Genomic DNA, 238,341 nt, shown 5'->3' with positions numbered 1-238,341 from the left:
AGAGGCGCAATCTCGGCTCACTACAACTTCTGCCTCCCAGGTTCAAGCGATTCTCCTGCCTCAGCCTCCCAAGTAGCAGGGGCTACAGGCGCGCGCCACCACGCCCGGCTAATTTTTAGTAGAGATGGGGTTTCACCATGTTGGCCAGGATGGTTCTCGATCTCTTGACTTGGTGGTCCACCCAACTCGTCCTCCCAAAGTGCTGGGATTACAGGCGCAAGCCACCGCACCCAGCTTAGACTGTCTGTTTTGAGGCAGAGGAGGAAATCCGAGGTCCCTTGCCCCGAGGCCTTTCCCAGCTGTCTCCACGAGGACTACTGGACTCCCGCCTGGACCCCCGCCCTGTGAGTGTCCCCTGCTCTTCCCGTCTCTCCACAGATTCCTCGGGCCCATGGATGTGGCGCCCACTCCCTTGGAGGGCCCTGGGGAGGGAGGCAGCCGACTCCGCTCACCTCCTGCCTGTGCTAGGCAGGCGAGCAGCGTCAGGCGCGGCTGCTGTCCTAGGGCTCAGCCTTAGGCTGACTCCCGCGTGTAGGGCAGAGATGGGACAGGGCCCTTAGCGCAGGGGGCTTTGGGCCCTAAGGACAAGGCGGCACGGAAATGGGGCGGAGATCTCCCCGGCAGCGACGACCCTCGGGACTCTAGAAGTTAGGCCCACTTAGGCCGCCAGAAACGACCCCACGGCCTCTAGGAGGCCTTCCCGCAAGGGGCCGCGAGAGAGCCAGAGGAAGGAGGACTGCGCTGGCCGCCAGCCAATCAGCACCAAGGAATGTCTATGAGGCTGGCTCGCGGGAGAAACCGCCAGTGAGGCGAGGGCCCAGGAGGTGTGGGCGGGGCTTTCCTCCGCGGAAGTGGTCCCGACCCCCTTCGCGTGGATTGGCTGCTCCCACTCACCTGCAAGTCCCTGCTCTACCGCGCGTGCGCAGTCGTTTTCCGTGTAACGCGCGTCTCGGGTTACTTCTTTGCTTGAGTCTCAGTCTATTTGTTTACCCATATGTGCTGCGCTATGTCGTGATGGTGGCGGTCTTCGGTAACGGGGACCTTGGAGGCTGGGAGGGATAACTGGACGTGAAGGGCCAGCACTGGGGGCGAGCTCAGGGCGGTCAGGGCGGAGGGATGGGCGCGAAGAGTGAGGCCTGCAACCCTGCAGGGGGCCCGGGACCCTGGGGAGTTTCCTGCTGGGGTGAGACAGTTGTTAGGTTTGCATTTCAGAACGTTCTGGTAGGAGCTGTGTAGCAGGGTGAGAATGAAGACCTGTGCAAGAAGAGAAGCCGAAAGGGTTCAAGATGGTAGGCAAAGTCATTTGTCTTCAACCTTTGCTCGTTCCGCACCTGGGAGAACGCGAGTGCTTTCCTCCTACTGCACAGGTCACCTCTTAGCCCCCTGTTGCAGCTCCTACTCATGCTTCTATACCAGACTTCTTAGCTCTTGGGCACCTCCCTTTCATTTCCTGCAGGCACTTCACAGTCAACAACTGTTAAACTTTTCCATTCCCCCACCATCTCTGACCTTTCAGAATTTCCCATCTCAGGTCGGTCTCTTTCCCACGTGGTCCCACAGGCCACCACTAAACACAGTCATATGGAGATATCTGCTGAAATGTGTGCCAGCTCCTCAGGATATGACCCCCTCAAGGACATGGACAGTGGTCCAAAGTCACAGCGCTCAGCATACAGTCTGACTCCACCAAAGGGAAGTTAGGCAACTCGGTTCCCTGTCCCCCCCGCCCCCCCAGTGAGAGCCCATCCTTCTAGTTCTTCCATATCTCACTTATTCAATCTTTTCTCTCCATCCTAATTCTCATCCTCTTCCAAGGACCACTGTGAGCCATTTCCACTCTGTCCAATTCAACAATTGCCTCACCTGGGAAGCCACCTTTCCTGTTCACCTGCCTCCCCTGTGGGAGGCCCACCTTTCCCAAACCCCACATCACAGGTATGGATGTATCTGTCTTGACCACTCACCTCCCTTTTCTCCCAGGGCTGTGATTTCAGGTCACTCAGCTTCCTGTCCCAGAGACCTTGGCACATGGATGGAATTCATTGTGGGAACTGGATGGATGTGTGAATTAACTATTGAGTAAAATGATTGATAAATCACTTGAGTAGAAAGGGCGCCATGGCTCACGCCTGTAATCCCAGCACTGGGAGGCCTAGGCAGGTGGATCCCTTGAACCCAGGACTTCGAGACCAGCCTGGGCAAAATGACAAGACCCCGTCTCAATAAAAATAAATAAATTGGCCGGGCGCGGTGGCTCACGCCTGCAATCCCAGCACTTTGGGAGGCTGAGGCTGGTGGATCATGAGGTCAAGAGACCGAGACCATCCTGGCCAACATGGTGAAACCCCGTCTCTACTAAAAATACAAAAACTAGCTGGGCGTGGTGGCGCACCTGTAATCCCAGCTCCTCAGGAGGCTGAGGCAGGAGAATTGCTTGAACCCGGGAGGCGGAGGTCGCAGTTAGCTGAGATCGCGCCACTGCACTCCAGCCTGGCGACAGAGCGAGATTCTGTCTCAAAAATAAATAAAATAACTGAGTAATATTTGGGTGGATGGATACACTTTTGGATGGATAATTAGGTCTTAACCCCCTCAGCAGGCTCTGAGATTTGGCTGCTCCCTCCTGGAAACTCACCTCTCTGACCTCTCTCCTTAGCTGGAGACCACCAGGCCCACTGCCTGCCTCCTGTCTCCACATGCATGTCTCATAGTTTGCTGAAACTTGACATTTCCTGAAATAAATACTTGGTTTCTTCTTTAAACCACCCCGCCTACTCTCTGTGCTCCATCCAAGTGGTAAAGCCGAAGGCCTGAGCATCATCCTAGACTTTATTTGCCTCCAAATCCCCATAACCAATCAAACGATTCTTGTCCATTCTGCCTCCTAAACAGCTCTGTGACTCACCCCTTTCTGTCCTCCTGTGACACACGTAAAGTGCAGTACAAGCTTTGGCATTCTAGGCCCCGCTTCAATCCCTTCTTGGGCAGTCTCCCTCAGCCCTCTCTTGCTGAACCCTAGAAGCTCCTGCTATTTCGTTTCTGGGCCACTCTTCTATTCCCGTATTTATGTAATAGAGTAGTCTTTGAATGTTTGCTGTCATTTCTGAAAAACCACATATCCATTCCACAGTTTTATGTTGCTAAAGTTTCTCATCATAAGCGCAAATAGTTGCAAAAGATACAATTTCTGGTATGTTTTAATATTTATATTTTAAAGTAAAATGGCTACATGAGTTGTAATATATCTAGTGGAATCTGAACACCATACATACCATTTTTTTTTTGAGATGGAGTTTCGCTCTTGTTGCACCATACTATTTTTATTCCAAATCTCCATTTGAAGATTTACTTAACTCTTGTTTAATATTAGTTACTCCATATTGCTGCCTCCTTTTTTTTTTTTTTTTTGGCCTGAGTTGAGTCTATTTCCTTCCTCTGTCACCCACCGAACTTAACCTAAGTGATATATTTTTATTCTTGGAAGTCTTCTATTTTTGAGACTGAGTCTTGCTCTGTCGCCCAGGCTGGAGTACAGTGGTGCGATCTTGGCTGACTACAACCTCCACCTCCCTGGCTCAAGCAATTCCCCTGCCTTGCTTCAGCCTCCTGAATAGCCGAACATCACCATGTCCGGCTAATTTTTTTGTATTTTTAGTAGAGACGGGGTTTCACGATGTTGGCCAGACTGGTCTCAAACTCCTGACTTCAGCCAATGTGCCCATCTGGGCCTCCCAAAGTGCTGGGATTACAGGCGTGAGCCACCGCACCCGGCCATTCTTGGAAGTCTTTTACTGGCCACATGTTGAAACACTCCTCTTCCTTTCTGTGTCTCCCTGGCACATCACCTGTTGCCTGCAGTCACTGAGAGCCTGTTCCCTGGCACCTTGTTTTCCACATACAGGTTGAGCATACCTAATCCAAAAATCCAAAATTTGTCTGGGTGTAGTGGCTCACACCTGTAATCCCAGCACTTTGGGAGGTCAAGGTGGGTGGATCCCTTCAGGTCAGGAGTTTGAGACCAGCCTGGGCAACATGGTGAAACCCCATCTCTACAAAAAATATAAAAATTAGCCAGGTGTGTTGATGCACACCTGTGGTCCCAGCTAGTCGAAAGGCTGAGGTGAGAGGATCCCTTGAACCCAGCAGATCAGGCTTCATTGAGCTGTAATTGTGCTACTGCACTCCAGCCTAGGTAACAGAGTGAGACCCTGTCTCAAAAAAAAAAAAAAAAAAAAAATCTGAAATCCAAAAATGCTCCAAAATCCAAAACTTTTTGAGCACCAGCATGACGCCACAGGTAGAAAATTCCACACCTGGCCTCATGTGACAGGCTATATTAAAAAGTCAAAACTTTGTTTCATACACAAAATTATTTGAAATATATAAGATCTGCTGGATGCGGTGGCTCACGCCTATAATCCCAGCACTTTGGGAGGCCGAGGAGGGCAGATCACGAGGTCAGGAGATCGAGACCATCCTAGCTAACACGGTGAAACCCCGTCTCTACTAAAAATGCAAAAACAAAATTAGCCGGGCATGGTGGTGGGCCCCTGTAGTCCCAGCTACTCGGGAGGCTGAAGCAGGAGATCAGCATGAACCCGGGAGGTGGAGCTTGCAGTAAGCCGAGATTGCGCCACTGCACTCCTCCTGGGCGACAGAAGGAGTCTCCGTCTCAAAAAAAAAAAAAAAAAAAAGAAATATATAAAATCATCTTCAGGCTATGTGTATAAGGTGTATATGGAACATAAATTATTTAGACGTGGGTCCCATTCCCAAGATATCTCATTATGTATATGCAAATATTCCAAAATCCAAAAAATTCCACAATCAGAAATATCTCTGGTCCCAAGCATTATTTTTTTTTTTTTTGGGACAGAGTCTTGCTGTGTTGCCCAGGCTGGAGTACAGTGGCACGATCTCAGTTCAGTGTAAACTCTTCTTCCTAGGTTCAAGTGATTATCCTGCCTCAGCCTCCCTTATCTTGGAATTACAGGAGTCCACCACCACGCCTGGCTAATTTTTGTATTTTTAGTAGAGATGGGGTTTCACTGTGTTGGCCAGGCTGCTGGTCTTGAACTCCTGACCTCAAGTGCTCGGCCAGCCTTAGCCTCCCAAAGTGCTGGGATTACAGGCATGAACCACTGCGGTGGGCCCATTTTCTTTCTTTTTTTCTTTTTTTTTTTTGAGACGGAGTTTTGCTCAGTTGCCCAGGCTGGAGTGCAATGGCGTTATCTCGGCTCACCACAACCACAACCTCCGCCTCCTGGTTCAAGCGATTCTCCTGCCTCAGCCTCCCGAGTAGCTGGGACTACAGGCGCCCGCCACTGTGCCCGGCTAAGTTTTTGTATTTTTAGGAGAGACGGGGTTTCACCGTGGTCTCGATCTCCTGACCTCGTGATCCACCCATCTCAGCCTCCCAAAGTGCTGAGATTACAGGCGTGAGCCACCATGCCCAGCTAATTGTGTATTTTTAGTAGAGATGGGGTTTCTCCATGTTGGTCAGGCTGGTCTCAAACTCCTGACCTCAGGTGGATCTCCTGTCTCGGCCTCCCAAAATGCTGGAATTACAGGCATGAGCCACCGCACCTGGCCCCATTTTCTTTTTTTAATACAGAATCTCACTCTGTCACCCAGGCTGGAGTACAGTGGTGCAGTCTCAGCTCACTGCAACTTCTGCCTTTGGAACTCATCCTCCCACCTTAGTCTCCCGAGTAGCTGGGACTACAGGTATGTACCACCACACCCAGCTAATTTTTTTTTTTTTTTTTTTGAGACGGAGTCTCGCTCTGTCGCCCAGGCTGGAGTGCAGTGGCACAATCTCGGCTCACTGCAACCTCCGCCTCCCAGGTTCACGCCATTCTCCTGCCTCAGCCTCCTGAGTAGCTGGGACTACAGGCACCTACCTCCATGCCTGGCTAATTTTGTTTTTGTGTTGGGTTTCACTGTGTTAGCCAGGATGGTCTTGATGTCCTGATCTCGTGATCCGCCCGCCTCAGCCTCCCAGAGTGCTGGGATTACAGGCATGAGCCACCACACCCAGCCAGCTAATTTTTTTTTTGAGATGGAGTTTTGCTTAGTCGCCCAGGTTGGAGTGCAATGGTGCGATCTCGACTCACTGCAACCTCCACCTCCTGGGTTCAATCAGTTCTCCCACCTCAGCCTCCCGAGTAGCTGGGATTACTGGCGCCTGCCATCATGCCAGGCTAATTTGTATTTTTAGTAAAGGGGGTCTCACCATGTTGGCCAGGCTGGTCTTGAACTCCTGACCTCAGGTGATCCACTTTGGTCCTCGGCCTCCCAAAGTGCTGGGATTACAGGTGTAAGCCACTGTGCCCAGCCTAATTTTTGCATTTTTAGTAGAGATGGGGTTTCACCATGTTGAAACTGCCTAGGCAAAATTATGACTGAGACAGTGAAAGAGATCTAACTTAACCGACTACTTCTTGCTTCTAACTGCCAAGCTGCCTTTGTTCATTCCTGGATGTGGGCTGAACTAACTTTGGGAAAAACTTAGTTTGTAGTTTGTTTGTTTGTTTATTTATTTATTGAGATGAAGTTTCGCTCTTTTGCCCAGGCTGGAGTTCAGTGGCAGGACCTAGGTGAGATCTCAGCTCACCACAACCTCTGCCTCCTGGGCTCAAGGGATTCTCCTGCCTTAACTTCCGGAGCAGATGGGATTACAGGCGCCCACCACCACACCCAGCTAATTTTTTTGTATTTTTAGTAGAGACGGGGGGTTTCACCATGTTGGTCAGGCTGGTCTCGAACTCATGACCTCAGGTAATCCACCTGCCCCCTAAAGTGCTGGGAGGTGAGCCACCTCGCCAGGATTGTTTGCCGTTTATAGTTTAAACAAAGATGGTAACAGCCCTTTCTCAAAGCAGACTTCCTTCTTGCCTGGGGACTAGGCTAACATTAGCCACAGAATTAGAAATCATGGTTTAGGAGTCATGCAGCTGGAGGCTACAAGATTCTGACCCTCCCTAAACTGCTGCTAAGATCAGTGCTTGAGATATTTTACAGACCTGCACTTGTGGAGCAGCTGGCACCACCCAGATCAATAAACTGGCTTGTCTGACATTGTGTTCCACACCCAGGAACTGACTCAGTGCTAGAAGACAGCTTCTACTCCCTATGATTTCATCTCTGACCAATCAGCACTCCTGGCTCACTGGCTCCCCCTCTACCCACCAAGTTATCCTTAAAAACTCTGATCCCCGAATGCTCAGGGAGACTGATTTGAGTAATGATAAAACTCCAGCCACCCACACAGCTGGCTTTGCATGAATTACTTTTTCTCTATTGCAGTTCCCTGTCTTGATGAATTGGCTCTGTCTACGCAGCGGGCAAGGTGAACCCCTTGGGCAGTTACAGTGTTGGCCCAGATTACTTGAGGTCAGGAGTGCAAGACCAGCCTGGCCAACAGGGTGTGTGTGTGACTATGTCCGGTTAATTTTGGTATTTTTAGTGGAGACTGGGCCACCTGCCTCAGCCTCCCAAAGTGCTGGGATTACAGGCATCAGCCACTGTGCCTGGCTCCTTTTTTTTTTTTGAGAAGGAGTTTCGCTCTTGTTGCTTAGGCTGGAGTGCAGTGATGTGATCTCAGCTCACTGCAACCTCCACCTCCTGGGTTTAAGCTATTCTCCTGCCTCAGCCTCCTGAGTAGCTGGGATGACAGGCATGTGCCACCACACCTGGCTAATTTTGTATTTTTAGTAAAGACGGGTTTTCTCCATATTTGTCAGGCTGGCCTTGAACTCCCGACCTCAGGTGATGCACCCGCCTTGGTCTCCCAAAGTGCTGGGATTACAGGAGTGAGCCACTGTGCCTGGCCCATTTAAAAATTCTTAATTGGCTTTGTGATTCTCAAATAAGGCAACACTTCTTTCATAAAATGGATTAAATGTTCCAGGGAACTGAGCAGAGGAGGTTGGTTTTATAGACCAAAAGGGCTAAAGAAAGCAGAAACAAAAAAGAAAAAGTGAATTGGTCATTTTAAGGTTGCTTTCCTCCTAAGGCAAGAATGAGACAGAACAATAGAAAAAAGAACTGATTGACTAACCTCGGGTCCCTTTTTGTTGTAAGGATTAAAGGCAGAGGGAACTTCATTATCATGCCACTGAAGCTGGCCTGTTTGGGAAGTTGGACTGTTATCTCTCTCCTGATGGAAGGCCAGAGGTGACTCTGTTTTGGAGTAATTGTATTAGAATGAAAATGCTTTGAAAGTTATGTTAGATAAAAATTATAGGAGACCCCTGTGTTTTTTTTTGTTTGTTTCTTTTTCTTTTTCTTTTTTTTTTTTTTTGAGGCGGAGTTTCAAGTTTTGCTTTTGTTGCCCAGGCTGGAGTGCAACCTCTGCCTCCCGGGTTCAAGCGATTCTCCTGCCTCAGCCTCCTGAGTAGCTGGGATTACAGGCATGTGCCACCACGCCTGGCTAATTCTTTTTGTATTTTTAGTAGAGACAGGGTTTCTCCATGTTGGTCAGGCTGGTCTCGAACTCAGGTGATCCACCCAGGAGACCCTTGTTTAGGACTAAGCTGATCCTAGGCAGGAGCTTAGTCCAAAACAAGGGTCTCCTATAATTTTTATTTATAGAATTACTTGGTATTTATGGATTGACTCAATACACACAGCTCACTGCAGTTCCAGGGGCTGCAAAGGGACAGCGCAGAGCTCCTGCCTCCAATGGATGACGTCACAGTGGGCTTAGAGTGGGAGGAAGAAATAGATGTGTTATCTTCCCAGTGTTGACTGACGGGTGTAGTGAAGTTCATAAAGCAGGCTGTGAGGCAGAGTGCTGGGGCAGAGAGACAGCTTTCTCAGAGGTCAGAGTCAGTCAGTGAGAGAAACAGGTTTTCTTTTTTTTTTTTCTCAGTAATCCTTGATCACTGTTTCTGAAGAAACAGGTTTTAAATATTTATAAGCCATAGTCATAAATTTCTCTTTGCTATTTCCTCCAGTTAAACTGAGCCAATGAAGTAAAATACTTACCCAGATTTTTGATTAAGGCATAATTTATGAAAAGGGTTTCTTATCTCAAACCAGTGGTTCATTCCAATAAATGTCTCTCCACTGAACTCCTTTATCTAAATCTTTATAAAAATAAGTTAGTTATGATGAGATTAAGCATCTGATAAGGGGAATTGAAAAGAGCCAGGCACATTCCTCAGCCCCGGGCTCAAAACAAACAAGCCCAGTACAAACACATCCCATCCTCCCATCCCACCACATATCACCATATATCTCTTAAACTTCCCCCGGGCTCAAAACAAACAAGCCCAGTACAAACACCACCAGGAAAGTCTCCGATAAGGGGACAGATGAGGGGACAGCCGTTCAAAGTTTTACTGAAAGAGCGGGAACCAAAAGAATTCCTTTGTTCCCCTGTAACTTTCAGGCTATAAAAAAGCAAACACTCGCATTGTTCGGGGCCCTCTTGTATGCGGTGGAATGGAGGGACCAGGTTCGAACTTGTAGTAAAGATCCTTGCCGCTTGGCTTTGACTCTGGACTCTGGTGGTCTTCTTTGGGGAACAAACGGTCTGGGCATAACATCTGGGGGCCCGTCCGGGATTCCCCAAGCCCACCAGACCCCTGGTCAACGGATCTGCTAGGATCGATCTACTGATAGGTGAGCTGGCTCGTCTTCGTTTGTCTGTCTGTGTCTGTTCTGAATCCGAATCTGTGACTCGCGAGGTCTGAAACTGGAGCTGGCACAGTCCTGGCGGACGCGCTATAGGACGGCCAGCGGAGACCGGTGGGAGATGTCCCCTGGCTCTCATGTGATCTATATTGCGATCTGAGCTGCCCCGGTTTGGCGGGCAGCAGCCGTATCTGAGCTGCCCGGTTGGGCGGGCAGCAGCTGTCTCTGATCTAAGCTGCCCCGGTTTGGCAGGCAGCAGCCGTATCTGAGCTGCCCGGTTGATCGGGCAGCATCTGTCTCTGATCTGAGCTGCCCCGGTTTGGCGGGCAGCAGCCGTATCTGAGCTGCCCGGTTGATCGGGCAGCAGCCGTATCTGAGCTGCCCGGTTGATCGGGCAGCATCTGTCTCTGATCTGAGCTGCCCCGGTTTGGCGGGCAGCAGCCGTATCTGAGCTGCCCGGTTGGGCGGGCAGCAGCTGTCTCTGATCTGAGCTGCCCCGGTTTGGTGGGCAGCAGCTGTCTCTGATCTGAGCTGCCCCAGTTTGGCGGGCAGCAGCCGTATCTGAGCTGCCAGGTTGGGTGGGCAGTATCTGTCTCTGATCTGAGCTGCCCCGGTTTGACGGGCAGCAGCTGCCTCTGACCAGGGCTGCCAAAGTGCGCCTGCGATTAGATATCATTAATAAGTCAGATCAGATTTCCTTTACAGGGATTCAAACCCACATTCCTTTACAGGAAGAGACTACAAATTATTACAGGATGGGTAATACTCAGAGCACTTCTCTATCTCTCCTTACGAGTAATTTCAAAGAAGTTAGAGCAAGGGGCCGTGATCTTGGTATAGAAATCAGGAAAGGAAAGCTAATTACTCTGTTGCTCCGAATGGCCTGCCTTTGATGTGGGGTGGCCGCCCGAAGGGACCTTCCGACTTGCTGTCATCACTAGGGTAAAGTCCAAGATTTTCCTACCTGGGCGTGCGGGCCACTTAGATCAAATCCCATATAGCCTCATATGGCAGGACCTTGTTGAGAACCCGCCTCCTTGGCTGTCCCCTTTCCAATTGGCCTCTGAACCCTGTAAGGCACTGGTTGCTCGACCACTAAAATCCAAGCAACCAACTGCCCCCCGCATCCTGTTCTACCTGACAGCGGGGACCCACTGTTCACAGAACCCCCTCCGTACCCCTCCGGGCCCCAGGCCCCAGCCCCCCTGGCTGAGCTGCGGGAGGGAGCAGGCGGACGGGAGGCGGCCGGCACACACGGGCCCGCTGAAAGGGAAAGTAACTTTGAAGGGCCGGCGGGGAGGACGCGAGGGTGCACTTCGCGGACTAGCCCCCCTCAGCCGCCTGACTCCACGGTGGCTTTACCCCTTCGGGAAATAGGACCCCCAGATGACACAGGAATCCCCAGGCTCCAGTACTGGCCATTCTCCACCAGTGATCTGTATAACTGGAAAACTCAGAGTGCTCGGTTTTCAGACAACCCCAAAGATTTACTGGCTTTACTAGATAGTGTCATGTTCACCCACCAGCCCACTTGGGATGATTGTCAGCAGCTCCTCCGAATTTTGTTCACCACGGAAGAGCGAGAGAGAATACAGATAGAAGCTAGAAAGCTGGTCCCGGGGGACGACGGTCAACCGACTGCCAACCCCGACCTCATAAACGCAACCTTTCCTCTGACCAGGCCGGCGTGGGACTACAACATGGCAGAAGGTAGGGGACGGCTACACCTTTATCGCCAGACTCTAATGGCAGGTCTCCGGGCAGCTGCTCGCAAGCCCACTAATTTGGCTAAAGTATATTCTATTCTGCAGGGAAAGACAGAGAGCCCAGCTACCTACTTAGAAAGATTAATGGAAGCTTTTAGACAGTACACCCCCATAGATCCAGAGGCTCCAGGAAGTCAGGCAGCTGTTGTAATGTCTTTCGTAAATCAGGCAGCCCCAGATATTAAGAGAAAACTCCAGAAATTAGAAGACTTGGAGGGAAAGCGGATTCAGGACCTCCTTCAGATAGCCCAGCGGGTTTACAATAACAGAGATACTCCAGAGGAAAAGCAATTTAAGGCCACTAAAAAAAAAAAAAAAAAATGACCAAGGTCCTGGCAGCAGTGGTACAGAAAGAGCATCTACAGCCAGAGGTAACATATCTAGGGTACCTGCTTAAGGGAGGGCAGCGCTGGCTAACAGACGCCCGGAAACAAACTGTTCTGCAGATCCCCAGGCCACAATCCACCCGACAAGTGAGAGAATTCCTGGGGTCGGCGGGATTTTGCAGACTATGGATACCTGGGTTCGCAGAACTGGCTAAACCCTTGTATCAGGCAACACGGGGGCAACAGCCATTTAATTGGACAGACGAAGCCGAGTTGGCCTTCCAACAGATTAAAACCGCCCTACTCTCCGCGCCTGCACTAGGACTACCTGATGTTACCAAGCCCTTCCACTTATACGTGGATGGGAATAAGGGTGTCGCCAAGGCGGTAATAACTCAGAACTTAGGCCCCTGGCAGAGGCCAGTTGCCTACCTGTCAAAGAAGTTAGACCCAGTAGCTGCCGGGTGGCCCCCTTGTCTCCGAATGATTGCGGCCACGGCTCTGATGGTGCAAGATGCTCATAAACTTGTCATGGGGCAAGAATTGCGGGTCGTTACTCCGCATGCCATCGAAGGTGTACTCAAACAGCCACCTAATCGATGGATGAGTAACGCCTGGCTCACCCACTACAAAGGACTACTACTAAATCCTCTCAGGATAATTTTCCTGCCCCCAACGACCTTAAACCCTGCCTCGCTGCTGCCCAACCCGGACCTGGACGCCCCACTCCATGACTGCACCAAGATACTAGCTCAGGTGCACGGAGTTCGAGAAGACCTGCAGGACCGCCCACTTCCTGACGCCGACCTCGTCTGGTTCACTGATGGGAGCAGCTTCATGCATCAAGGCCAGAGGTACGCTGGGGCGGCAGTAACTTCAGAGACTGAGGTAATCTGGGCGGAACCCCTGCCCCCGGGGACATCGGCCCAGAAGGCCGAACTGATAGCGCTCACCCAAGCTCTTACCTTAGGGGCGGGGAAAAAGCTGACAGTATATACAGACAGCCGATATGCTTTTGCAACGGCGCATATACATGGGGCCATTTACAGGGAGCGAGGGTTACTGACGGCTGAAGGAAAAGAGATAAAAAAACAAGCAAGAGATCCTAGCCCTGCTAACAGCCCTATGGAGGCCAGAAAAATTAGCCATTGTACATTGCCCAGGGCATCAGAAACTAACTACTCCAACTGCTCAAGGCAACTTTCTGGCAGACCAAACTGCAAGAAATGTGGCGAAGGCTCCCAGCCAACTCCTTGCACTCCAGCTCCCTGACCCGGGCCCCCGGGACTTGCCATATTTCCCTGAATATTCAGAACAAGATCTCCAGTGGATTGACAAACTTCCCCTGAAACAAATCCAGAATGGGTGGTGGACTGATACTAATGACCAAACCATCCTACCAGAAAAATTAGGACAACAGGTGTTAGAACACATCCACCGAACCACCCACCTGGGGGCCCGGCGGATGATAGACCTGATCAGACGCTCCAAGCTCAAAATCAGACATATAGCTGAGACGGCCAGCAGTATCGTGACAAGTTGCAAAGTCTGCCAGCTTAACAACGCATACCCCAAATCTCAAGCTGCAACAGGAACAAGGCTCAGGGGAACCAGGCCCGGTATCTACTGGGAAGTAGATTTTACTGAAATAAAGCCAGGAAAGTACGGGTACCGGTACTTACTTGTCTTTGTAGATACTTTTTCAGGGTGGACTGAAGCATTCCCAACCAAAAGAGAAACTGCTCAGGTCGTAGCAAAGAAAATTCTGGAAGATATCCTTCCCAGGTATGGCTTCCCCATCCAGATAGGGTCAGATAATGGGCCCGCTTTCGTCGCTAAGGTAAGTCAGGACTTGGCTTCCATCCTTGGGGCAAATTGGAAACTACATTGCGCTTACAGGCCCCAGAGTTCAGGACAGGTAGAAAGGATGAATCGGAACTTAAAATAGATCTTAACTAAATTGACTATAGAGACTGGCGCTAATTGGGTAGTCCTCCCCTATGCTCTGTTCCGGGCCCGTAATACCCCTTACAAACTGGGCCTCACCCCTTACGAAATCATGTATGGCAGACCTCCACCCCTGGTTCCTAGCTTAAAAGATGACCTGCTTAAGTCTGAAACAGAAAATGTCTCTGAATTCTTATTTTCCTTACAAGCCTTACAGAAAATTCACCAAGAAATCTGGCCCAAGCTGAGAGAGCTACATGAGACCAGTCCCCCACCGGCACCCCATCCGTACCAGCCGGGAGACTGGGTCCTGGTTAAGCGACACCGACAAGAGACCCTAGAGCCCAGGTGGAAAGGACCACTCCAAGTACTCCTGACCACACCCACCGCCCTGAAGGTAGAAGGCAGTGCGTCGTGGATCCACTACACCCACGTCAAGCCAGTGGACCCAACCTCCGACCTTCTGGGGCCAATCACGGCAGCGGCGGCTGAAGCACCGGACACGTGGACTGTGGACAGAGCTAAGAACAACCCCTTAAAACTCACCCTGCGCCGGCAGCATAACTCACTGCAAACATGCAGTTAGGTAGTCTAACTCTAACATTAGTCGCCCTAGTGGCCGCTGGGGAAAACATAAAGCCAGCTCCTAATCCCTTTGTCTGGAGATTCTGGCTTTATGAAAACCAAACCCACCCTGGGCAACCTCATAAGCCCGGGAAATTAGTGGCCAGTGCAGATTGCCCCTCCTCAGGGTGCAATAGCCCAATTTTACTAAATTTTACCGATTTCCCAGTAGCCAAACCAGTGGCACCAATAATATGCTTCGAGTATGATCAGACTGAATACAATTGTAAGCACTATTGGTGGCACCAAAGTGCCGGCTGCCCTTATAACTATTGTAACATCCATAAATACCAATGGTGGGGTGGAGAAGAACAGATAGATCCCAGATGGCCCTTCCATCGCAGACGAGATAGAGACCTTTCATATACATGGATAGTTAGAGACCCCTGGAACTCCCGCTGGACCACGCCTCAACACGGGGCTGTATACTACTCCTCCGCCTCCACATGGCCTAGCAGTCACCTCTATCTGTGGCGGGGTCTAGTGCAGGTACGGCCCCTGGTCCATGGAAATATCCAGCGACAAGAAAACCGCCTGACACAAGATTTACGTCCTTTTTCCTGGTTAAAATTATTGCAAGAAGGATTAGAACTTGCCAACCTTACAGGACTTCACAGCCTGTCTGGCTGCTTTCTATGTGCCACTCTAGGGCGTCCACCGCTAACCGCTGTCCCCCTGCCATGGGGATCATCCACCTCTGCCCAAGCTAACAACCACCAAAACCTCTCATATGCCCCTATCCCTAACGTGCCACTATACCTAAACCCCAGTCAAGAGAAGTTTCCCTACTGTTTCTCAGGAACTAATTCCAGCCTCTGCAACATCACTGCAATGCCCCCTAACATCACCTTAAGGGCTCCGTCAGGCATATTCTTCTGGTGTAATGGAACATTATCTAAAAACCTATCAAGTCCCTCTGTTACCAACCTACTGTGTCTTCCTGTCACATTAGTTCCCCGGTTAACTCTACTTACTGCCGACGAGTTCCTAGGGTATACCAGTAACTGGACTAGTGCTGTTATTCACCCAGACCCTAGACCGAGACCTGCACGAGCCATATTTCTCCCCCTCATTGCAGGAATCTCCCTCACCGCATCCTTCATGGCGGCCGGACTGGCTGGGGGAGCCCTAGGTCACACCCTTATAGAAAGTAACAAGCTGTACCAACAATTTGCCGTTGCTATGGAGGAGTCAGCTGAGTCCCTTGCCTCCCTCCAGCGGCAGCTCACGTCCCTAGCACAGGTAACCTTGCAGAACTGGAGGGCCTTAGATCTACTCACTGCTGAAAAAGGGGGAACGTGTATGTTTCTAAAGGAAGACTGTTGTTTCTACATAAATGAATCAGGACTCGTGGAAGACCGAGTCCAACAGTTACGCAAGTTAAGCACAGAAGTAAGAACACGGCAGTTTGCTTCAGCTGCAGACCAATGGTGGAACTCATCTATGTTTTCTCTGTTAGCTCCCTTCCTTGGACCCCTGCTGAGTCTACTATTTCTGCTTACCGTAGGACCTTGTGTTGTTAACAGAATTTTGCGGTTCGTTAAAGAAAGGTTTAACACTGTACAACTCATGGTCCTCAGAGCCCAATACCAACCTGTAAACGCTGAAACAGAATCAGACTTATAAGACCCAAGATTGGCTCTAAAAAAATACCTGAAAAGGGGGGGAATGAAAAGAGCCAGGCACATTCCTCAGTCCCGGGCTCAAAACAAACAAGCCCAGTACAAACACATCCCATCCTCCCATCCCACCACATATCACCATATATCTCTTAAACTTCCCCCGGGCTCAAAACAAACAAGCCCAGTACAAACACCACCAGGAAAGTCTCCGATAAGGGGACAGATGAGGGGACAGCCGTTCAAAGTTTTACTGAAAGAGCGGGAACCAAAAGAATTCCTTTGTTCCCCTGTAACTTTCAGGCTATAAAAAAGCAAACACTCGCATTGTTCGGGGCCCTCTTGTATGCGGTGGAATGGAGGGACCAGGTTCGAACTTGTAGTAAAGATCCTTGCCGCTTGGCTTTGACTCTGGACTCTGGTGGTCTTCTTTGGGGAACAAACGGTCTGGGCATAACAGAATCACTTATTTACTTGGTAGGAGTAGAATAAAAGAATGTTTTTACAGGCACTGAATGTTGAAAGAATCCCACGACACTACGATTTGGAAAGGTCTTGGTTCTGTGTTTGTTGGCATAGAATGTGACCATGAATGTCAGTAGTTTGTAGAGGCTTGTCTGTTAAATAAGTTAAAGAAATTATTGAATTTGTGGCCACCTGAAACCTAGATTCAAATGCAATCAGAGCTCCACATGTATTTGTTGTCTCCACAGCAGTAGCTAATATAAAATACCAACCATTTGTTATTCGGCCTCCCCAGTAAACAAAGGGAGCTGGTAGTGTGCTCTCCTCTGATCAGACTACAAAAGAGAAGGAGAAGTGACTCAGAGCAATGTTTACCAAACCAGAAAGAACTATTGAAGAAGTCGAAATTTAGTAAACAATGGGGAAAAAAATCCAATCATGTTTTTAAAAATAGAGCACCAGGTTTTTTCTATAATGTAAAATTAAAATGTCTTGTGGTTTCATGTATAAATTCTTGAGAGCTATTATTTGCCTCTAAGTTCTTAATAAACTGGTAAAATATTTTAATATATTAACTTCTAATGATCAACATTGGGATTTTCCACACTGAGGGTCTGAATTTATAGCCTGCACCACAGAGGAATTGGAGAACCCATTTTGCTCTGAGGGATGGGTAGAGTTTGCTATTTTCCACCTTTTCACTGACACAGGTGATTAGGACCCCTCTAGGTTCCTGGGTTTGGGCAGACTGGGGGTGCATGGGACTCATTTCCAGTCCTAAATTGGCACACCTGCCTTAGAAAACAATCAGCATTGTCTCTGAAAGCTAAAGTTGTGCACATGTGGTGCTCAGCAGGGATGCCCCAGGTGTGTCCCTCAGAGGACCAGACACACCTGCCCCTAGAGGAGGAGGGCAGATCTGAAAGTGGGAGCTGAAGTTGGCACCATAGGTAGAGTTATCTCTAAGAAAAGAACACAAGATTAGGCCGGGCGGGCACAGTAGCTCACGCCTGTAATCCCAGCACTTTGGGAGGCCATAGGCGGGCGGATCACCTGAGGTCAGGAGTTCAAGACCAGCCTGGCCAACATGGTGAAACCCCGTCTGTACTAAAAATACAAAAATTAGCCGGGCAGCACGCGGCTGTAATCCCAGTTACTCAGGAGGCTGAGGCAGGAGAACTGCTTGAACCCGGGAGGCAGAGGTTGCAGTGAGCCGAGATTGCACCACTGCAATCTCGGCTCAAAAGATGGACAGAGACTCCATCTCGAAAAAAAAAAAAAAAATTAACCGGACATGGTGGCGCACACCTGCAAGCAGGAGGCTGAGGCACAAGAATCGCTTGAACCCAGGAGGCAGAGGTTGCAGCGAGCCGAGATGGCGCCACTGCACTACAGCCTGGGCTACAGAGTGAGACTCTATCTCAAAAGAAAAAAGAAAAGAGCACAAAATTCTGAATATAATCAGTTTGTCTCAAAGTTTGTATTTATTTATAATGATAAAAGAATGATTTTAGAATGACAAAAGCAAAACAACTGCAAATTTTCAAAAGCATAGCATAACAAAATTCCAAAAGAAAAATTTTAAAATTAATTCCCTCATAATTACATTTTGCTGCTACCAGTAACTGCATAATCATGATCACTGCTTCATATGATAATGATTTAGAATATTAGAACAATTTCTTTGAGAAAGAATGAAGGATAAACGGGTCTTCTGGTGTGATTGACCCCCTCTCTTTTTTTTTTTGAAGTGGAGTTTCACTTTTGTTGCCCAGGGTAGAGTGCAATGGTGCAATCTCGGCTCACTGCAGCCTCCGCCTCCTGGGTTCAAGCAGTTCTCCTACCTCAGCCTCCCGAGTAGCTGGGATTACAAGCGCCTGCCACCACGCCCAGCTGATTTTTTTTTTTTGTATTTTTAGTAGAGACAGGGTTTCACTATGTTGGCCAGGCTGGTCTGGAACTCCAGACCTCAGGTGATCCACCCGCCTTGGCCTCCCAAAGTGCTGTGATTTCAGGCATGAGCCACCATGCCCAGCCGACCCCCTCTCTTAAATTTTTTTTACTAATAGCTTAGAAAATGTGCATTCCAGTTCACCACTTATTATTGCTAACATTTCCCCCCATACCAGTTGCCCTGAATATATGCTCCCCATTGCTAATGTGAAAGTTTTGGACATTGTCAAATTTGGGAAAACCTCTTTCAAGTGTTTTTCACATAGGAGCAGCAAGATTTCAGGGCTCTCACGTTCTCCAGTGCAGTGCAGTCTTGAACATTCTTTGAATTGAGGATGCTTATTAACTACATTGCTGCCACCAAACCCCCAAGAGCCTTGGCAGAGCCCCTGGGTGTGTGTGGGTAGGGGAGGTTTGGGGGGTGTGGAGGGGGCCTGGAACCTAGGGTGGGCCCAGCGCCGGGCAGGGGTCTGGGCGTGGGAAGGTGACCAAAGTGTGACAGGGACAGCTGTGAGGGGGGCCCTGGGCGTGGGAGAGTCAGACATGGGGTGGGGCTGGGACGTGGGGGACGATGGCTAGAGGGTGTGGGGGTCTGGAATGCAGGGGGCCGGGATACTGGGGGATCGGGCATTGCAGAAGTTGCTGGGCACGGGGAAAGCCGGGTGTGGGAGGAGACTCAGGCCATGGGGTGCGGGCTTAGGCGGCCTTGAGGAGCGGTTTTGAGTGTGGGGCGGGCGTGGGGTGCAGATCGTGGGCCGGGATCTGAGCTAAGTGGCTGGTTGTGGGTGGGTCGGGCGGGGGGACGGGGGCCCGGGTGTGGGTGGGCCTGGTGCGTGGGGTTGAAGCTTCAGAAACTCCAGTAGTGCAGAAATGTTCCCACCAAGCACTGTCTTTAATAGAAAAAAACAAGGAAAGACATATATTTGCACTGACACAAGAAACGTCTCCAGTGACAGGAGAGACCGTCGCGGTGCCGGAGCGGGTTGGGATGGAATTCGCGGTGACCCAGGCACTGACTGGCACCCGCGGCTGCGTGCGGGCACCGAGGAGCCGATGGAACTAGCGCGTAGAGCGCTGTTCACGCGGAGCTCCAAACTCTACAAGGAAGCCCCGAGATGGAGACAATGAAAAACAAGCACACGGTTCACGCTGGGGTCCCTTCGAGCCGCAGGAAAGGGAGAGGCGGCTCGCGGGGCGTCCTGCCGCGAGTTGAGATGCGCTGAGCACCGGGCACAGCGGCCGTTTGGAGAAGCAGACGTGCGGCTCATTCGGGGAGGGCGCAGAGGTGTCTCATGGGGGAGGCGCAGCCAGCTTCTGAAGTGGGAATAGAGGGATTGTTTCCAGGATTAGCAGCCATGGAGGGGGTGAGGGTGCAGGCTGGATAAGGGGCCGTTCTTGCGGATTGGCAGCCAGTTTGGGCAGCTCGGTTGGAGGGGTTGTTCTCCAGTATTACTGGCCATGGTTCGGGCAGCCTGGACTTTATGGGGGAATGCAGGGATTGTTTGGAGCAATCAGCACCCATAGGCTGGGCAGGCTCGATTCTTTATTGGGGGGTGTCTTGCTATGTTACCCAGGCTGGACTCAAATTCCTTGGCTCAAGTGATCCTCCCACCTCCTCAGCCTCCCAAAGTGCTGGAATTACAGGCGTGAGTTGCTGCACCCAGCCTGCTCAGTGACGTTGATGTTAGCCAGATTCCATCTTATCTATGGAAAACGGAAGCACAACAGGTGAAGTTGCCTGCCAAGTCAGCCAGCTGGTAAGTGGTGGGACTAGAATTAGATCCGGGCGGTCAGGTTCCAGCATCTGGGTCTCTGGGCACAGGCAACAGAGTGTTTGTTGAAGAATGCTGAATGTGGCCTACGGGTGGGGGAAGATAAGAGGAAGATTGCAGGTAAATGTCATCTCCTGACTGAGGAGGAGTTCACATCTCCTCCTTCCCCAGGCCTTCGACTGATGGACTTCCCAGCCATCTTCAGGAGGCTGCACTCATGAGGAGGCAGTCCTGGTTCTGACAATAAAGCCTTGGCCACTGGGTGGGGGCCAGATGAGGCCCCAGGGCTGGTCCAGGCAGGTTGGGACAGGTTCTGTTCCTCAGCCAGGAAGGGGTCTTTATCAAAGCCCAGGAAGAGTCACTGGCATCTCCAAGTCACAGTTCTTTAATTTGTATTTTTACAGAGACAGGGTCTCACTTTGTTGCCCAACCTGGCCTCAAACTTTTGGCCTCAAGTGATCTCCCTATCTCAGCCTCTCAGTGTTGGGATTAGGGGTGTGAGCCATCATGCCCAGCAAAGTTCACAGTTTTTTGTTTTTGTTTTTGTTTGAGACAGTCTCGCTCTGTCACCCAGGCTGGAGTGCAGTGGCGCCATCTCAGCTCACTGCAACCTCTGCCTCCCGGTTTCAAGCGATTCTTCTGCCTCAGCCTCCAGAGTAGCTGGGACTACAGGTGCGAGCCACCACACCCGGCTATTTTTTGTATTTTTAGTAGAAACGGGGTTTCACCATGTTGGCCAGGCTGGTCTCGAACTCCTGATCTCAAGTGATCCACCCACCTCAGCCTCCCAAAGTGCTGGAATTACAGGAGTGAGCCACCATGCCCAGCCAGGTTCACAATTCTTTATCAGCCTCAGTGGGACAGAGCTGGTTGGGAGGAAACCTCCATTTTTTGTGTGAAAAGGCAAGCATACTCACCAGGAGAATGAGACAGGCAAAGAGACATGGCAGTGGAATTTAGGAAGCTGGGAAACTGGGCCTGCTGCCACAGACAGAGTCCTAGCCCATCCTGGGGAAAGACCCACAGCAAGCCCATTTGTACCAACAAATCCCAGAGGACTAGGATGCAGAGCTCCTGGGAGCTTCTGAAATCGGGTGTTGGGCTGGGGCGGGAAGCCTGTCTAGACGCCACAGGATGGGGAAGGGAAGAGCTCTTCCTGCTAGGGGCTCCCTGCCTGTCTCAGCTCAGGTCAGAGAAGATGCTTCCTTTTCCACCATGTCTTGGGGTGCAGGGCCGGGGCGGGGGCGGCTTCTGTGTATCTCAGTCCTTCCGCATCTCTCTGGCTTGGTTGGTATCGTCTGGGAGAATCTCTCTATCTCTCTCTGGGTGTCTCTCTCCCTGTCCTTGCTCCGTCTCTCTCTCTCCCTCTGCTGAACTGTTGTTTCCTTCTTTATCTCTGCATCTTTGCAGTGTCCAGGTGTCTCCCAGTGACCCTGCATTTGCTTGTTTCTGAAATTTCTGTGGCTTCAGATGTGTCCCTTTGTGTCCCCTCTCCAGGCCAAGCCAGCAACGCCCCACCCTGGCCACAGCCCCACTAGGCACGAAGCGAGTGGTTAGTGCATCTTGTCACACACACACAGGGCCCTTATTGAGGACTGGCCTCTGCCTCTAGCCAAGAGAGGGCGGTTTTTGTTCATGGAGACAGCTGAGCCCACCTCCTCTGGCCAGAAGGGGGCGGTCTAGGACAGTTCGGCATCAGTTCCACCCTCCCCACTGCTCTCCCTGGTGCAGACTCTCAGGATACAGGAAGTAGATTTTGGGTGTCTGCAAGTTTGCTCAAGCCTGAAGTTTTCTTTAAAAATCCGGACTAGTCCACTAATTGTCATAACATTTTACTTTTTATTTGTTTTTATTTTTGCAGAGACACTTCCAGGTTAGGGAGAGTAGATTTTGGGTGTCTGCAAATTTGCTCAAACTTGAAGTTTTCTTTAAAAATCTGGACTAGCCCACAAATTCTCACATCATTGTAAAGGTTTATAAAGTTGCTGGTGTGGCAGCTTTTCTTTGTTGGGCCCTGGATTCCTCTACTATAACTTGGGGATGATGGTATCATCCATCTCAGGGTAGAGAAGATGAGATGAATAATGCCCCTGCAGGGCTTAGGCCAGCCCTTCGTACACAGCGTGCTCAGTGCACCTCGAATACCATAAACTTCACATTCCTGTATATCCCTTCCCTTCTCCTCACTGGCTGTGCTGCCTCCTGGGTGCCTGCCTCAACAGGCACTCAGTTTCCCCACTGGCATCTTGATACAGGACTCGACAGGACCGGACAGGACCATCTGGAGCTTTTGGTGGGAAAACATGTTTTCCTGGTGTCCAGGTGCCTTAACTAAGCTTCCCTAACCATTAAGTATCTGGATATACATTTATTGAATAACTTTATGTATCTTATCTATCAAGAAATGTGTGGCTGGGTACGGTTGCTCACGCCTGTAATCCCAGCACTTTGGGAGGCTGAGGCGGGTGGATCACCTGAGGTCCAGAGTTCGAGACCAGCCTGGCCAACATGGTGAAACCCCGTCTCTACTAAAAATACAGAAATTAGCTGGGCTTGGTGGTGGGCACCTGCAATCCCAGCTACTTGGGAGACTGAGGCAGGGGAATCGCTTGAACTCGGGAGGTGGAGGTTGCAGTGAGCCAAGATCATGCCACTGCACTCCAGCCTGGGTGACAGAGTGAGACTCTGTCTCAAAAAAAAAAAAAAAAAAAGTGAATATATGGTATTTTTTACCTTTTTCTTTTATTTCTTTTCTTTTCTTTTTTTTTTTTTTTTGAGACGGAGTCTCGCTCTGTCACCCAGGCTGGAGTACAGTGGCACAGTCTCAGCTCACTGCAAGCTCCGCCTCCCGGGCTCACGCCATTCTCCTGCCTCAGCCTCTCCGAGTAGCTGGGACTACAGGCGCCTGCCACCACGCCCGGCTAATTTTTTTGTGTTTTTAGTAGAGACGGGGTTTCACCGTGGTCTCGATCTCCTGACCTCATGATCCACCCGCCTCGGCCTCCCAAAGTGCTGGGATTACAAGCGTGAGCCACCGCGCCCGGCCTTTCTTTTTTTTCTTGAGACAAGTTCTTGTTATGTTGCCCAGGCTGGTCTCAAACTCCTAGGCTCAAGCGATCCTCCCAGGTTGGCTTCCCAAGTCTGGGACTACAGTGCAGGCCACTGTGCCCCATGCTTTATAGTATTTCTATAAATAGTGTCCCTTTAAACATTATATTTATCCAACTCCTATATATATATATGCAAATGTATAACTTTACCAATTTACAGAGAGACATATGTGTGTATATTTGCATATCTATATCTATATCATTTCTCCACTTAGAATTAATTTTAGCACTATTCTACATTTTTTCATCATTCTTTCAATATTTATGTAACCACTATAGTTATCCATTCTATGTATTTATGCATGGTGATTACTAAACTACTCTACATTTCTACGTGTAGGAAGATAGATGTGTAATACCTTTCTTGCATAGATAGCATGTAAATCCCCTCCATGTTGTATAAATATATTGTATCCTATATGCTTTATATCACTGATGTGTGTACCTTGCCCTGCTCTTTGTGAGGCTCTCAGCCTTGCATATGTGGGCACTGAACTCTTGTGTTGGGAAGTGGCATTAGGAGCCCTCATCTTCTGGCAGGACCTCATGGCTGATACTATACATGTACATATATGTGTGTGTGTGTGTTTGTATGAGTGTGTGTGTGTATATATATATACACACCATACTTTTAACTTTTTTATTTTTATTTTATTATTATTATTTTGAGACAGAGTTCTGCTCTTGTTGCCCAGGCTGGAGTGCAATGGCGCGATCTCGGCTCACTGCAACCTCTACCTCCTGGGTTCAAGCAATTCTCCTGCTTCAGCCTCCTGAGTAGCTGGGATTACAGGTGCCTACCACTATGCCCAGCTAATTTTTTTTTTGTATTTTTAGTAGAGACGAGGTTTCATCATGTTGGCCAGGCTGGTCTCAAACTCCTGACCTCAGGTGATCTACCCGCCTCGGCCTCCCAAAATGCTGGGATTACAGGCGTGAGCCACTGCACCCAGCCAAAGTCTTGCTCTGTCACCCAGGCTGGAGTGCAATGGCGCACTCTTGGCTCACTGCAATCTCCGCCTCCCAGGTTCAAGCAATTCTCCTGCCTCAGCTTCCTGAGTAACTGGGATTACAGGCAACTGCCACCATGCCTGGCTAATTTTTGTATTTTTAGTAGAGATAGGGTTTCACCATGTTAGCCAGTCTGGTCTTGAACTCCTGATCTCTGGTGATCCGCCTGCCTACGACTTCCCAAAGTGCTAGGATTACAGGAGTGAGCCACTGTGCCCGGCATTTAACTTTTTTATTTTGAGACAAGGTCTCATTCTGTCACTCAGGCTGGAGTGCAGTAGTGTGATCATGGCTTACTGCAGCTTCAACCTCCCAGGGTCAAGTGATCCTCCCACCTCAGCCTCTTGAGTAGATGGAACCATAGGTGTGAGCCACCACACCCAACCTTATTTATTTATTTAGCACTTTAATTTCTTTCAACAATGTTTTGTATTTTTCAGACTACACATTTTGCAATTATTTTGTTAAATTTACTCCTAAGACTCCTCTTTTTTTTTTTTGAGATGCAGTTTTACTCTTATCCCCCAAGCTGGAGTGCAATGGCGTGATCTCCGCTCACTACAACCTCTGCTTCCTGGGTTCAAGTGATTCTCCTGCCTCAGCCCCCTGAGTAGCTGGGACTACAGACACCCACCACCATGCCCGGCTAATTTTTGTATTTTTAGTAGAGACAAGGTTTCACTATGTTGGCTAGGTTGGTCTCGAACTCCTGACCTCAGGTGATCTGCCTGCCTCAGCCTCCCAAAATGCTGGGATTACAGGCTTGAGCTGCTGTGCCCGGCTGAGACTATTATTCTTCTTAATGCTACTATTAATGTTTTCTTGTTTATTTTTGGATTTTTTTTTTTTTTTTGAGATGGAGCCTTGCTCTGTCCTACAGGCTGGAGTGCATTGGCGTGATCTCACCTCACTGCAACCTCAGCCTCCCAGGTTCAAGTGATTTTCCTGCCTCAGCCTCCTGAGTAGCTGGGATTACAGATGTGTGCCACCACACCTGGCTAATTTTTGTATTTTTAGTAGTGACAGGGTTTCACCATGTTGATCAGGCTGGTCTCGTGCTCCTGACTTCATGATCCGCCTGCCTTGGCCTACCAAAGTGCTGGGATTACAGGCGTGAGCCACCACGCCTGGCCAACACTCTTTTTTTCTTTTTTCTTTTTTTTTTTGAGACTGTCACCCAGGCTGGAGTGCAGTGGCACGATCTCGGCTCACTGCAAGCTCCGCCTCCCGGGTTCACGCTATTCTCCTGCCTCAGCCTCCTGAATAGCTGGGACTACAGGTGCCTGCCACATGCCTGGCTAATTTTTTTGTAATTTTATTAGAGACAGGGTTTCACCGTGTTGGCCAGGATGGTCTCGATCTCCTGACCTTGTGATCTGCCTGCCTCGGCCTCCCAAAGTGCTGGGATTACAGGCATGAGCCACCGTGCCCGGCCAGCTTTTCTTGAATAAAGAAAAGAGAGTGATGAGACAGAGAAGCAAATGCCAGCTCAGCTTCAAAGCAGGAGGAGCGAGGAGGCAGGGACAGAGGGGATGCTGGGGGAGTCCAGGGGGGATTTTGGCAGTGCCCATACCTTTTACCATCCCGCATCAGAAGTTCCATGTCTTCTCCAGAGCCCAGGGCCAATTTTCCCTTCTCAGGAAAGCCTCCTGACTGCTGGGATCTCACACTCCTCAGCTGTTTGTCTATACCTTTCTGTAATTTTTTTTGAGACAGGGTCTTTGTTCTGTCACCCAGGCTGGAGTGCAGTGGTGTGATCACAGCTCACTGGAGCCTAAAACTCCTGGGCTCAAGAGATCCTTCTGCTTCAGCCTGCCCAGTTGCTGCACAATAGGCATGCACCACCATGCCTGGCTAAGGTAAAAAAAAAATTTTTTTGCAGTGACAGGGTCTCACTATGGTGCCCAGGCTGGTCTTGAATTCCTGACTTCAGGTGATTTTCCTGCCTTAGCCTCCCAAAGTGCTGGGATTATAGGCATGAGCCACTGTGCCTGGACACACTTTTCTCTTAACTTTACTACTCTGTCTTCTGTGACAGGTGGCTGCTTCCTCTGTACACCTCACCCCAAATCTGAAAGCTCTTGGAAGGAGCAGTGCCTCACACACACCACAGCCATTCTGGTGCCGGGTTGAAGCAGCTGCACATTTATAAACGCCTGCCCATTGCCTGATCTCAGGGTGCCACTGAGGACGAGGGGCCTGTGCACAGCACGCGTGTGATGTGCACTTCTGGGTCACAAGAGTCCTGGGGAGACTCCAGAGGAAAAACCACCCATAGGCACTATGCCATGACCACACCCATGGGGAACAGGACAGTTGTGACTCAGTCACCAGGAAGAACGCTGGCCAGAGATGAGAGATTCTGAGGGTGATTTTCTTTCCCTGACCTGATGAGCCAGAGTTCGGGCCACTGCGCTGTCTCCCGGGGCCAGCTGAGAGAACTCCACCTCCAGAGGCCCAGAGCCTTGGAATGGAAGGCTGCAGCTTGCAGGGGCTTCTATTAGGGACACAGAGGGCCAGACACCAATAAACTGCCCTCTGCTTGCTGCCATTAGGGTCAACAGAATCAGCGCTGCGGGGACCAACTCGGCCTGACCCACTGTGGACAGTGCCCTGCTCACGGTGCTGGGAAGATACCAACATTTGTGAAATATGAGGCACATTGTTTTCTATACATTTGGGGGAAAATGGCAACTGTAAAAATGACATAATAGGCCGGATTTGGTGGCTCACGCCTGTAATCCCAGTACTTTGGAGGCCGAGAAGGGCGCATTGCTTGAGCCCAGGGTTTAAGACCAGGGTTTAAGACTGGGCAATATCTCGGAACCCTATCTCTAGAAAGAATACAAAAATTAGTTAGACAGCGGTGCCTGCCTGTGGTCCCAGCTACTTAGAAGGCTGAGGCGGAAGGATCGCTTGAGCCTGGGAGGTGGAGGTTGCAGTGAACTGAGATCCCACCACTGCACTCCAGCCTCGGGGACAGAGCCAGACCGTGTCTCAAAAAAAAAAAAAAAAAAAAAAAAATAGCAGAGGGTGGAGCTGGACAGACCTGCTGTCCTGTGTTGGTTCTTATTACTGGTATTATTACCAGTGCCCACCTGCTGATTCGGACTCTTAGCGACCCCTCCACAGCACTGTCCTGAGGGTGAAATGAGATCGGGGACAAAGTGCCACCAACTGGAAAAGGTTAACTCAGAACCATCTGGCACCCACCAGAACTTCCTACGCCGGGAGTGCGTCAGAACCAAACGAGGGTGTGAAAGCGGACACTGTCACACTGTGGTAGGATTCTAAATCATTCACTATTTACATGAGCACAGAAATAAACTAGAATAAGATGTGTTAATTTTCTGTGTTAATTATCACAGACCGCACTCTATCCCCGGGCGGTTCTGCAGGTCGGAGCCGGGTATTCGCTCCTCCTGAAGCGGGCTCACGGGCCTGGCGGGCCCAGGACAAGGGGTGGGGGTAGGAGAAGGGAGGCCTGGGGGCAAAGCAGCCTTTCCCCGGCCTCGCCCCGGGCCCACCAAGCCTGGTGACCCACCCCGCCACCGTCTCCATGGTGACGATAAACAGGCCTCCTCCTTCGCCTTGCCGGCGCCCCCACGTACCCAGTCTCTGGTGGAAACTAGGGAGATGGAACCCTGGGGTGAGGAGCAGGCCCTGGGGTGGAGGGTGGAGGGCCGGAGGGCCTGGCAGGGCACGGGCGGCCTGGGCCCAGCGCAGCAGGCACTGGGGGGACAGGGGGGGAGCCCCCGAGCTTAGCCTGGCAGGGCCGGACCAGCCTGGGCTCCGTTGCTCTCACCGCCTGCACCCCCTTAACCCTGGGCGCGACACCACTCCATGGGCCAAGCCCCAGGACTCCACCCTGCGCAGCACCCGAGCGCATGGCAGCCCGCACACGCTGTCCCCGACACCCTCTGCTGGCTTGCGTCAGCCACTCTCTCAAGGCGTCTTCCTGCCCGACTCTGCACACTCGGCCTTGGTTTCTCCTGAGAGCAGCTATCAGGAGCGCTCCTACTGGCCCGCTGCAGCCTCTGCCCACCTTCCTGCCTCTGGCTCCGGCCCAGCCCGTCGTCCTGTGCACCACGCGGTGAGCTTCTCGCGCCACCCTCCGCGCAGCCTCCCTCCCTCCCTGCCCTCCACTCCTTCAGGTCTCCCCAGTCTCCTCACTCCAGGATGTCCTTCCTGCGCGTCTCCCGGGGGTACGGAGACGGTGCCCCCCGCGTGGAAACATGCTGATTTTTTCTCTTTCTCTTTTTTAATTTTTAGTTTTTAAAAGATTTAAAGGCTGGGCGCTATGGCTCACGCCTGTAATCCCAGCACTTTGGGAGACCAAGGCGGACGGATCACTTGAGGTCAGGAGTTCGAGATTGGCCTGGCCAAAATGGTGAAACCTTGTCTCTACTAAAAATACAAAAATTAGCCAGACTTGGTGGCGGACGCCTGCAATCCCAGCTACTCAGGAGGCCGAGGCAGGAGAATCGCTTGAACCTGGGAGGCGGAGGTTGCAGTGAGCTGAGATGGGGCCACTGCACTGGGATTGTCAGGGTTGGAAATTGTCTCTAAAACATCCACTCCCATTGGTGACCTCATCCCTTCTTCCTGAAGGCACACGGTTCCCAAATGCTCCTCATATAAAAAAAAAAAAAAAAAAAAAAAAAAGATTTAAAAAACGAGGGTTAGATGCCAGAAGTAGGTGGGAGCACCTTAACCCTGTGTGTGTTGTCAGGCCTGAGGGCCTCTTCCATCCCTGTCAAGGGGAATGCCAACCTTCTTTCCCTCCATACAGCACGGTTCTCTCCTAAAACCCTCTCTTGACCCCACTTCCATTTGCAACGACCACCTCAGTGCTTTGTGCCCCTTAACAGCAAAGTCACGCTGAGTTGTCCACCTTCATTGTTTCCACTTTCTCTCCTCCCACCCTAAGTCACTCTCCCTCCTTTCCCTCCAACTCCACCTGCCTTTTCCACCCGGCCATATCATGGTTGATCATTTCTTTCTGAAATTGTTTGTTTTTTGAGATGGAGTCTTGCTCTGTCATGCAGGCTGGGGTGCAGTGGCGTGATCTCGGCTCATTGCAACCTCCGCCTCCCGGGTTCAAGTGATTCTCCTGCCTCAACCTCCTGAGTAACTGGGATTATAGGCGTGTGCCACCACACCCAGCTGATTTTTTGTATTTTTAGTAGAGACGGGGTTTCACCATGTTGGCCAGGCTGGTCTGGAACTCCTGACCTCAAGTGATTCGCCCACCTTGGCCTCCCAAAGTGCTGGAATTACAGGCATGAGCCACTGCCGTTGGCCTGAAATATTTTTTTATTGGCCTCCAGCACCTCTGTCCCATGGTTCTCTTAACTCGCTGACCAGCCCTTGGTCTCTTCACTAGTTCCTCATCACTGTCCCAATCTTTTAATGTTGAAATGCCCCCCGGGATTGTCAGGGTTGGAACTTTTCTCTAAAACATCCACTGCCATTGGTGACCTCATCCCTTCTTCCTGAAGGCACACAGTTCCCAAATGCTCCTCATATCCTGGGCCTTTCTCCTCAACCCCAGGCTCTAATGCATTTGTTCCCCCAACATATCCACTTGGACATCTCCTAGACACCTTGAGCTGAATGTACAGCCACTGAACTCCTTCAAACCAGTCATCCCATTCACCTAGCCAGGATTCTTGCGAACGCCTCATCTCTCACACCCAGCACACCACCCACAAGCAAATACTTCTTGTCAAGGCTGCAGGTACTTCCAGAAATATGAGTCACAGTCCGTGCTTCCTGCATTCCCACTGGTTCCTGCCGTAGCCTCCTGACCGGACTCCCTGCATGCGCACTTGCTCTCCTCATTCACTTGTCAGCCAAGTCAACAGCAGCTCAGTCATCCCCACCCGTGTCCCTCCTCAGCTGCAAACCTTCTGAGGGCACCAACTTGCCTCAGAATCCAACCCGGAGTCTGCACAGTATTTCCCACGACCCTGTGTGAAGTTTGTTGTCCCCTCTCTGCCTTCACTTCTTCCTCTCGCCCTTGTCCACTCTGTTCCAGCTGCACTTGCTTTTCCAGCCATAGCACCAGGCACCAAGAGCACCAGACCTCTCCTGCCTGTAGAGTGTTGACACTGGTTCCCACCCTTGATAGCTCAGCACCTTCACATCTTCCTCTAATATCGCCTGTGAAACCTTCCCTAACTATCCTGTTTTAGAATGGAATTCTGCCACACTCCTCTTCCTTCCCGCCTAATTCTACCCGTAGCATTTTCACTGCCCCACACAATGCCCCAGGCCAGCCTCTCCCATGGCCGGGGCTCCTGTCTACTGCCTCCTACCCCAGCACTTAAAAAAACTCTAATTGTAGGCTGGGCGTGGTGGCTTACGCCTGTAATCCTAGTACTTTTCGGGACAGAGGCAGGCAGATTGCCTGAGCTCAGGAGTTTGAGACCAGGCTGGACAACATGGTGAAACCCTGTCTCTACTAAAAAAACAAAAAATTAGCTGGGCATGGTGGTGGGTGCCTGTAAATCCCAGCTACTCAGGAGGCTGAGGCAGGAGAATCACTTGAACCTGGGAGGCGGAGGTTGCAGTGAGACGAGATCATGCCACTGCACTCCAGCCTGAGCGACAGAGCAAGACTGTCTCAAAAAAACTACAACAACAACAACAACAAAACCACTCTAATCGTTTCTACCCCAAAGCAGAAAGGAGTCCTCCCTCTCTCCCTGACCCTCTCCTACCCCACCCTGAATGAATTTCCCGTCTTATTTCTCCGTGGGGCTCCTCCCCTTGGCTTTCTTCCTGTCTTTATGACTCTCCTCCATACACACAAGGCCCCTCTGGAGCCCATTGTCCTCCCCTGCCCCAGCAGCCCCTCTGGCGTGGACTCTCTCCCCACTTCTGTAACAAGCCCCGTCGGACACTGCCAGCCCCTCAGGCTGCCGCGTGCATTCTTCTTTCCTTCTTGACACATTTCCGTCCTGAGTGTCTGTTCCCAGCGTGCATCTCCCCTTCTGTCCTCTTGCAGCAGTGTGGTTCCCAGCCCTGGCATCTCTGTGGGCCGTTTTGTCAAGGCTGCTTCTTGGTGCTCCTCGTTCCTGACCTCCTGACCACCTCAATGTGGGCAGTGTGGACTGGTGGTTAAGGAGGTGGTTCTAGTGCCGACTCAGGTGCAGGTCCTGACCCCACCGCTGCATGGCTGCGTGGCTTTGGGCCAGTCTCCTCCTCCTGGAGAGTCACATTCCCTTCCTGACAGTTGGCGATGAGGCCAACGCCTCCCCACTGGACAGCCCTCGGGCAGGGCCCCCTGGACACACTAGCCAGGAAGCCCTGCAGGTCCCCTCCACGTGGCCCTGCCTCGGACCTCAGCTAGCTGGCACTTGGCCTCGTACAGGCCTTTCTGCCTCTTGTGTGCCTGTGTCGCTCTCTTGACACTCCTGGAGGTTGGAGCGGTTTTTTGCCCCCACTGGTACAGCCAAAGCTCAGGGAATGCAGAATTATCCCCTCTTAACATCCATTATGTTGGGTGGAATTTTCTCAAGCACTGCTCTAGCCATGTCTGGTCCCCACCAGAAAACCTCCCCCATGGCCTCCTCTTCCCCTCATAATGTCCAGCACCTCAGCTCCAGCCATAGCATCCCCCTGACCCCTCCCTGTCTCATCCACCCCACCTCCCGCCCATGCAACAGTTCAAATCCACCGTGTGCTCAGTCAGCTTCACTCTTTGTTCTCTCCACACCAGATGCTGTCTGCCCGGCTGGCCCCCCAGTATTTGGAACTGCTGGCACATCCAAAGCAATACACAGTTTAGGGTGGAGCCCTGGAGCTGCTCAGGGTTAGGCACAGAGGAGTCGTGCTCAGAGGGACTTTCCAAGGTCTCTGGCGCTCTGTGCCCACGGGCAAGATCCTCTCAGGACTGAGGCACTCGGTCCCACAGCCACTGGGAAGAGTGGCTACTGGTGGCTCTCAGCTGAGTCCCCTGCAGGAATTACCCGCGGCCCGTGGCCATGCCCCTCTTTTTGGTATCTTGGCACCTTCAGTAGCCTGGAAGGGCAGAGTTCCCTTGCCTCAAGGCAGGATGTCCCTGACCAGCCATCCCAGCACCAGAGCTCCCCCAGGGATCGGGCGAGGCCTCCGTTGTGGCATCCTGTCTCCTTCACTCTACCATGGGGGTGGCTCCTCCCTGCACAGGACCAGTTCGAGTTTTCCAGAGAACCTGACCTAGGGGCTTGGTTCCAGGGCAGGTGGAGGAAGCAGGCTCCACGTGGGATGTGCGAGCTGCTTCACATCACTGCTGGCGCTAACCCTGGTGGGTGGCAGGTTGACGCCCCTGGCATGCTGAAGTAGGCGAAATTGTTAGAACTTAGAACCTCCACAATTGGTGAATTAGAATGGGAGAATGTGCACTGGGGATGCCATGTAGGGGTGGGTTGCCCCTCCACACCTGTGGGTGTTTCTCGTAAGGTGGAACGAGAGACTTAGGAAAGAAAAAGACACAGAGACAAAGTATAGAGAAAGAAATAAGGGGACCCAGGGAACCAGCGTTCAGCATATGGAGGATCCCGCCAGCCTCTGAGTTCCCTTAGTATTTATTGATCATTTGTGGGTGTTTCTCCAAGAGGGGGATGTGTCAGGGTCACAAGACAATTGTGGGGAGAGGGTCAGCAGACAAACACGTGAACAAAGGTCTTTGCATCATAGACAATGTAAAGGATTAAGTGCTGTGCTTTTAGATATGCATACACATAAACATCTCAATGCTTTACAAAGCAGTATTGCTGCCCGCAGGTCCCACCTCCAGCCCTAAGGCGGTTTTTCCCTATCTCAGTAGATGGAGCATACAATCGGGTTTTATACCGAGACATTCCATTGCCCAGGGACAGGCAGGAGACAGATGCCTTCCTCTTGTCTCAACTGCAAGAGGCATTCCTTCCTCTTTTACTAATCCTCCTCAGCACAGACCCTTTACGGGTGTCGGGCTGGGGGACAGTCAGGTCTTTCCCTTCCCACGAGGCCATATTTCAGACTATCACATGGGGAGAAACCTTGGACAATACCTGGCTTTCCTAGGCAGAGGTCCCTGCAGCCTTCCGCAGTTTTTGTGTCCCTGGGTACTTGAGATTAGGGAGTGGTGATGACTCTTAAGGAGCATGCTGCCTTCAAGCATCTGTTTAACAAAGCACATCTTGCACCGCCCTTAATCCATTTAACTCTGAGTTGACACAGCACATGTTTCAGAGAGCACGGGGTTGGGGGTAAGGTTATAGATTAACAGAATCTCAAGGCAGAAGAATTTTTCTTAGTACAGAACAAAATGGAGTCTCCTATGTCTACTTCTTTCTACACAGACACAGTAACAATCTGATCTCTCTTGCTTTTCCCCACATGCCATAGCTCAGTTTTCTGAGAGGTCCTGGGGATGGACGTCAATAAGGCCTGGAGTTGGATGGGTGCTGCTGAGACCATTGGTTAGAGAAAGACAGTGAAAGGCTAAGCATGATTCACCACCAATCACACCATAGCACAGTGTTGGTCACGGGGCCTTGAGGCTGCAGCTAAAGAGACTATTTCCTGCTACTGGAGGGCTAAAAATGCTGAGAATTGAGCCCAGGGCATAATTAGAGAAAATTATGAACTCTCAGTCCTGGTCAGTTTAGCTCCCTCTGTGGGGACAGAAGATCCCTGAAGCTTGGAATGGGGTCGTCTGAAGGGAAGCACCCAGGTGCCCAGCCGCCACTGACTTGCAAGGCAATGGCCACCCTCAGGGCCAGCCACCTGCTCCTGGTCACACCCGAACTTGAGACTACACTTGGCTGGGGAGGCATTGGGCTTAGTAAGAAAGGGCAGGGACCAAATTCTAAAGAAGCTGCAGGACTTGGCCAAGGTGACTAGGAAGAGCGAGTCAGAGAGAGTTGTGCATGTGCATGTGTGTGTGGCAGGCCTGAGGGTCCTGGGACAAGGTAGGGAGGGGGTAGAACATAAAGTTGGATAAGGTAGAGTTTATTTTTATTTATTTATTTACTTATTTATTTGAGACAGGGTCTTGCTCTGTTGCCCAGGCTGGAGTGCAGTGGTGCGATCATGGCTCACTGCCGCCTTGACTTCAAAGCAGTCCTTCCACCTCAGCCTCCTGAGTTGCTGGGGCTACAGGCATGTGCCAGCATCACGGGCTAACTTTTTCTATTTTTTGTAGAGATGGGGGTCTCACTATGTTGCCCAGGCTGCTATGAGAACACTCTTCTAAGATACAGGATATAACATCCTAGAAAGAGCCCAGGAGGTGGGGCCAACATGCTGCCTGTGTAGCCCCTGGAGGCTTGGAGAAAGCATGGCCCTCTCTAAGCAGAGGTGCCAACATTGCTGTGGCAGCCAGGGACATCCGACCTTCCCAGAACTGTGGAGGTGGCGAATTGAGCAGGTTATTCCTGTGGCCAAGGAGGAGAACAGCCCACAAAGTCATTGCTTAATCTACACAACCAAAAGAAATCCAAGATGGGAGATGGAGGCTGAGGGCAGCTACCCCAGTGAAAAACTTCAGACCAGACCCCAGTGCCTGAAGGAGAGGCTGGGTTTCCAGGAGGAACAACTCCTTCACGGCAGTGAGTGAGTGGTCATGATTCCTCAGTTCTTCCCCCATGGCACTTATGGCTATTTACTAGAGTTGCCACATACTAGGTAAAGAGGAATTTAAACATTTCAAGTGCTGGTAGACACAGAATCCATCTTGGCATTGATACCCAGGGACCCAAAGCCTTATTGTGGTCCCCTGGTAGTGTTGGGGCTATATGAGAGTTAGGCAATAGAGTTTTGACCCAGGCCCAACTCACTGTAGGTCCACTGCATTCAGGAATCCACCCAGAGGTCCCTTTCCCAGGTTCTATGCATGATTCAATAGACGTATCTGGTGTTTTGAGAGCAGCCACGTTGATTTCTTTTTTTTCTTTTCTTTTTTTTTTTAGACGGAGTTTTATACTTGTTGCCCAGGCTGGAGTGCAATGGCACAATCTTGGCTCACCACAAACTCTGCCTCCCAGATTCAAGTGAGCTCTGTCACCCAAACTAGAGTGCAGTGGCATGATCATAGCGTACTGCAACCTCCACCTCCTGGGCTCAAGAAATGCTCCCATCTCAGCCTCCTGAGTAGCTGGTACTACAGGTGTGCACCACCACGCCCGGCTACTTTTTTTAAACAATTTTTTCCACAGATGGGGGTCTCACTGTATTGCCCAGGCTGGTCTTGAATTCCTGGGCTCAAGGAGTCCTCTTGCCTCAGGCTACCAAAGTGCTGGGATTATAGGTGACAGCCACCGCACTCGGCCAAAATTGGAAGAATATATATATATATATATATATACCCGTGAAATAATCACCACAATCAAAAAAATGTCTACATCCATCACTGAAAACTTTCCTTATGCCCTTCTGTGATCCTTTTCTCCCTCCCCCAAAGACCCCTTGGAGAGGCAAGGCAACGCCACAGGCAAGCACTGATCTGCTTTCTGTTTGATTCATTTGCGATTTCTAGAATTTTATATAGATGGAATCATACAATGTGTACTCTTTTGTCTGGCTTCTTTCCATTAGCATAATTATTTTGAGATTTATCTGTAGTGATGTGAATATCAATAGTTTATTATTCTTTTTTCTTTTTTTCTTTTTTAGACAGGGTCTTGCTCTGTCACCCAGGTTGGAGTGCAGTTCATTCTTTTAAAATTGCTAAACAGTATTCCATAGCATGGATGTGCCATAATTTATGCATTCTTCTGTTTTTGTTTTTTTTTTTTTTTGCCCCTGAGATGGAGTCTCGCTCTGTTGCCCAGGCTGGAGTGCAGTGGCTGTATCTCAGCTCACTGCAACCTCCGCCTCCCGGGTTTAATCGATACTCCTGCCTCAGCCTCCCGAGTAGCTGGGATTACAGGCACATGCCACCACGTGCCGCTAATTTTTGTATTTTTAGTAGAGGTGGAGTTTCACCATGTTGGCCAGACTGGTCTTGAACTCCTGACCTCATGATCCGCCCACCTCAGCCTCCCAAAGTGCTGGGACTACAGGGATGAGCCACTGTGCCTGGCTGCATTCTTCTGTTGATGGACACTTGGGTTGTTTCCAGTTTCTAACTATTACCAATAAAGTGTCTATACATATTACTGTGCAGGTCTTGTGTGGACTATGTTTTCATGAAACCTGGGTAAATCCCTACGAGTGAAGTGACTGAGTCATATGGCAGGTTTAACTTTTTTATTTTTGGAAACAGGGTCTTGCAGGCCGGGCGTGTGGCTCACGCCTGTAATCCCAGCACTTTGGGAGGCTGAGGTGGGTGGATCACCTGAGGTCAGGAGTTCAAGACTAGCCTGCCAACATGGTGAAACCCCATCTCTACTAAAATACAAAAATTAGCACATTGTGGTGGCACGTGCCTGTAATCCTAGTTACTCGGGAGGCTGAGGCAGGAGAATCGCTTGAACCTGGGAGGTGGAGGTTGCAGTGAGTGGAGATTGTGCCACTGCACTCCAGCCTGGGTGACAGAGCCTGGGTGACATGGCAAAACAGGGTCTCGCCATGTTACCCAGGCTGGTCTCTAACTCCCGGGCTGGGCTCAAGCCATCCACCCTCCTCCACCTCCCAAAGCCCAAAGTATTAGGTGTGAGCCACCATCCCTGGCTGTATGCTTAACTTCATAAGAACCTGCCAAACTGTCTTCCGAAATGGTTGTGCCATTTCACATTCCCACCAGCAGTGCATGAATGTCCCAGTTTCTTCACACCCTCACTACCACTTGCCATGGTGAGTCTCTTTGGTTGTAGCCATCCTAGTGGGTGTGTTGCAGTGTCTCTTCATGGTTTCAATGAGTGTTTCCCTAATGACTAATGATGTTGAGCATCTTTTCCTGTGCTTATTTGCCATCAGCTTATCTTCTTTGCTGAGGTGATTCTCCAAATCTTTTATCCATTTTATTTATTTATTTATTTATTTTTGAGACAGAGTTTTGCTTTGTCACCCAGGCTGGAGTGCATCGTCGCAATCTCAGCTCACTGCAACCTCTGCCTCCCGGGTTCAAGCAATTCTCCTGCCTCAGCTTCCCAAGTAGCTGGGATCACAGTTGCGTGCTACCACACCCGGTTAATTTTTGTATTTTTAGTAGAGATGGGGTTTCACCATGTTGGTCAGGCTGGTCTCAAACTCCTGACCTTGTGATCTGCCTGCCTTGGCATCCCAAAGTGCTGGGATTACAGGCGTGAGCCACCGTGTCCGTCCTACCCACTTTTTAAAAATAAAAACAGAAACAAAAACGCTACAGCGCAAGTGGCTGTTCACAGCCTTCCCTTTCCTTTGTGTCATGAGGAGGTGCGAGTGTTTGGCTGCTCCTTATGGGGCCTTTGCTGTGGGAGTGGGCAGAGATGGGAAGAGCCCAGGCTGATCCATGTTAGAACAGACCTGGGAGTTTTTGCCGGAAATCCAGCAGTCCTGTTGGAGGGGATGGGAGGGGAGAGGAAGAGAAGGCTGGAAGCTTAGGGGGAGAGAAGCAGATGGGGAGAGGGGAGGAGATACTGGAGGATCTGCTTTAAAGCGCAGCTTTGGTCGGGGGTGGGAAGGACGACATCAGGAAATTTTGCTTTGCATCATGAGATGGGAGCCTCCTCTCCACAGTCCTCCCAAGAAAACTTGAAGCAAAGCTCTCCATGACTGCTCAGGGTTTTGGACCTGCGTTACTTTTGGCTATGTCACTACATTGAGATGACATGGAGAAGGGTGGGGGTGGTTTTATCTGGGTGTTACATAAACACTGAGCAGTTGTAGCTTTATTTGTGGTGCTGGCCTTCATGGACCACTGCCTGAGATAGCAACAGAAGTACAGCGGTGGAGAGGAGTGGGTGGAGAAGCATTTTAAAAATAATATATGTTAAGAATTTTAAAATTTGGGCCAGGTGCAGTGGCTCATGCCTGTAATCCCAGCACTTTGGTAGGTCAAGGCTCTCGGATCACTTGAGGTCAGGAGTTCAAGACTGGCCTGGCCAACATGTTGAAACCCCATCTCTACTAAAAATACAAAAATTAGCCGGGTGTGGTGGTGCGTGCCTGTAATCCCAGCTACATGGGATGCTGAGACAGAAGAATTGCTTGAACCTGGGAGGGAGAGGTTGCAGTAAGCCGAGATCAGGCTATTGCACTCCAACCTGGGTGACAGAGTGAGACTCTGTCTCAAAAAAAAAAAAGAGGTTAAATTTCGAAATGATTATAGACCCACAGGAAGTTGCAAAAAAAAAAAAAAAGTTCGAGGAAGTTTTGTGTACGTTTCACCCAGTTTCTCCCAATGATAACATCTTCTCTAACTATGGTTTAATATCAAAGCCAGGACGCTGATGTTGATACAGTCCTCAGAGCTTGTTTGTACTTCATCAGTGTCACATGCACTCACTTGTGTGTGTTGTATGTATGCGTGTGAATAGTTCAATGCAATTTTATCACATGTATAGGTTCGTGTAACCAGCACCACAATCAAGATACAGAATAATTATCACCACAGAAGTCCTTCATGCTAACCCTTTACCTATGTCCGCCCCCTCCTCCTCTGCCCCTAAACCCTGGCAACTGCTAATCTGATTTTCATCTGTCTATTTTGTCATTTCAAAAATGTTATATAAATGGAATCACACAGTATATGGCCTTTTGAACTGGCTCTTTTTCACTGAGCATAATTTGCTTGAGATCCATCCAAGTTGTTGAATGTATCAATTGTCGGTTCCTTTTTATTGCTGAGTAGTATTACATGGTATGGGGGTATCAAAGTTTCTTTAACCATTCACCCATTGAAGAGCATTTGTGTTTTTTCCAGTTTTTGGCAATTGTGAATAATGCTGCTGTGGACATTTGTGGCCAGGTGTTGGTGTGAACAGTTTTCATTTCTCTGTGATAAATGTGAGTGTGGTTTCTGGGTTTTATGGCCAGTATATATTTAGTTTTATAAGAGACTACCGGCCGGGCATGGTGGCTCACACCTGTAATCCCAGCACTTTGGGAGGCTGAAGCAGGAGGATCACCTGAATTCAGGAGTTCAAGACCAGCCTGGCTAACATGGTAAAACCCCGTTTCTACTAAAAATACAAAAAATTAGCCAGGCATGATGGTGCGCACCTGTAATCCCAGCTACTCAGGAGGCTGAGGCAGGAGAATTGCTTGAATCCAGGAGGCGGAGGTTGCAGTGAGCCGAGATCTCACCATTGCACTCCAGCCTGGGCAACAAGAGCAAAACTCCATCTTAAAAAAAAAAAAAGAAAGAAAAAAAGAAAGAAACTACCAAGCTATTTTCCAGGGTGCCTGTACCATTTTACATTATTTTTTTTGTGAGATGGAGTCTTGCTCTGTTGCCCAGGATGGAGTGCAGTGGCCTGATCTTGGCTCACTGCAACCACCACCTCCCAGGTTCAAGCCATTCTCCTGCCTCAGACTCCTGAGTAGCTGGGATTACAGGTGCCCGCCACCACTCCTGGCTAATTTTTAAATATTTTTAGTAGAGATAGGGTTTCATCATGTTGGCCAGGCTGGTCTCAAACTCCTGACCTCAAGTAATCCACCTGCCTCTGTCTCCCAAAATGCTGGGATTACAGGCATGAGCTACCGTGCCTGGCCACATTCCTAACAGTAATGTGTGGTCTAGTTTTTCTGCATCCTCACTATTATTTGGTGTTATCACTATTTTTTTTTCTTTCTTTTTTTTTTTTGAGGCAGGGTTTTGCTGTGTCACCCAGGCTGGAGTGCAGTGGCATAATCTCGGCTCAATGCAGCCTCGATCTCCTGGGCTCAAGCGATCCTCCCACCTCAGTCTCCCAAATACCTGGGACTACAGGTGTGAGCCATCATGCCCAGCTAATTATTTTTTGTAGAGATTGGGTCTCACTATGTTGCCCAGGCTGGTCTTGAACTCCTGGGCTCAGGCAGTCTTTCCCCCTCAGCCTTCCAAAGTGCTGAAACTGCAGGTGTGGGACACTACACCAAGCCACTGTTCTCTCTTTTTTTTTTTTTTTTTTTTAGTATTTATTGATCATTCTTGGGTGTTTCTCAGAGAGGGGAATGTGGCAGGGTCATAGGATAATAGTGGAGAGAAGGTCAGCAGATAAACATGAGAACAAAGGTCTCTGGTTTTCCTAGGCAGAGGTCCCTGCGGCCTTCGGCCGTGTTTGTGTCCCTGGGTACTTGAGATTAGGGAGTGGTGATGACTCTTAACGAGCATGCTGCCTTCAAGGATCTGTTTAACAAAGCACATCTTGCACCACCCTTAATCCATTTAACCCTGAGTTGACACAGCACATGTTTCAGAGAGCAGGGGGTTGGGGGTAAGGTTATAGATTAACAGCATCCCAAGGCAGAAGAATTTTTCTTAGTACAGAACAAAATGGAGTCTTCTATGTCTACTTCTTTCTACACAGACACAGTAACAATCTGATCTCTCTTTCTTTTCCCCACATTTCCCCCTTTTCTTTACGACAAAACCACCATCATCATCATGGCCCGTTCTCGATGGTCGCTGTCTCTTCGGAGCTGTTGGGTACACTTCCCAGACGGGGCGGCCGGGCAGAGGTGCTCCTCACCTCCCAGATGGGGCGGCCGGGCATAGACGCCCCTCACCTCCCAGATGGGGCAGCCGGGCAGAGGCACCCACTTCCCAGATGGGGCAGCCGGGCAGAGGCGCTCCCCACCTCCCAGACGAAGAGCGGCCGGGCAGAGGCGCTCCTCACTTCCCAGGCGGGGCGGCCGGGCAGAGGCGCTCCTCACCTCCCAGATGGGGTGGCCGGGCAGATACCCCTCACCTCCCAGATGGGGTGGCAGCCGGGCAGAGGTGCCCCTCACTTCCCAGACGGGGTGGCGGCCAGGCAGAGACGCCTCTCACCTCCCAGACGGGGCGGCCGGTCAGAGGCGCCCCTCACCTCCCAGACGGGGCGGCCGGGCAGAGGCGCCCCTCATCTCCCAGATGGGGCGGCCAGGCAGAGGCGCCCCTCACCTCCCAGATGGGGCGGCTGGGCAGAGGCGCCCACTTCCTAGATGGGGTGGCTGGGCAGAGGTGCTCCCCACCTCCCAGACAAAGGGCGACTGGGCAGAGACGCCCCTCACCTCCCAGATGGGGCAGCCAGGCAGAGGCGCCCCTCACCTCCCAGACAGGGTGGTGGCCGGGCAGAGGCGCTCCTCACTTCCCAGACTGGGCGGCCGGGCATAGGTGCTCCTCACATCCCAGATGGGGCGGCCGGACAGACGCGCTCCTCACATCCCAGACGATGGGTGGCCAGGCAGAGACGCTCCTCACTTCCCAGACGGGGCGGCCGGGCAGAGGCGATCCTCACTTCCCAGATGATGGGCGGCCGGGCAGAGGTGCTCCTCGCTTCCCAGACGGGGCGGCTGGGCAGAGGCACTCCTCGCTTCCCAGACGGGGCAGCCGGGCATAGGTGCTCCTCACTTCCCAGACAGGGCGGTCAGGTAGAGGCACTCCTCGCTTCCCAGATGGGGCAGCCGGGCACAGGTGCTCCTCACATCCCAGACAGGGTGGTGGCCTGGCAGAGACACTCCTCACCTCCCAGATGGGGTGGCAGCCGGGCAGAGGTGCTCCTCACTTCCCAGATGGGGCGGTCAGGTAGAGGCGCTCCTGACTTCCCAGACGGGGCAGCCGGGCAGAGGCGCTCCTCACTTCACAGACGGGGTAGCCGGGCATAGGCGCTCCTCACATCTCAGAGGAGGCCGGCAGGCAGAGGCGCTCCTCACATCCCAAACGATGGGCGGCCAGGCAGAGACGCTCCTCAGTTCCCAGATGGGGTGGCGGCCAGGCAGAGGCACTCCTCACTTCCCAAACGGGGCGGCCGGGCAGAGGCTCTCCTCACTTCCCAGACTGGGTGGCCAGGCAGAGGGGCTCCCCACATCCCAGACGATGGGCAGCCAGGCAGAGACGCTTCCCACTTCCCAGATGGGATGGCGGCCGGGCAGAGGCAGTAATTGTAGCACTTTGGGAGGCCAAGGCAGGCAGCTGGAAGGTGGAGGTTGCAGCGAGCCGAGATCACATCACTGCACTCCAGCCTGGGCAACACTGAGCATTGAGTAAGCGAGACTCCGTCTGCAATCCCAGCACCCTGGGAGGCCGAGGCAGGCAGACCACTCGAGGTCAGGAGCCGGAGACCAGCCCGCTCAACAGGGGAAACCCCGTCTCCTCCAAAAATACAAAAACCAGTCAGGCGCGGCGGTGTGCGCCCGCAATCCCAGGCACTCGGCAGGCCGAGGCAGGAGAACCACGGGAGCCCGGGGCAGGGAGGCTGCAGCGAGCCGAGACCACGGCAGTACAGTCCAGCCTCAGCAGCAGAGGGAGACCAGAGGGAGAGGGAGAGGGAGAGGCCACTGTTCTTTATTTTAGTCACTGTGATAGGTGTATAGTGATTGTGGGTTTATTTGAGTTTCTCTAATAGCTAATCATGTTGAGCATCATTTAATAAGCTTATTTGCCAATGTATACCCTTTTTGGTGAAATATATATTTATGTCTTTTGCTCACATATGAATTGGATTTTTAAAAATTGAGTTGTTTGTCTTCTTATTATTGAGTTATGGGAGTTCTTTATGTATTCCAGATTCATGTTTTTTGTTGGATATATATTTCGCAAATACTTTTCACAGTATATAGCTCCCTTTTTCTTTCTAACAGAGTCTTTTGTAGAGCCAAAGTTTTAATTTTGAGAAAGTTCAATTTATTGATTTGTTGCCTTCATGGATTATGCTGTTTGTGTCTTATCTAAGTAATCTTTGCCAAACCAAAGGTTGTTAAGATGTTCTCCTATGCCTTCTTTAAGGAATTTGTGTGAATTGCACATTAATCACCCTAAGAGTTCAGTTGCTGAAAGGACGTGCAGGGCTCAGTTTATACTTGTGCTTTTTTATAGGCACAGTAGCAAAAGCAGAAGGCTATGCACTAAAGGGACTTTGAGATCTAGGTATTTTTAACACTGGGACACATAGGATGCACTTTGATTTCAGATCTTGCCCTTGAACACTGTGTGTGGAAGCACCTCGGTCCCAAGAAGCCTGAAGTCGGCTCATGGTGGGAGTGGAGGGTCTTAGAGTGAGCTGATCACATAGGTATGTTCCGACTTTGTGACCAGCTTTAGCTTTCAAAATTTTCCAGACCCCTCTAAAACCAGGTACAAATAATGAGTTCAATTATTATTGAACAATGCTGACAGGCTGGTAGTCCTGCCCTGAAGCAACTCACAGACTCATAGTTATAGAACATCTTTATCTTTAGTTAATCCATTGCACAGCATTGGCCAAGGGTCAATACCTTGTAATAAGCATGTGTGTATTGGTCAGGGTTCTACAGAGAGACAGATCAATAGGAGCTATCGATAGATATAGACATATGAGAGGGGGTTTATTAGGGGAATTAGCTCACTTGATTACAGAGGTTGAGAAGTCCCACAACAAGCTGTCTACAAGCTGGCAACTCTGAGATGCCGGTAGCATGGCCCAGTCCAAGTCAAGTCCAGAGACCTTAGAAACAGGGAAACCAATTATGTAAGTCTCTGTCTGAGGCTGAAGTCATGAGAACCAGGGGGCAGGAAGAGGAGAGTGTCCCAGTTCCAGGAGAGAAAGGGGAAATCCTTTTCCTTCCTTTTTTGTTCTCTCTGGGCCCCCAGCCAATTGAATGGTGGCTGCCCACATTGAGGAACATCTTCCCAACTCAGTGCAGCAACTCACACATCAGTCTCCTTGAAACACCCTCACAGACACATCCAGAAGTACTGTTTTGCCAGTTTTGTAGGTATTTCTTAATCCAGTCATGTCAACACCTAAAATTAACCGTCACAATGTGGTTAATCCAGATCAGCTGAGATTAACCCATGATAGCATGGGTAAAACTATAAGGCTTATAGTTTTAGCTAACACAAAAACTATGTTTAGGTGTATGATCCATTTTGAGTTAATTTAATTTTTTTTTAAGAGATAGGGTCTTTCTCTGTCACCCAGGTTGGAGTGCAGTGGTATGATCATAGCTCACTGTAACCTTCAACTCCTGGGCTCAAGGGATTTTTCTGCCTCAACCTCTCAAGTAGCTAGAACTACAGGTTTCTCAGGAGGTTGAGGTGAGAGGAGCCACCACACATGGCTAATTTTAAAACTTTTTGTAGAGATGGGATCTCACTATGTTGCCCAAGCTGGTCTCGAACGCTTGGTCTCAAGAAATCCTCCTTGCTTGGCCTCTGAATGCACTTTATTTTTGTATACCTAATTAATTGATATATATATTGACCTTGTATCTTCCAGCCTGCTAAACACATTTGTGAAGACTTCAGGGATCCAGTGGTTTGGGACATGCTTGGACATTCCTTTCAAAGTAAAAGACAAATGATTGCATCTCATACTTCCCACCAACAAGAATAAAGCACGATGCTTAGTAGGCTCCCTTGGGTTTAAAGGTAGCAAACCCCATAGGTGGGCATGCTGCTTTGGCCCCCTTATTGAGCTATATGAAGGCTCTGGGCCCAGAGCTGGAAAGGGCTCTGTAGCAAGTTCAGGATGTGGGTCAGCAGCCCTGCTCCTTGCATCATAAGATCCAGCAGACCTTATTGTATACGAGGTATCTATGGTAGAAAAAGAGGGCATTTGGAGTTTACGACAGGTTCCCATGGGAGAATCACAATACAGACAATTAGGGTTCTGGATCAAGACCACACCATCTGTAACTGATAATTATACATATACCACCCAAAAAACCAAGCCCAACCAGAACAGCTCCCAGCATGCCACCGGGCCCTGATGGAGGCAGAGCACCCAGCAACAGACATCAAGCGACTCTGCAGCCAGAACTGCCCATCCTGAGCTGGGTTCGGCTAGAACCCAAGTTATAAAGTCAGTGGTGGGCCCAACAGCCCCATTCACAGTATGATGGTGATGGTGCATTCCATTCTGGGCCAGAGCAGGGCCATGTGGCAGCCAGGAGCTGCACAAGCAGGTGGCCCAGGCCCCGTATTGTCTGCAAAGGTTGTATCGGGCCCCTGTCTCACTCAGCTCAGAACCGGGGTAGAGGTGGGAGTAAAGGGGCCAAACTTGGGTCATGGCTTGATAGGTGGATGTAAGCCCCAAATGCTGCTGTGCTATAGCCTGCCATGGGACAGCCCTGAAAAACAGTGGTGGGGGAAAGTCCTCCCAATAGGCAGAAATTCTGACGAAGCAACCGTCATTCACTATGTGGAAAGAAGCGGACTGAGGTTAGAGTAAACATGAAACTGATGGACAGTGGCTGATGGCTGGGCTGGTGATCAGGGGCCTAGAAGGAGAAAGACTGGGAGGTGTGGTGGGCTGAAAAATGCCACCCCAGCAAAGTGTGTCCATGTTCTCTTCCTGAAATCTGTGAATGTGACCTTATTTGGAAAAAGGGTCTTTGCACGTGTGATTCATTTAAGCATCCTCAGGTGAGGGTCATCCTGGGTTATCTGGGTGGGCCCTGAATGCCATCATAAGTGTCCTTGTGAGAGAGAGGTAGTGCGAGATTAGACACACACAGTTGGAAGGCCACGTGATGGTGGGAGCAGACATTGGGGTGTACAGCCACAAGTCCAGGAACACCCGCAGCCACCATAGGCAAGGCATGGGTTCTACCCTAGAGGCTCTGGAGGAAGTGCAGCTTTGCTGACACCTTAACTTCAGAGTTCTGGACTCCAGGACCTGTGAGAAAAAACTAGGCTGTTCTTTTAAGTCACTAAGTTCGTTGTAATTTGTTACAGCAGCCCAGGAAACTAATAAGAGAAGGCGGGGCAAGAGGAGGTCTTTGCAGAGGCCTGTGATGGAGCTGTGGAGTGGGCATGTGAGGGTCCATGCAGCCCATGCAGACACCACACGTCCATGTGCAGTCTGCCTCTGTTGCAGTGCCCTGGCCTGTGGCTGATGGGGTCATGGAGGCTCCCGGCAAGGACTTGCATTCATTCTCACATCTTGCCTCTGCCTTGTGCAGTGTGTTGTGATCTTGCCCACCACCCATGGCTCACACTGCATGGGAACTTGCCGCCTCCTTTTTCAACCCTTGTTAAGAAAGAATTTGTCTGGGTGACATCTGTCCTCTCTCTCCTCTGATGTTTTATCTTCTCTTTCTGGTGTTGGGCCAAGTTTTTGCTGCCTACAGCTGAAACTGCTCACAATTTCACATCATCCACTCTGTAAGGCAGGGCTTCTAGAACAGACAGTCCAGGGAGTTCTCACTCAGGGGGCTGCTCCCACTGGCATGGAGCTTCCTGTTGTAACTGCTCTGGCATCTTCCACCGGGCACTGTTTTCTTTGAGCCGATGGAGTTCAGCTTTGTACCTGTCTGCACTTTGTTTAGCTTCCTCAGGAGGGTCTTTTAACCTCTACATTTTTGACCTATAAAAATTTTAATAAAATCTTGCAACTGGGGCCAAGCATGGTGGCTCGTACCTGTAATCCCAGCACTTTGGGAGGCCAAGGTGGGAGGATCGCTTGAACCCAGGAGCTCCAGACCAGCCTGGGCAACATAATGAGACCCCCATCTCTACAAAAATAAAAATAAAAAATAAAATTAGCCAGGTGTGGTGGTGTGCGCCTGTGGTCCCAGCTACTCAGGAGGCTGAGGTGGAAGGATTGCTTAAGCCTGGGAGGTTGAGACTGCAGTGAGCTATGATTGTACCACTGCACTCCATCCTGGGCGACAGAGTGACACTCTGTCTTTAAAAAAAAAAAAAAAAAAATCTTGCCATCAGCTCATAGATAACCAGCTTTCAAGTATATTTTAAAAATTCGGCTGGGAGCAGTGGTTCACGCCTGTAATCCCATCACTTTGGGAGGCTGAGGCAGATGGATCACTTGAGGCCAGGAGTTCAAGACCAACTTGGTCAACATGGAGAAACTTCGTCTCTACTAAAAATACAAAAATTAGCTGGGCGCGGTGGCACATGCCTGTAATCTCATCTACTTGGGAGGCTGAGGCACTAGAATTACTTGAACCTGGGAACTGGAGGTTGCAGTGAGCCAGAATCGAGCCACTACACTCCAGCCTGGGCAATAGAGCAAGACTCTGTGTTAAGAAAAAAAAGTCCGGGTGCGGTGGCTCACACCTGCAATCCCAGCACTTTGGAAGGCCAAGGCGGGTGGATCACGAGGTCAGGAGATCAAGACCATCCTGGCTAACATGTGAAACCCCGTCTCTACTAAAAATACAAAAAATTAGCCGGGCGTGGTGGCGAGCGCCTGTAGTTCCAGCTACTCGGGCGGCTGAGGCAGGACAATGGCTTGAACCCGGGAAACGGAGCTTGCAGTGAGCCGAGATTGCGCCACTGCACTCCAGCCTGGGCGACAGAGCGAGACTCCGTCTCAAAAAACAAACAAAAAAAAATCTGTTCTCTTTTGGTCCCCAAAAAGCAAGCCGATTTTCCACTCATCTTTAAGCTTTGATACTTCCTCCAAGAGATTTTTTATTGTGTACCTTACTTCCTTGAAAAGGTTTCATTGTTTTGGGTTTCTCTTCATTGTCTGATTAAACACTTAAACAATTTTCTTTTATAATTTATCTTCATCTGTCGTTCAGTTATGTGTTGTCTTCCTCCGCCGCCCCGCACAGGAAAGTGAACTCCCTAGAAGAAAATGGCTCCCCAAAATTATATGCTCCGAACTCCTCCTGACTAACAGACAGGTTTTCAGGCAGAGGGACCACTAGACCTCCGTGAAGCAGGAAGCGGGGGGGCCCTGCCGCTTTGCCCGGAGGGAACCTGGTGGGCGGCCTGCATCACACCCCCATCCCACGCCAGCCCCTTGGGGGCTTCCCATTCTAGACACCCTAGTGCCAGAGCGTTAGAGTCGCCAGGTCCTGCTGGGCCTTGATCCTCTCTGTCGTCTATTATCCTGGCTATCTTTTGGGCTCCATTTCTAGCTGTTTCGTGGGTTTCACAGAGAAAGTTTCTTGGTAGGAAGGATGGGAGCCCAGGAGTGTCCAGTGGGAGGCATGACTTTGGCATTAGTGACATTGCCCGGAAACAGTGCGTTTGAAGCCGCTGTCCCTGCTCTCTGCAGGCTCCCCGCTCTCTGTGGTGCCCCCGGGGAGTGGCAAGAAGCGGCATCCATCATCTCCCTCGGCCCAGCCCGGGCCTACGGCCTTCACCGGAGCCTCAGCCCCGCCCCCTCCAACTGACTCAGCCCGCCCCGCGCCCAGATGGCCAATCACTGGCTTAGCTCCGAATGCGCCACAAAGGCACTGGCAGTCTGGCCCCGCCCCAGCCCAGGACGCGCTGTTGCCATGGTGACGGTAAACCGGCTTGGTCTGAGTAGCCGAGCTCGCGTGTGAGACCCCTGCACAGACACTCAAGGGGCAGGTGAGGGGCGGAGGGGCCACGGTTGAGAGAAAAGAGGCCCTCCAAAGCCCCCGCAGCCCTCCTTGTTGGTTAGTGAAGATTTTGGCCCCACCTCGCGTCTCTTCACCGCTTCTGTCATCTTCCCGGATTCCTTCAGCATCTACCTTGGTCTCTTGGGGCCTTCGCTCCTTGACCGCGAAAACAAAGTCGCTTCTTTCCTAAAAGTCTTCCTTTATTCCTCAAAGTAATCATTCTTCAGGCATCTTGAGCAAAGTGCACAGAGAGCCGAGCCTCCCGAAGGCCGCTCCCTTTGTCAGGGATTGGAGTAGAGTTGGGCCAACTTGGCAGTTCCGCCCAATTCTGACTGGCAGGACCAGAAACCAAGGACTCTCTGTCTGTGGTATGGGCAAGTGGCCTTGGTAAATGACGTGCGGAGCTGCGGAGGCATCCATGACTTTCTTCCTTTTTTTCCTTTCTTTCCTTTCCTTCCTTCCCTCCCTCCCTCTCTCTTTCTTTTTCTTCATTTCTTTCTTTTCTTTTTTTTTGATACGGAGTTTTGCTCTGTCGTCCAGGCTGGAGTGCAATGGTGCGATCTCGGCTCACTGCAACTTTTGCCTCCCGGGTTCAAATCATTCTCCTGCCTCAGCCTCCTAAGTAGTTGGGATTACAGGTGCGTGCCACCAAGCCCAGCTAATTTTTGTATTTTTTAGTAGAGATGGGGTTTTGCCGCATTGGCCAGACTGGTCTTGAACTCCTGACCTCAGGTGATCTGCCCGCCTTGGCCTCCCAAAGTGCTGGGATTACAGGCATGAGCCACCATGCCTGGCCAACACCCTGTTGTTTAAGCCACTTTGGCCAGGATTTCCTGTACTTGAACCTGGAAGCATCCTTTATAATATGCCATCCTTATGATAACACCTCTGTCCCACTGTGAACACCCATGAGACTCTAGACCTCAGTATTACCAGTCACTGCACCCTCTCCGAATCTCCAGGTCAGCCATCTCCCTCCCATACCCTGCCCAGCTTTCCGGTGCACCTCACCATCTCTTTGAAGGCCTTTCCTCACTTGGCTTGAGACAGCATTCCCTGGTCTTCAGCCTTTCTCAGGGGGCCTCCCTGGGTCTCACTTTCTCACCTTTGTGGTGGCAGTGGTGCAGCCTCCATCCAGCCTTGGACCCTTCTTTTGATCTCTTCACCCTCCTTAAATGAAGGTATCGAGCCATGATTTTTAAATTTCATCTGCATGCTGACTCCCCAAGCCACTGTCTCCAGCTTGTTTTTATAGACACAGGCTCAAGCAGCCAACTGCCTCACACACATCATGCTTGGATGCTGTATTAGTCCATTCTCACACTGCTGAAGAAAGGCCCGAGACGGGGTAATTTATAAACAAAAGAGGTTTAATTGGCTCACAGTTCTGCAGGCTGTACAGGAAGCATGGCAGCATCTGCTTCTGGGGAGGCCTCAGGGAGCTTTCACTCATGGCAGAAGGCAGAGCGGGAGCAGGTGTCTCACATGGCAGGACCAGGAGCAAGACAGGGAATGGGGAGATGCCCCACACTTTCAAACAGTCGGATCCCTCCAGAACTCACTCACTAAGAGGAGAACAGCGCCGAGGGGATGGTGCTGACCCATTCATGAGAACTCCGCCCCCATGATCAAATTACCTCCCACCAGGCCCCACCTTCAACACTGGGGATTACAATTGAACAGGAGATTTGGGTGGCGACACAGATCCAAACCATATCAGATATCTAATGCCCATTTCAAATTGAGCATGTTCGAAATAGAATTACTGATGTCTCATGTGTCCGTGTGAAGAGACCACCAAACAGGCTTTGTGTGAGCAACAAGGCTGTTTATTTCACCTGTGTGCAGGCGGGCTGAGTCTGAAAAGAGTCAGCAAAGGGTGGTGGGATTATCATTAGTTCTTATAAGTTTGGGGATAGACAGTGGAGTTAGAAGCAATGTTTTGTGGGCAGGGGGTGGATCTCGAAAAGTACGTTCTCAAGGGTGAGGAGAATTACAAAAAACCTTCTTAAGGGTGGGGGAGATTATAAAGAACCTTCTTAAGGGTGGGGGAGATTACAAAGTACATTGATCAGTTAGGGTGGGGCAGAAACAAATTACAATGGTGGAATGTCATCAGTTAAGGCTATTTTCACTTTTGTGGATCTTCAGTTGCTTCAGGCCATCTGGATGTATACGTGCAGGTCACAGGGGATATGACGGCTTAGCTTGGGCTCAGAGGCCTGACAACTGATACACACCCAACCCCCCTGCAAGAAAAACAAAAACAAAAACAAAAACAAAAAAAAACCACCCTGCTCCTGGGAGCAGAGATTCTATGTTGAAGAACTGGAGGCAAAAACAGAGGCAGGAATGTTAGGTTCTCCAGTAGGGGTGGTGGGGAGGTGTCCAGACAGGCACCGGCTCCAGCAGGAGCTTGGAACTGCACTGCGGCAATAAGGGGATGTTGTTCCAGAGACACATTCTAGCGAGTGGTCTTGGCAAAGCACTTACCCATGATCTTAGCTGACCTCCAGGACAGAGCTGAGATGGATGGATGTTGGTCACCAAATTTCAAAGGGACCCTCTTCCTCAAGGTCTCCAGTGGCACTAAATGAAAATAAGGGGCCAGAGCATGAGCTCACTCATGACGCTGCACTGTTTGATGCTCTTTGCAATTTTTTTTTTTGAGACGGAGTCTCACTCTGTCACCCAGGCTGGAGTGCAGTGGCGTGATCTCGGCTTACTGCAACCTCCATCTCCCGGGTTCAAGTGATTCTCCTGCCTCAGCCTCCTGAATAGCTGGGATTACAGGCTTGTGCCACCACACCCAGCTAATTTTTGTATTTTTAGTAGAGACGGGTTTTCACCATGTTGGTCAGGCTGGTCTTGAAGTCCTGACCTCCATGCCCGTCCCTTTGCACATATTAACTCATTGAAAATACATGACCCACCAGTGGGGAGGCTCTCTTATCATTATTCTATAGAAAGGCAAATTGGAAATGCAGAGAAGCCACAGCCAGCTTGCGACTCTCTCCACCCCCTTGGCCAGGATCCCAGCTGGCTCCTGCATCCACCTCACTGTTTTCAGCCTGGCTCTCAAACTCCTCCTCAGCATCCTGCCTTGCTGTGGGCAAAGAAGCAGTCTTGTCTTGGCTGACCACCACAGGGACTTCTTAAAAACATGAGGTTTCTCCTTGGCGATGATGATCAGGCCTGAAGCGAGGACGAGCAGGCAGGGGTGTCCCTAGGGAAGCTGGACTGCCGTGCGTCCTGAGCCGGACCCCAGGCATCTCCCCTGTGGGGTAGGAGGCTGGGGCAGCAGGCACACTCGGACATTACTCACTCAGTGCATTCTCTTCTTCACCATGCACTTCCCATGAGCGGGGGAAGCCACATCACTGTTTATCTGTGGAGTCTGTCAGTCAGCGTAAGGGCCTATTGCTAGAAAAGGTGTGATTTTGCTCACCTCACACTGAGGGCACCGCAGTGCTAAGGCACAAAGTGACAAGTCGCTCCCCTCTGTGGCTTCCCGAATGTGAGCTTGTGCCCCAGCCAGCCATGGAGTCATGGGGAGTTGCTTCCTTCTGCTCTCTCCTGAGAGTCCTAGAAACCTCACTCGGCTCCTGGGCGCAGTCTCACATGTAACGTTGTCTGGTGTGAAGATGCCTGCACCACCAGCCATGTCCTCATGGTGTCATTTGCTGAGTATCCAATCCGGCTCTTTCCACCCTGGCTTTGAGACAGTCCTCTGTTGGAGATACAGTTTCTAGCTTTTAGCTTAAACTGAGTCTCCAGGCAAGCATGGCAGAAAAGCAGAAACCATCTATCCCGAGGTGACCTGACAGCCTGGTTAAATAATGACACTAGCTGGCAACAGAAGAGTCGAGAGGAGAAGTAACCCCTCATGAGGTTCGACCCAGAGTGATTTGGTAGGGATTTCCCCAGGGGCACGCAGCACAGCACAGCCAGGACATGGATGCGGCCCCAGGCCTTCCCATTCCCTCTGGAAAGAGTACGAATTCTAGGGCATTTTATTAATATAACACTTTATTCATATCTTGTACATTTTGCATATACAAAATTAGCCTCTGAGCTTCACTTTTAGATTTTAGAACTTTTTCCGCCCTGTGGGCTGCATAAACAGGTCAGCAGGTCAGCTCTTCGGTGAGTAGCAAATAGAAAATGTGGAGCTAATTAAAGGTCAAGGACACCACGGTACCTGTTATTTCCAGGGCCTGTCTCATGTGGCTGCCATCTCGGGCAGTGAGGTGAGGGATCTGGCTGTCATGAAGCACCAAGATGGTTTGGGTGTAAAGCCATGCCGCCAGTCTTGGTGCCTTCCTGAGTTTAGTGTCTGATCATAGGGAAGATGACATCACAAAGGCAGGTCTGCAGAGGCTGGCCCCTTGGCCGAGGGTGAGGCAGGGACAAGACCAGGCACAGAGGAAGGGGAGGGCACATGAAACCCCCTGGTGTGTTCTTTCAGGGCACAACACAAAATAAAACCACAACAAGCAGCAAGGAAACAATTCACACCAAGGACAAGAGTGGAGCCTGGGGTGGGTCAGGGGATGCGCTCACCTCCAAGGCCAGCGGTCGCACCCTTGAGAGGCTGACTCAGGCTCAAGCACACAGAGGCCACCTGAGGACATGGCATGTCCTGCTTTCTATGCGGAGTCTTTCTATTTATTATTTATACCTTACCTTTATAACCTCTCTCACACATGATATCTTGTTTATTCGTTTTTTTTTCTCTTTGAGACAGCGTCTCACTCTATCATCCAGGCTGGAGTGCAGTGGTACCATCCCAACTCTCTGCAGCCTTGACTTCTTGAGCCCAAGCGATCCTCCCACCTCAGCCTCCAAAAGTGCTGGGATTACAGGCTTGAGCCACTACACCCAGCCTCATTTATTCCTTTAAAATGAGGAAAATGATGACACACCAAACTGGATTGTAACAAAGCCTGCACAAGCCTAGAACACAGCCCTTGATCCCCCCAGCACAAACGTCCTGCAAAAACCTGGTTTGGGAAAAACTCACCTTTGGAGATAACTTAGGGACAAGGAACCAGCAAAGGATCATCCTGAAGACCTGGCCCACAGAAGAATAACTGACAGGCAGGTGAGTCAGAGCACTGACCAGAAGGTGTGGCCACGTGCTGCATGAATAGCAGGTGACATTGGCGGAGGGAGCAGCCATCACTGCAAACCAGAGGCATGCATGAGAGTGCAGGGAGGCGGCAGGGCTGCTGGGGAGAGGGGATGCGGCCTGGCCAAGCTCGAGGTTGGAAAAGCCCAGCTCGGAAATAATTTCCTTGGGAGTAGGCTGCAGGGAACCTAGTGCCAGATATCTACTGAAAGATATCTTCCAAGCTCCTTACGTGCAGAATCAGAACTGGAAGTCCTCACTTATTACCATTTTATTCTTGGAGCTCCATGCTCCTTAAGACATCAAATGAATCAGCAACGAACTGAACCAAAGTTTAAAACTCTGCACAGAAATGCCACGTTGCTGAATACTGCCACATTGCGGCCTTCTGGCCAAAGCAGCAAAGTTACCTTCTGAAAACCTGCAAGGCTAGGAATGGGCCTCACCCAGGGAATCATCCAAGGCCTCTGGAAGCCAGGCCAGGTGCACAGCGACAATCTGAGAGGAAGTTCCAGCCACAGGGAAGGAAGGTAGTTCAGGTGTACAGCCACAAGGCTGCACTTGCTGGGGCTCTGGCCTGCAGAGGCTCCCAGGGCAGGGAAGGCAGGAAGCACAGTGCTGTGGTGAGTGGCAGAGAAGGCCTTCGATCCACAGAAAGGAAGAAAGAAAAGAAAAGGATTAGCCAGGCCAGGCTCGGTGGCTCACACCTGTAATCCCAGCACTTTGGGAGGCTGAGGCCGGAGGATCGCTTGAGCCCAGCAGTTCCAGACCCACCTGGGCAACATAGTGAGACCCCATCTCTACCAAAAAAAACTCAAACAAACAAATTAGACAGGTGTGGTGGTGTGCACCTGTGGTCCCAGCTACGCAGGAGGCTGAGGTGGGAGGATCGCTTGAGCCAGGGAGGTGGAGGCTGCAGTGAGCTGATTGCTTCACTGCACTCCAGCCTGGGTGACAAAGCAAAACCCTATCTTGGAAAAAAAAAAAAAAAAGAAAAGAGAAAACAAGAACTGCAGAAATAGAAAGGAATAAGCAAAAAAATCATCTAAACAAGAAGAGGAGACAAAAAGTGCAGGGAAAAATGACAGAAAACTGTCCACTCATCCGAAACCCAGGTGGTGTCCCTGTACCAAGTCAGACTGTGACCTCCATGCTCCAGGGCCGGCTGTAGGCAGGCTCTGAATGAGGAGGAGTTTTCAGAGAAGAACATCTCAAAATGGAAATATTTCAAAGACCAAACAGTGTAAATGCATCTCCAGGAAGACCTGGGCTTCAGACCCCTACTGAAGGGGTCCCAGGCCCAGGCTTCCCCTGGTGGGGGGTGGGTCTCTGAGGCAGCACTTTGTCTCCTTTTCATGGAAATATTATGGTCCTAGAATAGAATCTGGGCCTGAAGAGGGGCCTCCCCTGGCCTCCAGGGGATGGAGCACTTTAGTGTAAATGTAATTTTTTCAAGAATAGTTTTGTTTTATGTTATTTTAACACTCCCCAGGGCAATCTGCTGCACACTCCAGTGTGGGCAGCATTCATCCTAGCAGTTCTACCAAAGGGATCCGGGTCTGAGGACTCGTAGTTCATTATGGCCCTCCTGCTGGGGCCTGACAAAGGCGCAGCACCAGCATCCCAGGCGGCCTCAGGATGGAGCTTTGAGGACGCGGGATCCCCAAAGGTTAATGAAGTTCTCTCACAACCTCTGCAGCGAGGACATTCTCTGTCAGGAGAACCAGCCCTGGATAACTCCTTGTGCTTGTCCTAGTTCTGAGCACTTGGTACTTTAACTCATTCAATGCCTACAACCACCAGTTTTGAAAAAGTGAGAGGAAGCCCAGGGACGTGGAGTCACTTGTCCAAGATTGCACAGCTAGCGTGTGGCCAACCCAGTGTCTGAAATCAGGCGCTGTGAGTCAAAGTCCAGCCCCACCCTCTGGCTCCCGGGACTTCTGTCACCTGTGCTCTCTGGGGTCCACTTCCTCATGCTGCCACCTCCGCCGGTCTCCCCAGGTGACGGGCAGGATCAGCATAGCCAGTGCTCAGCCTGAACCCAGGCTCTTCTCTACCAAAGCAGATTGAGGGGGGGTGGGGGCAGCGAGCGAGTTGATGCCAGATGTTTGTTCATGGTGGCGCAGGGGGTTTAGCTCAGGCGCTGCTGGGTGGGCAGCAGACGCAGGCTCATCCCTATCTGCCTCGCAGAGGGCAGCACTGCCCCCGAGGTCACAGAGGTGGTCCTGCCTTCCGACACCATGCCGTTCTTGCTGTTTCCATGAACTCTCCTTGGCTTTCTCTGGCTGGCTCTGCTTTCACGCTGTTCTTTCCAGAACGCTTGGCTGACGATCGGCAGGGCAGGAGGTGAGGAGTACTCAGGGCCAGTGCAGCTGCCAGTGAAGCCCAGCTTCTTCTGTCCTGAGACACCTCCAGCCCCAGGCCATCCCCTGCCTCCCTGGCCCAGAGCCCCCAGCCCCTCCTCAGCCCCCTCCCGCCTGCCCCCGGAGGTGCACACGCCTGTCCTCCTGTTGTCTCAATGCCCTGGGATGCCCTGGCTAAGGCAGGTTTTCTGTCCTCCTTCCAGAGCACTTCCAGGCTAGCAAAATGGCAGGGACATCCTTTCCCCAGGCTGAGCCTGTCCTGTGCACCATCGGCCTAACCCCTGCTGAAAGCTGGGCTGTCCAGCACGTGGCCCAGCTGCCCTGAGTGTTGTCATCATGATGAGTAGATATCCTCATCACCGGGACCTGGGCTGTCTGACAGTGAACTGATTCCATGTCCAAGCCCCTGACTGTCTCCCCATTGGACCTGGCCAGCAGCTCGTGGCTGAGTAAAAACCTCCTCCCCACCAGTTGCCAGGCCACCGGCCGCCAGTCTGATCGTGGGAGGCACCAGGTCTGATCTGCGCTGCCTCCTCTAGGGTCTGAGGGGCCCATTAACAGTCCTCAGAAGCAAGTCTACCTCGAGGACCAGTCCGTACTTGAGGCCCATGGAGCCTAGTTTGTGAAATCGCGTTCATGCTGGTGTGCAGGATAGGTGTATTCAGAATTGTGTGTGTAGGTGACAAAGTGCATTTTCTGAGACAGCCAATTTGTTCAGCTCTCCAAGGGTCCATGACCCCTGGTGGGATAAGAGGCACCTATTGGAGGAGACCCATCCTGCTCTGGAAGGCCTAAGACAGACTCTTTCTGGGTCCCATTTTGCTCCCATTCCCAAAGGGGCAGCATCTGTGGGGAGCCTCAGGCCTGGGCTGGGGACGAGGGTGTGGGAGGCAGGCCAGGGCCCCATGGTCTTCTGGGGCTCACTTACGGACCTGCATGAATCACTGAATGCCCCCTACCATAGCTTCAAGGCTCCGTGAGGGGCACTGCTGTGGGTCGGGGTGGGGGCGCTGTCAGTGAAGGGCCAGGTCTGTGCCCGCTGTGGTCCTGGGATAGCCAAGACAGCGTGGTCTGGGGCTGGTCCTGTGTGTGATTTACCCTCAAAGTGGCAGACGCAGGGAAGCATGCTGGCCAGAGCGCCTGTCCCTTGTTCAGTTTTCTTTGGAACTCACCCAGGTTCGCTTCATTGCAATCTCTTGTTCCTGGGCAACTGGACTCAACCATTAGGTGATTTTTTTTGGAGCAGAAACCACAACAGACCAGGCATCTGAAATGGAAGCCTTTCTGTCTTGATGTTCCTAACAGTGCCGGGGCTCTGGCAGGAGCTGCTGTTTGCACTGGGCTGTCACTGAGCTAGAGCCTAGAAGGTGGCAGGGAGCTGGTGGAGCCCAGGTGCAGGCAGCCTCACTCTCACAGGCCTTACAGGACCCTACCGCTTTCTTTTGCTTTAGACCTACCTGATGACTGGGATGCTGCAGATGAGCTGGGGTGGTGGCATCCCTGTAGTCCAAGCTACTCAGGAGGCTGAGGTGGGAGGGTCACTTGAATCCAGGAGTTTGAGGTTGCAGTGAGCTAGAGTTGTGCATAAGTTTTTTGAAGAGACAGGTTCTTGCTGTGTTGCCCAGGCTGGTCTGGAACTTCTGGCCTCCAGCTCAGCCTCCCAAAGCACTGGGATTATAGGCGTGAGACACCATGCCCAGCCCAGTGTTTGATTTTTTTTTTTTTTTTTTTTTTTTGAGAGAGAGTCTCGCTCTGTCATCCAGGCTGGAGTGCTGTGACTCAATCTCGGCTCACTGCAACCTCCACCTCCCAGGTTCAAGTGATTTTCATCTCGTGCCTCAGCCTCGTGAATAGCTGGGAGTATAGGTGTGCGTCACCATGCCTGGCTAATGTTTGTATTTTAGTAGAGGTGGACTTTCACCATGTTGGCCAGGCTGGTCTCGAACTCCTGACCTCAAGTGATCTGCCTGCCTCGACCTCCCAAAGTTCTGGGATTACAGGCGTAAGCCACCGCGCCTGGCTCAGTGTTTGAGTCAAAATGCTGCTGTGCAGGTGCTGCCCTACAAATGATCCCAAAATGATCATCCAGCAAGGGAAGCAGGGGAACTGCACGGGGGCTGAAACACCCATCCGGGATGGCACTCAGCTGTGGGGAACTGCATGGATCGTCCCCTCACTGGCGGTGTCCTCTGACCACGGGGGGCGCCAAGGCCGAGCCCACGGCTTAGCGTCCGCACCAGTGGCCATAGCTTTGGGGCTGCCTTCCCAGCACAGTCCTGCTTTCTAGGAGACAACTTCATCATTCATTCCAGCAACTTCCAGAAAGGCCCATTAACTCTTCGGTAGAAAGCAGAAACAAGTTTACTCCTAGGGCTCTCTGAACCCTCACCTTGCTGTGTTTGCCACTTCTAAATTGCTGTGTTGTGACCCTTACCCTAATCCTAACCAGCCCCACATTGAAAGACCCTAAACCAGACTTCATAGTCTCCCAGACATCTCGGCCCTGCCCTTCTGCCACCATGCGGCGGAGGAGCGTCTGCCCTCTCAGGTCCATCCTACAGAGAAAGAAGGAGAGCAGGGGAGAGAGGGAGGGGCAAGGAGAAAGAAAGAAGAAAAAGGGAATAAAAGGAAGAGAAAGAAGGAAACAAAAATAAACAGCAGTAGATCTTTCTTTCTTTTTTTTTTTTGAGACAGTCTCGCTCTATCATCCAGGTTGGAGTGCAGTGGCACAATCTTGGCTCCCTGCAACCTCTGCCTCCCAGGTTCAAGCAATTCTTCTGCCTCAGCCTCCCCAGTAGCTGGGATTACAGGTGCCCACCACCATGCCCAGCTAATTTTTTTTTTTTTTTTTTTTTTGAGACGTAGTCTTGCTTTGTCTCCCAGGCTGGAGTGCAGTGGCGTGATCTCGGCTCACTGCAAGCTCCGCCTCCCAGGTTCACGCCATTCTCCTGCCTCAGCCTCCCGAGTAGCTGGGACTACAGGCGCCCACAACCACGTCCGGCTAATTTTTTTTTGTATTTTTGGTAGAGACAGGGTTTCACTGTGTTAGCCAGGATGGTCTCAATCTCCTGACCTCATGATCCACACGCCTCGGCCTCCCAGAGTGCTGGGATTACAGGTGTGAGCCACTGCGCCAGGCCCATGCCCAGCTAAATTTTGTATTTAGAAACTTGGTTTCACAATGTTGGCCAGGCTGGTCTTGAACTCCTGAACTCAGGTGATTCTCCCACCTCGGCCTCCCAAAGTGCTGGGATTACAGGCTTGAGCCACCGCGCCCAGCCAATAGTGATATTTCTTTTTCCATTTTAGAGACAGAGTTTTGCTGTGTCACTCAGGCAGAAGTGCAGTGGCGGGATCGTAGCTCACTGCAGCCTCGAACTCAAGTGATTCTCCCACCTCAGCTCCCAAGCAGGAGTAGCTGGGACCACAGGTGCAAGCCACCACACCTGGCAAATTTTTGTATTTTTTGTAGAGACCAGGTCTCACTATGTTGTCCAGGCTGGTCTCAAACCCCTGGCCTCAAGTGATCCTCCCACCTCTGCCTCCCAAAGTGCTGGGATTACAGGTATGAGCCACTGCGCCCCGTTGACAGTAGGTATTTCAGATGAGTTCTATGATTGTTTTTCTATGTATGATGTAAGCAAATTAAAGAAGTAAAAAATAATCGCCTAATATAAAACCGTTTGGAGGAATTAAAATTTATTTTTTCTTATCCTTTCCGGTGTCTGTTAACACAACAAATAATTTTAAATAATCTAAGAGCTCATAAGCAAATCTTTATGTTTCTCAAACATTAAAAAGAAATAAAGACAGGAAAATCCTGAAACTACATCCAGCAGAGGAGAATGGACTGTAGTCGTGTCTGTGCTGGTTTGGAAGGGATCATGTCGTCCCTAAGGGTAATTTGAGAACAAAATCAAGATTTCAATGAAAGCTGTTCCTCTACTCTGAATGTCTCTTTCCATGTCAACATTGGAGCACTGGGGTTTATGTAAGGAGCATTTCCTAAAGTTAATACCTGAAGGAAATTTACGAGGTCATCTCAATGTCTGAACATGTAGCATCACCATTTACAGTGTGGCAATTTCCACATCAGGTCTATGTGGTGAACATCTGAGAGAAACCTGAAAGGCCACAGAGTGAAACATGTAATGTGGCTCTATGTTGGGAATTTAGGCAACTGCCACTTTTTTCGACCTTTTAGTTTCTTTGTTTTTTCTAATTTCTACAATCAACAAGTATTACGTAACAGACACTAAAAAGGAAAATGAGAAGGAATTGGCAAAGGCCATCAACAGACAGCTCAGAGCTAGAAATGTGCATTTAGGCCTGGCGAGGGCTCAGCCTGTGATCCCAGCACCTTGGGAGGCTGAGGCGAGAGGATTGCCTGAGCCCAGGAGTTCAAGATCAGCCTGGGCAATATAGTGAGACCCTATCTCTACAAAAATATTGAAAAATTAGCCAAGCATGGTGGTGCATGCCTCTGGTCCCGGCTACTTGGGAGGCTGAGGCAGGAGGATCACTTGAGCCCTGGAGGGAGAGGTTACAGTGAGTTGAGATCGCACCACTGGACTCCAGCCTGGGCATCAGAGCGAGACCCATTCTCAAAAAAAAAGGCCAGGGGCGGTGGCAGGTGCCTATAATTCCAGCTACTCAGGAGGCTGAGGCAGGAGAATTGCTTGAACTTGGGAGATGGAGGTTGCAGTGAGCCACGATCACGCCACTGCACTCCAGCATGGGTGACAGAGCGAGACTCTGTCTCAAAAAAAAAAAAAAGAAAAAACCAAAATACTGAAATTCTCTTTCTTCATTCTCAGAGGAATGGGTGTCTCTTTACATAATACCCAGGCTAAGAGACAGCACTGTGAGCCTGCTCATCATAAGTATACATGAAACCTTCCCAGTGAGGCAGAGCACATACAGGGGTGAGAGACAAAGGGAGGGGCTTGAGAATTTGTAAAATTCTTTTTGTGGCAGAAAAGAAATAGACAACTGTTAAATTTATGAAACAAATACAAGTAAATAAATGTAAGTGTGGATCTTAAGGACAACCGCCATAAAAATAAACATAGTGCCTTGCTGCTGGGCGCAGTGGCTCACACCTGTAATCCCAGCACTTTGGGAGGCTGAGGCAGGCGGATCACGTGAGGTCAAGAGTTCGAGACCAGCCCGGCCAACATGGCAAAACCCTGTCTCTACTGAAAATATAAAAATTAGTGGGGTATGATGGCTCATGCCTGTAATCCCAGCTACTCAGGTGGCTGAGGCACGAGAATCACTTGAACCCAGGAGGTGGAGGTGGCAGTGAGCCAAGATCGTGCCACTGCACTCCAGCCTGGGTGACAGAGCAAGGCTCTGTCTCAAAAAAACCTACAAAAAAACCCAAAAAACCAGAGTACAGTGCTTTTAAAGTACCACAAAAAAGCCCTCAAAGCATGATCTATCTGGTGGATGCACGAAAGAAAAACAAAGAGACAAAACCTCTTTGCAAACTACATTTATAAGGGAACTTCCTTTTCTTGTTAAAGGTTATCTACCAAGACCTGCAACTGCCACATTTAAGACTTTAGGAGCATCCCCTTTAAAATCAAGCACGGGATCAGATGTGCACGTCACTGTGCCATAGTTAGCCGCAGTTTGCAGGTGTTGTAATCATGTATGGAGAACACCTACCAAATGAAACAGCTGTCTCCTGCGTTTTGCTCTGGCATACCATGAGGCTCCCCCTTCATCGGGGACCCCTGCCCCTGTGGGCATGCCCAGGCTGGCTTTAGGAAAGGAGGTGGGACAGACTCAACACCGTGGTTGTTCCCACAGCAGGAAAGTGTTTGTTTCCACCTCCGTACCCTAGGGGAATCCTAGAGGCAGCACGAGAGGCAGAAAGATGAGCTCCAAACATCAGCTTTTCTATAGTTAATATGTGTTTAATACCCTTGGTGTCAGTACATAAATAGCATACGTGTGTGTATCACACATTCTCCCTCTTTCTATGCATGCGCAAACACACTCCTTGACCAAAAAAGGGCAAAACAGAATTGGAAAAGTGTCCACTCAGGACACTGCATGTTGTGGGCCGTTCCCTCTCTCAGGTTTTGCATCACAGAGATTACTGGGAAACCACGTGCGCTGCTTGGGTTGGGAGGATGGGACCTTTGGATTCCATCCCATCCATGCAGTGAGCACACAGCCATGTGAAAGAAGCCTATTGTCAGTGAGCATATTGCTAAGAAAGAAGTGTTAACAGGCTAATTTATCATCCAAGCACAATTATTTGAGTAAACAAAATGTTAATCCATCAGGCCAATTGTGAGACTGAGATGTACAATTGCCAAAGAATTATTAAATAAGCCACATGTGACACATAAACACGAAAAAATGATTGGAGTAGAACTTGGGAATGTCATAATTTCTAACTCAAAGATTAGTTCTCAATTGAAAAAATAAGAGGGAATGTAAGAGTTAAGCAGAAAGCAGAGTTTCCATTGTCAACTCTGTCCACCATGGGCATTTTAAACACGCAGATGCCCAGGGCCACACCTGGAGATGTCAGTGCAGGACAAGGGACTGGGCTGGGGAGCAGATGTCTCATGGTCTTTCCATTGAAAATACTGACACAGAGCTGATATTTCCTCTCCTCTCCAGAATCAGATCTGAAGAGTATGACGATCTCCAGGTGCACAAGGGGAGGTGTGCTGACCAGGGCAGGGGAGGGCAGGTTCAGAATGGGCTGCAGGAAGAGGGGCATTCTGCCCCCCAAATTAAAACACCTCTTTTGCAAGTTCAGGAATGGGTGCAGCTGCCTTCTCTGAGAGGAAGAAATCAGTTGCAATTAAAAAAATATGCCACAGCATGGACACCCCTTTAAAAGGTCATGCTAAGTGAGAGAAGCCAAACGCAAAAGGCCACATATGATCTGATTCCATTTGCCTCAAGTGCTGAGAGAAGGACATCCACAGAGACGGAAAGTGGTGTCGCGATGGGGTCAGGGGCTGATGGAAGTGCCTGAAAACTGGATTGTAGTGAGCGTTGCTCAACTGCATGCATTAGCTAAAAATTATTGATTTACACCTAAAATGGATGAATTTTTTTTTTTGAGACAGAGTTTCACTCTTGTTGCCCAGGCTGGAGTGCAATGGTCCTATCTCGGCTCACTACAACCTCCGCCTCCTGGGTTCAAGTGATTCTCCTGCCTCAGCCTCCCGAGTAGCTGGGATTACAGGCATGTGCCACCACGCCTGGCTAATTTTGTATTTTTAGTAGAGATGAGGTTTCTCCATGTTGGACAGGCTGGTCTCGAACTCCCAACCTCAGGTGATCCACCCGCCTTGGCTTCCCAAAGTGCTGGGATTACAGGCATGAGCCACCGTGCCCGGCCCAGTTTCTTTTCTTTTCTTTTTGAGATGGAGTTTCACTCTCATTGCCCAGGCTGGAGTGCAATGGCATGATTATTTGCTCACTGCAACCTCCGCCTCCCAGGTTCAAGCGATTCTCCTGCCTCAGTCTCCCAAGTGGCTGGGATTACAGGCATGCGCCACCACACCCAGCTAATTTTGTATTTTCAGTAGAGATGGGGTTTCACCATATTGGCCAGGCTGGTCTCGAACTCCTAACCTCAGGTAATCCACCCGCCTCGGCCTCCCAAAGTACTGGGATTACAGGCGTGAGCCACCATGCCTGGCCAAAACTGGCGGAATTTTATGCGGGAGGGAGGTGAAGAAGCCCCCTCCCAGGAGCAGGTCAGGCGCAGGTGAGAAGTCCCAGCGTGGCTGGCAGGGCCAGTGGGGAGGCTCCGTGGCCCAGCAGCTGGGTCTGCGGGGGGTTCTGCTGCCCCTTGACAGACCTTTCAGGAGCCTCAGCCTCGTCATCACCATAAGCTAGGGTGATGGCACTGCAGGCTGGCAGGCTACACTAGAGATGCAGCCCTCCTGGTGGGGAATGGGGTGACACCCTGCCCTCAACCAGGAGCAGAGGGCCCTGTCTGGGGGCTCCTAGTGTGGCCCCAGAGTGCCTAGGGGCCACAGAGTCCAGCAGCGTGTGGAGCCCATATGCACACTCAGCTTTCCTGGTGACAGGTGAAGCCAGCTGGACTTTCTGGGTCCAGCAGGTACTTGGATAACTTTTCTGTCTAGCTAGAGGATTGCAAACGCACCAATGAGCACTCTGTAAAAACGCACCAATCAGCGCTCTGTGTCTAGCTAAAAGATTGTAAATGCACTAATCAGCACTCTGTAAAATGGACCAATCAGCACTCTGTAAAATGGACCATCAGCAGGATGTGGGCGGGGACAAATAAGGGAATACAAGCTGGCCACCCCTCCCAAACCTCTGCCTCAGCCTCCAGAGTAGCTGGGATCACAGGCATGTGCCACCATACCTGGCTAATATTTTTGTTGCTGTTGTAGAAATGGACTCTCCCTTTGTTGCCCAGACTGGTCTCAAACCCCTGGTCTCAAGTGATCCTCCCACCTCAGCCTCCCAAAGTGCTGAGATTACAGGTGTGAGCCACTGCGCCCAGCCATATAACAGTTATTAACCAGAAATTTCACATCCTTTTTTTTCTTACAAAGCATTCAAAATGCAGTGTGTATTTTACCCTCCAGCACATTTCCATTTGGGCCAGCCACGTTTCAAATGTCCATCAGCTGCCTGTGTCTCTTGGTCATGGTAGTGGACAGTTGTGGTGGTTCAGTCAGGCTGGTGGGAAAAATTTTAGTTATAATAGCTACAAACCCTCTTGGAAGGCCTCAGAGTTCGCATAACTTCAGTAATAAATCTGACTGAAGGCAGCCTAGTCCCCTTACCTTTAGTTAAATAAATTAGGGTAGAAACAAAGGAGTGTAGGGAGTTTATCTAACTAACTTGTTTAATCATGTGGTCTTAAGACTAACCTTTGTTATACTGAGGGTGCTTAATTGCTTTCTACTTGGGAGGTCCGCAATGTCAATTACCCTCTAGTGGTGTTGACTCAAGCCTTTGTCAATTAATCTTTACTGAATAAATGCGAGTCTCACTAGCTGTTCCGGCCGCAGTGGCAACTGTTTGCGGCACTCTGCATGGAGTCTGTAAGCTGCCCAGACGCTCAGCTGGACTGGCAAAGCAGAATATCTGTGTATCAGTGTACTTTATTCATCCATCCTTGGGTCAGGGTCTGCAGGACAGACCCCCACAGCCGGTGCCCCCACGTGATGAACACTGGGAAGGAAGCAGAAGGGACCCCGAGAAAGGAAGGTGAAAAAGGAAACACGTGGTCAGTGAGTAATCAGTAAGTCATTGGTGCCCACTTGGGATTTCCAAGTTCAGGGGAGATTGTTCATGCTGAGATTTCATCATGGGACAACAGTTATCAGCTCAACAGAAACAGTATATAAAAGTGTTGAAACAGTTGCTAAAGGCTAGCAGGCCATCAGTTTTGCAGGCTCAATTAAAGGACTTAATGCAAACTGTTGAATCCCAAAGCCCATGGTTCCCTGAAAAAGGCACACTAAACATGAAGCTCTGAGAACAAGTGGGGAGAAATATTTATTTATTTATTTATTTATTTGAGATGGAGTTTCACTCTTGTTGCCCAGGCGGGAGTGCAATGGCACAATCTCGGCTCACCACAACCTCCGCCTCCCACGTTCAAGCGATTCTCCTGCGTCAGCCTCCCGAGTAGCTGGGATTACAGGCATGTGCCACCACGCCCAGCTAATTTTGTATTTTTAGCAGAGACGGGGTTGCTCCATATTGGTCAGGCTGGTCTCGAACTCCCGACCTCAGGTGATCCGCCCACCTCAGCCTCCCAAGGTGCTGGGATTATAGCCACCGCGCCCCGCCTGTGGGGAGAAATCTTAAACAACATTATGCACAAGGGAAACAGGTCCCAGTAACAGCTTTAACGCTATGGGCTTTAATTAGAGCAGCCCTGCTTCCATTATACATGCAAGAGTCTAAAAAGGGGAAGGAGGAGGAACTGTCACCCACCTTATCGCCTTGTGTTCCCTCAGCCCCAGTATCACTGGGGCAAAATAACAAAGAGGAAAGGGAGGTTTCACCTGAGCCCCCTCCTCCAATAAGTAGGAAAAAAGACAAGAAACATGCTCCAGCTATGGGACCTTGTCTTAGGCAAGCGGCATTAGAAGGGCCCTTAGCCTGCCCGTAATGCAAGATCGGCAAGGCAATCAGCTACATAAGGTGTTAAGAAAAGGCATTAGAGGCCCGATCCCGGGGGCGGGGCGGGGGGGAGCGGTGCGGCCGAGCTAGCAAGCATTAAGTAGAAGGGAAAGCTCCGCGGCCAGGAAGTTCGCGAAACCGAAGCCAGCAAGTGCTCCCGGGAACTCTGCACCGAGGGCGGCAGCTGCAGCAAAGAGCCAGGCCTGGCGCGGAAAAGTTAGCCTGTTAGGGCGGGGCAGGAGGCACGCGGGAAAGTCTGACTAGCCAGCGGCGCCCGGGGGAGGAAGTCTCACAGGCGAAAATCAGCACAGAAAAAAGGGGCGCCTTTGCAAGCGTAACTCTACCGCTGCCCCAGGACCCGCCTCCTCCGCTCTCCAGGTCCGCAGGCGGCCCACGGCAAAACTTCGAGTGCTCCTTGTAGAGGAGCGACATCCCAAAGTATAATTCTATGCTAAGATTTAAGTAAAATTTAAGAATTTGAAAAATCTCTTTCTGATAATGGCCACTGTTCTCTTTCTCTTACCCCTAGCGTGACTCTCCAAATCCAATTTAAGCAAAACTAACCTCTAAAGGGGAGAAATTACAAAAGTCCCATGAGTTAGTTAAGGAGCAATTAAAATCAAGCTCTGCTCCCTAGTGAAAAAAAATTTCCTGATTGCAAGATTATTCATTTTATGGATAATATTCTAACAGCCCTTAAAATTCACCCATTTTCGTCATTCCCAAAAAGTCTAGTAAATATTTTACCTACAAAAATAGTTCATTCCCCCCTACCTGATGCTTTAACACTGTTTACTGATAGGTCTAGTAAACAGAAAAGTGGCAGTCTAGTACAGATCAAATTCAATCACTCAATCTGTTTGCTAGCAGAGAGCTGAGATTAGGGCTCTGATACTGGCCTTAGAAACTTTTTCAACTCAGCCCATCAATATAGTTAGTAATTCTGCTTACTCTGTGTATTTACTACAGAACCTTGAGACAGCACTAATTAAGTCTACTCTGGAGCCAGCCCTGTGTGCTCTTTTTCTTCGACTTCAGCAATTGCTAGATCAACATATACATACTATTTTTATTACACACATTCAAGCCCACAGCTCACTGCCTGACCCATTGGCTTATGGCAATGAACAAGCAGACCTTCAGGTTATGACATCACTGCTTGACCAAGCCACCCAATCACATCAATTTTGCCACCAAAATTGGACAAACTTATCTAAACAATTTCAACTTACACAGAGACTGGCTAAACAAATTATCCTACAATGCCCAGATGGCCAGCTCACAGGCATGGCCCCTCCTTCAACAGGTGTTAACCCTAGAGAACTAGAACCTAATCAGTTATAGCAAACAGATGTTACCTACATCCCTAAATTTAAAAAACTAAGATATGTGCGTGTATCCATTGATACCAACACTCATTTAATTAGTGCACATGCTCTGCTTAGAGAGTCCACTCGATATGTCATTAAACATCTTTTAACTGTTACATTTATAAGACAACCCGCAAAAATTAAGACTGATAATGGTCCGGCTTATGCCACCTCACAATTTCAACAATTTTGTCACACGTGGAATATCCAACATTCCACAGGCATCCCATATAATCCCCAAAGACAAGCAATAGTAGAATGTGCCCACTCCACTGTTAAAAATATGCTCAAAAAACAAAAAAGGAGGAGTATGGGTAGACCCTGCAACACTATTGGCACAAGCCTTATTTACCCTTAATTTTAAAAATTTAGATGACAAATTTCATTCAATCAGCTGTAGAAAAGCACTTTGATAAAACCTCTCAAGGCATAAAACCAGCAGTTTTATGGAAAGATGTGAACAGTAATGAATGGTGTGGTCCAAATGAATTATTAACATGGGGAAGAGGGTATGCTTGTGTCCACACCCCCTCAAGTCCTCTTTGGATTCCAGCATGATGCATCAAACCATACCATGGTGTAACTAGGACCGAATCCAGTACCAGAAATAAAAGAGTTAACCCTGCAAGACCCACAGCCCTGGACAATGTGGCTTCCGCGGATGACGTGAGTCCTGGATGTTACCTGGGGGATGCTGAAGAGGACAATTCAGGAGGCTGAATGAATCCTGCTCCAGACACAAACACCATTTACTCCAGATAATTTATTTCTTGCTATGCTTTCTGTTGTACATTGCATCTCATATAGGGTATTAATCCTTTTTATGCTCTCACTTTGTCTGCAACCTGTACCTGCTACTACACTGTATTGGACTCATATCTTAGACCCACCTTTCTTTTGCCCTGTCACCTGGGCAGACGCTCCCTTCCCAGCCTATAATAACGTGACTGCTTAGTTAGGAGGAATAGATTTACCGCCAGTGAGGTCCCGCAATAATGGCACACATTGGACTAAGATGCCAGATAACATTACATATCACTCCACTATCCTCCCACTGGGTGTAAGTTATAAAGGCTCTAACCCTTACTGTGTACCTGCCCCAAAACAAGTATGGCTACATCACTGTGAAGGAAATGCCTTAGCATTCTTAGCTGCAGGAAGCCTCAAACTGGGCAATGCAATCAACACCGCTTTCCCAAACATTCCTTCCTGTGCTAAAGAACAAAGCCAGGAAAGTAATGGATTCCACTTTAGCTGGGAGGTCTGTCACAGGAGACAAGCCCATAGCCTCCAGTTAGGCAATTATAACATCTTAGACTGGTGCCCCCATGGCCGATTGTAGGGCAGCCTTACTAATGTCTTCATCCATCACAGCATCTATCACAGTTTCAAAGCCACGTCTCGTTCCCCTATAATTTGGGCTGATGGGGGGATGAGATATCCCAGACCCTAAGTAAAGTCCATGCCACCCCAGTGAAACTTATGGCACCTGGGACATCTTAGCACCTCCCTTAACACCTGGCATGGGACATGTCATAAATCCAGTCGCAACTATACCATAACCTTTATTCATAATCACACTGATCAGTGCCTGATTTGCTCTACCCACCCATATGTTTTCCTTATGGGAACTAACATTTCCATTACACCTCAAAACTCCACGTTTGTGACCCGGGTGCAGGGACAGGCTTGGTTTGCCTCATGTATCACCACAATATATCTAATTTAAAAATTACTAGTGTCGTGATATTAAGGAGACAATCTGAGGCATTCCTACCAGTCAATCTGACTCATGATTGGCAAGGTTCCTCTGTCCTTGTCACCTTAGAATGTAGAACGTACCCTATCCCACGTCAGACACAAAAGATTCATAGTTACACTTATGGCTTTTGTAGTCTCAGCCATAGTCATCCTGGCAACTGCTCGCGTTGCTCTCGCATCTATTACTGAGTCAGTACAAACAGCTGCCTTTGTAGATAATCTGGCCAAAAATGTGTCTAATGAACTCTTACAGCAAGGTATAGATCAAAAAATTCTTGCACGTCTGCAAGCCCACAAGGCAGCTTTAGAATACGTGGGGGAGCGACAAGATGCACTGGCATTCCGACAGCAATTAAACTGTGACTGGGAGCATAAACATATCTGTGTCACTTCTCTACCATAGAATCAATCTATACATAGTTGAGATGAGGTGAAACAACACCTCTGGGGAACCTTTCATGACAATTTAACAGCAGACATAAAGCAACTTAAAACAAAAATTTTAGAATCCCTTCACACCATAGATCTACACACCCAACAAACAGCCATATGGAAAGGTGTGCAAAATCATCTCTCCTGGTTAGACCCCCACTCCTGGAGGTCACTCTGACTGGAACTGAATGTTGCAAATTGTACTCATGATTGTTTTATGTTATTTGCTAATTCTAGGATGCAAAGCTGGAATAAGAGCAATGACTGCCATGCCCGACAAACCTGTTGCTGCACACATCTGCAGTCTCCAATGCAAAAGACCTGATGCAGAAAACAAAAAAGGGAGAGATGTGGGGGTTCAGTCAGGCTGGTGGGAAAAATTTTAGTTATAATAGCCACAAACCCTCTTGGAAGGCCTTAGAGTTTGCATAACTTCGGTAATAAATCTGGCTGAAGGCAGCCTAGTCTCTTTACCTTTAGTTAAATAAATTAGGGTAGAAACAAAGGAGTGTAGGGAGTTTATCTAACTAACTTGCTTAATCACGTGGTCTTAAGACTAACCTTTGTTCTACCGCTGGTGCTTAATTGCTTTCTACTTGGGAGGTCCACAATGTCAATTACACAATGTCAAGTGTAGAAAAATTGGATGTTTCAAAAAAGAACACCGCCAGACCTCTGGGCGGAAGGGATCTTAAAACACGGTTCCCCTCTCCACAGAAAAAACACGAGGACTTTGCCCTCGTTGCAATAAAGGAAATCATTGGGCTAATCAATGCCACTCAAAATTTCATCAAAATGGCACGGGAAGCGAAAAGGGGACCTGGACCCAGGCACTTCAAACTATGAGGGCATTCCCCGTCCAGGCCACAACTCCGTTTCAGGGGTGGGTTTCCAGAGGCATATTGATTCCCTCTCCTCAGGAACACCTGGAAATGCAGGATTAGCTCTCCTAGAGAAAAAATTATGTTAATTGAAAGAAACAAACTCACTAAGATTCCCGTTGGTATTTGGGGACCTTTGCCAACAATATACATGGGACTGATTTTGGTAAAAGCTATCTTAACTTAGAGGTCCAGGAGTTGTTGATTTTGATTGTGGAGGAGAAATTCAGGTAGTGGTAATGTCACAAGATCTTTGGGTTTTTGAACCAGGAGAGCGTATTGCTCAGTTGTTGCTTATTTCCTGTAAATTGTACCCTTCTCTAAGTAAGAAGTAAGGAGATCAGGGATTGGGGAGGTATAATTAGGAGATAAATTTATCTATCACAACCCATAGCATCTCATAGACCCAATTGTGCAGTGTACATTGAAGAAAATAAGTTTTGTGGGCTTATGGATACAGGAGCAAGAGACTGGTCTCTTGTGGTAATAGATCTTGAGGATTGTTTATGAGAAGGATAAGCCTCGATTTGCTTTTTCCGTGTCTTCTGTTAATCAGAAAGAGCCTGTCTTTCATTATCAGTGGAAAGTTTTACCCCATGGCAATTGACTAAAGAGGCAGAAGCTGAGTTACAATTGCTTCAGCAGTGGCATGCCTCCTGGCTACAGCCACAAAAACCTTTGCTTTTACAGATTTACTAATGTGGGGTCGAGGGTATGCTTGTGTTTTTGCAGGAGATGAACAAACCATGTGGGTGCCGTCAAGATGTGTGCAACCATGGAAAGGGAGACTGTAGGGACCCATGGATTCCAACTACAGGCCTGGTTCCCCCAGTATGAGCAATGAGCCAGTTGAATCTGAATGCGAAAACAGAACGAGGACCAACCAGAGTCACGCTGACACCAACCCCCGTGACATGGGGACAGATCAAGAAAACCACACAGGAAGCTGAGAAACTGCTGGAGTGCCAGGGTTTTACCTTGTGCTGGAACTCAGAGGTACAATCCATCGATTGTACCTTAATGGACCAATGCTTTCTGACTGAGCTCCTCTCTACCCTGAATACAAGAGAACCTAATAGGCAAGAATATCTTCACCCCTGTTCAGCATGAAGAAGTTGCAGAAGAGAGACCTTCATCTTTCTGCAACCCTTAGGATTAAGGGTCCTCTTGTTAAAGGGAAGGGGGAAACATGTAAGAAGCATTCAAACCAGAGCAACTCCATTTTGAATAAGGGCTAAGAAAAATGAAGCTGGATCACCAACTCGCAATTAAGGGCTGCACAGCCTGCAATTGCCTTGCTCAATTAATTTAAAAACAAAAAGGAGGAGATGTTGGAAGCCGCACAAATGTTTCTTATGATTAGATATAATTGAAGCCTGTTAGTAACAATATGAACCTGTGATCAATTAAGCATCTGACCAATCATTACCTCCTCCTCCTTGCTGTTGTTACCCAATAAATACGAAGGGCTGTAGAAGCTCAGACGGCTGCCTTTGCTTACTACAAGCAGAGAGCCCTTTTCTTCTCTTCTCTCTTCTTCTTCCCCATGCTAGCCTTTCCTTAAAATAGTTACTTTTGTCTTTTATCATTTCTACGTTCGTCTTGTAATGACAGTCTCAAGCAGTAACAGTAGTAACTACTGTAATGACAGTCTTAGGCAGTAACAGTAGTAATTGTTGTAGTGACAGTCTCAAGTAGTAGCAGTGGCAGTCGGCCACAGATCATCACCCAAAGGTGGCTGGGATTCTGGTTCCAGCCAGCGAGGCCCAGGTTGGACGTATGAGTCTGGACCTGATAGCACCCACACTGTGTCTGCAGTGCCAGAGAGGGACAGATCACAGAGTAGGTAGATGCAGAGAGAGGCACGGAGCCGAGGACTGAGTCTTGGGCACGCCAGTGGGAGGTGGGGGAACCAGGAAAGGGGGTTGAGGGGAGGGAACAGGGCAGGGGTGTCCTGGGACAGGTTAGGAGGCCGAGGAGGGGCTGTGGAGGAGGAGGACATAGGGGAAGGAGGGGCTTAGGAAGGCAGGGGTGAGCCCATACAGATAGGTCATGATAGGCTACGTCATCATAGAAAACTAAAGATTAGTTTCTAGAATTGGCTGCTGTGGGCTGGGTAATCCCACAGGCTGTGGGATCACGCCTGTAATCCCAGCACTTTGGGAGGCCAAGGTGGGTGGATCACCTGAGGTCAGAAGTTCGAGACCAGCCTGGCCAACGTGGTGAATCCCTGTCTCTACTAAAAATACAAAAATTAGCCAGGTGTAGTGGTGCATGCCTGTAGCCCCAGCTACTCGGGAGGCTGAGGCAAGAGAATCACTCGAATATGGGAGGCAGAGGTTTCAGTGAGGCAAGATTGCAACACTGCACTCCAGCCTAGGTGAAAACAGCGAAACTCCGTCTCAAAAAAAAAAAAAAAAAAAAAGAATTGGCTGTCATGGAGGCCACTGAAGCCTTACAAGACCAGTTTTGGTTGAAGAAATGATTTGGAATAGATTCAAGAGTGATGGGATGGGAGTGAGTATAGACCATGAAAGTAGATGAATTTTTGAGCATATTTTCCTGGAAATGGGAGCAAAAAGAGGCACAAGAAAAATAGAGTTGAGAGAGTATTTTAAAGGATTTTTTTGTTTGTTTGTTTTTAGAGACAGGGTCTTGATCACGGCGCACTGCAGCCTCCGTCTCTCAGGCTCAAGCGATCCTCCCACCTCAGCCTCCCCAGTAGCTGAGACTACAGGCACATACCACCATGCCCAACTAATTTATTATTAGCAGAGATGAGGTTTCTCTATGTTACCCAGGCTGGTCTTGAACTTCTGGGTTCAAGTGATCCTCCCGCCTCAGAGGGTGTTTGCATCACTATCTCTGGCAGAGTCTCCATGTGGCCTCCCCAGCATGGTGGCCTCAGGGCAGCCAGGCTTCACACCTGCAGTTGATCCCAAGGTGCCTGCCCCAAGAGAGGCCCACGACAAAGCTGTGTGGCCTTGTGTCTCAGAAGCCATACGCTATGAGTTAAGGCAGTTATTGAGGGCCACCCAGGTCAAGGGGTGGGGACTTGGACTCCACCTCTCGATGGAGGTGTATCCAGGTCATACCGTGGAAAGAGCATACGTGACCACCTTTGGAAATGCAATCAAGAGCTCCTAGATCAACGTGCAGCCTAAATCACAGTCTATTCAAAACCATGTAGCCCATCCTGCTGACAAGTTCTTACTTATGTCCTCCCCAAATGCCTCTTTCCCTAACTCCCATCTTCAGTCCAATGTGGCTGTTGAGGAGGGGTGGAATTATTCCCACCTGCAAAGGCAGATTTCAACTTTTGGGGTCTGAGCGATCTGAATTCCCACTCCTGTTCTGCCACCTATGCACTGAATGGCCTTGGGCAAACATCCTACTCTCCCAAGCCTCAATTTCATCATTCTAAAAGTGTGGATGATCATGATATTCCTTTTTAAAACATAAACGTTTATTGAGCACCTACTATTATAGGTTTTTTTGTTTGTTTGTTTTTGAGACAGGATTGCATTCTGTCACCCAGGCTGGAGTGCAGTGGCGTGATCACAACTCACTGTATGTAGCCTCAACCTCCTTGGCTCAAGTAATCCTCCTGCCTCAGTGTTCTGAGTGGCTGGGATTACAGGTGCGTGCCACCCACTCAACTAATTTTTTGTATTTTTTGCAGAAATAGGGTTTCACCATGTTGCCCAGGCTGGTCTTCTCCTGGGCTCAACCCATCTACCCACCTCAGCCTCCCAAAGTGCTGGAATTACAGGTGTGAGCCACCACACCCAGCCAGGAGAGGCAAAATAAACATGTTCCCACAATGATGCCCATGAATCTCTAAGACAGGGAACTTGAGTTAAAAGCAAGAGTTCAAATCTTTGGGACAAAGAAAGAGAAGGTTTGGCTGGGGAAGAAGAGTAAGAAGTGTTTCCAGTGCACTGTCACCAGTGCCACAATCACGTAAGGACGGTTAAGTCAAGCATGAAATTAACAGGAGCAGAAATCTGTGTTCCTTCCACTCAAATCTCTGTGGCTGGGCTTCACGTTTGTTGAGATAATTGTCCCCCATGAGATTACCCTGTGCCTCCAAGGAGACACTATTCTCATTAACGCTAGGTGGAGTGCAGGCTTCCCCAGCAGTACCAGCCCAACAGTCTCTCACCAGCTGGTGGTCTCCCTCCTCCAGGGTAAGGCCACGAAGATGTCTCTACCTCTCCTCGTAAAAAGCCCAGCCTGACTCTTACCAACCTGCCCATTGCTGGGACACCTGTGGAGGAGCCTGGGGCAGGAGTGGGGACACAGGACTTCTCTATGTGGCTGCGCCCTCCCCCCAGTAGGCTCCACCTACTTCACCCACTCCTGACCAGTGCACCCAGCCTATGATCCCTCGGCCATGCCGTCTACCTCTACATGCCTTAGGCCTGTACTAGCTGGCATGGCCTCTGCCTGCATATCTAAGATGGGATCCTTGACCTCATCAAATGAGGCACCTGCAAAAGTTCATCATTCTGGAGAGATTTGAAAGATATGTAATGATATTATTTTGCATTGAAACACAGGCCTGGCATGGTGGCTCACACCTATAATCTTAGCACTTCGGGAGGCTGAGGTGGGAGGATTGTTTGACACCGGGAGATCTAGACCAGCCTGGGCAACACAGTGAGACCCGGCTCTACACAAAATACTAGTTAGCTGGGTGTATTGATGTGCTCCTGTAGTCCTAGCTATTTGAGAGGCTGAGGGCAAGAGGATTGCTTGAGGCCAGGGTTCAAGGCTGCAGTGAGCCATGTTCATATCACTGCACTCCAGCCTGGGTAACAGAGCAAGATCCTGTCTCAAAAAAACTCCAAAAACAAAATCCCCAAAACAGAAAATAAAAAAGAAACACAGCCAGGAATGCAATGTTACTTGGTTTCTCTGGGTCTCCGGATGTATGGATTAACACCTTCCTGTGAGGGGTGAGAGGAGGCGGAGGGGTGCGGCCTGCTGGACACTGGCACAGCTCCCAGCCTCATGACCGCCCCCTCCACTGCCCGCCCCTTTCCATTCGGTGGCTCCCAGCCACTGCCCTCGGCCCGGCCATCCCTTGCCCTTCCCTGCTCTCCTCTTGAGGGACTGCTCTTTCTTACTCACTTTGCTGGCACAAGGCCCTCTTCATCCCTGAAGGGGAGATGGTGAGGGGCCCACACTTACCGCCACTCGCTGTGTCTGACACCAGCCCACTCAGGCTAAGACGTGCTGCTGTGACAAAGGGGCCCAGATCTCAGAGACTGTGACCCAGAGGACTATTTCTTACCCACATGGACCGTCTACTGCAAGTCCCCTCAGCCGGGGCCTTAGGATGCAGAAGCCACAAATGGGACCTGCAAGGCTTGTGGGAGGCGAGGAGTGAAGGGAGCCCAAAATCCGGCCCCTCAGCTCTTCCTGGGGGTGCCCAGGCCATGGCCACTCAGACCTCCTTGCCAAAGCTCATCCCATCCCCAGCCTGCTGTCAACAGGGGAGGCAGGCCCCCAATAGCCGGGAGGGATGGCAGGGACTCCCAGCAAGTGGCACCCTCCATGGCTGGCTGTCCACTCGCCTTTTAGGTCCCTCCTCAGAGCCCTGTGAGGAGAGGAGCGGCTCCACAGAGATGTGGGGCCAGGCAAGCAGCGACTCAGGGTTGCTGCAGTCCTCCGGGGGTATCTCAGGGCTGAGCCCAGCAGGGGATGAAGCCAGAGTGCCCTGGAGTCCAGCTCTAGCTATAGATACGGGGATTCGGGGTGCTCAGGGGACCACACAGAGGCTGCGGGCTTGAGAGGTCAGTGAAAGTGGCAAGGAGGGCCAAAGGAGGGGGTGGGTGACCCCAGGAGGGGGTGAGGTGTTCAGAGGAGATGAGATGTTCCCAGGAGGGGGTGGGTGACCACAGGGGGGTGAGATGTTTCCAGGAGGGGGTGAGATGACCCTAGGAGGGGGTGGGGAGACCATGACCCCAGGAGGGGGTGGGTGACCACAGGGGGTGAGATGTCCCCAGGAGGGGGTGAGATGACCCCAGGAGGGGGTGAGAGGATCCCAGGAGGGGGTAAGATGTCCCCAGGAGCGGATGAGATGTCCCCAGGAGGATGTGGTGTGTCCACAGGAGGAGCTGGGTGGATGCAGGAAGGGGTGGAGTCACCACAGGAGGTAGGGGGACCACAGGTCGGGTGGGTGGGGTAACCACAGGACCTCAGGTGATCTATCCATTCTCGCCCCACCAGAAGCAGTTTCTCGACCCTGGGAAGTCCCCTCTGCGCTCACCCCCTGAGCCTGTCTCCAGGATCAAGAAGGAGGTGCCTATCCTGGTTGCTGGACAGACCCAGACCTCCCCATTTCTGTCTCTCCCTCTAGGATCGGGGACTTTGGGGGAGTGGGCCAGCCGTCCACATGAGGGGCAGGATCGGCTGTCCAAGCCCAGAGGCTGTTGCTCACAGGTGTTCCTTGGATCCAGAGGACTGTAGGGCATGTCCCCGAATCGGGCAGTGTTATTTCAGGAAACCTCAGTGGCACAGCCTTTTGCTAGGCATGAAGTCCAGGGTCCTCAGGCTGGACGAGGCGCATCCTGAGTCCAGATGCAGAGAAGTGAAGCCGCACTTCACAGTTTTTTTCTGGAGTTTCTTAGTCATGGAGCCGTGGTGCTCGGGGGCTCTCAGATACCCTAGAGTACAGCATGATCTTTTCATAGATGGGGCTGCTCTGGTCCAGGGAAGGGAAGGCCCAGAGCAAGACCCTGGGGGGTCTCAGCTGTGGCAGGCCTTTTGCTCCTGGTCACCCTGTGATTCACAGGGGTTGACACACGCAGCCTCAAGCCCTCCAGAAATGCCCTCTTGGTCATGTAGTGTAGACAGGGCACTATTCAGAACCACAGTCTCGACTTCAAGTCCTGTCTTTGCCGTTTATGGCTGTGTGCCCTGGGGAATTGATTTAACCTCTCGGAGCATCTAAAATTGGGTTGCAGCTGCCCCATCACATCGAAGGGTGACTAGAAGACTGGACTGCCCTTTTCTGTTATCACTGGGTGTGTGGAGTTGATGGGAGAGAAGCAGTGCCTTTCATCTGTTCTGAAGCTGTGTTCACTCTCAGCACTTCAGAGTCAGGAGCTGGGCGGGCAGCAGGTGATTCTGCACACTTTCACCTGGAACCTGACTGGACGACCCCAGCCCTCAGTGTTTCCCACAAACCACTGAAGGACCACGAGGAAGAAGCCAGCATCTGGGATGGTGTCCAGAACATTCTGCTGTCACCTGCTGGTATGATCAAGGAAGCACCAGCTTTGACCTCGCAGAAGGGCACAGAATGGAATCTGGAGAAAGACAGCAGACGTTCTATCAGAAGTGCCATGCCACCCAGTCCTGCTGGCAAAGTGGACGGCATGGTGTGCAAAACCTGGGCATTACTGTCTCAGAATCAGAAAGGGACTCCGGCGCCTCCCTCTTGCTCAGTCTCTCTCTCCCTGCTCCCCCCCACCCCGTGATATTAGTAAGGAAGAGAAACATGTTTTTAGGGACAGAAGAGGGCAGCTCTTTCTTCTGCCTTAGGGACAAGTTACTCCCAATGATTGGCAGAGCATTTGAGTCCTCGCCTCTTCCTTATGTCTCCCTGGGATTCTGTGACCTGAGAAGACAGGACAGGAATCCGTTGTATGCACAATACACACACCTGTTCTGTCAATTAAAGCAGGAAGATCATTCAAATGCAGTAGCAGTCCTCGTGAGGCCACCTGCTCTCCGCTACCAAGCCTGGGACCCTCCCAGGAGATGACAGGGCAACCCTCCAGTGTCCCTCCTGAGGGCTTCTGCTTAATTCACTTTTGTGTAATTTGAGCTTCATCTGTGAGTTAACACAAATGGATGACATGAAAAGTGTCCCATGGATTCAAGCTTCTGTGACATGCTTTTTCCACTTAGCAATGTAATCCATATTAATGCATATAGGACGACCTCATTTCTAAACTGCCGAATAGGGATCATTTATTTACACTTTTCCATGTTGCTAGACACTGGGGACATTAGTAGCTATGGACGAATTGCCCTCCAGAAATGCTGCACCTATTTACACCCCACCAATGCTAAACATTTTCATAATTCACAGTTTTTGCCAAACTGACGAGTGAAAAATGTGTCTTGTGTCTTGAGATTATGCATGTTTTCATGGATCCCAGTTGCCTGTGCTTCCTCTTCTTTGATTTGCTTGTTTATGTCCTCTCCCTACTTAGTTGTTGAATTTTCCTTAATCGTGTATCAGGGATTGTTTTTCCTGGTATAGCTGTGGCCAATGTTTCCTCTACACTGTAACTTGCCTTTTAGGTTTGCAATTAGTGTCTTTGTATGTTTGTTTTTGAGACAGGGACTCTCTCCGTCATCCAGGCTGGAGTGCAGTGGTGCCATCATAGTTCACTGCTGCCTCAACCCCCTGGGCTCAATCTATCTTCTCACCTTAGCCTCCTGAGTAGCTGGGACTATAGTCACATGCCACTATGCCCAGCTATTTTTTGCTAGTTTTTGTAGAGATGGTATATTGCCCAGGCTGATCTTGAACTCCTGGACTCAAACAATCTGCCTGCCTCAACCTCCCTAAATGCTGGGATTACAGGTGTGAGCTATCCTGCTTTGCCTAGTGTCTTTTATTCTATAGAACATTTTTGTTTTAAATTTGATGTGGTCAAATGTATTAATCTTTCATTTGTAGCTTTTATAATTCATGTCTTAAGAATGACTTTTCTACCGGCCAGGTGTGGTGGTTCACGCCTGTAATTCCAGCAGTTTGGGAAACCAAGGTGGGTGGATCACTTGAGGTCAGGATTTCGAGACCAGCCTGGCCAACGTAGTGAAACCCTGTCTCTACTAAAAATGCAAAAATTAGCCGGGGGTGGTGGCATACACCTGTAGTCCCAGCTACTCGAGAGGCTGAGGCAGGAGAATCGCTTGCACCCGGGAAGGGGAGGTTTCAGTGAGCTGAGATTGCGCCACTGGACTCCAGCTTGGGCGACAGAGTAAGACTCCATCTCAAAAAAGAAATGACTTTTCTACCTCAATATATATCCTTTTATATTTTCTTCACTTATATTTTTGCATATTTTCTTTAAGTTTTATAATTTTCTTTTTTTATGAGTTGAAGGTTTTATAATTTTCTTACAATGGTTTAGATTAATACATCATCTGGATTGTTTGAGTGTTGTGAGATAGCTCTCTATCTTATGTTACAAATACAGTGAGTCAACCCAGAACCATTTTTTGAATAGCCTATATTTTCACATTCTTTTAGTTTATAGGAAGTTACTAAATGCATGGGCCTATTTCAGGACACTGTTCTTTTTTAAAGTGAGTATTTTATATATTTATTCTTTTTTAAAATGTTATTTATTATTTTTTTTTAAATTTTTTTAGAGGTGGTCTCACTCTGTTGCCCAGGCTGGAGTGTGGTGGCATGATCATAGCTTACTGTAGCCTCAAAATCCTGGGCTCAAACGATCCACCTGTCTCAGCCTCCTGAGTAGCTCGGACTACAGGTGTGCACACCACCACACCTAGATGATTTCTATTATTGTTATTATTTTAGGCTGAGATGGGGTCTTCCAATGTTGTCCAGGCTGGCTATATGTTTATTTTTATATATTGTTTCAATTAAAATCATTTATTGCATATTTTGTGTATCACAGAGAATCTCTGCTGCATTCTTCTCTTTTTCACACTTGTCTTTTTTTGTACATTTTCTATTTCTAATTGGCTTGTCAGTTTTATAGGGGAAATCCTGTTTGATTGTAATTGATGCCATATTTAAATTCTACACTAATTTAGGGGAAAACTGACATTTGTACCATGTTCAATCTTCCATTGAGGAAAACAGTATATCTGTATTCGTGCAATACATGCTACACTTTATAGTCTTCTCCACATTGGTACTGCTCATTTTTTGTTGGGCTTCCCCTCTATGTGCTGTAACAGTGTTGCTATCATGAATGACGTTTTTCTTTTCTATGTTATAATTCATTATTGCTGATCGCTAGGAGGGCTTTGTGTAGATCTTGCCACATAGTTGAATTTGTCCTAATTATTCTTATAGTTTGTTAGTTCAATTTTCTAGACAGTGTAGAAAGTCACATTGCCTGAAAAAATGACACTGCATTTTACGATAAACCTTGTGTTCTCTTGTTCATTTCCTTCCCTGTAGTTCTTAAGTCTACTGGGGTTTTCTCACTCATTTTGATAATTTGTATTTTTTCCATACATTTTTCCATGATGCCTATGATTTCAAAGCTTTCCTCATACATATTGGGCCACGAAGACTAATTTCCTTCACCCACTTCATCTTTCCCCACATCATCTGTCTGTGTTTTCTCTCTTCTCCTGACCGTCTGCCCAAGTTGCACTACCCAGGTTGGGAACGCTCATGCAAAGCCCTGAGCCTCACCTGCTTCCATCGAAACTCACAGCATCACTCCATTCTGAGGGTGAGTTTTTTTCCTATTGAATTTCTATTTTCCCATTTATTTCTATTTCATGACTTTCTACTTTTTTCTCTGTTTTTTCATTTTTTTTGTTTGTTTGTTTGTTTGTTTGTTTTTTGAGGTAGGGTCTTGGTCTGTTGCCCAAGCTGAAGTGCGGTGGCACGATCTTGGCTCACTGCAGCTTCTGCTTCCTAGTTTCAAGCCATTCTCCCACCTCAGCCTCCCAAATAGCAGGTATTAGAGGTGCCCGCCACCACGACTGGCTAATTTTTGTATTTTAGTAGAGACAGGGCTTCACCATGTTGTCCAGGTTGGTCTCAAACTCCTGGGCTCAAGTGATCCATCCACCTCCTCACAGGTGAGGGGTAGGGGGATTCCAGGCATAAGCCACCGCACCCAGCCTTGCTTTTTTCTCTATCAATCACTTTATTCAACTTTATTGGGTTATTTTAATGTTAGTGTTCCTGTTTTTGAACTAAGATAGTAGTTCATTTATTTTTAATCTCCCTTTTCTCTAATAAACGTATTAAGGCTTCTACATTTTCTGTGGATATTGCTTTGAAACATTTCACAAGTTTAAAAAGTGGAATATTCTGTTCTGTCACCCATTTCTAAGTTGTTGGTAATTTCTATTTGGGTTTTGTTTGTTTGTTTGTTTTAGACAAGGTCTCTCTGTGTTGTCTAGGCTGGAGTGCAGTGGCTATTGTCACACGTGTGATCATTGCATACGACTCCTCCAACTCCTGGGCTCAAGTGATCTTCCTGCCTCAGCCTGCTGTGTAGTTGGGACTATGGTCATGTACTACCAAGCCTGGCTTGTTTTGGTGTTCTTTTAAAAGTTATTTTATTTTATTTTATTTATTTTTTTGAGACAGGGTCTTGCTCTGTCACTCAGGCTGGAGTGCAGTGGCACTGGATTACAGCTCACTGCAGCTTCGACCTCCCTGGCTGAGGCGATCCTCCTTCTTCAGCCTACCAAGTAGCTGGGACCACAGGTGCACACCACCACACTTGGCTACTTTTTAAATTAGTTTTAGTGACAGGGTCTCCCTATATTGACCAGGCTGGTCTTGAACTCCTGGACTCAAGTGATCCTCCCGCCTCGGCCTCCCAAAGTGCTGGGATTGTAGCTGTGAGCCACTACACCTGGTGATTATTGTAGCTTTGTAGTAAGTTTTCAAATCAGGAATTGCGAGTCATCCAACTTTGTTCTTCTTTTTGAAGATTTTTTTAACTATCCTGGGTTCCTTGAATTTTCATATGAATTTTCAGAACAGCTTGTAACTTTCTGCAGAGAATTCACCTGGGATTCTGATATGGATTCTGTGAACCCAGAGATCTTTAAGAAGTATTGCCGTCTTAACCATATTAAGTCTCCCAATCCATGAATGTGGATGTCTTTCCATTTATTTAAGTGTTCTTTAATTTCTCCCAACTGTGTTTATAGTTTTCAGTGTACAAGTTTTGCACTTCTTTTGTTAAATTTATTCATAAATTTTCAGTCTTTTAATTTTTTTGAGGCAGGGTCTTTCTGTGTTGCCCAGGCTGGAGTGCAGTGGTGCCAACACGGATCACTGCAGCCTTAACCTCCTGGGCTTAAGTGAGCCTCCTGCTTCAGCCTCCTGAGAAGCTAATTATGTATATATTTTTTGTAGAGATAGAGTCTTGCTATATTGCCCAGGCTGGTCTCAAACTCCTGGCCTCAAGCCATCCTCCTGCCTTGGCCTCCCAAAGTGCTGGGAGTCACAGTGCCCGGTCAATATTTTATTCTTTCTGATGGCCTTGTGAACAGAATTTGTTATGGGTTGAACTATATCTCCCCAAAATTCATATGTTGAAGTCTTACCTCCTAGTACTTTAGAATGTGACCCTATTTGGAAATAGGGTAACTACAGATGCAAATAATTGACTTAGAATGAGGTCACCCTGGAACAAGGTGGGCCCTAATCCAATGTAACTGGTGTCCTTATTAAAAGGGAAATTTGGACACAGACACAGGCGCAGGCACACAGGGAGAACTGCATGTGGAGCCTGGGGTTTTGCTGCCGCAAGCCAAGGAGCTATCAGAAATAAGGATAGAGGCTTGGGACAGAGCTTTCCCCTACGGCCTTCTGTGAGGGAACCAACCCTGCATCACCTTGGTTTTGGACCTCTGGCCTCCAGAGCTATGAGACAATATATTTGTAAGCTACCCATAAGCTACCCAATTGGTGGCATTTTGTTATGGTGTCCCTCCAAATTAGTATTGTTTTCTTAATTTGATTTTCAGTTTGTTCATTGCTAGTATATAGAATATGACTGATTTTTGCATATTCACCTTGCACCTTACAGCCTTGCTGAAGTTGCTATTAGCTGTGCGTGTGTGTGTGTGTGTGTGTGTGTGTTCCTTAGTACTTTTTATATTCAAGATTTCATCATCTGCAAACAGAGAGTTTTATCTCTTCCTTTCCAATCTGGATGCTGTCAAGATTTGCAGTGGAATATGTTCTGGCTTCCTATTTACGCACATCTCTCTGTGGATATTAATTATACTTATTCTAAAGTCTTATTCTGTTTGTTGTATTAGCTCTGGGTCCCCGAATGTGTTTTCCATGAGATGTGTTGGTTTCCTCTTTTGTGCTACTTGTCTGCCTTGGGTGTTTAAATTACAGTGACTCACGACTGGGCTCCTCCTCTCCCTTCCACTTCCTTTTTACCGGTGTGACTGTTCTGTTTCTTCTGCCCAAGGCACATGGGGGCAGGGCAAGCCTTGTGGTCAGTTGTGGGCTCACCTGGAGGAGTTTCCTGGAGTGGGGCCACTCTGCTGCCTGGGGTTGCTCCAGACTCCGCCTGGCCTCTGAAGCCCAAATGCCTACACTTCCACCCTGTCCTGGAACAAGTGAAGGAGGAGGACAGGGGTTGACAACCAGGTCCTGTCCAGGGTCTCAAAGCTCTTGGAGCCCAGGCCCCTCTGCTGCTTCCTCCCAGAGCCTGCAGCACAGCCCAGGAGTCTCTTTTCGTTGTTGCTGTTTTTGTTTGGAGACAGGGTCTCGCTCTGTCACCCAGGCTGAAGTGCAGTGGTGTGAACACAGCTCACTACAGCCTCGACTCCCCGAGCTCAAGTGATCCTCCTGTCTCAGTTTCCTGTGTAGCTGGGACTACAGCTATGCACCATCACACCAGGCTACTTTTTAATTTTTTGTAGAGACGGAGTCTCCCTATGTTGCCCAGGCTGGTTTCGAACCTCTGGGCTCAAGGGATCCTCCTGGCTCAGCCTCCCATTTGTGGCAATACGGGACTAGAAAACTGACCTCACTGGTTTCCCCCTGTCCTCTGTAAAATGGGTAGAACATTCCTCTCTGAAAGGCCAACATGGGAATGAACACAGGGCATGCTTGGGAGGCACCTGTGCACTGAGGTGCATTCAGGTGTCACAGGGTCTCATCAACTCCCTGTGGCCTGTGCCTGTGCCACAGGCCTGTAGGGTCTGTGGGGACTCACCGGAGCAAAGAAGGCCAAGCACCTCCCCACTCTGGGTTCCAGAGATTCCAACAAGCTCTGCTGTCTTGCGGGGGGTGCCCGAGTGCGCCTGAGTATGCCACCTTTGCACTCTGGGTACACACGCCAGACACCGACAGGTGCCCTCGCAGACACGTGCACAGACATGCACCCTGTGGAGCAGCCCATAGCACCCCACAGTCCTCGGTGGGGCGGGATTATTCTTTCTCCACATCCGCTTCTGTTTCCTCTTTCCCTGTCCCGCTCCCACTCCCTCTGAAAGAATCCTTTTCTGTCTCCTGTGCCCTCTCCCCAGCTTGACCAGGCCTCAGTTTGCGCTCTTGGCTTCATCACGCGGTGTCAGCTATGCTGCAAGTAGAGTTGGGAGTTTGCTTCAGCATCCACGGCCCCTTTGTGCGGTCCCCTCCACCAAATCAGCCCCAGAGCATGGGGGAGAGGCTCAGCTGCCCCACTGCCCTCAAGGAGGGCTGGCGAGGGTGGGGTCACACAAGGCGTGAAAATTAGGAGCAGTAGCCCAGCTGCAGGATGCTCCCTGAGCAAAGCCACCCTCTGCACTGGGATGAGGCAGAAGCTTACTCTCCCATCCCTTAGCCCAGGCAGGGGTTTAGGGGCCACCCCCAGGGCCAGCTGTGGCTCCTTTCCTGGGGTCACCATAGGAAGCCTCCCCCAACCCCAGTTCTCTTGGCAGAATGGCTGGGGGCCTGACAATGACCCATCCAAGCCCAGGCAGAAGGCTGGGCTCTGGCCTGTCCCTGCCATGGGCTGCAGCCAGCCTCCCAACCCCTCAGGCTGTCTCTTCTGCGAAATGGCTGCCTGTCCTCCCCAGTGAGGAGCGTGTTCTGGGACCTGAGGGTCATCTTGCCTGGCTAAACTAATGTGAGTCTTCTCTGCATTTCCCATGTCCGCTCCTGCTTCCTCCCTCCATTCATTAATTCACCCCCCTCATTTGTTCAGCAAGTGTGTGCTGAGAGCCTGCCCTGTGCTGCACACCGCATGTGCATGGGGTATGGTAACACAGTCTGACCTGGCCCTGGAAACCCTCTTGCGGCTTCTCTAGGGGCCTTTGCTTTAAGCCTCCCCCGCAACCTGGCATCCACTGGCTGCTTCCGGGAAGCATTGGAAGTGTGGAGAACCCTTCCTGATCAGTTATGATCCGTTTAGTTGAAAAACAATGCCATTCACAGTGGCACCCACGCAGGAGCTTTCCATCCCAATTAGAAATGAGTGATTTAATCTGTGAGCAGGGACAGAAGTTGGATTCTGACAAACGCATCAACCTCTAGAAAGAAGAGAGTGCCCAAGCCTCCCCCTCCATTAGCAGGAAGGCAGTGCATCCTCTTCCCTCTGTCTTCTTTCTAGAAGAGAGAGGAGGAGGGAAAGAGGGGAGATGGGAAGGGAGTCCCCACAGACTCTCCTGACCAGTGCCAGTTTGGGCCCAGGAGATGAGGGAAGCAGATGGCAGGGTCCACAGGGCCACATGTTCCTCTTCAGGGACCCACCATCCGCACTGTCTTAAGGAGGCTCAATGTGCCCCATACGAGAGGGACACAGACTGTACCTCCTGAGGAATGCCGTTAGCCTCCGGGGGCTCACCACTCTCAGACCACTATTTTTACCATTCAAAACCCAGTCTGTGAGGGCTCGCACTGCTGGGCTAATTAAGAGTATTTTTTGGGGGGGGGGCTGTGCATGCGCGTGTGTGCATGTGTTCGTGTGCTCTGTTGGCATTGCCAGGCACTTTCCTGGTGTTCCCTCCTCCTTTATCCAAAGAGGTGCCCTCAGTTTACTCCCCTGTTACTGACATGGAAACTGCTTCTGAGGTGCACAAGGGACTTGGCCCAGTTCACACAGACAGTTAAGTGGCAGTGCTAGGACTGAAGTTAGCTCACAGCACCCCCATCTCTCTCTGCCTCTGGTTCATGTGCCCCTGGACCCCCTCACCTTTTAGTTTGGGATGCCAGCCCCATGTGGCCAGGGAGGCCCCCATGCTCAACCTTCACAGCCCCTGGCTGGAGACCTGCTGGTGACTCAGTGTCCAAAAAACCAGGCTGAGTTCCTGGGTCTCCAACATGTAGCCAGAAAGGAGGTCATGTTTCTGAAGTATGTACCTTGGACCAGATACTTCTCAGTGGGATCCTTGCTCAGTACCCTGGACAGGGCTATGGGAGAGGCACAACTGTCAGTCATGCCCTTCACAGACCAGGTGAGACACTGGAGGCTGGGAGGGGCTGGCCTTGTGTGAGTATGTGGGCATTAATACGGGCCTTCCTCCAGGGACTCTCAGCTTCAGGGCACAGGAACCTTGTAAGCCTAGCACCGAGCATGGCCATTTGGGTCTGACCTCCAAATCTATTTTTTGTTTTGTTTTGTTTTTGAGATGGAGTCTCACTCTGTCACCCAGGCTGGAGTGCAGTGGCGTGATCTTGGCTCACTGCAACCTCCACCTCCTGGGTTCAAGTGATTGTCCTGCCTCAGCCTCCCAAGTAGCTGGGACTACAGTTGCGCACCACCATGCCCGACTAATTTTTGTATTTTCTGTAGAGACGGGGTTTCACCATATTGGCCAGGCTGGTCTCAAACTCCTGACCTCAGGTGATCCGCCTGCCTCGGCCTCCCAAAGTGCTGGGATTACAGGCGTGAGCCACTGTGCCCAGCTCCAAATCTAAATGGCCTCTGGCTACCTAGAAAGGAAGGCCCTGGAGCTCAGCTGTGGTGTGAACCTTACCACAGAACCCTTGGAGCCATGCAGCACAACACAAGGATGCTAGCAGCAAACAGAGCTGGGTTAGAGTCCCAGCTCCACCACTCACTGTCGCTTGTCCTCTCTGTCTTTCCTGCCTGCAAAATGGGAACAACAGTAGCACCCACCCCACAGGGTGCTGTGAGGATCAGAGACGATGCAGGGAAAAGATTAGTGGGTGGGGGACAGGAAGTGGTCAGCAGAGGGCAGCCCTTTGAGGGGCAAAGAGGGAGTGTCCCACCACTTGATAACGCTGGGAACAGAGAGCTTTGCTTTGAATGGAGCTCTACCCCAGTGCAGCAGCCGTGCTGGCACCTGCGGCAGGACTGGGCAGCCTCATCCCAGTGGGGCCTTCTCTCTCTTGCATTGGCCCCTGCTGCTCTCACGATTTCTCCACATAAAGGTGGATGAGTAAAGGCATTTCCATTCCACACCAAGGGCCCTTGGAAAGCACAGCACCCCAAGGTCAAGAGTGTGAGCAGGCAGGCCAGAGAGAGAAGGTGTGTCCTGGGCCGGGAGGTAGAGCCACAGAGCTGGTCTGTGCTGGTTGGGCAGGGCTTGCCATTCTGGGGAACATATCGCATCTCTCTGTCCAGGGAGGTCATCTGGCCCCCCAACCCTCCCTTGGCTTCCACTCATGTCTTTGGCCTCCTAGCCCCTAGGGTGCAGTTAGATAATCCTAACCCTGGCTGATGACGAGAAGGGGCTCGTCAGCTGCCTATGACATTTGCAGGGTACCTGGGCACACTACTACCCTCAGCCTGATCCTTCCTGCTGTCGGGAAGAAGGTCCTTCTGTCCTGGTATTCGTCACCCAGGAATTCCCCGGAGCACCGCCCCCAAGTGCTGTCCTCGGTGCTGACCAACAGCGCACGTCTTTGTGGCCGGCAGCCAAGGACCCTCAGACAGAGAGAGGTTCCAACTTTCGCAGAAAGCTGGATTAGGCTGCAGAGTTGCAGGATCCTGAGCCTTAACGACAGCAGATGTCTGACACTGCCTGGCTGTCCTCAGCCTCAGAAGCGGGTGCTGAGAGCCCTATGTGGACTCGTTCCTTGCAGAGCTGCTGCTGGGGCGCATTCCGCACTTCAGAGGCGGAAGCTCTCGAGGGTGGAGAGACATCAGTCTTGCCCATAGCCCTAAATAAGCGTTGCTTTGATGTTGCTGTCTTTCACTTTCCATGTAATAGAAACATCCCCATTTCTTCTGTGAAATGAGAGACATTGGATCTCCTTAAGGAGGCGAAGTGTACCTTACCCTCAGGTACAGAGAGGACAGGACTCCCCACCACCTCTTGTGACAGGGTCCTTCCAGGTCTGATAGGACTTCCTGGCTCCTGGCTCAGGAATTCCTGACTTAGGTCGAGGACTGAAACCCAGGAGCCCCTGCTCCCTTCCCACTCTGGAATGGTGCCCCTGGCTCAGTCCTGCTTACATCATCTGTAAATGTCCAACCAGGATTTGGACCATGTTCCTAGCATAGATCTTCTCACGAAGCTGCTTGGGTGAAGTGGAAAAAATGGGGGATGCTGGAGTCTCATACTTAGTCTCTTCCCACTCCTCAGGGGCTCACAGAGCTCACACTGAAAACCTTAACCCTAGAAAGAGCCTTGTAAACAGCAGCCTTTGAATAGGTCCGGGTGGGGTGAACTGAAAAGTGCATCCTGGGAACATTTTGAAGATCCTGCCTTCCTCTACCTTCCAGCTCCTCCTGCCTCCACTAATTTGACAGAAATACACTCTAGACAATAGTTTCAGCTACAAGCCATTAGCCCAGATGAGACAAATAATGCCTCAGTTCAGAAAATTTGCCCATGATCACATTCTAGAGGCAAAAAGAACATTTAGCTTTTGTACTTGATGCAAGAGACTTCCAGATAAAATGGCTACATTTGCATGCACCTCTAAGTTATTTCCAAATTTCCATTGAAATAGCCAAGAACAGAACACAGAAATAGAAAAAGCGTGCATCGATGCCAGAAATTGGAGAGGTGTGACATTGACAAATCAGAAACTTGGATATTCAAGATATTCTTCCAGAAAAGGATGGGACAACACCAAATAGAAAGAAATCCTGACCCAACTACTGGCAGAGCCCCATGACCATTGCTTATTGTGAAGATCCAAGAACTAGAGGCAAGACAGCTGGGGCATCTCTGGATTTTACCTTCCCTCTGAGAAGGGACTGGAGCCTTGGGTCACTGAGAAGGTGGGGCATAAGGTCGCACTTGATTTATGTCCAATAAGAAGAGTGACTGCACTAAGCAAAGAACGGGGATGCTGCCCCAGCTATGGCTGCCATGATATCTATATCTGCATATATCTATCTATATATATTTTTTTGAGATGGAGTCTTGCTCTGTTACCTAGGCTGGAGTGCAGTTGTGCAATCTCTGCTCACTGCAACCTGCACCTCCTCGGTTCAAGTGATTTCTTGCCTCAGCCTCCCGAGTAGCTGTGATTACAGGCTCCCGCTACCATGCCTGTGTTGTATTTTTAGTAGAGAGAGGGTTTCACCACGTTGGCCAGGTTGGTCTTGAACTCCTGACCTCAGTGATCTGCTCGCCTCGGCCTCCCAAAGTGCTGGGATTACAGGTATGAGCCACCGCGCCCAGCCACCAGTTTCATTCATAAATGAGTGGTATCTTAGAATCCACTTCATATAGTTGTGATAATTAAATAAAGTAATTCATGTTACAAACTCAGCACTGGGCTGGTATTTGGTGACTATTTGTTCCCAAATATAGCAGCGGTTTCCAGTGTTGGGTAAGCAGGATGATCCATTTATATCTATTTATTTAAAATACAGAAATTCAGCTTTACTAATAACTAATTTGCAGACTGACCCCGGCACCTGCCTTGATCCAATGTCAGGTGGATTCTGTTTTTTTCTGGTAAAGGCCACCCACTGGATCAGAGCAGGAGACCCCACTGCAGAGAGAGAACAGTGGTCCCCCACATGTTTCTTGCTTTCAGAATTTTGCACTTATTGTAGTTTCCATGAACCCAGCTAAGGGTATGTATAGATTATATTTTCTTAAATAGTTGAATCTTTTTTTTGTAATGTCTTTGTCTGATTTTGGTATTAGGGTAACTCTGGCCTCATAGAATGAGTTAGGAAATGTTCCTTCTGCTTCTATCTTGTGAAAGAGACTATATAATTTCTTGCTTAAATGTTTGGTAGAATTCACCAGGAAACCCATCTAAACCTGGTACTTTCTGATTTGGATGGTCGTTAATTACAGATTCAATTTCTATAGTAAATATAGGCCTATTCAGATTGTTTATTTCTTCTTGTGTGGTTTTTGTTAAATTGCGTCTTTCAAGCAATTGGTTCATTTTGGCCGGGCAAGGTGGCTTGCGCCTGTAATCCCAGCACTTTGGGAGGCTGAGGCAGGTGGATCACGAGGCCAAGAGATCAAGACCATCATGGCCAACATAGTGAAACCCCATCTCTACTAAAAATACAAAAATTAGCGTGGTGTGGTGGCATGCGCCTGTAGTCCCAGCTACTTGGGAGGCTGATGCAGGAGAATTGCTTGAACCAGGGAGGCGGAGGTTGTAGTGAGCCAAGATCACGCCACTGCACTCCAGCCTGGCAACAGAGTGAGACTCTGTCTCAAAAAAAAAAAATTAATTAATTTAGCGACTCCTTCTTTCTTTTGATGAGTGCCAGCATGGTATGTCTTTCTCCATCTCTTTTAATCTATATGTGTTTTTATATTTGAAGTGAATTTTTTATAGACAACATATAGTTGAGTATTGTTTTTTGATTTACTCTGACAGTCTCTGTCTTTTAGTTAGTATTTAGACCATTGACATTTCAAGTAACTATTGATATAGTTGGATTAATATCTACCATACTTGCTGCTGTTTTCTATACATTGTCCTTGTCCTTTTTTCCTACTTTTGCCTACTACACTTTTTCTGCCTTTTGTGGTTTTAATTGAGCAATGTATTTTCTCTCTTTTCTTAGTATATCAGTTATGCTGATAAGTATACTTAGTATATCAGTTATACTTCTTTTTTTAAACATTTTTTTAGTGGTTGCCCTAGAGTTTGCACTAAATATTTACAGCTAGTCCAAGACCACTTTCAAATAATACTGTATTAGCCAGGTGCAGTGGCTCATGCCTGTAATCCCAGCACTTTGGGAGGCCAAGGCAGGAGGATTTTTGAGCCCAGAAGTTTGAGACCAGTCTGGGCAACATAGTGAGATCTCATCTCTACAAAAAATAAAAAATTAGCCAGCTGGGCATGGTGGCTGAAGTGAGCCATGATTGTGCCACTGCCCTCCAGCCTGGGCAGCAGAGTGAGACCCTATCTCAAACAAAACAAAACAAAACAAAACAAAACAAAAACGCTACATCATTTCATGGGGAGTTCAAGTACCTTATAAAAATAAAATAGTCCTGGCTGGGCGCGGTGGCTTACGCCTGTAATCCCAGCACTTTGGGAAGCCAAGGCGGGCAGATCACGAGGTCAGGAGATCAAGACCATCCTGGCTAACACGGTGAAACACTGTCTCTACTAAAAATACAAAAAATTAGTGGGACTTGGTGGCGGGCGCCTGTAGTCCCAGCTACTCGGGAGGCTGAGGCAGGAGAATGGCATGAACCCGGGTGGCAGAGCTTGCAGTGAGCCGAGATCGTGCCACTGCACTCCAGCCTGGGCGACAGAGCGAGACTCCATCTCAAAATAAAAAAAATAAAATAAAATAAAATAAAATAGTCCTAATTTTTTCCCCCATCCCTTGTATCATTGCTGTCATTCGTTTCACTTTTTTTTTTTTTTAACATTTTTTCATCCTTTTATTTTATAGATAAACACAAGCATGGAAACAGAAGTGGTAATTGAAGTTGCTACAAACACATACACAAAATAATAACACACATCGTTTCACTTTTTATTTTACCTTCATTTACCTCCAGTTTTTATTTTACCTTCATTTATTCATTTTCTGATGCTCTTCTTTTCTTTCTTTCTTTCTTTTTTTTTTTTTTTTGAGACAGGGTCTCACTCTGTCACCCAGGCTGGAATGCAGTGGTATGATCTCAGCTCACTGCAGCCTCCGCCTCTTGGGTTCAAGCAAGTCTCGTGCCTCAGCCTCCCAAGTAGCTGGGATTACAGTCACACGTCACCACAGCTGGTTAATTTTTGTATTTTTAGTAGAGATGGGGGTTTCACCATGTTGGCCAGGCTGGTCTCGAACTCCTGACCTCAGGTGATCCACCTGCCTCAGCCTCCCAAAGTGTTGGGATTACAGGCATGAGCCACCATTCCTGGCTCTAAAGGGGTACTTTATATTCTGCTTTTAGAGCTTCTCTTGAGCTTGCTGTTTCTCAAGGTAATGAGCTCAAAGAGATCCTCACGCCAAAGAAGCATATTTTGGGGTGTGTGAAGTAAAATAATTCAAACTTAAAGCTGTTGGAACTTTAAATTATTCTGAGCCTTGAGAGGAATGTGGCTATGCAGGCTGAGTCACATAGCCTGCAGCTGCAACTTCTGCTTCTTCTTGTAAGTGATTAGGAAAGGCTTTGCTGCGCCAGAGATGAGACCCCTGCAGATCATCACCCCTCCTCACAGAATATTCAAGCAATCTTCCTTGGCATGCAGCAAGCTGTAACCAGTCAAATTGCTGTATGTATATATTGGCCTTTATGGAAAATGTCACAATCCTGGCCAGGTGTGGTGGATTACTCCTGTAATCTGAGCTACTCCAGAGGCTGAGATGGGAGAATCACTTGAACAGGGGAGGCAGAGGTTGCAGTGAACTGAGATCATGCCACTGAACTCCAGCCTGGGCAATAGAGCAAGACCATATCTCAATAAATAAATAAGTAATAAAATAATTACCCCTTTATAAGGGACATTTATTTTTTAAAAGTGTCAATTTGTAAGGGTGTCTCTATACCAGTAAGAAAAGGATGGCTCTAAATCATAAGAGACTCTTATCAATGGAGGAGGCACTGAATTAAATTTGCATACCAAACCTTACGCTTGCTACTGTGCTTTTACTGGTCACATCCCTATAACTAGCCTCCCTGACACCCTTCTTCCTTTGTTTTAGCTGAAGATGGTATTTAAGCCCAAGTTCTAGCCACCTCTGTGAGTTTACTCATCCCTGAGTTTCTCCAATGTATATAAGTGTGTGTGTGTATATATATATATATATACACAAACACACAATAAGTGTATATATCTATACAATGCATATATGTATATATATATCTCCAATGTATATATGAGATGTACATGTTAATCAGCCTCTGTCTGTTTTTCTCTTGTCAATCTGCCTTTTGTAATAGGGGCCCCAGCTGAGAACCTAAAAGGGTAGAGGAAAAATATTTTTCCCTCTCCTAGAAAGATATATTTAATGGCACAATATTAAAGAGGATGGGGTGGTGGGGATGGTACCCAGGGCAGAGGGAGAGAGGGTGACCTATAGAGAAAAAAGAGACCATGTGCATCTTTATGATGGGAAGGAAGAAGGGAGGTATGCAGGTAAGTGTATAAACTTGGGGGTAAGAGTTGAGACGGTTCCTAACAGTGGTTTCAAATTTCCCTAGGATGTAAAAGAGGGAGAGTCATTCTTTGACAGGCAGGGGAATAGAGAGAAGGCTGGGAGAAGGCTGGAGGATTTGAAATTGTTGGGAATGTTTTGAGAATTCAGAGAAGAGGAGGCTGAAAAGCTCATGCCATAAAGGAAGAGAGTCGCACGGGGGACTTTATTATACAAGTTAAGACATTCTTGCATCGAAAGACAGCACAAAGAGAGTAAAATATAAGCTACAAGGGGGGAGAAGATATTTTTAACACATTTAACTCTCATTGTACTAGCACCTAGAATATATAGAAATCTTTCAAATCAATGAGAAGAATAAACAATAGAAAACTGAGCAAAGATCCAGCAATCCCACTACCTTGTATATATCCAAAGGGAATGAAATCAGTGTGCTGAGGAGGTGTCTGCACCCATGTTATTTTCAGCACGATTTACAAAGCCAAGATGTGGAAGCAAACTAAGTGTCCATCGACAGATGAATTGATAAAGAAAATGTGGCACCTATACACAATAGAATACTATTCAGCCTTAGAAAAGAAGGAAATCCTTCATTTGGACAATATGGATGGAAGTGGAAGACTTATAGTAAGTAAACTAAGCCAGTGACAGGCGGATGAAGCTGCATGATCTCACTCATATGTGGAATCTAAAAAGGTTGATCTCATAGGAGCAGGGAGTAGAACAGTGGTCGCCAGGGTCTGGGGGCGGGTGGGGCTGGGGAGATGTTGGTCAAAGGATGCAAAATTTCAGTTCGACAGGAGGAATAAGTTCAGGAGATCTATTGTATAACATGATGACTATAGTTGATAACCATGTATTCATTCTTGAAAGTTGCTAAGAGACTACTGGGGAGGCTGAGGGAGGAGGATCACTTGAACTCAGTCATTAGAGACCAGCCTGGGGCAACATAATAAGAAGGTGTCTGTAAAAATAAATAAATAGGCCAGGCGCAGTGGCTCATGCCTGTAATCCCAGCACTTTGGGAGGCCAAGGCGGGCGGATCACAAGGTCAGGAGATTGAGACCATCCTGGCTAAGACAGTGAAGCCCCGTCTCTACTAAAAATAAAAAAAATTAGCCAGGCTTGGTGGTGGGTGCCTGTAATCCCAGCTACTCGGGAGGCTGAGGCAGGAGAATGGCGTGAACCCGGGAGGCCGAGTTTGCAGTGAGCCGAGATCGTGCCACTGCACTTCAGCCGGGGTAACAGAGCAAGACTCCATCTCAAAAAAAAAAATAAATAAAAATAAAAAATAAATATTAAACAAACAAAAAAGAAAATTGCTAAGACAGTAGATTTTAAGTGTTCTCATTACACAAAAATGACATGTATGTGAGGTAGTGCCTGTCAATTAGATTTAGCCATTCCACAATACACATATACTGCAAAACAATATGTTGTACACAATACATGTATACAACTTAAATTTGTCAGTTTAAAAAAAGTGAAAATCATCATTATACAAGATGAAAGAAGCCAGACACAAAAGGCCACATGTTATATGGTTCTTATTTACATGAGCTGTCGAGAATAGGCAAATCTATAAAGACAAAGTAGATCAATGGTTGCAAAGGACTGGGAGGGGGTGGAAGGGTGGGAAGAGCAGCTAGATGGTTTGGGGTTTCCTCTTGGGGTGATAGAATTGTTCTAAAATTGACTGTTGTGATGGCTACACAATTCTGTATACATGCTAAAAACCATGGGGGAAAAAACCTGAGCAAAAATCTTGAGCAGGCACTTTGCTAAAGCGTAAACCCAAATGACTAATAGATATCTGCAAAGATGCTTAATATCATTCATCATCAGGAAAGTAAAAATGAAATCCACAATGAGACAACACAATTTAATCAACAGACTGGCCAAAGTAGGGAAGTCATCACTTAGAGGGGTGGGCAAAGATTGTGTATTAGTTTCCTACCGCTGTAACGAATTACCACGATCTTGTGGCTTAAACAACAAAAACCCACAGTCTTATGCTTCTAGAGGTCAGAAGTCCAAAATCAGTCTCACTGGGACAAAACCCAGGTGTCAGCAGGGCTGGTTGCTTCTGGAGGCTGGAGGGGAAGCTGTCTCTGTGGCTCTTCTACCTTCCACAGGCTGCAGGCATTCCTTGGCTTTAGTCCTTTCCTCCATCCTCAAAGCCAGCAGTGGAGCATCTTCAAACATTTTCTCTCTTTCTTCTTTTATTTTTTGAGACAGGGTCTTGCTCTGTCACCCAGGCTGGAGTACAGTGATGCAATCATGGCTCACTAAAGCCTCAACCTCCCCAGCTCTAGTGATCCTCCCACCTCACCTCTGGAGTAGCTGGGACCACAGGTGCACACCACCAAGCCCAGCTAAGTTTTGTATTTTTTTGTAGAGACAGGGTCTCACTATGTTGCCCAGGCTGGTCTTGAACTTCCACAAGCGATATGCCCACCTTGGCCTCCCAAAGTGCTGGGATTACAGGTGTGAGCCACTGTGCCCAGTCTCACTCTTTCTGGCCTCTGCTTCTGTCATCACGTCTCCTTCCATGACTCAAACCCCTTTGTATCCCTCTTGTAAGGACCCTTGAGATGAGATGACCCATCTGAATAATCTCAAGATCCTCCACTAATCACATCTGTAATGTCCCTGCTATCATGTAAGGAAACATACTCACAGATTCCAGGGATTCAGACACAGACATTTGGGGGGTCGTTATTCTATAGAAAACAATGGGACATTTCCCAAGAGTTGAACATGTGTATTGCGTACGACCCAGGAGTTGCAAATTCCAGCCTACGTTTGGGGAACTCTTGCACCTGGGCACCAGGAGACAGGTACCCAGTACTCCCTGGGTCTATTCCTCATAACCCTCTGATCTTGCCTCCTTTTATTCTTGGCCACACTTACTCTTCTCCAGCCACACAGGCTGCTCTGGAATGAGGAATTGGGCCAGCTTTTGTCCTGGTTTCTGGAAGGGAGCCTCTAAATCCTTGGAATTTCCCCAGTGACAGGAATGTCTTTGTTATTTCTGGTGGGCACCTCAGACCACATCTGAATTTATGCCAAGATGGCTCAGAGTGGGGCTGGTCAGGCCTGAAAGACCAACCCCGTGATTAGAGGGTGGGCCTTGGAGCCACATGCTATCATCCCAACTTCTGGGAAGAGGAGCTGCAGCGCAAAGCACATGGTGCTGGTGGCTCAGTCATGCCTGTGCAATGAAGCCCTGGACACAGAAACCCAACTCTAGACACACAAGCTGAGGTGAACCTCTCTCATCAGCAATGGCTTTTGCATGTTTTTACCCACGGATGTGTCAGGATGGTGATGTCCTTGACTCCCTGGGAGAGGCCATGGAAGCTTTGCATCTGGGACCCTCCCAGACCTCGTCCTTTGAGACTTCTTCATTTTTTTTTGAGACTCTTCTTGTGGCTTGTCCTGACTCGGCCCTTTCTGCTATGGTGAAGCTGCCGTCATGAGCAGAGCGCTGCCTGAGTTCCAAGCGTGTTCCAGTGAATTCCACTTGAGGGGGACCCGCTAAATTTGTACCCAGTTGGTCAAAAGTGCAGGTGGCCTGGGGCCTCCAAATTTGTGGTGTGTCTCTCAGTGAGGGCACTCTTAACCTGTGAGGTCTGGCCTCGGCCTGGGGAGTCAGGCTGCCCTGCATTGCCCAGGCCCTTCTCCACTGGTCTCAGTGTGGACCCACCCACCGCCCCCTTGCACAGGCCCCTCCCTCTGCTGGAGCTATCACTGGACAGCTGCACAGCACTGTCCTCACCCCAAGTCTCCACCTACATATCAACTCAGGGCTGTGTAGCCTCTACCCTGGTACTTTTCACCTTCTCTGTTTTTCATTCCCAGTGAGTGCTTACCACCCTCTAACATAAAACACAATTTCCCTGTTTTTTCCTGCTCATTGTAGTCAGCCACCTCTAGAATACCCCTGTGGGAAGGAATTTTCATCTGTCTTGATCACTGCTGTATCCCCATGCCTAAAATAGTGGCCAGTTCACAGTAGATACTCAAGAAACATTTGTTCAGTGAATGGATGAATATTCATAACAGCTTTGTTCATAATAGCAAAAATATGTCAATGCCCCAAATGTCTATTAGCAGTAGATTGGATAAATGTATTACAGTGTGCCTTTAAAAGTTAATTAGTTATTTAAATGGACAAATAAGCGTTGTATGTATTTATAGTGTACAATGTGTTATATTAAAATATGTATACATTGTGAAATGGTGAAATCAAGGTGGTTAACATATGCATTACCTCATATACAACTTTTTTGATGGTGGGATACTACAGAATACAGTAGTCTCTCCTTAGCTGTCCCCTCCAAGACCCCCAGCAGATGCATGAAATTGCAAATAGTACCAAAGCCTATATATACTATTTTTTCCTATACATATATATCTATGATAAATTTTAATTTATAAATGAGACATAGTAAGAGATTAACAACAATCACCAATAATAAACAAAACAATTATAACAATATACCATAATAGAAATTACGTGAATGTGGTCTCCCTCTCTCAAAATATCTTAACTGTATTATACTCACCTATCTTTAGGCTCCAGTTGACTGCCAGTGACTAAAACATGGAAAGTGAAACCCTGCATATAGGGGCAGGGGGAGGTGCTGTATTTCCATTGAGTACCAAACAATAGTTGGCATAAATGAACAAGAGCTACACCCATCAACATGGGTGGATTTCACAAACATAATATTGATGACACAAACAAGTGACAGTAGAAAGAGCTTGAAACCGTTCCCAAAAGTTCAAAACCCGGCATACCTATCTAGGGGTGGAAGTTTAAGGGGTTAGGGAAATAAACATCGGGATAGTGGTTACCTCTGGGAGGAGGTGGTGGGGAGGGCTTGTGCCCCACTGCTTCACCCCAGTCATGGGTTTGCTCCTGAGACTGCACATCTACATTTCACAGTTCTTCAGTATGTAGGACATATTTCACAATTAAAAAAAAAAGAGAGAGAGACAGGAACATAGCAGGATGACAGAGTAGTGTTGAGTTCTCTGTTCCACAGAAGAATTTATCGTGAATTTGGCATAATAGCAGGACCCTATGATATCCTCTACAGCAGGAGTCCCCCCACCCCAAGGCCACAGACTGGCACTGGTCTGTGGTCTCTTAGGAATGGGGCCGCAGAGTGGGAGGTGAGTGGGTAGGCAAGGGAGCATTCCCGCCTGAGCTCTGCCCCCTGGCAGATCAGTGGGGACATTAGATTCTCATAGGAGTGTGAGCCCTATTGTGAGTTTTGCATGTGAGTGATCAAGGTTGTGTGCTTCTTATGAGAATCTCATGCCTGATGATCTGAGTTGGAAAGATTTCATCCTGAAACCACCCCCCAAACCAACTCCCCTGCCACACACTGCCCTGTCTGGAAAAATTGCCTTCCATGAAACTGGTCCTTGGTGCCAAAAAGTTGGGGACCACTGCTCTACAGTGCTGAAAACCTAATGGGAGACCTGGAGAAGGCAGAGTTGGATTCCTCTGTCACAGGAATTCTGCCAGGTGGGAGACATGAAGGTAAAAGGAACAGGGAAATGTAGGGTATTGGTATGGAATAACTGAAAATCCATTCTGTGGAAACAAAGCTGAATGAACTGGCATGTGGAATCAGGAGGGGGAAAGCTGAAATCCTGGGAAGAGCTGGTCTGTGGGGGCTCAGCGATCTAGAGGACCTGGTACAGTCAATGATCCATGCTGCCAACCAGTGCCATGGTGGTGATGGGTCTACCTTGGAGAGATCTTGAAGGGGGAGCACATTTTGGGCAGGACAATATCTGTGTCACAGTAAACAGTGGGTGTCTGAAGTGTCATTGATGTACAGGTTTTAGCTTCCATAGCCAGCAGAAGTTCCTCTACCTCAAAGCCCCAAAGGAAGCAACACTCAAAGTACTGCTGCGTCCTGCTGTGCAGATATCCTTGGAGATGTGCCTCCCATCCCCCCTTTCCCTGGATCTGGTGGCCAGAACACCATCCTGCAGAAGAGTGCCTGCCAGGTAAAAACAGAGGTGGTAAAAGGAGGTTGAAAACCAAAAACTCATAGGCAACACCTGAATGAAAAGCGATGAGAAAGTATTCACAAAAGCCCCCTAATTATATTGGAGGTTAAAAATTATTTTTTGGCTGGGCATGGTGGCTCACGCCTGTAATCCCAGCATTTTGGGAGGCCAAGGTGGGTGGATCACTTGAGGTCAGGAGTTTGAGACCAGCCTGGGCAACATGGTGAAACCCCATCTCTACTAAAAATACAAAAAATTAGCTGGGTGTGGTGGCTCGCACCTGTAATCCCAGCTGCTAGGGAGGTTGAGGCATGAGAATCGCTTGAACCCAGGAGGCGGAGGTTGCAGTGAGCCGAGATTGCACCACTGCACCCCAGCCTGGGCAATAGAGCGAGACTCCATCTCAAAAAAAAAATTAGTTTTCAATTTACATACAGTAAAATTCACTCTTGTTGCTGTGCAGCTACTTTAAATCTTGACAAATGCATAGTCATGTGACTGCCACTACAAATCAAGAAACAGGGACACTCTTCATGGTGCCTAAACATTTCCCAATGCTCTAGCCAACACTTTCCCCTACTACTTGTTCCTCGCAGCCACTGAGCTGTTCTCTATCTCCACAGTTTTGCCTTTCTAGAATGTCATATAAAAGTTCAATGGGCTGGGGGTGGTGGCTCATGCCTGTAATCCCAGCACTTTGGGAGGCTGAGGCAGGTGAATCACGAGGTCAGGAGTTCAAGACCAGCCTGGTCAAGATAGTGAAACCCCATCTCTACTAGATATAAAAAAAATTAGCCAGGTGTGGTGGCAGGAGCCTGTAATCCCAGCTACTCGGGAGGCTGAGGCAGGAGAATCACTTAAACCCGGGAGGTGGAGGTTACAGTGAGCTAAGATTGCACCACTGTCCTCCAGCCTGGGAGACAGTGCAAGACTCTGTCTCAAAAAAAAAAAAAAAAAAAAGTCCAATGGATCATTTGAAGTCTGACTTATTTCACTTAACGCATCTGAGAGTTATTCAAGTTGTTGTATTGAATAATGGCTTGCTCCTTTTTACTGCTGAGTAGTTGTCCATTGTATGGATATACCACACACAGTTAGTTTATCCAGTCAGCCACTTTTGGGTTGTTTCCAGTTTGGGACCATACTGGAGATTTTCAGACACCTCTCTCAGGAACTGATAGAATATGAGATCCAATTAATTAACAATATAGAAGATTTGGCTTTGATTAACCAACCTGACTTAACTGAAATATACAGAATATTCACTCTTTTTCAAGGGCATATGCGGCATTTATCAAAACAGAACATATTTTGGGCCATAAAGAATGTATCAACAGATTTCAGAAAATCTCTGCCTGATGTGTGATTAAATTGGAACTCAGCAGCAGGAGTGTAGCTAGAAAATCCCCTAATATTTGGAACTAAGCAATGTCCTTCCAAATAAGTCATGGGCCAAAAGAGAAGTCAAAATGGAAATTTAAAAGTCTCTTGAGCAAAATGATAGTGAGAAAAAAACACCAATTGTGAGAGAGAGTAAAGCAGTGCTTAACAAGCAGATATATAGCTTTAAGTCCATAGAGTAGGAACGAAAGCTGAAAACCAATGAACCTACCCTCCAACTTCAGAAACTAAAAAGGAAGAAGGAAGGAATGATAGAAAGACAGTTAATACTCCCCCAAAGGAGAGCTACAAACACAATGAAACTAAGAGCAGAGATTCATGAAATAGAAAGTACAACAGAGAAAGCTGAACAAAGTCAAGAGTTGTTTCTTTAAAAAAAATTATAAAACTGACAAAACCCTAACAAGACTGATCAAAAAAAGAGAGTGAAAAACACAGATGTCCCCAATATCAGAAGCCAAGTGGGACATAGCTACAGATTCTACAAACATCTGCGGGATAATATAAAAGATGTTATAAACAACAATATGAGGATGTCAGAAAATCTGAAAATTTAGAGAAAATGGGCAAAATCCATAAAAAACACATTTTGCAAAAGTTACATAGGAAGAAGCAAATAATCTACATGGTCCTATATATTAAAGAAAATGAACCTGTCATTAAAAACCTTTCTACAGTGAAAATCCAGGTGCAGAGAGCTATTAATATTCTCACTGAATGGGTGTATTCTTATTGAAAATTCATGGAGCACAACTTTATGATTTTTGTCTATGCAAGTTATACTTACAAAAAATTATCCTTGGGAGGCTGAGGCGGGAGGATTGCTTGAGCCCAGGAGTTCGAGGCTACAATGAGCTATGATTGTGCCACTGCACTCTAGCCTGGGGGACAGAATGAGACCCTGTCTCAAAAAAAAAAAAAAAGCTATAAAAGTTTACTTAAAATGAGTAAACAAATAAATAATACGGGGAGTGGTAGGTGGGCATACAGATGAAACAGAATTGGCCATGTATTGATAATTGTTGAAGTTGGGCCATTGAGTTTATTGTATATACCTTTTTAGCTGTTACTATTATAAGCGTTTAAAATCTTACATAATAAAATATTGTTTGTAAAAAATAGTAAGATCATATTACTTTGTGCAAAACCCTCCACCTCCCTCTGAGTCAAAGCCACAGAGGGCTGATGGCTGGCCAGGCTCTTCGCGATATGGTCCACCTGGCAGCTCCTGCAGGCTCCTCTCTACCACACTCACTCATCTCCACTTGGCCTCCTTCTAAGGCATCCTCCACCTCAGCGCCTTTGCATGTACTGTTCTCTTTGCTGAAAATGTTCATTCCTCGGATTCAGCATAGCTTGCCTCAGTTAGGTCTTAGCTCAGATATGATCCTTTCAGCCAAGATTTCCCTGATCACCCAAAATAAAATCCCCAACCCAGCAGGGAAGGGTGGTGGTGAGAAACTACAGTTCTAGCTACTCATGAGGCTGAGGCAGGAGGCTCACTAGAGTCAGGAAGTTCCAGGCTGTAGAGCATAGTGATTGCACCTGTGAATAGCCACTGCACTCCAGCCTGGGCCACACAGTGACACCTCCCCTTAAAAAATAAAAAAGAATCCCCCACCCTACAAGCTCCCCTCCCCCTCTCTTCGCTGGCTCCCTCTCCCTGCTGGGCCTCTCTCTGGGATCTGCAGCATCTGACACATGAACTATTTATGTGTATTTTTATTCACTGCCTACTTCCCACAAGAATGCAAACTCCAACCAGACAGAGACATTCACAGCCGAATCCCAGTGCCCCATCTTACACCTGGCATACAGGTGTTCAAGACACAAGGACTAAGTGCGTAAGCAAGGTCCTCAGCCTCTTCAAGGGGTGCTGTGGGGCTCCTCCCCATTTTTTCACACAGACCCCTCCACCTGGGGACTTCGTCGCCCCAGACCTGTTTCTCACTGGCCCTCGTCTGACTGCCTGCAAGAGTCACTCCGGGCCACCCTGGGGTCAGGCCACAGGGTGTCCGTTCAAGAGAAGGTGACCCTTCAGAGCGACAGGAAGTTCCAGTGGACGCCAGAAGACCTGTGTCCTGCTTTAGTGGTTCTGAAATCTTTCAAGGTGGCTTTGGAGCCTTGCTCTGCCACTTACCGGCTCTGAGACCCTGCAGGGTAACCGCAATCCCTGTGCATCAGTTTACTAACCTGTCCAATGGGAACAAATCCACCACCGACCTTACAGGGCGATTAAGATGGTTAAGGGGAGTGACCCAAGGGGCCAGGACTTGCCCACAGAAGGGCTTTCACCGTCTGATTCCACTGACAAAAATTTTGCCAGCTCTGCGGGAGTCCCCAGAGGGCCTTTTAAATGCGGTGGCCGCATCGCCTCCTAGCTTGTCTGCTGCCTGATCCTTTTTTTTTTTTTTTTTTTTTTTGAGACGGAGTCTCACTCTGTTACCCAGGCTGGAGATCTCGGCTCACTGCAAGCTCCATCTCCCGAGTTTACGCCATTCTCCTCCCTCAGCCTCCCGAGTAGCTGGGACTACAGGCGCCCGCCACCACGCCCGGCGAATTTTTTTTTTTTTTGTATTTTTAGTAGAGATGGGGTTTCACCGTGTTAGCCGGGATGGTCTCGATCTCCTGACCTCGTGATCCGCCCGTCTCGGCCTCCCAAAGTGCTGGGATTACAGGCGTGATGCCTTATCCTTTTTAAATGAAAGCCTGGCCGCCCTCTCCCGGCGCCCGCCCTGTCCCAGTGCCCTCTGCTCGAGCCCCGTCCCGCGCCCTACCTCCCCCTGCACCTTTGCCCCGCACCCTCCTCCCTCCGCGTCCCGCGCCCGCCCGCTCCCCCGCTCCCCGCGCTCTCGCGCCCGCTCCGTGCCCGCTCGGCGCTCGCTCCGCGCTCGCTCGCTCGCTCGCTCGCGCTCCCCGGCGCCGGCTGCGGAGGGAGCTGCTCTGCCCGCAGCTGGCGCAGCGCGGGGGCGGCCGCGGGTGGGCGGGTGCCGCGGGCCCGGGCGCCGAGCATGAGCCGCCGCCGGCGCCGGCCGCGCGCTGCTCGGGGCCCGACTGCGGCGCGAGGGCGGCGCGGGAGCGACGCTGGCCCGGACCGAGGTAGGCAGCGGCCGCGGACCCTCAGTGCCTCGGGACCCCCGCCCGCGCCTGGGGCCGTGCCCTCCGGTCGCCGGCGCGGGCAGGGCGCGGCGTGCGCGGGCCCGGGGTCCCTCCCGGCGCGGCCGTCGTGGGGCCGGGGCGCGGGGCGGGGTACGCGCGCGGGGAGGGCGGCCGGGATCCCGGCGCGCGGAGTTGCTGAGAACTCCGCCCCGGGCTGGACGGCGCCAGGACCCCCTGCACCCTCCGCCCCTTCAGGGCACCTGGCGGGCCGGGCCGGGCCGGGCCGGGCGTGGCAGGAGCGCACGCGGCGGGCGGGCGTGGGCACTGCGGGCAGGTTCGCTGCCCGGGGCCTGGCGTGGGGGTGGGGGCTGGGGAATCGGAGGAGCTCAGGGCTGCGCAGTTGGAAGTTTCCATTTGCTCTTCTGCATTCTGGGCCCCGCCGTGGTATCTCACGCCCTTGCTGTTTGGCGAGGAATTGGGGCTTGAGCTCTGCATTTAGGGGAGAGGGCCAGGGCCATGCCAGGTGTCTCCCTCTCCCTGCTGGGCAAGGGTCGTTTGAAGGACCACGCTCTCTTTGCCCCAGGCCTTGCCGGCCCCAGGGACGGGGCAGGTGCAGCTGGTTCTGGTCCGAGGGTCGGTGAGTGAGAGGTGGGGGCGGGAGTCTCCTGCTGTGTGTGGAGGGACGCGCTGGCAGGTTCCTGTGCCCTGCATTTCTGGCTGCCTCTGGGTGCTGGACCTGGTGGATATTTACAGAGAGGCCGCTGCCTGCCTCTTGGGAGCCACCTGGGGGCAGAGACCTGGTGGTGGCCGGGGCTCCCTCCCTCCCTGCTCAGAGCAGTGAGCTTCTCCCTGGTTCACCCTCCCCACCACTGCTACTCTTCTCCCACTGTCCTGCGCAGGAAGGGCCCCGATGGCCGTCGGCCGCAGGATCCCGAAACACAGGAGTCAGGCTGGGTGCAGGGGAGCCTCCCAGAGGCCTTGGTTCCCTCTGTCCCCCCAGGGTTCTCCCGCCCCCTCCGGATGCAGTCTTGCCAGCCCAGCCTGTCCACCTCGGTGCCCTGGACTCTAAGCGGCTCTAGGGGGCCTCCAGCCGAAAGGCTACAGGTCTTGATTCGTGAACTACGGGCAGGCTGCAGGCTTCTGAGACTCAGTTTCCCCATCTGTAGACTGACACGGTTTTGATGACCTCTGAGGACATTTCCACCCTGATGTCCAGTGACACTTTGCTTTGGAACCTCAGGACCCCAGCCCAGGAAGGGGAGATCCGGAGCAGGGGGACATGGAGGACCTTGGCTGGATGGCCAGGGACACGTGGGTGGGTTCTCTGCCCCTCCAGCCAGTGTGTGTCCTTAGGGCTGTGGGTGGTAGTGACCCAGCGAGGCGGGTGCAGCAGGCCCACACGCCCTGCTCCTGAGAAGGGCATGAGCTGTGTGGATCTCCCAGGCTCTCAGGTGAAGTAGAGAAGCTGTGTCCTCCTGCACATGCCCCTGGGTTTGCGAACCAAGCAGGTATCCCAGGTGTGCCTTGGCCTGAAGGCCAGCCAGTGAGTTTGTTTTTCTCTGGGAGGCATCTTCGAGCTGCCAGCCGGATGGCTCCCTTCCACCTGGCAAATCGTGGAAATGGAACAGTTCACACAGAGCAGAGGGGTTTTTTGGTGTAACTTAGCAACTGCAGGCAGGGGAGGAGGAGGAGGAGGGAGAAATGGCATTTGTGCTGGACAGTGGCTGCGGTGGGGAGAGCCACGCACACAGTGGCCCCCAGCGGTGGGAGGGGCTGGCCAGGGAGGAGAGTGAGTGGGCACTGGGACAGTGTGGCCAGGAGCCCCTGAGCACGCTGGTCCCCACCTGTAGAATGATGCCAGGGGCAGGATGGGACAGCTTTGGTTGGCCTTTGGTTTTTGGCAATAGAACCGTGGGTTTCACAGAAGCCCTATTTGTCAAATAGGTCAAGTGAAGGTGCTGTGCCAAGGCAGGGATGGGGGCAGGGGGTTTGGCCCCCCCACTGTCCTCAGGAGAGGGGCTGGTGGAGGGATGCTCTTCTCTGCATGGCCCACCCCAGGGGAGGGGCGCTGGGCTGCTGGGGGTAGGTGCCAGGGACATAGCAGATAGCAGATGGGGAGGAGACTCAAGGCATTCTCCCCCACCCCTCCCTGCTGCCCCTTGACGGACCCTCCCTCCCCTTCCCCCTTTTTCTCCTGAGGCCATCTGCTTGGGTCCGGCACTCTGGCTGCTTTTCTCTTGGAGCTTCCAATCTGCCTCCTGTAACTCCCACCCACTCCAGCCTGCCTCCCGGCTCCTCTGCCCTCCCCTGCCCACTCCCTGCTGGGGAGGATGAGTGTTTACCTAGCAAGGGTGTGATGTGCGGAGGGAGGGGACTGAAGTGGCACTGGTGGGCTGACAGCCATATAGGAGGGCCTCTGATACCCACTGGTGGATTGCTGGGGGTGTCAGAGGCCCTCCCCTATGGCTGTCAGCCTGACCTGTGGGGGTCCAGAGAGGGCTCACTGCCCACTTTTTTGGTGTATCCCTGTCGCCACTTTTTGGGCACAGAGCCTGGGGCTGTGGGTATGTTAGAGTGGGCTCTGGGCCGGCCCAGAGTGGCGAGCTGCCAGGAACCCATGCACAATGTCCCTGCGCGCTGGGACACCAGGAATTCCCCAGCTAGCAGCCCGGGAGCAGGGTTTGGGAAGGTCAGCTGGTATGGCCAGCAGTGGCTTGGCGGGCACTGTGTGAAGGGAAGCCCGAAAGCCCCTCGGGGTCCTGGCCTGCTCAGAGTGGGAGAGGGGCTCTGGCCTCAGGGCTCACCACCTGGGACAGGCTGGTAGAGGCTGCTCCAGGCACCATGACAGAGGGCTATGAGGGGTGACCGGCCAGGAGTGGACAGGTGTGAGGACTCAAGCGGGGCCTGTACTGTGATGGACGGGGTGGGGGTGTGACTGCTGCTGTGGCCACCCCTGCCCGGTGGACCATGGAGAGGGAAGCCAGGCAGGGAGAGTAGTCAGGTTGTCCCGGCTCTGCTGCAGCGCCTCCCAGGAAGCACATGGGTGCCTTTGGGCACAACTCAGGACGACACCCAGTGATCCTGTTCTGGGAAGCTTCTCCCCACCTGTGGTTGCCCGCCCTGCCCTGGGCACTGCCCGGGCTGGGGTAGGGGCTGAGCTGCCGGCCTGTGCTGCCCAGGGCAGCCAGCAGGGGCTCCGAGACCTGCTTGTCTCTTGTGAGCTGGCTGTGGGGTTCTTTGTGAATTCAGGGAGCAGAGGCCAGCACCAGCTTGAAGAAGAGAGGCCTGGGCTGGGACTCTAGACAGAACAGCCCAGGGTGGGCACTTCATACGTGGGTTGCAAAGATGTGGCTGTCCGGTTGACAGGTGCTTTTCCTTTTTTAAAAACAACGAAACTTGCTCAGCCGTCCCCACCCTGGTCGCCTGTGCGGGCTGACTTTGAAGACATGTTCTCTGCTCACTCTGAATCCTCACTTCCCACTCACTCCCACCCACGCCAATCTGCACACACCTCCTTCAGTCCAGGGATGTCTTCTTGAGAGGCCGTGGATGTCCACTGCCTTGTTCCCAGACACCCATTTCCTGGGCTTGGCCGGCCCCTGGTTCTCCTCCTCCCATCCTGGGACACTCAAAGTCCCTGTTCCTCAAGACCTGGGCTCAAACCCTCTACCCAGCCACAGCATCTGTTCCCTCCTCCGTGCTGATCCGGTTCCAGCTCTCATCAGCCCCCACCTGTCCTCTGGGTTCTGTCAGTGTGTGAGCCTGCTGGACGCCTCCCTGGTGACGATGCACATCATCATGCCCCTGAACCTTGCCTGCCCCAGGTTCCCCATCTGAGCAGGTAGGCAGCTGGCTCTCCCTCACCCCCTCTGCCAGCTTCCCTTTGCCTGGAGTTGTCAGCCAGTCTGGCACACCCCACTCTAGACCTCTCTTCTGCCCCTTCTGCCTCTCCCTGCTCACTGCCACCTCTGTGGGCCGGGCCACCATCCCCTGGCCAGGACATTTGCAGTGGCCTCCTTACCCAGCAGTCTGTTCCCCTACTCAGGGCATGGCCTCTGCTGGGTCTCCCTCCTGCCAGGAGGCTCCCAGCCTTCCTTGGGTGCCTTCCTGAACTTTCCTGCTGTGCAGGGGGCCCGGGGCTGCTCTGCAGCAGCCGCCTTGGGTGTACTTGTCTATGATCCCCTGGGGTCTAGTCTGCACCAGGCCTGTTGGAGCCCAGCCACGAGACAGTGGCTATGCTGGCAGATTCAGCGAACATCCGTGGGAGGTGCATGGAAGTGCCTGAGCCACCGTGCATGGTGGGGCAGAGGTACCTGGCCTGGGCCACGTTGCTGCACCCACGCCAGGGAGAGGAGAGGAGAGGGAAGCAGACCTGAGAGCTCTGGGACAGTCTGGGGGGCTGGTGTCTGGGGTCCTGGACCAGGAAGGAATCCTGGGGGGTGGGGCTGGGAGGCCAGCACCCTGTTTGTTGTCACCACCACTTCTGTTTCTCCAAGTGTCACCCTCAGACTCTACCTTGAAGAGAGAGTTCTCCCTGGATCTGGTTGCCATGGCAACGCTGTTAACAAAGAGTAGCTTCCGTGGAGGAGGCTGGCGGGAGCTGGGAGAGGAGAGGGGGCACGTTCTGATGGTTTATCAGCAGGGCTTGTTTCCCCACCCCCACCAAGGCTGCCCAAATCTGGTGGACCCTCCCCCACTCTCTCTGCCCATGGGGCTCTCCAGGTCTCTGGTACCCAGACCTGCCAAATGTGAATGTCAGGCGGCCTTGAGTGCGTCCGGGTGTGTCCTGGACCCCAGCCACAGCTGGGGCACTGGGGCAGGCCTCCTCCTTGGGGCCTGGGGAGACATGCCCAGCCACAGCACCAGGTACTTCCCAGGATGAGGATCTGCATTTTGTCCCTGTACAGACGCAGACTCCAAGGTCTAGATTTCTCCTGCCTGGACTTCTCTGTAGGCTAGTTCTGTGCCCAGCTTTTTCTGGCCGGTGCTCTGAGCATGCCCTGTGAGCCCTGCTTCTCCCAGGGCTGTGGTCTGGATGAAGGTAATGTGCAGCCCCGAGCCAGGCTCTGGGTGAGAGCTGGGCAGCCCCGGCTTTGCTGGCTGAGGAGAGGAGGGTTGGCCCCAGTTGCTAGGACCCAAGCCTCTGCCCTCAGAGCTGGGGGAGGAAGGGTGGGCTGGAGGCAGGGTGAGTGGACCAGCTGGGAGGATGGGGCTTGGATGAGGTTGGGAGTTCTGGGGGTGCCCTGATGCTTTCATGAGTTAATTACTCAGAGCAGGCAGGGGGCTGCATCAATTATTCATTTTATTATTGCTGTTAGCAGTGGGTGGCTGGATGAGAAGTGGAGTCCCCCACTGGCCAGGCCAGGCCAGGTGAGCATTGGTGGCACCTGGGAGAGCCCAAGTCCTGCCCACACTGTCCATTGCAGGCAGGGCCCTTCCTGCTCAGCCCCGCTAGGGGGACAGGGCCTTCTATGCCCCGTGCCCCTCCCTCCTCTGGCCTGGGTGTCTCTGGGAGCTGGGCTTACCTTGACCAAGCTGGAGTGAGTTAGACCTGCTGTGAGGTGACCTGCAGGTACCTGGGCCAGATCAACTGCCCTACGGGGAGTTGTGGTGGTGGAGAGGGCTGATAGTAAACTGTGCTGGCAAGTATGGCCAGGGGTCCCAGCTGTTCTTCATGGAAAGGCCACGGCAGCCAGAACCACTTCCCAGAGGGGGCGGGGCCGAGGGGGAGGGCGCTCCCACATGGGTGGGGCCTGGAGGGGAGACCCACAGCTGCGGTCACCAGGCACAGGCTGAGCAGTCAGTGCTGGCTCGGAGATGCCCGCACAAATGTCAAAGAAGCTGCTATTCGGGCCAAGTGTTCCGACTACAGTGCAATTAAGAGAGAAAGTGATAACAAAATAGATAACTCTAAAAGAGTCGTATATTTAGAAAATTTGAAACGCATGTTTGAATGATGGGTCAAAGAAACAATGGAATAGAAAGTTTGGGGTTAAATGATAAAAATAGAATGCTGTGCGCTGTGGATCATGGCCGTCGAGGGCTACATGCCCTGCTGCCTGCTGACGTCTGGAGAGCCCAGTTGTACAGGAGAAGTCCACGCCCAGGTGCCTTCCTTGGCTCCCGCAGTGGGAAAGGTGGGAGGGGGCGGGACAGTGGCCAGGCCTCCTATGGGCACGGGAGTCTGCCTGCTGGGGTCCTGAGAGGGGGGCGGACCCTAGCTTCTCCGTGGGGTCTGGGTCTGGGGAGCCACTTGGCCCTGCCCGTGGGGACCAGGGTTCCACAGTGGCTCTCTGGCCTGCCATAGCACCCAGGGTTGGACTCCAGGGCAGCACAGTGTTCTCAGCCCTGGGCAGGACGCCAGATGCATCCGGTGGTACACCGAGTGCAGAGCTGTCTTATGTGAGGCGACTGGGGACGCTGTCAGGGGAAGACACAGGAGGGGATCTCCAGGACAGCACCAGTGCCAGGCAGGGCCCAGGTTGCAGAGTGGAGAGGAAGGAGCAGCAGGTGTGGGGAGGCTGGTGCCCTCGGTCCACCCTGCCGGTGCCCAGGCCTGGGTGTGGTGTACAGTCATGTGCCTGGGGGCTCTGGGTGTACACATTCATTCTGGGTGTGTGCATTTATACCCAGGTGCTGGGAGGGCCCCTGACCAGCCTACTGTCCAAGGGCTCTGCTGGGCGTTTCACTGACATGTGACTTAATGTGCCTCTTTTTGATGCCAGCATCATTACACTGATTTTGCCAATGAGCCTCTGGGGTCTGCAGAGAGGGGCAGAGGCAGAGGTTGAGGCCAGGTTGCTCCCATGCTCTAGGGAGCATGTTAGCAGGTAGTGTGGTTCTCTGGTGCCTCCCTTCATCTCTCCGAGCCTTCCTGCCGTCCCCGCCCTGCCCCTCCGTCCAGCTCCTGAGCTGGCCATCCCCCTTCCTGCCTTTGTGAGTGGTTTCCCCTGCCTGTGTGCCTCCTGAATGCACACTCCCACCTTGGGGCTCGGCTGGATGGCCCCAGTGGGGAGCACCTCCACCTCCTGGAGGTGAGGACGCCCCCCTCCTCTGGCCTATTGAGCCCCTGAACGTGCAGCGGTGGCACCTGGCTTCTGAGTGCTTGTTCTGTGTCCTCTCATCTCGTTCCTGCCTGTGAGGGCTATGACTTAGTGCTTGGGCTGGGGATTCTGATAGAAGGGGTTTAGAGAGGGTATGCTCTCAGGAGACATCTGTGTGGGAAGGACAAGCACCATGCAGGGAGGGGAGGAGGCTGGATAGAAGTGCAGTTGCAGCGGAAGTCTAGCCTGATTCCATGGGGACTCTGGAGTGTCAACTGACCCCACAGCTAGCCTCCCTCTGAGGCAGGGGAGTTGGAGTCAGGCCCCTGCACTGCTCAGCCCTTGGATGCTGGCACTCCAGTCTTCTGCAGAAGGCTGCAAGTGTGGATGGCTGCTGCACAGCCCTGGGGGAATCTGGGTAGGGCCCAGCTGCAAGTCCCAGGGGGAGCTGCTACTACCCCCAGACAAGAGGCTACCCGCTGTGCTTGCAGGCCCTCAGCTGGTCCCTGGGGCGCTCAGAATGCAACCTCAGGTCCAGCCTGCTCCTGCATCCCACAGCACTGCCACACTGCATGGATATCTGTCTTCCTGGGGTCACTGTGAGTGTCTGTGGGTTCTTCTCTGTGCTCCTGGCTGCCAGCCCTGGGACCAAGTGTTGTGCTGGCATGAGGAGCTTTGTCTGTTTGTCCAGTGAAGGACTGACTGATGGTCATGTTGTCAACCCTGGGCTCAGGCTGCATTGGCCAGAGATGGGGGAACCAGAGACCAGGGCCAGCCCCAGGCCAGTGAAGGCAGTGCAGGGTGGGGAGCACTGGCCGGGGAGTCTGGGGCCTGCACATCAGCCCCTGCTGCAGCCTTCTCTCCACTCTGGCCCCCAGCTGTCCTTCCCAGGCCTGGTGGTCAGGAGGCCCATGTGCCCAGTGAGCTCTTCCAGCTTGCCAGGAGGGCCAGCCCAGGTGGCAGCACATGAGCTGCCCTGAGAGCCCACCAGGCATGAAGAGGCTGTGCTGAGTGGGTGGATGGTGGGTGTGGGTGGCACAAAGAGGAGACAGAGGCAGTCCTGCTCCTAGGGGCTGGCCTGTGGGGCATCCATCCAGCAAGCCTGCAGCTCAGCAGCTCACCCAAGCCTGCTAGGCTCTCTGAGGCTCCCTGCTGGTGGTGCCCCTCGGCCCACCAAAACTGAGCTGCTCTCCTCGTCCCAAGGGACCAGCCGCCTGCTGTGGCCTGCAGCTTTGCCCCAAGGAAATGCACTTGTCCTCTGGCGTCAAGCGCAGAGTGGCAGATGGCCCTGAGGTAGGTGGGGCACTGGGTTGGCCATGAAAGAGGAGGGCAGGTGGCATGGGGCAGGGGAAGTGGTGACCGAGGCTGGACTTCACCCTCCTGCTGCCATATTAGGAGGGGCGACTTCACCTTCCACAGCCCCCTCACCTCAGCCTCCTGAGAGGCCAGGCCAGCCATGGGGTCCTCCCGCTCACAGAATCTGTCACCTCAAGATGAGACACTCCATACCCACCCACTCAGATGATGCAGGCTGCAAAATTGACTTAAACGAAACTGCGCCTCCCTATCTTTCAATGAAGAGTTGACTGGCGCAGGGTTCTGGGGGCTCCAGCAGGCAGACCTCCATGAGGGTACCCCTCCCCGAAGCTGTGAGCCACCTAGTATAGAGGCAGCTTTCGCCTGAGATCCTGAATGGGGAAGGAGTTCACCCCAGATGCCCACTGGAAACCTGCCCAGCCTAGTTGTTTTCTGAGCTTCCTGTAAATGTAACACTGGAGGCCCTCATGTCCTGGCCCAGGCAGCTGCCTTCCCCTGCCTCGCCCTGTCTGTCCTCTCCAGGCTGCAGCTGTCTGCCTCGGCCAGAGCACTGGCTGCCTGGATGGTGGGAGGAGTGTCTGTCAGTCCTAGGGGACACACCTTTCCCCGGCTAGTGGGGACAGCCATGCACCCCTGTGGGAGCCCAGGGGAGAACCCCTGGCCTCAACCAGACAATATACAGCACATGTGAAAATGGTCAGTGCAGCGTAATGCAGGGCCAGGGCTGGCTCTGGAGAATGTGAGTCCCAGGCCTGCTTTCGAATGGGGAGGGCACTGCTGACGGGACCCTGGACCCTGTTGTTGCCCATCGCTGTGTGCAGTCACTACCCCCTGGGGAGGCCCGGGGGAAGCGCAGGGCACTACAGGGTCTGAGAACATCCCCACCCTCCTAGGAAGGAGAATGTAGCTTGGTGGAACCTGCCTGCAGGCCAGATGGGACTGAGGTGTGGAGGAGAGGCCCCCGGGCGGCAGAGGCAGAACCAGTCCCAGAATCCTGCCTCCTGGGCGGGACCTGTGCTCCTCCTTCCCCACCAAACACTGCATGGGTGGGACTCGCTGGGCAAGGCCCCATGTGGCTGATGAGCTGCCCACCTGGTGAGGGGTGTCTAGACACAAGTGGGCCCAGGGTGGGCATGCAAATCATCACCAGTGTGTCAGCGAGGCTTGGAGGGGTCAAGAGTCCTGCTGGTGCTGATAACGAGAAGTGGCCAGTCCAGGGTGTGAACCCAGGCCTCATGGCTCCTCCCCCTTGCTGTGACCTCTGGAGCCATGTGAGGGACTCTGCAAGGTGCTGCTCACCCTCACCCCCACCTGAGAGATGGACTCAGGCAGAACCACTGGAGAGTGGAAAGTTGACCTGGGGAGAGATGTCGGATCACAATCTCACCCACTGCAGGCCATGCACGCCAGGCATGGCCCAGACTCTGGGAGTGCAGACACAACCTAAAAATAGACAGAAATGAGCCTAATGATTCTGGAAGGAGGGAGAGGTGCCAGGAGGGAGCGATGAAGGCAGTCACCCTGGGAAGGCCAGGTTTGGGCAAAACCATGAAGGGAGGAAGGGGGTTTCCGGTTGTAGAGGAAACAGCTGGGCCCCAAGATGGACTCATGCCGGCAACCAGGGAATGGCAAGAAAGTCGGGGGACAGAGGCCTGGGGTTTCATGCCACCTTCACGGCTCATCTGTGTCTGTGTGCAGATGGCACGAGTGGGGGCACTGCTCTGTGGCTGTGGTGTGCGCTGGTCCACACCAGACACATCCTCAGCCCCAACGTGGAGAGAACCAGGGACGGGAGACTGTGTGGGGGAAGCGGCTGAGGTCCAGAGTCGCACTGAGTGTGCAGTGCCCTGGAAGCCGAGAGAGGTAGCCCATGCATTACAATGTGGGCAGGGATCCTGGAGAGGCCACTCTGGTCTGCGTATTTGACCTGCTGCACCTCACTTTCTTCACCCACCTCCCTTGGCTATTGATTCACCACCCCCTCCACCCCCAACCAGCCCTTTCTTTCGCTGAGGTTCCTGTTCCTGTTCTTCTTTCTGCCTGTGACAAGCCGCTCAGCCCTTGTCCCATCTCTGAGCACATGGTCCAGGGAGGACACAGCCAGTCACAGCCGGATCAAGAACCAAGCTCCGCACTGGCTGCCTGGATGCAGGCTGCTGTGTGTTCTGGGTAGGGGTTGAGGGACTCCAGCAGCACCTGCCGCACCTGCCCCCGCCTGACTTGTCTTGTCCTGGCTCCAGGCCCCCTCAGCATCCTCACTCCACCTGTGGCTTGTGGGGCACAGTGTGGCCAGGACAGTCATTAGCATGGGCTCCCTGAAGTCAGTTCACTCTGGGTCCCCTGGGGGCCTCCTGCTGCACAGTGCTCCCCCTAGGCTGGGGATGGCCTCTGTCTAAACACTATGGTAGCTCTAGGGGGCAGGAGAGAGCAGTCAAGCTGAGAGGGCCTCCCTGATCACAGGCGTGCAGCTTTAGCATTGTTGGCAACCAGGGGAGGAAGGAGGGCATTGGAGAAGCCCAGACCACACTGCACCCCCACTCTAGACTGGTGCTCCTCTGGGGGAGTGGGGTGCCAGTGGGCAGACAGCGCCAGGAGCCAGCCCAGAGAAGCCAAGGGTGACAGGTGCCCAGGAATGGCCACACACCCACCACCTGGTGGTCCTGAGCCAACACTCGTGCCTACTCCCACCCCAGCACCCCCAGCCCTGGCTCCAGGGTTCCCCTGACATGGGAGTCTGGGTTTTGGTTTTAACTCTGGCCCTGACCAGTGTCCTGTGTCCTTGGACAGACACTTCCGGTTTCTGGCCTCAGTCTGTGCTGCTATGAAATGCCAGTGACACTCCTCACCTCCTCAGAGCGGTGGCTGCAGAGGGTACATGGCAGAGCTGTGATGTTCCTGTCCTGCTCCAGGTGCAGGCTCTGGGCAGGGCTGTGAGACAAGGAGTGAGGAGTGTGCCTGCCCCCAGAGCTTGCAGCCTAAGAGGAGGTGGGGGCAGCTGTCCCCAGCCTTTGGATGAGGGTGTAGCCCTGGGGCTGGGTCAGGACAGTGGTCAGCTCTCTCACCTCAGCCTGCCCCACTGTCCAGGATATCCTGGAGCCGTCCAGGCCCAGATGGCAGTGGGTGGGGCAGGAAGGAGCGATGCTGAGTGGGCAGCCTAGGCGGGCAGGGCTGGGCGGCTTGGCCTAGGTGGTGTGAGGGGCCTGGAGGGCGCTGGGGCCTGGGTGGGGCCGTGCAGCATAGTGACTTTGGGAGATTTCCTGGATCCTGCTGTCCTTCCTGCTGGGCATTCCCACTGCACCCAAGCCCGACACCGGCTGGAGGGGCTGGGCTGGTGGGGCTGGACTCTGCCAGGCAGTGACCAGGTGGTGGCTGGGGCTTCCCGGAGGTGCTGGAAACCCCACACTTCCCGGTTTCCTCTCCAGATGCCTGGGAATGGGAAGCCTCTGCCCGGGAGGAAACTCCCCAGTGTTCCCAGCCGAGTGTGTCAGGAGTGCGGGGATAGAGGAGCCTCCAGTGGGCCCTGGGGCCACCAGCTACACAAGGAGGTCCCAATGTCAGACCCAATGGAGTCACTGGTGTCATTGCTTGTGTGCCATAAAGGGACTGTCTCCTTTGTTCCCTCCCTTTAGTCAGGGATTATTCTGGGGACCCTAGGAGGAGCCCCTGCTTGGACCCCTGCTTGGAGCTCATCCCACAGAGACCCGTTTTACCTCTGAGCTACAGCAGCGGTTTCCATCCTTGCCTGTGAGCACAGACACTTGCTCAGGGAGCACAGCCTTATGGACTCCCAGCCCCCACCTAGCCCCCACCCAGCCTTCTGCCAGCAGCTGAGGCCCAGAGGCCGGGTGTCACTGCGCTGTGACCTGGGTGTGAAGGTGTCAGTTCCGGGCCCTGCAACAGTAGACCAGGTCCGGGGGCGGGGGTTAGCGGTGCAGCAGTGAGGCCCGAGGTGGAGAGGGCAGGCAGGACCAGCAGGAAGAGCACAGCCCACAGGGCGGGAAGGTCTGGGCCAGGCCCAAGGAACTTGAAGGATAGGTGCCTGTTAGGAAACCCGTGCCCTCAGCAGGAGGGCCAGTGCCCCACCACACAGATCTAAGGGGGCAACAAGTAGAGGCCGCCAGCACTGGGGGGTCTACCTACATGGCCCCTTGCAGCCCTCCATGGCCCCACAGCTGTCCTGGTGCCACTGGCACATTGCAGTTCCCAAGAGGACGCTGAAGGCCCCCTCTGTTTGTCTCCCACCCTCCCTGAAGTGTCCTGGCTCCAGGGTTTCCTGCAGGGGATATTTTCCTGCAGCCCACTTCCTTGCACAGCTGGGGTCACAGAGCACAGCCCTGGTGGGAGGCCATCCACCGAGCACTGGGCCTGGCATGTGAGTCTCCGTCTGCCCTCTGTGGGCCTGAGGGTGGGGAGGATGGTGCCAGACCCCATGGGGAGGCAGGCCTGCCCCAGGCCCAGCTTAGGGGCACTGCCGGGTGAGCCCTAGAGGGGTCCTGCCCCTGTGGTCTGTGCCTGTGGCCAGCCGGCTGGTGCTCAGAGCAGGGTGGGCTGCCCCTGCCTCTTATTACTGCTGCAAAAAAGTCCCACAGATGGAGCTGCTTCAGCACCACATGCTGCTTATCTCGGCCAGTAGGTCAGAGGCTGGGTCGGGTCTTAGGGGCTGAGGTCAAGGCGCTGGCCAGCCTGCCTCTTCGGAGGCTCCAGGCAGAATCGTGGTCACACAGGTGTCTGTTGGTAGAATCTCATTCCGTGAGGTCCCCGTCCCCTGTGGGATGTTGGCCCCTGAGGGCCCCTAGAGCCTCCCTCTGGGCCTTGTGTGAGGCTCGCTACATCTTCGAGCCAGCCACAGGTGTTGGGTCCCCTGACGCCACCATCTCCCTGACCCTGCCTTGTCCTCACACTTTCTCTGGCTGCAGCGGGGAAAGGTTCTTCAACTTTAAGGACTTGTGAATACAATGGGCCCACCCAGGAGAATCTCCCAGCAGCCTCAAGAGCCTCTGCCTAATTACACCTACAGAGTCCCTTTGGCGGGAACATTCCCAGGTTCTGGAGATCAGGCTGTGGGCATATTTGGGGGCCATACCCACTCTTGAGAGCCTAATCCCTCACATGAGGTGAGCAAGGCAGCCCTCCCCTGGGATTTGGGAGTTTACAGTCTGGAGAGCTACAAGGACCCCAAATCCACACACAGGGTAGTTTGGAGGTTGTGGCACCCGCTGAACACATCAGGATGAGGTGGTGGGGGGTGTGGGGTGGGTGTCAGGAAGGCTGGACCTGGCCAGGCCCCTCCTGCAGGTGGCCTTGCTACGGTGGGCGTGGAAGTGTGTGGGGGCACCCCCGCCTGTGGGCCCTCCCTGGGCTGGGTGTGCACAGCCCCTTTGTCTGGGGCATGGACAGAGGAGACCATGGGGGTTTGCCCACGATGGGCTCCTTTGAACTCGCTGGTCCTGAAGGCGTGGGGTGCGGTGCTCTGTGAGGAGAGCTGGGGTTGTTGGCAGCAGATTGTGGGTTCCAGTGGGGTGCGGACAATGAGTGCCAGGGTGCAGGGGAGCGGTTAGTCCCAGTGGGTCTGTGTCGAGGGTGAGCAGGAGGCACAGGGGCCTCTCTCGGGTGCTGCCTCCCGCCGCGAGCCAATCACTGGGTGTGCAGCAGAGGGAGCCTGCAAGCCTCTGTGGAGGGGCTCTGTTGCCAGTGGGAGTCAGGTGAGTTTGGCAGCCGAGCCCTGAAACTGGGTCCTCTGTCTGTGCTAAAAAGCCCCTGAGCTTAGGACATGTGAGGGGAAATCAGACCTTCAGAAAAGAAAGTGCACTGCGTCTGCCTCACATTCAGGTCCCCTCCCTTCCTGGGAGTCCATGGCTAAGCAGAAGTCAAGGGCCTGGCCAGGCAGTTGGGTTTGGAAGACAGAGTCACTGACTACCCATTAATGCCCTGCCCTTCCTTCCCAGGCAGGCCTGCCTACTAGAAAGAGCTGCTGGATGCCGAGCCCCGGCCTGTCCCGCAGCCCCGTAGCCCACCCCTTCCTCCCTGCCTTCCAACTCCAAGTGCCTGGCCAGGCCCTTGACTCCTGGCCTGGTTCCCCTGCCCACCTAGTCCTGGCTGTGGAGAGGTGGGTCTGCTGGTCTGTCTGCTCCTTCTGGGGTGCACTGCTCTGTGTCCCACCTGCTGACACCCTTGAAACTAAAGATGTGTCCACAATGTGGAGTGTGCCTGTGTATGCACACCCGTGTGGGTGGGTGGCAGTACCGTGCACACACAGGAGTGCCTGGGTCAGCCCTCTATTCCCCCAAGCCCCCTCTGCTTCTGGGGGCCTGCCCCAGGCACTGTCCTTGGTCATCCCAGCATCAATGGCGACAGGTGCCCTCTGCGTCCTCACCCTCTGACAACACTCCTCATGGCCAGGGCCAGGTGGGAGCTCGACACCACCCTGTGTGTCCTCAGGGTGCCGCTACCATCCAGCAGGGCCTCCCTGTCTGCCTGCTCCTGCATCACCAGGGGTCCGTCTTGTTGGGGAGACTCCCTGTGGCACAGCACCTTCACCTGTCCCCTCCGAACCTGACAACAGCAAGGAGAGAACTGGTACTTGTGAGGGTCAGGGGTCTGGTCCACACCAGTGCTGGGCCAGACGAAGGCCTGGTCCCCCTCACAGTCCTGGAGGGGTGGCTGTGCACAGGGAGGCAGAAGCAGAGGTGTCCCGTGAGCCAGAGAGTGTGGATTCCCAACCGTCTGGACAGGGTGAGCTCCCCAGGTAGCGCTCAACAAGCACGTTTCGCAGTCTGCTCAGGGCTCGCAATTAACAGGACTGTGCCGCCGCTGACTGCGTCTGGAGGTGAGGTGGTGTGGGCTGTGGGCTCTGGGCTGACGTCTCAATTTTCTCAGCGGCCGGCATCCATCACGCACACTGACACCTTGTGCTCAGTGGCAAAGCAGAAGCAGTAAATCAATCTGTGTGGCTTTTTCTTTCCTGGGCATGCGTGAGTGTGTTCTGGAAGCCACACTGTTCCTGCTCCAGCCTTTGTGCCTCCTAGGGGACTCCAGCTGAGGTGCAAATCCTAGGACGGTGAGGGGCCCCACAAGACGCTTCAGGCAGCAGCGGGGTGCAGATGGGAAGCACACAGTCCTCATATTGGGGGGATATTAGGGACCTGGTGCCGAACCTACAGGGTGCTTTTCATGAGGGCCCCAGGCGGCTGCCGCTGGCTGATCAGTGCTGCATGCTGGGACTGCGGCAGGAAGGAAAACTGAGTCTCAGAGGTTGGGTTGCAGAAGAGTGCCATCGGGGCCCAGCCAGCAGAGCGGGCCTCTTCCTGCAGCCCTTCCTGTTGGATTTCTGGGTTTCTGGCACCTTCCCGGCCTCCATCAGGGAATAGGCACTTCCTTCCACGCCCTGCAGCCTCAGAGGTGCTCCCTAGAGCAAGGCCCAGGCCCCTCCTCACACATTCCCTTCAGCTGTGAGGCTCGCTGCTGGAGCCTCTGCCTGGCCCTGGGCAGCTCCTGCCTGCACGTCTCCACCTCCACCCAGGTGTCTCTGGCTTCAGCAGGGTTGCGGGTCAGTGCCTGGGTCCATTGAGCCTTGTTCCCCAGGACCACCACTCCCAAGCCTCCAGCCCTCTCTGCCCCTTCCAGCTGGGAAGCCGCCATTGACCAGGTGACAGGTGGGAAAACAGCGGAGCCACAATGCCCCTCATGTGCTTTTGACATTTGACCTGACCTTGGGGCTAGGTGAGGGGCAGATGTAAGCAAGGAGCCTCTGTGGAATGGAGCATGGAAGGAACCCTCTAGGGTGCGACCCCCCCTTCCCCTTCGGCACACCCCACACTTGGGGCTTCTCAAGTCTGGCTGTGTGCTGGGGTCTCCCACTGAGCTGGCAGAAGATTCCAACCTCAGAGCCACACCCCCAGACTCTGATTCACTCGGCCTGGGGGCGGAGCCCGGGAATCTGTTTCTAGCAGTCTTCTTGGGTGGGGTGGGGCACTTTCTGAGAGTGACTTATGTCAAGCAACAGGCGGAATTGGCACTGTCCTGGGTCAGCTGGGACGACTGTGTCCTATGGCTGGTGATGGCATATGGACCTGGGAGGTGGTCTCTGCGTCCCCCGACAGGGAAACCATCATAGCTGCTCAGGTGTGTCCATGACAGGTGCTCTCCCCATTCCCCCATTCCAGGTGGCCCTCCTCTCCCCAGCTGTAGTGAAACCAGTGTCTGGGCAGCTGGCTCCCAGGCAGCGCTCCTCCATAGCTCCGAGACTGCGCATTGGCCAAGGGTACACAGTGCCAGAGAAGGTGCCTCGCAGGGAGCTGCACCGGTCCTTCAGGCGCATGGCATTCACCACATTTTCTAGAAGTGGAAACTGAAGTTCAGAAAGGTGAAGGGCTTTTGCCAGCTCCCTCGGTGGGAGACACAGAGGTGGTGTGCTTGTCCTGGCCACTGGACCCTGCTGTGAGCACTGTGCCCTCTCCCCAGGGGACTTTCCCCAGGGAGAGCACTGAATAATCTTGCTTTTAAATCTTGCTTTTAAACACACGTGAAAGTCCCTGCAGGAGCACCTTCCCTGATTAGGCAGCATCAGACCCTGGTGGCTGCAGCAGCTTCCTGGCGTGGGGGCCAGTGGTGGGGGCAGGAACATCCTCTGTTTTGGACTCTGAGGATCGGGGGACACTCTGGGGCCCACCTCCTTCTGACCACAGGCCTTCCCAGCTGGCTCCTTCTGAGGGACACAGAGTTGGCCCTGCTTGGCAGGCAAGGGGAACAGGAAGCCCCAGGGCCAGCCAGGGTCCAGGATGCCTTGCTGGCCCGAGCTGTGTGCAGACACTGACATTTCAGTCCCATCTTGGCAGTGATGTCAGCTGACCTGGGCAGGACCCTGCACCGGTGTGTGCCTGGGGGAGCAGAGCCAGCCGACAGCAATGGGGAGAGAGGGTGAGGCTGGGCCTTGCTGGCCAAATCACCAGCACTGTCTTCCTTCTTGGAGCCACGGAAGTGCTTTCAGAAGCTGAGGACAACAGAACCCCCTTCCCCCAGGACCTTGACTCAGAAGAGCATGGTTAGCTGGGGTGGAGTGGGGGCCCTGCAACCCTGCATTGGAGAGTGGATGGCCACTTGGATGAGGGCTTACCAGGGAGGATGGACATACAGATGGTCAGACGTGGGAAGTGGGTAGCACAGCAGCAGGTGGGAGCTGGCAGTGGTGTGGGTGTGGGGCAGTGAGGAGATGGCTACAGGTCTTGGCTACTGTTCTTAGAGTCTGGTTGATTCTCAGCCATGGCGTCCTGCTCCTCAGATGGACACAGGTGCCCAGGTCTCTCTCCCTTACAATTGCTTTTTATGCTTTCCTCTGTTGCCTGGAGTGTCTGTTTCCTCTGGGGTCAGTTCTTCCCTACATGGATTGCTTCATGTGGGTGAGAAGTCATCTCATCTGAGGAGCCTTCTCCAGCTGGCCCATATTATCACCAACGGAGCCCTGCCCCCATCCACTCCTGGCTCTCCCCACCTGCTCTAGTTTTTTCCACAGCACTTGTTGCCGGCTGGTGTGTGTTTCCCTGTTTAGTATTTGTGTCTCCCCTTGACCATTTATGTTTCATGAGGCCCAGGACTCTGTGGGTCATGTTTATGACCATATTCCACTGCCTAGAACAGGGCGAGGCAACCCTAAGCCCTCAAGATACAGTTATTGGATGAATGAATACCATTACCTAGCCTTAAACTCAGGCCAAAGAAAAATGAATAAGAAAAAAAATCTACAGACTAGTTGAATAAAGGGGAAACCCCAAACACACCATTCAAGAAAAAAAAATGCCTTATTAGCTCACTGTCATTCATAATGAACAAAATACAAATTAAGCCTGCAGTGAGACCATTCTCACCTGTTAGATTGTGGTGCCTGTGAGGGTCATCAAGTGCTGTCCTGGTAGTGGGATGTTGGTCATCGTCATCTTTTCTTCTAAGAAATTGGAATATATAATTCACATAACTTAAATTTTACCCTTTTAAAGTGCACGATTTAGTGGGTTTTAGTGTATTCACAAATGGAACCATCATCTCTAATTCCAGAACCTCTTTTTTTTTTTTTTAAAGACCGAGTCTCATAGTCTCATTCTGTTGCCCAGGCTGGAGCGCAGTAGTGCCATCTCGGCTCACTGCAACCTCTGTCACCCAGGTTCAAGCGAGTCTCTGGGCTCAGCCTCCCGAGTAGCTGGGATTACAGGCATGTGCCACCATGCCCAGCTAATTTTTGTATTTTTAGTAGAGACGGGGTTTCACCATGTTGGTCAGGCTGGTCTCGAACTCCTCACCTCAAGTGATCCACCCACCTCAGCCTCCCAAAGTGCTGGGATTATAGGCATGAGCTACCACACTCGGCCACGTTTTGTTTTTTTTTTTTAATCTTATTTTTTATAAATAGAAATGGGGGTCTTACTATATTGCTCAGGCTGGTCTCAAACTCCTGAGCTCAAGTGATCCTCCCACCTCAGCCTCCCAAAGTGCTGGGATTACAGGTGTGTGCCACCATGGCTGGCTAATTTTTTTGTAGTTTTAGTAGAGACGGGGTTTCACCATGTTGGCCAGACTGGTCTTGAACTCCTGACCTCAGGTGATCTGTCTGCCTAGGCCTCCCAAAGTGCTGGGATTATAGGTGTGAGCCACCACGCCCAGCCCAGAACTTCTTAATTATCCCTCAAACTGCCCCTTCCCCAACCCACCAGCCTCTGGTAACCACTAATCTATTTTATGACTCTATGAATTTGCCTATTCTGGATATTTGAATAAGTGGAATCATGCAACATGGTCTTTTTTGTCAGATTTCCTTCTCTTAGCATACTGTTCTCAAGTTCTTCAGTGTTGTAGCATGTTGGTATTTCATTCCTTCTTATTGCTGTGTAATATTCCATCGTATGGATAAACCACACTCATTAGTTAATGGATATTTGGGTTGTTTCCACTTTGTGGCTAATATGAAGAATGCTGCTGTGAACATTTGTGCACAAGTTTTTGTGTGGACAGAGGTTTTTAAATATTTTGTGGAATACAAGGAGTGGAATTGTTGGGTCCTATGATAACTCTGTTTAACAATTTAAGGAACTATACCAGATCATTTTCTGAATAGATTGCACAATTTTACATCCTTACCAGCAAAGTATGAGAGTTTCAGTTTCTCAGCATCCTCAGTAACACTTGTTATTACTGTCTTTTCTATTATATCCACCCCAGTAGATAGTGTCTCCTTGTGGTTTTGATTTGCATTTGAAATCCTAATAACTAATAATTTTGAGAAATTTTAATGTGCCTATTGGCCATTTGTACATCTTCTTTAGAGAAATGTCCATGAGGGCCTTTGCCCATTTTTAATTGGGCTATCTTTTTATCATTGAATTGTAAGAGTTCTTCATATATTCTGGATACTAGACCCTATAACATATATGGCATGCAAATATTTTCTCCCATTCTGAGGGTAGTGTTTTCCATTTCTTCTTGATAGTGTCCTTTGAAGCACAAGTTTTTCAAATTGGATCAAGTCCAATTTATCTCTTTTAAAATTTGACTGCACATGGTTTTGGTGTCATATTTAAGAAACTATTGCCTAATGCAAGGTCACAAAGATTTACACTTGTTTTCTTCTAAGAGTTTTATAGTTTTAGGTCTTGCATTTATGTCTTTGATCCATTGGAATTCATTTTTATATGTGGTACGAGGTACAAATCCAAATGTGTTCCTTTGTTTGAGGCTATCTGCTTGTCCTAGCACTATTTGTTGAAGAGAGTATTCTTTCCCCATTAGATTATTATGACACTCTGGACAAAAATTGAGTGACCATGGAGGTGTGGGTTTATTTCTGGACTCTCACCTTTATTCTGTTGATTTATAGGTCTATTTTTATGCCATTACCACACAGTCTTAGTTACTGTAGCTTTGTAGTAAGTTTTGAAGTCAGGAAATGTGAGTCCTCCAACTTTGTACTTCTTTTTCAAGACTGTTTTGGTTGTTCCAGGTCCCTTTCATTTTCACACGAATTTTAGGAACAGCTTGTCAATTTGTGCAACAACAACAACAAAAGCCAGCTAGAATTTTGATAGGGATTGCATTGAATCTGTAGGTCAGTTTGGGGAGTATTGCCATCTGAAGAATATTGTCTTACAATCCATGAACATGGGATGTCCTTCCACTTATTTAAGTCTACATTAATTTCTCCCAACTATGTTTTGTAGTTTTTAGTGTACAAGTCTTATACTTTTGTTAAATTTATAATTATTTTATTCTCTTTGATGCTATTACGAATTGAATTGTTTTCTTAATTTTATTTTCAGATTGTTCATTACTACCATATAGAATTACAATTGATTTTCATATATTGATCTTGTATCCTGTAGCCTTGCTGAATTTATTTATTAGTTCTAATAGTGTGTGTGTCTGTGTGTGTATGTGTATTTCTTAGGACTTCCTATATACGAGATCATCTGCAAATAGAGATAGTTTTACTTCTTCTTTTCAATATGGGTGTCTTTTATATCTTTTTCTTATCCAATTGCCCAGGCCAGAACCTCCAGAGCAATGTTAAATAGAAGAGGCAAGAGCAGACATATTTGTTTTGTTTTTGATCTTAGGAGGAAAGCTTTTGGTCTTCTACAATTAACTGTGATGTTCTGGATTTTTCACAGATATCCTTTATTGGATTGATGAAGTTCCCTTCAGTTGCTTGTTTGTTGAGCATTTTTTTAAATCTTCAAAGGATGTTGGATTTTATTAAATGATTTTTCTGCATCTATTGTGATGATTATGTGGTCTATGGATATGGTATATTACATTGATCTTTGTATGTTGATCTAACCTTACATTCCTTGAATATGTACAGCTTAGTCATGATGAATACTTACAAAATATGCTGCTGGATCTGATTTGCTAATATTTTGTTGAGGAGTTTTGCATCTACATTTATGGATGGTTTATATTGGTTTATAGTTTTTTTCCTTGTGATTTTGTTTCCTAGTTTGAGTATTAAGGCAATAGTGACCTCATGGAATGAATTGGTTAGTGCTTTGTATTCTATTTTTTGAAGGACATTGTAAGGGATTGGTGTTAATTCTTTAAGTGTTTGGCAGAATTCACCAGTGACTTTGGCCCTGGGCTTTTCTTTGTGGGCGAGAAGTTTTTTGATTACTAATTCAATATCTTCTTATAGGTTTATTCTGACCTAAGTTTCAGTCTGAGAGTTTGTGTTTCTCTAGGAATTTTCCCATTTCATCTAGTTTATCTAATTTCTTGGCAAACAGCTGTTCATAGTATTCCCTTATAGTGCTTTTTATTTCTGTAAAGCTGGTGGTAATATCCTCTCTGATTTTACTAATTTGAGTCTTCTCTCTATTTTTTTCTTGTTCAGTGTAGTTAGAAGTTTGTCAGTTTTATTTTTCAAAGAACCCAATTTTGGTTTTTCATTAACTTTCTCAATTTTTTTTTACTCTCTATTTCATTTACTTTCACTCTATAGTATTTTCTTCTTCTGTTATTTGTTAATTTAATTTGCTTCTCTTTTCCTAGTTTCTCAAGGTGGAATGTTAGGTTGTTGATTTGAGAACTTTCTGTTTTTTAATGTGGACATTTATAGTTTTATATATATATTTTTAAACTCAGCACTGCTTTTGCTGCATTCCGTAAGTTTGGCATGTTATGTTTTCATGTCCATTTATTTCATAGTATTTTTACTTAAGTAAATTTGAGAATTCCCTTGTGGTTTCTTCTTTTTCCATTGGTTATTTAAGAATATGTTGTGTAATTTCCACATATTTGTAAATTTCCCAGATTGTTTTTGCCATTGACTTCTGTTATTTTATTGTGGTCACAGAACATACTTTGTATAATTTCAGTCCTTTTAAATTTATTGAGATTTGCTTTATGGCCTAACATAAGGTCTATTCTGGAGAATATTTCCTGTGCACTTGAGAAGAGTATGTGTTCTGTTGTTGTTAAGTGGAGTGTTCTGTCGATGTCTGTTAGGTCTAGTTGGCTTAAAGTGTTGTTCAAGTCTTCTGATTTTTTTTTTAATTTTTTTATTTTTAGTATTTATTGATCATTCTTGGGTGTTTCTCAGAGAGGGGGATGTGGCAGGGTCATAGGATAATAGTGGAGAGAAGGTTAGCAGATAAACATGAGAACAAAGGTCTCTGGTTTTCCTAGGCAGAGGTCCCTGCGGCCTTCGGCCGTGTTTGTGTCCCTGGGTACTTGAGATTAGGGAACGGTGATGACTCTTAACGAGCATGCTGTCTTCAAGCATCTGTTTAACAAAGCACATCTTGCACCACCCTTAATCCATTTAACCCTGAGTTGACACAGCACATGTTTCAGAGAGCAGGGGGTTGGGGGTAAGGTTATAGATTAACAGCATCCCAAGGCAGAAGAACTTTTCTTAGTACAGAACAAAATGGAGTCTCCTATGTCTACTTCTTTCTACACAGACACAGTAACAATCTGATCTCTCTTTCTTTTCCCCACATTTCCCCCTTTTCTTTTCAACAAAACCGCCATCGTCATCATGGCCCATTCTTGATGGTCGCTGTCTCTTCGGAGCTGTTGGGTACACTTCCCAGACAGGGCGGCCTGGCAGAGGCGCTCCTCACTTCCCAGGCTGGGCGGCCGGGCAGAGGTGCTCCTCACCTCCCAGACTGGGCGGCCGGGCAGAGGTGCTCCTCACCTCCCAGACTGGGCGGCCGGGCAGAGACGCCCCTCACCTCCCAGATGGGGCGGCCGGGCAGAGGCGCCCACTTCCCAGATGGGGCGGCTGGGCAGAGGTGCTCCCCACCTCCCAGACGAAGAGCGGCCGGGCAGAGACGCTCCTCACTTCCCAGGTGGGGCAGCCAGGCAGAGACGCCCCCTCACCTCCCAGATGGGGCAGCGGCCAGGCAGAGGCACCCCTCACCTCCCAGATGGGGCGGCCGGGCAGAGGTGCTCCTCACCTCCCAGGCGGGGCGGCCAGGCAGAGACGCCCCTCACCTCCCAGATGGGGCAGCCGGGCAGAGGTGTTCCTCACCTCCCAGACGGGGCGGCCGGGCAGAGGCACCCACTTCCCAGACGGGGTGGCCGGGCAGAGGTGCTCCTCACTTCCCAGATGGGGTGGCAGCCGGGTGAAGACGCCCCTCACTTCCCAGGCGGGGTGGCCGGGCAGAGACGCCCCTCACTTCCCAGGCAGGGTGGCCAGGCAGAGACTCCCCTCACCTCCCAGACGGGGCAGCTGGGCAGAGGCGCCCACTTCCCAGATGGGGCGGCCGGGCAGAGGCGCTTCTCACTTCCCAGACGGGGCGGCCAGGCAGAGGGGCTCCTCATATCCCAGACGATGGGCAGCCAGGCAGAGACACTTCTCACTTCCTAGACAGGGTGGCGGCCGGGCAGAGGCACTCCTCACTTCCCAGACGGGGGCGGCCAGGCAGAGACGCTCCTCACTTTCTAGACGGGGTGGCGGCCGGGCAGAGGCACTCCTCACTTCCCAGATGGGGTGGGCGGGCAGAGGGGCTCCTCACATCCCAGACGATGGGCGGCCAGGCAGAGACGCTGCTCACTTCCTAGATGGGGTGGCGGGCGGGCAGAGGCTGTAATCTTAGCACTTTGGGAGGCCGAGGCAGGCGGCTGGGAGGTGGAGGTTGTAGCGAGCCGAGATCATGCCACTGCACTGCAGCCTGGGCAACATTGAGCAATGAGTGAGCGAGACTCCATCTGCAATCCCAGCACCTCGGGAGGCCGAGGTGGGCAGATCACCCGAGGCCAGGAGCTGGAAACCAGCCCGGTCAACACAGCGAAATCCTGTCTGCACCAAAAATACAAAAACCAGTCAAGAGTGGCGGCGCGTGCCTGGAATCCCAGGCACTTGGCAGGCCGAGGCAGGAGAATCACCGGAGCCCGAGGCAGGGAGGTTGCAGCAAGCCGAGATCATGGCAGTACAGTCCAGGCTCCGCAAGAGAGGGAGGCGGTAGAAAGAGGGAGACGGAGAGCGAGAGCGAGAGGGAGAGAGAGGGAGAGGGAGCGATTTTTTTTTAACTGACCTACTGTCTAGTGTTTTTGTTCATTATTGAAAGTGGGGCTATTGAATTCCGCAACTATTTTTGTTGAATTGTCTTATTTCTTCCTTCAATTCTATCAGTTTTTGCTTCTTGAATTTTGGGACTCTGTTGTTAGGTATATATTTGTTTGTAATTGTTATATCTTGTTGATTAGCCCTTTAATCATTATAAAATATCCTTCTTTGTCTCTAGTAACAATTTTTGTCCTAAAGTCTATTTTCTCTAATATTAATATAGCCATTCTGGCTCTCTTTTGATTACTTTTTGCTTGGAATGTCTTTTTTCATATTTTCACTTTCTTATTTATTTATTTTTTTGAGATGGAGTCTCGTTCTGTCGTCTAGGCTGGAGTGCAGTGGCGCAGTCTTGGCTCACTGCAAGCTCCACCTCCCGGGTTCACGCCATTCTCCTGCCTCAGCCTCCTGAGTAGCTGGGACTACAGGTGCCCACCACCATGCCTGGCTAATTTTTTTGTATTTTTAGTAGAGATGGGGTTTCACTGTGTTAGCCAGCATGGTCTCAATCTCCTGACCTCGTGATCCACCCACCTTAGCCTCCCAAAGTGCTGGGATTACAGGCGTGAGCCTCTGCGCCCGGCCATATTTTCACTTTCAACTTATTTGTGTTCTTCTCTCTAAAGTGGGTCTATTTTAGAAAGCCATGTAGTTGGATCATGTTTTTTTTTTAACTCTGATAATCTCTGACTCTTAACTGGAGTGTTTAATTCATTTACATTTAATGTAAATACTGATAAGGTAGGATTTGCTATTTGTTTTTTATGTCTTATGCCATTTTTGTTCCTCTACTCCTTCATTATTTTCTTCTTTTGCGTTAAATAGATATTTAGATATTATCTAGTGTACCATTTTAATTTCTGTCTTTTCCTTTATTGTATATTTTTGAGTTATTTTCTTACCTGTTGCCTGTAGGGTTATAATTAATATCTTAACAAATAACTATGTATATGTTATATGTACATGTCAATGTTCAGATTAATACAAACTCAATTGCAACAGTATTCAAAAACTTTGCTCCTCTGTAGTTCTGTTGCCTCTCCTCTCCTTTGTGCTGTTACTGTCATAAAATTTACATTTTTATACCTTGTGTGCTCATCAATCTATACTTATAATTATTGTTTCATGCAGTTGTCTTTTAATTCAGGCACATTCAGGGTAGTATGGTCATAGACCAGTTGTCTTTTAATTCAAATAGGAGAAAAATAGAGTTAAGTGCATAAAATGTGTTTATACTATCTTTTATATTTACTAATATATAGCAATAAATATAAAACCAGTAAAGTTACCTTTAATGGTCCTCTTTATTTTTTCACATGATTTCAAGTTGCTGCTTATTGTCCTACTATTTCAGCCTGAAGGACTCTCTTTAGTAGTTCTTATAAGGCAGGTCTTCTTCTGACGAGTTCTCTATTTTATTTGTCAGGTAATTTCCCTTTCATATTTGAATGACAATTTTGCTGCATAAAGAATTCATGGTTGACACCTCTTTTCTTTCAGTATTTTGAACATGTCAGCTCAACTGCTTCCTGCCCTTCATGGTTTCTGATAAGAAATCTACCTGGAGTTTGTTGAACTTTTAGGATATGGAGATGAATATTTTCATCTAACTTAGAAAGTTTTAGCCATTATTGCTTCTAATATTTTTTTCTGCCTTATTTCTCACTCTCCTCTTTTTCTGAGACTCTTCTTATACATATGATAGTGTCCATTATGGTGTCTGTGGCTCTATTTATTTGTTCCTTTCTTTTTTCTTTCTGTGCCTCAGACTGGATAATCTCAATGGACGTTTTCTCAAGTCACTGATTCTTTCTTCTCTCTGTTCAAACCTGTTGTTGAGCCCCTCTTGCTATGTTTCATTTCATTTACTTAGTTTTCAACACCAGAATTTCTGCTTGGTTCTTTTTTATAATTTGTATTCCTTTATTGATATTCTCTGTTTGATATATTGCTTCTATACTTTCCTTTAGTTCTTTAAACATCAGTTCCTTCAGTCTTTAAAAAATATACTTAAAGTAGCTGATTGAAAGTTTTTGTTTAGTAAGTCAATTCTGGAAATCAGATTCTCCCCACTCTTTGGGGTTTGTTGCTGCTGCTGTTTATTGTAGTAATGGTTGTTTGTTTTGTGACATTTCCAGATTACTTCTGCAAATCTGTATTCTTTTGTGTGTGGCACTGAAATCTCTGCTCAGTTATCTTAGCGGTCAAATAATGATTGGAAAGAAATTTTCATAAGTGCCTGGAGTCAATAAAGTTCTCAGTCTTCGCTAAGGGGCTCTGTGTCTTTGGGTATGCTTTCAGCTCTCAGCTAAGCAGCTGATAACTCTGCCTTAGTCTTCTCTTCCTGCTTGCACAGAGACTCAAAGTCAGCCAGAAGTGAGTGCTTAGGGTTTCCCAAGTACTTTTCTGAGCATGTGCACAGCCCTGAGCATGCACTTGACCTTCTAGATTCTCAGGAATGCACTGCAGTTTTTCAAAACCCCTATGATCATGTCATTACTGAAACTTTCCTTTTAAGCTTTCTGGTTAGTCTATTGCTTGCTTCACTGTTATCTACTGCTTCAGGCATTTGTGAAATTAAATACCAGTAATTGTTTTTGACAATGAACCTTGGGGAATATGATTTTTGTACTTGAGACCTCTGAGTCAGGTCAAATACAGACATCCTTGTAAGTGGGGTCTCCATGGGAACTACTGGACAGGTCAAATAATGACAGTTTTCTGAGAATGAAGCTTTGAAAGAGTTCCATTGCTGTTTTCCCTCCAGGGGCTGCTACGCCAGTGGTTTTCATGATGAATGTGGGGTCCTACTTTTCAAGGCACTTGGGATAGAGAGTCAGGGATGGGACTAGGGCAAGTTCAAGTGCTATAAAATTTGCAGTTCTTACTGAGATTCAGTTATGTTTTTTGAATAAATCCTCCTAAGATTTCTGCAAGCGTTTGGTTAATTTTGGAAGTTCTAAAAAAGTGGATTCTGACCTTTTTGTTTTTTGCTGGTTTTCTTGTTGCGTTTATGGAAGAGAGGGTTTTTGGAGGTCCTTACTCCACCATTTTCACTACCTGGCTATACTCTATTGAAAGCACTTCTGGGATGTCTCTTTAAACTTACAATGATCATAACCTTTGACCCAGCACATCAAGTATTAGGAGTTCATCTTTTATATGTGGTCACACATTTGAATAAAAACTTTTCATCAATAATGCCCATTGCAGGAGTGTTTTTAGTTGCCAAAGACTGTAAAGCACCTTGGTGTCTTTTGCTAGAGGATCTCTTACATGTGTGGCAGCCCACCTACCCAGTGGAATACCCTGCAGCTGCCACAGAACGTGTGGAGTTGCCAGGAGCTGAGGGGCTCTCTCCAGGGAGCTGCAGGTGTCTGGGGCAAGGAAAGAAACTACAGGGCATCATTCCAAGCACCACTGATTAGAATGAATAATACCCCTTCTTCGAGAGCCTGTGATTCTGTGAATGACTAAGAAAGAAACTTCTGGAACATTTGTGTCTGCTCTAGGAACAGACACATGCACAGAAGCACGTGCAGACTTGTGTATTCGTGGGTTGCCTCATTTCCATTTGATATCAGGTCCCTTTCCACCAGCCTAGAGTGTCATCCTCTCTGGCTCATGGGGATGGCAGCTGTGGGCCCTTCCCATGGAGGAGGGGGCAGGACTCCCTGAGATGCATTGCTGCCCACATGCCCTACCAGCCTGACCCTGATATCCTTCAGGGTCCCTCAGTATCCCCACTTGCCCGAATGGCAGTCAGGGGCCCTGCCCATCACAGACAGCCTCTCCCCTGCCCTGCAACATGTTATAGGGACCTGCCAAAAGAGGACCTGGGGAAACCCACGGGACCCTCACAGCACCCTGGTGTCTTTGCAGAGTTGCAGGAGTGTATGTGGACATGGGGCTGGGGCAGTGAACGAGGAGGCTGGGGAACCCAGGCTTTCCCCCACTAAACTTAAATAAAGTATAAGTAAACTGTCAAAAACGGTAGTAGTAGAGCTATCTAAAGTACTGCAGTTCGGTGAAGTACACTGAGCAGCTCAAGGGTAGGAAACCAGACAATCTGCGATGGCTAACCCTGCTGAAGGCAGGTCTGATTCTGCGATGGCTAACCCTCCTGAAGACAGGTCTCAATCTGCGATACAACACCCCCGAAGGCAGGTCTCAATCTGCGGCGGCTAACCCTCCTGTAGGCACACATAAACCAGCCACGGCTAACTCCCCTGAAGACCCTTTTAAGTCGGCATGGCTAACCCTCCTGAGGGGCAGGTGTCACTCTGTGATGGCAAACCCTCCTGAAGGCAGGTCTCAATCTGCAGCACCCCCCCTCCCCACCCGCCCCCCAAAGGCGGGTCTCAATCTATGATGGCTAATCCTCCTGAAGGCGGGTCTCAGGCACACCTGCGTCAGGCCCGGCCGCCTTGGCCTGTGTGGCCCACTCCCCTGATGGGCAGGTGGGCTGTGCTGAGCCCAGATCCCCGCCCACAGGTACAATGGCTGGGTCTCTGTGTGCCTGTGCCTGAGTGTCTGCAGGACAGGGCTCTATTCCCTGTGGGAGAGGAGACATCACGTGGCGGTCCTGGGACATTCAGGCAGAGAAGCTCTGTGGTCTATGTGCTGGGGCCATGCTGGGATGGTCCCTGGGACTTCTATGGGGCTGGGTGTCGTGGGATCCCTGAGGAGTAGCAGCTGAGTTTGGGGAGAGCGGAGCCAGCTAGGCATCCTGGCATGAGTGCGTTCAGGCCTGGGCTTGGTTGGAACCCACGCCGTGCGTTAGCCTGGTGCCTCTGATGAGCACAGCAGGGACTGGAGGGAGGAGGCAGAATTGGCTGCAAAATAGCAGATGCAGCTGCTCTTTCTAGAAATGTAGGTAAGAAGAAAAGAGAGGTTGGGAGGCAGCTCAGGAGGAGCCGAGGTCAGGAGGACTGTGTCTGTGGTCTGGAGAGGGCAGAGGCTGAGGGGAAATGGAGGTGGGGGGGAGGGGAGGGGAGGAGGGGGAGAGTGGGAGTTAGGGGCACAACAGTGGGGTCAGGGATCAGCTCCGGGGCCTGGGCCCATGATGGCCAGGGGCTCCATTGGAGGGCAGGTGAAGCAGGAGAACAGACTAGGAGCCTCCGGGGTCGGGGAGGAGTGAAGGTGCTGGCCAAGGATGGGTGGAAACCAAGGACCCAGGGAGACAGAAGCCTCTCTCCTTGACTGGTGCCTCCAATTTCCATAGAGCAGGCTGGCCCCAAGACCCCCTCACAAGGCCACACTGGCCCTGAGATCCTCTATAAGGCTAGGCTGGTTATGAGACCCCCAACAAGGCTAGGCTTGTCACAAGATTCCCTGCAAGGTTAGCCTGGTCCCAAGACCCTCTATAAGGCCAGGCTGGTCCTGAGATACCCTACAATGTTAGACTGGTCCTGAGACTCCCCACAAGGCCACGCTGGTCCTAAGACCCCCTACAAGGCCAGCCTGGTCTTAAGACCCTCACAAGGTTAGGCTGGCCCTGAGACCCTCCCACAAGGCCAGGCTGGCCCTGAGACCCCCCTATGGTCCTAAGCATCCCCCCCTTGTCCCCCACACACCAGGGGATCTCAGGTGTGAGCTCTCAGGCAGGGTCTCCTCTGAGTCTCCCTTCTCCAGGAGCCTGTGAAGGGCTCCAAGGGAGGGGCGAGCCCTGAGTGGGCCACTGCTGCTCCAGACTTAACTTTGCACAGTCTTAGTGGGAGCAGGGATGCCTCATGTCCTGGTTTTAGAAGATGAGCATGTACTGTGTTATGCTGTGATGAAGCCATTCATAGTAATTGGAGAGAACTTGGGAAGCACTTGATAAGGCTAAATGGAGAGAAGAGGAGGAGGGAGGGCGCGAGAGACGGAGAGAAGGTGTATGCTGGCCAGTGGAGGAAGGCACCCTGATTAGACTTTTGGTATGTGGATGCTTGTCTGTTTTATAGGCGCAGGTGCAGACATGCACACATGCATAGGCATGTATACTCGTAATGCATGCATGCAACGATGTACACACACCCATGCCTATGCACACATGCAGAAAGCACACATGTGCATACGCACACCTGCTCAGGCACACATGTACACTCAAGCACATGTATACATGCACACACAAGGTCACACAAACACACATGGATGCGCGGTGCCCTAGACGATGCCTGCTGCCATGTCTTTGCTCCAGGGAGGTGCTTGGGGATACCTGCTGTCCATTTCTCTCCTTTTCCTGCCAGTGACCCTGGCTTTTCCCTGACGCTTAAGCTCACACTCTGTATTACCTTTAACATTATTTTTGCAGATTTCACAGGTGCCAAGTGATGACTCAAGGCTTTAACTTGCAAGCTTTTTGTCACCATGAAGTAGTTTGCTCCTGGCTGGGCCTGCCCTATTTCCATGTGCTGTCCCTCTTCTCTCTTTCTCATTGGGGTGTCAGGGGTATTATCTGTGTCTCACTTTGTGCAGGTCTCTGCTCAGGTGATGGGGTGGGTATCCAGAGCCTTGTGATGGGAGGGGTCCCTGTTGGTCATCATCTGCTTCATCTCGGGGAAGTGACTTCCCGGGCCCTGTCTTGGCCCTCACCCGTCCTGCCTGTGTGGCTGCAGCCTCCTCCCTTGTTGGGTCCCATTGTGCTGGGCATGATGCTGTGTCCCCATCCCATGCCTTGTGTCCCCCCGATCCCTGGATGCGTTCTCCACTGTCCCCTGTGCATGTGGCAGGCTGGCACTTAGTGTGGTGGGCTCTCTTCCCCTGGACCAGAGGCCCTGCATCCCAAGCCGAGTTTTAACTGGTGCCGCCTCCCTGAGCACTGAGTCCCACACACCAATGGGGGCAGGAAGGATCTCTGAGGATGGCGCCTTGGCACTGCCTTTTTAGCAAGCTCCTGGGCAGTGTGGTCAGGTTTGAGAGCCCCATCTGGAGGAAGCCTCCCAGCCTGGCATTCCTGCCTTTCCCGCACTGCTGCATTGCTGAAACCCTGGATTCTCTGAGTGTGGCTGAGGAGGGGTGGCCAAGGCGCATGGACACAGGACCCCAGGAAGAGCCTCAGGAAAGACTCATGGACCCCAGGAGGCAGAAGAGGATGTGGAAGGGCTAAATCCACCATGGTATCTTGATGAGCTTCTCAAAGATGTGGAGGCTCTGACTCAGACGACTGGGGAGAGGTGTGCCTGATGCTGTGGCCGGTGGGCTCCTGCCCAGGTATGCTGGTGCCTGGAAGGATGTCGCCTTGCGCATCAGAAAGCTCAGCTGACTCCCATTCACCCCCTCCTTCACGCTTTATGCCTAAAGCCATGAGTGATTCAGTGCATGGAATATTATTCTCCAAAAGGGAGCACTAATGGTATGGCCTGAGGGAAATTCTGGAAGGCTTAGGGGTTCCCCACTGACCCAAGGGACAGGGTTGGCTGCCAGACAACCTTCCCTGGAGCCTGTGGGTGTGTTTAGGTGTGGGTTTGATTAGGGCCATCAGTGGCCTCTGCCCAGGGGTACTGACCAGCCTTGGAGGAGCCTGGAGGGGCCTCTCTGCAGACCGTGGCTGTGCGTGCAGGAGGCTTGAGTCTGGCAGACAGCGTGAGCCCTCGGACCCCTGAGGAGGCAGGGGCTGTCTGAGGAGCCTCTGGAGCTCACTGAGGGCTTGATTCATTTTGCTTCGTGTTTTGCCAGCACCCTTGTGAATTGGCATCTCAGGCCCCACTTCATGCCCTGGAGAGGATAGAGAGGTATGCGCCATCACCTTCAGGGTTTGGACCCGAAACTCTTGGACTGTGTGGTGTGGCCCGGTAATGAGGTGGCATCAGCAGGGCAGGGTGGGGGGCCAGGGCCTTTCTGTCCCTTGACCCTCCTCCTGGAACCCAAGGCCTCGTGGGCTGAGCCTCATCAGGGCCTCTGTAGCACCGGCGTGGTCCTCATCAGCCCCCTGTGGGGCACTGGGCTCCTGCTTCTCTGTTCTGCAAGGTCTGTCACCTGCCTCAGGCCACCTTCCATCCTCCAAAACCAGTGGATGCCTCTCACTTGCCATTGCTTTACCCTGTAGGCTGTGCCTTTTAGAAGAGGGAGCAGGGTTTGCCCCAACTCTGCCTTTGTTCTTGGGGGGATGAGTGGAGGGAGGCTCAGGTCCCTTCCTCCACATCCCTTCTTCCCTCAGGTGTGGCCACAGCAGACCTAGATAGGCCCTGAGGTGCCGACAGCTTCTACCTGTCCTGGCCCAGATGTTCTCTCTTATTTTTCTCTCCTTCAGTTTTCTTCATGTGATTGAAGTGTAACACACACAGAAACATGCCTGAGCCAGAGCCACAGTGTACACTTGGTGATTTTTCATGGGGTGACTCCGCGGGGACACCCAGATCCAGCCCCTTCCAGCCCCTGCCCCAGGGCAGCACCCCAGACCTCTGGGGGTGAGGGTGCCCTCCCCGGCCCTGAGCTGGCTCCACGTGGGGCCAACCTTAGATGCTCTTTGTGCCTGGTGTCCTTGACTCCCTGCCCTTGCCTGTGGTTGTCTGGGTGGGTTATCCTCGGCCTGGAGCGTTCCATTGAGTGACACATGCCACAGCTCGGTGGAAACCCAGTCCCCTGTGGGGGATGCTTGGGTCATTTTCAGTTCGAAGCCCTTGTGAGTAGGGCTGCTGCAGACACTCCTGCGTGTGTCCTTTGGTGTGAGTCTCTAGTGTTTCTGCCCAGCCTCCATCCAGGATGGAATTTCTGGGCCTGGTGTGGTCAGTGTTCATAGGCATGATCGGGCTGTTTTCCCACCTGGCTGCACCAGCTGACCCTGCCGCACCGCCAGCAGCTGAGAATTTGGGTTGTGCTATCTCGTCAGCACGTGGCATTTTCTGCCTTTTGATGGTAGCCTTGCTGCTGGGTGTGCAGGGTGCCACACCGCAGTTTAGTGCCTTTCCCAGATGAGACATGGAGCTGGGTGCTCTCTTAGGCCTATCACCCCTTGGATAGCCTTCTTTCAGTGAAATATGTCTTCAAGTCTTTTGCCCATTTGTAAAAAATTGAGTCTTCTGACTTTTTTGATTTACATGAGTTCTTTATATATTTTGGATATGAGTCCTGTGCTGGATATATACAACCATATCCTTATTCACACTTGTGTCTCTGTATCTGTCTACACACACACACACACACGCACACACACACGTGCACACACATAGGTTCTGAGTGCCTCTGTGCACAGACATGTTACAGTCATTGGGATGTAGCAGTCAACAAAACAAAGATCCTGCCCTCATGGAGCTCACATTCTCAGGAGAGCAGACGAATGAACCAGGAGGTGGAAAGGCTCTGCTGGACCCAGTAACCTTGAGGAAAACCATTCCATGGCAGGACAATGCTGGGGCAGAGGATGGCATTGCAGCTGTGTTAGTGAGAAGGTGGCCTGTCGGGGTGGGGGGCCACAGACACTGCAGAGCACATTCCACGCAGGGGGAGGGTGGGCAGGGCCTGTCGAGGCTGAGCAGGGAGCATTGAGGTCCCTGATGGGGCTATTCGTTAGGACTCTGCCTTCATTGAGATTGAGGTGGGAGTCACGGAGCTTCTGACTCAGGTTCTAAGAGATCCCCCCCGGCTGCTGTGTGGAGACAGCAAGGGTGGACTCTGAGAGGGAGGCTTTGCGAGTGTAGTAGTCTGTTCTCACACTGCTATAAAGAAGGGCCTTGGCCGGGCACGGTGGCTCATGCCTGTAATCCCAGCACTTTGGGAAGCTGAGGTGGGCAGATCACTTGGGTCAGGAAGTTTGAGATCAGCCTGGCCAACACGGTGAAACCCCGTCTCTACTAAAAATACAAAATTAGCTGGGCATGGTGGCGTGCGCCTGTAATCCCAGCTACTTGGGAGGCCGAGGCAAGAGAATCGCTTAAACCCAGAAGGTGGAGGTTGCAGTGAGCTGAGATCATGTCACTGCACTCCAGCCTGGGTGATAGAGGGAGACTCCATCTCCAAAAAAAAAAAAAAAAAAAGCCGGAGACTGGGTAATTTATAAAGAAAAGAGGTTTAATTAGATCATGGCTCTGCAAACTTTACAGGAATCATGGCAGCATTTGCTTCTGGGAAGGCCTCAGGGAGCTTTCACTCATAGTGGAAGGCAGAGTTGGAGCAGGTGTCTCACATGGCAGGAGCAAGAGAGAGAAGGGGGAGGTGCCCCACACTTTCAAACAGTCAGATCCCTCCAGAACTCACTCACTCACTAACAGGAGAACAGCACCGAGGGGATGGTGCTAACCCATTCATGAGAACTCCGCCCCCATGATCCAATCGCCTCCAACCTCCAACACTGGGCCCCACCTCCAGTGGGGCCCCACCTCCAACACTGGGGATTACAATTGAACATGAGATTTGGGTGGGGACACAAACCCAAATCATATCAGCGGGAGTCCAGCCTCCTGTCCTGTGACCCTCAACCCAGAATCTTGACAGCTTGCCTGCTCTAGGCTCTGCCATCCTCAGAGCAGGCTCTGTTGCTCTGGTCAGAGGCAGCCTTGTTCCAGGCCTTGTGCCCTGCCCCTAAAGGAGGTGTCTGGAGAAAGTGCCTCTTCCTGTGTGTCTGGTCTCCCTGAAGTCCCGGCAGATGGCCACTGGCCCCACCACACCTGGCTTCTTCTCTACTTTCTGAAGTGGCAGTGGGATTCTGCTTCAGGGCCCACCAGCCCTCCCTGCAGGACAGCCTCAGCCCCAGCTGCAGGGATGCAAGCAGGACGCCTGGCAGGGCTCAGCCCAAGCATAGCAGCCTCCTCGCATCCTCAGGCACCAGGAAGGATGTGGGTCAGGTCACACATGAATGCTGAGATCATACTGGTGGGTAAAGGAGACAGCACCATCTGTGTCAGCCAGAGACGGGGGCAAGGGCCCCATTCCTCCCGGGGAAGCGTCTGCCTTATCAAGGTCCTTGGGTGACACTGGTGCAATCTGGGATGAGCGTGATAGGAAGTGACCCTGTGACTGCATAAGAAGGCTTGTGGGGCTGCCCACCCATCCACCACCTCCTCTAGAGTGTCACATTCAGGGAGGCAGAGGGGATGCTCGCTCTGGGGTCAGGAGGCAGCAGGGCCAACTGCTCACATGGACTTCCTGAGACAACACTGGGGCCACCCCAGGGCCCAGATGTTCTGCAGGGCTACGGTACAGGGCTGAGGAAGGCAGGGGCAGGTGCCTCGAAGGCTTCCCCAGGGGCAAGACACCAGGTTTCACCTTCTTGGTGCTCTCCATGAAGCCACCTGAAGGGACAGGGTGGCCCTGCAGGCCCAGACCATCCTGATGCCACCTGTCTGCCTGCCAAGGTCACCATGAGCTTCGCATCTTCTGGCTGGCCTGAAACAAGATGCAGAAGCAAAAGTCGGGGAGGACCTTGTGAAAGCTGGAGGGCCACTGTGCCATTTCTGCCTGGTTGCCTTGTACTCCCCGCACTGCCCGCCCACAGGCGCTGCATACCACGCAGTAATGTATAGTGCATGCTCTGAGCAGTGGGAAGCGGTTCCAGGCCAGGCCAACACTCACTGGTAGAGAAGAGCTGGTGAGAGGGCAGCACTCCAGGAGAAGGACTCCTGTCTCCAGGCCCTTGAGCTGGCTTGAGGGAGGCCAGTGAATGAACCTAGCACAGCCCCTACTTTCCCAAGACAGAGACAACTGCCCATCGAGCCAGCCTAGTAGGTACTCTTGCTGCTAGTAAGTGAGCAGGCAAACAAGCTGGGAGGCAGAGGGCCTCTGGCAAGGCCTGGGCAAGAGCCGTGGGGGTGGAGGTGGGGTGAGGGTATGGGCATCCTGGGGCGGCCAGATGTTGTCAGGGTCACGATTGTCCATCAGCCCGTGGCTTGAGAGCTCTCCAGAGTTGTCAGAGCCTCTCTGTGAGGTTCAAGCTGAGCATACCCTGCTCCTCCCTAGCGGCCGCCCCGCGGCCAACTCGGACTCCCCCAGAGCCCAAGGGGTCTCTCACCCAGCTCAGGTGCTGGGTGCTCCAATCCAGACCCCCAGAGAGGGCGCTCTTCGGCTCCGAGCATCTTTCCCGTCCACATCCTCTGAGGGAGTGGGGTCCACCACAGGAATGCGCGGAGGGGTAGCCCCATCACCTGGCAGATTCCTTCTGAGGCTGGGGCTCTGGGGGCGGGAGGAGCCTCACTGTGCCATGTGCCCAGCCCACCCGTCGCTGCGGCTCAGATCAGCCCTCCCACAAAAGCAGCTGCCGTGTCCCCCGAGTTCCAATGAAATGGAAGGACAGGGAGTTCTGTGCGACGCCTGTCTCAGGCCAGAGCTGTGTGGAGTGAGCGCCCTGTCAGGGAAGGCATTCAAGCCGAATGCTGGCAGAACACCTGCTGTAGTTCCGTAGTGGACGTCTACGATCAGGTGAGGCCGGGGCCGGGTAAGAGGCATCCCCTTCCCGCGCCGAGCCCCGACCCACGCTGCGCCCCCTCGCCGGCCCCGCGCGCCAGCACCGACCCCCGGCACGGCCGATCCCGGACGCCCCGTCCAGCCTCACACCCCGGCACCTACGGCGCCCCCACACCTAGCGCCAGGCGCGCGCCCGGCCCAGGCAGCTCCTCCTGACAGCGCTCCAGGCCGCCCCGGGTCCCTGCCCCACCTCCGCGCCATGCTCCTAGCCTCGGCCCCGCCCCGCGTTCCTGGCCGGCCTCGCGGCCCCTCTGCCCCGCCCGGACCCCGCGGTCCCCAGCCCAGCCCCTCGGTTCCCTGCTTCCCGGGTCCCACCCCTCCAGCGGAGGCATCCAGCGGCAGGGGCCGGCGCAGGAGTGGGCGCTTGCTTGGCTCACGGGCAGAGGAGCCGCCGCTCGCTGGACGCCGGACCGGGCAGGACGGCGCGGGGAGCTGGCGGCCAGAATGTTCCTGGAGCCCCAGGTAGGGCTGCGGCGGGCCCAGGCGCAAGGCCGCGGGGCAGGGTTCTTGCGCTGTCGGGCTCGGGAGGGGTGCGACGGTCCCCTGCATCCCGACCCGTGCGGGAGGGTGCCCGCCCTGAGGACCCGCGCGCCGCCCTCTGTGCGTCCCCGCTGGAGCACCTACTGCCCGGTGGGCGGCGCCCAGCCTGCCTCTGCTCCTGCCCTGCCCTTCGCGGCGCGGCCCGCGGACGCCGAGAGCACAGTGGCTCCTGCGAGCCTGGAAGGGGTGGGGACGGGCGTGTAGGAGCCCGGACGACTTGAGGGGCGCAGAACCACCTGTTGCTCTGAGGAGGATGTGCCGGGCGAGGGGTGGTCCGCGGTGTGTGGTCTGTGTGAGTTGCAGGCGGGGGAGGGCTGCGGAAGCGCGGGCGCGCTTATTCACGGCACATGGGAGGGAGCGCAGCCGTGCCTGTGCCTTGTGAGCCCCATGCGCGCCTGTGCGTTTAGGGAGAGTGGAGCCCACCGTGGGGCTTCGAGGAGTGTGCGCTCCAGGGCGAGGGCGCTGTAGGGTGCAGGCGGAGAACTGGTCCTGGAGAGGACCTGAGCATGGAGCACTGGCATTTCCCACGCTGTTTATGGAGACCCACCCCCAGAGGCGTAAGGCGGTGTGATTCGGGTGCGGCAGCCCCCTGGGTTCTGAGTGCCCACAGCGTGGAGCTGAGCCCCGGCCAGCCCTGGCCACGTGAAAGATGCAGGACTCATGTGTCCCTTCCTTCTTTCACTTACTCAGCATGCATTTATTGGGCCCCTGCTGTGTGCAGGCACTGCGGTTCAGCAGGGAACCAAACACCACAGCACGGAGAGTGTTGTCCTCACGGTGCCCACACAGCAGAGGAACAAGCACAATGTGTAGGTAAAATGGGTGGAGTGCTACCTGGTGCTGAGGGCTAGAGAAGAAGCAATGTAGGAGAGCTAGCAGGGCCTGTGAGGAGTTCATCGCTGAGGGTAGTTCAGGTCATTCTGCAGCGATAGAGCAGCCCCCAAGTCCCTCAGCTCACAATACGGTGCAGTTTCCACTCACTGGTGTCAGCCCTGGTCCAGGCCACCCTCATTCAGGGACCCAGGCTGACGGGGTCACATAGTAGGGGAGTGGGGAGGGCCCTGCACTGGCATTTAAATGCCCCAGCCCAGTACTCCAGTCACTGCTGTGAGACAGGTGGACCCCACGGCCCCACCCCGTTTCATTCGGACCTCCAATGACAGTCCTGCTCCCCCAGCAACCAGGGGTCTGAAACACTTGGTGCCCAGCGTGCTGACCACCAGTGAAGGAGGGGGCTGTCTGTGCCTTAGGTATGGTGGCCAGAGGAGACGTGTGCACAGGACCTACTGAAGGAGGGGAGGGAGGGAGCTATGCGGGGGACATACCAGGAAAAGGCCAGGGCAGAGCTTTGAAGTGGAAGCTGCCTGCATGTTGGGGCCAGATTGGAGACTGGGGCATCAGGAGCAGAGCCCATGAGGAGGTGGGACAGTGAGGCCAGCGAGGTGGCGTGGCTGGGGGAGCCAGTGGGGGTGACGGGGCTGCAGTGGGAGGTGGTGGAGCAGGATGTGCTCCCCGTGGGGCTGCCATGGCATTGCTGGCTGCTGCTGGGAGGGGTGAAGCTAGCAGAGTGCCACCCCAGTGGTCCGGGGACAGATGAGAATCCCAGCCTTGGGAGATGACAGAGAAGGAGGAGGAGGGAAGGACTGATTCTGGGGGTATTCTGAAGGCAACACCTGGAGGCCGTGCTGGTGGGTAGGCTGTTTTCATTGAGATGGGGAAGGGTCAGGCTGGCGCAGGAAGGAGGGTGTTGCCCTTAGAGGTGGGCAAGACGGCAGGCGCAGCAGGTGGGAGCAGGGACAGTTCAACACTTCTCACCCCAGAGGTGTTGCCTGGCAGTGGTGTGGGCAGTCTAGAGTCCAGGGAGAGGTCTAGGCTGCATGTGCTCATGCAGAGCCTGGCTTGCTCCACCCTGCAGGCTCCTTGCTGCCCTGCCTCCTGGCCACCCTACCCACACCTGCACCTGCTGGCTCAGGACAGCACAGCCCTGGGCCCCAGCCTTCCCAGGCCCAAAGCCCATCTTGCTGGGCCTGCTAGCTTGAGCCACCTTCTTTCAGCTTCCCCAGGAGAGGTGGGATGAGGACTCTAGCCCTCAGCAGGGCACAGGCCAGGGGAAGGAGAGCAGAGCCATGGCCTCTCATGTTAGCCCACCACCTCTGTGCATTGGGGGTCCAGGCCTGGCCAGGATGCAGGGGGCACTGGGGACAGCACAACCCAGGGTCACATACTCACAGACACATGGGCCGCAGCAGTGCCATCTGTCGGGGGGGCAGGCAATCAGGAAGGGCTGCCTGGGGGAGAGAGTCTCACACTGGCTTTGGTGGGATGCATGAGGATTGACTTAGTGCAGGGGAAGCTGCCTGCATCTCCCACACCTTTGGGCTCTTGGACCTCGCCCTCCAGGGAACTGCTGGTGAGTGACCAGAGGAAGGAGACCAAACTGTCATGTCAACCTCCCTTTTCCCCCTTAACCCACTGGAAAACCCCTGGTTATCCTTGGAAGCTGATCTCAGAATCACCTCCTTCATGAAGCCCTCCCTGACTACTCCCTACAGAGTTAGTTCCCCACCTCCATGCCTCCACGACACCCAGCACAGACCCCCCAATCCTGAAGAGATCATGCCATGCCATGGAGTTGCGTCTGTCTTCCCACAGACACTAAGGTCCATGGGCTGTTCCGTTCTGAGTGTGTGGCATGGGCCACAAAGGCCTCAAGGGATGCTGACTTGACTGAACAAGTTCTGGAAGGAAGGAGGAAGGAAGAAAGGAAGGAACAAAGATGAGGGCGGGAAGTGGCCTGTACAGGCTCTCTACTTCTTGTTTTACATCTGGGGAAATTGAGGTCCAGAGGGGCTGTGTCTTGCCTGAGGTCAGCCAGGAGGTCAGGGGTCAGAGCTGGCTCCTGGGTCATGAGGGCTCCACTGTGTGGGTTCTGGGCTGCCTGGGTCCCTGTGGGTTCCAGGACAACGGGAGTTCAGAGGCAGATGGGACACGAGGCGTGGGGGCTCCTGAGGGAACCCGGGGACAGTCAGGTGGGAGCCCATGGATGGTGTGGATCTCGGAGGAGGATGGCAGCCAAGATCCCCTCAGCTTCTCTGTTTCTTTTTTTCTTTTCTTTTCTTTTTTTGAGACAGAGTTTCGCTCCTGTTGCCCAGACTGGAGTGCAATGGCATGATCTCACTGCAACCTCCACCTCTGGGGTTCAAGCAATTCTCCTGCCTCAGCCTCCTGAGTAGCTGGGATTACAGGCATGTGCCACCATGCCTGGCTAATTTTGTATTTTTAGTAGAGACGGGGTTTCTTTATGTTGGTCAGGCTGGTTTCGAACTCCTGACCTCAGATGATCTGCCCGCTTTGGCTTCCCAAAGTGCTGGGATTACAGGCATTAGCCACTGAACCTGGCCCCCTGTTTCTTCTTCTGGCCCCTGCTGCTGGCTGGGCCCTGGCCCTGCGGCCCCTGGCACCACTGGCCAAGTGGAGTTTTGTTGGCAAAGCTGGTGTCTTGTGGTCTCAGCCTCGGGGAATAACCCCGCCCCCACCCCTGTCACCGCCCACACCCGCCTTCCGGCTGGGACCCAGCCCCTGGCATTTCCCAAATGTCACTGTGACTGCCGCCAGCCACCCCTGCCCAGCCTTGGGACGGTAAGTATGCGTCAGAGCACCGCCCTCCTCTCTCTCCTCCTCCCCGTGGGTGAGGAGTCTCAGCCTTCAACTCTGGCCCCAACCTGAGTATGACTTCTCTGGGGGCCTCCCTGGGGCCACATACAACAGATGTCCTTAAAACAGGGACTGGCATGTTCCTAGAGTGCCCAGCCTGAGGGGGCAGTGGTGTGGTGTTTTGGGTGGGTGACCAGGAAAAGTGGCTTCAGGGTAGCTGAGCTGGTTGGCAGAGCGGGTCCACTGTGGACATCGTGTTCCTGGGGGATGGTAGTGGAGCTTAGAGAGCTGAGAGATCCGTGGACACACACGCACACACACACACCCATACACAGACACCCACACACAGAGACACACGTAGGTGCACACAGACACAGAGACACACAGACACACAGAGACATGCAGAGACACAGACACAGAGACACACGCAGGCACACAGACACAGAGACACACAAACACAGACACATACAGAGACACAGACACAGAGACACATGCAGGCACACACACAGACACAGACACATGCAGAGACACAGACGTAGAGAGACACACAGACACATGCAGAGACACAGACACAGAGACACAGACACACAGACACAAAGACACAGACACACAGAAACACACAGACACAGAGACCCCCCCCCCACAGACCCCCACACACAGACATGCACACACACACAGACACATGCAGGCACATGCACACACACAGACACAGAGACACACACAGACACAGAGACACAAAGACACACACACAGACACATACAGAGACACAGACACACATAGACACATGCAGGCACACACACGCAGAAACAGAGACACACTAACACAGAGAAACACAGACACACAGACACATGCAGAGACACACAGACACATACAGAGACACACAGACACACCTCCCCTACTGCCACTGGTGTGAGCATCTCCGTAACAGCGCCACACAGACTTATGGGCAGACACATATGCCCAGGGGAGGTAGATAGGTAAGCTATTGATTTTTTAAAAGTTTATGTTAGGTAATTGATTATTGATACCTTACTAGTTTGAACAGATTTTTAGTTTGGCTTCCTGGAAAATCCAAGAAATTAATTATATTACTTACACATAAGGAACAGCCAACTTCTTTATTTCTAATATATCTTTAGTTTTCTTATCTTATTATGTTTTCTAAAAGGTGCAAAGTAACATTAAATAATAGCAGTTGTCTTTGGCTTGATCTTCATTTTAATGAGGAGGCTTTTCATGTTTTACTAAGTCTGAAGCTGGCCCATATTTCCAATAGGTATTCGTCATCAAGGACAGTATGCTGGAATCCTACATTAATTGCCAAGAGTGCACACCAGGAATGGATATTCAGTTTCATCAAAGGCTTTCCTATATCTAGCAAAATCATCAAATGCCTTTCCTCCTTGGACCTATTAATGTGTTGACTTATTAACTCTTCTGAGCTAAATCATCCTCTTGTTCCTGGAATAAAGCCCACTGGGTCAGGCTCTATTGTGCTTAAAAATGCTGCTGAGTTCATTTTACTGATGTGTTGCTATGTTGCTGAGGGTATTTTTCACTATTTTCAGAGGTAAGAATTTATGCATACTTTTCTACTAGGAGACATATTTGTCACATTTATAAATCATGCTATTTTAGCTTTATAAAATGAATAGGAAGGCTTTTCAATATGAATTGTGTAGTTGAAATAGTTTATATATCATATAAAATTATCTTATCCTCAAAGGCTTGAAATAATTCATTTTAGAAACTATTTCAGCCAGGGCTTTCTTTTATTTTTTCCAGAGGCTTAGTTGGCTGTCAACTTCATTTGTACTATGGTTATTGGTCTTTTTGGGTTCTAAACAGTTTTACTCTATTTTTGGTTACTTATATTTTCTAGATAATATAAGTAACCATTCAAAGTTCTTGCAGATCATTTACCACAGATTTAGGTAGTTGTTTGTTTTAAACTTTCTTCTGCATATCTGGAGTTAGATTCCCTTTTTTCATGCCCAATGTATTTTTCATGTCCTTCCTTTCTTCTTTCTTCTCTCCCTCCCTTTCTTTTTTAAAATAAATTTTTATAATTTTTTTAAAGAAATAGAGACAGGTTCTCACTAGAGCCCCCCAAAGTGCTGGGATTACAGGCATGATCCAGGGTGCCTGGCCCTCCCTCCCTTTCTTCTTTCCTTTTGTTGATTAGAATTGCAAGAGGGTTATCCTTGAAATCTGTGTTTTCAAAGAATCAGCTCTTGAAGTTTATAAGGAGTTCTACTCTATTCTTTAAGTCATCTAATTTGCTTTTTAGTAGTTTCTTCTTCCAGTTTGTTTCACTGTTTTGTTGAGAAGCTCTTTTTTAAGCTTTTTGAATCAAGTGCTTAGTGTTTACTTCAATACATTATTGAAGTCTATGAACTTTTCTGTGAGTACAGCTTTGGCCATATCAAATTCGATACAGAGTTTTCCTATAAAGGTTATTTTTCTGACATCTGTAATTGGAATTTGAATCTTTAACACAGGCGTGATTTAGGGATTTTTTTTATGAAGTGAGTATTTTGTTTATCAGTTATATATTAATATCCAACTATAGTACATTGTGCTTATGTCATTCTCTCACCTGCACACTTCTATTTGGGGACTTTATTGGGTTTCATTGGTGGTATAACATATGACCATGTGGCAGAGACTCTGGACAGTAGAATGTGCCTTTCTGTTTCTAGACACAGTTTTTCACATATCTTGGTCCCCCGTCCAGAGAGCATGCATTGCAATATTTTCATCCCTTGGGCATCTACCACTTGCTGGGCAATTTCTGGTTGTGAATCTAGCATGAAGAGGTGCTCACTGTATTTCCTGGGCATAGCTTTGGTTCTTGGGAGTTTACCTCTAATAGGGTTATTAAAAAAAACCAGTAAAGTGTTTTTCTTACTCTCCACTCTCAGCCATTTAGCACAACATTCTGATACCAGATTCTCTAACATTAAGACAGCAGCTGGGTGCCCTGTAATTCAATTTGGACAATATTGGAGGCAGAGTCAGATCTCACAGGTTGACAGCTTGGTCCCACAAGGCTGTCCCCCTCCCTCGACTTCAGATGCCATTTGCAAGTCTCAGATTGTGGCCTGTGCTTCTGATCCACCCAGCAAATCACCACTCCTGGGACTCCCTTCTCAGATTCAATTAATTTGCTAGAGCAGCTCACATAATTCAGGGAAGCACTTGCTTCCATTTACCCACTTACTATGCAGGTTTTTACAGTGGTCACAGATGAACAGTAAGAGGAAGGGATGCTCAGGGCAAGGCATGTGAGAAGGGGCGTGGAGCTTCCCTGTCCTCCCAGGCACTGCACTCCAGGGCCCTCCACCTGCTTGCCTACCCAGAAGCTCTGAAGCCGCTCCTTTTGGGATTTTGTGCAGGCCTCATTATGTGGGTGTGACTGACTGAATCATTGGCCATTGGTGATGGACCCAACCTTCAGCCTCTCTCTTGTCCCTAGAGCTGGGGGTGGGAGTGAAAGTCCCCACCCTTTCATCACATGGTTGGTTCCCCTGACAACCAGCCCCCAGCCAGGCTGTCCAGAAGTCCATCAGCACACAGAAGACACTTACCACTTTGGAGATTCTGAGAGTGTTAGGAGGGTGTGCTGGGAAAAAAGACAGCGTCATGCACCACATAGTGGTCCCCTGAGATTCATAATATGATATTGTCACTGTGCTTTTTCTATGTTTAGCTGTAGAAATCCTTACCGTTGTGTTACAGTTGCCTCCAGTATATTCAGTGCGGTCACACACTGTGCAGGTTGGGATCCCGGGAGCAATAGGCTGTACCACGGAGCCTGGGTGTGTAGTGGGCTGTGCCATCCTGGTCTGTGTAAGTCACTCTGGGGTTTGCACAACGATGAAATCGCCTAAGATGCATTTCTCAGGAGGTATCCCCGTCGCGAATGGACGCATGACTGTATGTGCCTGGGCCACACGGACAGGAAGGGCCAACTTGCAGGTAGGAGGCCTGGGCGGCTTCCAGCTGTGCCCTGTCCTCAGCCCCACACCTGTATCTCATCTGGGAAGTGGAGAGCAGGGCCTCAGAGGCCCCCAGATGGTGTCACAGGGCCCAGCAGGTGGGAGGCCCTCTGCCTACGCCACTCATTGGTGGTGAGGCTTGTGGGCAGTTTTGCAGGGGCTAGAATGCAGCATGGGCCCCTTGGACCCTGGCCTGATTTCCCCCACCCCACCTCGCTGCCCTGCGCTTGCAGCCTAGCCTGCAAATGCAGCAGGGGCAGCTCCTCCTGGGTCAGGCCCTGTCCATCCCACAGGCCTGGCTGGCTCCCCCTGCTGTCACCTCACACCATTCTCCTTCTCCGGAGCCCTGTGCTGGTTGCCCTGGGTGGCACATCAGACAGGGTTCCAATCCCAGCTCCACCAGTTTCCCAGACTGGCGCTGGTGACTGAGGCCCTTTGGGCCTCTGTTCCTTCATCTGGAGAAGGGGGAGCAGCAGGAGAGCCACCCTGGGGAGGCGTGGAGATGGCTGTGTCTGGCTTAGGTTCGAATCAGCCTAGTGGCGCTAACTGATGTGGGGAGGTTTCAGGATGACTCAGCAGCCATTTAAATGCTTACAAATTCATGGTTTATTGGGACGTTTTCACACCCCAACAATCATGCAAATATATTCCACACACCCAGGCAGTCATAAGAGAGGTGGGAGCGAACCACAGTGTCGGGGGATGGGGAGACCAGCTGCTGATTGCCCAGGGTCCAAGTTCCTTCAGAGCAGAGGGACCGCAGACCCCCGGGTGGAGGGATGGGATCACTCCTCTTCTCCCAGCAGGGCGTCTGGTGGCCTCCAACGGAAAAGAGGCTTCGGAGTTCTCGAGGGCAGTGCTTCTGCAGGTGTCTTGGTCGTGAGCAGCTTCTTTGTATTTATGGCCCTCCGCAGGAGTGTCCCTGGCCATCATCTTCAGGTGCCTTTTGACATCACTTTCTTGTTGGGTCTCAGGGATGCCTGGCCACAGCAGATATCATCTGATCATTGCAGTCCACCACACCTATGCTAATCACTCTGAGGGCTCAGCAACTTCACTCTAAGCTGAGTTACTTGTCATAAGTACTCCCCCCCTTTTTTTTTTTTAAGACAGAGTCTTGTTCTGTCACACAGGCTGGAGTGCAGTGGCGTGATCTCAGCTCACTGCAACGTCCACCTCCCAGGTTCAAGCAATTCTCATGCCTCAGCCTCTGGAGTAGCTGAGATTACAGGTGTGCACCACCATGCCTGGCTAATTTTTTGTACTTTTAATAGAGATGGGGTTTCACCATGTTGGTCGGGCTGGTCTTGAACTCCTGACCTCAAGTGATCTGCCTGCCTTGGCCTCCCATCGTGTTGAGATTACAGGAGTGAGCCACCACACCCGGTGAGATAGGGTCTTGCTCTGTTGCCCAGGCTCTGTCACCCAGGGGTGCAGTGGTATGATCTTGGCACACTGCATCCTTTACCTCCTGGGCTCAAGCAATCCCCCTACCTCAGCCTCCTGAGTAGCTGGGATTACAGGTGCATGCCACTGCCCCTGGCTAATTTTTCTGTAGAGACAGGGATCTCCCTATGTTGCCCAGGCTGGTCTTGAACTCCTGGGCTCAAGCGATCCTCCACCTCGGCTTCCTAAAGTGCCAGGATTACAGGTGTGAGCCATTGTGCCTGGCCGTTTATTTTGAGACCCTAAGGACCACAACACATTATTACACATTCCTGTGCACTGGTACTCTTGGGGCTAGTCAGTGTCTAACCACCGGTTACCAGCCCCCAGGGCCAGGGGACAGACGCACAGCATGTGACAGAAGAGCTGCCTGTGTCCACGGCATGGGGGTGGCAGTCAGGACGTGTGTCTGGGTGCTGTTTCCCAGAGGCTGCTGGACTGAGCATGCCCATGGCTCTGTGACCCAGCAGGGGGCTGGGTGCCCCCTTCCCCTACCCCCATGACTGGCCCAGAGAGAGCTCCCTGCTCCCACAGCCATCTGCCAGGAGGACAATTCAAGTGAGGGAAATGGATTTTTATTTGTTTTGAAACACAAAGGAAAAATCTTTGCTCAGCCTAATTAGTTATCATTTAAAAGTAAAAGAACCATATGTCTTTTATTCCATATCCCAGCACCCTAGGTGGCTGTAGAGGGCGGAGGTGCGGCTCACCCGGGACAGGTCTGTGTGTGGCCTATGCGGCTGGCCATCCCTTCCCGCCTCTGGAGGCCCTCAGCCCTGACCCTGCCCGCTCACTGTCCCTCTCTCTTGGTCATGGGCTGCTGCTTCGGGGCTGACTCCAGGGCTGGCTGGATGTGGGCAGTGTGCCCGGGTGGGCCTGGGCAGGACAGATTGCTGGTGCCTTCCTACTGGAGCCAGCAGGCGCCCTGGCCACTGCCCAGAACTGATGAGCAGCAGGACACCCTGCTCTGTCTTGTCATCATCAGTGGACAACCCATCTAGGACAGGGACCCCAGAGGGGTGATTTCACTTGGGGTGGAATCTGCACACTGCTTCCCAGCCCCCTCCTCCGTGGCACCCTAGGGGTCTCCCTGGAAAGGACAGAACTGGCTACCAAGGTTGCCTGAGTTTGCACATGACCCCATCCAAGCCTGTGCCCAGCTCTGCCCCTGGGAGGCGCAGGGCTGCCCACCCATCTACAGGAGGCTCTCGTTACCCCTGCAGAATCTGATGGCGTTGGCCGAAGAGGGAGCGAGGCCAAGGGGAGGGGGGAGCAGGGCCCCCCAGGCGGCTGGAGTGGGAGGCCAGGCTGCCAGCGCCTGCCGGGAAAGGGCAGGGATTCTCTGAAGTCCCACCTGCTGCATCCTTGGGCCTCTTGAGTCTCAAGAATGGAATGGTTCTTGGTGGACAATGATGTTCTATGCCCTGAGCAGGCCCAGAAGAAGCTGACTGGACAGAAAGGGAAAAGGGAGAGGCAGAAACCCAGACTGGGCAGAATCTGAGGAGCGTGAAGAGGAGACGACCAGATTCCTTCAGTCAATTCAAATTGTATTGGGTAATAGAAGGGAATTCAGAAGGAAAAAATGAATCATGTGTCTGTAACAAAGCTTTAATTATCCACGTCGCGCCTGTGGCCAGGCCTCTGGAGCGGGCGCCCTGCGAGGCGCTGTCGTGCTGGTTCCCATGGCAGCCGCCTCCTTGTTGGAGTCCGGCCTGAGGCCCTTGGCCAGGCCCTGAGACTGCCCTGGCCAGCCCAGAAGGTTCACAAAGGTAAATCCGGCCCTTCTTCGCAGTACTTGAAGTTTGGCTTATGTGAAACAGCGTGGCCCCTGCCCTCTGATGCCTGCCTGGCCTGGAGGATGGAGAGGCAGGGGCTGCAGGGAGTTCCCTGCCCTGCTGCAGGAATGGGGCCAGCATGTGCTCCCAAGGACTGTGCTGCTGCAGAGGCCACAAGGGTTGAGAGAGAGGAGGGTGAGGACTGGAGAGCCTGACCTGCAGGGGAGTGTCACCCCCAATGCCCCCCATCCCTAGACCAGAGCCAGCTCTGAGTCCCCCATGCCTGGGACAGGACAGTGCAACCAGGTCAACGGGTCCACCTGCCTAGAAGCAGGAGGCAGCTTCTCCTCACTTGTTGCTGTCTGCAGCAGGTGCACTGGCTGTCCCTTGCATGGGAGGTGAGAAGGACCCAGAAGTGGGATGAGGGAGGGGGCAGCACCAGCTCCCAAGAGCTGTGTGTCTAGGGAGGCAGCTGTGAAACCTATAGGACCGCTAGTGCTCTACAGTGCCGATGCCATCAGAACCCACCAGGCATTGAGCCTGTCCTGAGCTTTGTGGCTTCACTTAGTGCTCACGGTCGCCTGGGAAGCAGGTGCTGGAGGTGGCATCTCACAGAGGAGGGTGCCGGCTCCCAGCTGGGGTGGGGCCCACTCCCTTCCCACTGGATGCCCAGCCCATGCCTAGATCCAGCCTGGGCCTGCAACTGGCCCCTGCCCATCTGCTGTGCATGGCCTCAGCAGATGGGACAAGGGCTCCCTGGAGTTAAGGGAGACACGTTTCAGCTCAGTCAGGACAGTCTGAGAGCTGGGATTTGGGGATGGGGAGGACATCTGAGTGTTGGCTGGGTGGTTGGGGGAGAACCCTTCCTGCCCTGGGTCAGGGAGTAGGAGGTGGATGCAGCCCGGTTGTGGGAAGGGGCTCTGATGTGGCGCACCTGCTGTTGAGGGCAGGCCTGGGGCCAACCTGGGCAGAGTCAGGGTTTGGCTTCTAGAGTCCTGGCTCTAGTCCCTCTAGCAGGCGGTAGAATCTCAGAAATGGTGGAGACTAAGCCCCAGACTCTCCCAGGCAGGTGTCACTTGCCTGCGCATTGTGGATAGATGACGTCCAGAGGGGTTGGGCAATGGCCGGTCACCCGGCCTTCTTCCACAGAGCTGGGAGGACCTAGGTGTGGTAGAGGGGCTGGGCAGTGGCTGGTCACCCAGCCTTCTTCCACAGAGCTGGGAGGGCCTAGGTGCAGTGGGGATGGAGGCGCTGAGGCGGGTCGTCCAGCGCCTGGGACTGCAGCACCAGCTTGGAGAGAGCACTGTAGCCCTGGCGTGGGAAGAGGGAGCATGAGCGAGGGACACATGTCACCAGGACAGGGGTGTTAGAGAAGTGGAAGCCAAAGGGGGATGGAAGGACTGGGGGCTGCCTGGGGCAGGCACTCCTCCTCTCAGCTCCATACAGGTCCCCCAGCCCCATGCTGGGGTGGTGCCCTCAGGCTCGGGTCCCAGCACGCTCCACCAGCTGAGGGTGCAGTGGCCCCATTGTCTTCTGCAGGCCATCGGCTCCCCTCGCTTGTGCTCCCCTGCCAGTGAGTGACATCCAGTAGGTGGGGGTGGCCCCTACCTCATTTCTCCCCCTCCACGATGGCTCTCAGTGCAGGTGGGATCCCGGAGGCCTCTTTTTACTGGTCTGAGAATGCAGCTCTGGATTGGCAGGGTCAGAAGATGGGGAAGGGTGTGTAAGATGGGAAGGGTGAGCGGCAAAGGAGGCGCAGCTGCCTCCACTATCTGACCGGTCCTGATGGAGCTCAGGAGGGAGATGGGGTGAAGTCTGTCCTTGCTGCATGCTGGGTGGAAGGGAGGAGGCCCCTAACCTCCTTCCCCCTCCTCTGCCACCCCATGAAGGTTCTTATCCCATCAGGAGCAGTGCCCCTCCTTCTTTCCTCCCTGAGGGTGGCTGAGTCTTCAAGCCAAGTGGGCACACTCAGCCCTCTACCCTCCCCAAGGCGGGCAGTTTCTTCCCTGTGACGTGGCCCACTGCCACATCCCAATGGCCTTCTCTGGGTGGGGCAGCCCCTGGGCGGGCTACCTAGCACTGTCTACTATCCAGGAGGGGGTCAAAATCCTCACTAAGGCAAAGGGCCCACTGAAGGTTTAGCAAAAGATGTGCATTTGCATGGGGAATCTTGTAACCATGGTGCCTGCCTCCCATACACTCAAACAAGCACTTCACTTACAAATTGCACCTGACTCCCTGCTGAGCCCTCCCCGCAGGGTAAGGTGAGGACCCCCACAAGATGGTCCCCCAAGGAAACCAGGAATCACCTGCTGCATCCTGGGGGAGCCTCCTGGGGAGGGGAGCCTCATTCCTGATGTCCTGGTGGGAGGAGCCCAGACCCTTACAGAGTGGGGCAGGCGGCCCACCCACTGTAGGCATAGACCCTGAGTACCGATGGCAATGGCGGTGGTGGTGGGATGTGCCCGGGGTGCTGGTGGCTCCAGCGCCCCCGCTCCTGGCAGGGTGGGGACCAGGCCAGGTTGGGGGGCAGCCTGACACTGCTGGGGACCCTGACCCTGGCACATCACAGGTCCAGGTTTAGCAAGGCCGACACACACATCATCAGTCAGTGCATGTTTTGGAGTAAGTGAGGCAGCCAGGAGGTGCCCCAGGGAGGGTTTGCCAGAGATCTAATGGGCCAAAAGCTCCCAGGCTTTGGCGCCAGCCCTTCTGTCCACTCACTCTGCTCGTCCTTTCCCAGAAGCTCCTTCCAGTCGGCTGAGGCCTCACCTCCGCAGGGAGGCCAACCTCACCGCCCAGGCAGAGGTTACCGCTTTCCCACTCACATTCCTGACCTTCCATCTCCTCTGTCGGAGCACTGATTCTCTCCTAACCCAGAATATCATGTCGCCATCTGTGGCCGTTGTGCGTGGCACCACACAGGCTCTGTGGGGTGCTCTCTGGGGCCAGAGAACCCTGTTTTTTTCCCCTGGTGTATCTCCAGTATCTAGGCAGGGATCATTACCACTTGTGAATGAATGAATGGGCAAAGAATAGGGCTCCGGGAACACCCACCTCCTTCCCCACCCCAGTGCCGGTAATTTCAGAGAACTGGCCGGTTATCCCTTGAAGGACGAAGAGCCCATTCTGTCGGGTCCGTGGCATGCATCCAGCCCAGCACAGGTAGGTGTGCAGGTCTCTCCCCTCCTGAGGCCCACCAGGATCATGGCACAGGGCTGCCCCCAGCTCCCTCCAGGAGCACGCTCTCCCTGCCAGCCAAGAGAGGGGAGACAGGCGAGATGTGTAATTTTCAGTTGCTAATTGTGATGCCCTGCAGCTTGCTGAGCTAAAAATAAGTCTCCGTTTTTGTTGAGTAGGTTAAAAAATAGAAGCCCACGTGCTGCCTCAGAAAGAAGCCCCCTGCCAAGGCTGGCAGAGGCAGGGGGCTGGCTCGAACCCCTCCTCCACCTCCTGGCAGATCCCTGGGACTCATGCATGATGGGCCCTGAGGGCTGTTTTTGTCCCAGTTTTCCAGGAAGCTGGGTTTCTTAATTTGAAGTCCACAGATGAGCTTCTGGGAGCTCATCAGTCCCCCGAATCATCTGCAGGTCGTGGGAATGTGTGCTTGTCCACATGTCCAGGCCAGGGCTTCAGCCTGCACTTGATGCTCAGGGGGCCATGCCCCTGCCAGGTGCTCTCAGGGGCAATGCTGAGGTGCGAGGAACAGCAGGGCAGACCTGGGCAGTCCTGCACATTACGGCCTCTTGGGTCCTGTGAGCTGAGCCTCAGTGTCCCCATCTGAGAAACGGGCCTCTCCGGGCTGTCTCCCTGGGTGAGGGAGAATTGCATTGAGATGAGTCATGGAATGGCCAGCACACAGCTCACTCTAACTCCTAACGATGCACACTTAAAGCAAAGCAAGGTTAGTCAAGTGAAGGTTAATCCCTGCTTTGGAAGTTTCCAGAATTGCAGACTCCAGGATCCAGAAGGGGTCCTAGAATTCTGACAGTGTGCTAGGAGCCTGCCCTATACTGCTCTTCCCTTTGGAGTTGAACGGAGGCCTGACCCTGTTCCTGTCCAGCTGTGCAGGAGACTCTGTCCCCTCCTGGCCTGTTGTTCCTACTCTCTGCTGTGGTGGGGCTGGTGGTGTTGGAGGATGGCCAGTTACCCCATAGGGCCACCTTCTGATGCTCCTCCCATAGCCCCTTTTGGGGAGCTGGACAGTTGTGCTCTGTGCACACACCTACGAAGGGGGGCGGGGTGGGTGAATGCTCACTGACCCCTGCGTCCCCCTTCCCTGGGGATCTTTTATGAGGCCACGGTGGTGTCAAGCCTCCTGTGGCTCTGTTGGGTCTCCTCATCACTGGGCATCCTCAGTGCAGGACACAGAAAGAACATTCGGGAGTGGAAAGTGACCCAGCTGCTGCCCAGGCCTGGACACATGAGTGGGTGCACGGGAAGACGACACGCACAGCAGGCTCTGGCTGCAGTGAGGCCACAGGCTTGGGCTCAGAGCTGCTGGGCCTCCATCGTAGCTGCAGCTCTCAGGAGCTCATGGGTGATAGGGCAGGGTGCAAGGTCTCAGAGTCCATGGCTGCAGTTTGAATGGAGGGAAGGACTGTGCACCAGCTCAGGAAAGGTGTACACACTGTGTGGCTGCCCCTCCCGAGGAGCGCATCCAGCTTTTGCACACATGAGGCCAGAGACAGATGGCCTCTCTCTGTGTGCTGCCTGGGGAACGGGCATGGGTCACATTAGAAAGCTGGGTAGCAGGTGGGTGCGGTGGCTAAACCCTGTAATCCTAGCACTTTGGGAGGTTGAGGCAGGCAGATCACTTGAGGCTGGCCAGGAGTTCGAGACCAGCCTGGCCAACATCATGAAACTCCGTCTCTACTAAAAATACAAACATTAGCTGGGCATGGTGGTGTACACCTGTAATCCCAGCTACTCGGGAGCCTGAGGCAGGAGAATCACTTGAACCTGTGAGGCAGAGGTTGCAGTGAGCCAAGATCGTGCCACTGCACTCCAGCCTGGGCCACAGAGCAAGACTCTGTCTCAAAACAAAAAACAACAAAAAACTCTCCAACGTCCTTGAAGAGGCTGCAAAAAGGAATGTCATTCGTACTCTTTCACAAAAACTTCCCTTTTCCTCTCTCTCCCAGGATCTCTCATAGCACTGGGGCTACATAGGGTCCCTCCTCTTACTTTCTTAAAAGGCTGGAAAGTTTCTCAGATCCTGGCTGCCCCCTCCCCTCTTCTCACCCTGGACCCTCAGTCTAGCCACTTCCATTCTTGCTCTCTATGCTTTTTTCCTCTCCTCAAGCTATTCTTTTCTTTTATTCATATGTAGTATTTTACATATTTATGGGGTACATGTATTTTTTACATGCATGGGGTATGTGCTGATCAAGGCAGGGTATTTGGGGTATCCATCATCTTGAGCATTTGTCATTTCTATGTGTCGGAAACATTTCTTCTATCTCTTTTGAAGTATACAATACATTGCTGCAAACTATAGCCACCTGAGTCTGTTATGGAACATTAGAAGTTATTTCTTCTATCTAAATGTGAGTCTGTACCGGTTGCCCAAGCTATCTTTGTTTCCCGCTCCTGCCCTCTGGTAGCCATTATTCTACTGTCTACCTCCATGAGAGCAAGGTTTTCAGCTCCCACCTGAGTGGGAACATGCAGCGTTGGTCTTGCTGTGCCTGGCTTGCTCCACTTAACATAGTGACCTCCACTCTCAGTGCTGTGTGATTGGCACAGTGTATTCCTTGGTGCGAAGGGGTCTGTGCACCTGTGTGTGCATGTGTGCACCTGTGTGAACCTGTGTGTACCTGTGTGTGTGAGTGTTGTGGGGGGAGCTGTGAATATTCAGAAGCTAAAGTTTTAGGCTGTGTCCCCTAAAAGTGCCTCTCCCCTGAGGTGTATTGAGGCTGAGCTCCAGAACGTACCCACTGGAAAAGGTCCTGGAGATCCAGGGCTGTGTTCCCACAGTCCCTCACCCAGGCTGAGCAGAGCCCCAGGAGCAGTGTTCACTTGCACTGAAGCACGCCCTGCGTGTGAGCACTTGTGCTGGGCTGGAAGCCACACTCCACGTGTCTCCCTGCCACCCCCGCACTCCCCACAGCCACCATGAGGTTCAGGTGCCAGTGCCACTAAGGCTCACACAGACGGAGGAACTGCCCCAGGCTGACCACCAATGGGAGGCCTGGCCCACATGTGGATGCAGGCTCCTGGCCTCTCCCCTCCTGGCACTTTGGCACCATCAGCACGTGGCTGTTCTAGAGTCAGAGGGGGTTGAGAAACCAGATGACAGCCCCTCCTCTACCCTACTCACTCCATGGGGCGGGGTGCAAGGTCTCAGAGCCCATCTTAAACCTGAGATCAGAGCTCACGGAAATGTTGGCTGTGCTCGCTTTATTGGGAAGCACAGTCCCGGGCAGCAGGAGGCTGGGAGCGAGTGGAGAGATGCCGGGATGTGTTCCAACAACAGCTGGCATCCCAGGCATCTCTGGGGAGGCTCTGTGAAACTTCTGTGTCTCAAAACAGTGCCTCTGGGATGAGGATTCCTACAGGGTGTTAACCTGCCCCAGCCCCAACCTCTCCCAGGGCTGGCGGTGTGGTGTGTGCCCATGGCCCTAAGGGCCTAGGTCATAGGCCACAGGTCAGAAGCAGTGGCACCCAGCACTGGGCCACTGGGCACCATTGAGGCAAGGCCTAGATGTGGGTGGCACAGAACCACATACCTGGTTCTGCTCCAGGCACACAACCGCACTAGCTTCCGTCTCTCCCTTCAACCTCACTGCAACCCTGCAGGGAGGTGGGACAAGACATTCCACACCCAGTGTCCAGCCGAGGAAGCAGGCTTAGGGCCACCCAGAGGCTTCCCATGGGTGTGGGGACAGAGCCTGTTCTCTGGCATGCAGTCCCAGGCCCAGGATCTGCAAGTGCAGGAAAGGACTCAGGTGTGCGGGGGTGTGGACAAGGGCATGAGAGACTGGGGGTGCAGCTGTGGGGGGCCTCTCAGGATGGTATCACCTGTGGCAGACCAAGGAGGGACAGCAGCAGGACCCCACGAGTCACTTCATCCTCTGGGGGACAGCAGCATATGTGCCAGGTGGGGCACCTTGGGCCAAGCCTGAAAAGGCTGGGACAGCCACAATGAGGCAGAGTAGTGGAGGCCTGGGGAGAGCCCTGTGCCTGGTTGTCTGCCGCCTGCCCTCTGTCCTGCTGCAGAGCATACTGGCAGGCAGGTGGCAAGGGGCCTCTAGGTTCAGCCTCTCCCAGGCAGCCTCCACTCCAGGCCTCCTACAGTGCTGCTGAGGCTGTGCAGGTCAGGGGTGTGACCCTCAAGGCCCAGCCAGGAAGACTTAGGCTCAGATACAGGGAGGACCCCCTTCTCGAATGGTGCCCCCAGAGAGCCAAGTAAAGCCAGGTATGGAAATCTGCTCTCTTCCAAGATGGAAGAGGGCACCCCTCTAACCAGCAGGCTGGGCCCCTGGGACTGCCCTTGTGTCCACCGGCCCTGCGTGGGAGGTGAGAAGGGAGTGAGGCGCGTCCTCCAGGAGACAGTGAGTCACTCTTCTCTGCCTCGCTGTAAGCACGTTTCTTCTGCATTGATTAGCTCTATAATTAGGAGGTGCTTTCCTTCCTGCCTGAACAGAGGAGGGGCTGCAAGGAACCAGAGGGGCTGCTGGGTGCAAGCCTGTCCCCCACTCCCTGCAAGGAGCTGCTGCTCCAAGGAGTCAGAGGGGCTACTGGGTGCAAGCCTGTCCCCAACTCCCTGCAAGGGGCTGCTGCTCTTCCAGGCCAGCCCCAGCTGGACCTGGGGTGGAGGTGAGGGTTCCCACAGACACTGGTCTGGCACACTGGCTGGCCCCAGCCCCGTCTGTGCCTACATCCTGGGCGGGAGGAGGGTGCTTCCTGAGCCCTTCACAGGGTCTGCTGCCTCGAGATGGGTCTGGTGCAGCCAGGAGCAGCTGAGGCAGGAGAGGCTCCCCGTGCTTCCTGGAAGTCTGTGGAAGATGCCAGTGCCTCTCCTGCCCCTGAGATGTTAAATCAGTTGTCCAGGCAGGGGTCAGGCACGGTGTCTTTGAAAAATCCCCACATGGTGCTGGTGTGCACATACTACAGCTGAGGGCCTGCCCTGGTTTGTTTATTGATTGATTGAGGCAGGGTCTGGCTCCATTGCCCAGGCTGGAGTGCAGTGGTGTGATCAGGGCTCACTGCAGCCTCAACCTCCTGGGCTCAAGTGATCCTCCTGCCTCAGCTCCCCAAGTAGCTGGAACCACAGGCCTGTGCCACCACACCTGGCTAATTTTTTTTGAATGTTAGTAGAGACAGGGGTCTCTATGTTACCCAGGCTTGTCTCCAACTCCTGAGTTGAAGGGATCCATCCACCTCGGCCTCCCAAATTGCTGGGATTACAGGCATGAGCCTCTGTACCTGGCCCCTGCTCTGAGTTAGCCGGTGCAGCTTACCTGGAGGCTGAGGCTCTCACACAGGTGGGCTTCCCGGGCCTTCCATTCACCTGCACATGATTCACCTGGTGTCTTGCTCAGCAGCAGATGTGACCCAGCAGGCCTGGCCTGGAACTTGAGATCTGCTCTTTGACAATCGACAGGTCATGCTGTAGCTGCAGGTCCAGTGGCCACACTTGGAACTGAGAGGCTGTAGGGGAAGGGTCTAGAACGCCAGTGTGCAGCTGAGCTACCTGAAAGGGGAGCACTGGGCCCACTCCAACCAGTTTCTGGCTCAGGAGAAGGTACTGCTCCTGCTCTGGGGACCACACCTGGCCTTAGAGCATCCATGCAGGGTCTGGCTCTCTGGGGTCAGGGTGGCCTGCTCTGTCCAGGCCAGCCCCAGCTGGACTTGGGGTGGAGGTGATGGTTCCCACAAATGCTGGTTGAGCAAGCTGGCCCGCCACAGCCCTATCTCTGCCTAGCCCTGGGGGGGCTTCCTGAGCTCTCCACAGTGCCCAAACACAAAGGGCCAGTGTGTCTAGAATAAGCAGTGCCTCCTGTGTGGTCTGTAGGGGTGCTGAGCAATCATGCTGGTGGGAATCAGCTCCTGGGGGTGAGGAGGCACCTGGTGCCCAGCACCTTACACAGGGGCTCCTCTGATCTTCCCTGCAAACCTCTGAAGTAGTGCTCCCTGTGCCCATTTTACAGACAAAGAAGTTAAGGCTCCAAGGGTTTGAGGATCTTGACATAGCCAAGACAGGTGGTGGAGCCAGGCTCGGACTTGGGCTCCCTGCCTACCCCTGCTGCTTGCTCGGCATGAATCCTGGCACTGCTGCCCTCTGGCTGTGACCTGGGGCAGGTACTCAGCCCTCGTCTGCGTAAGGGAATAACGGGCTCTCTGGGAGCATAGGGGGTGACTGGGAAGAGTAACTGGGATTCTTCAACTGTAGCCTTGCAGTTTTCAGTGTTCAGCACCCTGGCCATCGCTGTATCATGATGGCTATTGCTGTGACTGGAGCCAAGAGCCCAGTGTGCAATTCTTCCTTGGGAAGGGGCCGCCTGGTGGTGGACACAGCTGTTCGGATACACAGGTTTGCAGCTGCCTGTAGAAGTGCCTGCCCCTGCTGTTGGGGCAAGGAGGAAGCAGGTGCAAGAACAAGCGGCCTCAGGGCTGGGTGGGGGTGGCCGGCAGGGGACCCCGCAGTGGAAGTGCTGTCATCATCACCATTTCACAGCTGGGAAGGTGGAGGGCTGGCCAGATGCACCCAGGAACAAGGAGTGGGCCTGCTGCAGGGCCAGGATTCCTGCCCGGGAAAAGCCATGTAGGGAACCTGCCTCTCCACTTGGCACTGAGCCCTGGAGACCCTCCTCGAAGTGCTCCGTGGCTGGGCAGGGTGGGCCCTGCTAGGTTTGTGCTTTCGGGGGTAGGGGCTCATGGGGCATCCCCCAGACCTGCAGGGTCTTGGTTTGTTGGATGCAGGAGACCTAGCCCTGGGCCGTGTCCCCAGGTGGGTCTCCAGGTAGGCAGGACAGAAGGAACCCAGAGCACCCCACCTCTCAGGTCAGTGCGGCTCCACACAGCCCCCCTCAGGCTCTGCTGACTCCCCAAAGGGATTCTGAGCATGTGCAGAACCTCTGCTTGCCTGGGACACCCCTGCATGCTCCTCCTCCAGGCCCCCACCCTCAAAGGCGTGGACTTCCCAGCCCCTCTCTGGCTGCTGACCAGTGGGCTGGGTCCCCAGGATGGCTCCTCAACTCCTAGGCAGGCCTCCTAGCACTGAGGCAGGTCTCTCTGCAGGCTGGACATGGAGTGGCCTTGCCCTGTGGGGGATCGGCTGGGGCTGAGTTTGTGGGGTGTCAGAGTGCATCCCCCACATACTACCTCCTGACCAGAGCAGCCTGCAGTGGGAGAGGCCAGTGGCTCGGCAAATGCCCTCTCTGATGACCCCAAGAGCTTGGGGTGAGGAGGCCCAACTGACCAAGGTTACCACCTGCTGGTCGCCTTTTGAACCCAGAACTGTGTGATCTTGGGGAAGTTGTCCCGCAGTGCATTGGCCTCAGATGCCTGAGACAGTGCTGAGCAGCTGTGGGCAACAAGGGGTTTGTGAGCCCGCCTTCGTGACTTCATTGCACAAATGGTCACTGAGTGCCACCCTGGGCCAGCGATAGGATACACAGGTGAATGATACAGCCACTTCTGGCTTTGTGGGTCAACAGTCTAGGTTAAACCCAGGGAGGCTTCCTGGAGGTGGTGACACCTAGGCTGGACTTGGAACTCCTGGGGTTTCCTTAGTTGAGTTCCTTCCCACTGGGCCTCAGTTTCACCATCTGAAAAATGAAGGATTGGCTCACATCAGTGGTTCCTGGGCTGGAGTGGAGAGCGCGTTGGGGTACAGAAGCAGTCCACCCCAGAGTTTCTGACCAGCAGGTCTGGGGCTAGGCCTGAGAATGTGCATTCTAACTTGTGTGAGGCACCGCTGCAGGCCTGAGTTTGAGGGGAGCATTGTATGCGTCTGAGCCATGACCTCCCTGTCCTGGAGTGGGGGCAGCACTGAGCCTGGGGGCCTGGACATTCCACCCAGCGTCATCGTGGGGCCTTTGGTTGCGTTCTTGCTCTCCTTGCCAAAGACTTTCTAAGAATTCCAAGGAAACCTTTAGGTGTTTGGTGGGAAAACCAGTGACGTCTGGGCCAGATGCTCTTTTTTCCCTGGTGGGAGGGACAGGGACGTGCTGTGTGTGTGTGTGTGTGTGTGTGTGTGTGTGTGTGTGTGTGTGTGTGTGTGTTGACGTGGGGGGTGCGGGCAGGTGGTCCGCTCTCTCCTTGTAAGGCCCCTACAGGGCAGAGGCCCACGGTCCTGTCATGGCACTGAAGTAATCATGGCAACAATTTGCTCTGTGCAGTGGGGAAACTAAGGCCAAAATGGCAGGAGGGTCTCGCTTCTCCACCTGACCTCAGCCGCTGGCACCTGTGCTGCCTTCCCTTGAGGGCCAGGAGGTTGAGGCTGGCTCTGTGTGCAGGCAAGGCCACAGGCAGGCCACCTCTGGCCCTCAGGCTGGCAAATGCTGCATCGTCCAGTCCCCACTTGGCTCCTCCCCAGGCATGGCTGGCTGTCTGGGGCACTGGGGAAACAGGCCCAGAGGGCTTCAGACTCCCCTAGGCTTCACAAGAACTCCCAGCTGCAGGGTGTGGTGAGACCCTGAGCCCCATCACAGCGGGCCATGCTGTGGAGGACAGTCCCAGTGTGGGCACCGAGGCCTCCAGGAGGCCCAGCTGCTCAGACATCTGCAGCTCAGGGGCACTCAGACTCACAGGCCCCAAAGCCAGTTCCAGATCTCTCTCTAGCCCTGCCCACAGCCCTGCCTCATACTGGTCAGCCACTCGGCCCAAGACCTTCACCATGTGGAGTGGCCCTGCTCGCCACTCCTGCTACCACCTGCCTGTGCAAGCTCTCCTTGGGCTGTGGCAAGACCCACCATCCACGTGGCAGCCACCATAAGTCAGACCACTGTGCTCAGAGCCCCAGGCTCCCACCTCAGTGAAGCAGCACATGCAGCCTGTGTGTCCGGCCCTGAGTCCTCAGACTGTCCTCCCAGCTCCCCGCTGCACACATCTCTGGGTCAGGACCTCGGCACTCACTGTACCTCATGCCTAGGGTGTTCCTTTCTTATCCTGGGAGCTGCGCAGCCAGCCCCATCAGTTGTTCACAGCCCTCTCACCCCAGGCAGCCCTGACTGCCCACCGCAGGCTCCCTGTCCCTTCTTGGACATTTTTCCCAGAGTTTCTCTTCTCTGCCGGCTTTGAGTGTCCAGGGCCCTGGAATGAGGTCTGGCCCACAGGGAGCTGAAGACACAGTGATCAGATGTGCAGCGGCTGGGGGACCACCGAGGAGCCCGCCTGCCCTGCCCTGGAATGGGGGTGCCCTCTGCCAGTGCCGCTGCGCCCCTGCCACGCACCCCTGCACACATGCATGCACGCTGCAGGCTGCCTGGGAGGAGGGTCTGTGGAGCTGTGGAGGCGCCTTTGATGCCTCATGTCCTTGCTCTTTTCTCCCAGGAAACTATGCCCCAGACGTCCGTTGTCTTCTCCAGCATCCTTGGGCCCAGCTGTAGCGGACAGGTGCAGCCTGGCATGGGGGAGCATGGAGGCGGGGCCGGTGGCGGCTCCGGGGACCTCATCTTCCAAGATGGACGCCTCATCTCTGGGTCCCTGGAGGCCCTGATGGAGCACCTTGTTCCCACGGTGGACTATTACCCCGATGTGAGTACGTGGGGCCTTGTGGAGTGAGACTAATGGGGTGACCTGGGCTCCAGGAGATGTCGGGTGTGGGAGGGAGGCCCCCACAGAGTGGTAGAGCTGGACAGGGCTGCAGGAGGGGCAGGGCAGTGGGGGGCCCAGACCCACCTCTAGGGCCTTCTCTGCCTTCTGCTCTGCATACACCCCCAGCTAGCAGGTGGCCTGGGGGAACCTGCTGTGACTTCCCTGCTGCTGCCCCAGGTAGGAGGAGATGATCCTAGGGACACGGGAAGCAGAAACACACAAGGGCCGAGCAGGGCCCTGAGTTCTGAGCAGGGCCTCCAAGGAGGAAGAGGAGTTTTAAAGGGCAAAGCCAGCACTTGGGGTCCTGGCGAGGGCACGCCCAGCCGAGGTCCTGGAGCCCAGGGCTGAGCTGGGAAGCTGGTTTGTACATAAACCCTGGTGGTCCAGAATGAAGAGGAGATGGGCTGAGCTGGGAAGCTGGTTTGTACATAAACCCTGGTGGTCCAGAATGAAGAGGAGATGGCCCGGCCTGCCCTGCCCTGTCAGCAGAGCGCTGTTCAGGCTGACTTGGGGACTGTTCTTAGGCAACAACCCTAATCCTCCCTTTTCACCTCAAGGTGGCATGATACAGTCTTGGAACAGAGAAAGTGTTCCCTTGTCAAGTGTGCCTTCCCTCCCCCTGGAGGGTGATGTCTCTTAGCAGCAGTGGCACTGGGCCTGCCAGCTCCCTCTTGTGAGCTGAGCATCTACCCTCTGGGAGGGCCAGTCCTGCCCGCATCATGCTATCCCCTCTCCCTCCCTGCCCTGCTTGTCAGCCTGGGAGTCAGACAGCTTGCAGGGAGGTGGGCGGGAGGGATGCTGCCCTCTAGCTTCCACTGAACGGGGCTGCAGTCAGCCTGGCTTCACCACCTGCCAGGCCTCCTCTGCCTTCCTGGGCTTTGGGTGAGGGGGCCTTGCCTTTCTGTTGCCCACTCCTCCTCCTCCTCCATCTGTCCTTCTGTCTGTCCCGTAAGCCCTGTCAGGGTTTGGCTGGGGCTGGAGATGGCAGTGCAGACAGGCTGGTGAGTGCCCACAGGGCAGAGCCAGGGGAGGGGCCCAAGGCCCTGAGGTAGTCCAGGGCAGGGCCGTCTGTGGGGCAGAGGCCTCATGCCACAGCTGGAGAAGCCACCCCTCTCAGAGGCCTACCCCAGAGGAGCCACCTTGGCGGTCACCCAGTGTGGTCCCTGTGCCCTGAGATCTGACCAGCTTCCCACGAGACTCCAGTTGGGCATTGGCTCCTCTGCCGAGCACCTACCCCTCCCCCACCACCCCACCCTTCCCCATGTGCACCGGTAGCTGAACACACTCACACATGCACACAAACATGCACACATGGTCTCCATGCTCCTCCTTGGAGATGCACAGGCTCTCCCCTTGGGTGCCCTGCCCTTGGCCAAGAGCTCCATGGTGGGCCTTTCCTCCACGTCTTAGTTGTCTCCTTAGAAGGGGGACCCTGAGAGATGTGCTGGCTCTGACCCCTCAATTCGCCATGCTGCATAGCCTGGGGCAGGGCGTGGGAAGTTTGCAGGATGTTAGAGGAGTCCCTGATGCTCCAGTGAGGGCTGCGGTGGGCAGTGTCAGCCCAGGCCCCTGAGTCCTGCTCCAGGAGGCCTGTACTCCCAGCAAGCACAACCTGGCTTGCTTCTGGCTGGGGCAAGAAAAACCGGGTTATATGGGCTGGGAGTGGAGGCAGAGGCTTCTGGGCAGCCCAGCCTGCAGCAGCCACGTGGGGCAGAGTCCCTCTAGGGAGCCCCAGGCAGTCTCCTCAACCTGCAAGTCTACCCTGTCCACAAGCAGGAGCTAGAGTGAAGTTCCCACAGACATTGACCCTCATTAGACAAAAGGCCCAAGAACCCAGCCCACGAGGATCTCGATGGAAGGCACGTGGATGTGGTATGGAGGGGCCCTGCTCTGGCAGTCAGGGTCTAGGCCCAGAGCTGGTCAGAGAGTGCTGGGGCCCCCACCAGCATTGCCCCTCAGGCCCCGCCCCTGCTGATGGGGCCCCCGGCCCTGCTGATGGAGCCCCGCCCCTGATGATGAGGCCCCGCCCCATGGATCAGCCCTGCTCCCGACAGGCCCCGCTCCTGTGCCAACCTCCCTGCATCCCCGACCCTCCCCACCGCTGACCTCCAGCTCGGCCCACGAGGATCTGAAGCAGCAGCTGGCTTGCATCCTGGCGCAGCGAGCACCATGGAGCCCTACCAACGTCCCAGGCTGGGGTTAGCCCTATGGTGGCGTGGGGCAGAGACGGGGAGAATCCCAGCGGAGGAAGACTGCTAGGAGGCCTGGGAGAGCTGCTGGGAGGCGGGGCTCGAGCCGTGCCTCCTAGGTAGGCAGGGCCGGGGTAGCAGTAAGAGGAGGAAGGGCCTGCAAGGCGAAGGGAACCGGGCAGGTGAAGGCATGGCCTCCGGACCGGCGGTGCTGGGCCTGGGAGGCAGCCCGGCCAGGTGAAGCAGCGCTGTGAGCCCCCGGGGGCCTGCCTCACCCTCCCTCCGCCCTCTCTCCGTCTCCTGCCTTCAGAGGACGTACATCTTCACCTTTCTCCTGAGCTCCCGGGTCTTTATGCCCCCTCATGACCTGCTGGCCCGCGTGGGGCAGATCTGCGTGGAGCAGAAGCAGCAGCTGGAAGCCGGGCCTGAAAAGGTGAGGCGGGGCCTAGCTGGGGCACGGGCGGGGGCAGGGGGCAGGAGGCGAGGTCAAGGCTAGGGGCTGGAGGCATGGGGCGGGGTTCACGGTAGAGCTGGGGGATGGGGTCAGGGCTAGAGTTGGGGCTTGGCCTGGCTGGGACTGTGGGATGGGGTCCAGGGTGGGGCCAGGGGGTGGGGTCAGGGTTAGGGTTGAGGCGTGGCCTGGCTGGGGCTGCAGGGTGGGGTCCAGGGTGGGACCAGGGGGCGGGGTCATGGCTAGGGTTGGGGCGGGGTCATGGCTAGGGTTGGGGCGTGGCCTGGCTGGGGCGGTGGGGTCTCGGGGCAGGGTCAGTGCTAGGGTTAGGCATGGCCTGGCTGGGCTGGTGGGGCCTGGGGGCGGGGTCAGGGCTAGGGTTGGGGCGTGGCCTGGCTGGGGCTGTGGGGCGGGTCTGAGTTGGGGCGTGACGCCACACCAGGCTGGGGTGAGGTCTGGGCTGGAGCTGTGGGTTGGGTCCGGGTTAGGGGCGTGGTGGGAGCGGGTGGTGGGGGGCCTAGGCTGGCAACGTGGGCGGAATCCGCTGGTTTGGAGGCTGTGCAGCGTGGGCGAAGAAAGCTGCAGAGTTGCGGGCTGGGTGGTGCGGGGGCCGGGGGCGGGGTCCAGCGGTCTGAGTGGGCTGGTGTGGGCTGGCGCGGAGTCTTGGCTGGCGCAGGAGGGGCTTGGCCTGTGGTGCGTTCTGGGGGATTGGAGGATGGGGGCGCGGCGCCTGAGCATCGGGCACAGTCCCCTCTCCCCGGGGGCAGAGGCCGCGCGGGCATCTTCCGAGAGGGTCGGAGTCGTTTCAGCCAAGAGGGCCAGTCCCCATGCCCTAGGCCCTGTGCTGGGTGGGGTCGTGCATGCCTGTGGACTAGGGCGCGGGAGCGCGTCGCCTCCCCTCGGGGTCACACCTCTTTCAGCGCTGTCGCCCTGCTTTCAACCACAGGGGGCAGACGGGAGCTCTCCTCTAACTGGATGGCTTGGCTTGGGTTATTTTACTGTATTGCTTTTATGGGTAACTTCTAATTATAGCAAATGGAATTAGTTTTTTGTCACCTTAGAGATGGGGTGGGTTTTTTTAATATAAGTTTATTTAAGTGAAAAAGAAAGTCAACTTAAGGGGAAGGAAGAAGGAACCAAACAGGAGTCATGTGGCGGTTCAGGTTTGGCCAAACCGCAGGTGGCACGCAGTTGGGGGCTGTGCCCAGCACAGGGCCTGGGGTGTGGCTTGGGGATGTGGGAAGCTTGCACCATTTGCCATCTAGTACCCTACTCTGCCCTGTGGGGCCTTACTCTGTATCCCCTGCTGCCCCAGGCCAAGCTGAAGTCTTTCTCAGCCAAGATCGTGCAGCTCCTGAAGGAGTGGACGGAGGCCTTCCCCTATGACTTCCAGGATGAGAAGGCCATGGCCGAGCTGAAAGCCATCACACACCGTGTCACCCAGTGTGATGAGGTGAGTGCTCCCTGGGCTCTGGCCAGGGTCTTTGGGTGTGTGCCAGGGTCTGCCCTCGGGAGGGTGGGGGCTTCGGGGACAACTCTGTATGTGGTCCCCTTCCATGTTACTCCCCCAGGAGGGTTGCTGGCTGGCCCCATTCAACCTCCCTTCCCCCAGATGACAGCTCAGCTGGCCAGCAGTGGGCCAGGGTCACCCATGATACTGCAAGCAGGGACCTTGCAGCCCGGTTGCGGGCCTGGCAATCATTGTCTCAACCCTCTCCTGGCCCTTGCTGTCCTTGTCCCTGGAGTGGGAGCCTATTGAGAGTTTGTAAGGCTCTGCCTGTCTTGGATTAGTGAGAGGTGGGGGTAAGGCTTTAAATCGGTCTCCCATTTTTCAAATGTCTTCACCTTTGCCTTTGGTGGAGAGAGAACTGGAGATGCCTGGGCCAACTGGGCCTCCACAGTGGAAGCATTCCCTGTGCTTAGCAGCTCCTGTTCACCCCGAGTACTCCAGGAGGAGCCAGGGACCCCAGGCTGCTCCCAACTAGGGGGCAGAGACTCCTGGCTTTGGCAGAAGCCTTTCCCATGCCTTGAACTGTTCTATGGGCTGCTCCTGCTGCAGGAAGCAGCTCAGTGGGCCGCCTCTGAAAAAGCCATGCTTTTCAGACCCAGAAGCTCAGTCTTGAGCCTGTCTCTGCCCTTAGCCTCATCCTGCAGCAGGACAGCCCACTGAGACCCCTCCTCAGCAGTCCTCAGAGGAGCCCATGCTGTGCCCCACTTTGTCCTTGAAGGCCTGAAGGCTGCGGTTTAGATAGGGGCTGTGGGCTCACGTTGGTCAGGCACATCCCTGGAGGTGAGATGGATCCTACCCACAGTGGTGGTGGCCTTGCTGCCAGCCCATGCTGGCACCCTTATTGCCCTTGACCCCACAGGAGAATGGCACAGTGAAGAAGGCCATTGCCCAGATGACGCAGAGCCTGTTGCTGTCCCTGGCTGCCCGGAGCCAGCTCCAGGAACTGCGAGAGAAGCTCCGGCCACCGGCTGTAGACAAGGGGCCCATCCTCAAGACCAAGCCACCGGCCGCCCAGAAGGACATCCTGGGCGTGTGCTGCGACCCCCTGGTGCTGGCCCAGCAGCTGACTCACATTGAGCTGGTCAGTGCTGCCTCATGCCCTGACTGGGGGGTGGGGGCCGTGGGACCACAGTGCCTCTTTCAGCACAGCACTTCAGGCCCCTGCTAGTCACACTGAGCCATCAGGGAAGCCCGCTTGCCAGCCCTGACTGCCACACTTCATGCCAGATGTGTGTCCGTCTGAGTGGCGGGCACCTCTGTGCCTGGCACTCACGTCCTCAGGAACACAGCAGTGCTGTGTCAGTGGGAGGAGCTGGAGCAGTGTCGTCCTGCAGTGGGGACTGCAGTGGCCCTAGGATGGAGGACTGGCCTGGGAGGAGTTGAAGGTCCTGTGCCCTGGGCAGCTCCTCCTCTCCCTGTCCGCATGCCTATGCAGTGCTGTCCCTTCTCCAGGGGAAGCTTGTCACCTTCCCTTTGCTATCTTCCACCCCAGGACAGGGTCAGCAGCATTTACCCTGAGGACTTGATGCAGATCGTCAGCCACATGGACTCCTTGGACAACCACAGGGTAAGTGGGCCAAGGCCTGCGGCACCCCTGCCAGCCCTGTCTGCCCAGCACTTGCGCTCCATGCAGGGTGGGTGTGGGCCTCACTCAGCACGCCCCGAGCGTCTCCGGAGTGCTGGGCCATGAGCCCCGATGGATGTGGCACTGGCCCTCCTAGCACCTGCTTCAAGAGGCAGCACCTGCTCCAAGATGGCTGTGCTGGTCATGGATGATGAATGCTGGGAGAGGTCACAGATTTGGGCCAGGGAGCCAGCCTGGCCTGCCAGCCCTGCACTGGGCAGCAAGGAGCAGGCAGGCATGATCGAGGCTGCTGCGGTGCAGGCTGAGCCATAGCTGGGGACCAGGGCCAGCTGTGGGGACTGAGTTGTCCAGCCACGGTCCTCCAGGCCCCCTATGACCTGCTGTGTCCTTTCCAGTGCCGAGGGGACCTGACCAAGACCTACAGCCTGGAGGCCTATGACAACTGGTTCAACTGCCTGAGCATGCTGGTGGCCACTGAGGTGTGCCGGGTAAGTGCCCACGGCAGACATGGTGGGGTGGCTGCCATGCCCACACCCAGTGAGACCCTGATCTTGCCCCAGGAGTTAGATGATGGAACTTTAAGAGTGAATGCACAAAGTCCCTGTTGCATTGTCAGGGCCTTGGTGGTCCCCCAACCCCGACATACAGCGATTCCTTCAATGACAACAGACACCCCATCCGTGGAGTGCTCCCCTTGTGCCCAGCACCATTTTTCTCGCCTGTGTGAGGCTTTGCCAGCCCTCACAGCCCTCTGGGGCAGATGGTGCCTTCCCTTTGATGACTGAGGAGCCTGAGCATAGGCCGTGCACATGTCTGGGCCTCCCAGACGCAGCCATGGACCTGGACCAGCCCGCTGTGGCCAGAAGCTAAGTCCCGAGGTCCTCCCTGCCCCTCTGTTCCTCTGCCCGGCGGCCCCAGCTCCTGCTGTCCCCCGGCAGCGCCATGCTGAGATCACCTGCCACCTTCCAGGTGGTGAAGAAGAAACACCGGACCCGCATGTTGGAGTTCTTCATTGATGTGGCCCGGGAGTGCTTCAACATCGGGAACTTCAACTCCATGATGGCCATCATCTGTGAGTGACTGGGCACCCAGGGTGGGGCTGCTGCATGGCCCCCCCCCCGGCCCTGACCCTACCTGCTGTCCTCTGCAGCTGGCATGAACCTCAGTCCTGTGGCAAGGCTGAAGAAAACTTGGTCCAAGGTCAAGACAGCCAAGTTTGATGTCTTGGAGGTAGGCACCTGAGCCCCTGTCACAGCTGCGAGCTGCACCCATTTCGTCCCGCAATGGCCCGAAGGGGGCCCTGACAGTGGGGGTGGGGGGCTGCCCTCCTCTCCCTGGGGCTAGCACCTACAGTGCTGGCTGAGCTGGCCTGGCATGTTCGTCCTCCAGCAGTGGGGACTTAAGTTGTCCTCGGTTACTTCAGGCAGACCCGGCATCACCTAAGGCGAGTTCCAGAGTGGAATGCGGTTAAGCAAGAGTTTGACAAGAGTGGGGTTGTGTTGGAAGACACTGCCTTTTCCTTGGTCAGTGTCTCCAGGTCCTGGCTGGTCTAGATGGCCCAGAGGCTGGCAGACAGGGTCACCTGCAGCCTTCCTCAGATGTGTTTGACCACAGAGTCCATTTTTGCAAAGCATGTGTCTTGTGGAGCTGGTCAGGTCTGGGAGGTGTTGATCTAAGTAGAGGAGCAAAGGGAAGTCTTGAAGGAAGGAGGGCGAGGGTCAGGCCTGGCAGGCAGGGCAGTGACACTTCTGTGGCTTTCCAGAGGATGCCAGGACCTGAACTCAGAAGCCCTGGCCCCAGGGCTCAGCCAGGCACCCTTGGGCGTCCCCTTCCCCGTGCTAACTCCCAGGCTGCCCAGGGGCCAGGTGCCTTCTCTGTCTGCTGCCTCCTGCTCTGCAGAGGGGCGTCTGGAGCAGGTCGGAGGGGCATGGGGCTGTGATGCTCACCAGGTCCTCCCTGTGCCCACAGCATCACATGGACCCGTCCAGCAACTTCTGCAACTACCGTACAGCCCTGCAGGGGGCCACGCAGAGGTCCCAGATGGCCAACAGCAGCCGTGAAAAGATCGTCATCCCTGTGTTCAACCTCTTCGTTAAGGACATCTACTTCCTGCACAAAATCCATACCAACCACCTGCCCAACGGGCACATTAACTTCAAGGTGAGCTCATCCCAGCACAGGGCAGGCCAGGCGGAAACTGTCTGAGCTACTGGAGCCGCCAGGCATTAGCCCTGGGTCAGGATCTGTGGGTTTCCTGAGCCCTGCCTGAGGTTCACAAGGGCCTTCAAGACTGAAAGCCTCATAGTGGGTCACGGGGTGCTGTTTGACTGCAAGGTATGAGGTGCGCCTGCCTGTACTTCTAGGTGGATGGCCTAGTTGCAGAGCTTGGAGTCACAGGGAATTGTATTTATCCAGGACCGTGGTTCCAGCCTGGCCCTACCAGGGAGAGAGCCCTGTCCACCCCTGTGGGATTGGAGGTCAGGAGGGGTTTAGATAGGAAGGGACTTGAGCAGGGAGGAGGCGGCAGAGAATTCTAGATGGAAGTGAAGAGCCTGCCTCGTGGGCCTGAGGGCACCTGGTGAGGATGGGAGGGTGGGACATAGGTGGCAGGGCAGGTGTAGGTGGCTGTGGGCTGCCGGATGCCTACCTCACACAGGTGAGGTGTGGGCAGGAGCTGGGATCCTTCCAAAGGTCCCAGAGAGGGGACATCATGACACGTTCTGGTTGGCGCCACTGGGCTGGGTTTGGATGGGGTGCCTGCCTCAGGCTGGAGTTATCAGTGGGGCCTTCTTTGGGTCCCTGCACAGACAGGCAGAGACCCTGCTGCCGGCCTGATGGCCCAGGTGGAGGGCCAGACAGAGTGGCCTTGGGGGACACCTGCTGGCTCTGAGGCTGCATGGCGTGCCACCATGGCCACAGGGTCAGCGTGCAGGGCCACTGTCCCATCTTGCTGGGACCAGTGAAGTGAGCAGGAGACTGAGGCCAAAACCTACGTCCCCTGCCCTGACCGAGGGTTTGGTGCTTAAGGTGACAGATGAACATCAGTTGGTTTTGCTCCCTTCAGAAATTCTGGGAGATCTCCAGACAGATCCATGAGTTCATGACATGGACACAGGTAGAGTGTCCTTTCGAGAAGGACAAGAAGATTCAGAGTTACCTGCTCACGGCGCCCATCTACAGCGAGGAAGGTGAGGGCTGCCTCCCAACGCAGCTTGCCTCCCTCCCCACCTGACTCCTTGTCCAGGCCCGGTGCTCTTTGGGGTTGCCCTGGGAGATGGCCTGCTGGCTGCTCCATGCCACACAGGGCTGGCTCTGCTCGCAGGGGCGAGTGTGCATGAGAGTGGGTCATGGGATGGATGGAAGAGAAGGACAAGAGACTCAGTTTCCAGCAGCCACTGGAGAGGGTCACATGGGCTTAGGTCAGGTGCTGCAACACGAGGAACCTTCCTAGAGTCCCCAGCAGGCAGCCTGAGAGCCCCGCACAGCAGAGAACTGTGTTCAGCCCAGCCAGAGGTCACAGTCCCCTTGTGCTGGGCTGTACTCCTGAAGGGACAGCTGGGTTCAGGCAGACACTGCATGGGGACACAGGCTCTGAGGGACTTTCCCGTCTCTCAGCTCTCTTCGTCGCCTCCTTTGAAAGTGAGGGTCCCGAGAACCACATGGAAAAAGACAGCTGGAAGACCCTCAGGTAGGAGGGCGTCAGGAACATGGGAGTCTGTAAGGAAGAGGGAGGACTCAGGGTGGGCACGAGGGTTACCCTCCTGGAAAGGGAGCCTGGGCACTGCCGCGTCCCTGGTCCAGGGTCCCTGGTGCATGTTTGGTGGGAGGCTGAGGATGGCTTGGACCCAAGCCGCCCTGCTCGGGCCTGAGCACTGCTTGTCCCGTCCCCCTCTAGGACCACCCTTCTGAACAGAGCCTGAGGCGGATGCAGCCCGCGACGCCAGAGGAAGCACGTGCACTAACTGGGTTTAAATTTTGACTGATGTGGGTTGAGATGAGGAGGCCTCACTGGTTGGGGTCCATTTTGTATATAACTTTTATGAGAAAAAAATGGTAATTATTTCACGCATCAACCTTTGGCACTTACAAAGTTTTTTTTGTTTATTTTAAATAACAGGGCAGGGCCCTGCTTTGGGGAGGGGGAGGGGAGAGTATCATGGGAGATGGTATCCATGATAACATCTTATTCTAATGAAATGTAGATTTTTATTTTCTACTTTTGATTATTAACATCTTATGAAAAAAATATTTTAAAAAACCCAGCCAAAACCAACGTGAGCCCTGCCTGCTCGGACGCCTTTCCAGCCAGTGTCTCTGATGTCGGGGTTAGTGCCTTAGAGGGTACTGGGGTCTGGTCTTCCTGCTCTGTGGTTTGGGCTGTGGTGAGTCCCACTCCACCTGGGCGCCTGCCCTCAGGAGCCTGGGCTGCGAGGCTCCATAGGAGGGCTGGTGGCTGGGAGGTCGCATCCGCACACTTCTGGAAGTGAGCCTTTGAGTACGGGCTGTCCAAAGTTTACATTTTCATTTTCCTTTCAGGGATTTGTGGGGTCAGGGAGGGGCAGGGGGCACCTGGCAGCATATTTTCTGTGACAATGTGTCCAGCAAATCATTCTTCAACTACATTTTAGAAAGGAGGAAATCTAAAATAAGGTAAGGGAGCGAAGCATGGAGTTGTCAGTTTTCTGGGCTGTGACTGAAAGACACACTGAGCTGTGATGAAGAAAAATACATGGCCGACTCCAGGGTGGTGACATTTAGAGCTAGTCTTGAAACCTATCTACAGAGGGGAGGGCAGCCAACAGCCTTCTTCCCACCTGGGTAGGCAGCGCCCTAATTGGAATTGGAAACAGAAAATTCGCCAGGCCATACTGCTGGAGCCCATTCAGATAAAACTGCCCAATACTGAGAGGTGTTTTCTACACCCAGCTAGAGGAGCACACTCCATTTTCCCAAGTCTGACTTCGTGGTGTGAGCCCTGGGCCCTACTGACCATGGCGCAGGACAGCTGTCCTTCAGAAAGCACACGGTCAATCCACGTGGACCATCTCCCTCGCAGGAACTCCACATCCTTGTCCCTCTCTGCATTCCCGGTTTCCGCAGGAGCCTTGATCAATGGGGAAGCCTGAGTGAGGATGGGCCAGGTCCCAATTCCCAAAGCTCCTGGAAGAGCCTGAAGATATTGGGAGAGGCTGGGCCTGGGGAGGAGGCGGCCCTGGGCCCGCTGCCCATGCCTCTGGTCCTGGGTGGAGCAGGAATAGTTCCACTGTATTGTCACAGTGTGTTTGCACTTTCTGAGGTTCTAGCTAGTACAGATTGTATATTGATAGTACATATTGCTTTGTTTATGTCTTTGAGATGAGAAAGGCTTAAAACTTGAGAATATATATTTGGAATACAGCCTTAGAACGGTTTCTGTACACATCCACGTGCACTTCACGGGTGATCAGTTCTAGTACCTACTTGAAACAGTGTCTGTCTGCTACTTTATTTTCCCAATTTGATACATACCCTGATTTGATGTTTTGGTATTTGAGATGAACTCTGAGTATGAAGCTGTACCATAATGCAGGACGTCAGTTTTGGTGTGACTGGACATACTTGCTTCAATAAAAGAATACATCACTCCCCTCCCTTGCCTGCTGTGTGTGTACAGTGAGGGGGTGGCCCTGCTGCTGGCTGGAGACATGGGTCCCCTGGGGCAGGGAGGAGGGTGAGGCTGCCAGGCCTGCTGTGGCCTTCCCAGGAGGGACTGGGCAAGAGACTTTTGTCTCCAGCTGGCAACACTTTGTGTGACAAAGGGCTTTCCACTGAATAAGGTGAGACTCGAAAGAAGCTATAGGAGGCATGTTCAGTCCTGCTTTCCTCATTGTGAGCTCCAAAAAGATGTCACTGGCTGCTGTATTGCATGGTCACATAAGTAAGTAAGTTCAGGATACCTAGTTAAGCCAGGCTGTATGGACTGTGTTACTGCAGAGGAGTCAGATGGCCTCTCTGGGGCAGGGGAGGTTGGAGAGCCCCTGGACGCGATCCTGCAGGGCAGCCTGCAGAATGCAGGTCTGGAGGGGCCACTCCTGGTGTCATGAGTTTTATACTCAAGCGCAACAGAGAAGAGGGGTTCACTGGGGGAGCACATGAGAGCTCGGGAATTGAAGGAAAAGAACTAAGGCTCCAGAACAGGACATGGTACTCCCCTCTGCTCCTCCAACCTGCCCATTCCCACGGTTCTCAGGCCTGGACAGGGTGGGGACTGCACCCCAGGGATAACTCAGCTCATCTTTCACTATGTGCTCAGTGTCATCATTCCCACGAGGTGAGCGCCACCCAACAGAAACCTTTCTGGGGTAAGGGAATGTCCTGTATCTGTGCTGTCCAGTACAGCAGCTGCCAACCACATGTGGGTCCTGTCTGCAGGGATGTGGCTAGTGTGACCCAGGGGCTGAATTTGGGATGTGAATTTGGACAGCCAGGGGCCCGTGTTGGACAGAAGCTGGGCCTCGGGGCCTTGCCACCCCATGCAGTGGGCAGTGCAGGACAGGTGCTCGGGTGTCTGTGGAGCAAATGGGGACATGGAGATGATGCTTGAGCTTTTAGTGAATGACATTTTTTAGGTCTTTAAATCCAATGGCATCCCTAATTTCCTGGTGAAGTTATTTTTGGAAGTGTTCATCTGCCTCAGCTGAAGAAGGGGGAGTGCATAATTTGCTCTGGCCTTGGATACAACCGCGAGCTGGGAGGGCCATCCCCTGCCATGGGCAGTTCCTCCAGGGCAGTGGCTTTCAAGTGTGGGTCCCTGAGAACCTGTTTGAACGTCCATTCTTAGGCCTCTCCACACACCTCCTGAATTGGCAATACGGTGGGGGCCTAGTCCAATCCCTGGGCCACACAGTACGTGTGAGAAGCACTCGGTGGGTGATAGTCTGTGTGCCTTGTGACCAGTACATCCCTGTGTGATGGCTGAGTGTCACCCTTCACAAACGCTGCAGGAACAAATGGATGTCAGTGTCAGATGTAGCAGAATGATAAGCTAAGGATCTGTAGTAAGCCATGGAGACTTCTGTGACACACACTGCTTGTGACACACACTGCTTGTGACACACACCGACCACGCCCATACGAGAACATAGACCCTGCTCCTCAGGGAGGCACAAGGCAGCAGGGAGGGAGCAAGGCGCCGGGGAAACTGGAGTGAGAGCTGGTTTCAGCCCCCAGCTGGAGAAGCTTGGACAAGCTGTTTACCTTATAGCCTCCATGTTTTTCATCTGATCACGGCTCTCTTGCAGGGCCGTGGTAGCAGACAGAGCAGGCACCTGGTTCATTGTCAGCACAGTCAGTGCTCGCTGTAGACTGGCCTTGGTGCCGAGGACGCCAAGCAGCACTTCTGCAAAAGGCCACAGCACCTTTTGGGAAAAGTGAAGCAAAGGCTTCTAAGAAGCAAAGGCAGACAGAGCAGGCACGTGGTTCATTGTCAGCACAGTCGGTGCTTGCTATGGACTGGCCCTGGTGCTGCGGACGCCAAGCAGCACTTATGCAAAAGGCCACAGCACTTTTTGGGAAAAGTGAAGCAAAGGCCCCCTTCTCAAAGGAACACCTGGGGTCCTGGTCAATACGAAGCATGTTAGCATTCACCTAACATGTCACTGTTCACCTAACAGTCACTGTTCAATCCAACCAGCATAAAAATATAAATGGGAAAGAATTCCCACAAATTTGCATTCAAAACTTCAAGAAGCAAAACTTACAATCCATCTGCAGGCCAGTTTAGAGCACGTTAACACAATTTCAATCTTTATTCCCAACAAGGAAGTCAGGATACTGTGAGGAAGGTGAGGGGCTGCTGAACACCCCACAAGTATCTACCCACAGCACCAGGATGCTCAGGTGCAGATGCTCAGGTGCGCTCAGCAGGGCTGAGTGGTTCAGCAACAGTGCAGGGAAGAGTGTAAGAAAGTAAACTGCGCCACTTGTGCATTTCTGGCAGTGTGAGAGATGAAGTGCGTGCCCACTGAAAACAACAGATAAAGTTGTACAAAATTTAAAAATCCAAGTGAAGGCAGGGAGCCAGAGAAGTCAGGGAAGCTCTGGAGCCTGCTTTGCCCTGAGGGTAAGGACCATGAGCTGCTGTTTTCAAGTCCACAGGGGTAGAGAAAAAAGTCCAGGGCCCACCTCAAGATGAAGAATCAAATAGGAGACCCAGGGCCCACCTCAAGATGAAGAATCAAATAGGAGACCCCAGCCCATAAAGCTGGCATCCCAAAGAGCCACCCCTCGGTGCAGCAGTGAGCTTGAAATAAGGCGCTCCACCCAAACCCCACCGAGGGAGCTAGGAAAAGCTCCCTGATTTGAATCTGAGCACTGAATGGAGGCAGGGAAATTTTACCTTCATAATTGGTAATGATGAGTCAGTGAGCTTCACAAAATTTTGCAGCACAAATCAACACTGGTCCAACAAACTTCAAGCTAAGAATTCTTTGAACTGGCCCTGAACTGGTACTGCCCCTAAACATCCAGTAGAAACAAACATTCTGACCTATATTCCAGTTTTTAAAAAAATACCTCCTTAGGGCCTGGCGCGGTGGCTCACGCCTGTAATCCTTTGGGAGGATTTGGGAGGCCGAGGCGGGCGGATCATGAGTTCAGGAGATCAAGACCATCCTGGCTAACATGGTGAAACCCCGTCTCTACTAAAAATACAAAAAATTAGCCGGACGTGGTGGCGGGCGCCTGTAGTCCCAGCTATTCGGGAGGCTGAGGCAGGAGAATGGCGTGAACTCGGGAGGTGGAGCTTGCAGTGAGCAGAGATGGCGCCACTGCACTCCAGCCTGGGCGACAGAGCGAGACTCCTCCTCAAAAAAAAAAAAAAAAAAAAAAAAAACCTCCTTAGCTGTGTCTAATTTTGTTCAACCCATCTGCTGGATTTAAAAAATTCAATTATTGTAGTTTTCATTTCTAGATGCTCTATTTGGTTATTTTCCAAATCTGATCATAATTCTGAAGAAATTAACAGAATCTAACACAGAATAAAGCATTGGAAAACAAGAAACAGGTTGAGGCATGGAGGACACAACGGTTTTAACATGTTATCAGAGTTAGAGAAGCAAAGAGACAATGAGGCAGAAATCATTTTTGAAAATAAAACAGCTGAGAATTTTTCAGAGTAACAATCCAAGGAACCCGAAGAATCTCAAGCAGGACCAGAAAAAAAACAAACCCACATGCAGATATATCATAGTGACACAGAACAGAAAAGAAGAGAGTGGACTGCTTTCAATGGATGATGGCTGTTACGCTGATGATTCACAGCAGAAATAACTGAAGCCAAGAGACAGTGGAATAGTAACTTCAATGTGCTAAAAAGAAGAATGACAGCCAATTTAGAATTCTCTACTTTTTAAAACTATTTATTAAATGAGAGATAATAAAGATATTTACAGACAAACTAAATGGCGTTTGCTATCCACAGACCTTCCCTAAAAGAAAAACTAAAGGATGGATCTTGACTCTTCCTGTAACCCATATACAAAACGATTTCCAGATGGATCACAGACCTAAATATGAAAGGCAATGCAATGAGGTGTCAAAAAAAGAATTAAAAAAAATTCTGGAGTAGGAAAGGTTTCTTAAATTGGACACCAAAATCACTAGCCATAAAAGAAAATTGGTTTTTATTGAAATTAAGAACTTTTGTTTACTGACAGATACCATTAACATAGTGAAAGAGAGGCTGTTGCTAGGAGAAGGTATGTGTAATATGTAAATCTGACAAAGGACTCAAATTCAGAATACAGAAGTAAACCCCACAAATCAACTAAAAAAAAAATCAAACTAATTTTTTTTTAAAAAGGCAGAAAAACTTCAACAGGCATTTCACAAAAGAAGATATCTAAATGGCCAATAAGCATATGATAAGGTACTTGACATCATTCCCTGATTATAAACTAAGATGAAAATAAGAACTGTACACACCCGTTAGAAATTATAATTAAAGAGTTTAAATTAAAAACACTGGAAATACTGTGTCGGGGAGGATGTAAAGCAACTGATCTCTCATACATGGCTGGTAAGGGTTATTTAAAAGGATTGAAAAAAATCTGCCTGCTCCTGGCAAAGCTGATCAAGAAAAAATAGAAGGCATAAGTATATCAGGAATGAGAAAAAAAGGATATCACTATAAATCGTATACATATCACACAGATAATAGGAGGATATTGATTTCATCTGAATTTTCAAATTTATCAGTATAAATTCCTAGAAAATTATGATTTACTCAAAATAACTCAATGAAAGCTTATTCTACAAACAATAGAAAGTCTGAATAGTTCTATAATTATTAAATAAATTGAACAACTGATCAAAAATCTTCCTAGATAGAAAAGTTCATGCCCAAGTGGCTTTCAGGCCGTTCTTCCAGGCAGTTCAATATTCAAGGAAGAAATTAATTCTAATTTTACAAAACTTTTCTAGAAACAGAGTAAGAAGGAACACTTGTAACTTAAGTTTATAAGCTAGTATAACCTCAACAGAAAAGCCTAATGAGGGCCAGGCATGGTGGCTCACACCTGTAATCTCTGCACTTTGGGAGGCCAAGGTGGGAAGATCACTTGAAACCAGGAGCTTGAGACCAGCCTGGACAACAAACCAAGACCCTGTCTCTACACACAAACAAACAAAAACAACAACAACAAAAATGAGTCAGGTGCAGGGGTGCGTGCCTGTGGTCCCAGCTACTTGGGAGGTTGAGGTAGGGGGATCACTTAAGCCCAGGAGGTTGAGGCTGCAGTGAGCCATGATCGCCCCCACTGCACTCCAGCCTTGGAGACAGAGCAAGATCCCGTCAATTAAAACAACAAATAAATAAACAAAAATGCCCAACAAGGAAGAGAACGGGAAGTCATAGGCAACCTCATTCATGAACATAGATTAAAAACACCTGAAGTATATACATACCCACACCCCCGACATGAATACATATGAGATGTGTAAATGTGAATACTTACATGTATGTATATGAAAGCAAACCAAATCAAACAATGTAAAATAAAAATAACACATCATGACTGACTAGCATTTGTCCCAAGAATGCAAAGCTACTTGAGAAAATCTATTAATTCATCAATTTAATACTTTAAAAGAGGGGAAAAAGTATATGAACATCTCAACAGATGTAGTAAAAGTATCTGATAAATGCTCTTAGGTAGGATAAAAACTCACTAAGTAATAACAGAAGGGAAGTTTCTTAAGTTGACAGGGTTGTCTACGAAAACACCTCCAGCAAACATCACACTTACTGATGAAACCCTGAAAGCACTGCTTGAAATCAGAAACAGGGCAGGGAGCCCACTATTACCACTTCCATCAGCATTGCACAACAAATCCTACCAAGCATAGGAGGACAAGAAAAAGAACTAAAGACCTAAAAATGGAAAGGAAACAAAACTCACTATTCATATGTATGATATGATGTAAAACAAGAAAAATGCAAAAGAATTCTAATTACTAGAATTAACAGTTTTTGGCAAAGTTTCTGAACACAAAAATTAACATGCAAAATCAATGATTTCTAAACACCAATAACACAATAAAAGATAAGGTACAATGGTATCAAAAATGCAGAGTAACTATGAAGAATCTGAAAAACAGCATGTGTAAGTCCAGTGTGAAAAATTATAAAACGTAATTGAAAAACAATAAAGCCAAATAGAATAGATTGGGAGACTTCATATCATAAAGACTCCCCAAAGTGATCTTACAGATTCAATGATATTCTAATCAAATTCATACATTTTTATGAAACCTAATAAGCGTATTCTAAAATTTATATGAAAGTACAAAGCCTATGATAGCCATAACGATCTTTAAGAACAAGGTGAGTGGAAAATGTGTCCCAGGTATTCACTAGCATAAAATTACAGTAACTGATACCATGCAATGCTAATGGTGCAGTGATAGAGTGGTAGCCTAACGGAACAGAAGAGAGCATAGAATCAGACTCATGCACACAGGGACATCTGATGGATATAAGAATGGTTTTGCAGATCAGTAGGTAAAGTATGGATGTAGTGCTGGAAATAAGTGAAATGCAATCCTTACCTACATCATACACAAAAATCTCTTCCACTTAGGTTAAAGACCTGAGAAAAGTGAAATTACATGGGAGATATTGAGAATATACAACAGTATTTTTAAAGAAATCCTTCCCTATTATGAGGTCATAAATCAATAAAAAGTAGAAACCAATTCCTCATTAAAGAAAATACACATCACTTGAGAAGAAGATACACATCGCTTGAGCCTAGGAATTTGAGATCAGCCTGGGTAAATAGGGGGACCTCTGTTTCTATTAAAAAAAACAAAAACAAAAAAACTAGCCAGGGCAGGTGGTGCATGCCTGTGGTCTCAGCTACTCAGGAGGTGAGGCAGGAGGATCACCTGAGCCCAGGAGGTCGAGGCTGCAGTGAGCCATGATAGCGCCACTGCATTCCAGCCTCTAGCCTCCTGGGCAACAGTGTGAGACCTTGTCTCAAAAAAAAAAAAAAAAAAAAGAAGATATACAGATGGAAAATAAGCACATGAAGAGATGCTCCACATCATATGTCATTAGGTAAATGTAAAGTAAAACAACGAGATACTACTATGCACCTACAGAATGGCCAGAATTGAAACACTGACACCACCAAATGGTTGCAAGGATGTGGAGCAACAGGAACTCTCATTCACTGCTGGTGGGAATGCAAAATGGTACAGCCACATTGGAAGACAGTTTGGCACGTTCCTACAAAGCTAATAAGCTAAACATACTCTTACCATATGATCCAGCAACTGTGTTCCTTGTTATTTGTTCAAAGGTTGAAAACATGTCCACACAAAAACCTGCACGTAGATGTTTATTGCAGTTTTATTGATAATTGCCAACATTTGGAAGCAACCAAGATACCCTTCAGTAGGTGAATGGGTAAACTGTGGTTACATCCAGACAATGAAATATTATTCATTACTAAAAAGAAATGAGCTCTCAAGCCATAAAAAGGCATGGAAGAAACTTAAATGCATACTACTAAGATAAGAAGGCAATCTGAAAAGGCTACATACTGTACGATTCCAACTATATGACATTCTGGAAAAAGCAAAACTATGGAGACAGTGAAAACATCAGTGGTTGCTAGAGGTTAGAGGGTAGGGAAGAGATGAATAGTCAGCCTAGAGGATTTTTGGGGCAGTGAGACTGTTCTGTATCATACTGTAACACTGGATGTCATTATACATTTGTCTAAACCCATAGAATGTACAACAAGAATGAACCCTAACATAAACTATGGACCTTAGGTGATTATTTTGTGTCAATGTGGGTTCACTGGTTGTAACAAATGTACCACTGTGGTGACAGATGTAGGTAACAGAAAAAACTGTGCATGTGTGTGGGCAGGGGGATCTAAGGAAACTCCACGTACCTTCTGTTCAATTTTTCTGTGAACCTAAAATTGCTCTAAAAAATAAATTCTATTGAAAAAAGTAGAAATCATAAAGAAAAAAGATAGTCACAATAAAGTTAGTTTTTTATTTATCAAAAAGTACCACCAAAAATGGGAAAAGACAAACCACATTGGTCTTGATGGGAGAAGATATCTGCAAACATTAAACCAACAAGAACTGGTATCTGGAATATGTGAAGAATCCCTGTGAACTGGTAAAAATGAACAAAAAGACTGGAGATAAATCATAACTACAGTTCATGCCTAAAGCCCACTAAATTGGCAAGAATTAATAAGCCTGACAAAATTAAGTACTGTCAAGGATGCAAAATGAACTCACCCAGTGGTGGAAGGTGGTCCACTTTGGAAAGTTAAACATGTGCACAACCGATGGCTCAGCATTTTTACTCCTGGAGAAATTCTGGCACACTTACAGGAGATGTTCACGACAACACGCATGTAACAGCAAAAGCAAACCACAAAAATCTACACACAACCCAAATAGTTACCAACAAGAGAATATAAAAACAACTTGGAAACAATCCAAGTATCTACTAACAGTAGAAGAAGTATAGTAGTACATTCATACTGAAGGGGTTAAAATATGCCATTCTGGCATACTATTTAAATTAAAGACACATGAAAAACAGCAGGTGCAAAAAGGTGATTGACCTTAGTGCTGTTTCTTAAGAGCAGGAGATGGATTCCAGTGTGAAAGACACTCTCTATACTAGAAGAAAAGGCAACAAACATCTTTATCTTCAATGACGAGAAGTTTGAGACCAGGAGAATATTGTACAGACCTTGTTAGAATAACTATTTTTTAAGGCTCCCGCAAAATACAGTCACATTTTCACAGTTTACTAGTCTTTGTCCAATTCAGTATGTAAGTAACTGACTCTACTTCTTTTGGTTTTATTTCTTTATGAGGGCTCCTGCACCACATAAAATTTGTATTACATAAATTTATATGCTTTTCTCTTGTTAATCTATCCTATGCCAATTTAATCTTCAAGCCCAGCTGGGACCCTGAGAAGATGGGAGGGAGTTTTTCCCCTCCCTACAGTACAATGAAATACTATTCAATAATAAAAATGAACTAATTTTGAGAATAATATGAGTGAACCTCAAAAACACTGAATGAAAGAGAATATATAATGAAATAATAATGTATATAAATTCAAAACCAGGCAAAACAGTCTATTGGGAGATACGTAACTGGGAAAACTAAGAAGAAAAACAAGTAAAAACGATCATAAAAATCAGAGTGTGACTGTTATGGAGAGGGTGAGCACAGGTGATCAAGAAGGGGCACAAGGGGCCTGTCCCCTGGTAATGCCCCATATTTTAACGTGAACAGCTGCAGCACTTGTGTTTCATTTTTAAAGTACACAATTACATGTTATACGTAATGTTCTGTCTTTATGATACTTTACAATAGAAATAAATTTATCACATTTTCATTTAACTTTTGGTAATAAAATACTTTATTGGTACCATTTAATAAATGTCAAAAACGTATAGCATTTCCATTGCTTAGCTTCCATCTTTAAACTTAAAGCTAGTTAAAAACAACAGGAACAAAAGTAAACTCATTTGATTCTCTCAAAATAGAAGCTGTAACTTACCTTTGCAAATAATTAAGTTCTCTCACTTTAAATATCGTAATTCACTGGTCTTCATAATAAATAATTATAATAATATATAAAAGGAGACAGTGGCCTGAATTATTTTGCAGAGAACATTTCACACATCTTTTAAAAAAAATCACTAAACTACCACAACTTAAAACTTGTAAGAATAATTAGGTAAGAGTTATTGTAATATTGAATTAATATAGCACCTAGAAATTTGAAATTTGTAATATTTCAGATGATATGATTTACTGAGAAAAAGAGTAATGATTTTTCTTCAGTGAATTTTCAGGGGTTTTCAACATAGGTCTCTTTTAAAAGGGTTAAAAAATTTATGCATACTAGGAATTGACCTGATGGTAACAGATCCATGTGTGACAAATAATGTAGTGCAGTCCTATCTGAATATAATTTCTTCTTCACTTTGTCTCATTAATTTATACCTCAATTAAAACATTCTATATGCAAGTGACATATTTCTCTAAAACATTCCGTATTTCAGATTTCCATTCAGACTATCTTCCCCTCCTCCCTTTTCTCAAATCAGAGTGATCTTGTGGCATACCATTTGCTTTTTCTCTCCACAATGAAACTCTTTTTCAATTCAAAGTATTATAGTAATGCAAATACAAATGTAGCATATATTAATATATTAGAAAAAGGATAGTAAATACATATGGATCCATGCCAAATTAGAAAATTGAAAGCAAAAACAAACAAAACCATGCTATGCTCATCTATTCTGAACCACCATGGGAAGACCCTGATAGAGCTGGCTCACATAAACTAATGTTCCCAGACAGAGCTAGGATCCTGTACTCCAACATAATTAAATGCTCTGTTAAAAATGTTTCTGTGTTCTTTTCTGTTTGTTCAAAATAGTTTACAGCAACTGACTACTAATCCTAATCCTGAACATGATAATGTAATAACATTATATTTTTAATCAAGCCATAGATTCTAACCTATTTTCTACTATTACCCATTTGCTTAAAAACAGACTTTCAGGGGTGTAAGCAACAGTAAGTTAAGGAGTTTTTAGTTCTACCTTTCTCTTGATTGATTGATTGGGGATTTCAGATGTGTCAATTAATTATCCTCTATTTCAGTGGAAAAGGATTCTTCAAGCTATCAAGTCAAGGAGGCTGACTCAGGGGCGGGCAGGTGAAGATACCTATCCACATACTATGCTCATAACGCTCCATCTCCTCTGTAAGAATGTGCTGCTCTCCACCCAACAGTGGCCCAGCACATTCCATCCGCTCCACCTAGATGCAATCAGGACACCATGCAATCCCACACACAATCAGAACATGGGCACCAGGTAGAACTAACTCAAAACAACTTTTGGGACAAATATGAGATTTCAATTTGTCAATTATTCCATAGTGCAGTATTCTCACAAAACAGAGATTTTGTGTTGAAACATTTGTTTTTTCTTCTCACATCAAGTTGAATTGCTAAAGTAATGTCAGAAAGAACATGAAAAATAAACATGTCTTCTCCAAAAGAGGCACTGCATCTGGAAGTAGAAGTAAGGCTAAATAAATAGTGCTGGTTTGTGGTTCATACAGTAACGCATTAATTATGATTTCAACCAACAGCTTCACTGTTTGTCCTGTATGCCTGTTTATGAAGATGCGTCTCTATTTCCTCCCTGAAGACCAGCATTCCCAGGTGGGAGTGAGAGGCCTCATTCATGGCTTTAGACTGGATGCACATGCGGTACTGCTCGGGGGTCAGCTCATCAGCACAGCGCTTTTCATGCCAGAGGTGGAAAAGACCAGGAACCGGAGTCCGAATCACAATGAGGTCACCATGTAAGTATTTTCGATAAAGATGAACATCTTCTCCACCCCAGCCTTTCACTTCCATGTCAAATCCACCTGTAAGATCAAAATTGACACTATAAATAACAGCCTATTATTAGCCAGAGCACAGGGATATATATAAAATTTTAAATGTTCTGCTTCAAAAGGGATGGGATGGTTCAGCAAAAAGATAGCACGAGATGCCTGGCATGGAGGAGTGACTCCCAGTCACCGGAAGTCCAGTTTTGAGCTGACACTTGGACTCAAGGAGCTCAAGGTTGGTTGTTGTCAGTATCAAAATGGGGTTAAATATTTAAGAACACTTCGTAAATTTCAAAGTCCTGTAGAAAATCTACAAAAAGTCAAATAAAGGAGAAGAAAATACAAGTCACCTATAATCTCACCACCATTAACTTTTTATGTTTTCTTTTTTTGTTGTTTTTTTTTTTTGAGACAGGGTCTCACTCTGTCACCCAGGCTGGAGTGCAGTGGTGTGATCATGGCTCACTGCAGCATCAACCTCCGTGGCTCAGGCGATCCTCCCATCTCAGCCCCGAGTAGCTGGGACCACAGGCGCATGTCACCATACTCAGCTTTTTTTTTTTTTGGTGGAGATGGGGTTATCACCATGTTGCCCAGGCTGGTCTCGAACTTTGGGTTCAAGTGTTCCGCCCACTTGGCTTCCCAAAGTGCTGGATTACAGGCATTAGCCACTGCGACCAGCCACATTTTCTGTCCTTTGAGACACACGCTTTTCTGGGCTATAGAAAAACTCCCCAGAGTGGAAAAAGAAGAAAGGGCCAAGCTGGAGATATAAATTTGAGAATGGGTCCATAGATTATTTAAAGCTACAGGAATGAATGAAATTACTGAAGGAATTTGGAAGGAAAACAGGGCCTAGGTCTAAACACTAAGAAATGCCAATTTCTAGAGGTTAAATAGAGGTAAAGAAAGTTAAGTCAGGAAATGAGATTGAGAAGTGGCTCCAGGTGAGGGAGAAAATTCTGGAAAAGGTGCCATTGTAGTAGCCACGTGAAGAAAGTGTCTTGAGGAAGAAGTTGTCAAGTGTGTGCTATTCAGTGAAGAATTTAAGAAGAACTGACTGGACCTGGCAGCATAAATGTTACTTATAAACTTACCCAGAACAATTCTGATAGAGTGATGGGGCAGAAGGCTAACTGGAGTGGGCTGCTGCAGGAAGTCAGGGACCCCGAATGGAGGGACTGGCTGAAGCCATGGCAGAAGAACATAAATTATGAAGATTTCATGGACATTTATTAGTTCCCCAAATTAATACTTTTATAATTTCTTACTCCTGTCTTTACTGCAATCTCTGAACATAAATTGTGAAGATTTCATGGACATTTATCACTTCCCCAATCAATACCCTTGTGATTGCCTGTCTTTACTTTAATCTCTTAATCCCGTCATCTTCGTAAGCTGAGGAGGATGTATGTCACCTCAGGACCCTGTGATGATTGCATTAACTGCACAAATTGTTTGTAGAGCATGTGTGTTTGAACAATATCAAACCTGGGCACCTTAAGAACAGGATAACAGCAATGTTCAGGGAACAAGGGAGATAACCTTAAACTCTGGCTGCCTGTGAGCCGGGCGGAACAGAGCCATATTTCTCTTCTTTCAAAAGCAAATAGGAGAAATATCACTGAATTCTTTTTCTCAGCAAGGAACGTCCCTGAGAAAGAGAATGTGTCCCTAAGGGGAGGCCTCTGAAATGGCCGCTCTGGGGACGGCTGTCTTTTACGGTCATAGATAGGGGATGAAATAAGCCACAGTCTCCCATAGTGCTCCCAGGCTTATTAGGACGAGGAAATTCCCGGCTAATAAATTTTGGTCAGACCAGTTGTCTGCTCTCAAACCCTGTCTCCTGATAAGATGTTATCAATGACAATGCATGCCCAAAACTTCATTAGCAATTTTAATTTCACCCCGGTCCTGTGGTCCTGTGATCTCGCCCTGCCTCTATTTGCCTTGTGATATTTTATTACCTTGTGAAGCATGTGATCTTTGTGACCCACACCCTATTTGTACACTCCCTCCCTTTTTGAAAATCACTAATAAAAACTTGCTGGTTTTGTGGCTTGGGGGGCATCACAGAACCTGCCAACATGTGATGTCTCCCTTGGACACCCAGCTTTAAAATTTCTCTCTTTTGTACTCTGTCCCTCTATTTCTCAGACTGGCCGACACTTAGGGAAAATAGAAAAGAACCTACGTGAAATATTGGGGGTGAATTTCCCCCGATAGTGGGCTGACCCATAAAACGGGAGATAAAGTCGAGACTATTTTCAAGCCAGGTTCAAGCTAAACAACTAACGTTTTAAGGATGCAGGGAGAATGCAAACCAGATTTTTTTTGAAGAGCTAGAAAACTGATTCTTAAAAACCTAGAAAAAAATTCTTTAATTAAGAGTGAGGCTTCCAAATTAATTCTATTTTTTTAGAGACAAGCTCTCTGTCACCCAAGCTGGAGTGAAGTAGGATGATCATAGCTCACTGTAACCTCAAACTCCTGGGCTTAAGCAATCCTCCTGCCTCAGCCTCCTGAGTAGCTAGAACTATAGGTGTGTGCCACCACACCTGGCCAATTAAAGAAAATTTTTGTAGAGACAGGGTTGCACTCTGTTGCCCAGGCTGGTCTCAAACTCCTAGCCTTAAGCCCTTCTGTCTTGGCCTCTGAAAGCATTGAGACTACAAGTGTTAGTCACTGTGCCCAGCCATCTGTTAAACAATTTTCTTTTTTTTTTTTTTTTGAGCCTCCCAAGTAGCTGGGATTACAAGCATGCACCACCACGCTCGGCTAATTTTTTGTATTTTTTGTAGAGATGGGGTTTCACCATGTTGGTCAGGCTGGTCTTGAACTCCTGACCTCAGATGATCCACTCACTTCGGCCTCCCAAAGTGCTGGGATTACAGGCGTGAGCCACCGTGCCTGGCCTGTCAAATAATTTTTATTTTTCAGAGATGTGTTCTCACTCTGTTGCCCAGGCTGGAGTGCAGAGGTGCAATCATAGCTCACTGCAGCCTCCATCTCCTGGGCTCAAGTGATCCTTCTGCCTTAGCCTCCTTAGTAAGTGGGACCACAAGTTCGAGCCACCATGCCCGGCTCCTGTCAAATAATTCTATCCCACTTAATTTCACATTAACAGGATGGACAATAATCTGGGGATCTCTGAAAAGTATTAAACAATCAGAGCTTTACTAAATGCTATGTCTGATACATATCAGCTTTTCTTCCCTGTAGATATAAGCTCTTAGAATATTAGAGATGGTACATATACTTAAAACAAATGGGGCATTCTCAGTTTCTGGTCTGGCATGCCTGGAGCTAGGAAGTCATCACTCCATTCTAACAAGTCAAAAGCTGAACACTGAAAAAGCAACAACTCCTCTTAGGTCTCTCACAGAGAAGTGAGGTCACAGGGTAAACCACTGCCCTCAAAACTGGTGAGACAGATAGGCAGATACAAAGAATTCCAACTTACTAGAGCAGAAATCTCTGTGGGGACCAGTACCCAGGTAGGAAAACCCTAACTGTAATTGACAAATTGCTGGAGGCTCAGGGGAGGTAAGTCTGAGCGTTAAAAACTCCAAGGGGACCTGGTCATATTGGGACCCCCATACTCATGTGAGTTTTACCTCTAGGAGCTCTATTAGGTCCTCAGTGGTGAAGATCAGAGAAAAATCTCTTAATGCGTCCAGCAGTGGGGAAGGGGAAAAGGTAATCATTTTAAAGTATGCCACAGCATGTTGTCATTATTAACAAAGCCTGTCCTTAGGAGAAGTTATTTAACCAGAGCCTAACCTGCTGGGGTTTTATCAGTGCCTAACTGACTTGGAGGAAGAAATCTACCCAACTCCAGCCCCTTCTAGTCATCCTGTCCAGGAGAGGAGGGGAGACTGAGAAGCATGTGTGAAATTCAGAGTCTGGGATACAGGATCACTAAGAGATTGAGACTTACTTATGGGACTACAGAACACTTCCGCTCCCTCCACACTTCACCACCACATCATCAAAGGCCTATTTATTGCAGTTCCTTTTATGCAGTATATCAAGTCCAACTTTCAACAGAAAACATGACAAGGTATACTAAAAGTTAAGAAAAACACAGTATGAACAGACAGAGCATGTACCAGATCCAGATTCAGATACAGCAGGGATGTTGGAATTATCAGGCTGGGAATTTAAAACAACTATGTATAATACTCTAAGGGCTCTAATGGAAAGAGCAGATAACACACAAGATGCGTAATATAAGCAGTGAGATGGAAATTCTAAGGAATTTTAAAAAATGCTAGAGATCAAAAACACTGCGAAATAAATGAATGCCTTAGATGGGTTCATTAGTAGACCAGACTTAGCTTAAGAAACAATCTCTGAGCTTGAGGATATGACAATAAAAATTTCCAAAACAGAAAATAAAAGAAAAAAAAAGACTGAAAATAAAATGAACAAAATATCTAAGAACGGTGGGACAACTACAAAAGATGTAACATATGTATAATGGGAATACCAGGAGGAAAGGAAACAAAGGAACAGAAGCTCCAAATAAAGAGTCTAAGTTCTAAACAGGTGCAGCTCTTTTTCACCCAGCCCACAGCAACAGGGTGGAGGCTCCACTTCCAGGTGTGGCCAGCTGAGAATACTGGGGGTCCTCCTGCCCCTACCCAGTGTCCTGCTCATAGGGCAGAGGTGGTCACTCTGCTTAATAAGTGTGTCACTGTCCCCATCCTCAGGGCAAAACCTCATGGATTTTTTTCCCGGGGGGGAGAGGAAGTCCATAAGAACAAAGTGCTCCAAAGTTCTTCCCTAAGGAACTGACTTTATTTAAAATAGAATGTAGAGAAGTTCAGAGTTTAGAGAAGTTCCAGCCTCTTGAAAATAATGGAGATTTTGGTAGTAAGCAATTAAGAGGAGGCTGGTAACTCCAGGAGGGCAACAGCTAAACTGTAGGCCAGCTAATTTACTAGAGAGAACCACAGAGAGAGATAGTAAGAATATACCTCCTGGGGTCTGAACAAATCTCAAAGACTTGCTGCAAAAACTATCCCTGCAAAAGGGCCCAATTTAGTAGGGACAGATTATGGAGCAATTTATGCCCCAGAGCATTGTCAAAAACAAGACAGCAATTAGTGAACAGTCAGTGGAGTCTAATAGGAGTGATACCAATGGAGGCATGGAAAGAGATAAAGAGAGCCCTGCTAAATCCAATGCCATCCTAGGATAACTGCACAGGCCCTGAGGAGCAACAGCAGAGGCTTCATATTGCCAAAAGGTCGGGGAAGGAGGAAGAAATAATTTGTTAAAATAGTCCAGCCATGTCAATAAATAAATAAACAAGGAAAAAAAAAAAAAACCCAAGCCGTGGTGGTAGAGGGAAATCAGTATCCAGAGTTGCCACAGTGTATTACCTAAAATGTCTAGTTTTTGAAAAAGAAATAATGAGGAATGCAAAGAAACAAGAAGATGTGACATACGCTTAAAAAAAAAAAAAACCGGCAAGCAACAGAAACTGCCTGTGTTAGGGCCCAGACGTTAGCTTTAATACACAAAAATTCCAAAGCAGCCATTGTAAGTATGTTCAAAGAATTAAAAGAAGTCACACTTAAGGAAGTAACAGAAGATGACAATGTTTCATCACATAGAGAGTATTAATAAAGAAATTATATATATATCAAAAGAACCACATAGAAATTCTGAAGTTAAAAACTATAGTAACTGAAATAAAAATTCATTAGAGTAGCTCAACAGTAGATCTAACAGAAAAAACAATCAGAGAACTTGGATACATCAATAGAAATTACGCAATCCGAAGAACAGAGGGAAAAAAGAATGAAGAGAAATAAACAGAGCCTAAGAAAAATGTGGGATACCATTAAATGTACCAACATACATACAGTGAGTGTCAAAGGAGAAAACTATGAGAATGGAGCAGAAAAAGTATTCAAAGAAATACAGTCAGCCCTCCATATGCATGAGTTCCACATCCCATAGAATCAACCAACATGGTTCAAAAATATTAGGGAAAAAACGATAAAAAATAACAATAAATATAAAATTTTAAATACAGTATAACAACTATTTACATAGTATTTACATTGTATTAGGGTTTTTTTTTTTTTTTTTTTTTTTCTGATGGAGTCTCACTCTGTTGCCCAGGCTGGAGTGCAGTGGTGCAATCTCGGCTCACTGCAAACTCCGCCTCCCAGGTTCACGCCATTCTCCTGCCTCAGCCTCCCAAGTAGCTGGGACTACAGGCGCCTGCCACCACGCCTGGCTAATTTTTGTATTTTTAGTAGAGACAGGGTTTTACCTTGTTAGCCAGGATGATCTCGATCTCCTGACCTCGTGATCTGCCCGCCTCGGCCTCCCAAAGTGCTGGGATTACAGGCGTGAGCCACCATGCCTGGCCTGTATTAGGTATTATAAGCAATCTAGAGATGGTTTAAAGTATATGGGCAGATATGCACAGGTAATATGAAAATATGTATATTTACATAAGGGACTTGATCGACCATGGATTTTGGTTCCACATGGTATCCTGGATCCAATCCCATGCAGGTACTGAGAGATGACTATAATGGCTGAAACTTCCCAAATTTGACGAAAAACATTAATGTACATATTCAAGAAGCCCAAGAAACTCCATAACCCAATTAAAATGGGCAAAGGATCTGAACAGACATTTCACTAAAGATATACAAATGGCCAATAAACACATCAAGAGATGCTCAACAACATTAATCATAAGAAAAATTATAATCAGAGTCACAATCAATACCACATCCACTATCATGGGTGATACTAGAAACAAAAAGATAATAACATGTATTAATGAGGATGTGGGGAAACTGGAACTCCTAAACACTGCTGGTGGGAATGTAAAATGATGCAGCCACTTTGGAAAACGGTGTGGCAATTTCTCAAAAGGTCAAACACAGGATTACCATATGACCCAGCTAGAGTCCTGGGCATATGTCCAAGAGAATTGAAAATCTATGTCCACCCAAAAAGTTAAACACAAATGTTCACAGCAGCAGTATTTATAATAGCCAAAAAGTAGAAACAACTCAAATGCATATAAACTGACAAATGGAGAAACAAAATGTGGTATAACCACACAATAGAACATTTTTTGGCTATAAAAAGGAATGAAGTACCTAACATGTCACAACATGGATGAACTTTGAAAACATTATGTGAGTGAAAGAAGCCAGTCATAAAAGGCCACATATTGTACAATTTGCTTTCTATTAAATTCCCAGAAGAGGCAAATCTATAGGAAGTAGACCAGTAGATGCCTAGGTTTGGGGGGAAAGAGGGTTGGTAGGATGTGAGGAGTGATTGTTAATGGGTATGGGATTTCTTTTTGGGGTGAAATGCTCTAAATTTGATGGTGGTGATAGCTACATGACTTGGTTAACCGTACACTTTAAATTAATAAATTTTATGATATGTAAACTATATCTCAATAAAATTGTCATAAAAAAGAGATAAGGAACTCAAAGCATTGAAGATACTGAAAAAAAGTACACAAATCTATTTTTGAGGAATAGTGAAATGCTGCTTGCTTAACTAAGCAAGAAATCAAGGAAAAGAGCATCAGTTTAATTTAACGCCCCTTTTATTGTTATTTCCTGATTTTCCATTATTCAAGTGTTACAATGATAAGGAGACAAGGTGGGGGGATTTCCAAAACAAAAGGCTGGTTATAAAAACGAATGTGATATGGACCTAGAATGTATATAAAATATATTCTATGACTTCTATGCTGTAGAAAGGTAGCTAGCCCTAAATGAATCAGAAGACATGGAATCAGGTTTCAGCCTGCTTTATTAAATTATTCTTTGACACTTTATATTTTGCTGGGTAAGACTGAAGCTAGGGGCTGGGCATGGTGGCTCACGCCTGTAATCCCAGCACTTTGGGAGGCCAAGGTGGGCAGATTGCTTGAGCCCAGGAGTTCAAGACCAGCCTAGGCAATATAATGAAGCTCCGCCTCTACAAAACAAACAAAAAAATTAACTGGGTGTGGTGGTGCACGCCTGTGGTCACAGCTACTTGGGGATTGAGGTAGGAGGATCGCTTGAGCCTGGGAGGCAGAGGCTGCAGTGAGCCAAGATCGTGCCACTGCTCTTCAGCCTGGACAACAGAGCATGCAGGATAGTTAGAACAAATTATTCATGGGCCATCTTTAGGCTTAGGGGAATGCATGACTAAGGTGTGATTCCAAGACGCGCTAGAAAGAGCAGGTCTTCTTTCATTTGTATTAAATACTGGGATTTTGTGTAACAGTTCACTAGACAAGTAAAGGAGGTTTCATCTCAAAAAAATGTGAAAGTCCTTGGTCTAGATAACCAAGATTACTCCCAGCTGTAACAACCCATGGGCACAACAGTAAAGTTATAGAGAAAGCTTTTGTAAGACTACTCTAAACACCTGCAACTATGGGTAACAAGTTAAACAGATATTTTTAAAAACAGGTGTTTTGATTTTAAAGGAACAAGTAAATATTATACTTTATCTTTATGACCATTTTTTCCTATTCAAAACATTAATTATAAACTTACTTTGCCTTTTGTATATCCAGTTTCTCTTTTTAGCTAACCTTAGACACTCATAATTTAGTAGGAAAACACTCAAATCTGAGACCTTTTAGCAAAATACCATTAAGTCTGGAGTAAATAAAGTCCCATCCTTAAATGTAAAGTATACTTACCAATGGTCAGGAAATCTGAACGATACTGACAAGTCATTCCAAAGCCAAAATCTCGCCAAAAGCCAGAATCCTTTTTGTGAACCTTAGTTAAAAAAACAAAAAACAAAAAACAATTTAATTCCATAAGAAGCAGAAGTTTTAATCAACGATGAAACAAATTATTTTCTAATGTATACTTTTTTCCTGTCATTTATGTGACTGATTAAGGATCACATGCACTTATGTTATTAAATCCTTACAAAACAAATAAAAATAGAACTCAAAGCCTGTACAAGGTGCAAGCTGAGGTTACTAATAATCATTGTGGTGCCTGACTTCAAGGGGCTTACATTCTAGGACAACAGTTGCATAAACAAATTGTAACATACAGGATCAACCTTACACAGTAGACTTTATCTGGTGCCTACCCAGTATCCATTCCCCCAACCCCCTTCCTGATTGGTACAGTTTTGTTCTGGTAATTACCTGGCCCTGGGCAGCCCATGAATTCAGGGAAGCTGCTGTCACCAGTAGATTCGGAGTGGGCCATGAGTCTCTATACTAGTGAGACAGTCTCACCCCACTTACCATAGTGGCTCACTTACTTACTGGCTCACTAATAGGTATTTAAAAAAAAATCAGGCCAAGTAGGTAAACCAGGGGGGTTGTTGGGAACTTTGGAAAACAAAGCTCCTTCGTTCTTCTAAGAGACTCACTAGAAAGGACACTTGGTCGTAGGGCAGGGTCAGCAAACGATGGCCTCTGGCTAAATCTGGCCTGCTGCCTGCTTTAGTAAATAATTTTAGTGGAACGTAGTTGTGTTGATCTGTTTACAAATTGTCTATGGGTGCTTTCACAGTGCAGTGGCAGAGTTGAGTAGTTGCAGCAGAACTGTATGGCCTATAAAGATTAAAACATTTCTTATCTGGCTCTCTACAGAAAACATTTGTTGACCTCTAGTGCACGATGCAGCTATGAAGCTTGGAACTGCCAAAGTCCTTTTCTACCATGCAAGAAACCAGCTTTAATATGAGGCTGTCACCACTTAAGTCTAAGTAGAGAAAGAAATATAAAACCAGGGCATTGATGACACTGAGTCCTTGGAATCACTTCTGCTTACAAGTTGAAGCCTGATAAGCCTTTTATTTTATTCATACTTTCAACAAGTGTTTAATCTTTTGGATATGGTTCTAGTAACTGAGGCTTAGCAATAAACAGAGGTGACAAAGTCCCTGCCATCAAAGCACCTTTGTTTGGGTGGGAAAATAGTAAATAAATAAATATACATTTTAGGTGGTGATACATGCTACAAAGAAAAGAGGCAACAGCTATAACTAGGGATGGGAAGCTGCTAGTCTAGTGTGTGCTACTGTGGTATGTACCAAAAGCAAAAGAGTGTATGGATGTGGAATGTGGAAAAGATTTAGGTCAGAGACTTCACAGAAGTCAGCAAGTGATTGAATGGGCAGGAGTGGGGAGTGAAGGAGAAGGATCAACCAAGATGACAGCAGGCTTCCGTCCTGAACAGTGGGTATGTAATGGTGCTATCCCTAAGATGAAGCCCAGGGGAAGGGCCAGCCCAGAGAGGAACAACATGGAGTTGGTTCTGGCCATAATGAATCTGAGTGATCTGTAAGGCACCTACACAGAAATTCCTGCAGATAGCAGGAATATCAAGGTCTGCAGAGGTGACAAATTTTGAGAAGAGTGGGCACAGTCTGAAATTGCTGCTGTACAGAATAGGAGAATCAACAGGAAAACACATAATGAACCAGGCAGCCCTGAGGGCTCAGCTCAGATTTGAGCTGATGGATGAGTTTGGCATTTTTCTTTTCAATTTTTTTTTTTTTGAGCTGAGGGGGAGAACTTCTTCCCCTTCTAGAATGTAAAGCTCCCTGAGGGGAGGACTTGTGGATTCTGTTCACTGCTATATTCCTAGCACCTAGAACAATGCCAGGCACATGACAAGCTTTCAATAAATACGTGTTGAATAAATAAATATATATAGAGACATAATTTTAGTGGCAAAATGAAAACTAGACTCTATTATTATTATTATTTTGAGACAGAGTCTCACTCTGTTGCCCAGACTGGACGGCAGTGGCACAATCTTGGCTCACTGCAACCTCCACCTCCCGGGTTCAAGTGATTTCCGTGCCTCAGTCTGCTGAACAGCTGGGATTACAGGTGTGCGCCACCACACCTGGCTAATTTTGGTATATATAGTAGAGACGGGGTTTCACCATGTTGGCCAGGCTGGTATCGAACTCTTGACCTCTGGTGATCCACCCGCCTCGGCATCCCAAAGTGCTGGGATTACATGTGTGAGCCACCACTCCTATCTCTAATATTCTTATCTCTTTGTTAAAATATAACCCTGATACAAAGTATTAAAAAGCAAAACACCCACTTTGACATCTCTACACCATGCCAATTCTGATTATATAAGTACTATAACTTTGTAACTTAGTTTCTCTAAAAATTCTTCAAATATTATCAGACTTGGAAAAAGGAATCATTGGTTTGATTTTTAAAGCAACACATTTTCACAGAGGAAAGTAGAAGGAAACTCAAATTGTCCATAATCCTTATTGTTAATATTTTCTTGCACTGTTTTATCTGGCCTCCTAAGCATGTGGGAGATGCAGTTATCCACACATAACCTATATACCCAAGCCTTGGCCTCTCACAGAATGCCAGATCCCTGTAGCCAACTAGCAATTTGGTACCTCCCCTTGGATGTCTGATAAACAACACATGGCTACTATGGCTCCAGTTGAATCCCAATCTCTGCTCTCCCATTCCTTTCCTTTGCTAATTTCCTACATCTAATCCAACAGCAAGCTCTGTCAGCCCTATCTCTGAATCATATCCAAACCTTTCTCCGTAATTATAATACACTGTCACCCAAGCCACAATCATCTCCCCTTGTCTACTGTGAAAGCCTAACTGGCTGCTGCCAGCCAGAGCCACACACAATCCATTCTCCCTCCAAAGGCTTTCCAACACACTTAGCATAAAATCCCAATGCCTTCCAGAGGCTGAACAAGCTCTACATGCCCTGGCCCAGCTATGTGCCCCTCACTGGCTGTGCTCCAAACACCCTAGGAAACCCAGTAGCTGTTCTTTCTGCCTGAAACCACTATCCCCCAATCACGGCCTAGCTGGTTCTTTCCTGTTCTTTGGACAGCTCTGCTCAGCTTCATCTCAGAAACACCTTTCTGACCAAACAAGCCACAGAAACCACGGAGTCACTCTTTGCAACTCAGTCTGTTTTAATGATCCACGTGGCATGCATTATCTGATTTTACTTTCTGTCACCTCCTAATAAATAAAGATCCTCACGAGCAACAGCCATATCTGTTAGGGTCTAAGTGTCAGGGTGCCAGTGGTGGATAGTGCCTGGCATCAAAGGGACCCTCAATATTTGATGAATTAATATAACAGAGGCAGTGTGCGCAGTGGACAGGAGTGGAGGCTGCGGAGCCACATCACCCAGCCTCCTGGGCCTACTCAGGCCAGTGTGTACTTGGACAGGCACTCGACTGCAGCACAGCTGTGAAAAATGGGGCAGTAATAGTACATACCTCAGAAGTTGTTAGGAGGATTAAATGAATTAATGTGTAGGCAAAACAGAACAAGTACCCTGCACATAGTAAGGGGTTCATAAAAATATTAGCTATTATCATCATTTAAATGTTACCTAAAATATAGATACGCTATTTCCCGCTTTTTAGCTTTACATTTTCCTCTTCATTTACACGGCTGTATTTACATTTCTTTCACATTTTCCTTGATATGCAATATTCACCAGAGAATGTACCGTAATTCAATTTATCCTTTTATTATTAGAGTTTTGCTTGCTTTTAATGTTATCAATTTATGCATATTACCATCATGTAGCTCGATTACTTCCCCAGGAAAGACTGCTGGGGGTGGAAATTACTGGATCAGAGGGATGAATCTGTTTAGAATTCGACTCAAGAGAACTGGCCTGAATCCCCAACAGAAGTGACGGAGGAGCTCCCATCCCCCAGTCTTGCTCACATGGCTTTGCTTTTTAAAAGCAGTGACCTAACAGCAGAAACAAAGCATTATACTGCTGTTTTAAATTATTCCTAGTAAGGCTGACTATTTAAATATGTGAATTATCAACTGTCTTACCTATTTTTTCCTTCTTATTTACTTCTAATATAGCTTTAAACATCAAGGAAAACAAGTTTTTGTCTTTTAAGTGAGGAGACTGAAGCTTAGAAAAGTTAAGCAACTTGCAAAGGTTACAAGTGGTGAAACTAGAACTTGAAGTGCTTAAACTTAAGTTGCTATGCAACACCTAGAATGAATCAGCATTCAAATCATTCTTCCCCTACAACCCTCCAAACCAGGCAAGAATATTAGCATGCTTTGGCCGGGTGCGGTGGCTCATGCCTATAATCCCAACACTTTGGGAGGCTGAGGCCAGCAGATCACAAGGTCAGGAGTTCGAGACCAGTCTGGCCAACATGGTGAAACCCCATCTCTACTAAAAATACAAAAATTAGCTGGGCGTGGTGGTGTGTGCCTGTAATCCCAGCTACTTGGGAGGCTGAGGCAGGAGAATCGCTTGAAACGGGAAGGTGGAGTTTGCAGTGAGCCAAGATCATGCCACTGCACTCCAGGCTGGGCAACAAGAGCGAAACTCCGTCTCAAAAAAAAAAAAAAAGAGTATTAGCATGCTTTTACATTCCCTTCACGCTTATATGTTGACTTTATTTACCTCTTTTTAATTAATTTTAATATACAACCTTTTATTTTGGAATAATTTTAGATTTACAAAGAAGTTGCAAAACAGTAAAGAGAGTTCCTGTATACCCCTCATCCAGTTTTAGCTTCCTCTAATGTTATCATCTTACACTGTTGTGGTACATTTGTCAAAACTAAGGAACCACCATTGCTATATTACTATTTAACTCAACTCCAGACTTTATTTGGATTTCACCAGCTTTCCCTTTACTGTCTTTTTTTTCTATTCCAGGACCTAGTCCAGGGCACCACATTGCATTTGGTTGTCATGTCTCCTTAGTCTCCTCTTGGCTATGATGGTTTCTCAGTCTTGTTTTTGGTGACCCTGACAGTTTTGAGGAAGAATGGCCAGGTATTTTGTACAATGCTCCTCAATGTGGGCTTGCTGCAGCTTTCCCTGTGACTTTCCTGGGGAAGTAATCTACGTTTTTGGAAGAGGACTGTGAGCTAAAGTGTCCTTCTCATTATGTCATGTCAGGGGTACATGGTATCCCTTGGTTAAGGTGTCTGCTGGGTTTCTCCTGTAAAAAGTTTGTTTTTTCTTTCCATACTATGTTCTTTGAAAGTGAGTCCCCTAGTTCCACCTACTGGAAGAGGGAGTATCTACATAAGTTATTTGGAATTCTGTAAGGAAGACTTAACTTTTCTTTCCTATCTAGTCTAGTCACTCAATATTTATCTGCTCATTCACTCACTCATTTATATCAGTATAGACTCATGGCTATTTATTTGATGCTTTGGGTTATAATCCAGGTTTAAGTTATTTATTTCATTGCTCAGGTTGTTCCAGCTTGGGCACTGGGAGCTCTTTCTGTTGGCTCCTGTGCCCCTTCGACATATTCCCCCCATCTTTTTATTGAGTGCTTTCTTACTTTCTGGCGCTGTAAGATGCTCCAGGGTCTTCTTGTATATTTTTTGCCCCTGCCCTGGAATCAACCATTTCTCCGTGGACCTCTAGCTTGTTTGATTGGAGAATAGTATTAGAAACTAAGATTTGGAAGCTGAGTGTACTTGTTACTGTTAGGGTGTCACTGGTTCTAGGCCCTCTCAGCTGACAGCTAGGTAATACACATAAGTATACCATGTACATAACCCGCTGACATCTTAATCCCAAATTGGTATTAATTGCCTTTTTATTATGTCAACATAACTATTTACACTATTACATCAACAAATGTTTAGACTTAATTTTTTTGGTTGTTCACCACTATTTACTCTCAGGTCCTCCTCTCTCAATGTATACATTTATCATTTTGCTGGACTCGATTACAAAGGTCTGTTGAGAAATAAATTCTGAGTCCTTGAAAGCTCAAAAATGTCTATTTTGTCCTAAAATAGTAGGTCGAATATGAATTCTAGAATCAAAGTTACTTTTCTTCAGAATTTTCATAGTATTGCTTTATTGTTTTCTAACACCAGTGTTTTCAAAAAGAAGACGAATGCCAATCTGATTGTCACTCCTTTGTGAACAAACTGGGTTTTGCTATTTTTAGTGTCATTGGAAGCTATTAGAATTGTCCTTCTACTGTTGTTCTCCAAACACCAGAAGATTTGTTTCTGCTTAGCTCTGGAAACTTTCTTCCATTTCCTCCACTCAATATTCTCTCTTTTCTGAACTCCTATTAATAATTTGGGAGCTTCTGGCTTGATCCTCCTTGTCTTAATTTTTCTCTCATGTTATCTCGTGAACTTTACGTGTCCAGTTGGGTTGTCTTCCAGTTTACAAATTTGATTCAACTGTAACCATTCTGCTATTCAGACCATTTACTGATTTTAAAAATATTTTCACAATTTCCAAGTTCTGATTTTTTAAAGCAACAAATCCTGTTTTATGAATTTAACATTTTCTCTAATCTCCTCAAAGATATATTTTAAAATTACTTTCTATCTGTATTCATATACTCATGTGTTAATTTTTCTGTGTATTAACACTTGGTGCCTCTTTCATAGTATTGTTTTTCCTCAAATGTTTGGTTAGTCTTGGTTAATTGCTACTCACTTTTGGTTCAAGTATTGTTCAGAAGTCCATGGCTGTTAGCTTCGATTACAATGGCCTATCTCCAGTCACAGTCAAGGAGATTAGAACAGGGTCTCAGGGGGAATGCGCTAACAGTAGTTCACTTTTGTAGTCTAGGGGCTCCCTAGCCACCCCGACCAGCCTCTCCAGCTCCAGGGACCACATGCACTGCCTTAGACTGAGGGTCAATCCCTGTGATGCCTGCTTCTCAGCACACCTAGAGAAGCATGTTTATTCCAGGCTCCCTCCATTCTGTCTGCTATGAGCTCAGAGGATGCAAAGCAGCCCCATCTTCACTCACTGTTCTCTTGAACACATTCTAGTCTGTTCTCTCCTCCAGAAATCTTATGCTAACTGCTATCGTCTTACAGAAAGTTCTCAAGACTTATGGCTGCTAACACCTTCTCTCATTTTCCAGTACTAATGTACCCTTTTCTTCAGAATAATTCACCGTCAGATATGGCAGACGTGGGTGCTCAGTTTGCCATTTTGAACCTATTTGTATTTATATTCATAATACTGGCCTATAGATAAGGTAGAGGCGTGTGTGTGTGTGTGTGTGTGTGTCTGTGTGTACTATGCCAAGTGTTGATATGAAGATAATGGTGGCCTCATAAAATATGTTAAGTACATCATATGGTGCTAATATTACCTGCTCTTTGAGAGTCTGGAAAAGCTTATAAATTAAAACATTGTATTTATATACCTACAGGGTAACTTTTTGATAACTGTTTTTTAAATGGCTCTTAATTTCTTCAGAGCTTCCACCTTTTTTTTTTTGTTTTTTTAAGATGGAGTCTCGCTCTGTCACCCAGGCTGGAGTGCAGTGGCATGATATTGGCTCATTGCAACCTCCGCCTCCCAGGTTCAAGTGATTCTTTTGCCTCAGCCTCCTGAGTAGGTGGGACTACAGGCTCATGCCACCACGCCTGGCTAATTTTTTTATTTTTAATACAGACGGGGTTTCACCATATTGGCCATGCTGGTCTCGAACTCCTGACCTTGTGATCCACCCGTCTTGGCCTCCCAAAGTGCTGGGATTATAGGTGTGAGCCACCATGCCCGGCCCACTTGCACCTCTTTTATTCATAAAATACTAACATGAACTTAGCCTGTGTTCATATTTTATAAATTCTCAAATCTTTCATTTATTTATAATTTAGAAAACTTACCCTATAAAATTGATTTATCTCAATGTTTTCATATTCTAATTTCCAATGTTTTCCTTTTTACCCGAAATCTGTCTACTTTATGATTAAATTTTTTGTACATAAACATAAGCTTCTATATTTCTCAATCTATTTTTGTTTTATTAACTTCTGCCTTTATTACTTTCCTTGAAGTTATTTTTCATTTTTTTAAACATCTTAAAGTGACTTCTTAATCATTTCTACTTTTTCTTAGTATTAATAATAAAAGATTATGTTAAAAGCAATTTGGTATTCTCGACTCGATTCTGAAACAGAAAAAGGACATTAGTAGAAAAACTGGTGTAATCCTAGTGTACTTAGCAGTAACTTACCAATATTAATTTCTTCACTTTGACAAATGTACCATGGTTACATAAGATGTTAGCATTAGAGGAAACTGGGTGAAGTATGGAACTCTTTGTACTATCTTTGCAACTTCTCTAAATCTAAATTATTATAAAATAATGTTTATTTAAAAATTTTAAAAAACTTACATAAAATTAGCTTTGGCAATAACTGTAAGTTTTGATATATGGCATTTATATTCTATGACTTTCCAGGTAATTTACCAGAGTGTACTATTCCCTCTTATTTAGCAGAGTAGATTTAATTTCTAGTTAGTAGGGTTTTTAAAATCAAATTTTTAGTATTAGTAAAAATAAGCTGGTAGAAATGACTGTACAATTTCCACATTCTGGGACATGAGGTTTTCCTTTATGACCTAAACTCTGCTCCCCCTACACTTAATTCTGAAGCAATAAATGTGAAAAGCATCTTATTGGGGGTATAAAGAGGAACTATGGAAATGTGCTTACAATAACTATAGTTTTTCTTTAACACTTTGCTCATGGAAATACAGTTTTTTATTGAAACTTTGTTTTCTACTTACACAACAAACATCTAGAAAAGATCTTTAGAGTCTTTCATAACTGAAAATGTGAAAGTCTCACCAGCTGCTGCTCCACAGGTGGTGGCACTTCCTGGTTGGCATAAACAATGGCAGGATTGTAAAGACTGAACACCACAGGGTAAAACACCTTCTTACCTACAAATTAAAATATAGGTTTGTAACATAAAAAGAAGTTATGAAGAACTGTTCTTTATTGCAATATGTATTAAGTTTTATCAAAGTCTTATTATACATGATTTTATCTATTTTTTAATATTCAGGCTACAGAACATCATGTTAATTTGATGAATATGTTGATTTTGTAACATATCAGTAGGTTAACTATAACCTTGCAAAAGAACAGAGGAAAAAACAAACTAAAGGGTGCTTCACGTTTATTCCCTTTGACTTTGGGGAGATGTGTATTCATTACGTGAGTCATTTATTACTCATTGTTTCATCTAATCAGTAGTAATAAATGTAGATTAACCTCTGATAATCACTATGAAACTTAGAAACGTCTGTTAAATCCACCTGTCAAAAATGAATCATTAGAAAGAGTAAATTCAAAGAATACTGTACAATGAATAGATATGCAGAGAATGATGAAAATATAGAATAGATCTGAACCAAAATCTGGAAAAGTCAGGAAGACAAGGGTTAAAATTACCTGAAATAATAGCCCTTGGAGAAGACCTTGTCATCAGCATTCAAACTGACTGATCTAAAAGGACCATAAAGGCTAACTAGCCCATCTCCCCTCAGGAGAGGGAACCCTTGCTATGGCTGGCTTCAATCAGATATGATCACATGAAGTGTTCAGTGATTGTCAGGAAGTGTGGGAGTAACATGGCAACCTTTTTATTACAAGATCTCTAGCAGATGCTCATTCTACCTTTGTTCAAATACATTTAGGGATGGGGAGTTCAATTTTCCAGAGGCAAATCTGTTTCTGGATATAAAATATTTCTTTTAAACTAAGCAAATACGTCTCCTTCAACTTTCACATTTTGCATTTCATGCTGTAAAATAAACCTAACCTTCATTTATTCATTAGGTTCTCAAAGAGTTCCTGAAAACTATCTCTAACCTAATTAATAAGAAGGCAATCATTTGCATATGAATAGTTCTACATAAAAAAAAACCCCATTTGCTATTAGATTCTTTAAAACATTTTTATTTTTATTTTTTAAGACGGAGTCTTGCTATGTCGCCCAGGCTGGCGATCTCAGCTCATTGCAACCTCCGTCTCCCAGGTTCAAGCAATTCTTCTGCCTCAGCCTCGCAAGTAGCTGGGATTACAGGAACAAGCCACCACGCCTGGCTAATTTTTAGTAGAGATGGGGTTTCACCATGTTGGCCAGGCTGGTATCGAACTCCTGACTGAGGTGATCCGCCTGCCTCGGCCTCCCAAAGTGCTGGGATTACAGGCATGAACCACCACGCCCAGCCTCTTTAATACTTTTAATTCTTTTAAATGAGCTAAAAAGCATTCAGCCACCATGCCTGGCCAAAAATTTTATTTTTAAAGACTAGGACTCACTATGTTGCCCAGGCTGGTCTTGAACTCCTGCACTCAAGTGCTCCTCCTGTCTCAGACTCCCAAGGTGCTGGGATTAAGGTGTGAGGTACTGTGCTCAGCAGCACCCCCCCCACCCCAATGTTTTTCTAATTGACTAATAAAAATGGTGTACAACATGATGTTTTGCTACATTCATACACTATGAAATGACTAAATCAAGCTAATAACCATATCCATCACCTCCATAATTAACCTTTTTTTTTTTGGTGGTAAGAACATTTTTTAATGCTACTACTGGCTTAGCAATTTGTAAGTATACAATACATTGTTATTAACTATAGTCACCATGTTTGTATAACAGATTTCCTCAACTTACTCATCCTGTTGAGATTCTTTAATACTTTTTTTTTTTTGAGACAGAATGTCGCCCTGTCGCCCAGGCTGCAGTGCAGTGGCGCAATCTCAGCTCACTGCAAGCTCCGCCTCCTGGGCTCACGCCATTCTCCTGCCTCAGTCTCCTGAGGAGCTAGGACTACAGGCACCCACCACCATGACCAGATAATTTTTTTGTATTTTTAGTAGAGACGGGGTTTCACTGTGTTAGCCAGGATGGTCTCCATCTCTTGACCTCGTGATCCGCCCGCCTTGGCCTCCCAAAGTGCTGGGATTACAGGCATGAGCCACCACCCCCAGCCTCTTTAATACTTTTAATTCTTTTAAATGAACTAAAAAGCATTTAAAATTTGATTTCAAAAAATGTCATCTTCTCATTAATTTTTTTTTTTTTTTTTTTTTTGAGATGGAGTCTCACTCTGTCACCAGGCTGGAGTGCAGTGGCATGATCTTGGCTTACTGCAACCTTTGCCTCCCAGGTTCAAGCAATTCTTCTGCCTCAGCCACCCGAGTAGCTAGGACTACAGGCGTACGCCACCATGCCCAGCTAATTTTTGTATTTTTAGTAGAGACGGGATTTCACCATGTTGGCCAGGATGGTCTCAATCTCTTGACCTCATGATCCACCCGCCTCAGCCTCCCAAAGTACTGAGATTATAGGCGTGAGCCCCTGCACCTGGCTATCTCATTAATTTTCAAAAAATATCTACAACTTAAAGCAAAGTATAGTAAATCACCCCAAAATGCAGTCTGGAGACCAAGCACTATCTGCATCTAGACTTCCATGTGAGTGTGTGTGCACACATGCATGGGGGTATTTTTGCATGTGCGGACGCTATATGCCCAAAGCTGAGTGCTTCAGACTCTCACACACATCTCCATACCATCTGCTTAGCTCTTTTTCTGACCTGCACTGCTCCCGCCTCATCAATTTGTAGATACCCTGTTCCTCTGCATTTCCATATTTGGCTTCAAATGTAGTCACTGGAAGTTGGACCCAAGAGAACAAAGGATATGAATTTCAAAGGGTCAAATTTTCAATTTCCTATTTAGTATTCCAGTTAAATTATGCCTAATATAACTTAAAAAAATACTGGGGTTTAACTAAAACTTCTCCCTCAAAATCACTTGATTCAAACTATAGGACATGCTGACAACGTTCTAAATTCTATAGTCAGCTCATCTACCAACATTTTACGCACCTGGCTCAGCATTTAACCGGCAGCTGTTAAGGAATTCGGCTGAGAAATAGATATCAACATCACAGAAAAACATCAAGACCTCTCCCTTGTCCCAAGCTCGGGCACCCACATTTAGTCCTCGTCCACGATTAAATTCTTCATTCAATGAGACCAAGGTGTAATTGTGAAAATTAGACTCACTATGAGGAAAGCACACACAACAAATGATAAGTCCCACTTAAAGTTACCAATTTTCTTCCTTCAACACAGCTTACAAAATATGTTTTACACTTCAAATATTTGATTATATTGGTTCTACATTCACAAAGGGAAAGAAAATCCCAGCTTCGTGTGTATGATTATCATCAGGGAGAGATATTCACCAAATGCCCAATTTGAGGCACAAGTTGGTGGTATGAGGCTCCAAAAGTGTTAAAGTGGCCACTGACCTTTGGAATCTTAAACACCTTTTGGGGAGTTGAAAAATACACAAATGGAAAAATAGCTGTAATGTCTGTTAATAATGCATTCTAAATGGATAACACACACAAAGATCACTCTCCTCTTGCATCCGTTAGGTCTTTGCACACATGTCGCCTTATCAGAGGGATCCTCCCTAATACTACTTGAGAAGCAGCTGCCACCTCCCACTCCTTCATCTCCATCCTCTTCCTCAGCTGTTTTCCTTTATATTGCTAGACATATTTGTTCCAGTGTCTCTCCCACTCTGTGGGAGCAGGGATTTTGTTTTGTTCATTATTATGGACGCAGTGTCCCCTGATAGAGTAGGAGTTCAATAAATATTTGCTGAATGAATGAATGAACAGCAGTTCTGAAAAATACATCGCTCATGTCTGGAGTAGTTAGAGAAGATGTTAGAAGTGGAACGTGAGTTATGCCTTGGTTAAAATGTTGAATTCAGTGGTGAGTGTAAAGGTCATTCAAAATAATTATTCTCAAAGGCAAAGAGGTAAGAATGTAGAAAGCATTTTAGAGAAAAGGGATCAGACAAATCAGATTGGTAGAAAAGGACCCTAAAATGGGAACAGTGAGATAAGGGTCAACGGAATCTTAAAATGGGAACAATGAGAGAAGGGTCAGAGTGAAGAGTACCTCCCATGCAAGGTTAAAGAAATTGGTCAGTATCCTAAAGGCAAAGAGAATCAGCAGGACTTTTCTGCTAGGGCAGTGGTTCTCACAGTGAGGCCCCCAAACCCACAGCATCAGCTTCCTGTGTTAACATGTTAGAGAAGCAAACTCTCAGACTACACCCAGACCCACTGAATCAGATGCTAGGGCTGGAGAGAAGCCTCTACATTTTCACAAGTCCTCCTGGTGACTCTGGCACTGAAGCTGGAGAATCACTCACTGCACTAGGGTGCAGCCTAATCAAAAAAGTAACATTTTAGGAGGATTACACTTACAACAGTACAGAATGGGTAATGGAGAGATGGAACAAAGGCTCAAATAGTGCATGGAGTGGACTCCAAGTGCTCTGAATGCCTAGGACTCTTCTCCCCGTCTTAAGGAATATAAATCTCTCCTCTGTTGGGGGAAAACTGCCCATTGCCACCCCACATACTCAGCATCAAGTGGAGGCACTGATCACAGAATACCCCTCACTCTCTGCCCACCCCAACCACAGTAATTTCCTAGGGGTGGAGACCAGGCTTAAGCTGGGCCAGTCCCAATACCCCCACCCCACCTGGCCATAGTGATTGGCTCAAGAGTGGGCAAAATGTCCTTCCCTGGGATTTTCTCAACTGGAGCTGGGAGAAAGCTCTTTCCTCTCTGATGGCAAAGCTGAGAAGATGTGAGCCCAGAGCCGCCAACAGTCATATCCCTCACCATGTGGAAGAAGCCAATCTGCAACAGGAGAATGAAGTCAACATGCAGGGAAAAACAGACAAGGAGACGAGAATTTTGATGGTATTCAAGTCTCTGGTTCCAATCCCTGAGAAACCAGAGTTGTTTTGATTTTCTTCCCCAAATTTGGTTGTAACAATCCCTTTATTTCTGGGAGGTATCCGAGATTCTTCAATACTGCTCCTATTTTCCTCAAGCAAGCTCAAGGTAGGTTTACACCATTTGCCACAGAAGTGTCTTGACAATACTTCAGTATTACCAGTGTGAGCTTGTGGCACTTAGTAGGTGATCTAAAAACACTAAGGAGGGACAGGAAGGGAAGAAATGGAGGGAGGGGGAACCAGGGTTAGGGTGGTGGCAGTAGCAAGGAAGAGATAGAGAAGAGGTCCTGTGAATTAAGTAGGAACTAACTAATTAGAGGTAACTGGAGGCAAAGAATAAGTAAAAGACTGTGGCTCTCAGAAGTCATGCCCAGATGGTGAAAATGGTTTTACTCTGAACTGAAAGAGGGCCATCAGGAGGAGGAGCTGGTGTACGGAAGGGGAAGACAGTGAATTGTGTCTATATACATCAAGGCTCTGAGAATCCCTGCAGGTCAGGGACTCAGATTCACTCATCTATGCCCACTCTTCTTCCAACTACCCCAGTCAAACTCCCAAGCAGTGTACCTGGAACACAGTAGGTAGGACTCAATGAATGTTAGTTGAATGATTTGAGAAGAATGGCTGATCAAATCTGGGCTCTTGGCAAATGGCCACAACTGGCAGAAAGGTAAAGAAGCAAGTAAAGGATATAGAGCTGGTGTGGTTAGAGATGATAATCAACCTAATAGTTTACATTACATCATACTTACATTTACAAAATAGTTACATTTTACAAACACAAGAAGAACATTTTAAGACAGAAATACTGGTTAGGTTGTCAAAGGTAAAAAAGCAATGAAAAAGAATAACAGAAAAGAATCTGGCAGTTAAGTCGTTATCTTTGGGCCCATGATTTAGAAAGAAAAAGGCTGAGAGGCTAAAGAATTAATAATTAAGTACTAAGGGATTACTAATTCATCCATTCAAACCTCTGAGCATCTACTATGTGCCAGGTACTATATGACTTGCTTAGCTATGAACTACTGTCTCGTGATGTTGAGCTGTGAAAGGACAGAAACATAACAGTAGCGGCTGGGCACTTCAGAGTTGAGTGGGAGTTTCTTAAGGATATGGGAGACCTCAACATTGTTAGCAGGGGGAGAAGAAGGAGCCTGAGGAAATGGAAGGAAAGAAAGGTGACAAAAAAGAGACAAATTCAGAAGATGATTATGTCAAAGTGAAGGAATTAGATTTTAAAAAAAGGAAAGCAGCAGCAAATACACAGAAGGTGATTGGGCCACAGAGAGAGCATCATGCCAGGCTGCTTGCTAAGCAGTGAAGGGAAGTTGAGTCATGTAGGATTGCATGTGAAATGAGGAACTTATCATCACCACCACCGCCCACATGCTCAGCCAATTTTTAAATAATAGTTACTAAAAATTATTAACTCATTACATATCTGAAATTCTCTTTTAGCAATGTTATATATCAAGGCCTTCACTGCAGATGTGGTTCACCAACCTTGTGACAGATTCTAGGATAGACTTGACTTTAGACAGTCCTTCTTTACCAAAATACACCACTGTGAGATGAATCTTCTTGTCTTGATGAATACAAACATCCCTAACAGAAGTGAAAAATAAAAGTTTATTCAAGAAAACATGAGGCACTATTCATTAAGAAAGCAACCACATGAAGCTTTAACAAGAAAATGAGGCATTACTGACACAGTAGTAAACATAAATGTGGCAATACTGATGAATTATGGAAGGCACAAGGTCTATGCCTGAATGAGTGCACCCCTTGGAGGGCCATGGAAGCAGTCTGTCATTGCTGCCATTATTTCAAAACATTTTTTGAACTTTTGCTTTTGGATTGCTTTCAGAAGCAAATCACAAGCTATTCAAGGAAATAAACTCAACTGGTTCAGAACCACATAAATAAATACTGACCTTTTGGATTAAGAGTTATTTTGTCTTCAGACTGGCTAATTCCAAAAATTGTAACTATCATTAAGGAATAAATATTTGCCATGACTGAGATTACTTACTGTAAATAATAATGTGGCCTTTGAAAGTAATTCCAAGAAAGGCAATAAAAAAATGCTTTAGGAAATCAGATCTCAAGTGAGCTATTTGGAACAGTAAATCTCACTTGGAAGTATGACTGCCAGACATTCAGCTGCAGACCAGTTTTAATTAACCTTTTAAATCCAACAATTTCAATATGAGAATAAAGACTAGGATCACAAAGCATTAAACCAGTATATCAAAGTATCTAAAACATTAAAAATATTAAAGTATTAGAAACATGGAAACTGTTAAATCAAAAAGCAGCATTTTCCACAAATAGTTTTCATAATGTGTAGATAATTATTTAACACTTCAGCATTTTAAAATATCCAAATTTGATAACATAAAAAAACTTTACAAATTCTCTGCTTTGCAAGCTGAAATAACTTTCTCCAATTTTTAGTTTAATGTTTGTATGTCTAAATGTATTTCAATTAAAAAACTCAAATCATTCTCAAGGGGATTTTCTTGTGAGACACAAGTATTCTGTATCTTAATTGGGGTGGTGGTTCGTGAGTGTATACGTTTGTCAAAAGACATTAAATTCCAGCCTGGACAACATGGCAAGACCTTCTCTCTACAAAGAATAAAAAAGATGGCATGCACCTGTGGTCCCAGCTACTTGGGAGGTTGAGGCAGGAGGATCACTTGAGCCCAGGAGGTTGAGGCTGCAGTGAACTGTGCTCACTCCACTGCATTCTAGCCTGGGTGACAGAGTGAGACCCTGTCTCAAAAAATAAAAATAAAAATAAAAAAAGAGTCATGATACCTATATCCTTAAAATATGTGGATTTTACTGCATGTAAATTATTCCTTAGTAAAGTTGATTTTTTAAAAATTCAACTTGTCTTAAAATGAATTCAAAACAATTATCAAGGCCATCAAATTTAGTTTCTAATAGGTGTCACTCTTAATTTATTTCATAGTTCAAATTGTCTATAACACAATATACTACACATGCTTTAAAAAAAGAGAGAATATAAAAAAATAAAGTTCCCCTAAAGCCTGTAAAATTATTCTAAGTAATTATAATCGGTGAAGATAAATTAAGGAAATCTGAGTAAAATGTGATTTTTTTTAGGAGAATGTAGCTTAATCATTAAGCCCTGACAGTTACCTGAAGTTCTGCATAAATTGTACAAATGCTTCAGTTCTTTCAGCAAGTGGCACAATGATATTAATAATTGATCTAGTGATGTCAATCATCTCACTCTTCACTTTCATGAGAGGTCCAAAAGGGCGGAAGAGGGTCACATGTCTATATTCCGTAAGGTCTGCTTTCTTAAAAAAGAGTTCATACTGCGTGCCCTTATCTCTCTCAGTGCGATAATAACCTAAAGGAAAGAGTTAGGAACAAAGACGTCTCCATGTCAAAGTTTACAAATTCAATGGGAAGACAGATTTTACTCACTTAAACATAAAGGGTATTAAACTAGACCTGCAGGATTTTTACCTATTTGTGAAAATACTTATCCCCACTGCACAGTAACAATTACTCGCTTAAAAAAAAAGGTTAAAAAAAAAGTTCACTGTTCTGTTATTTTATTCAATCTATAAAATATACTACAAATGACAATTGTTCCTTTTTACATATGACTTTTTAAAAATACTAGGGCCTATCAATATGGTAATCATGATAAATAAAGAAATTACTTCTAGCAATATTAAAATCTAGACCCAAGAGCCAAAATTTCTATTGGTTTAGGTCAACTAAAAGAAATCGAGTGCCTTCGTGTCAGTTATGTGATACAAAGAGTGCCACATGGTCTCAATTTTGAGGACAGGGCCAGTCTAGTGAAGGAGACAGAAAAATAGACAAATAATAACAATATAGTGCTATGTGATATATATATATCTGTATATATATATATGTGTGTGTATACATACATACATATAAAATCACTGACTAGAGTGAAGTCAAAGAAAAATTGGTACAGATTTAAACACAGTGATTTGAGATGCCTTTGAGAGAAAAGCATGCGCATCTACGAGGCAATCTGATTTTTTTTTTTTTTTTTTTTAGACAGAGTCTCACTCTGTCACCAGGCTGGAGTGCAGTGGTGCAATCTTGGCTCACTGCAACCTCCACCTCCCGGGTTCAAGCAATTCTTCTGCCTCAGCCTCCCAAGTAGCTGGGACTACAGGCGTGTGTCACCACGCCCAGCTAATTTTTGTATTTTTAGTAGAGACGGGGTTTCACTATGTTGGCCAGGATGGTCTTGATCTCTTGACCTCATAATCTGCCCACCTCGGCCTCCCAAAGTGCTGGGATTACAGGAGTGAGCCACTGCGCCCAGTGGCAATCTGATTTTTAAGTATGGTGCTCAGGAGAGAGAAGAAGGTTAGACCTACAGATGTGTGAGTCACTCAGTAAATATCTGGGTATAAAATGGTGAATAAAATAGACTTGGTCCCAACCCTCCTGAGGCTTACACTTTAGTAGGAAGCACAAACCAGGAAATGGGCAACGCCACATACTGTGACAAGCAGTATGAATGTACAGGTGACAAGAGCACACAGAAGTACTGCTGTCTTAGACTTGAGGTTGCAGATGACTTCTCAGAAGAAGTGATATCTGAGCTAAAGTTTAGAAGAGGGATAGGAATTAGTTGTCATTACTAATTATTAGTAATTATTCTCCCTGCAGTGGGCAGACAGTGGCACAGTAGAGGAAAAGTGAGGAACAGAATATGTTCCATTTAGAGAAAAATCCTGAAGTATCAGAATCCAAGGAGAGTTATAAGACAAAAGCAGGAGCTGCAGAATATAAAACTGGCACAGCTCCCTTTCTTTTTAGGTAGAGCTGATGTGAGGACATTTTACGCATGTTACTTAGTTATCTTATTTCCTCCGCAGCTTCCAATTCTGCCATAAGCTACAAACATACAGGGAGAAGACAAAAAGCTGAGCTTGCAGAAAAATCAGAAGAGTTTTGAGAAAAATAATCCATCAAAAATGGCAGGAAGTGACAGCAGAAAAAAGAGGAGGCCACAAGGAAAGGCAGCTGCAATGCCACTGCAAAGCATAATGCCCTCCCTGATGGCCTCCAAAGGCCTCAGTGTATTATAATAATGCTACAGTGCAGCAAGTGATGGCCATGATGATTTGGAGTCAAAAAGTCTACATGTGCTATACGAGGGGTCCCTAACCCCCAGGCCACAGACCGCTACTGGTCCGTGGCCTGTTGGGAACTAGGCGGCACAGCAAGAGGTGAGTGATGGGAGCCTGGCAAGCATTACCGCCTGAGCTCCGCCTCCTGTCGGATCAGTGGCTGCACTGGATTCTCAAAGTAGAGCAAACTCTGTTGTGAACTGCACATGCAAGGAATCTACACTGCACGCTCTTTATGAGAATCTAACTAATGCCAGATGATCTGAGGTGGAACAGTTTCATCCTAAAACCATCCTCACCATCCCATGGAAAAACTGTCACCCATGAAACCAGTCCCTGGTGCCAAAAAGGCTGGGGACCACTGTGATAACACAGTTTATAGAATCAAGCAAAGAGAACTTTCAAGAAACATTTATTTTTAAAATGGTTTAAGTCAGCAATTAAATGTCTAGCAGTGAGTGTAAAGGAGATGGGTAGGGGTCTAGAATTATTACTGTTAATATCAATCAATAAGTATCTTAAATTTTATAGCAGTGTTCTTCAACCTCTGAGTCATATCCCATCTTGATACATAAAAATTCCATACCCTTTCTGAAATATGTATTAGGAAAACAGGTATTTCCTTACTTTTCCAAATGCCAAATGTGCTTTTTAAACTATGTATAACCCCTTGTTCAGACATGAGCTTCTCCTTCCTCCAATACGAAAAATAGCTAAGAGTCTACTAATTTTTTCTTTCCTTTATCAAATGGTTTTCAAGTTTTGAGTTTTAGTTTACACATTTTTAAAAACATAAAAAAGAACACCAAGATCAGGTAAGTGAGGAATATAAATCATACACATGCAACAAGAGCTGTTTTATTCTATTTCCCTAGTCCTTATTCTCCATTTTTATTATGATCTCATACCTTTTTCCAGAAGGCCACTTAAAATTCTTGGTGCAATGAAGTGCAAAAACTTTAAGTGTTTTAATACTGTGGATAATGACTGACTTATATTACTAGCATTTGTCTACAATACAATACTAGCATTTGTCTACAATACAATACTACAATACAATACCAGCATACAATACTAGCATTTGTCTTACTAACATAATATTGACCAACATATTTTTCACATTACCTTCTACGAAGTCATTTTCATTAAATATCAGTTTCTCTCCAAGGGGACCCTCCTCATCTTCTTGTTCATTATCTTCATCAGGATTATTAATGACCTCCAAGCCCGCTTCAATAACTTCCACCAATTCATCTCGTTTGTCTTTTCTAACTGGCTTTTCTTCAGGATGGCGAGTGAGACCCATTTCCAATTGAAATACTTTCATTAAGGTAAAACTTTCAAAGGGAATGACCCCATACTCACTGGGTAGTTTGGCCCCTATGCTAACTTCAGCTTTGTCAATTTGGGAATGAAGAAACTCTAAAAGATCACTAGGTGCTTGCTCTTTGTTGCTCTGATAGCCTATGCCATTAGCCCCTACATTCCTTCTTTCTTGCAGTGACCTCATCTTCTCACTCATTTCTTGTAATTCTTGTTTTAGTTGGGCAATTTGGCGTTTCAGACTGGTTGCCCTGGTCTGATAATGTTCTTCTTGTTCCTGTAGGAGGGCTTGATAATACTCTTTACCATAATTTTCCCCAACAACACCAGGAAGAGATGCATTTCCATCAGTCTGGGGGGCACATTCCAGGAGGTACATAAATAATACCAAACTGCAGAGCAAAGCAAGGCCCAACAGCAACCAGTGGGTCCGGGTGTGAAGAATCAGTCCTCTTCTAGGCATTCTTATTAATGTGTATTTGCCTAACAAAATAAGCTCTTTGTGTGTTCATACCTTTAGTAAAAAGTTATCAAAAATTAAAAACAAAATCAGAATTTCCATAAAATAATTCTGCCGTAGCTTTAAGTTTTTCTTTCTTCAGCAGTCATGACTACTTGCAGAAATGGGAAATTATGTATACTTTCTGTATTGTTACCATGATATCCAGAATAAAGCAATCTGATATATAAAATCCATTATATTGGTAGTGATTTTTCTGAAAGACACAGATCAGAATCAATCAGAATTTTGTTCCCTTAAGGATATCAAATTTGTTTGTGGCTTCAGTAAACTTAGCTACGTGACTACTACATGCAGAGAACTATGAGAGGTACTAATATAATTTAGAATATTCAGTAAATACTAGGAGAATTTTTTTTTTTTTTTTTTTGAGATGGAGTCTCACTCTGTCACCCAGGCTGGAACGCAGTGGCACAATCTTGGCTTACTGCAACCTCTGCCTCCTGGGTTCAAGTGATCCTTCCATCTCAGCTTCCTGAGTAGCTGGGACTACAGGCATCTGCCTACCACTCCCAGCTAATTTTTGTATTTTTAGTAGAGACAAGGTTTCACCATGTTAGCCAGGCTGGTCCTGACCTCAGGTGATCTGCCCGTCTTGGCCTCCCAAAGTGCTGGGATTACAGGTGTGAGCCACTGAGCCTGGCCTGGGAGAATTTTTTAAAATACCTTAAAAAACAATAAATTATGTATAATACTTTTAACTAGTATGTCTACACAGCTATAACTTGAATCAAAGAAACATTAAAATTACGTCAGCATAGTCTGTATTACATATATTCTACTGTTCTCTAATTATTTGAAAATTATATTGCCTATAACTCTTTATTAACATAGTATTTCAATTACCACACCATTTCCCAACTAAAGCTTATGACCATTTGGGAACTGAGTTTATAGAAATTGTTTCTGTTACAGTAATAACGGTTTACTGGAGAGAGAGATTTTCTTCCAGTTTATTCAACTCAAGCATTCTACCTCATTAATTTCTACAGCTCAGCTCAGCCAATCTAGGAGACTTAAAATTAAGTGGGGGAAAGAACAACTTCAAAAGCTCACAGACATCTGAAAAACACATTAAGAAAACATTTTTATATCCAATGTCCTCCCGTAGATTATTTGCACATTAGATCACATAATTCTTTCCACTGTATTATGCATCAACAGATTTCTTACAAGTCTAGAAAGGTTTGGAGTCTATATAAAGAAAAAACATGAAGAATTTAATCATCCTTATCAGCAGAGAAAAAAATTCAAAAACCATTTATACATTTATAAAATTACATGCTATCGTTCATGCCACAACCAGTTGTGCGAACTCTTCCATGTCTTTAATGATTCTTAACTCTAAAAATAGAGGTTTAACTTAGGACAAGGGAGGCAAGGAGGCCTCCACTGCAAAGAGAACTTCCATTGTAACAAAGTGCTTGTTGAGAAGGATAATGTGATATGACAGCAGGTTTTTAACAGTAATGGTTTTCTCACTGCAGCAAAACCTGGAAGATCACTACAGGTTATCAGTCCTAGCCACTTTTTTAATGAGTAGAAAAACCTGGATGCTTTCTGTGGCAAATGCTGCAATGCGTATTTTTTTTTTTTTTTTTGGTAACATGCCTGTATAAAACATAGGACAGAAGAAAACTTCTTATGGCCAATATACCACAAATAATGGTCTTAACTCTCCTTAGTCATTTATTATTTTAGTAAACGAAATGATAACCAAGTATCTTGAAAAATTTAATTCACTACAAGGGAGTCCTTTTTTTTTTTTTTTTTTTGAGACAGAGTCTCGCTCTGTCGCCCAGGCTGCAGTGCAGTGGCGCGATCTTGGCTCGCTGCAAGCTCCGCCTCCTGGGTTCGCGCTATTCTCCTGCCTCAGCCTCCCGAGTAGCTGGGACTACAAGCGCCGGCCACCACGCCGGGCTAATTTTTGTATTTTTAGTAGAGACGGGGTTTCACCGTGGTCTCATCTCCTGACCTCGTGATCCGCCCGCCTCGGCCTCCCAAAGTGCTGGGATTAGCCACCGCGCCTGGCCAAGGGAGTCTTTTACTATTACAGCATCTCTCTTACTGATTATAAATCTTGTTTGAGTGATGTAGAAAAAAACAGAAAAAAATAGTTGGCTTTAAGAAATACCATCTAATCAAAAAATAAGAATACAAAACTAGTATTATTTCCAGGACTTAACCATACCTCAAAACCATAATCCCTAGCATAAGAAAACACTTGAATTTCATTATTTAAAAGATAAACCTAGCGGTATCTGTTTTAACTATTACTAGCCCATTTATTAGGAAAAAGAACTGAAAATGTGGAGACATAATCTTGTATAATAAAGATATACATACTTTAATTAATAAAGATATACATACTTAAGCATGTTATACTCAAAACTGAAGTGAAACTGGGTAACAGAACTACCACTATCTTTTATTAATATGGTACCTCATATGTTTTCTTTATATACACAATGTATTTTAGACTATGAGCTATAACTCAGACAATAGGTCACTACTGAAGGTTTACTTTTCAATAAAATAGAATGGAAATTATCAGTGGCAGTGTTAAAGCTAAGGTCATTTTTCTTCCTCTTCCCTTTAAGGGAAATACAGGTTTTGAGATATCCTACTTAATATTACAGTTGAATATTTTCCAATAAAATGAAAGGATACTGTAATTACTTCAGAATGTAAATGTTAGTTGCATAATTCTGTGGTTATTAAAAATGAAAGATTTCAATTAAAATCTTATTTGCCTAGTTCCCGAAAGAAACTCTTTGGCCATAATCTAGAAGATTACATTATAGCTGTTCTATCATATAAATATATTAAGAATATTATAGAAAACATTTTTCTGTTGTTACATCTTGATTGTCATCATTCTATGAAATGTGTTTGTATCATGAATACGGTTCATTCACAGCCCAGAGTTAATCCCAACAAGCCTTCTCAGCACAAATGCAGATAGTTAAGTGTTTTGAGGAGAGAAAAGGATAATGTGAAGATGGGAAAATAAGCTGTTAAAGGTATGTAATATGAAGCCAAAGATCTCAGGATTGAAAGAAACCTTACAAGCCATCAATTCTAACTCTCTAAAACTGCTTAAAAAACTGACTTCCTTTTACAACCAAGATGAAGTAATGGGCCAGATTTACTCTCAGATTTGCTCTCTTTGGTTGTCTTGAAACAACCAAAAACAAACAAACAACTTTTCCTGCCAACAAACCCAAAATATGAAACAATGATTTTCAAGATATTTAACATCAGGTAACAAAGGACAGTGATCCCCAGAGAAACAAGAAACAAGTGGTTGCCAGCTTACTGCCTTAGTTTCTGAGCCACACAAGGAGGGGAACCTAAGCAGAGCCCAGCAGATTCCCTGAGTTCATGGGATGCAGCTCATAGTCTGAAGAGACCAAGGTATCTAGGATTAAAGCATATAGTACCAGAGTGGATACAGCTGCACACAGAGAGAACTCCAGAAATCTGAATAGGATATCCCATGGGTATTTGGCAGAGCACTGATAAGTAAAGGCTTATGAGGCAACTAACGGGCTAAGGAAAGGACCACACACAAAATTAGAGGACACAGAACCCAGCATTCATACAGGGCCAGGATTAGTGCATGTTCCCAACAGACAGACTGGAAAACCTCAAAATTCCCAGGGCACTCCGTAGAGCACTCAAAAAAATCTTGTCTCAGTAGTGGGAAATAATTAGCTCTAGACTAAACATGGCACTAATCCTGCCAATACATCTTAAAAGCAAGACTTGAAAGGATCACATTATTTCCAAGTAATAGCACAACAAGCCTTAAGAATATTTATAAGAATACAGAAATATCCAGTACTCAACAAAATAAAATTCACAATATCTGGCATCTCAACAAAAATTACCAGGTATAAAAAAATATGATCCATAATGAAAAAAATCAACAATTAAAACTGACCAATGATTAGAACTGACAGATGTGGGAATCTGCAGAAAAAGGACACCAAAACAGCTATCATAACTGTATTTTTAAAATGATGTTTATGTTCAAAAATTTAAGTAGAGGTATGAATGACATAAAAGAGATCCAAGTTAAACTTCAGGAGATGAAAATTTCAGTGTCTGAGATGAAAAATACACTGAATGGGATTAATGGCAGATTAGATATTTTAGAAGAAAATATTAGTAAACTAGAGATGTAGCAACAGAAACTATGCAACATACAGAAAGAAAAAAGAATCAAAAATATAAACAAAGCATTAATAAGCTCTGTGACAACTTCAAACAGCCTAATATACATGTAACTGGAGTCCCCCAAAGAAGGGGGAAGGAGTCAGGAGAAATACTTAAACAAATAAGGCTGAAAATTTCCCAAATTTGATGGAAACTATAAACACACATAAGAAGCTCAACCAATCCCAAATAGCCATAAAGAAAATTATAGCAAGGTACATGATAATCAAATTGCTCAAATCCAATGTAAAGAGAAAATCTTTAAACTGGCCACATGAAAAATGCACATCACATACAAGGAACAAAAGATAATAATGACAGATTACTCTTTGAAAACTGAAAGTAATTAGACAGTGGAACAATGATCTTTAAAGAACTAAAAAGAAAAATATGCCAGCCTACAATTCTATACCCAGAAAAATTATCTTTGAAAAAGGCAAAATACTTTCTCTACATAAAAAGCTAAAGGAATTCATCACCATCATACCTGTACTGTAAGTCTTTTAGGCAGAGGAACATAATACCAGAAAGGAATATGGATTTATACAAAGCAATGAAAAACATCATTAATGTTAACGACATTGGTAACTAAGATTTTTGCTCATTATTATCTAAATCTCTTCAAAAGATAACTGAATAAAATGGACAAAATCCTAGAAAGATAGAAACTAACAAAACTGATTTAAGAAGAAATACCAGATATGAATAGACTTATATGACAAAAGATTGAATTAATAATAATAAAAAAACTACCCACAATGAAAAGTCCAGGCCAAGAGGCTTCACTGGTGGAATGTACCAAACATTTATTTATTATTACTATTATTTTTTTGAGACAGAGTTTCGCTCTTGTTGCCCAGGCTGGAGTGCAATGGCGCGATCTCAGCTCACCGCAACCTCCGCCTCCCACGTTCAAGGGATTCTCCTGCCTCAGCTTGCCGAGTAGCTGGGATTACAGGCATGCACCACCACGCCTGGCTAATTCTGTATTTTTAGTAGAGATGGGGTTTCTCCATGTTGGTCAGGCTGGTCTTGAACTCTCGACCTCAGGTGATCCACCCGCCTCAGCCTCGAAAAGTGCTGGGATCACAGGCGTGAGCTACCACGCCCAGCCTAGCAAACATTTAAATAAGAATTATTATTATTAAATAAGAATTATCTTCACAGACTCTTCCAAAAAATAGAAGAGGAAGCATTCTATAAGGTCAGTATCATCCTGCTACCAAATCCAGACATTAAAAGAAAACCATAGGCCAATATCCTATATGAATATAAATACAAAAATCCTCAACAAAATACTAGCAAAACGAACCCAGCAATATATAAGAGGAATCATACATCATGGCCAAATAAGATTTATCCCAGGACTGCAAGGTTGGTTTAACATCTGAAAATCAATTAATGCAATATACCATATCAATAGAAGACAAAATTCACTTGATCATCTCAACAGACATGGAAAAAGCATTTGACAAAATCCAACACCATTTCCTAATAAAAACCATTCAATAGGGGCTGGGTGCGGTGGCTCACACCTGTAATTCCAGCACTTTGGAAGGCCGAGGTGGGCGGATCCCACGAGGTCAGGAGATAGAGACCATCCTGGCTAGCACAATGAAACCCCGCCTCTACTAAAAATACAAAAAATTAGCCGGGTGTGGTGGTGGCATGCACCTGCAGTCCCAGCTACTCAGGAGGCTGAGTTAGGAGAATCACATGGACCTGGGAAGCGAAGGTTGCAGTGAGCCGAGATCACGTCACTGCACTGCAGCCTGGGCGACAAAGGGAGACTCCATCTCAAAAAACCAAACCAAACCAAACCAAATACCATTCAATAAACTAGAAGACACCTTCCTAATCTAAGAAAAGGGACCTACAAAAAACCCATAGCTAACATTGTATTTAATGATGAAAGACTGCATGCCTTCCCCCAAGATCAGGAATAAGACAAGGATGTCTGTTCTTGTCACTTCTATTTATATTGTACTAGAGGAGGTTGTAGCCAAGGCAATTAGGCAAGAAAATGAAATAAAAGGCATCCAGATTGAAAAGGAAGAAGTAAAACTATCTTTATTTGCAGATGACATGATCTGTATGCAGAAAATCCTAAGGAATTCACTAAAAATCTATTATAACTAATAAATGAGTTCAGCCAGTTGTAGGATACAATATCGATATACAAAAATCAATTGTATTTCTCTACATTAGCAACAAGCAATCTGAAAATGAAATTAAAAAAACAATCCTGTATACAATATGGCATCAAAAAGAATAAAATAGGAATAATGTTAACAAAAGAACTGCAAGACTTGTATTCATAGAAACTACAAAACATTGTTGGAAGAAAGTTAAGATTTAAATAAACAGAAAGACACCACACTCATGATTGGAAGGCTTAATATTGCTAAAATGGTAATATTCCCCAATTAATGTACAGACTAAACACAATCCTCTTCAAGAATCCCAGTGGACTTCTTGTAGAAATTGGCAAGCTGATCTTAAAATTTATACAAATTCAAGAAACCCAGAATAACCCAAATAATATTGAACAAGAAAAATGAAATTGGAGGAAAACACTTCCCAATTCCAAAAATTACTACAGAGCCCCAGGTAATTAAGACAATGTGGTATGGCATAAAAATAGACATATAGTCAATGGAATGGAACTTAAAGCCCAAAAATAAATCGTCACATTTATGGTTAGTTGATTTTCAACAAGAGTAGCAAGGCAGTTCAATGGGAGAAAGAATAGTTTTTTCAATAAATAGTACTGGGACAACTGGATATTTACAGGCAAAAGAATGAAACTAGACTCCTACTTCACACCACATTCAAAAATTATCTCAAAATGGGTCAAATATCTGAATGTAAGAGTCAAAACTAGAAAACTCTTAGAACAAAACCTATGTATAAATATTTGTGACCTTGGATCAGGCAACAGCTTCTTAGATATGACACCAAAGACAAAACAAATATTAACTGGACCTCATCAAAATAAAAAAACTTGTGTTGCAAAGGACATCATCAAGAAAGTGAAGAAATAACCCATACAATTAGAGAACATTTGTAAATCATTTGTCTGTCTTACTTTAAAAAGCAAAAAAAAAAAAAAAAAAAAAGATAACTCGACAAGCAAAAGATCTGAACAGACATTTCTCTAAAGAAGATATATAAATGGCCTATATAAATACATGAAAAGATGCTCAACACCATTAGCCAAAAAGGAAATGCAAATCAAAAGCACAATTAGATACCACTCCACATCCACTAGCATGTAATTCAAGGTGAATCATAGACCTAAATGGAAAAAAACCAAAAACAAGCATAGGATAAAATCTTTGTCACTCTGAGTTAGGCAAAGATTTCTTAGATATGATATTCAATAGCATAAATGATAAATTGAATTTCATCAAAATTAGCAATCTGTGCTCTTTCAAAGACATTGTTAAGAGAATGAGAAGACAAGTGATGGACCTGGAGAAAATATGGGCAAAGCATGCGTCTTATAAAGGACTTGTACCAAGAATATATTTTAAAATGATCAAAATGAAATAATAACAAACACAACTCAATTAAAATGTGGGGAAAGGCCTGAACCCTTCAAATAAACACTTGAAAAAGATGCTCAACATTGTTAGTCATTAGGGAAATGCAAATCAAACCATAATAAGACACCACTACACAGAAGGGCTAAAAATAGAATGGCTAACATTAAAAAGAATGACCATACCAAGTGTTGTTAACGTGGAAGGACTAGAACTTTCATACACTGCTGATGGGAATATAAAATAGTTTTGTTAATAAGTTATGAACTTAACAAGTTAGATTATTTTCTTATTAAAAAAAAAAAGACAGGATCTTGCTCTGTTACCAGAGCTGTAGCGCAGTGCCTCTATCATATTATAGCTCAATGCAGCCTAACTCCTGGGCTCAAGTGATCCTCCTGCCTCAGCTTCCCGAGTATCTGGGGCTACAAGTGGGAGCCACTACACCTGGTGGGATGGCTAATATTGAGTGTCAACTTGACTGAACTGAAGGATACAAAGTATTGTTCATGGGTGTGTCTGTGAGGGTGTTGCCAAAGGAAATTAACATTTGAGTCAGTGGACTGGGAGGGGTAGACCCACACTCAATCTGGTTGGGCACCATCTAATCAGCTGCCAGCGGGGGTAGAATAAAGGAGGCAGGAGAAGATGGAAGGGCTGACTTGCTGAGTCTTATGGACTTCATCTTTCTCCCATGCTGGATGCTTCCTGCCCTAGAACATCAGACTCCAAGTTCTTTAGCTTTTGGACTCTTGGACTTACACCAGTGGTTTTCCAGGGGCTCTTGGGCCTTTGGCTGCACAGACTGAAGGCTGCACTGTTAGCTTCCCTACTTTTGGGACTCGGACTGATCCACCACTGGCTTCCTTGCTCCTCAACTTGCTGATGACCTACCATGGGACTTCACCTTGTGATGGTGTGAGTCAATTCTCCTTAATAAACTCCCTTTCATATATACATATATCTTCTTAGTTCTGTCCCTCTAGAGAACCCTGACTAATACACTTGGCTAATTAAAAAAATATATTTTTTTAGAGAGAGAGTCTTGCTATGTAGTCCAGGCCAAGTTTCTTAATAAGTGAGTAAGCCTACTCATGTGATCCAGCCATTCCATTCCTAGATATTTACCTAAAAGAAATGAAAGCACATATTCATACTATTAAAATAAGATGGAGACCAGGTCTGTAAATCCCCTGGACAAAGCCAGTTAAGCCATTAAAACAACCTTGACCTTGCAAATATAAGCAATAGAAGCAAAACTTAATTTGGGCTGTTTGCAAATGTAAACTTTGGTTATTTTTTGTCTGTGCCTATATTAAAGAAAAATCAGGCTGGGCATGGTGGCTCATGCCTGTAAGCACCTTGGGAGGTTGAAGCAGGAGGATCACTTGAGGCCAGAATTTGAGATCAGCCTGGGCAATATAGCTAGCGAGACCTTGCCTCTATAAGAAATTAAAAAATTAGCCAGGCGTGGCGGTGCATGTCTGTAGTTCATGTTGTCCTGGTTACTTGAGAGGCTGAGGTGGGAGGATCACTTGAGCCCAGGAGTTCAAAGCTGCAGTGAGCTACGATCGCACCAAAGCACTCTAGCCCTGTCTCTTAAAAAAAAAAAAAAAAAGAAACAAACAAACTTAGGCTATGCCAATTAGAAGCCATCAACTAACTTACATAACTAGGGACTTTCCAATAGGATGGACTAAACAAGGCAACGATATAAATATAATTAATCAAATATTTTCTTTGCCTTGCTTCCTTGTTCATCCTATAGAAGTCTTCCGCTTGCATTCCTTTGGTGGAGTCCCAAATCACTTTTGATTTGTTGCTGTCTGATTCATGAATTGCTGTTTGCTCAGACAAAACTCTTTAAAATTTTATTCTGCCTCAGTTTATACTTTAACAATACCAAAACCTGTACACAAATGTTCATAGCAGCTTCTATGTGTAGAGCCCAAAACCAGAAACAACCCAGGGTCCACCAACAGGTGAATGGACAAACTGTAGTAAAACAGATACACAATGGAACACTGCTTAGCAATAAAAAGGAATAAACTCTGACACATGCTTCACCATGGATAAATATCAACAATTACTCTGAGTAATAGGAGCCAGGCAACAGAAGTACTTACTATATGATTCTATTTATATAAAATTTTAGAAAATGCAAGGTAATTTGTAGTTAACTGAAAGTAAATCAGTCAATGATTGCCTGTGGGAGGTGGTACCAGGAAGGAATTATAAAAAGGGATGAAAAAACTTTTGGGAGTAATGGATTTGCTCATTACTTTGGTTGCAGTGATGATTTCACAGGTGTATACATATGTTAAAACTTATCAAATTGCACACTTTAAATATGTGTAGTTTATTTTATGTCAATTATACCTCAATGAAGCTGTTTAAAAAATAAAGCCAAGTCAGATTCAGTAGTAGTGCCAAAAAGGCATTTGTAAAACAACAACAAAAAAACCCCTCCAGTTTGTTTACTGAAGTATAAAGATTTGTTGATTATGAATTTGCATTTAAAAAACAAAACTAAGCCCCTCATCTCCCCAAAAATAGAGTATTACATATTTACATATTCCTTTAAAGGTCTTACCATATCTTTTCTCCTTGCCTTGTGACTTGGAGACAACAGAAGTGTTAAAGATAGTTAATGCTATAGCACTGGTCCCTTACATAATAATAAGACCCTTAAAGAGTTTTTACTCAATCTTGATTATACACAATTTTTGGTACTATGAACACAAATGTTATGCATCATTTCCAGGACATGTACATTGCATGCAGTATGTCAAGCTAACTTGGAAGACTAATCTGCTGCCCTCTGAAAGATATAATCCATTTGAGTGTATTATAAAACATATTCTGTATAATCTTCCTAAATTTTCTGCACAGAACAATTTCTCATTAAGGTTTTCAAAAACTAAATTTATAATTTTGAGTTCATTTTTTATAAAGCAAAAACAAAGCCACACAATTATTTGGAAAACATAACCAGTCAGAAAACTAAAGCATTATGAAGTGTAAATATCTAGGAAGGAGGAGATCAGAACGTTTCATTTCTTGATAAGTTCTTGATTACTTGATAAGTATTACAGTGATGCATGGGTTGTCAACATGTTATTGAATAAGTGGTCTGTAAGTACCGATCATCTGAAAGCAGCACTTTTTCAACAAATACTTGATTACCTACTGTGTGTCAGGCACTGTGCTGAGTACCAAGGACAAGTAATATCAAATGGATGCTTTTAACAGCGTGTTTCCGGAGAAAACTATAATCATGGTACCTGGATTTCAGCAAGACAAAGGAGAAAAATGTGCCAAACTGTGGCACAGCAAAAACCAGTTAAAGAGTCAAGTGTAACAGCTACTTAATAGCTATGTAATCTTGGGCATAACACTTCACCTCTCAGGGCCTCCTCTCAAAAATGAGGCAGTTTTGCCTGAACAGTCAATGTTCCTTCCAAGATATTATGATTCCTTTATTATGATTCCACACACACACACACACACACACATTTTTGGAGAGCAAACTTGATTTAAATGCACAGGCCGTTTAATCCAGCAATTCACAATTCCACTTTCCTGATTCTATACTACAGAGGTATCCATACTACTATATAAAGTCACATACATAGGATGTTTATGAGTGTTACACGTAACAGCAAAATAAAATTATAAGCAACTTAATGTTCATCAATAGAGGAAAGGTTAAATTAACTGAAGACATTTATACAACAGAATATTTTAAAGGAATTAGGTACATCTTTATGTGCTGATGTAGACAATACCTACAAAATGGTGTTACCATGTTGCAAATATTTTTTCTCAGTTTGTCTTGTCCACAATAGGCTTGGGAGCCAGATGGCCTGAATTCAAAGATCTGCAACATGGTTTTCTACTCTTCATTACAGACAAATTCCATAATATATGTAAACTTCAGTTTCCTCCTCTGTTAAGTGGGAATAATTACAGAACCTACCTTAGAGTATAATTATAACACTTATTCAAGTAAAACATGACAAGCATAAGTGCTCAGTAAGTGTTAGATATTATTTCCTATTAAGCAAAGTTTTGTTGGTGGTGGTGGTGGTGGTAATAGACTCAAATCTATCAATCTTTTCCTATTTCTTGATTTTAGCTTCCCTACCTGAAGTAATCCTAATAAAAGTAATTTTTCCCTCAAATAGATAGCTAATTCTTGCCACTTACCATGCAATCCATGCTCGTCACTAGTTTGAAATGCCATCTTTATCATTAGCAAAATTCCTATATATGCATAAGTCCATTTCTGACCTCTAAACCAGGAATCAGCAAATATTTTAGGTCAGACAGTAAATGTCACAACCAGTTGATTCTGCCTTTGCAGCACAAAAGCAGTCACAGACGATATGTAAGTGAATGAGTATAGTTGTGTTCCAAGGGACACTGAAATTTGAACTTCATATAATTTTCATGGGTCATGAAGCATTATTTTCTTTTTCTCCCCAAAGCATTAGAAAGTATAGGGCTGGGCACGGTGGCTCACGCGTGTAATCCCAGCACTTTGGGAGGCTGAGGCAGGCAGATCACGAGGTCAGGAGTTCAAGACCAGCCTGAGGAACACGGTGAAACCCCGTCTCTACTAAAAATTAGCCGGGCATGGTGGCATGCACCTGTAATCCCAGCTACTCAGGAAGCTGAGGCAGGAGAATCACTTGAACCCAGGAAACAGAGGTTGCAGTGAGCCAAGATCACGCCACTGCACTCCAGCCTGGGCAACAGAGTGAGACTCTGTCTCAAAAATAAATAAATAAATAAGCAAATAAATAAATACAAAATAAAAAAAATAAAAAGTGTAAAAGCCAGTCTTAGATCACAGGCTATACTAAAACAGGCAGCCAGCCATACTGGCAACCCCTGCTTTAACTTCTAAAAAATTTTTACACTTTAAAAATTTCACAAAATAAATACATGTGATAAAAAGGTTAAACAACATATAAGGGCACACAACCCCAATCCCTTCTGTGAGCTGATAGGGAAGAAGAGTGGGGAACAGTCAGCAAACCTAACACATCTTTCCATAAGCTCTCAGAAAAGGCATACTTCTTGTTCGTCTCCACTGTACAGACAAAGAAACAGACCAGAGAGGGAAGGGTTGATCTATATTTGCCAGTCCTTTGTCCTCTGATACTTATTTCTCCCTGGCTCAGGCTGCCCAAGACTGTGCCTGGACACTCCTACCTTAGGGATCTCTGTTATCTCTGTGGTTATTTCTTCTTTTCCTATTTCTAATGCCTCCTGGAACTCCTATTAGATGTATATTGACTCTTCTAGATCTACTTTGCATGTCATGGCTAGTCTTTCCCACTTTCTTTTTTTTTTTTTTTTTTTTTTTTTGAGACAGTTTCACTGTCAGCCAGGCTGAAGTGCAGTGGCAGCCTCCACTACCTGAACAGCTGGGACGACAGGTGTGCACTACCATACTGCTAATTTTAAAAATGATTTGTGGCCAGGTGCGGTGGCTCACGCCTGTAATCCCAACACTTTGGGAGGCTGAGGCAGGTGGATCATGAGGTCAGGAGATCAAGACTATCCTGGCTAACATGGTGAAACCCCGTCTCTACTAAAAATACAAAAATTAGCCGGGCATGGTGGCGGGCGCCTGTAGTCCCAGCTACTTGGGAGGCTGAGGCAGGAGAATGGCGTGAACCTGGGAGGTGGAGCTCGCAGTAAGCCGAGATGGCGCCACTGCACTCCAGCCTGGGCAACAGAGCCAGACTCCGTCTCAAAAAAAAAAAATTATTTGTAGAGACAGGGTCTCATTATGTTGCCTAGGCTGCTCTCAAACTCCTGGAATCCAGAGATCCTCCTGCCTCGGCCTTCCAAAGTGTTGGAATTACAGGCATGAGCCACCACACCTGGCCCTTTCCTACTTTCCATGTTTAAATATTCAAGAATCAATTGCTTTTTTTCATGGCAGCCTGTATGTGTTCAGTAGGCATAATACCTTAACAAATTTGAAGATACTAATACTTACTTTAAAGCTTTCTTTTGTCTTACATTAGCTCCACTGCTTCAGTGCCTAGTTCTGTATTTGTTTGGTCTGAAGCTTCTCTTAGATGCTACCGATTTCCCACAAATGTTTAGTGATTTTTGTTGTGTGTTCACATTATAAATGTGCTAGTAGTATCTCAGTCCATATGAAAATCACTGTACTCCTGCTGTGAATTCACATTTGTAACTAGCCCTATAATTCAATTTTACACTTATACCTAGTGCTTGTGTAGCATGACAATAACAATGTAAGTTCTTTGACTTGCAGTCCCATGATTCTTCAATCCACTTTCAGTCATATCCTTTTGGTATTTCATTTCCTCTAAAAAACCACTAACTTGAGTAATACAGTTCTTAAGTAAATGTTATGCTAAACTTCAGAGTCAGATCCTCACCAGCTCTAACAGACTTGTCTAACAGTTAAACAAACAATGACAGTCCGACAGAAGACAGTCATAAATGTGCAATTCAAAGGGTAAATAATAACATGGTAATGAATGAATCACTTACGTCTTGAACTCATAATAGTTATGCTTTTTTTAAACCAACCTTGAATGTTATATTAGTTAAAATAACAAATTCTATTACATTAAAAAAAAGATGACTCCATGTTGGTTAAATTTTCTGCCTTTGGTTGGTAATGGTATGGTTGGTAATGACTCCATGTTGGTAATTTTCTGCTTATGCCATGACTCAGTCATTCTATAGCTGACAGAAATGCATACAGATGCTCACCAAGACATTTAATTTACAAGAATGTCCACAGTACTCTTTTTTTTTTTTTTTTTTCTTTTTGAGACCGAGTCAGGCTCTGTCGTCCAGGCTGGAGTGCAGTGGCACGATCTCGGCTCACTGCAACCTCCACCTCCCGCCTCAGCCTCCCAAGTAGCTGGGCTTACAGGCGCCCGCCACCACGCCTGGCTAATTTTTGTATTTTTAGTAGAGATGCGGTTTCACCATGTTTGCCAGGCTGGTCTCGAACTCCTGACCAAGTGATCCACCTGCCTCGGCCTCCCCAAGCGCTGGGATAAAAGGCCTGAGCCACCACGCCAGGCCCACAGTATTCTTAATATCCAAAACACATCATATACAAAAATTGGGAACATAAATGTCCATCAACTGAAGAGTAGTCACATATTATTCAATAGACTATTACACAGTAATAATACAATACCATGAAATAGCATGGGTGTGTCCCACAAACAATATGCTGAGAATACTATGTGATTCCATTAACATGAAGCTCAAAACACAGAAATCTAAAAGCAGGTAAGAGAAGTTAGAATACAGATGGGAAAACAAGGATATAACTGACATGGAAGAAGCACAGGAAAACAGGATGATGGAAATGTTCTATGGTTATAATTTGATATATCTGGTGGTTCCACAGGGTAATAAGTATGTAAAAATTCATTGAACTGTACAATTAAGATTCGTGCTCTTATTGATTTCATATGTATTTTATGCCTCGACAAAAACAAAGAGAAAAATGCAGCTTCTAAACTGGTTGGAAGTGTGTTTATTTAGGCCAAAATCCTCTGAGCCACAAATACTGGAAATCCAACATCTTTTTTCATTCTTTTAGTTACATGACAACTTTAAACAAATGGTACAAGAACAATAATACAAAACGAACGCTAACATTCAGTCCTAAAATACTTGGCTTCTTACTTCCAAGATCGAAGCTACTATTTTAATACAACATTCAAAAAACAACATTAATTACCAGACATGAAGGCCCTGCTCCCGCGAGCCTTGAATGACGGTGAAACGTCACGACATCCCACATCTATCTCAAAAGCACGCTAGAAAATGCCTCCAAGTTTAACAAGCCAAGGACTCAGGAAGAGAAGCTTCAGATGTATAATCAAACTATCATACCGCCAATACCATCATCACAAACAGAAGTATCACTGTCGTGCTTCCTGCGTTGCTCAAGGGTAGAGTTATTTTTAAGGTGCATTCTCCGACAACGCCAGAGGCTCCCCATCTCCTCCGCCCCACTGAGCCCTCCACGACAGAGCATCTTTACCGGCGCTCGCTCTGCCATCTACAGATAAAGAGGGGCTGAGGGCAGAACTATTTTAACGCGATGACGAGGTCACCACTGATTAAAAAGTTTATCCACTGAGAGGAGCAGAGATGGTGATGAATAGGTAAAAACAAAACGAAACAAAACAAAGCCCAACACTGACAAGCGAACCAATCGTCTCTGGCCGCGCTTTCCCTAAAACCGGAGCCGACTCCGGCAGGCTCATCCCTGAGAGACAGGGCCCCCCGCAGGACCGGTCCGCTAGGCGACCCCACCCGACCAGACAGGAGCCCGCAGCCCCGGCGCCCGCACCGCCCGGGCCGGAGCCGGCGGGAGTCGCGGACTGGCGGGCGAGGCCGGGCCAGGTACTCACCGCGCTCGCCCGCTCTGCGCTCCGCCGCCTCCTGCGCCGCGGGCACACCCGGGCGGCGCCTCACGCCTTGGGCCCGCCGCCGCCTCAGCCACCCACCCCCGGGCGCGCCGCCGCGCCTGAGAGGCCACCACTTCCGGCGCGCGCGAGGAAATGAGGCCGCCGCGCGCCCGCGGCCCCGCCCAGGAAGCTCCGCCACTGGCAGCTGGGTACCGATTCATCACCGACGTGTTAAAGTATCCGTGTGTGGGCCTCCAAAAACCGTTTGTGGAGACAGCAGAGTGCCCGAGGCAGGAAACCGCTCCGGCCTGGAGGCGCCCCTGCCCGGACTCGTGGACTGCAGCGCTGTCCCGCCCGGAAGCCGATCCTGGGAGTCCGAGCGGGGCCGCGGGGCCTGCGTGGCAGCCGAGTCGAGGGCTTCGGGCCGCGGGGCTGTGGAGCGCCCCTTGGCGCTGGGCCGCCGGCAGCCGTGAGCGCATCACTGCATTTCCCTGGAGGAATTCCTCATCTGTTGAATGAGGGAGTTGAGGCAGACACGCTGGGAAATGGCTTCGAGCTCACACACTGATTTTCGTGAGTGGAAAGAGAAGCCCTTTCTTAGGCGTCTTCCATACCACTGCATGTTCCAGGGTCCTCCCCGGGCTCGCTGTCTCCCACGCCACCCCGAGCACGGCCTAAGCGGGCGAGCGAAGGCGCCACGGCCCCGAGAGCCGGCTGTGGTGGGTGCCGGGCGCGTCACCGCGGGCTGGCGGGGGAGGGGACGCTGGGAAGCCCTCCAGAAAGAGGAGCCGCCACCGAGCAAATTCCCATCTGCCACGCACCGCAGAGCCTCGCCCTCCGCCGCCAGCATTTTCTTTCTTTGTTCTCCTAGCCCTACAAACGCTGGGTTTCCTTTCTCATTCGTGGACTTTTTTCCCTGGATCCTTACTGCTCCTACCCTGTGGCCGCACGTCTGGCAGATGCGCGGCGGGCGCTGCTTGAACCCCCGAATCCTCACAAGCCTCTGTGCAGCGGCCACGGCCCTCAGCTAGCGGCGGGGAGACTGAAGCCGCAGGGTCAGGGTTAGTTGCCACGTGTTTTAAATTCCTATCCAAACTTCCATTATAATTGTTTTTATTTATTTATTCATCTATTTTTTGAGACAGGGTCGCGCTCTGTCGCCCAGGCTGGAGTGCAGTGGAGCGATCACGGTTCACTGCAGCCTCCCCACCTCCGACTCCAGCGATCCTCTCCCCTCAGCCTCCCGAGTAGCTGGGACCACAGGTGCATGCCACCATGCCCGGCTAATTGTTAATATTTTTTTTGGTAGAGATGGGGCCTCCCTCTGTTGCCTAGGCTGGCCTTGAACTCCTGGGCTCAAGCGATCTTCCAGCTTCGGCCTCCCAAAGTGCTGGCATTACAGGCGTGAGTCACCCCGCCTGGCAAGAATTGTTGTTTTGAAACTAACTGAGGTTCTCCCATCAATGGATTTAAATTGTTACTTTTTAATGATTTTTTTTTAAGTAGCCAAATACTAAATGTATGTAATTTGAATGTGGAGAGAAGATAATGCATGATTCAAATTATGTGGCTGATCATGGGTGATACACTGGGATATAGTTGTAAAATAAGTAGTTCTCCTAGGGAAAATATTAAAGTACAACTGTGTTGGGTTTAATATCAGAAAAATGTAATTAAAAACATTTCCTGCCAATAATTTCCAATCTGATACTTAAAACAAAACAATAAAAGTTTCCCATCTCTTTCGGGCCTTTTAAATTTCTACCAAAAGTAAGTGATGCTGGCTGATTCCCCTGCTATAGCAAGTTGTGAATAAATAGCCTTTGCTGGTTTCCACAGTTTTCCTGGTGATCCCATGGTAAGTCTGTACTGCTTGTCCCTGAGGTCCCCAGGCTTCCACCCATTGTGCCACCCAGAGGCCCCTCATGCCTCCATGTTCTCGGCCTATCAGGTGCGCCGATGTGGTCAGCACTAGGGCTCACCTCACTCTGCGTGGAGGTCTCTGGCTATTTATTCTCAGTTTGGTACTCTGGTTTTGTTATTGATTCTCATTTGTCTGGCATCTCTAGTGGAATCAGGCCATTCTTTTTATCCCTTTTCACTGTATTTTGTGTTAGTGTTTAGTGTTGTGCTGTCAAAAAGTGCTGCTTGTCATAAGAAGGAAAACCATAGGAAAGGACACAGGCATGGGGCTCATAAGCCTCTTGTTTGAGCCAGCCTCGCAGCTCATGATTTAGCAGTTCTCATCACACCGGCCTCTACTTGGAGAAACTTTGCTGTGGGTTTCCAGTAAAACTGAATGAGGTTCTCTTCCGTCTCGCTTTCATGTCCTGAGAGACACAAACATTCCATTTCTCGCCAGCCTCACCAGCCAGCATTCATGGTGTTGTCTAAGTTTAAATCTCCCCCTCCAGAAAAAACTCCTGCTTCTTACATATACTCTCTTAACAATTCTAATCCTTACGCCCATCTCTGAAAAGCATTAACTTCACCAAGGTTGATTTGGTGAAGATCTTATTTGGAGAACATCTAACTTGAACAAAATTGCTCATTTGAGAGATGCCTTAGAAACGAAAGAGAATAAGATTTCTTAGGCCCAATGAGCAGCCTTTTTTGATTGGTAGTCAGAGGTCTCCAAATGATATTCTGATTCAAAAAGTGCTTCCCTGAAAGACTCTTTGGCTAAAGCTAATGAGCGATTTGGCAAACTTAAGCAGCAACAACCTAGACTCATTTTCCTAGTAAATCCTTCTGCTTATCATCCATTTGCTTCCCTAATACAGCTCTCCCTCTTCTCCCCCTTATCCTTCTGATCTCTTCCCTTCCACACATCTGTCCACACTTCCCTTCTCTTCCTCTTGTCCAGATCCCTGCCCTTTCACAACAACCCTCCTATGACCCCAGGATGCCAGCTGCCTCTCTGAAGGCCTATTCCTCCATGAGCCCCATATACAGACAACTGTGGAATTTAAACCTTAGACCCAAGCTAAATTAATAACCATAATTAAGGATTTCCCCAAACCCAGGCAAGATCAGCAACTATGCATAAAATAATTAAGAATACTTTGGTCAGGCACTATGGCTCACACCTGTAATCCCATCATTTTGGAAGGTGAATCAGTGAGGACTGCCTGAGCCTACAAGTTAGACCAGCATGAGCAACATAGTGAGATCTCCATCTCTATGGAAAAAAAAACCCAGGCATGGTGGTGTGTGCCTGTAGTCCTAGCTACTCAAGAGGCTAGATGGGAGGATCACTTGCGCCCAGGAGGTTGAGGCTGCAGTGAGCCATGATTGCACCACGGCACTCTAGCCTTGGTGGCAGAGCAAGACCCTATCGCAAAGCGGCGGGGGGAAGCATGTGACCCAGTGTTACCTAACCCATATCAACTTGTACACATTGACCAGAACCTTGCATGCTAAATCCTGAATGGCAAAAGTTGACTAGACTCCCCCAAAAGGGATCCTAGGATCCCACTGTCCACAATAAAACTGAAGAGTTAACAAAGAGGCTCAAAACATAGGGCAAAGTCTTCTAAAAGCCATATCTCAAACATTCCCCCCACCAAAAAGATTAGACCATAATCCCTTGTCATGCAAAAACAAACAAACAAAAGAACCTGCAGGAGTTTTTTTTGGGATAGGCTAGAAAATACATTGTATCATTTGGGAGTCTAGAAAGTGGCCCTTTCATTGCTTGTTGTCAAGGAGCTAAATCTGAAATCGGAGACCTAATCAAAAACAGAAATGAAAATGGGAAATAGCCCCTTAACCTGAACTACAACACCTGGCAGACATTTTAAAAGTGCTTTAGAACAAAAATAAGACAGGACCTAAAATTAACTTGTGGCCCTGCTGATCAAACAGCTGGGTGGCCCCTCCCCAACCAGTCAGCTACTGACAAGTGCACTTATAGATACTGTATACACAAGGGACACTGGGAAAAAAAGATTGTTCAACTTAGAAAACAAAAATCAAGACAAAAAGAAAAATCCCTCACTTGAGATCAATGAGGTGCGCTGGGGAAAGGAAAAGCACCAATATCCTGCAATACCTTTAAACACCTGCCATGCATTAACCATACGTAGAAATGGTGCGTTGGTTTTCCTAGGGTTGCTGTAACGATTTACCACAAACCGGTTGGTGTAAAACTGCAAAAACCGTAACATCACCCTTGGTTATTCAGCAGTCTAACTGGGGAGTTACTGACTCATTGTTTATGCAAACAATCAGAGCAATGTTCTCATCTGTGGGAATCCTGTTGTCATAAACTTATCATTAACCCTGGCAGAAGTCATTAGCAATGCCCCTTCTTCCCTAGATGGGGCACCTATCAGTCTCAACTCATTGGCATGAGTAGTGATGGACAGTCTCATTGCTGTAGATTTCTTGTTGGTTGGTGATGGCCTCTGTCACTGCTAATACTGCATCTGGATC

At 49.0% G+C, this 238,341-nt stretch overlaps 2 protein-coding genes, 1 long non-coding RNA gene and 1 other non-coding gene across 12 annotated transcripts; 1 reads left to right on the top strand and 3 right to left on the bottom strand.

Annotated features, from left to right (window-relative positions):
* Window positions 1-28,905: 28,905 nt before the first annotated feature.
* On the bottom strand, window positions 28,906-29,030 carry LOC112204687 (U6atac minor spliceosomal RNA). The gene has a single exon (XR_002938355.1). It is a non-coding gene; the product is annotated as a U6atac minor spliceosomal RNA (small nuclear RNA).
* A 14,567-nt stretch (window positions 29,031-43,597) lies between these two features.
* On the bottom strand, window positions 43,598-52,973 carry LOC107976965 (uncharacterized). 3 transcript variants are annotated; one of them, XR_008537371.2, is made up of 5 exons: window positions 52,776-52,973; window positions 52,023-52,304; window positions 51,068-51,163; window positions 43,945-44,036; window positions 43,598-43,737 (listed from the first exon to the last, which is right to left on the bottom strand). It is a non-coding gene; the product is annotated as an uncharacterized LOC107976965 (long non-coding RNA). The 3 variants fall into 3 exon arrangements; XR_008537370.2 differs by lacking the exon at window positions 52,023-52,304 and having other exon boundaries at window positions 52,776-52,969; XR_001721320.4 differs by lacking the exons at window positions 43,945-44,036; window positions 52,023-52,304 and having other exon boundaries at window positions 52,776-52,959.
* Window positions 52,974-104,202: 51,229 nt separating this feature from the next.
* RASGEF1A (RasGEF domain family member 1A) lies at window positions 104,203-176,752 on the top strand. 2 transcript variants are annotated; one of them, XM_003312542.6, is made up of 13 exons: window positions 104,203-104,419; window positions 165,126-165,329; window positions 167,889-168,011; window positions 169,345-169,482; window positions 170,399-170,620; window positions 171,032-171,106; window positions 171,520-171,612; window positions 172,094-172,196; window positions 172,275-172,354; window positions 173,093-173,284; window positions 174,189-174,312; window positions 174,740-174,812; window positions 175,020-176,752. In XM_003312542.6, the coding sequence occupies exons 2-13, from the start codon at window positions 165,132-165,134 to the stop codon at window positions 175,042-175,044; spliced, it is 1,446 nt and encodes a 481-aa protein (XP_003312590.1). In that variant the 5' UTR covers window positions 104,203-104,419; window positions 165,126-165,131; the 3' UTR covers window positions 175,045-176,752. The 2 variants fall into 2 exon arrangements, with proteins under 2 accessions (XP_003312590.1, XP_016818574.1); XM_016963085.4 differs by lacking the exons at window positions 104,203-104,419; window positions 165,126-165,329 and adding an exon at window positions 167,427-167,697.
* A 9,301-nt stretch (window positions 176,753-186,053) lies between these two features.
* Window positions 186,054-234,036, bottom strand: CSGALNACT2 (chondroitin sulfate N-acetylgalactosaminyltransferase 2). Of its 6 annotated transcripts, XM_063781700.1 has the most exons (9): window positions 233,908-234,021; window positions 216,986-217,899; window positions 213,867-214,083; window positions 212,199-212,300; window positions 210,434-210,594; window positions 208,750-208,928; window positions 205,694-205,788; window positions 196,776-196,857; window positions 186,054-188,110 (listed from the first exon to the last, which is right to left on the bottom strand). In XM_063781700.1, exons 5-9 carry the CDS (start codon window positions 210,577-210,579, stop codon window positions 187,818-187,820), a joined length of 795 nt encoding a protein of 264 aa, XP_063637770.1. In that variant the 5' UTR covers window positions 210,580-210,594; window positions 212,199-212,300; window positions 213,867-214,083; window positions 216,986-217,899; window positions 233,908-234,021; the 3' UTR covers window positions 186,054-187,817. The 6 variants fall into 6 exon arrangements, 4 of the variants coding, with proteins under 4 accessions (XP_063637770.1, XP_016818565.4, XP_016818569.4 ...); XM_016963076.4 differs by lacking the exon at window positions 210,434-210,594 and having other exon boundaries at window positions 233,908-234,036; XR_010146860.1 differs by lacking the exons at window positions 208,750-208,928; window positions 210,434-210,594 and having other exon boundaries at window positions 233,908-234,030.
* Window positions 234,037-238,341: the final 4,305 nt, after the last annotated feature.

This window comes from Pan troglodytes, chromosome 8, assembly GCF_028858775.2.
Source record: "Pan troglodytes isolate AG18354 chromosome 8, NHGRI_mPanTro3-v2.0_pri, whole genome shotgun sequence".
Classification (NCBI taxonomy): domain Eukaryota; kingdom Metazoa; phylum Chordata; class Mammalia; order Primates; family Hominidae; genus Pan; species Pan troglodytes.
Note: the sequence above shows the minus strand (reverse complement) of the source record. Positions and strands in the feature narration are given on the sequence as shown.

What these genes read in the sequence shown, in the direction of transcription:
- RASGEF1A (XM_003312542.6), top strand. Translation starts at nt 165,132, where the DNA reads ATGCCCCAGACGTCCGTTGTCTTCTCCAGCATCCTTGGGCCCAGCTGT. An exon ending in CGGTGGACTATTACCCCGAT is followed by an intron (nt 165,330 to 167,888) that starts GTGAGTACGTGG and finishes TCCTGCCTTCAG; the next exon opens with AGGACGTACATCTTCACCTT. An exon ending in CCAAGTTTGATGTCTTGGAG is followed by an intron (nt 172,355 to 173,092) that starts GTAGGCACCTGA and finishes CTGTGCCCACAG; the next exon opens with CATCACATGGACCCGTCCAG.
- CSGALNACT2 (XM_016963076.4), bottom strand. Translation starts at nt 217,646, where the DNA reads ATGCCTAGAAGAGGACTGATTCTTCACACCCGGACCCACTGGTTGCTG. An exon ending in CCGGTTAAATGCTGAGCCAG is followed by an intron (nt 205,789 to 208,749) that starts GTGCGTAAAATG and finishes TTTAATTTGTAG; the next exon opens with GTAAGAAGGTGTTTTACCCT. An exon ending in CACCTGTGGAGCAGCAGCTG is followed by an intron (nt 196,858 to 205,693) that starts GTGAGACTTTCA and finishes TTTTTAACTAAG; the next exon opens with GTTCACAAAAAGGATTCTGG.